General features: G+C 39.4%; 3 protein-coding genes across 12 annotated transcripts in view; all 3 read right to left on the bottom strand.

Moving 5' to 3' along the window:
* Window positions 1-7,660, bottom strand: part of SFT2D1 (SFT2 domain containing 1) — a 19,911-nt gene extending 12,251 nt beyond the window's left edge. The window contains exons 1-2 of one of the 2 annotated variants that reach the window (XM_041460573.1): window positions 6,949-7,660; window positions 736-822 (exon numbers count right to left, since the gene is read on the bottom strand). In XM_041460573.1, the coding sequence (XP_041316507.1) occupies window positions 736-822; window positions 6,949-7,011 (150 nt within the window). In that variant the 5' untranslated portion in view covers window positions 7,012-7,660. The remainder of the gene's footprint in view (window positions 1-735; window positions 823-6,948) is intronic. The other variant, XM_041460572.1, reaches the window with a different exon arrangement.
* A 7,706-nt stretch (window positions 7,661-15,366) lies between these two features.
* MPC1 (mitochondrial pyruvate carrier 1) lies at window positions 15,367-26,599 on the bottom strand. The gene is made up of 5 exons (XM_041460574.1): window positions 26,406-26,599; window positions 21,438-21,441; window positions 19,093-19,189; window positions 17,327-17,459; window positions 15,367-16,350 (listed from the first exon to the last, which is right to left on the bottom strand). The coding sequence occupies exons 1-5, from the start codon at window positions 26,474-26,476 to the stop codon at window positions 16,332-16,334; spliced, it is 324 nt and encodes a 107-aa protein (XP_041316508.1). The 5' UTR covers window positions 26,477-26,599; the 3' UTR covers window positions 15,367-16,331.
* Window positions 26,600-39,544: 12,945 nt separating this feature from the next.
* Window positions 39,545-241,752, bottom strand: RPS6KA2 (ribosomal protein S6 kinase A2). 9 transcript variants are annotated; one of them, XR_005954601.1, is made up of 23 exons: window positions 196,105-196,555; window positions 140,586-140,702; window positions 136,494-136,575; window positions 115,007-115,087; window positions 114,098-114,177; window positions 111,032-111,138; window positions 103,269-103,306; window positions 102,411-102,553; window positions 96,259-96,329; window positions 95,335-95,423; window positions 87,818-87,882; window positions 79,936-80,038; window positions 75,135-75,265; window positions 73,374-73,499; window positions 57,810-57,899; window positions 56,177-56,335; window positions 54,844-55,005; window positions 50,848-50,924; window positions 48,273-48,390; window positions 47,186-47,323; window positions 46,558-46,809; window positions 44,996-45,052; window positions 39,545-44,514 (listed from the first exon to the last, which is right to left on the bottom strand). XR_005954601.1 is itself a non-coding variant. In XM_041460561.1 (21 exons), the coding sequence occupies exons 1-21, from the start codon at window positions 241,535-241,537 to the stop codon at window positions 46,684-46,686; spliced, it is 2,196 nt and encodes a 731-aa protein (XP_041316495.1). In that variant the 5' UTR covers window positions 241,538-241,752; the 3' UTR covers window positions 39,545-46,683. The 9 variants fall into 9 exon arrangements, 5 of the variants coding, with proteins under 5 accessions (XP_041316495.1, XP_041316494.1, XP_041316496.1 ...); XR_005954599.1 differs by having other exon boundaries at window positions 44,996-46,809; XR_005954600.1 differs by having other exon boundaries at window positions 39,545-45,052.
* Between the last annotated feature and the right edge of the window lie 40,152 nt (window positions 241,753-281,904).

Raw genomic sequence — 281,904 nt, 5'->3', positions numbered from 1 at the left:
AATGTAAATGGTGGGGAGGGGGGGTGGGGGGGGGGGGGGGGGGGGGGGGGGGGGGGCGAAAAAGGACAGAGAAGGAGGAAAAGGAGATGACTTCCCCAATGTTTTTTCAGCTGTTTCTGGGGGTTTCCATGCAGCTGAAAAAAAACCCCCAAAACTGCCTTCTTGTGCAAGTTACCTGTGTCAGATTTTGGCAGAGCCAAGAAATTAATAGATCTCAACTCTTAACTGCAGGCTGAAGACTCCTGCCAGCCCCTAAAGTTCAGGAATGAACACATGATTTGCTGACTATAAAACCACCAGGAGTGCAGCAGGTTTTTCAAGTGTCAACACATAACCACACCCATTAATTTGTTGAGTGTGACATGCTACACTTGTAGTTTCTTCAGCCTTTAAAAACCTTTCAAGCTTCCCCCCTCTTTTTTCCTTTTATTGGAGATGGGTAAATCAGATGGGTACACACCTCTATCAGCATATTTTGACAGTGTTCAAACCTTTTAGTAAGAAAATGTATTATGCTACAGTAAAAATGCATACTTTTGTAATTGGAAGAAAAATGGCCAAAATCATAATTTAGAGGTCAACAGCCAATTATACATTTAATGTCCAGTTAAATAAAAGCACACAAAATTTAGAATGCAAAATTTAGAATGCAGAATCACACATAAAAGAGGAATATCAATGAGGTTTAACTGTAGAACAATAATAAAGCCCAAGGAAAAAAATAACTTTACTTACAAGAAAAGAACATAAAATGCCAGCAACAAAGCATATGGCAAACCATCTGATTCGAGTACCAAAGCTGAGTGTTGAAGCATCAAGGACCTTAATAAGAAGAGAGGAAAAAGAGGATATTACAAACCCAGTTTAAAACAATCTAAAGGACTTTTTTTCTTTACCACTGAAGTCCTTAATTTCAAACAAAATAATTTTAAGCTGGAAATAGTTATTTTACCTTGCTTAACAGTTGTTTGTGTATTAATTCTTTCATATTACAAAATCATATTATCAATCTGGAACATATGGAAACATATTTACAAACAAAAAAAGACAAAACCCATAAAGGTATATCCTGGCACGCAAGCAATGCTGCTTCACTTTCAAACAGATTTTTTAATCACCACACAACTGAAAATAGTCACAGTTGTACCAAACCAAAAGAATGAATGGATCTGCCAACAATTTTCAAAGGAATTAATCCATTTGTGCAACACTCTAGGTTCCTATAGATATTACCACCTTTTCCTGTTACTAGAGAGGATCCATTGTACATATTAATGCCAGTATCCACTGCAAGCATTACAACTCCAATTTCTCTTCCAATTACCTTCCTGAAGGTATAGGCAAATTAACACAGTTTGTCTCATCAGACTAAGCTAACTTGCTGAAAGGGAATATTTCACTTCCTGCTCCTCCAGAGTGACTCCAGAACCTGAGCTACCTGACACAACTCCTGACATGAGAACAGAATTTATGTTCCTTCTATTCTGATGACTTGGCTAATGAGGCAAGCCAGCTCTGCAAGCTGTCAGAAAAGCAGCAGGGCTGATGTAAGGAAAGAGGCAGGGCCATGTATCTGGCAGAAAGGTCCCTTTCAGCAGAAGTGATTTGCTAGATAGCTCATCTCCACCCATGCTGTAAGAACAATGCATTTCATCTTACTCCAGGTCACTACAATTAAATGCACTTTCTGTTCTAAACTGGCCTATTAAGTGAAGTGTTGCTTCAGCTTACCTAAAATTACTTTAAATAAACAACTTTCCTGTTTGTACAGGTGTCACAGACAAACTTGCTCTCCTGTTATTTAGGCAACAGGTATTTTAATCAAGACTTATTAACCAAATATACACGATATACCTTCCTCAGCCAATGAGTCTGATATTTCTCTTTATCTCCTGAGAAATTTCTCTTTCAGGCAGTGGTAAGCTAACCAAGGAAATGTGATTACTGCTTAGAACAATTTCACATTTGTACAAATGAGGAATCTGTATCTAGTTCAATAAAAAACTGCAACATGCACACACACATAAAGGTGCTGTGAGGACAGAATTTTCCAAACGTCAGAAGATGCAGCTTACCTTGCTAGGTCCAACACTTTATCCTTATGTATGCATTAAAAAAACAGACAAAAACAATAACTGAACAATGGTTTAGTATTTTAAATCATATTTGACAGTCAGAGTCCTAAATGCCTGCATTTTTAAGAAGAGTAGGAAGAGCTGGTAGCACACAGCTGAAGATACCCATTTCAATCATGCCTTTAGTTACACCTATTTATGCAACTAATCACAAGCACACATACACACAAAGAGTAAAAATCCTTTCCGTCTGCATTCAGAAATGAAGCGTAGCTAAGCCAATAATATCAGTAAACCTAACACACACATTTCAGATTGCCTAGAAAACAGGAGGAAGGAAAGATAAATCCTTTATTCAGGTGCATCAGGCTCATTGCTCCACTTACTGCTCTTCTACTTCTAATCTTATTATCTGACAGTGCTCCTGAAGTGACTACCAGGAGATTTCATTCTTCAAATAAATTTGAAAACAGCTTTATCTTCAGTTAAATTCCTAACAGTTAAGAGGTGAAAAAAAAATCCAGCATAAGAAATAAAAGAACCACACAAAGGTTTGGAGCAAAAAATACTACAAACCCCCAAAAGTTTGATACATTTTATGGATTTAACTCTTAAAAACTGGTTGACAATATATGCACATGAAGATAAGCTGTGGCATGAGGGCTGCCAGAGCATTCTGTGTAATAATAAGACTAAATCCATTAAATGGTATTGAAATGAAGGCTCATCCTTCCAACCATTCCCAATGGTGTCACCATTTATGTTGTCAAGCTCAACCTATTCAATACAGTTTGAAATCCTGAAACTGGGGATCTGGTAATGCATTTTCTTAGTCCCTAATATTTAAGGGGACGGAGGGGAGACCTCATTGCAGTCTACAGCTTCCTTATGAGAGGAAGCAGAGCGGGAGACACTGGTCACTTATCTGTGGTGACCAGAGACATGACATGAGGGAACAGCTAAAGCTGTAAAAGGAGGTTTAGGCTGGATATTAGAAAAAGGCTTTTCACCCAGAGGGTGGCTGGGCACTGGAATAGGCTCCCAGGGAAGTGGTCACAGCACAAGCCTGAGAGAGTTCAGGAAGCATTTGGACAATGCTTTCAGGCACAGAGTGCGATTCTTGGGGATGGTGCTGTGAAGAGCCAGGAACTGGACTCTATAATCCTGGTGGGTTTCTTCCAAGTCAGAATATTCTACAATTTATACCTTTTGGGTTTCACGGAAGCAATGCAACTCATTGCCTTTCCAAGACGCCTGTTTGACCACTGCAGAGAAGCACCTTGCTGCAAAAGTTGAGTTACAGATACACAGTTCAGCTGTGTAAACCACAGACACCAGCTTGTGCTCAAATGCCAGGCTCACTCTAGAAGCTGAGGACCTGACAGTGTAGGAACCCTGCCACACGTGCTGCAGGTAGTAATTTCAATACTAGGGACCATGGAACACCCTGAGGTAACAGAGATTATGAACCCTAAGAAAAAGGAAGTCTAAGCTGCCCTTGCAACAAAAGCAGGAAACACAACACAAAGGTGCTAAAGATTCTTTTTGTGTGTCTGACATAAATTATACAGCTAATCCCAGATTTCAGACAAAAAGAGTTGTCATTGCAGTCTACGGTATTTGGATTAGGAAAAGCTTTTACTTAGGAGACTGAAAAAATTTCCAGGCATATTCCACATCCGTGGTTCAGGTGGAGAACAGTAGTGGTGGCAAGGGAGCTCCTGTAAAACATACCCTTCTTGCTGTACTGCTTATCAGCTTGTTTCTAAGAAGAAAAATTAAACTGAAATCAACAAAAGGAAATCCTTGGTTTTCTATTGCTGAACTTTAATGCCAAACTCCTGGGCAAGAAGCTTTTTATTCACAGGCTATTTCAAGCTAATAGCATATGAAAGAAATGAACAAAACATCCAAAAATCAAGAGGAACCCCCAAGTGGAAACCGGAATCTGGAATGGAGACTGTCTGAAAGATAAGGAACATGCTTGCAATAACAGCATCACTGCTGAAGAGTTTGCACTGGACACACAATAAATAATATAAATGATAATCCATAAGGCTGCTTTTGATCAAAAATAGTTTTTGTGGCTCTGAACATCCACCTAGGCTCCCCCCATATATTAATAATCTTATATCAGTTTTCCACATGAGCAAACAGAAAAACAGAACCACTTTATTTTCACTTGTCTAGATGTAATTAAAAATTACATCTTCTCTCAATGGTAAATATGCAAGTAATGGAGAAAATGCAAAGAAATGTTGAGTAAATTTGCAGAATTGAGTTTCTAAACCGTAGCAAAACAATATGTATAGAAATATATTCTCATCTTTCCCTAACAGGCCTCCTTATATGTATTTCTATCACCAGTTGAGATTAAAATACAAGAAGTGTAACATAAGAAACGAAATATATGTAATATAAGAAATGTAATATACAAATTCTTAAAAAAATATACGAAATATCTGGTCTATTCCTCTGTTGAAATCTTATTGAGTGCTTTAAGCAGCTGTCATGCAACATCCAATGTGTCACATGGACTGATTTTACATTAGTTTTAGTGTTGATAAAACTAAACAGCATAATGCTGCCCTGAAAGCATCATAGCACTGCTACATTTATTATTTATTGTTGATCTTTTTGGTAAGGAATTTATTTTTTTAAATTATATTTAGAATAATGGATCTAATTGCAGCAAGAAACAACAGCTGGTCATCTGAAGAGTTTAGAAAGTACAGAAAGACTTCCCTGAATCATTACACAGTTCTTTCATTATAGACTTGATTCTTTTTAGCAGGAATGACTTGTGACTTCATGATAATGGTTCTGCAAAAACCAAGGGAAAGAATCCAGAGAAATCTATGGACATAAACCATATGTAATATATATGTATATGTATATATAATATATGTATATATGTGTATATATATGTACCTATAATATGTATATATAATTAGCTAAATATAATAATATATATAACCATATGTATATATAATAGCCATATGATGGCTATTACACAACTATCAGATATTCCAAAGAGAGGGCCTTTGTTTTTAGCCAAACATATGACTCATCTCCAGAAAGATCATGGAAACAGCTGAAGATTTTTTACACACACAATGCATAACCTCACACTTTCTTTCACAGCCCCACCTCTTACCAAGTGTTCCTCTCTGCATGGGTGCACACTTTTTTTGCTCTAATACACGCACTTTAAAAATAATCAGCACCACTTAGCTCTAGCTTTAGTGAATGTCATGTATGAATTTCCTCTCTAAAAAGAGGCTGTTCTACAAACACATTGCTACCTTGAGAGAAAAAATACAGCTGAGAAACTGCCTGACCTAAACACTTAATTTTTTTTTTTTTTTAAGACAAGGGGTATTTATTTATTTTAACGATCTTTCTGGTTCATCTCAGCATGACACTCCAAAGACACATTTATAAGTTTTATTCTATCATGTACCAGACAGGCAGATTTTTCTTATTTGAAGTCTTTTCTGGCTATAACAGTATCATTACATGCAATAGTGAAATCCTATATAGTTTAATTACTGACATTTAACAAATTAAACACCTTTTTAGCTCAGTTCTCTCCTCAAGATATAAAATTCAAATATAAGAGCATTAAATATGTAGGCATTTATCTACTGATTGCCACCTTAAAACAACTATCACAGCCCCAAATAAAGGACAACTCTATGTCACTATCATGTGCCTTGAGTGAAATGTGCCTAGTGATGGTAGAATAATCAATTCTCATGGAACTGAACTGAGATCAACAGAAATGAAAATATTTCTTTGGTAATCCTGAGAGGAGCAGAAGGTGAAGCATCCCTCCCAAATGCTGGCAGCCAGTTCTGGTGTGAAAGGGCAAAGATTCTACACTACCTCCAGAATCAGTGGACACAATTTAGACGCTTTGCTGTGGCAGAGGCCAAATTCATGAACCTTGAAGACCAATGGCAACTCAGTACAAAATCAAGTGAAGCATACCAGCTGCTAGAACTAATATCATGCCAGCTGTGCTCAGTTTGTGCTGGTTCCCCAAGGTTTGTTAGCCGCAGCTCAGATCCCAGCTACATTTCAGCCTCCTCCACCATGCTCCAGCACCCTGGAGGTAGCAAGCAAGATATTCCTTGATGTGGGGTGTTTTGATCTGCAGTTACATGAGTTAAGAAGGAGCTAAAGGTTCTTTGTAAGCATGCTCAGCTTTGCTTCAACCTAGAGATTTGTTCTCAGGAATGTATGGTCTACAAACACAGTAAAAAGGAAATAAAAAAATCCTCTGACGATGAGGAAGATAGTGGGAAGGAAATAGAACAATTAAGCCATACTTAGGAAGTAAGGAGCAAAAAGTAACTTCAGCAGAATGTATACAAAACCTTTGTTTCTGCAAATTTAAGGCCATAAGGGAATGGAGAAACAATTTACACTGAATCGCAGACTCAATCGGGTTGGAAAGGAGCATAGTATGTTATCTGCCCCCTGCTTAAGCACAGGAAAAACTTGTAGAAACTGAAGGACCCCAAGCCACCAACACAGCCAAAAGCTTCACACAAGAGTAATTCGCCAAAATTCATCCTCCAGGCAGAGCCTGTTGCCCACAACGCTCGGCGCACGCCGCAAACTTCGGCCTGTCCTTTGCCTCTCCCGACCTCTGCCCCGCTCTGACACAGTCGGGCAGGCACCGGGAAGTGGGGTGCGCGTGTGCGCAGGCCAGGGACGGGGGAAGGCGGCGCGGTGAACACGGCAGCGCCCGAGCCACAAATCCCGGGCCGGGCCCGGCGCGGGGAGGCTCAAGCGCCGCTCGATCCGCGCGCCCCCGCGCCGGGGAGGGCGGAGGAAGGGAAAGCGGGCTCTCGCCAGGCCGTACCTGCGCCGTCAGTCCCTGCTCCTCATCGTCCTGCCCGGCCAGCACCCGCCGCAGCTTCTCCATGCCGGCCCTCCCTGAGCAGGCCCGCGCCGGGGGTCGGGATGGGGCACGACGGAGCCACGCTCCGCCGCGGGCCGCCGGCCCAGCCGGAAAGTGACGCGCACCCCGAGGCGGTGGCGGGGCCGCGCCTGCGCAGTCCCGTCCGCTGCCGCGGCCTCCCACGGGACTGCGCTGGCTGCGGCGCCTAGCCGTGTGTGCGGATGCGGCAGGGACACCCGGTGCAGCCCTGGCTGGAGGCACCGGGGAGGAAGAAAGGCTTCTTCAGCCTGACCCCGCCTTCATCGCCGCCCGCGGAATCGGCCTTCGCACGGCAGCGTGATTTGCATGAACGCGATGAGCACAGGAGATAGAACACAGCACCGCGGGTGCGTAAGGCTCCGGTAGAACCGCACCGTACAGGTGCAACTTCCTTAGCATCAGTTTCTGCCCGTTGCTTGTGGTTCTTTTGCTTGGCACCACCGAACAGCTCTTCAAATGATGCACAGGAAGTTCCAGTTGAATACGGAGGAGAACGTCTTTTCTATGCAGGTGACCTAGCACTGGAACAGATTATCCCGAGACGTTGTGTAATCTCCCTCAGTGGATGTGTCCAAGAACCATCTGGATGCGATCCTGAGCCGTGTGCTCTAGGATGGCCCTGGAGAACAGTGTGGTTCCGAGCAGCCGGCGGAGTCCGGCTTGGCCTGACTGTTCACGGGCCCGGTGCAGACGGGCCGGGCCTTTGGTCACTCACTGCCAGCCGGCAGGCACGCTGCGAACCGCAGCGCCAGCACCTTCGTCCCTCCTTGAATTGGGGGTGCCTGAGGCTTCCAGCGCCCACTTGTTAGCAAGCCAGGTGTTTTTCCAGCTAGAATGGGTGCGGTAGGGAGAAATGGGATTAGGTGTGAACACCTTTCTCTAGAGATTTCCAGTGTGGTGCTGTTAAGCTCTGCCCCTGTAGGAAGGGGTGGGGCAGAGTCCATCACGCTGCTCTGTGTCTTAGCTTTGCCTGCGCGTTCCCAGCAACACTCCATTCTCCATCTGCCCCGTTCAAGCCTGGTCATTCCATTTAAGTCTTCCCTGTCCTGCTTTGTTCAGACGCTGACCCTGTGTGTCCTTTGGGGCTGTTTCTGTATGTGTGTGTCTGCTTTTGGACCAACACCTCAGCACTGGCCTGACTCGTTTGCAGGGGGAATGAGGTTGGTTACTGGAGGGAAAGATCGAGGTGTCACATGCAAAGTGACAACAGGCAGCAGTGTGGACTGGGACAGGAGAGGGAGATGGGTGATAAGGGCTGTGTAACATGTTGCTGTGTGAATGAAACTTGAGAAGAGCCAGGGCAGAGCAGAGCCTCCAGTGAGGCCCTTAGGAGAGAAACCTTCCCTTCCCACCCTCCTCAGCTTCCCACACACACTTGGGAAGTTTCCCGTGTGCCTTCTACCTTGGTTTTTAGGTGAAACCCTTGGACACAAACTGTATCTTTCCAGCCTGATAACACGCCATTAGCATCTCAGGAAGCTTTAAGTCAAGGCTGAAATTAATAATGGAAGAAACACTTGCGGACATGTCTGGGTGAAAGGGTGAAAGTAACCAAAGAACCACAGAATGTCACTTCCACAGAATGTCACTTGAGCCAGGCAGCATTGCTCATACCTTGTGAGGACCTCTGCAAGGAGGACAAGTGTGTAAGGGAACAACAAAACCACAACCCTGCAAGAAAGGGAGGAGAAATGGGAGAAAGAATGGAGAAGGTATATGAGGGTGTGTCTGAATGTGCACAAATGATCTTTCTTAGTGGCCCCCAAAATTGTACAAAATTATTTGTTACAGAAGTGTTTTAATTCCAAAGCATATGTGAGACCAAAATATAAGAACAAGAAAGTTCTCTTTGGTTTTTTCCCCCCTCCCAATTTATAGATAGATATGGATAGATGCAGCAAATTTAAATATTGAGTCTAGCCTTCTGGTCTGCATGACTTTAGGCAGGAGTCATTGGCTGTGCCTTGGATTACTAATGACTTTCTGGTAGTATAGGGAGTACAGGCAGGTAAGCACCTGGCAGAGGGCAAGCTGAAGCGGTTCTTTTGTTTCTGTGTGAACAAGTGCACAGAGAAGAGCAGTGCACAACTGGGCAGTGTGGGGCATCCAACTTGAATTCTACTGCTGTCCCCTCTTTCCCACCTGCAGCTGCCTGGGCTATGCAGCCTGCCTGGAACCCACAGCTGTTTCACTCCTGAACGAGGCAAAGGGTGTTTTTTGTTTCCTTGCTATTTTCTTGAGCATAAGGTTGTCATAGTCACCCCAAATGTATTTTTTCTATTTCTCTGCTCAACAGAAATTCTTAATTCTCTGTGCTGTCATGAAATACCATGAGACAGTCATTACCTTGCCATGAAAAAAGAGCCAGTTTGGAAGGCCTGTGTTGTTCAGTGTTTCTGTGCTGATGAACTTTGGCTGATAAGGCAGCAGGATCAGAAAATTACTCTGTTTTTCTAAAAAGGTAAAATTCTTTTGCTAGCACAAGTCAAAATAGCTGGTACAAAGTATCATTATGCCTTTAGATCACAAACCTACCACATCTGAAGATATTTTCTGTTTTTATGATGACAGTGTTACGGATTTGCAAGCCTTAGTTTCTCTGTTTGTAAGGGATGGTGTGGTTTGCTTATAAGTTTCGTTGACTCTTGACCTTACTGGTTTGCACGTATCTGCATCTAATTTGAAGCTAACCAGAAAATCTGCTAGGTAATGTTGTCTTCCTGAAAAATGTGTGAATTCAGCCAACTTACTGAACTGATGCAGTTGTGACATACTTTTAATGTACATATAGCAGTGTCTGTATGCTTCAGTCTTGTCGCTGTTACAGCTGTGAACCTGTAAACACATATTCTGCAAAAATAACAGCTCTGTGATTGCTCTGGTCATAATGTAGGGCTCTAATGTCCTGTATTCCTCCCCACCCTTGCATTCTTTACCTTTGGAAATGGAATGTTTAAATGAATACTGCTGAAAGGTTAAGATCAGGTGTTATAAGAAATGTTAAACAAGTGGTCCTACAGAGACCTACTGGGAGCATGGTAGAAAATGAAATGTAGAGCTGCTCTGGGGCCTTGCCTATTCCACTTGAAGAGACCCCACCTCAATCCTGCTGTGTGGTGCAAACATCTCACATCACACAAAGCAGCACCTTCTGAAGGCCTCTGAAGGGAAGGGAGCTTAACAGTGGGGAATGAATGCCTTTTGTATATTTTGAAAAGATGTTATGTGTCTGAAAATGCAACTATGAACATCTTCCAACAAGCCTGCATTGCTGACAGCGACAGGTAGTGGTAATCCAAAAACAAGGAAACAAAAGCTGAAAAAGCTATCTCCTTTCTTACACTTCAGTTCAGGAAACCCATCTCTTCTAATTTGTCTGCAGATCAGCCTAAGTCACAAGCCACATGGTGGCTTCATCCAGCTTCATGGTAATTGTTTCTCCTGTGATTCAAACCTTTCCAGATCTAGTCATCACTTCTCTAGGGACACAAAATAACCTCTCATGGGTCTCTGATCTAGAAAACTGAGGCATACAAAAACCAGCTACAGATGAGCTACTTCCCAGTGTGCTTGGCAGGCACCTGGTAGTAGCCAGATGTGTGTGTGATTCACAGGAACACTATGAGCTATTGCAAAGCTTTGGAGGGAAAGGTAACAGCCTTTATTGGCTCACTCTGGCCAAAACAACACATTTGCAAGGAAGTACCAAGCAGCCTTGTGAGCTGTTCTCTGTGTGGCATCATACACTCAGATCAGGTAGTGCAGATGCTTGGTCAGCTGATACACTATTGGAAACCCTGTCAAATGTTTGAACCTTTCCTGTTACTAACAGTAATCTGGCTGAGAGCTGATGCTGATGTTTACCAAATTACAGTATAAGACACACAAAGTAACAAATAGGTTACTTATCACACTGCTGGCTTTCTGTTTTGCTTGCAGATGGCCCATAGAATCAAGTGTGTACAAAAATACCTTATAATCATTGCTTTGCATGGCTTCCCCGTGAACAAACACAGCAATTGTTTTAGGATTTTAAGTCATCCTAGGTGCAAGGAGATGTGGTATGTCTGAATCTGCAAGATACGAACATTTGAGATAATCTGGCTACTCCCTTGGCACTGAAACAAGTTAAAATCTGGAGATCTTTCTGTCCCGAAACTGTGATCTCAGATCCAGTCAGAGTCCAACTGGAGTGACAGATTAGAGGAGATTAATATCTTGTCCTGGCAGGAGACACCTTTAAGGTTTCACACTACATTTTCTCTTGAAGGAGAATACTGATGTAATTTACATCACTTGATAGCACTCTGAGAAGGCACCCTTTAAGTTAACACATACCATAGGACTAGAAACATGATTATGAAATTATTCCCATCAGCCTATAAATCAACATCAATTAGAACAAGTTATAGCAGTGGTTCTCCTCTGAGTAAGTTATGTACTGAATGCGTTTGGAATTATTAAATACTTTCCAAATTTTAAGTGGCTTACTTTGTACCTTTACATTTTTCTAACACAATGGACCAAATACAGCCAGCATGTAAGTGCTGCCATAACTGACACTGCCTTCTCTTGCACCAAAGGCTGGGTTTGGACCATGCAAGTTTCACTTAATGAGAAAGACATGATCCAGATTTCAGACGAAACGAATAAGCATAAAATTCCTAGACTTGTTGCCATGGTTACTTGAAACCTGCTGTTAAAGAAGGTGGGAAGAAAGGGAAAGGATGAAAAGTAGGAAAAGAAGAGAGCAATAATATCATGGTCAGGCTTAGGCCATGTGATAAAGGCGATGATCTGGAAGGAGCAGGACCCCAGTGATGACACTTGGAACAGGTTATTCAGAAAACCAATATTTCTGCCTTCTGGCTGCTATTGAGTTGATTCAATGGACATTGGTTATTTTTAAGTGGTTACCATAGTGACTAAATGCAATGCACTAGTAGGTATTAGATCTGCAAAGGCGGAAAGGGATTGGGTGGGGAGAGACAGGCTTCTCCACAATTAATTTAATAAAGAAATTGCCTAATTTTAAACACCAGACTGATTGCTTTTCTGCTTTATAGAGACTGTAAAACTTGCAGCAATGTCTTGCTCAATCAGAACAAACTTCAGCCTTTGTGTAAGTTGGCAGCAGAAATACTCCAGCTCTACAGAAGCAGAACTGCAGTCATATTGCATCAGGCAGTGAGCACTGTTCTTCCCCAAATGCAGATAGGACCAATGGACCCTGTAAGACACAGGCTGAAAACCTAAGAGAGCTGGTAACTGTGCTTGTGAATATTTCTTGTATTATTGTTTTATATTCCACTGCTAACTTTGAAGTCTGTAACATGGGGATGAAGAAACAGATTGTATTCATTAAGGGCTTTGGACTAAGTGATATGAACATATCACTCTAATAGTATTAGTTATTTCATTACTTGTCTCTATCTCATCTTTTTATTCCTGCTCTTTTTGAGTGCCTTCACATTCTTAGAACTGGCAGGTAAAGAAATAACTTGTGTCTGCACCGATACCAGTGTAACACCTACTCATGTACAATAGAAACACACACAGCTGAAGTAAGTGCGTTTGGTAATTTGATACTCTACATATTAGTTTGACCATAATAGAGTTTGTATCAGCATTCATGCAAGAACTCAGGGAAAACACTGGAGTAATTATAAGACTGGTCTGTCCTAGTCTAGGACTGTATTTTCTAAGCACTTTATTTCCATGTCAAAACCTGTCTTGGTCCCAAGGAGAAAACTCTCCCTTTTTTTACTGCCTTCTCTGTCTCTAAACTTACTGAGACTTTTCCCCACCCGATTCTCTGCTGTGCTGTCCTTGCTCAGATGACACCATTGTGCTTTGTATGGAGAACTACATTTTACTACAAATGTGTTTTCTCTGAGAGCTGGCAGGCCATATTGGTAGCACTAGGGCTAAGAGATTTTTCTGCTGGTTTTAGAGTAGGGAACATTCACTTTATATAGAAGTCTTAGAAGTAAAAATCCTCCAAAATGAAACAAAAATAACAAAAACACCCCCAAACAAAAACTTCAGAAACCCCCAAAACAACTCCATCAGCCATAGACAGCAGCATTGGCTAAAATGATTATAAAGCATGAGACAGTTGTGTGAGGTTGAACAAAATTCACTATCAGTAGGTGTTATTACACTCATTAAAGAATCCTTGCAAAGTAATTCCTTCTCTTCTGACCACACAATTATGGTTATTGCTTTCTGTCAATGTAATTACCATGCTATCAAATTATTTCCACATTTGAATCATAAATCATCAAGCTCCCAGATCAAGGACACTCAATCTTGCAATAGCAGAAGAGATTGTGAGCTAATTTGATGCCATGGTCAGTTATAGTCTTAAGTCTTCCCTTTTAAAAGTGACTCAAGACATCTCCAGCTCAAACTGGAGAGAAAGGGGGAAGAGACAGACTGAGAATTTAGCTGGTACTCTCTCCCACTTGAATTCCTAAGGGCATTGAATTCCTTACTAGCAGTGTAGCAGGACTTGCTCAGAAATTCTTTTCTGTCTGAAGACATGAAAGAAGACAGCAGCTGTTGCTATAGCAATAACCACTGCAGCAGAGGAAAGAGAGGAAAGGCCACGTGGTTCCCAGCCTTACTGTGGTGGAACAGAAGCAGAACACACAGGGCAGTGTCTGGGAGCAGAGCAGAACAGGTTTCTAGTGACAGGACATATCCTACAGATGAAAAGTTGTTATTAAACCAAGTGGTGAAATTAAAACCAAGTAGGTATTTCAGAACAATAGCAAGTACAGACAAGTCCTATAATCTTATAAATGAAAAGCAAATACTAAGCTCTAATTACAATTAATCAGTGAATCACACAGCCCCATTCTTTCATCCAGTGCTACCTGAGTGGACTAAGAAAAGAACAAAAGGAAGCCATTAGCACCATTAAAGTATTCAAACTCAAGAATAGACCATCTCCAGTCCTCTTTAAGCTATTGTTCTCCTCTTTGAATTATCCCAAGCAGCCTCATCCTAAAAAAGCCATATGCCAGTGTGTTTCAGTGTTTTGTGCCAGGAGTAGGATGCAGACTAATCATACAATTACTTATTGCAAGAACTCCTTTTAATAATATTGCACTGATCCCCTTACACCCAGCACTTTTAAACAAAGGAATGGTATGTAAACAGCTTGATAATTAATGCTTTGACACAGGCCACAAGCCACTTGGTGGCACTCTGTCCATATAAACTATTTTTGTCACTAGGCAGACTGACAGGCAGTAGAAATCCAGCCCACACTGGATTTCCCTTCCCAAACAGGGCCAGGTCCCTTCAAGTCCCATGAAAAAAAGGTTCGTTGCCATCCCTCCCCCCACTTTTAAAGTCTGTATGGGCTGCAGGAAGCATCCCTGATTTAACATTTAATCAAAGCAAGGTAAAGACCACTTTCCATCTGCAATTCACTCTTGCTCTAGTCCAGTATGAAAGAATTTGAGCCTTATCACAGTGAACGGATAAGGGGAAGAAAGGAGAAAGGTAGAAGGAAATAAAGTATGGCACAACGACCAGGAAAATGAGAGAAGGAACTCTTACAAATGGTATTCTCTGGGTAAAGAAGCAAAGACAATCGGGAGCCAATGAACAGTGATCAAAGCAGGTGAGGGTAGAGTACAGCCTGTACTGCAAGCTTCATGCAAGAGCAGCATAACACATTTCACACCAATGAAGATCAAACTCAGTTATAGATTATTTTTCTCTCCAGAAGTAATATAACAAACTATAAGGTGCCCAGATAATCAGCTGTCCTTATCTGCTTGTGTCTCACTACTCATTTTTACAGAAGTCTAACTGTGCTTCACTTCCAGGAGATAGGGAGAAAGGGGGAGTGACTACTTTTGTGACAAGACAACAATACTGAAGGGGCAGCTTTATGCAGTAGCTTTTCTAAAGCAAGAAGCAGCAGGCAGTATCAGCTTTAGCCATCCAGCAGACATGCCCTATTCGCATCTTTCTTGTATGCCCATCAAAAAGGGTTACCATCACAACAGAATTAGAAGATGGTCAGTTAAGATTTGCTCTAATTGCTAGAAGACATTAGCTAATACTGACTTAGTTGCATAATGAAAGCTCTAAATTCAACCTTGCCTATCACTAGAACTGCTAAGTCTAAGTACCCACACACTCTTCTTGCTGCTGGGGGAAGAAGTTTTAGGTATTGGGATCCACACGACACTTACCTAAATTCAGTACATACCATTTACTTTTTCAGCCTGTTTTTGCTTCATGCTGTTGCAGTAATAAAGCGACACTCCATAATAAAATTTCACTTTTGGGTCTATTATCACAGTATGAAAAACAAAATTTTTCCAAGTATTCAAGAGTTTTATTGCCATTTGGAGTATGTTTATTGTTCAAAACCACTGCACTGAAAAAAATCTGTAACATACATTCTCACATTCTTTGTCAACTTTACCTTTACAGCAATGTAACTTTCAGGCAGATAATGCAGGAAAACCACTCTCACAATGAAGTCAAAAACTACTGAAAGGCACTTTGTGTCTTTCAGATCTTAGACTCCAAACAAGTTTAGTTTTTGCCTGTGTAAGAATTACATATATCTAGAATAACTCAAACAGTAGGGAGAAATAAAATCCACTTAGAACTTCTTAAAGAACAGTATCAGGCTTTGTTGCCTTCCTTCACTTAGTACTATGCTTTTGTTTTTCCAAGCCTTCTTTAAATAGCGTCTGACATAAAAATGGATGTTAATGAAGTCTCTTTACTGAGAAAAGGCAAGCAGTGAGGGAAGAGGGATGGCTGCTCACTTCCAGGCTGCCTAGACATTTGTTCTTGTACATCAGCAAGCCACTGCTTAAGTTGAAAAAAATAGAATAGGAATGAATGCACTCAAGTTAAATGGCTTTTAAGATAAACAATGATATGACCTACAGTTCTGTTTACTGACCTCTGTTCATGTTGATTTTAAAATTAGTTTTGTCAAACCATCATGGGCTACTTTTGTAGACTGTTAGATAAAGTTGGTTTTCAAATATTGCTTGTTATTTGGGTGGCTAATGTTTTATTGAAAGGGTAGTTATTAAAGATCAGTAAGGCAGCAAGACTTGAAATGCAGCAGTTTACATTGCTGAACAGTACTTTTTAAAAAGCAAGATAAAATTATTAGAAGAATTTTTCGTGGGGTCATATTCATAATTGGGTGTTTGTTTCATCCCCACTGTAATTGTCACAGCAGCTGTAGGGTGGCATGTCTTCCTTGGCTGTCATTCAGGATGAATACATTCCCTGGCTTATTTCAAGTAATATATTTAGTTCTTTTTCTCCAGCCTGCCAAAAGAAAAACAGCTTTTATAAGAGTGAATATTTAAATACAATGGCTATTACAAAAACTTTATGAATGAAGGACATTGGTCAGTAACTTATGCAGAGACAAGTCCACTTGCAGTTTTGCACAGTTTCATTTTTAATTTATATTTCAGAAGGTTTCATCCTCTATTGCTCCACAGTAATTTCTTAGGGCAGAAGACAGAAAACCCATGATCCTGATCACCAGGATTGCTTGGGGCAGTGTCTGCACTGCTTGCTGCACAACAGGGGTGTGACACTGATCACAGTCTTCCCGAGGCACACTCAGTTGGCTCCACCTCATGTATGGAACAGTCAGCTCTGATAGGTTTTGTGTGACTTCTCTTCCAGATGTACAGCTGCAGTAGCCCTTCTCCTCCCCTCTTGGCCCTTCCATCCCCTAGGCTCTCCCTCTCCCCCTTCCCCCCTTCTCCCTCAGTAACCATGCTGTTCCCGGGGATGGGACCCCCAATAAACCCTCATCTAATCAGCAGCCTCAAAGCCGTGTGGAGTCTCCTTGCTTGCCCGCTGCTGCCAGCGAACTCACAGCCTAGGGGGCCCTCCCCCAAAACGAACCACAACATACAGCTCCTTCACAGTTTATGGATGTTTCCATCTCAGGAATTAGTTACCAAGATGGACACATGCAGACAAACCAAAAGACTGCACAAAAAAAACCCCAAAATAGCCAGCAGCTATTTTGCTGAAGGCCCTGTCTACACTCCCTCATAACCATAAGGGCTTCCTGCCTTTTCTATGTGCAGACCTCAGAAGGTTCAAAGGAGGTGCAAAGTAGAAAGTTCTGCCTACTGACAACAAGCTTAACAGTTTTGCAAAAGGTAATGAAGTTAAACAAGTTCAGAAACCATGCAGAGCTTTGCACCACAGTTAAAAATCACTAACAGAGTATTCCAGGAGCCATCAGTTTATGACTTCCCCATTAGAAAATGTGACTTGCCTGTATTTGATCAGTCGTCCTCCTTGAATAAGTTGTGCAATTTCATTAGTGAAGTGGCATGCAAAAAGAAGCCAGTTTCTTGGCTGCACTTTGTAGGCAAATCTCATGAAAGTCAAGGAGTAACAACACAGTGCTGGAAAAGATGATAGATCTTGTTAAGAGATTGTAAATATCTGCATTTTGTTGAGTCACAATTCTCCTACTAGAAAAATATAATGACAGGAAGATATGTTGTTGCTTATGAGTTTTCCAACAGCCCTACAAGTATGTCCACTTTGAGGATCCAATGCAAGAAAACACAAAAGAGTGCTCATTTCTACTACACAAGAAAATCTACATGGCTGCAGCTTTCCATAAAAATTTATTTTACTCATACACTATCCTGTGATGCAACAGAAGTCTTTTGAGTTTATTATCTAAATTACCTCAGCCAGAAAATAAGATTTTATCTCAATGAGACACAGTCTGTCATATACTATTATTCTGACAATTTCTAAGACAAAGTATTTTTAAAGACACTAATCACTTAAATACAGTTCTTTCTGGGGACATTTTAAGATCAGGAGCTTTCAGTGTCCAGGGAATCATGAACATTCAGAAACATGAAGCTTTCTTATCTGCTTTCCAGAAAGATGAGAAACTATTTTGATCTACTCTCCTACCATAATTTAAATACAGGAGATTACAACCCAAGAATTCCCTAGTTTTGTAAAGTTCTGACAGGCTTAAAAAAAAAAAAAAAAAAAAAAAAAGATAAATTAGTTGTTCAAGGAAAACAGCCTTTTTAAAAGTACAAATATTCTTTTTCCATCCCCCAGGTTCCATACACAGACTAAACAATATATACCTGCAAAAATTTAAAAAGGTGTCTCTCAACATTGCTGAACTGGGTAGGTGCCACCAAAACACTATTTGCAAAACAGTTTTGCTGTACTGGAGACTATTTAAACTAGTCTTCTGTCTCAATGAAGCTAATTAAGGGACTGAATTACTCTAAGCAGAGCATAATGATAATGGGACTATAAAATTTATTAAGCCAAAAGTATTTTGCTTGTGGGAAGAAGAATTACTCACAATTAAGTTATTAAGTGAATTAAGGAAGAGATATAATGCCAAAGTTAAGCCAATAAATTAAAACTGCAAGATTTCCAATCCTAGAAAAGAATTTGAACATAGAGACAAACATCTAGGCAAAAACTCTATGTTCCAAAGAGATGTGGAAAAATATTGCTTATGCATTTAAAAATAATTTCTCATTAAGAGTCACGATAGTCTCTCATAGACAACTGCTTTGCAAGGAGTTAAAGCCTTCTTTGCTGCTTCTTGCACCCTGTTGACCAATCATTACCATTTTGTCACTTTGTCAGTGCTGATAAATATTTAAATCTCACACTAACCACAAAGGATCACTGTTCTTTATACAAAGAAGAAAACTGAGTAAAGAGATACATTTTGAACAAGTGTGTGCAATAGCTTAAGATAATAGGAGTTATATTTCAGGAGACTGTCTGGTCTTTAAAACTGTCAAGGGTCAAGAGCTGCCTCACTCTCCCCTCCCAAATTAGTGGAAAGCTTTCCAGAAAAGATCCCTGCAGTTTTTCAGTACCTCAATTTAAATGGTCTCTAAAGTTATGTAACAAGATATTTGATATCTACATCTGCTTTGATCACAAGTTTGCAGACAACTAATAACATATCCCTGCTTAAACGACAGCAACTGTGTTCTGGAGTCAGTTTCCTAACAAGAAGTTTGTCTCAGGACTTACCAAATGTCATTCTGCCACTAATAATTTCTGGTGATTTCTTCATGTCATTAAAAGCAGCAACAGGAAGACCCCAATTGGCAACTGGTCCCCAAAAGTGCTGTGAAGAGGAAAAACAAAAATAAAGTAAAACAGAAACAAAAATCTCCTGCAGCATTCCTACAGTTTTTTCTTAGCCACACAAAACTAGAAGGCAGGGTTACTGGTAAAATGCCAAGAAAAGACAGAGACTATTTTTAATGTAAGAGAGAAACTAAACCTTTCTTTTAGTGGGATCTACTCTTCAGAAGGAAAGGTAAAGGAACCTACTCTGGATCTTCTTTCAGATCAGAGAGGAACTATCTAGAACCATTGAAACAGAATTCTGTGTAATTATAGTTCAACAGTCATCAACTATCTGATTGGCATTGTCAGATACTTCAGATTTATGGCTCACTTCTGTGCAGAGAATTAGAATTTCCCTCTTTCAATTAAGGCTCCTCAAAAATATAATGAAAACATAAGGACTTAAGGAAGTGAAGAACTGAAGGTGTTTTCATTTTGTGCTGAGGATGAAGAGAAACTCAGCAAGCATCTTCTTGTGAGTGCTTACACCCTCTCTTTGAAAGAACAGGGCCAACAAGTAAAGCAAATTGAGCTACACCTGCAATTGCTGAAACAATTTGGTAATTACTTAAAACTCAGTGATTCAACAAACGTTGGAGGAGAGCAGTTAGCAACAGGTGTGTACACAGATGGAACAGAGTCAAGAAGTGGAAAGGATCAAATCAGAAAAACTGACAAGTTTATTTTGATGAGTATTATCTAAAAGACTCTAAACTAAGAAAAACAGTGACTTAAGTTCAATGTCTGCTACTGTTATAAGCAATAAGGCTTCACCAGAATTCTTTCCACAGAAGATGCACACAGTATTTGCCTCAGCTTCTTCTAAGTAGAAACTCATTCTCAAAAGTAACTTGGCCAGATATAAAAAAAAGAGATGCACCTCACAAGAAAAAGCTTTGCAGATACCAGCTATATCCATTCTTTTGACACTTTCTGTAATTGTAACATGTTTAATGATTTGGAATTCTCAGAGGTTATTTAAATTTCTTGCAATTTTAATTCTAAAATACTCTTGCCAGTCTTGCTTGTAACAGTACAGTCGGACTGTACTGTTAAAAGCCACACTTGCTTCCTGCAGTTGAAATACAAGAAACTTAAATAGAAAAAAGTGAGTTTAAGTTACACACACAGTTTTGATAGTTCAACTTCAGTGCAATATGCAAAATATAGTAGTTCTGCAAATTCAGATTTATAACAGTATTCTGAAGAACAGAATAAAAGCATTTGTTTGCTGTATTCCTAGTGATAAGCAAATTGACATCTGTAATGTTTAAAGCCTCTCAAGCGTATCAGAGGTAACATGGCATAACAGAGGAGAGTTGCATGACTACATGGTATTTACCCTATACACCACACCAAAGCAAACTTCAAGTGGAGAGACATTACCTGTACTTGGTGATGGTTTTATAGTCATTTCAGGGGTCTCATTTGAACAACTGTAGTTTATGGAAAATAAGCTTTTTCTTGAATCTCTGAAATATTTACAGCTTTTAACAATCTGAGAGACAACTTTTTTTGAAAGGTAAATTAAATCAACTTGGTATTTTTACTTAACAAATTGCCATTAGAACATAACCAAATAATACACCACAGATTATGGACCACTCAAATCCAGTCTGTGCAACCTGAAGAATCATCAGTAAACAAAAGTACTGCGGCAGCAGCTTGTCTCTGCTGACAAAGAGTTTAATTTGGAACCTTGAAATGGCTATCAGGCTTTAAGTGCCTCCAGGCAGGCAGCCCTTTGAAGTCCCACAAAAATTAAAATACACCTATTACTAGATACAAGAGCAAATAAATCTTCCATACATTATGATTCACAGTACAACAGGCATAAAATTCCCACTTCCAGTTTCAGGGGCAAACTGAAAGGGTCCAGGACAGAAGAGTGTAAGGTATATTTATTGTCTGGCCTGAAGGCCATTAGAGATAAGTCAGGTAGTTTGATTCTGTAACAGTACTACTGTTATGTAGAAGATAGGGCTTCACACTGCTCTGATTGGCCTAGCAGAAGAGTATGGAAAAAACCAGAGCCCCTTTAAGTTAAGACATTCTGAAGGAGCTAACACACTTGGTCATCTTAACCTCAGACTTCCAATTAAATATTCCTAGGGCATCAGTCCGGGAGGTTTGTAGTATGCCTTTCAGGTGCAGACAAAGTCATAACAATACTAAGGGAAAAAGACAGCAAGTTACTGAAGTTAGGAACAATGTGAAACCAGAAATCCCCTCCCTTTTCTTACCGTACTGTTCAAGTGCGCCATCATTGTTTTCCATTCAAAAAGCACATGAAAAAAAGAAGAAAAAAAACCCTCACATTAGTTTCTTTCATAATCTACATAGACAAAAGTGCACCACAAATAGAAAATAGGCAGAAGTCAGGAAGCTGTCACGGCATTAACTTTGAATAATATATTAGTGTTTAAAAAAAATCCCATTTCCCACAAGAGCTATCACTGTTACAAGTGTTTGCTGCTCTTTTTCCCAGCTACATAAAATCCCATTATGGTCAGTGGAAGACATTCAACCCTGCAGAGCACCCAAGATCCCACTCCAACTACTTTAAAGGATGCCAAAAGACATCAAGCTTTGTCATGACAAAGCTAAACAGCTAAAATTCTTCAGTGAAAGCTTTGAAGTTGCTTGGAATTCTCTGTATACCTCTGTAAGTAGGTCAAACCAAAGACTGCCAGATATCTTCCTGTCACTAAATTTGGGCCAACTGTGGCTGTACCAAATATGAGCTATAACACATTCTCAGTAATATATGCAATTACACTTCTGTCATGTATGGGGTTCATTTCAGTGATAATGTAGGTACTAGTTTATGTAATAACTTAACGATCTATGCACAAAAGATAGACTACAGCATATATTTAAGATTGTTTGTTATGAAGCTTTTGTAACAAAAGCTTACTAACTTTTAAACACCTTCTTTCTAATGAAGATACTAATAAAACTTAGTTCTGAATTATGACTTAGATAAGGCATTTCTTATGAGAAATAGGTAGGCTAATAGAAGCCTTTCTAACTATCACTTCCCTCACACTGATGTCCATGTTCTTAGATCACCATTTTAAAATAGCTATGGTAAGGGAACAGTCAGCTCTACTTAGGGAACCACAAAGGATGTGTGTTTCAGTGAGTCTTTACTACAAGGTGCTTCGTTTAGATGCCCTTGACTAGTCTAACCACTTGTTATTTGTTTTCCCTTGATCTGCAGCAACAGTTGACTGATGTTCACAAGACAAATGTAAACTTAAATTTCTTCATAAAACCTTAACTAAACAAGTTCAGATGTGTATTCTGGTACCACATTTTTGTGCCAACAGAAGTCAGCCTTAATTTTTAAAGTGTAAGTTGTTTCAAGGGAAGTGAAAGCCTAAAATAAAATCAAACTGATACTACTTTAACAGAGTAGGTAGCTCTGGCTAAGGTCTTACAAGGTTATCCTTACAATCACATGGGAGTGGAACACATAGAAGAGGGCAAACCAAGGGCACATAGACTCTCCCAGGAAACAGGCATCCAGCCCCAAAGCTCTGCAGCCAAGAGAGTTGCAAACACATGCACCACATCCAATAGTGAGGATACTGCACCATGTGCATGCATCTATTTCTGAAGTGACTCCATTCCAAATTAGTAGTTTCCAAGAACTTAATTCAGTCCCTTGACAAAGACTGTACTAATGTTTTCAGAACTGTGAACAACAACTGTTGGATTTACTCAGTTTCCAAGTGTCAGTTTTCTGTATAAATGTCTAGACATGACAAGAGAAACCCAGGGTGACAATACCTTGTTATGGGTACTAAGTTCATTCCAAAAAGGCTACAGTGGGAAAGACTTAGTTTTCTAAAATTTCTGCATGTATTTTCCTCATTCTGTTAATAAGAGTATTAGTAGGCCAGAGACCATTCTGCAAATATAGGAGAACTGTCATTATGTGTTTTCCCTACAGTGCCATCCCCTAAGTGGAAAGGGCACTACCCTTCTGCAAAAGGGCAGATTGTTCCTCAGAGCACACAAGACAAGCAGGTGTGTGTCCTTCAGTTTCTAGCACACATTACAGAGAACTTTTTATTTTAAAGTTTTTACATTCTCATGTTTAAAGATTTACTAAAGAGAACTGAAGATCAGCTAATTTTAGTTCTATTACCAATGCTAACTCCTCTGAAGTTTGCTTAAATTAAAAAACAGTTCCTGGACAGCTCACATCAGTGGGTGCTGGCTTTAAGTGCTCAGGCTTTCCAGGGAATGAAATTTCAAAGCCCTCTATATTAACAGAGTCTCTACATTTGCATTAGTGCTGAGTCATCAGAAAGAGACATTTCAGAAGTGCCCCAGCACACTGCAATGTCCATGCTTCCTTTCCTGTTACCAGGAGATTTGTGCATTCCTTGCAATTCATTATGTGATCAAAGCAATTTAGGCTTCTATCACCAGAAAATGACAGGTTGTCTAGAATGATGATGTGTTCTGTCTTAAAAGAGGAAGGAAGCTGTTTTATTAGGTGTTTTTCAGAAGATGTTTTAAATCAATAGGATATAAGAGGATGCAGTTGCCTACTATTAATGGCTTAAATAACATGACTATAGTGACAGCTGTAATTTTTAGAATCTGAGAAAAAATGCAACTTCAGGTCCACAATACCTACAGCTGCCAGGCTTTAATATGCTAATCAGCTCGTTTTAAATAACATTACTGCTGCATTTTACAAGAAGCAGGAAAAGTCTGCCTATGGCTTATGTTCTTACTATGCTCATTTTGAAGCGTTAGGACACATGGTAAATTTGTATTTGCGTGATTTACAGTCATTCAGATCCCTATTAATAACCACTAGAGAAATGCCAGATGTGAAATCGGCAGACCAATTATTTTTTATGACAGTTTTAAAAGCAACTTCTCCTTGCACAACTTTTGTGCAAGCTCTAAAAGCTAACCCATGACATAATGCAATTCTAATGCAAGATATATCCACCTGAGCAAAGCAGCATGCAATCATTATGCTTGCTTTCATGTTTGCATGTTATGAAGCTGAAATCAAAGCTACTTATTCCAACAGATGTCTTCAGGGTTTTGATTGCCCCAAGCCATAGTAATGGAGCACTTAATCCACCACTTTGGGTAACCTAAGTTATTCTATTGAGGGTCAAACAATCTAAAGCCTATCACTGGTATCCCAAACAGCACCTTAATCCATTAATCCTGGCAAACAAGTTTCATGTTTATAAAGCCTTAATTCCCTGCAATGATTAGATGCTGATTTTTAGAACAGACACCAAAGTAAGTCTCAGGAGCTTTAAGGACACTTTTTCTCCATGAGCAAAGAAAGGACTTTTTTTCAGGAGAGAGTCCTGTAGTCTGGGGAAGAAATCACCTTCAGGAAGAAATGCAAAGAGATAACTCTCCATTTCTTCTTATGCAGAAGACAGACAAGTCTTTTACTGATAGCTATTTAAATTTTAAACTCAACAAAAAGCCTATAACTTAGACACTTATCTCCTAGTGAGCAACAAACAAAAAGGCTAGAGCAGATGGAGCAACTGACTTTAGCTCTTCATGACACACCCTGTAACAGGACTAGAAATTAAGCAGGTATCTTCATTATAGCAAGATATATACAGCACATTCCATCCACAATGGTAGAAACCTGTGGAATGCTCTTTTTACTGAAATACAGTCACATATACAGCTTGTTTGAAAACTAGATGAAGTACATCTGAAAGTTTTTTTAAAAAAAAACCCTCTCAGTCTTGGGTGAGGATAGAGATATTTCCAGTAACTGTGATGACATTAGGAGGCAGCTGTTATCTCACCTGGATGTTTGTTTTTCTAATTCTGAAGCACATTACTGGTTTAATGGCTATTTACACGCTTCACATGAATGCTGTTACAATCAACTAAATGTTAACACTCATATGCATCTATCGAGCTTACATGGCACACTCAAGACTTTCAAAAGGAATCACAAAAGTCTGCTCTGGAGTTTTGTTTCACTTCAAGTTTGTTCTCTTCCTTCTCATATTTTTGTGCCATTGTTTCTGTGCATTTTGATTTTGTGAATACCAAACAAATTGAGCAAACTTCCCAGTGCTTCACCATCCCCACAGTAAAGCACTTCTTCCTAACATCTAATCTAAGTCTAGCCTCCTGAAGTTTAAGGCTTTACATTATAATCCCTCGTCCGTGCAGCCTTATATCCTGCTACTTTAACCAAGGCTACATTTCTCAGATAAACAGATGTCCTCCTCCATATGCTTGCTCAACATCAAACACCAGTTGCAATAGATGTAGGCAAAAAAGCAAGCAAGAGCTATAGTGGTTGCTCAACCACTTTTATTAGAAGAGACCATTTTTATTTGTTTAGTTTGCTAAACAGCTTGTCAGCTAGAGAAATTTCAGCCTGCCCACCCGAGACTGCTCCTGCACAGTGGTTCAACAAGATTTAAGTATGCCAAAACTGTTCTTCTTGTACAAGACTGTCTTGTAGTTTCAGTCCAGACTGCTATATCCCTTACCCCAGCATGCAAGAGACAAAGCTTGACACAAGCACTGAGCTGTCCAGGAAGTGACTTAAGCCACGTCCCCAGGACAGCGGGACTCTAACAACCCTAGACACACCTATTTACACGTACTCAGAGATTCAAATAACCGATCTTCACACTGCATGCATGATCAAGTTCGCTTCTGCCCAAGGCAGAGCGAAGCTCTTTCTGCCCTTGTGTCAGGCAGCGGTCAGACTGTCCTGGTCCCGGGCTCCTGTGTCCGCTGCCACCCCCGTACAGCAGCGAGCCCCTGCCCGCGGCGGGGCAGCACTAGCGGCCGTCACAGCCGGGACGGCAAAGTCACGGAGCGGCGCAGCTGCAGCTTCAAAGCACGCCGCGTCACTTCAAGGTCAAGGCCTGTTTGCTCGGGCCGGGGCGGGACAGTGACAGCCCCGGCCGCCCCTGGGAGCCGAGGTGACGACGGGCGAGACAAGGGGAACAACGAGACCACGACACCTCCGGACCGGCTCCTCGCTGCCTTCTCCACCGGCCAGCAGCCGGCGAGGCCGACCTCACCAGCGGTCAACCGGTGCCAACTGTCCGACCCCGTCCCAGGCGCCCCGAGGCTGCTGGGAGCTGAGGGGTTCGGGGACCTAACGCTGGTCCCTGCCGTCCGCCCGGGCAGGAAGGTGGGCTCGGCGATGACGCCCCCCGTGCCGCGCTCACCTCATCAGATAGTCCCTGAATTCCTTGCTGCGCACATAGTCCGCGGCCTTGCGGCCCAGCGCCGCCGCCATGGCGTCTCGGCGGCAGTGGGGGTATCCCTTGATAGCCCGCCCGGCCCGGCCGCCTCACGCCGCGATACTGCCGCCGGTGACAATTGCCCCACGCGCCGCCCGCCGCCCGCTTTACGGCAGCGCACGCGCGCACCCCTCCCCCCCGCACCTCGCCCCGTCACCGCAGCGCTCTCGCCGCCCATTGGCCGTGACGGCCCCGCCCCCCGCGTGCGCCCGGGCCGGGGAGACGGTCACGGGCAGAGGGAAAGGCAGGTGTCGTAAAGCAAAGCGACGGGAGGAGGCGGGGAGAGCGTCGCAAAGCGCGGCGAGGACGGGTCGCCATCGGCCGAGCCGCCGGCATTCCTTCATAACACTCGGGGCTGCGGCTGCGTCGCGCAGCGGTTCCGCGGGCCGCGATTGGCTGCGGGGCCGCGGCAGGTGGCTCCCCATTGGCGCGCCCCTCGCTGGGCGTGTGTCTCCGCCCCCGGTGGTACGAGTGCGGCGTGAGGGGGGAATGAGGCGCGGGAGGGAAGAATGGGGGCGTGAGGGACCGGGTGACGCAGTGAGGGTTGTAGAGCTCTGGGATGGACTGAGCTTGGAGGACGTGGAGTTGTCCTGTCTGGAAACATTCCAAACCCACCACCTGGACGCGTCCCTGTGTCAACTGCTCTGGGTGACCCTGCCTTGGCAGGGGAGCTGTACTAAATGATCTCCAGAGGTCTCTTCCAATCCCAGCTATCCTGTGATTCTGTGACAAGTACTTCGATAATTTTAGTTGGAATGGTCTAAGATCCCATCTCTGACCAGTACTTTCTATTTCATACCTCAGCAGAGGTTACTTACATAAACTCTAACCTTGCTAATACCATCTCTAGAAAATATGGGCCATACAAACAAATTTTTATATCTTTGCTCAGTGCACTAGAGATAGTGAAAATGTATGTTTATCCCCTGTGTTTTCCAAAGACTTGCAGCCTCAGTTTTTAAGGTCCAGAGCTGGGCTGAGAGTGCAGCCTGGGGCACAACTACTCTCTGCAACAAGCCCTGGATGCCATGGCTGCATTGTTCCCTTCTGTTTCCCTCTTCCCTGCAGGATCTCTGGTCCTGAGACAAAACAAAACCAGACCAAACAAAACCAACAAACCAACCAAACAAAACAACAACAAAACCACCCCAAACAAAACACAAAAACAAACAAACAAAACCAAAAAACAAACCCACACCAGACCCCAAATGCTCAAAAGCTGTGCCAAAAAGTCCCAACAAAAAACTTCTCTTCACACTTCCTCCCTCATTGCTTGCTTAGAGAGGAGCAGGTTTGAGGAAAAGCATCTCCTTCTTCTAGATATATTCAGAATATGATATGACACCCCACAACAACGCCTTGCTTTGCTGTATGAGTGGAAGAATTTTAATCCTCTTGGCATATTGCATTATGAAAAGCCAAAATGTAGCCTAGCATACTTCTGTAGACTACTTGGACTCCTATTTAAAAGCAGCAGTGTGAATCTGAATGAAATCTCAAGGAATCATTTATTCCTGTTGATTTGGCATGCACTAATACAAGAAAGCTGTATGAAATCAGTCCTGTATGTTCAAACAAAATCCTCATGTGGTACAATTCCACATATCCTAGATGGCCAGGCTCAGTCATTAATATTACAGCTACAGTTATAGAACTAAATTTTAACCTTACATAATACGGCTAAAAATGTAGTTTTATTCTTCTTTACAGAAAATTTGTAATTTTTTTTCTTAATTCCATGTAGGGAGCAAAACAATAATCTGTCTGCATTGGGAGGCATTGTTTTTTCTTCCTGGAGTAAACAAGTTCTTTTAGCCTTTACCCACAGTCTGTGCCTATTACATTTTTTAACCTTTTGCCTATTCCATTTGTGTTTAGCTTTCTTAAGTCATAGCCAAGGGTCACAATATCTCAGTCAAAACCTTACCAGCAGTGCAGTACTCTTCTCCAATTTTGGGAGTATCTCACATTTTTTTTAAAATTTGTTTTAAAAGCAGTTAATGGAAAAATCATTAACCTGAAATGTTTTCAGAAGAAAGCAGTCCCACATGACAGGCTCTACCAGTTACGCAACAAAATCGGCTAGCAAGGATTTGAAGTTTGCTTTTGTTCTGTATATATTTATAGAGCTTTTATTTGCATACTTTTTTTAGCTTTTTAAAAGGATATCAAAAACTGTACAAAAGATCCCCTTAATGTATCCATTGCTTTTCTTTTACACCTTTTAGCCTGTTCAATAGAGAAATTAGATTGGAGTTGACATGAGTTGTTCTTGAGAAGTCTGTGTTGTACTTTTGAGCATGTTGCTCCCTGAGTGAACATTAACTGGTAGTTTAATAAATTATTGAAGCAGGTTTTTCTTTGTGGTGCATTTTGTTTTGGTTTTTTTTTAATGTCACAATTAGGCCATTTGACTTATAATTTGCTGAGTTTTTGTGAATCCCTTCTCTTCAGACGTGCTCTTCTCCAGTGCGGGACTGCCCTGTCCTTCCATGACTTGGAGGAAAATCACTGATCATCTCAAACTGATAATTTCAAATTGCTTTTGTTAGGGCCTGGTGGATTTCATAGCAAGTTTCACTAGGTTTTGCCACACATTTTTTCCTAAAATATATTCCACCTGTTTTTTTCCTAGTCTGAACTGTGCTTCTTCCTATTTATTTCATGCTAAAATCATACGTATTTTGGGTTATTATTACCACACTTCTGCTTTTATCTGTCGTGGACTCTTTCTGCATTATTGAATGACTGCAACTTTTTTTGTCTCATTTTATTTTCTAATGCTTTTATCAAACTCCTTTAATTGTTTTTCATGTCCCATGATAGTTGAAACTGATTTCATAGCTCAACCTTTCTGATTCTTTTATCTGCAAGCTGACACCATTTCTTTATTTTCATCTCCTCATATGTCCTTTTGGCTATTGTTCCTTTTTAATTTTTAGGTCATTATGTGCTTGTGAATAAGACAAGCCATACATGTGGAAGGATGGCTCCTGTGTTTCTTCTAATCAGAGCAAGTAATTGCAGCTGGTTTGGTTTTGAAACAGACAGGTTCCCTGCAATCTTTTATCCCTTAGACTATCTTCACAAATACCCTGTCTGCCATTTCCTGGAATTTCTTCCTGACATTCTCATTGCTTTCTTTTGTTTCTTGTTAGCCTTGTCCTTCTGACCTTTGCAAGGAGATACTTCTGAAGTTTATTTTCCCTCAGCCTTTGGCCAGGTCACTACATTTTTAACTCACTGACTTTTCTTACTGTCAGTCACTAGGCTACAACTTTTCCTCGTTGCATTTGAAAGCTGGTGTGCCGGAGTTTCCTTCCGGGTTTTTAGCTGATGGACTCTAAGCTGTGCAGCAGTTACTCTGCATGGGGTACTCTAGCAGAGGCTTTCTGTAGATAGCAGTTCTGCAGCCCATCATCCTTTGCTGCCGGCACACGTCTGCACTCTCCTGAACTGCTGTCTGCGGCTGGGGGGATGCAGGAGAGCATTCCTGACTCCTCCATTCCTGGCTCCACAAGTCTTCCATGCTAGTGCACCCAGGGCTGGTGTTTTTGCCCACAAGGACATATATATAAGGTAGCCAGGGATGGATGAGCTTTAATAATATTTAGTAGTACCTAAATTTTGCCCTCTGAGGAGGTGAGCTGTTGCATGATTGGTCTGTTCAGCAAATGAATGCTGTGTCTCCCTCAGAAGGGAGTCTCCATATCCCATTCCCCATTTCTGGGTGTGGGGATGGCAGGGACAATCCTCCTAGCTGCAGGGTACATATGGCACTTTGTGTTGCCAGAAATGCACCTCAGGACTTAGTATTTCTTCACCTCAGTGGATTTAGATCCAGCTGCTAAGTAAAGCAGCCTGCAATATTTCTCATTTTCAGGCATCTCCTGTCTTCCTTCTGACATGCCTTTGCAGGAACATGCATGGTGATGTTCCACCTACCTGGTAATAATGGACATTGCAGAGCAATCTACTAATGCGACTAATGCAGTAATTAAGCTTGACAATAAAATTAGTGCTAAAGGATGCATCTAATACAATTCTTAACAAATATCTTTTTGGGGGGTAAGAGTGATGTCTTTTCCCATCTGTGAAAAGAATTGCAATAAAACATTATTTGGAATGTTGCTTGACAGACAAGGGCACAACAATTAAATGAGTTTTTGAAGAAACTGTGACTTCAGAACTGAAGGAGTTAATATTTCTCTGCTGTGGTAGCTCCAAAGTTGCAGAAAAATATGAAGAAAAGATACACTGCTTGGACAGTCTTCCTAGACCTTGTAATGAAAAACATGTTCATTAAAGTGGGCAGAAATCTCATGGTAGGTAGACAAGATTGACTAGAGCCACTATGATGTTTAATCAGCTGCAATCTCAAACTGAGCCAAGTGAGAGCACAGCTTGATGTGACATATGCATTTCTCTTTGCATCTTTGATTATGGATACATTATCCATACATGCCGGCATGATGCTTGAGCATTTTTATTCCATGTGGAGCACACAGCAGTAACTAAGTAGACTGAACACTTGAGAATGCTAAGAAGGGTTTCTGTATTACAGAAATAATGAATAACGTCTGTAAAATGCATGCTCAGTGCTGACACATTTGCGAAGGCATGCTAGTAGAAATATGACCTTAGTCTAAAAAAAAACTGAAATAAATGCCTAAAAACTAAGTAACCCAAGAAGAATTGATACCTCTTTAAAAAAAAAAAAAAAACAAAAACAAACCACTTTCTGGAATTCAGAAGTACTTAGTGCTGAAAAATATAGCTTCAGCTTCTAGAGGTAACAGCTCTCACTGTGACTGACTGTGGAGCACACTATTGCACAAAATCAGCATATATCATTTGAGACTTCTCCAGTTTCTGGGTCAAACCTGATCAATTAGGATAAATTAGCATATTATGGAGCTAGATGCATTTCATCATCTGCAGTTTTGGTAGGATCTGGAGTAGGATCAAAAGCAAAATAAAACATATATTTCCAGCTGAGGCCCAGCAAATAAGACAATAGTCTTACCAAACCACTAGAAAAAGACCCTAAAAGAACACTATTATATGGGCATTACAATGCACAGAGTCAAGAGGTAAAAAGTAAAAAATATGCAGGATGGATCTGGAAAAAAATTTTGGTTGCCAAGACATAAATATTGGCAAATTCACAGCTATTGTGATTAACAATGATTGTAGGCAAGCCAGGCAATAGCTGTGCAGCAGGAACTAAAGCAAGGGTGCTACTTATAACGAGAAATGAAAGTATTTTGTCAGCATAGAAGAAAAGCATTTCAGGCAGTTGTTGCAATTATCACTGCTGTCCCCTGCCTTACATGATAAAGACCTGTTTGTTATGATTAGATTACAGGTGGGTGGGGCTGAATACTTGAAACTTTTATTAGCATAGTTATTCCTGTTATTATAAACTCTGTAGGTAGAAACCATGCAAGGTCTAGGCTCTGGTCTATTTCACACGTGCATAGGAAACAGCTAGTCCTGTGCTGTGAAAAGCTGTCATGTCCAAAATTGTATAGACAAGGGGAAGCAGAGTACAACAGTCTCGCAGAGAAGCAGCTGGGTTTGTAGTGAGGCTGTTCTTTTTCTCGGTGCCTGAGAAGCAGCCCAGAGGGCTGGAGGCCACATCTTAAGGGTATGGCAGCTCCCCACTGCTGGGCTCACTGCCAGCATCAAACCTTGTGTGAGGGGTGGGAAAACCCCAAACCAGCCCGAAACAAAATCCCAGGCAGTATCTTCCACTGCTTAAATTTACAGTACAGCTATTCTTAAGAACAAGTTTTCTCCTGGGATTTTTTTTTTTCCCTAGATGTCAACCAGCTGTAGATGAAGGAGGACCCCTGCATGAGTAGCACTGCATAGATGCAGTGCAGCAGGACCTTCAGGCAGCTGGAGGATGGGGCCTTTATATGATGAGACTTCTTTCAGTCCTCAGTCAGCATGGTAAAGAGACAGACAAAATTGAAACTGAAATTGTATATGCCAACTTCCTGCTGAAATACGTTTAGCAGTGATGGCTATATTGATGTGTGTTTTACTGTCATGAAGACTGAGGTGACTTAAATACTTTAAACACTAAGTGTTTTAAAGGCATTTTCTGGGCTGAAGTTCATCTTGCCATTTACTTATATATAATATTGCTTCAAATTAGATAATTTTAGATTCTAATTTTAAACATAAAACTATATTGCTAGGATTGTTTAGAAGAAATCAGGTTTTAAACATAGGGAAAAGTCTGATTAATGGGTTTTTTCACAAGTTGTTTATAATTGCAGTTGGTAATATGGATAAAGGTACTGGGCTACATGGGTATATTGATTACTATGCAATAAATGGACCTTTAAAAGTGTCTTTGTTTTTTACCTCACAAAATCCTCTTAAGTAAAGAAACTGTTACAATAAATGGTCATTTTTAATAGTCATGTGCCCACTTCCCTGTGAGAAGCACCAAACTGTTGTTTCTAGTACCCCACCACTGCATTACTGGTATCCCTGAAGCAATTGTGGAGGATTATCTTGTGTTTGGGAAGGAAGGGATGAGGGCTGCTTGCTCAGTCAGGTGTAGTCTGTACTTTATATTCCTAAATCAGGTCAGCTGGGGTAAGAGAGCCTTTTCTTGTAAAATTGCCTTGAAAATTCACCTCCTTCACTGAGCTGGGGAAACTTCTGTTAGAGTTAAATGACATATAATCACTTCATTGGTGTAATTATCATATCCAGAGGAGCAGAATGGGAGGGCTCGTGATGCTCTCTCAGCAGACTGTTCACCATAGTTGGTTTCCTCATCGTGGAAAACCTGCCTTGGTGATGAATCCAACAAGAGTAAAAAAACAAAACAAAACAAAACAAAACAAAACAAAAAACCAAACAAACAAAAAAACAAAAAAAAAAAAAAAAACCCAAAACCCAAAAAAAAAACAAACCCAAAAAAACCAAAAAAAAGAACCCCAAAAAAACAAACCAAGGAAAAATTACTTTTCTATTTTGTTTTAAAAAACTATTTCCAGTTTCTGAGGAAGGACTATCAGTGGTGTGACATGGACTTCTCAAGTAAGGTTGAGAGGAGATTTTCTTCCTCCATTCATGCCTAGCAAAGTGTGTGATGAAACACTTGTACTTTATGAAGAAATTTTGTCACTGATTTTCTCCCAAGATTTGTATATCCTTCTTAAAGTGCTTTAACCAATACAAACATCCCACTGATTGTAAGGAAAAGGGTAAAGTCAGGGTTCTGACTGATGGCAGAAAGTGAGGTGTCAAAGAAGAGAGACAGTGGTAAATAATGACAATCATTTTAGTTATGTAATCTTTTCTTCAGGACTCATGGGTCTTTATTGAGCTGCATATAGTATAAATTTAGTAGAAAATGATAAAAATACAGATTTCTGGCATGGTTTGCTACTAATAAATTAAGTTACTGTATGCTCTTTCCTGAAACCTTCGCACTCCTCAGTCTAAACAATCTAAGCAAGGCTGGAGCATGGCCAGGAGCAGGGGATCATCCCTGATAGAAAAGTACAGTTCTGTGCTTTTCTCCTCTTTCAGCCCTCCCCCAGTTAAAGAACAACCACCTAAACTACTGCCACTGGAAAACTGAACATAAATATTGATCGATTTATTCTAAGGAAAAAAAAAAGTATGTTATCATGTTTGAGACAAAAATGCATGATTACACCAGGGCTCACTTCAGTCTAATTACAGTATCCTCAGTTGTTTTAAACTTAAGGTCAGATTTTCTCTTGATGGACTGACATTTCTCATGCTCACTGGAAAAATGTGAGAGCAAGATGGTATTTAAGATGTCCCTGACTTACTAGAGGAAGCCAAAGGTCTCTGAATTGGTGATGCATATCCAAACAGGGACCCTGAAATCACCTTTGGCCTATTTCCTTAAGTAAAAGAAAAGGGGGAAATTTCAGTAGGCTACAGTGTATAAACAAACCACGGGCCTACATGATGAGTAACTTGAAGGTAAACATGCCAAAGTCCTTTCCAAAGCTACTGGGACCAAAGTGAAATAAGCAATAGGTCATAGTGGACTTCTAAAACGTCATTCAGGACTCTGCACAGAGTCATTTAGGTTTGAACAAGGCCAAACAGACAAAAAAAAAAAAAAAAAGTAAATATTCAGGTGTGTATACTTATAGAAGAATGGATGCATTTTACTCATGTACCCAAATATGCACGTACCAAATTGAATTGGATGGTTATAGACAACCTCTAAACTATGTAGTGAGGATCTTTTCTTATTAGAAAGGTTTGAAATGTTGTGTCCCCCAGACATCCAAATTCATCCTTATATGGGTATTGATCTTTCCAATAAACATTAATGTTAGCTGGTGATGTACAGCTTCAGTTCACGAAAGCTATCTTGTTTTTTACAAGAGATATCTTGTTTTTCACACCAAGTGCTGTATAAATTAAATACTCTATCCAAAAGCTACTGATCCTTGGTACCTGGGCTGGACAGTAGTGTCTGCCCTGCACACAGAGGGAGTGTTAGCCCTTGCAGAGTGGAAGCAAAATCCTCTCACACATAGCAGGGAGTTCAACAAAACAAAGCCAAGAAGATATATGGAATAGATCAATGCCCTTACTGTGACCCCCGCCTCTGTGAATTTGGTGCTGCTTTCTTGCTCAGATTGTCCCTCTTGAAGGCTGTGCAGAAGTACATTTTTATAACCTGCTGAAAACAGTTCCTTCTTTTCTCTGAAAGCTCAGGAGGCAGTGGGAGCACCATCTCTGCATCACATGGAAACCCTGTGATCCCAGTACTTGCTAAGATCAGGGCAGGGAACCCCATCAGCTCCTTCCTTAGGCTGGGTTGGTCAGACCCACACAACAACCTCCTGGGAGCATGATGCAAGCTTCCAGCAGTGTAGGCTTATTTAATTCTCTTTGGACTAAAAGAGGGACTGTTACTTTGCAGGAGGGTGCCCTGACAGGGGCTGCTATGCAGCACTTCCATACTGAGTGGCTGCTCTGCACAAATTTCTGCCACATCATTCCTCAAGGAGGTTGCTGCAGCAGTGTTTGTCACAGAGCTGGAAAAAGTCTCACTAGATGTAATTCGCAGTGTTTAGGTTTAGCAAAAATAGTTCTTCTGGGAATTGCTAATATTGACCATCTTGAAGCTGAGGAGGGGAGTGGGGTCATGTTTTCCCTGGAGAAACACTTTCTTTAACAGTCTTTAAACTATGAATTATTAGGAACAGCATTTATACTTGTTATTTGATAATCCTTCCTTCCTTCCTTCCTTCCTTCCTTCCTTCCTTCCTTCCTTCCTTCCTTCCTTCCTTCCTTCCTTCCTTCCTTTTGCTGTGATTAGAATTTTGCACCCTCTATCTCTCTCTCAGAGTACATCTCATAGATTTTCAGAAGCTATCATAAAGCCAGTTAGTTCACAAGTTGCCACTCACCTCCAGGCCTTGGTAATGATGTTGTGGTCTAATTTTCACTCTCTTTTAAATTAATTATAATTGGAGATCTCATTTGAAATTAAAGTATTTTTTTCTCAAAGGTTTCACTCATGTTTGACATCTATTTCTGTAAGGCCTCCTGTGGTTCATAGCATTAGTGCACTATTATTAGTATTATTATACTATAATAATTTATTTGGATTTTAAGGCAGTGAGTTTTTTGCTATGTTTAGGGAACACAATTTGCTTGGTCTTGTTACAGGTTTTAACCGTATTGCACCAACTGTGGGGAACAGGTTGTTCTAAATTAACACTAGGTAGTCATAAACATCACAAAATTTCCGAGTGATATTCTATATTGCCAAAATACAGCAAATATTCTCCACGTGTACCATAGTAAAGATACAAATTTAAACAGAGAAAGTTGATTGTTGCAGTTATTTGTGGCTTAAAATTCTTTAAATTAATCTTTGGAGTTCATCCATCAATCTTGATCTGCTCATTCAGTGCCAACTGCTTGTGGTAGGGTGATATGAATGCATGTCATATTTGAGGCCCAAAGAGACCATCACAAGCATTTAAAATTGATTTCCAGATTACTGCAGGCTATTGAACTCATCCACTTGCTTCTGCACTAACCTTCTGTCTGCTAAGGGACACTACTAAACATGATACAAAGAGAATGACAAACTCCTTTTCTCCTTTTATGTTTTATTCCAATGAATAACAGCCTCACTTTTAAACTACAGTTACCTTATTTCCATTCTGAAGCTGCATGAATTTTGCACCCAGAAATTTGCCTGCTTTTCTGCTCTGGTCTGTCTCTCTCTGCTTCTGGAACGTGTGATTTTTCTCCCTGTGAAGATTCTTGTAGACAATAATTCAAGCCACCTCTCAGCCATCTCCAAGCTAAGCTGAAGAGATCAGGGTCTTTAGTAATCTCCATGGCAGGCATGTTGTTTTTCTTTATTTTTTTTTTTTCCTGCATCTGAACTCTGGACCATTTAAATATATTAAAGTTATATTAGTTTATGCAATTTAAAAAATGGTACTTCAGGCCTGAATGGTGGGGTTTGCATGACATTTTCTCACCTTTAACATATACTTCCTAATCTCTTTGGATGGCAGCAGGCTGATGGTTGAAGTGAGACCAGATAGTCAAAGATCAGCACTGCCAAGAGTTTCTTAAAGCTGATGGGTCACCCTTGTCACTTCTCTAAAGTGAAATGCAGGTTGTTTCTGTTCTCTGTATTTGTCTGCATTGCAACAGCTGATGTACCTACAGGGTAATTTTTTTTTTAGTACCAACGGGTGAAATAAATAAATGGATGAGTAAATAATTGATTATAACAGAATTTACAACAGAGACAATAGCCCAGACAAGACCGTGACAATTAGAAAGTCTGGGTAAATGTGCTGGAAATCACTAGTCTTCCTTTGCATACCTTAGCAAGGATACTATCATTAAAATTGAAGCTGCAAAATTCTACAGTAGGGAAAGAGTTAGGCTTTACAGCTGCAGCTGTTTTTACCACTGACCACAGAACCTGAAGGACAGGAAAAATCAGATAGGCAGGAGTGTGCCAAGCCAAAACAATGCACAGGCTTACCACAGATGGTGAGTCACCAGCCTCTTAATAAACTAATTTCCTCAACAAAAAATGGAATTGATCTCAGGCCTGCTTCAGTTATTTAAGAAAAAAACCAAAGAGCTCCTGTCCATCTAGATGAATGGACAGATAATATTTTTTTTTCTATCTTATCTCCAGACAGCTGGAGTATGGCACAGACAATGCACTGAAGCTATCTATGAGTAACCTGAAAAGCTGGACATAACCTAAAATCCTTGTCTTCAGCTCTTCTTCACAGCTTTTAATGCAAAATCTTTGCTTCTTGTGATCTTCAGACATTAGTGGTTATTGTTACTGACTCTTGTTTGCTCTGCTGTATATTGCCTGAGGTGCTCAGCCAGCAGTTGTACTGCCCTTGAAGATGATGCTATTCAGGCATATAAGAGGACTTTCTGAGCCTCAGGACAATTCCCATTGTTGTGGGACATAGAAAGGGGGTGATGTGAACTGGGATGGGATAGAGGAGGGGAAAGATACAAGAAAGAAATGAATGTTGACCAAAGAGCAAAATTACAAGTGGGAGGGGAGTTGTTGGCTGCTGTGGTGTTTTTTTTTCTTTTTTTTTTTTTTTTTTTTTTTTGTTGTTGTTGTTTGTTTTGTTTTGTTTTGTTTTAAATTTTAAATAAGTGTGTACCTCAGGGGGAAAAAAAGCATGGTTACTTCCCCATTAAGTGCAGAGGTTTAAGATGGTTGCCAATACAAGTTTCCTGAAAGGGCTGTGTCTTGATTAGACACTTGAGTATATTCTGGAAAACCTTCCTCTCAAATATCTCATTTATTCTTTTTCTAGCATTGGAGGGAAAGACTATCATCTGCCTGTCAAGGCCCTGGCATGACCCATGGCTTCCTAACCAGGTCCTCTGAAAAGTTAATGTGTGTCCAACAATGGATAGATTAGCTCATTCCTGGTCATGGTCATATTACGAGAGAAATTAGAAGTGGGAATGGAAGACAAAGCCTAGATTGTTTTGGGTTTTTTTTTTTTCTCTTCAGTTTTCCTATTTGTTCTTGTATATGATTGTGGTTCTCCAGAGAAGCCTCCTTTTTTAATTGCTGGGTCTATAAAGACAGGTGTACCAGATTTATTTGCCTTCCTACCAGAAGAGGCTATAAACCCACAAGATGGGCCTGTGGGGCAGAAACCTGGTAAGAGAAAGGCGGAATGCCTCATGGTAGATGCTGAGGTGCAGAGGAAGAGGATGGGGAGGGACATGCATGTCCCAGTGATGAAGGACATGAGGACTAAAGGAACAGGAAGTTTCTTTTATGAACAGAGAAAATACAGGAAGGACAGAAGTGGGAGTAGGACAGGAGCAGCTGGCAGGAGAAAAGAGACATGAGACTACCTATGCTCAGAGCCGAAATCCTACAAACAACATTCTTAAAGTACAGGTTTGCTCAGTTATGCTTGCTTGGACCTAAATCACATGCTGTTCCTCCATCTCTGGTACCACATGCTGTTCTTGCAAGAAGCCTGAGCCTGACTCACCACCTTTGTGATGCTGCCAGGTCTGATGACAATCGAGACATAAATGCCAGTGTAACTGTGTGCAGGCTCAGATGTAATGTCAGGGAAGCAGAACCAATCCCTCAGAACAGGAGGGGTTGATTTTGCTTTTGTGATCACTAGGAAGTCCAGCAAACAGAAAAGGGTATGCACGCTGCTTGCCAGAGACCAGCAGTTTCCAGAGGAATGGTACCTTGGAAGATCTCAAGGGGGCAAGGGAAATTCATGCTGAGGCAGCTTGTGTGAAAGCACTCATTTGTCTGGCACTGAAATCCTAAATTTGTCTAGTGGGTGAACTGTGCGAATGATGGGCATTAAAGGCTTACTTGTTACTTCCCAAAACAGAGGTTTGAGTATTCAGGCTGCACAGAGATAACAGTTCCAGATATAATTTGAACAGGTAACTGCGTGCTTTTACTGTGACCAACACATGGCATTCAAATATGGCCAGTGCTCAGGGACTGGAAAGGAAGTATGCAAAAACATGCAGGATCCTTTTTGTTTTTCTTTTTATTTCATTATAAAGAAAGGAAAGGATGGGCATGCCAAACCAAAATGGCAGAATACAGACAAAGTTGAGCACTGAGGCTTCTCCTTGGGGGCCATCCACAGTAAACTCTTGCCTTGGTTGGGTACAGCTACACATCCCTCCTGCCAGGAGGAACCCAGCATGCAGCCAGCCCTTCAGCACAATCACAGCTCTTTGAAGTTAGTTTGCACATTTTCACAATACTGTCAGCCCACGTCATGGTGGGGCAGCAGCAACTGAGGCCAGCAACATTAGCAGCAGCAATATGGGATACAGGGCACAGAAAAAAAGGAGCAAAGATCTTATTTGCAAACAATTGTAGGTAACAATATAGAAAGTCCAAAGAACATAATTCTACTATAAAAATATTACACTTCATAAAACCATGTACTATTAAAAAAAATCTATTCAGAAATGCTAGTAAACATAACAAGTATCTGTATACTGGCTGCCCTTTTCATACAGGAAACATAAAAAGCATGAGCCTCAGAAATCATTATTTTGTAAACATGAATATGCAGCCTGTAAAAAAAGTGCTAGATCATGGTTCATATTTTGTCAATTTAGTACTACCCAAGTAAATTCCTTACACGCATCATCACCTAATGGCCAGACTCCACTACTGCAATAGGAAAGAGGACTTGACTCTGAGCTCTCCCACCAGAGTCACTGAAGGTGCATATGGATTAAGGAATTAACACAAGAATGAAGGCAGCAAGATTTGGGTCTGAGTAGCAAATCAGAAACAATCTTTTAGCAACTGTTTTTCATTTTCTGCACTTCAAATGCATATTTTCTAGCCTCTCCTTTTAAAATTTACCTTCATCAAGGGGGGCATGCATTTTCCTCATTTTCCTTTCAGGCTAAAGCAGCTCTGAAAAATATGTCTGTAACATCCATTTAGGAGACACAACAGAGCACAAGTTGACTCTGTAACTATGTATACCAAAGCAAGAAGTAGTGATTGAATAGTTAGACACTGAACATCATGGTTTACACAATACAGGACAACAAAAAGGGCCAAAATCTTAATTTTAGATTCTAAACTTTGGGCTGCAAAATGTTTTCATGTGCAAGCCTTGTGATGACATGCATGATCAGATGCTGGCTGACATACATGGGTTGTCACATAGTTGCACTTGGAAATGCAAGGTCTAGGTTGCAAAAATCTATGAAGAGAGTTTAGATAAAATTTGACTCTAAGACTTACTGTAACTTTATTTGTTCTGTAACATTTTTATTCTGCACAGGCTTCAATTCATCCTTCACCTGAATACTACGAGTTTTAGTTCTGTACACACTGAGAACCTTACTTTTAATTTCATTTTATCTTCTGAGTTTAAATTATCATGTTTTTGCTAACTTTCAGAATAGGACAGGGTGTACAATTGTGTGTGTCTGCTGTGGACAGACATGGAGAGAGGAGTGTGGGACTGTCTTTACACAGGACCTGAGGTACCAGAAGCAGCTAAGCTGCAGTTTTTTCAGGCAACACAAGATTTCAGGATCAGGGTCAGCTGGGAGGTAAGAATATACACTTGTAAAGGAAAATGATGTATACTTCAAAAGAGGAAAAGAAAAACAGGCTTGCACATTTTACTTTTTTTCTTTTTAAATGTATTACACTAAAGCATCTTATTAACATTATTTTAGACCTTTTTATTTTAATGTAAGGAATATATGAATGGTTGTGCCGCTTGCCTGTCTTTTAGGATTCAGATATGTGACTGTGGAGCTCACGTGGCTCTTGCTTAAAGGTGTCATCTCTGGATGTTCAACAAGGGAACTTTGCTTCTAAATATTTACTTTGGCCTTTCTGATACACACATCCTAAGAGAGGGCTTCAAAACACCTGCCTGAAAATATTTTTCCAGTGAAAGCTACAATATATTTTCTGCTATAGTAATCTGCTGTATTTTCTGTGTTTGACTGCCTTACTCCTTCTAGGGATCGAGAAAGATGTAGCATGCCCCAAAATCAAGAATTTACTCTGCAAAAATGGAGGATTTAAAAACAAATATATCACTTTTATTAAGGTAGTGGCAAAAATACATACAGTCAACAATATCTCCCCATGACATGCCATCTGTGGCCGTACACCTTCTGGTTACAGGGAAGAACTGTATGAACTTGTGGCAAATTTTCAGAAGCCTGGACATGTCCTTCCTCTCTGTGCACACAGCTTGGCACTGGGAACCTGCTGCTGTACAAACATCACATCATTTATAGCCCTGACTCTGAGCCACACCTGGACTCTGCTCAGCATAACACAGCAACAGAGGGACAGAGGTGACACTGAACTTGTAGTCAGTCCAGTGTATTGAGAGCACTGTTGGCTAAACTGATTCTGTTGCCTTCCTGCTGTCCCCAGCCATTTGTTCTGACGCACAAACATTTGCTTTGCCCCATGGTGACATGGCTAAGGGAGGTGTGAAACGACAGATGAGCAGTCGAACCCAAGGGAAAGTGACTGCCTGCTATTTTTTGTGTCAGCACTTGCATATGCTGGTGTAAGTTCAGTAGACCAGCAGCGTAAGAAACCTTTGTGCCATCCATGGATTAGGGCATGAGCCAAGCCCTGTCATAATTCGTATCATGGACACACAGCAATTGCATACTTGACTGAAGTTTGGATGTATTCAGAGGTACCAGAGCTGGGTACAAGTCGTTGGAAAGAGCTGAAAGGGTCTGGCTGAAAGAGAGCCCAGTATTACATCCAGGGTTAGACGAAGTACAGGAACACACAATCTGTACCTCGTAAGAGGTACATGACATGTGATGTCATGATATCACGTCACACATGACATGCTTCACTCAGCTCTCTGTGTTTGGGCTATCCCCAGCACCCTGGGAGGTGAAGAAGATTTTTTTTTTTTTTTATGAGGAAACAAAGCAGAATCTATTCTCAGGTAGACTTATTTTTTAAATGTAGAGATAACATGTCTGTGAGGGTCAGTTGTCATTTATTGAAATGGTTAGGCTTTATAAATGCTAACTGCTGTTAAAACTTGCTTAGAAAAAGTTAAACAGATTTTAAATAAGTGAAAACTCATGAGGGGCACAGGTCAGCCCTCCCTTTGAGCAGCATCTCCACACCTCTGCCATATAGACAAGCAGTGGTGCTGTGTAGGAACTGGGGTAATGTTTCCCATGATATTCTTCATCAGGGCCATCTGGCTTCTTCAGAGTCCTGGAGCTGCAGAGGTGGGGTCCAGCTCTCCAAAATTTGGGGATATACTTTGTCTTTGCTGGACAGACACTTCTCTCCTGGACTGAACAACAAAACCTGCATGGATATGGTCCTGTGCAACCTGCTCTAAGTGAACCTTCTTTAGTAGGGTGGTTGGACTAGATGGGCTCCAGAGGTCCCTTCCAACCCAGACCATTCTGTGATTGATTTTGAACTGGGCTTCCAGATGAGCTGACTGTGTCTGTGACAGGCACACTGGGGTATGCCTTGGACACTCATTGCATTGTGCAGCTTGATGGTTAAAAATGTAACTATAATATTTGTAACAGCCTAAGGCACTAGGTCACTTTAAAGACTAAAAACTTGCAAGATGGCATGTTCTAATTAAAATAGATTTTTAGACATTCAGGAGTTAAACATACCATTTAGTAAAAGTCTCTTAAGGTTATATAAAGAGAGAGAGAAAGAGAGAGGCTAAGCCTTTTTCAGTTTTCTCCTAGAAAGAAAAAAACAAAGTGCTTATTGCTGACCTATACCATGGCCAGGAGTCTAGAAAGGAGATGCTGGTATTAAAGCAGCCATTGAAGTAATTAGGCCACAGCCTAGCATCCTGTCCCAGATCCAGCTGGGCCAGGGGAACCAGTGGGTGCTATCACTTAAAAATAATGAGTGCCAGTGGCATATTCCTCGCTTTCTGCCTCCCTTGGATTTGCTGATGGAGGCTTTTGGATTTCAGTCCAAGTGAGCTTGGATCAGCAAGACTGACAGTGGAAAAGGATTAATTGGGTTCACTTGACAGGAACAGGTCAGAAAACTCTCAGAAAAGCACCACTCATGGCAGGACTGCAGAGGGGAGACTGATCTGTCCTTGGAAGTGCATGGGGATGCACATCTGGGGCAGAGGGGAGACTGGATGGGGAAGTTTCTTCCATGGATGGGCACAGCCTTTTTTTCTACACCCAGAGTAACCATTACCATTATCAATGACAGATTTCACAGAACACTGCAGACAAATCTCTCTGTATCACCTCCACCTCTGATTACACTTCTACCTTTATTTGGACAAGCTGGGACAGCACCTTTTTGTGCATGTGTTTGCATACAGACACGTATGTGCACACATCTGGATGCACTGGCAACAAAACCTTAATAAACAAAGCTCACTAAATGTATGGGCTTATAATTATTTATAGGCTTATAAAGTAATTAATGAGCATGAAGGTGTATGAGTCTGTATGTGTCTCTATGTTAATAGTTGGTGGGTTAGAAAGAGGAAAGTCAAGAAGACATTAAAACCCTTAAACTTTGGGAAGAACAACATCCTGTAAGCTTGGCCTACAGTAATATTCAGTTGAAAAACAATGCTTAAAGAATTAAGACTGAGTATATCTAGAAAGAATGAGACTTTTTCCAGTGGTTGTGAGAGAAAGCAAAGTGAAGCAATGCAAGATGACCAGGAAATCTCAGAGAGAGACAAAAACTGTACATAACATTTTCAACAAGTCTTTCTGCCCATATACAACACAATACAATTACTCCGACCATTAAAAATACATTTTGTTGAAATACCACATATCAGCTGGGACCCCAGAAAATCCAGCCCTCCCTCCAGGTTGCTCTTTGCATCCTTATGCCCACCTTGCCTTCTTCCAGGACAGAAGTCACTTCAAGGGAAGCAAGGCCTGGCCAGAGCTGTTCTGCACCAGCCAGGATATCCCTGCCAGTGGATGTCCTCAAGGTGTGCTGTTAGCAGAAACGTGTGAGACTTAACTTCTAACAAGCAGAAAATTCTAAAGGCAGCAAAAAGCTGACACTGCGCACAGATTAGCCAAAGGAGAGAATGTGGGCTGCTGTGTACGCAAGCGCAGACACCCACCTGTGCATTTGCACTCATCAGTCCCAGCCAACTCAGCCTCTGTGTGAAGTTTCACAGCACTGTTTATTTTAGAAAAGAGAGGGGCTTCAAGGAGAGCTGCTTTGCAGCAATCCTCTGTGCACAGCACATAAACTTTAACATTAAATATCAGTTTAAATTATTAAGAATAAATTTAAATTTAAAAATAGACTAATGCAAACAAAGAGACTTCAGTCAACACTGAAACAGAGATAGTTTTAGGAAAAATATGACTATAGCAAATGAAACCCCTTGGACAATCTGAGGCAGTGATCTGGTAATTCCAGTTCAGCACCGAGATGCACAAACTACCCAGCAAGCAAAAATTACCATGTGTAGCAAATGGAGCTCCATGTTCACAGCCCAGTAGCTTTTCCCACGAAGCATCTGAGGTGACAAAATTCACTCAGAAAATTAAAATTAACAAAAGTAGTACAAAGAAGAAAGAAGAATATTGGTCAGCTTGTGACCACCAGTAAGCCAAGATGGGTAAGAAAAGGAATAAAAAAATAGTTCACATCTGGCACCACAAACCTTGCTTGCTTTTTTTGAAACTAGGGAATGAGAAAAAAGTCCATTTTGCAGAGACCATTTCAACAGTTTTCTTTCCCTGGACCTGGAAAATTCAGGTATTAGGGCATAGAGTTTTTGTTTTATATGTATATAAATACACATGTACATATTCATATAAATATAAAAGCAGAGCATCCTCCAATTTCTCCTCATAATTTATTATTATTAAAGCTTGTAACAGAGTTGGCTGAACTCTTCAGAAGTGGGTACTCTCTGCACCCACATGGCATGGGGAGTTTAGGTCTGCTAGAGCAGAACACCCAGGCAGGGACATGACATGTTGGGTGATGGAGGCAGATTTGGGTGATCAGCCAGGGGAGGGCAGGGAACAATGACTGGAAATGGCCTCTCTTGCTCCAGCATGGCACTCTGGGCTGCCAGAACGGCTCTCAGTGAGCAGACAGGGTGATAGTGTGGGAGGACAGCTGCATCGACCCGCTTGGCCCCTGGGCAGCCTAGCCATCCACCATCTTCTGCACCAGTCACTGAAGGGGGACTGCCCTTGAGAGGGCAGTCACAGTCGGCCCCCTGTACACGAGTTGCCTTTGGATTATTTTCCTTACTGTCCTCAAAGCCACTCACATCTTTCCCTGCCTTTGTTCAGTTCTCCCAGCCCCCTCACCTAATCCTCCCAGGCCTGCTTGCTGGCCAGGACCAAACACCTTTCTCCTGCCTGATCCACAGCCTCCTACTCACACTGCTTTACATTAATGCCTCCCCACAGTCTTATAAGACCCATTCTTTTCCTCAGAAGACTGAGGATCTCAGAGGTTTTTTGCTCTCTGAGACTTTTGAGCAAGTCAGTGCTGGTGACACACTCTCCTTGAGAGGTGCTAGCTTCCTTCCAGAGAAGGCAGGGGCAAAGTGCAAAAGATTCCTCAAGAACAGAAGGTATTTCCACCACCAGCAGCTCTCTCTACCTCATGTTGTTAAGCACTTGTTTCAAATAAGCTATTACTCATGTGTCTCTGCAGCCTTCACTTTTCCTGTAGTGAGTGGAGATCAGTAGATGTCTGCTGGTGCCAAGTCACTTCATCATAACACATGCTGGAACAGCATTCTAACCCGACTGTGTTCTTCATAGCAAAAAGTGCTTTTCTTGAGAAACAAAATGAAAGTTGTTCCCATGGAACATCTTACAGACTCAAAAATAGTTTTCCTAGGGTGGAAAGGATGGAGCTTGCCTATTTTATTTGGCTTTATCTCAGTAAAGAAACAGAGCTACTGGCAAAACTGGCACATCTTTGTGAAGTTGTTAAACTCAGGACCCTGGCTGGAATGTAAAAGAAAAGATTTAGCAAATGAGAGCTTTGCCTTACATGGGCTTCTGCTAGTTCTGGCAATTTCATGTGCAGGTTGTCCAAAAAAGTTCTGCTAGCCAAGTAAAAATGAAACTTCTCAAATAATAAACTGTGGGTTTTCAAGGAGGCCTTTTTGAGGTACTGCTACAATCTGGTAGAGGTAAGTCTTTTCATGCCTCGCCGCTGAGCCAGATTGGAAGACAATACGGGCTCCAGCCTTGGTGCTTGAGGTGCATGGTTTAAAGCAAAGTACGTGGCTGCCATTGCACCCTGTAAAACAGAGAAAGAGAAAATTCTGAGCTGAAGTTAATTTCTTTGATGCTTTTCTCTTCCCCTATTCAGTATCCTAAAAAACTGTCACACATGCACAATTACCAGGAAATGATACCATTTAGGCTGGTAGATAGCTAGAGTTGTCTCAGATTCAAAATGGTGAAGAGCAGTATGTGCCATCAGGTTACTACAATGCAGCCTAAAGGTAAAAATACTGAGTAGGTGACAGTCAAAAATACAGTTAATACAGTGCCATGTTAAATTTAGCCTCTGTGCCAAATAATCTTCCCAACTCCTCTATCACTTTTGAAACTATTTACACAAATGACAGCTCATTCTGCAAGCAAGGATGAGGGAAGGGTGTAGGAGGTACCTTAACGAGGTGAACATCCTGTCTGCTGAGTTGGTTTTGAGACAGGTACTCCCTGTTCACTATCCATGGATGTCTCAGGACTTGGACTGCTGTGAGGCGCTGATGAGGGTCTACATGAAGCATCTTAGACACAATGTCCTGGGTTGAAAAGGAAGAAAGCAGTACAAGGGAGAAAGTAATTAATGGCTGTGCAGGTTTTGCTAAGATCTTTCTGTTGGCAGTGTCATCATTAGCATGTTCAATGGGGAGAGTGATGCACTTTAGACAGGCTTTATGTTCTTTAAGTGTCAGGTCTTCAAAATTTCCAAGTGTAATGTTCAACTCTCAGCTAATAATGCAGTCAAAACATAATGTGGAGGGCATTAATCTTACTGAATAACTGTTTATTACTGGTGACCTTGTAGGAGCGATAAACACCTAGGGAGAGGATGCCATCTGGAGGCATCTCCTCACCAACTTCCAGGCACACTTATAAGAGTAACTTAGAAGAGAAACTCAACACTCAGGTAACTGAAGTTCAATTAGGTTAGTTCTACAACATCTAAACATTTTAATTTCAAAACTGGACAGCTGATAAAAAAATTTACTGTGAGGCTCATAGGTGCTGGTAGCAAGATTAATATGTTACTAGGATTGCTTGCAGTTTTGTGGTGGAAAGTATCAATGTTCTTCCATTGGATAATAACAGTTTCTAAAAATGAAATCTCTTGCAAGAATCTTTAAAGCCAGTCAAAGCTTCTGATTAATGCTGGGCAACTAGAAGCTTACAACTTTCCTGTCCATTTACCTGTCTCACAGACTAGTGCACAGCTTCATCCCTAAAGATCTCAGCACCAGATGACTTTTTTCTCTCCAGGATTTCCTTGCTTTGTGATAGATGGGCAGCCTAAACTGTGATCTGTACAAGAATTAAAACATTAAAACTGCCTGCTCCTAGTTACCTGAAAAGCAAAAAGGCGATACATGCATAGACCATACACCTGTGGCATTGACAAACCTACACTTCTTTTAGAAGTGCAGTTGTATCAAAGAAAGAGTTCTGTGGTATTTAAATCTTGAGAGAAAATCTGAGAAAGGGTTCACTGACCTTTGCAGTATCAGATACTGAATCCCAGTTTCCTCCTGTAAGAGCATATTTGCCACTGCCAATCCTGGCCAGAATTTCCTCTGGGGTGTCATCTGGTCCATTTGCAAAAGGAGTGAAGCTATGAAGGAAAAAAAAAAAAAAAGAAGGAGGGAGAGAGAGAAAAAAAAAAAAAACATGTAATTTGCAAGTACATAATTTCTAGGTTATAGTATTAACTGCCAATGATTAGAACAGGAATTTAGTTCCAGGATGTACCACTGATACTGCTGCTTCATTTTCACTCAGACTATACAGGCTGGTGATTCCTCATATTGATCCATAGAGAAAAAGACAGATTCCTTAATTGTTTTTTAAATTTTTCTTCTGTTATAATTTTTTAGGAATGGAATACTCTTCATAAAAATAGTCAGGTGTTTACCTCTTGATTTAACTCTGCTTTATTGCCAACACCTTTATTGCCAATACTAGTACCTTGGTAACAGCAAGAAAGGACAAAAATTATAAAGCAGAAGAAAATTTGAAACAGAAAAAAAAAGAAAAAAAAAGAAAAAAAAAGCTTTCTAATCTATTTTGCAATGCTTTGTTAACTATAATGTGCAAGTCAGTTGGGCAAAAGAAATTACCTGCAACAGGTTATTTTCTTGTCCAGCCAGTCAGAAATTACTTGTAACAAGCACCCAGCTTGTGACAAAATCAGTGTCACATGCAGAGGGTATACTTTTTGTCTTCAGAAAGTGACAAGAGATAAGGTTTTTGCAGCTGACTAATATCTACCAGGCCAAATTTCACTCTGCAATCTTGAATAGCTGTGTAGGTTTAGAAGGAGTAGGTATTTTGGATTTTTATATTTTTCACTCAATCTGTCTTTTCTTCAAACTTGCCAGAGCAGTTTTTAGATTGTTAAACAGTTGGTTTGGCCACAGCTTCCTATCCCACCTGGCTTCTGGTAGCAAATTCAATTCCTCATGCAGTATTTTCTCATTTTCAAAAACATTTCAGTCTTCATAGCAGTTCAGCCCAAAGAAACATGCAATATTATTCCAATCTATAGTTATCAGGAGGGATGCAGTAAGAGTTAAGGCCTGGCAAAAACTCTGAGGTCTATCAGTAGCTCCATTAACATCATCCCTGGCTGTCTGAGCCCTCTCTGCTCATAGTGAGGAGAAAAGTCCTGGACATAAAACATAAATACTTGTCAGCTCCTACTAATCTCCTCTAGTCAGGAAGAACAAGGCCACTCATAAATGCAGTGGTGGCACCTAAAAAGCATTTCTCAACTGATTGTGTTATTATTATTTTCCCCGGTGTGCAGCAAAAGAGAGATGCAAGTTACTGGCACTGTCAGTAAACTGAATATCCACGAAGTTGTGCTATTTGTATTTCTGATTCAAATATATTTGGGTTTTCTTTTCTTCATATTCAATAAAGAAGTATCTTGAATATAATCTACCAAACAAGTGTAACTGTGGGTAATGTGTTAATTTTATTTTACTGATTCCAGCTGTGTAGCAGCCATGGGCATCAGCCAAATAGAAATAGGTTCTTGGAGATCCAGCAGACTGGGAGATTCCCCACAAAGTCTTGATATATTTCAGCTGATCTTGAACACGTGTAGTCAAGAATAAAACAGATGTGATAGAGACCCCTGGCACCTTTTCTACAATCCACAAACAACAGAATAACAGAAAGTCAGAGCCCAAATCTTTGTTTTCTCTATAAAACCTAGGAATTAATCCAATCTTCTTGTCACAGCTGAATGATTATGAAGCAGATTAAATAGTTTAGAGAGGTCACTGAAAAGCTGCAAGCTCTGCTTAGGTGTGATAAATGTGCACATACCATAGTCTGAGAAATGAAATTCAAAGCCTGGTAACTCTAGACTGGGTTTGCACACTTTGTTTCCCAATCATCCCAGCACATCTTATCCTTCACTGCTTATTTCAATCTGTGCCTTTCCCTGGATCTTCTTGTGTTAATATTTAATTTTAGCCAAGACATTGGTAGGGGCATTTTTGCCAAGTACCTCTCAAAAATTTCTCCTACCTGTTGCTATTCTTGCTAATCTCTTTGTTTACTTTCTGAATCCTACTTTTCAAACAGCTTCTGAAAACTATGGGTGGGGGTGTTTTTTAGCTTTTAAAGGTGCTCATACACTTCAATAACAATAACAAATGAAGAATAATGAAGCTGAAGAGAATACATGTATCAACAGAATGAATTAACATTCTTCCATGGATAAGGTGAACATGATGAGGCTCTTCATAGTCCTGTGCACCTCTCTTAATGGAAAACTTTCCCACTGCTTAAGTCATGAGTGAACCCTTCAGGAGTCTAGGTTTCAGTGCATACAGGCACTTTCTGTTAAAAACCTAAACAATCTGTCAAGTGTCAAAGACATTTATGCATTCTAGAAAAAAAAATTATTCTAATTTTATGTGTTGACATCTATTTTCTTGCATTATACAACTGAACACACCTCTCAAGGAGGCCAGAATCCCTATCTGTGACTCCTTTCAGGCTTAATCAGCGTTGAGCTCACTGGAGACTGCTGCTGTAGGAGAACCTCATCACTCACCCTACCAACATGGTGTACAGCAGGATCCCCAAGCTCCAAATGTCACAGGCTGCATCATAACCTTGGCGTTTAAGGACCTGTGGGAAGGAAAGAGAGAGATGAAAACAGGTCAATCTGCATTCCGGAATTTTTAGCTTCCGTTCTACAAAATACACTGATTAGTGGTTGTGTCTGCTGACATTCCCAGGCTTAGCTGCATATCTGCCTTGAACAGGTGGCTGCCTTGGAATCAAAATGTCCAGTAGTGCTATGGAGCAAAGGAAAGCCCAGGCTGAAATGAGCTGGTTAAACTCAGCACATCTTTCCCCTTCACAGTGTGAGAGATGAGTGGAGTTTGTTGGAGCTGAGGAAGGAGTCTGGGAGCTCCTCTGGCCATCCAACACACAGCAAAGCAGAACAATATTTCACTGCTTTAAAATGTTTCATTAAAAAAAAGCTCATTAATAATTTGAAACATATCCTCCTAACATGTAAGTTACAAACAACCCTGTGGATGCATCATAGGGCTAAATGACAGTGGTAAGTATTCCAACTGAGCTCAGTTTGGATTTGATACAGCAAATGGATTCACACTGAAGGATATCTAATGTCAGACTAATGAAGATGCATGCTAAAAGGCTTCTCTTACTTTGGTATAAAGAAAAGTGGGCACATTTAGACTGGAGTTAAAACCAGGCTAAAACTTGACCCCCTTTTCCCAAGGGGTAAACAAGACCCATGGTAGTCAGCAGACATCTGACCAGTAGGTTCAATATTGATAGAGGATGTCAAGGTGTAGCAGTAAGGGTAAAGTCCACATTTCATTTGTGCTAGTGCACACTAGAAGAAATGCCTATTGAGTCGGTGCAGGTCCAAATGAAAGTGAAGTCACCAACTAAGCTCAGCGACCATCTCCACATCTTCCCACGAAAGCAAATTACCCTCTGTTTAATCAGTTCTGACACACAAGGAGTTTGTCCTCTTTAGATGGACTGGTAGATACATCTTTTTGAAAAGCACATGAAAAAGGAATGTACAAATTCAGCAAGTCTTTCTCTGACTAGCAGCCTTATTACCCAGAAGTGATTTAAGCATCTGAAGTCTATCACAGAAAAGACTAAATTCAGCTAAGGAAAAACAGTTTGAGAAAATGTTGCCTTGATTTTATACATGATGAGTGGCAAGGCAACCATCCACCAGGTATGCTGCCGAATGAACATTTGCTACCTGGAAAAAAAACCCAACAAACCAAAAAACCTCCCACAGCAACAAAACCAAAGAAAAAGCCGCACTTCCTCCTGTTGACAAAGCCGGTGAAATCGTGCTTCTGCCTCTCTTCTGCACATAAGATGCAGGCTTTCTGGCTAATTTATTTATTTCTATTTCTTTAGTTCCTGCATTCATTCCCCTCTATTAATGTTAGTTTTTATGGGAAAAACTTCTTTGCCATTTGACAAACTCAGTTGCTTCTTGCTTCACCTGTGAGACTGAATACCCAACATTTATCTTTTGCTGTGGTTGCTCTCATTGTGTTTTGAACAGTTACAATTTCACTTCTCTGTTTTCCTCCAACAACCAAGGTCAATCAAGTCCAAGGTTAGTGACAGAAAAATGGGGCAGTGATGCTACTTAGTAAAGAGGGTTAATAAGCAAGTGGTTACACAACCCTAAAATGATTAGGTCACTTCCAGAACTTAGTGGGATCTGAAATAGAGGCAGAAACTGGTTCTTAGTGCCACACCATAGCAGGACATTGTGGTGATAATGAATATCCTGGAGATAATGATACCCTGGGTTCATGCAATTCTGAGAATGGCTCACATATTTGTCACACCCTTTTTATTTCTGTAGGCTTTGACTTACTGGGATAACAGTGTTTCAAATAGATGTTTTTCTCAGTTGTAACAAGCAGGAATACAAATGGGTACAAAAGCAAACAAAAAACCTCATAATTTCAAATCACAAAGCAGTAATTCTTCACAAATTCTGTAGGAAACCTTCACAATAAAATATTTTTACTTTATCCAGAAGCACCCTACTACATCACTAGTACAACAGCCTGGGTCTTTCCTCCTCGCATGCAGCACGACTCGCACTAGGTGGCAGCGCGCCTCTTTCAGATAGCCTTCATCTTTGCTCTTGCTATCACCTAAACTCCAAATTAACTGTTTCCAAAATAAAGGAGATCCAAGTGGGCAAACATGTCCTCCTTCTTCGGTCACCACCCTCTTTGTCTCCAGCTCACCTGATTTTCTGCCTCCTTAATTAGTTTCATGAGCATGTGGCAGACGTTGCAGTCGGACCCAGACAGGGAACGTGAAAGTCAAATCTAGGCTGGAGGGCAGCATTATATAACAGGTAAAATGTAAAAGCACTTTAGGCTTTATGTAAGCTCTTTGCCAGTTCTGGTAATGTTTCAATTAATCTTCAATGTCTCCTGCATTAGCAGGACCTGTCTTACTCATCACGAATGTCCAGGAGTGTGATGTCTGCTTTCAGTTCAAATCAGAAGAGTCTGATAATAAAAAGAGAAGAGCCCATAATGAAAAATAGCTACACCTATTTTAAGCATCTTGTACCTTGGAGGAAATCTGAGTGCTTCAAATCTTGCAAACATGATTTTTTTGTGGTTTAGAAATTGAATGGCTGTGGTGCCACACAACTTTTTCAATCTACTTTGATAATTTTAAACAGCTCATTCCCATTTCTAAAATGGAAGCCCAACCAAACCTCAATAAAAACCCCAAACCAATCTATCTTGGCAATGGAAGGGGGTTTTTTTTTGCTGAAGAAAATCTGTTTTGAATTTATACTACCCTGGCAATGGTTTCTGTAGAACAAATTCTGATGCTGGAAGGCTATGATTGCTGTAACTTTTGGTATCATGAAAGGATCCTGTATAGAAAGATTTTTTTCCTCCCAGTCACAGATGAACAGTGCATGGGAGAAAGAGAAAATTTAGGGAGAAGAAAGACTGCTAGATGATACCAGCTGAGAGACACTGGTATTTGAAAGTAGAGAACAGATGAAGTATTGAAAGACAGTAGTTTTTTGCTTTTCTTATAAGGACCAAAATGAGCAAAGTACGACACACATTTGAAACAGTGTATTGCAAGTACTAAAATTTTTGATTTTCATCCCTCCAAGAAATGGGTAATTACCCAAGAAATTAACTTCTTGCTCCTTCATTGTGATGAAGCAGATATTAACATCTCCTGAGTCAAATACAGCAAAGAGCCCAAGCCATGAAACAGCTGTCTGACTCAAGCCCACTCCTGCAGGGTTGCATGAAAGGAACATCACTTGCCACTGATACAGAGCCACCTCTCCCTGTGCTTGAGACAAGCTGTTTGGTCTTCCTCCACTTTCCTGTCTGTAAAAATGAGAAAGCATTTCCTACATCCCCCAGAACAGGGGTGAATTGGTACTAGGAAAGCCCAAGAGGAGAGATGTTTCTTTAGCTCAGTGAAGTCAACAATAAAGCTCTCACTGGTTTCAGCATAGTAAGGATTTTGTGCAAGGATTTTTTTCAGTTTTATCACAAACTCCTGGAATAGTTAAGGTTGGAAGGGTCATATACTTCAACCTCCCTGCTCAAGCAGGGTCCCCTAGAACACTCAGGATTATGTCCAGATGGCTTTTGGATATCTCCATAGAAGGAGACTCCACAACATCTCAGGGTGACCTGACATCAAGATTTACCTCTTAAACAATAATCCTGTTCTGATGCAGTGCACTAGAGGGAAAGCAGTCTCATCAGAAGCAGCTAGAGAAAATAGATATTTATCCCAGTAATGAGCCAAAGCATTGTGTGCACCCGTCCAAGACAGACACCAGCTTCTGTCAGGAGAAAAACAACTGCTGTGACAGGACCAGGAATAGGAAAGTTATGGTAATATAGGCTGTGCAAATGCTAGTAGCCTGTTTCTGCCTTGCTCCTCTTGTAAAGGCAGCAAGGGAGGAAAGACTGCTTCCTAGGACACACTTACTACTTCAGACTTTGAAATGTGATCCTACCTCAGGAGCGACAAAGTTGGCTGTGTAGCAGGGAGTCATGAGCAGCCCGTTCTCCGCTCTGAGTTGCTTGGCAAACCCAAAGTCACAGATCCTGATAGAGTCTGGGTTTCCTGTCTCATCCATGTAGAGGATATTACTTGGCTTGAGATCTCGGTGCACGACCTTAAGAAAGAACAGTGAGAAACAAGTGAGAAACAAGTGAGATGAGGATGTCAGGGAGCACTGGAGCTTGGCTGCCATTTCTGGTGTGGTGGTTGAGGTAGATCAAGAGCTCATGCCGAAAATATTTCAGTTTTGGAAAAAAAGTTACTTAAAAGCCTCGGACAAATGAAGGGAAAAAAAAATAAAAGTCTGTTCGAATGAGAGACGAAATGTTTGACAGCCTCTGTGGGTGTATTGAGACGGATCTGCTGCTCTAAGAGGAGACAACTTCCTGAGGGTGGTCAAAGTGGGCTGTTGTACAAACATCTTGGTGGCAGAATCTCCTGGAGCTTGATGGCCCTGAATATTCGGCTGAAAGGTGAAGAATAAATCACATCATGGGAGGAAAGTGTGTAAGGGTGTTCTTGTGATTGTCCATGTGAGTGGCTCACACCTGAAAGGAGGGATTAATTTCTTTCTTAATTTCAAATTATATTCACACAATTCATGTGACTATGTGTTTTACCAGATATGCTGAATTTCAGTGGCAGGAAAACAGCCTTTATTTGTTATAGCAAGACTGAAAAATTACCATGAAAGCATAGAAGCCAAAGCACAAAATGCACCTTGTTTTAACCATGAAACAGGAAAAGCAGTAAATATTTGACTAGTTATCGAAACTGCTTGTCCCCGAAATGCAGAAAAGGAGAGATTTTCAAACTGTTGTATACAAAGAGCTTAGACTTTAAAAGTCAGATATTAACAGTGTGTCAGAAGTCTTTCCCATCAGCTGCTCAAATTGTCACTTCATTTGGAGAGCTGAACATTTGATTTTCTACCTGTCTGCTGATTCAGCTACCCTATCTGAAGTGTTCAGATCCTGCAATAATGATTGTGATAAAAAGTCAACAACTAATATCTCAAGAAAGTACATGAACTTGAAAATCACTGTAGTGTGGGAAAGAAAATACTACTTTGATATGCTTCAGTTCAGTGGAAAATGGATAAAAAGTCAATAAGCCTATTTTACAAGCCCAATGTAACTAAAAACATGGGGGTAGGTTTGGGGGGGTGGATTTTGGCGGGGGGGGGGAATTTACATTTCAGATAAGCAAAATCACAACTATCTGCAATTTCAAGAAGTTGAATTTTAAGAAGGTTGATGCAGCTAAGCCAAAAAAGCAAAGCTTACACCCTGAGAGTGTAGGTAGTCCACGGTCCTGGTGATGGTGCACAGCACAGCACTGGCCTCCCGCTCTGAGAAACACTTCTGCCGAAGGATGCGATCCAGCAGCTCGCCTCCCCTCATCAGCTCCATCACCAGGTACACAAACTTCCCATCATCATAGACCTGGAACAGTAACACAATAAATACATGTCTTGGACCCATCAACTTGGTAAAGGTTGGTCCTTTAATCACAGTGTTGCTTGCTTGTGTGTGAAGTTGCAAGAAGAAAATATCAGCAAATGTGTGGGAAACGGGCTCTTTACACTCAACAAGTAAAAAGAAAACTTTATAAAATTACTTAAATCATCACTTTTTTTCTAGTGTCTGTAGCAGCTTGCTGATTTGTCCACACAGAAATGTAGCTTTCCTGGTTTTCTATCATGTCAACAGAGCAGGCTCAGCTGTTAAAAACAGCACCACTCCACACAGCTTCAAATGTCTGCTGGCTCCCACCCAAGCATTCTTCTCAGTAGTGTTCTCTCCTTCCACTTCCACAGGGTAACATTTGCCATTTCAAATATCAATATTTCCCTTTGACTCATGATCAGATAAAGAGCTGTATTACACTGTTGGCCAACACTTGGATCTAATGATATTATATAGTTTATATTTGCAATTCTGGTGAATATATTGTTGATATCAGCTGCAAGACATATTTACATTCAGTGTCAATGGCAGTTGGTAAAAGACATTTTATCATTTAAATTGGAGGACAACCATGTTCATGTCACCATCCTTTATCTGGACTGCAACAATAGGCAGTGTTATAATCATCAATGCTAAATGTTTTTGGAAAGGAATATAAAAACTTATTCTGCACAGATTTTTTTAGATAGACTTTAACACTTAGGAATTAGGTGAAACTCTCCTGAGGGCATGTGATTAGGAGATTCTTATATACTTCTCTAACGTCTAAACCATAATGTACTGGTCACTGACACAAGCAGGATTTTGTTCCGTAAACTCTGAATTTGACATGGTGTGGACAATCTTAGGTGAGACTTCAGGCAGCTAAAGTAAAACACCTCTGACTAAAGTTCATTACTTCATTTAAGCATAGGAAGGATTATTTTTCATATGAAATGCTGAAGAAGAATACGTAAATGGCTGCTGGAGTAGAAGGCCAATAGTACCTGGCATTCAAACATTACTGGGGGAAGTCCTAGTGACTCTGTGAGCTCTCCTCTTCCCAGCAAAGCAGATAGCACAGGCTACACAGGAATGGCTGCTGCACAAAAAAGATCATCCCCCAGCCCAGCAGCACCGCTGTGTGTATTAAGCAGTGCCCCCAAACACCCAACTAGGGAGATCCCCTTTTAAATAGTGATGCAAACCCAAACCCATTTTTTCATTCTCCAGCACTGTGCCCCTTTGGCTTTATTTACAGTTTGTTAGACAGTAACTGGAGAATACATAACCTGACCAGTCTTTCCAAACACTATCCAGTAATTTGTTAAGTCATGTTTTCTCTTTGATTTCACTGGGTGTGGTTTTAGCTCAGACCTTCAACTGAAGAATTTTCCACACATGGACTAATAAGTGAGCCTGACTAGAATGTGAAAATAATTTAATGCTGAAGTGTTCAAAGACTACTCACATCTTTAAGAGTAATGATGTTTGGATGCTGTCCATATCGCAAGAGAATCTCAATTTCTTCAGAGGGGTCTCTCTTGCTCTTATCAATTATCTGGAATAAATGAAGGACAGTGTAGTCAAATACCAGTTAGCAGCACTAAGCACAAAGCAACCAATTCCTACAGTTTAAACAAATTACTATTCAAAATTCTTCTATTAATCATTATTCTACAAGAGGACAGCTCCAACCATATGCAGATGATATGGTCAGTCAGCCATGATGACTGCCTGTCAAAGACAGATGGAGCAATAATTAGTTTAGATTCTGGAGGTGTAGGCCCTCTTTTTGATGCCTACAGTTCCATTTACCCATAAATAATGGCAGTTACAAGAAGTGTCATTTAGAAATTGAACAACACTGAGAGTTTTAAAATAATCATAGCTTTGAAATTACCTCTTTGACATAAAAAAATTATAGAAATGTAATACTGACGTATGCTTGTATATATACTGATAAATTAATAGAAATTAATTGTCATATATATTTGTCAGAAATGAAAATGTATGGACATTCACTGTCATGGGGGATTTGAACTGACACTATTGGTAATCATTTGGCTCTTTGGGCCAAGCTGTTATAGTGAACAACAGAGTGACCAGACATTGTATTTAGCCATGTAACCAAACTCTCTACCCATTCCTAAACTGGAAAGAAATCTGCTTCATGGATCACTTCTATGTAGTCATTGTCTTTTGCCTTATTAGAAAATATAGGAAGACATGCAACACTTTTAGTTTTGTAGCAACAGGTCTTTGAAAAACATGACACCTGCTGCTTAGAGAGCATCACTGCATGGAAAGCCAGTTATCAGGACAGCACTAACTTCTCAGTGATTCTGGTACCTATATTTGCCATGTCAGGCAAAGAGATTTAGTAATTTGTCCAGTTGATTAATGTTTCTCAGATTTAAATGATAAATATGCAGACTTAAATAATAAATATGGAACAAAAAAGGAAATCTCTGCATTTTGGAATCTCAAAAGTAATTGCACAGGAGATGGTGAAAGACTCATTCTACTGGAAACTCATTAGGAGTACACTATTTTGTCTCTATTTCTTCTTGCTAGAAAACAACAGTAGTACTTTTGAATAACAGATTTACCAAAGTGGAATGGGTGGCATTTTCAGAAAACCATTTCTACTATTGCCTTGGATTTCAAGGCTTCCAAACTTAAATGTGTTTAGTTCTCTCCAAGAGCTAGGCACAGAGCACAAATTTTAAATGATGATGTTAGCAGGGGAATACCAGCTTTTTGAAAACCTCTTTTGCTAATGAGGATAAATGCCTGCCTGCTTTTTTAATAAAACATAAGCATTTTTCATGGTTTATTTATGGTGATTCAAATTCAAGTACATGAGTAGAATCTTATGCATTAGCCATAATAATGCATAACTGAATATAAATCAGACGTTTCACAGTCATCATGACTGGTACGTATCTGTAGTGATAATGATGGTCAGTAATTGTCCATGGCTCAGGTATGCCTCTGAGGCCATATCACTGATTTGACTCTGAATTAATAGAAGTGTGACAAATGAAAGTGCAACAGGCAGCTGATGCAGATAAATGGCTGTTGTCCACATTTGAATAAATAAAGGAAAACCTCAAGAATAGGTGAATAAAATAAACATTTCTGCTGTTATTCTCCCAGTTTAGTTTTGACATTATCAAGAAGCTAACAAAGCTCTGATCGACCCACTCCACGTGAGTACAACCACAGTGACTGAATGTGTCCCACTCAACCACTAAGCCTAACATACAAGAAGATCCTCAGGGCCAGTTCCTTGGCTACACTGATAAGCCTCTTGTCAAGTTACTGGAGTAACTCACATGTGCCCCTGTTAGCATCTGCCTGCCTTGTACAAACCAGCAGAACCTACTGTGGCGAGTATTACCACCAGTGTGAAGGACCACTATTGCTGTACTGCTGTAGCAAGCCATATATTCCAGACACCTTTTCTGTTGCAGTTCCCTGTGAAAGCAAATATCCACAGCTGTGGAAAATTTTAAGCGACTTTTAATAATGCATGACTATAAATGCACATGTATGCAGCCTAAAAAAACTTCAAACCAAAAATAGTATCAGGTATTGACAAAACTAAAACCAACATAACTCGAATCACTCTGCTATTGATGTAGTAGTAACAGCAGCAGATGACATTTACTGCTTCTAATTCATAATATGCAATGTAAATACAAATTGCAAGACAGTACTAAATATGCATGCTTTTTGTTTTTAATGTATGTTCAACCTGTGATACACTGATTACATGGACAAACTGCCCCAAACTGTACCACTAATCATCATCAGAGCTGTGAAGGGACCTGCAAAATTCCTCTCAGTCCCTGGGCAGTCTAATTGGACAGACCAGAACGATTTTTCTCCTCCACAGCAAAAGATTGACACCCTGTCAGTACCTCTCTTCAGTGTGCCTGTGACTTACACTTGGCCCATGACTCCTAAAGAGGCAGAGGAGGTGTCTGCTGCAACTTCATCAGAAATCCCTCTGCAGCTCAGACTGGCTGCAGTATGCACAGTTTCTTTATTTGTATGTCACAATGGCCACAGCAGTCCATTAAATAAATATGCCCCACAGCTCCACTTTGATACTCAGTTCTCCTCATCTTTCTTTTCACAAAGTCATAGAATCATTTAGCTTGGAAAAGATCTCTTGAGATCAGCAAGTCCAACAATTAACCCAGCACTGCCAAGTCCACCACAAAACCAAACTGCTTTATTTACATGTCTTTTAAATGCCTCCAGGGATGGTGACTTCACCATTTCCTTGGGCAGTCTGCAGTGATTTAGAACACTTCCAGAGAGTTTTCTGGTGTGCTGTTAAATCCACCCAGAATTTCCAGTGGTAAAAAGAGCATTTGCCACCCAGTCCCTGTCTCCTCTGAGACACTGTATTTTGCATGAATACAGACTCCTCTCGGTTCCTCTCTGGGACAACCCATGAACCTCCTGCAGCTCTTCTTCTGCAAGCAATGATGTCCTTTCTTTAGGAAACTCATTTTGATTTGAATTCAACTAAAATATACTTATAAACACTCTCTATTACAGAATTAAGGGAAGAGCTCAGCTACTAGTCCTGAAAATTTGAGTAATATGTCATGATGCTACCTTTCTATTTCTCTCTTCAGATATGTGGTGAAGAAGATCAACTCAGAAAGCCACCATTATGTACAAGTAACTTAACTGAAAATGTAACATCAGCTCTACCTTACCTTGGCCCAGAAGAGCTGTGATGCACAAGGGTTGTCCATTGCCCTTCAGAACAGAAAGAAACTGAGCCATAAAGCAAACAGACTTTTTTTTCTGTGCATTGGACACCCAGGGATTGTTCAGAAACTCATCTGTGTCAGTGTATGAAAGAATTTCAGAGTAAAATGGGCTCAGCACAGTCAATAGTGTTCTTTCTTCTGACAGAGGATTTGTTTGCTCTTTAACTATCACATCCTTTTTGTGACTGACTAAGTAAAAATCAATAAAGCCAATTTTAATAAAAATGGAAAAACCAGAATTTAGCGCGTGACTGATATACAGTCTTGAAAGCCACAAAAAAAAGGACATCATCGACCCCGGGAATCGACACGGTGAACCGTGATCCGACCTCTATTGCATCGGACCCCCATCTGTTCACAAATGCGGTCTGGTACAGTCTGTTTTTATACTGTTTTTCTGGCCTGAGGCAGACTCTCTCTTGTTCTTTTCATAGTCAATCATATTCATGTTGTTTCTTTTCTTCGAGTTGGACTGGAGAATACAGTTCCTGACCAGCGGTGAGCACTGGTCAAACATATTCATGTCGACCTCTTCCTCTGAGCTGGATTTGACAATGTAGTTCCTGGCAGGCAATGATGGCTGGTGGTGAAGTTACTGGGAACTCGAATGCAAGTTCCCTGATAGCTCCTGCTATCTTGATCTCTGAGCGATGACCATTCAGGTGCAGGTGGTCTCCACCCAGGCTAGATTCTATCAGTTGTAAATTAGACCACTCTCTCTGCCTTGGCAGTAGTTTTTCAATGGTATGCAGTCCTCCCATGGTATGTGGCAAAACTCAGACCCCGCATGTGAATTTAAAACATTCTTGTATACCCCTTTATAACATATATCTATTTCATATTCCATAACAGCATGAATTACATATATATCACATGACTAACTGAAAGGAAAAGGTGCATTTTCTTTCCTCAGTGGGATTTAGGGTAATAACCTCATGATATTTTAAAATGATTCAAGCTCCTTTAAAGGACAATACTGAACACTTTCTCTATTAAGGAAGAAAGGAGCAGGACAGCATACTTTCAAAATATCAATTAACGCACCTGTCCAGTTTTTACAAGTCCTTCTACAAGTCTTCTGCATGAAAAAAATAATCTAATACTCCTTTACTAACGGGTTTTCAATGGATTTAAGCTTTCCAGAGCAGACTAATGAGTATAAAAGAGAGTATCAATAAAATTCTGTGCGTGTAAAGCCTTGCTGAAACTGGCACAGCAACTAAACAGACAGTATATATATTTGCTTGCTGCCTTTTTGTGAAAGTATTTGCATGCTTCCAACTGGGTAGATAAATCTCTTCTTCTGGACCTCGTTATGCCATCAGCAGATGCTGAAGCCTTCACCTATTTGGTACCACCCACCAGCTGGGACTTACAGCCCTTACAGCCCTGCCAAAGAAACAGCACGTGTGAGCACTCCCTAATCCATTTTCAGTGAACCAGCCCTGCTGATACAAATTGCCTTTTCCAACACTGAAATTAAGCTGAATAACTGTGCAGGAGAAGAATGGAGAATGTCTGTTTCTCACATGGAGTTCTCCATCACTACAGTTGTGAGACTGGAAAAAGTTAAGAGGTGGAAGGAGACAGTTTAACTGCCTTTGCTGTCTGGAAAATAAACAGCCTAAAAGAAAAGGTGAGATAGAAGCAAGAATGAGGAAAAGGACAGAAAAGAAACATGAGATACACTGATGGGAAGAGCAATGATATGAGCCTGAGGAGAAAGGAGGGGGCTCTGGCCAGGCTGTGCTCAAGCTAGCGGCAAGGAAACTGCTCTGTTGGGTCTTTCTGTGCTGGGGAGAAAGGATCATCACAATTAAATGATCTTTTAACCTGCCTTGTCTTCAACTGCCCCAAGTGACCTTTCCTGGCAGCTGAAACAGAGATACCAGAGTGTGAACTGGGGCAGCTGAGCTGCTGCTACAGTCCCAATCTGCTTCTCCAGCTGCAGCAACACAAAGTCCAGAAGAAGGCAGGGCACATACCTCAGCATTCCCACACCTGGTACAGTGCCAGTGCATTTAGGCAGTGGGATTATGTAAAGCTCCTTTCGACCAGCACTAGGGGACTTTGAATAGCTTTGTGAAAAAAACATGGAGGAGGAAGACAGTTTTATATGCTTTTTAAAGTTGCTTTTTTTTTCTGTTATATACAGTTTTCTATAGTCTGTTTGGAGAGTAAGCATGGGTTAATCTCCTTTAAGAACAGATTCATTACAGAGTGTGATGTGATAGTCTCTGTAAAAATTCTATCCTTTTCTGGGAAGGGAGGGATGAGCAAAAGAATTAATTTTGTGTCTCTTTGCACATTATATTTACATTGTGATGTATTTGAAAATTCAGGGCACCGCTAGTGAAACTGACTACAGGTGGGATTTGCTTCTCTTCTCAAAAAAGGAGGTGTGACTGCACACAGAGATTTTAACCTGACAGTTTCATCTACAATACTAATTCCAATGAAAGTGTTACAGAGAGAGAGTCCTGCAGTTCTGTACTGCTGGAAAATGTACAGGTTTCCGTGTCAGTAATATTTCCTTCTACAAATAAGGTCTATTCATGCCAAGCATCTGCTTTAATTTGGTTCCTTTTTTGATGTCAAATAACTCAAGCAAGATGAAAATCACTGCAGAAAGGCTAAAATTATTTAAAATAACATGGTATAATTTTAAATTTAAGAGGTCTCCAAGGAGAACTTTTCCAAGCCTAATAGTTTCTGAGGGACTACTTCCTGTGCTATTAGTTTTGATTAGCTTCAGAAATTCATTCCCTCTATCCATGCTTAAATCTATCAGGAAAATTGTGAAAAATTGTTGATGACTCTCTGTGTGTGGAGACACGAGGCTTGACTCCATTTCAGAAGGCTGATTTATTATGTTAAATATTATATTAAAATACTACATTAAGATTATACTAAAAGAACAGAGAGATCAGAAGGCTACAACAAGAAGAGAACAGAACAGAATAACAAAATCCTGTGACTGCTCACAGCCTTGGCACAGGTGGCTGTGATTGGTCATCAATGGAAAACAATCCACATGGACCAATCATGGATGCACCTGTTGCATTCCACAGCAGCAGATAGTAATTGTTTACATTTCTCTCCTGAGGCTCCTCAGCTTCTCAGGAGAGGAAAAATCCCAGCAAAGGATTTTTCATAATACCATGGCTACAAAAAATTACTATTAAGAAGAAACAGACCTAATTAGCAATACTTTTCTGAAATAAGGACTGCGCATCTGATCAAGCTGTGAAGGTGAGACATTAAACATTTCTGCACACAGAGCATGCCCACTTGCTGACACCATTTGCTGACTTAGCACTCCTAAGCTGTCAGCTGGAACTGCTAATAAACTGCTCTTGTTAATTAGCACTTATATGGTAGCACACATTTTCTAAGCAGAACAGAAACATTAACAAATTTATTTCAATAGCACCCATGAAACAGAAAAGCTCATTTTAGGGAGAAGTCTTCAGTTTTGGAAGCAGAATGGTTTGGTGGGAAAGGCTCTGCGCTGTGTTTCAGTCTGCTCTGCTCAGCACACAACCTTAGATCAGACTGATAAGTTTTCAGTCTGTAAAATAACTGCAACGCTGCTCTCACCTTCTACAGAAAGCTTCAGAGATGGAAACCCGTGAATCATATTCAGAACTTATAAAGGAGAAAAATTATTATATCAGTATGGAAGACAAATGCAAGAAACATAGTTTGAATGACCCCAAAAGAGAAACAGAGGCACAAAGGACCAAATTCTTTCCAAAATACTTTAGGTATTCGGCAAGCAAATTAGCAAACAGAAACATGATATTATTAAGCTGTAGAAAAACTGCTGCCTGATCCTAGGTCTCAGAAAAGATCTAGTTAGCAGAGAGAAATACCATATTCTCACATTCTTCAGAGGTTCAGCCATGCCAAGGAAAGAGACACTGAGAGCTTTGTGAAGAATTGGGAAGGAGGCTGCAGGAATTCTTAAGACAGAGATGTACAACCACTACACATTTAAGATTTGCTTTGAAGCTGAGATTAGGAGGTGGCCTGCACACATTTCTGTATTTCTACCTGCCCTCTCTGACTATTTTGTTAAGAATTTCAGCAATGCTTCAGCCCCATTTACCCCAAAAGTCAGCAATGGCTCTTGCTACTAGAAACAAGCTGGCTACTTGTAGAAATGGTCAAGCCACTCCTGCCTCTCTGCCCTGCCTTCTCCCACATCCTTCCAGCAGAGCCCAGCACTCTGTACTGGCCTAGCCTTTCTGAAGCTGTAGCTGCAGCTATTCAAGCAGTGTCTCCTTGGAGAACTGACTTATTTCTGTGGGGAGACTATCTAGCAGAAAGCACAGAATCACAGAATATGTTGTGTTGGAAGGGACCCATCAGGATCATTGAGTCCAACTCCTATCTGAACACACTCAAAACAATGGAAAAGTGAGACCCAATGAAGTTTTACAGGTATTCTGGAAAACCCCAATCTTGAAAAATGAGGACACCATTATGTTGCCTCCTGTTATGGTGAGTGTACATAACAACCCTGGTCCAGAGTGGAAGGCAGGCCCTTTGATTAAGTTTTTGAAAAGAGAAAACCAAGAAAGCCTTCAAAAATACTCTCACAGATCAGATGTAAGATCCTCATAGACAACAATATCACCCTTTGCTGCTTCATCCATTTTACTGTAAATCACCAGCACATCTAGAGGAAACCCTTCATGGTGTTTCCAATCACTCACAGTATGGCAAGGAGCCCTTATTAGGGCTATTAATGCTGGTTTCTTTGCAGAGCACTCTAGAAAACAGGCCTCCCTATGCCAATTCAAAGAAGGACAAAGATTTGTGCTTAAATTAGCTCTAAAGCCTGTATCTCCTAAATAGCACCCTACAGGCTAGTGAATTTGGTGCCTCACTGCCAAAAAGCTTGAGTACACTTCAGACACTCAAAGCCATCTTTTACCTGAGTGTCTGGGCCACGTTATTTCCTGATGCCCAGCTTTATAAATCAAATTTAATGGGAAAACCTGGTAAGTGTTTTCTGTAGTTTATCAAGGTAAGAATGGGTTTTGTACCTCTGACCCTGCATTTTATAAGGCTACATTTCCACCAACGTGACAAATCCAACTGCTTGGCATGTGAAGGGGAAGACATCTCGGTCATTTCCTTGAAGGATTTGCCTTACCAACTGCTCTCACAATCAGACTTTTTTCCCCCTGAAACTCCCTTTTTTAGCTTCAAGACATTCTGTCTTCCTGTCTTCCCTTGCTGTCTTTAGCAGCCAAATGGTTGGCATCCATCATTTATATCACCTTGGAGATATTTATAGATTTTGATTGCGTCCCAGCGAGCTCTTGTCTGTCTTACATCACACATATTTGCAGCTCTCTTGATAGAGCTTGCCATCTAATTCTTGCATATTTTCTGCTATAGATTTTTTCTAATTTATTTATATTCTATTTTAAACCATAGATATCAAAAGAGCATATGATCTCACAGGATTTAGTGTTCCTACTCAGGTACTACAAGAAAAACTAATTTATATGAAAGCATGTAAATAAGATAGAAATCTATAGGTCTGCATATGAATTGTATTAATAGAACTGTAACTACACTAGCAACATATTTATGAAATGCTTGTCTGATGCTGGCATTCAAATATTTATATTTCCATCCTATTTGAGAACACTGAATAGCTGCATTACATATTCAGGGAAGGAAAGCAAATAGTAATGAAAAATTTTGGCCAGACTGCAGTAAGAAACACTTTCTCAATAAAATTTTGGAAAGTATGTTTCAGTATCATTAGAATGATCTTGCAGAGGCAAAAAGATATGCTTTTCATAGATAATTTGGTAAGCCATTTTGGGGAAGAGCATGGACAGTTAGATGCTTCTGGAAGCACTAAGCTGGCACTCTTATTTCCCTTCACTTAACTAATAGACTTTATAATGAGGTCCTTTTACATGGCATTATATTCTTCTTGGTGCCATTTTTTCTCCAAGTGCGAGATGTGGTAGAGGGTACTCTTACCCATACAAACCTGACTGTGACAGCCACCCAGCAAAGTCAATGGGGGTTTGCATTACTAGGGACTGAACAAAAACTGAGACCTCAGCATCTGATCCATGCCCATGCAGCCCATCCTCTCTCTGGCAGAGTCCTAATAGTGCTCTGCTTCAGCAGCAGGTAACTTCTGCTTAATTTAAAAGGGATGCATTACCAGTGGCTCTGACCTGGAGATTGGTGCACATACCCTGGGGCCTGACCTCTGTTCCATGTTCTGGGGGAGCAAGGTTGGACAAGGAGTGGTTGAGTACCTGCTGGTTTGACAAGCTGGCAGACTCAGGGCCAAGAAATCTGAGGTCATCTAGCAAACTTTCCATTGACCTTCCTATTTAAATACTGATATATTTATCCCTTTTCCGCCAGACACTAAGTACTTTCCAAACAGACAAAAGTAGATACAAAGCCTTCAGTTAAATTTCCACTGTCTGTTTCACTTCAGTTACTTTTTATGGTTAAGGAGAGACAATTTTAAACAAATCTCTCTAGATCTACAGACACCTTAACTTTCAAGGAGATTTAATGATGTTTGGACTGATTTTTTTTTTTTTTTTCTTTTTTTTTTTTTTTTCACTCTTATTTCACTAAGTAAGATTTCTATTTTCTTTACTGCATTCCACACTGAACTCCTGATTTATCCATAGTACAGGCTAAGGAGAAAATGTAGTGCCACTAAATAGTACTGTGTAACCTCTTGCCTTCAGATCAGTGTGAAATTTTATCTACTCACACCAAGCACCTAGAAACAACCAAACTAAGATCATGAACATCAAAGGAAGTGGAAAATGAAGTTTAAGGAAATGATGAAAAAACTCTGGAATTTAAATGGGTTTTGGTGACTAAGTCACTCACTGTTATTAGCAAATAAATAGACATATACAACCAGTTTGATTAAATAGGCCTGCTAACACTAGCTCTCCTGAGTTACTAATTTCTATTTATTGACAGTATGCTGACATCACTTCTCTGCTGGTATTGAATTTTTGTAGCTAATTAAAATGCACCTTCTCTCCAGTCTGCACACACCAAAACATGCTAGATGTGTTTCAGTGCTTTGCAGGTGCCAGAATTATACACGAGCTGTAGGATTCACTCAGACTCTAGCAGAAACTAGCTTGTATTCCAGTGGCAGACGCAGACTGCAAACTTTGGCTTTGCTCACAACTGTGGAACATCTGGAGCCAAACAGTTGGTTAGTACATTACAGAGATAGGAAAAAGTTATGAGATTCACATGTGTTTCAAGATCCAAATTCCACTGTAATACTGCCATCTGCAAAATTGTACTTGTCAGTTGGGACTATCTCTACTGTATTTTTCTTCTTCAAAGGAGAGAAAAGTGTATATCCTGTTTTTAGGATATACAGCCTAGTTTTTCGCCTTGCCTCTAACAGCATGGAGGGACTGAAAACCTGCCGACACCCAGGATACCCCTCTGGGTGCCCTGGATGGCCCGAGACCCGGGCAGGGGGTTCAGGAGTCCTGGCAGGAAGCCAAAGACACTTGGGATTTCGATCCTAACCCATGGAGCAAATTACCAACCTTGTATGAAGAATCACAAGTCACAAAAGTTTAAGTAGAGTGATAATGAATTAATCACAGGGTGAACAGTGGAATTTTGAGGATTTACTATAGGGGTCTAGGAGGCAAGATGGAGGGATTTGGGCGTTGTCCTGTCCTTCTTCCTTCTTCTCTCTAGCCTCCATCTTCTGGCTGATGTTGGCACATTTGGATTGGGTTAGAATAGAAGTAGACAGTCTAACATAGATGATAGGCATTAGAAGATAATGATAAATAAAGTACACTAGTTCATAGTATAAGATGTTGACACCAGCTCAGGGGCGGGCAGAGTGTGCCCTTGACAGACCTACTAGACAGAGCTCTGTGGGTCCGAAAAAGAATGTTTTAGATAAGAGACAATAAACAACTTTGTGAACCAGAGCCAAAGAATTCCGACTCTTTCTTCAACCATCAGTCTGGGAAAAAAGGACTCGTGGGGTCATCCTGACTGCAGGGAACCTGAGAAAAACCCACAAGACTTAACCAGTTGGATATTCTGGAGAAAAAAGCAGTTGACATCAAGGCATTGAATCTGGCATCTAAATCATCTACCTCTGCAATATTGGGGGCAGTATAGGAGGTAGAACTGGCTCAGCAGCAGAAATTTCTACTTGGCTATTATCCATCAGTAATCTCTGCTGGGGGTCAGGAGTCAATCTGAATAGACAAACCTTCAGAAACAGGGACATGAAATGAAGTCCTTTTCTAATTTAATCTGGCATCAGTAAGAAGCACATCCAAAAATCCAGCTTGAAAGCTTCACTAGTGCTCCAAGCCTGAAAGCTGTGCAATAGTTTTAAGAAAAGAAAAACATTTGGAATATGCTAATTGCATCATATCTCTGGAAGGTTTTGAAAAATCAGATTCACCAAGTAGTCTGAACTCTAAACAAGAACTCTTAATCTGTTTAGGCTTCCATTTTAAACTTTCTTCCACCCACAGAAACCCATACCATCTCCTCTAGCATCATTCTTTTACTTAATTATTTTCTATAGATATCGATGTGACTTAATACTTTGATCTTATTTTCCTTTGCTTCTGACCTGACCATTACATTTATACCCATGTGAAGTTTGTAACTACAACTGACAATGCCAGTTCTCTTTGCTATTAAATATCATTAGGCCTGCTGTAGTCAAGATGATCAATATTATAGCAAAAGAATATTAAACACAGTAGTCCATCAGAGGAGAAACACTCCTTTTTTTTTTTTTTTTTCCCATCTCTCTTCTTTCTACCAGAATATTATGAAGCATCCACCTCAGAATATTCTGTGATTCAGAAGAATGAACAAATCTTTACTTGTGTTTCAGAATTTTTACTTTTTTTTCACTTGGGAATGAGATGGACAGTAAGTTAAGAGTAAAATTTTAAAAGCTCCTCAGAGTACATACATGCAAGTAGAACATGAGACGTGGACTTGCTAAACCAACATCTACCTGCACTGACCTAGATAGGTGATTACTAGTTTCAGGGTAGACTCAATTTGCAGGAAATCTGACTGTCTACAGGGTTTTCCCTTGCAGGGCTGCTCTCAGAAGTGGAGATATGTCTGAATTCTGAAATATTGCACTTAGGAGCCCGAGGGCATGTTTAAAATAGCTTTAGAGTATTATTAGCATTTCATTTTTACAGATGACATGGAAGAAGAGGGAATAGATTGCAAGAAAATTATCTTCTTCAGCAAGCTCCATGACTGGATTTACAGAGGCAGTACAGCTGCCTACAGGTGCAGAGAGGTATCTGGGGGAAATTCCAAAACTCCTCAGTGAGCAATGTGCCTAATGTCAATCACCTCTGAAAAGAGTGAAATTCCAGACCTGTTCAAATGCTTTTACAACACCAGCAAAGAACTCGTCTGCACTGCTAGACATCTAATTACCTCTACAAGATGCCCCCCAATTAGCAGCAGCTGGCCAGCAAAAGGGATGAAGTGTTCGGCATTTTATTAAATATGTTCTGATTCTGAGCTAGGAAAGGTTTTGCTTTTCTGGCTGTAGCTCTGACTCAAGTTACTCTGGCCAGGTAATCTCCTCTCTCAGTAAGACACCACAGAACAATAGTAAACAAGGTGAGTGGCAGGCTCCATGGAAGGATTATTTATTTACACGGTGACATGGTGTGTGTCTTCCTGCAGTGATGCCACCATGTAATTTGCTTAAGTCCTTCCCTATCACCAGCCACCCCTGAGGGCGACAGGATGATGTTCTCTGAGGTGTTGGCAGTAAAAAGCTCCCTGAAAGAGGGAGCTTTTAATGAGGTGGTGCAAGGCAAATAGGGCTGCTGCCTATCACACAAACTATCACTGCAGACACTTTTTCCTCTGTTACATTCTAGAGAACACTGAGAAAATTATATTTACTAACAGAAATGAAAAGAGCCTAATTACAATGATTTTTAAAGAGACAGTTAAAGGATGCGTGTCAAAAGGGACTGATATATAATTATGATAATATCAGTTGCAACTCCTGTGCTGTCTAATTACTTGAAATGGGTGGCATTGTGCAATTTTTTTGAAAGCGAGCCACTCTGAAAACAAAATTATATAATCATATTATGAAATTACAGTAAAACTGAAAGAAAAGTAAAATTAATATATTGGTAGGAGTAATAACCAAAGAGGCAGCACTAAATGTGCTGGAAAGACAGAACAAACAGAAACCCACCAACTGCCTCCAACCTCAAATCTGTGCTACACATTTGACTCACACTTGTGTCAGAAACGGAGATGCTGCACATGCTGCCTACACTGGCAGTCAAAATCAAGACATATTTACATGACAAGAAAAGAGTTGTAAGAAGTGGAAGAAGAAAGGAGCAAAAAGAGGAAATATTTTAAAAAATGGGAAAAAGCATAAACCTAGCAATCACAGTGCTGAACTCTGCTGGAGTTTTGAGAGTCTCCATGCCCTGGCTTTGTTCTGGATTCTCTGAGGTACCCCAAACACCCAGCCTGCTGAGCATGCTGGACCCTGTTAGATTTGGGCACTTGGACATCTTCAAGGGATGAGGTTTTTCTCTTTTTGTTTCACACTGGCTGTATTACACTGATAAATCTGTCCACAGTATTTGATATAAATGAAATATTAAAGTTATTTCTTAAATTTAGTATACATTTTGTTTGTCATGGATGTATTAAAGTTATACTATAATATAATGCCATTTGTTGACAAATGACCTGGGCACTGAAAAGCTCTATTTCATTAGAAATTAAAATAGTAGCACATTCATATGCAAGCCCATAGATCTGCTGGCAAGTCCATGATCCTAATTATGGTGTAGCCTAGAAAAATCAACCATTGTTTGAACAGTGACATCAAGAGATTGTAGGTTAACAGTGGTTTCCAGATTTTTGTGGCCATCATGAGGAAACATGAAAAGTTTCATGGATTTTCACAGATACTGCATTGCCATCAATCTAGTGGTGGAAAGTTAAGACTGAATAAAATGTTTAATATTATGCTATTGATATCTGGAGGTCATTTATCTAATGAACTGCAGTTTGGATCACTTCCTTAAGCTCTCATCATCTCATTTAATAGCGTCTCATTTAAAAGACACAATGTCATTTATTAGCAAAATTTACATATCTTTTCTAAAATTTTAAAACAGTAAAAGTAGACTAGCAGTTGGCTAGATCCACTCATTTACTGCAAGCTGGGTAAATACTCTTCTCTATATACTGCAATCTGTTCCCGTGAGACGCTACAGAAGTGAAAGGATCTGACCTAACTTCCCGTTTTTTTCAAATTCCGTGTTATCATCTAATCTTGTCCCTTTCTGGTACAAGAACAAAACCATGAAGTACTTTTATAGCATATGTGTGTTTTCACTGCTAAATTTTTTCTTAAAGAAAAGTGCATGTTTGAAACTCTTCCTCTGAGCTGTTATCTCACAACCACTTACCACTGGTCTGTACAGACCCCTGCAATGGCTGCATGCTGTTTATTCAATAGCATTGAATAGAATTGATGATAGTTCTCTGAGCAGGGCCTTCCAAAGTAGTTCTACTGAAGTTCTTCCTTCATCCTAGCAGCTGCCTGGCCTCTGGGGCTGAGGTGACTCTGTTCTACACACCGTTGCTTGGCCAAGTCTGAAATTTGCTGACTTACCTTTAATGCCCAACTAAATCAATATTTTAAATCTCTGCTGAAGATTGACTTTCGTTCATTTTGATAGCATTCATTTTGAATATGAAGAAGACAAAGGGAAATCTGAGTTTTTCTAGGTGATCATGGTTTTCACTGAAAAATCTCTCTACTTACAAGAAACTCAGATCTAAGCAATTTGAGAAGAAGAATAAATCATGTTTCAACTTGCAATAATTTTATATGTCATTTTTTAAAATTATGATGATTCAGTGTAGGATATGTTAAAAATCTTATTCAGTTTGCAAGGAGCACGGCTGAAGTGATTAACATGCAAGACAGTAAATGTTTTTTCCACTAAGGAATTCTACGTCGTGGGATTGAAGTGTGAAAAATATAGAAGACTTATCTTCCAGAAACCTACCATCTTACAAAACAGAAAAGAATCCCAAGCAACACCCAGCAACAAGAAATAAGCCAACAAAAAATCCAGAAGCAGAGCAGCCTCAGCTGCATTTCTGGCATTTACCAGATGCTTTCTTACCTTCACTGCAAACTCTGTTTCTGTAGCTTTATGAACGCATCTCTTGCACACTGCATAGGAGCCAATTCCTATGTCTTCCTTGATCTCGTATCCATCAGTAAAATGAATGTTGTTCCCATGTAACTGCTACAGGGAGACAAAAGAAACAAGGTAATCAGGACATGGACATGTAAAAGCAAGGACTAGCCTCCTCTTGAAGGAGATCCTTGATCTCCTTTCCTTCACAGAGCTCTCTTGTCCATACAGCTTTTCTAAATCCAGTTTAAAAATTCTGAAGCTCTTTACATAAACAAGTAAATGTGTCTTTTCCCTGTCTACCTTTTTCCAGTAATTAAGATGGAATTGTCTATGTAGAAGCAGTGGCAAAACTGCTGTGATTTTCTAAACTATTTCTGGAATGCAGAAAATCACCATATATTAGAAATTCATAGGAAACTGTGGGCTCAAATCTCTGACAAACCCACATATCTTGACAATATAAACTGATTTCTAATTACAGAAAGGGAAGGCAGATAACATATAAAGTACTAATAGTTTCATAGTGTTCAACGAGAGATACCCCATATATGAAGAATGCCTCCAGATCATTTGAGATCTTGTCTAGAACATGTTTATCTGCAGTTTATTTGTGAGAGAGAAGTTAATATTTTAAGCCATTAATTCATATGCTCTTTGGAAAATGTCTGGGCAGGTAGACCGATTCAATGGTGAACCCCAAATCTGAGGCTTTGCTGCAAATTCCATCCCAGGACTCAAGAAACAACCAGCACCTCTAAAAATCCTCCAGAATCCTCTATCTAAAAATGCAGCCTTGCTAGCAAAGTCCACACAGAACCTGCTAAATTATAAGATGTGCATATGTCAATATTCAATACAGTTTTGTAAAGCAAATCACAGGAATATATATAACATTTCTGAGATGCAATGGCTTGGATAACATTTCAATTGCTGTGCCATAAGAGCATCTTTAAGAGTATGACACATTCCACTGTAAATAATTAAAACAGAGATGAAAACCTAAGAAAACCACAGGGTCTCCCCTCCTTGAGGCATGTACACGTGTGGCTGTGGGTAGCAGAAGGAGCTTTTTCCTACTGAGAAAACTGGCTGCATCTTTAGGCAGCCGAATTCTTTCTCCTTGTTCTCTTCTCTGATGTATCAAACCTGTTGTAGCAATTTATTTCTGGTTTAAAGTACAGCTGGATAGATTTTTTTTTAGGAGAATGGCAGCAAAGAACCAAGTGTCTGGCATGTTCCTCCATCAAGCAACTTGGTTTAGGTGAGTACATGCAGGCTTTTTTGCAACAGCAACAGAAGTAGAGTGGCCTCTTACACCCAGGAGTTTGTGCTCTCTGTCTCTGGGAGCCTATAGCAGTGGTTCATCAAACCCCTTTGCCAGCACAGACTGGGTCATATAATCCAAGACAAAACTGTTGGGAATGAAATACATTCAGTGAAAAACCAGTATTTCATTACCTGCCTTGCATGTACAACTGGAATCCTGTTTCAGGTATCGAGAAGTACTTTACATTTTAGTTGTGACAAAGTGCAGTTCCTATTTTCTTTGCAAAGGTGGTGAGGAACGTTTTATATATAAAAGCCTTTGCAAAAAAATTCTCATTTTCCAACACCTACTTGCTGCATGTGAAACACCTCCTTCCTACACTAGGTAGCTGTGCAATACCAGTGAGAACATTAGGCAGTTTAAATACACACATACGTATGCACACATCAGATGTGAAAGGCAACCAGCATCGGTACCTGCACAATTGGGTGAACAGTGATTTTGTGCACATCTTGCTGTGCAGGCTCCTGCACCAAGTTAGAGGCAACAAAGCTGAACCCTCTGAAAAGATGATGAGCATTGGCACTTGGAGGAACACCTGGGGAATCTGTAGGAGAAGGAAGAAAATTGCCTTATGAGCTGCACAAAAGAACAGAAAGGAATAGCATGGCACTACAAAAGACAAAGTCACCTCTGCCAGTCAACAGCAGATCTGATAAACTGGCAGACACAGGGGAATATAATTCGTCTCCATGTTGAGGCTTTGGTGTGCCTTCTCCATTCCTTTTCTCTGGGTTTGAACAATGCAGGGGTATTGTTTGCAAGGATGCCACCTCTTGGATACAGGATTTTTTCACAGGACATTCTTAGGCAAAGTACTGCCTGTGCCAAGAGTGCACAGAGAGAAGGCACAGGGCAGAGAGGCTCGGTGAGAGACAGGAGACTCAGGGCAGGGCACCTTGCAGGGCTTATCAGAGGTTCTCCAGGGAGTGGAAAAAAGCTACAGGCTGCTATATATTTGTCCTTTACAACACAACTTAACTACAGAAATTACAAAGACTGAAGTGGCAAATTGTGTGGGTCAGGAGAACACAGAGAATGTGTAAAAGCACAATACTCCAGTAGTGGCCTTATAGGAATCTTCTGGAGCAGCTTTAGGAGTTGGGATCTACTCCAGGGAATACAGTGGTTGACTTATCCTCACATGGAAAAAACAAAAAAGGATTGTTTTAACTAACCTTCATGTAGATTTTCTCCCCATCCTTCCCCTGACATGGCAAAAGGAGAGAAGGAATGGCTAAAGTTCAAAAAATCCTGAATTAGAAATTCTGCCTTTGGAAGGCAATAAGCTGAGAGCAGTTCTTTGTACCTGCACCACTGCTCAGTCACAGAAGCAGCATGACGAAGCAAGCAGACCTGTGCTTCACTTAAAATTCTGAAAAGCTTTAAAGAGATCTTTCTGCCCAGTGTATGTTTTATCCCAGGTATTTTCCTCAGCAAGAAGAATCATGTTGTAAACCATTCCTTGGCAACAGGCTGTGTATTATAAAACTTATATTACTAAAATTTGCTAACCTTTTATTTTTTTTTTTTTTTTGGGGGGGGGCGGCTTGTGGGGTTTTTTTTTCTCTTTTTCCCTTCACATTTCCTCCAATGCACCATGTGATTTACTGACAAATTTACAGAGCTAAACTTTCTTTAGAAAGCTATTTCCTTGTAGTAAAGTGTGTGAATAGCCAGTTATCTAAAGAAAACACATCCCCACTGAGCTTTATATCTGATTCACCTGCTTGAGGCCCTGAAAATATGTAAGAATGTGTACTTCTTAGCATGCACACACCCTGTATAAATCTACTGGTCAAATGAATAGAGAAACTGAAGTCAAAATTTGATAAAACCACTATATATCTACTTGAGAATAAACAAAACTGAGACTTCAGCTAATTCTATTTCTCACCACAAAGCTGCCTCTGCTTTGACAGGAGTCAGGAGTCAGTGTATTCTTGTTGCACAGCAAGCAGAGCTCAGATGGAGAAGATTGTCTTTTGGTAAAATTATGTGGAGCTTTTATTTACATCAGTGCTTTGGACAGGTAATATCCTTGTAAATATGGGGATGAATCACACCAGACCTCTTGCATCACTGGATACGTCCTACCATGGCATATCTACAACAGGGATTTTTACACGAGGGATTAATTAAGAGGAAAGAATGTTTGTTTAAAAAAAAGGAATGACAATAATTCACATTTGAACACTTCTGAACCTCAGAAAAGCTGTGATCCAGCTCTAAAACGAAAGTGGCAGTTCAGCTCTGTTTAATAAAACCTCTTCCTTCATAATTCACAGCCAGTTGCTTCAGTAAATACTGCAGAAGAACTATTGATGATTTGATGTTCACTATTAAATATTCATCACCAACAACTGATTTGCCCATTAAAATATGTCAGCTAAGTGCAAAATTATGCATAAATCATGTTAATTAACTGATAGCTCAGAAACCTAAATCACTTTTCCAGGCCTTATAAATCAGAATAATTTCATATATCTGAATTAGATCCACTTAGAAGCACCAATCTTATTTAATGGTTATCTTTCTTCCTGTGAAAAGTAATAATGCTTTGTTCCACTAGAGCACCTAAATTTAAGAGTTTTCAAAGGCTTAATAACTCTTATTTCCTTCATCATGTTTCACAGGGGTTAGCAAACACCTTATTTGCAAAGGAGGATATTTAGATATTTCAGGTGAAATTTTAAATACTTTTTTTACAGCAGTAAAACCAGTCTAAAACATCCCTGCTGGTTACAGCCTGCTGTCCCATCAATTACAACAGTACAAACATTTGCAGACTGAAGTCTAAGTTGGGTCACAAGGATGATCTTGGTTCGATCCTTGTTCAAATCACCATTTCTAACCTAGACTGCTTCAGCCTCCAGTTCCCTGTAAAGAGCTGAGTCGCCACAAATGAGATGTGGGGCCACAGTGGTAAATTTAGGAAGCAAATGGCCAAAAAAGCAACTCCAACTTGGACAAATTTCTGAGAAAAAGTGATGTGAAACTATACCCACATAAATGATCTGTCAGTGTCAGAAACCACATATTTGGCACACTTAGATCTGAAGTTAAAAATCCACAGAATGTGGTTTCAGCCTCCAGGATAAAGGAAGTTTCTGACGTACAGCAAATCACTGGACTGAAAAGATTTACTGGATCCACAACTTTGATATAAACCTGCTTTCAGACAGGAGAACTCATTCATAAAGAAAGTGTAAAATTACTGTATGTTTCTGTATCCACTCCTTGGTAGTGACTGTCAGCTTCATTAAAACACAACTGCATGATCATGAAGCAGGAATTATTACAATGCTTTCTATCTGAGGATGTTCTCAGTAACAGGGATAGTTTATTTGTTAGCTTTATTTTGTCCTGATAGACAAAATAAATTTAAAAAAAAAGGCTATTGCTCTATTCCATTGGCAATGTGAGCCATTATTAAACACATTTGTGACACTCTTCCCAGTTTGTTTGACCCAGCCAGTCAACAGTCAGGGGATGCAAAATATTCTACCAGTCTGCAAGGGCTATTCCATCTTTCTGAAAGTGTAAATGGATTCACACTTCCAATTACACCTATTTTGAAATGTTTGATTCTCAGGCCACTATCCATGGTAGCCCAAAGCAGAATTGAGGCAGGCCATCTCCCCACCCCTGCCACCACCCCAAAACAAACCTTCCAAGTCAGCGTCTTGTAGAAAATAGCAAATTTAATTAGGCAACAGCAGTAACATGTAGAGTGTAATTTATAGCCCCAGGCATCAGTAAAAGCAATTAAGTGTGAACTTCCAAAGCGATCCAAACTTTTAATGCTTCTTTGCATTTCAGTGAAACGTCCCCTGGCAGCACCAGGGCACACATCCCTGAAGACCAGACTAACTTGCAGTCTCCAATATTTCAGAGAAATTAGTGCTCCTGAAATCTAAATTAAAGCTAAAATTGGATGTGTGAAATGTCTGGAAACCAAAGATCCTATTTCTGTGCAGTGGAATAGGAGTATCAGGACATGACCAACATATAACTGGGGACAGATGGATGTTCCAGTTGAAAAAATAAGAATTTAATATTTTTATTGTTCATAAAAGTCAGCACATCCTTGAAAAAAAAAAAAAAAAAGGAACTGACTAAAGAAAGATTTGGAATAGATACGCTTATTTCAAACCCCATGAAAGGAAATTTGAGCCAGGCTTTGAATAGAAGTTTGGGCTAGTTTTAAGAAAACATGGTGCAGGTCATGATAAGTCTGAACAAAAACTGCAGGAAATCTCAGCCCTGATTCATGTGTTAAAATGTAGGTGTTTTCATAATGAAAGCTCAGATCTTTCCCTCTCTGCAACAGTTCTGGGACAATTTGAGGATTGAAGCTGAGACCTTATACTTGATTATTACCATGATACTATATGACATTTACAGTGCTAACCGTCTTCAAAGTGTTTTACAAACAAAAACTAATTCAATTTTTACACTTTAGAAAGCATAAACAGGTAAAGGCAGAAATGTAATGTGACTTACCCATGTATAGCAGGAGGCAACATTATAAGTGGGATTACCACTCTGACATTATTGATATTTTTGCTTTACACTTAAAAGAATGTAAAGATTGAATTTTATGCAACAGTCACCTTCATATATACAGTGTACAAAGCATGGTATTTCTGTTAGGAAACATAAGTTACAGGAACAACATTCTATCTGCAAGCACTTTCTAAATATTGTGGGCGAAATTTCCTGTTGGCATAACTCTGCTGACCTGAGAACTAGATTATTCTTCATTGCTTTTAACCACACATTAACTTCCAATAGTCCACAGTCTGTGAGATGTCATAATTAAATAAAACATCTATGCAATATATAATTACATACTAACTTGCAGAGATACAAGGTTCTTTGAAGCCAAGGTAATTTAAAATAGTTAATAATTTAAAATAAACTCAGCTAGTGTAACCAAAAATGAGTAATAAAATAGCAAGACAATAGTTATTTTATCCTTTAAAAAATGTGAAATCTCTTCTTCCTGAAGACAAGTTAATATGAAGCTGGTGAAATACTTATGAGCTTCTTTTGCTGGAAAAGCAAAACCAATCATTGCTTCCTGATGGATATGGCAAAACCCTGTAATGCCACAGGTGATCAGACTTTTAGACTGTGCTGGAATAGAGAGGGGAAAGGAAGAATGAATTTACTAACTGAAAAGATATATTACCTATGTGCCACCTTACTAACCTGTAGGGGTTCGAGATGTGAACTCTGGATCAAAATGAAAGGTGTCTTCTGGCCGCCCCACTGCGGGCTTGAAAGGTGGCTTGATTTCTTTTCTGTACAGTTTCTACAAGGAGAGAAACCAACCACAATCAGCATCAATGTGTACACTCTCAGCATCTGGAGATAGACTCCCCTGCTTTCTTTAGTCTATCTTTAGATAGACTCCCCTGCTTTCCTCTCTCAGCTCCATGCTATCCTTGCTGGACTGACAGAGAAGGATGATGTAGCTGTGGTTCTGGCTCTTGCTTTACCGCTCAGCTTAAAATCTGTGCCCTGGATGGTCCCCACGCATTTTAGCTATTGGAATCCTGAATATAAACACAAATGTTCCTGGCAAAAATTTAGCCCATAGGCTGGAACAGTATTCCAAGCTGGGGCATCTGGAAATTCACTGGTCTAAGGGTAGGACTGGAATGTGCAATGGTAAGACCAGGAAAGAGGGTAACTTCAGCAGCACAGCAATGACAATCAGCACAAAGAATTTCTAGGAAGCCATGACTGCTTTAGCATTTATTATTTGTCATGAACCAGCAATGTGTTTGACATGCTGCCAGACTGAGCTGAGCAACAGGCTTGGCTGCCTGGTCCTTACAAGCTAAACAAGAGACTTGGTCTCTTAGCATATCTGGTAAAAGGGAAGGGGGTTTACAGCTGATGATTACATGAAATTTTCATCAAAAATGCTAGGGAGAAAGCACTGTGGATGGGTGAGCAATCAGATTGAAGCTCTACATGTGGCTTGAACTGAGGAACAAAACAAAGAAAAAACATAAGATAGGAAGGCATATAACAGGTAAGTACTTCTCGGTGTGCAAGTTTCTGCTGGTGACTGAGGGGTCATGTAGGGGATCACCTGGGCAACAGGCACCACAAGTTCATCCTAATACATCCTGCCTTTATTATGAGGGACATTGTGGCCATTTTACTCATTCTCAGAGATCCTTAAGAAATTGCTAGTCCATGCTCCATTGCAAGCATTCATATACACACAGACAAGCACACTGAGGTGAGGATGTCTGGATCTGATCCAAAGCTTGTAGAGGTTAATGGAAAGAGCCCTATTGATTTCAGCCATCTTTGCATCGTCTCTGCCTGAAATGGCCAAACCCAAACATCATGCTGATGGCAGCATGGGGAACAGAGCTCCAGTTTGACTCCCTGCTCCATGTTGCAGTCCCTAGAATGCAATTCCTTTCTAGCAATGCTTTTGTTGTCAGGTTTCAAAGGGCTAAATTAGTTGCCACAGACAGTACCCCAAAATTAACATGTCTGAGCATAAATACAACATTTAATGCAAATTTCAAGTCATAAGAACTGGAGAGTTCAACTTTATGACTGTTTGCAATATGTATTTTTAGGTTAGCTCTTAAAACAACTTCCTAATGAGCTGATTTTTCAAAATGCTTAATGGACATTACTAAATGCTTTTCCAGATCCCTGCATGCAGGAAGATTCTTTTTAACTGTGTGTTTTCGGGGGAATTAACTTCTGTAACACAAACCATGTGGTCAAATCTAAGATATATACATATCACCATAGTTTGAATTTGATTTTGCATAAAGGTTCATGATTTTGCATAAATAAAGGTTCTTGAAGGAGAACATTCTGTAGCACAGTATTAGCCTTAACATAAAGGATATATTTGTGGTAGAGTTATGATTCCTTGGGAAAGTGAAACAGTGAAGTTGAAAATGACTCTACAATGATTAATGGCCATTTCACCATAAAAAGTTCCTGCTTGCATAAAACTGCTTCATCTCTTTGGAGAGGAAAGGAGATGAATAACTGCTGTGAGCCACAATGGAAAGCCAGTCTTTCAAATAATTAAAAGCCAATTGCAATCTTATGCAGGAAGTGTCACTCATCAGCTGAAAAGTATCAACCTAGTAATTAGCATACATCTTTTTCTGTCTGCACAGAATTTTACAAGAGAACTCAGCACCTACTGGAGGCTTTTCTGTTGTTAGAATTTCACCTTGAGAAAACTATTTGCTTCCCAGCTCTCCTTTATTTGTCTTAATTCACAACTGCAATGTTTTTGCTGCAGAAAGCAATATGGTCACATGCACATGCCTCCTCATGGAATTAACTGCACAGCTTATCCTGTGAGGCCCAAAAATTGGAAAATGTTTCAGAGCTGTACATCATTCAGTAATTGCACTCTCTTTTCATTATTGTAATCATATTCTCTCTGGCCTCTTAATTCTTTCCCCCATCTGTAGTTTCTTAAGTGCTGCTGGAGCTACATTTGTATTTTGAATCTGTAACCCACATCCTCCACTACCAGGGAGGGATTTAAGATTCATCATGAGTCATGCGCCACCAAGAGATTTATAATCACAAATTTGCTTTCTGGGAGGGGATGGAAACAAAGAAGTTGCCTGTGTGAATGAAAGGCACTCCATTTGAGCACAACCTGATAACTCCCTTTTCCATTTCCTTGCCCAATTGTGATAAAAATTAGACAACAGAACAGCAAAAGGTAAGCTGCCTAAAACATTTTTCCCCCCAAGCTCCTGAATAGGGTAACTAAATGAAATCATTGAGGACCAGGAAAAGCAGAGTAGCATAATCTATGGACTTCTCCATCCCACACTGGCTCCAGTTCTGTAAGTAAGCCATCCAAGCCAAACCACTGAGCAGCCCAACACAATTAAACACGAAGGCCTGCTGCAGGCAGAACACCTCTTCCTTTAAAAACCTGCGTCCTGTAGACAGCAAAACTCAATGTGGCACAAGCTGATCTAAAAAAATAGTAAGAATCACAGCCATTGCTTCATATACACATAGAGAGAGAATCTCCTGGAAGATTTGAGATCCTTCTGGATTTTTCAAGAATATTTCTAATTTTAGGAAATGTATGACTATATTATCTCTTACCATGGTTCCCAAATTATTCAGAGATGATGCATCTTGACCGTGACCTCTTCTGACAGAAACCAACCAGAGGTGGGAAATGACAGCAAGTTAAATTTCAAATCTTGCCTTCGACCATTTCTATCAGACTGTCCATAACTTCTGATGAAATTTAAGCAGTTATGCATTTTCTAAGTCTACTTTCTAAGGTAATCTTAGTACTGTATGCAAAAGTTACAGTGAGTTCCATTATCTGTTTAAATGGGAACAGGGTCCCAGTTTTCTCAGTTTAAATTCCAGTTCTGATATTCCAAAGTTTTCTTTTGGAGAATCTTATTAGGCATTTAAAATAGACTTTGGATATCATAGTGATAACTGGAGCATCTACATTTTAGGCTGAAATTATACATTATACATTATATGTTTGTTATCTTACACAGGTATAAGAAGCTGAGGATGTTTTTTTTCTTTCACATTGTTCCCACAGCCATAAGGGAGAAATGCACTCCTTAGCCCTTAATGTTTTAATGAGAATACTATTTATTTATCTTTCCCAGTAAAGAATAAGCTCCCACATTCCATCACCAATTTTTTCTAAAATGGCCACAGCATTGACTCAGCACAGCAAAATGTGACTGACAGGTATGAAGAATCACTGTAAAACACACAGTGTTGTCAGATCCAGAGGCTGTGCTGAGGGAGTGCATAATCCACAGAACAAGGCAGATGGACTCCATGAAAACACTGATTTAGATATTCAGACCTGCATACATATCCATGCTCCTGACTTATTTATCAACCCCTCATGTCCTCCTGAGACTTTCATAATAAGGACCTATGAATTAACTAGAAACCATTTCTATAGCAGTTTAAGAAACTACAAGCTTCTACTGATTTTCCTTCTGATTTCAGACAAAAATGCTTTTATTTGAAATAATTAATTTTCATCCAAGTGCCAATGACCTTTTCTAAAAATATGTTGCCATATCCCTAGTATGATCTTCATCTGAACACCTCCTCAGTTGGAATTCAAGTAATACACAAGAGAGACTAGTAATAAAATGCTGCAACACTGTGTTTCCTTCTCTTTTTATCTATAAGTAGTTAATTTTTCATTATCTTTAAAAAAACACATTTCTAAAAATCCCAGAGATGTAAATGCTCTGTACATGTGCTTGACAAATATCAATAAAAAGAAAATGGTTTGATTTCATTAAAAACTATTTAATCATTTCCTCAACTGAGTTTCTTTGATGAAGAACTGAATTATTCCTTAGACACCTTCTAGAAATAGAAAGATGCTACCCTCCACCATGGTGCATTTGTAGCGTGGGAAAAAACTTCCTTGATACATATACCTGTCATGGCAAATCCAATAAGCAGACAAAAGGATAAACTACATTCTGAAATGCTCTCTATGTCCTCTCCTAGATTAATGACTCAGTGTTATTGCCTGCAAATGACGGAAAGGCTAGCAGAATTCAGACCCTAGGATTAATTTTTTGCTGTTGGTAAAATCAGCAATGAAATAATTCACAGTTTCAGTTCAGTTTGATCTCTGATTAATATTAAAGGAAAAAGAACTGGAATCCACTTTCTTCCCACTCCTTTCCTCAGCTGTATTTGACAGATCATTTTCAAGCATGTAATTTGCTCTAGCTCCAATTTAGTCTGTCATCCAAACAAAAACTACTGTTTATCGCCCACTCTTCTGACAGCAGTCTGCAGAAAGGGACTGCATTTTTCATTTTCAATGAAAAGCCAGAAATTATGCATGACCTGGAAAGAAGAAACAGTAGTAAAAAAATCAGGAACCAGACTGTGCTTTCTCAGAGCCAATGACTTAAATTATTCGACGTCAACTTGTTTTGGGTCTGCTTATCTTAAGAAGAAAAGGAGGTGCAAGGTTAATAAGCAGGTAGAACTGTCAAGGATCTGGACATCTAATCTCCTGAGCATCCCAGCCTTCATCATGACAGACAGTCCATCCATTTAACAACAGAACTATTGAATTTACATCATGGGGCTGCTAAATGCCTCAGAGCAGCAAGACTGGTATTTGCAGAAACCTCCAGCTATTTTTCACTCTGGAAAGTGGGAACTTAGGGCTTTGCTACAGGGTAGCAGCTGTAAAAATGTGAGTCTTAGAAAGTCTCATGCCACCATTTAAGTCTGGGCAAAAAGCTGTGTCAGATTGTCCATTCAGTGCAGTTCATTTAGTGCAGAAGTTAGCCATAAGTTACACCTAAGGTGGCTGGTCATTTTGCTGAAGGATTCCCTGGAACATGGGAATGGCTTCTGGGAAAGGCTGCGAGGAGGAGGGTTCTCTGGCCACATGGATGTTTTCCAGGATTGCCCTTAGTGACTCTGCATATAGTGGTCGCATGTTACCAGCACACTGTGCTTGGCAGCAGCATCTGCAGCATCGTGACAGGGGCTGTTCCTGCACTGTGTGTGCTATTTCCACTGGGTGTTCATCCAAACCAGACATTGTATCTGGTTGTGTCTGTTTGAAGACAGAAAAAGATGGGAAATGACTGCCCCAACAGGTAGGGACAACTTCAGGGACAGAGAAAATAACCAGTTCCAATCCAAACCCCAAGGGAACAGCTCTGAAAATACTGTAAAAAGAAAGCCAGAGTCACAGGGTTCCATTTGCAGTTCTAGTATCACTGAAACATCAAGACTTCACACGTGACTTAGAAGGAAAAAGCTAACTCATTTCTGTTTTGCAACTCTCTTTAAAATTAAATGATGCAACTTGGTGTTTTGTTCCTGGTTATCATGTCACTCTTGTAGGAAAAATCATGCTTAAAAGCAAACCTGTTTCACGTTGCATTTCTAGGAGACACTAACCCATTCTTACCCTTCACGATAGGGGGTTTTTGATGGAGGATTATTTTTACTACAGTTGCTGAAATTTTCTGTGCTGTCAGTCACAACAGTCCTGTCTATCATAGCTGCTAAGGTAGCACAGAAGTTCTCCAAAAGACCTTGCCTCTTGCTCTCTGAGGTCTTTATATTGCCAAGGCATAAAGTAAATAATAATTTCTGTTCCATCTCAACAGTGCTGTTTGTTGACTGTCTGCAGACTGATGTGGGAGATTCTGTATACATTATGGGAGAACAAAATAAGGGCACCAGGGACTCTTTTCCTCCAACTGTACAGAGATCAGTGCTATAGATAGTAACATCTATGTCTGATCCATTTCTGTTCTCTGACCCTGTTCTGTGTCTGTCCATGGAGAACATGTTAACAACTGGCTGGATGATTATTGAGAGCCAAAGTTCTGGCTTCAGCTAAGGGCCAGGTTCGCTGCTCTGAAATACATACAGTAATGTATCTCCTGGAACAAGATATGCCTCCCAAGATCTTGAGTGATTGCAAAATTAGGATAAAATGAGGAAATATATTACAAAGATGATAGCTGATCAGTGTAATAATGATCTGTCTCTGAGAGAGTACAATGAGCACTAATTATGTTGGATTAAAATTGATTTTAACAGCTATATTTCACAGCAGAGTTAGAGGGCTGGAAACACATCAAAGAGCAATTAAATCCACCTTGTCTCTAGCCCCAAGGCATGTTCAAGCATACCTATCTTCTTTGAGGTAGATATTTCCCTGCCTGTAAGAGCTTTTTCAAATGATGGAGGACAGTAGAATTTTCTTAGGACAGGCATGAAATTGCTCCCTAAAGAACAGAGCTTGAAACAATCACCAATTATCATGACAGAAGGCGGTCTTGAGTATTCTCATGGGACAGAACTGACTTTTCTGAAAACCTTTCCAAGATGCAGAGCCTCATTTATTTATGATGAGTTAGTGAGCTGCTCCCCTAGCAAACACAGAAGAAAAACCCTCTCACTGCTACAGTATCATGATGTAGTTATATTTTGATTGCAAAGCTGAGGACTGTGGAGATATTGGGGGAATACAGAAAATAATATTGTTAGTGATATTAATATTAGGATTTATCATCATCATCAACAACCCAAGTCTTTGGATTCTCTGTTTTTTAAAATTTCACTTACTGTTTTCATAAATGTAAAGTCTTCATACAGAATCTCATGATTAGTAAGAAGCAGAAAAGGAAAGACACACAGACTTCACAACATATTTAATGGCTCTAAATGTCAGCTGGACTATAAAGGAAAGTCTCAAAACCCACCTTCATTAATTATGTTTTAATATGCTTATGAGTCATGACAACTCTACAACATGCAACCCAAATTAGATTATTCTAATGAGTTTTTCCAAAATAAATGGGTTTGTGGGCCTTTCAAAGGCTACCTGGGCATCATGAGATGTTCTCTCACAGAGGAATTAGCTTTACTGCAAAGTCCTAGGCAGCAGTTTGAGAATGGCTCTGTCACATAGATTCACAGAGTTTTACCAGAATTTCTGGTAAGAACTGCATCAGTGTTACATGTTGTACTAGCACTTGTGAGTGAATGCATTAAATACTGAAGAGACACAATAATACCATAACACAAGTCGGATAAAATTAAACTAGAAAATGCTAGGGGATGTGGCAAACAGCAGCTCTGATGCACTGGCAGATGTCCCGATCAAGAATGAAAAATGTTTGCTTTCAGGTTTGTCTAAGAATAAATTAATTTGAACAATTACGATGCTGAAAATGTGAGATTTAACCTCTTAAGAGTCTAAAATACTCAGATAATCTGCACCACCACCTTTATGAGCTGTAGCTGATAACAATAAAATAAATCCTTGTTTACCATTCTGTTAATCACATCTGACATATCTTACTTGAATCATGTTTAATTTGATCAACTGTTCCAATTTTGAGTACTGATGCCAACGTACATGCAAGAGAGACAGAGGCACCCACTGAAAAGGCTCTAACTCCTCTGTGTTAGAGAAGTTCTGCTCTCTATGTTAGAGAAAGTAATCCTTTTTCTAAGCATGGCAATTTGTCTTCAAAAAATGTAGCTAAAAATAAAATAATGCTGCTCCACTTACATTCCAGTCTATAGTAACAAAGAAAGGGTGACGCTTAATTTCTTCTACTCCATCAAACCCAGCACCTGAGAAGAGAATGAAAGAATCAAAATTAAGTCATGCTTATAGAGGGCTGCATGGTATCTCTTCTCCACTCTCCCTCCCATCCCCACTTTTCTTCTGACAGAGTCCCCATTTAAACAGTTCTAGTAAATAAATTCTGAATGGTGCAAGTGCCGTCACAGTATAAGTGCCATAGATACAGACAAGAGCACTTCATTAATGAGACTGATTCCAAGGGTCTTTTACTTTTCTCAAATTGAGGCTTTAGGTAAGACATAGGATTTTATCCACAGCAGACTGCACGTATCAGCAAGGTCAGGAAATGCCCCAGGATATCCTGATACTCTGGGAAGACTCCATCAGTGGCAGTTTTTCTATCCACACTGACTTTCAAATCTTGACTAGCTACTGTTCTCCACTGGCAAAGAAAGCTGCACTACAGGCAAGTATAGACTCAAAATGCCAAAAGCTCCAAAATTATTTGAGGTAAGCCAGGGTTTTAGGTTCCCCCTCTTCACAGTACCAAAGAGTACCAAAATCATCACCCTCAGTGTTATGTTTCCCTCACTATTAAATTTCTGTTACATTACTGTAGGAAATTTTGGGGAAGTCTTCTGAGATCTGGTAACGAATCTAATTCCTTCATTACCTTTACCTTATGTTTTCACTGAATATTGACCTTTTTATTCCTTTAGCTCAATTTATTTGCTTCAGTACTATCACAGAACCAAACCGGTACTCAGTAATAATTAAAAGAACTGTCAGAGAGGATTCAGAATGCAATTTTTGGGGATTTGACCTTATTATTAGCACCTTTCATTTTCATTTCAAGGAGAATTAAACTCTGGAAGCAAAGGCTTTGCACTGGAATTCTGGAATCAGTTCCTGAAGGGGTACTCAGCCTACTTCTTTTCAAGCATGCTGAGCAGCCTAGATTCTCAAAAGGATTTGGGATTCCTAAGCACCTTGCAAGGGTCACTCAGCACCTCAGAGGACTCAGCTTTTTATACACACAATATTTGTACTTTGGGAAGATCAACATTACAAGCGATGTTGCGGTGTGTCTCTTTAACTTGGTTAAGTTGTAAATTGGTTTGTTCCATGTACCCCTTTATTTGTAATGGTTCTGCCCTGGTTCTCCCTCTCCTTGCTCGCCCCGTTAGTCCAGTTTTCCCCTCCCCGTTACCATTGGCAACCCATGTATCTGTCCCTTAGTCCCTCCCTGGTGCCCTGTCCATCACTCAGTAGCCCATCCCTTCCATCTAGAATCTTCCAGTCAGGGCATCGAGTGATTGGTTCAGGGGCCAGGGCCCCTCCCCAGGCTTTTCCCTATTAGTTGTTCCACTGTGTCTATCACCCTCCACCTTCCTGTGGATTGGCTGAAGACCAAACTCCACTTCTGTACCCTCCCCTCTTTATAAGCTAGTGTCAGACCCCAGTTCGGGGTCTTCAGCCGTCAGTCTCCCTGGAGTTAATAAATCTGGACTATACTGCAGCTGGAGTCCATCTCTTCCCTCCTGTTGGGTAGCAGCCCTTTCATTGTGGATCCCCGTCCCTTAAGGCAAAAGCCTTAGGCGCCCTCCTGACCAGACCCAGGACCGGGAGAGTGCCCCAGTGCTGCTGGTGGTGCTGGCCACAGCTAGCAGGGACGTCCTGAAGGGGTGATCATCTTTCCTTACTGAGGCCAGCTGCCACTGCAAAGCAGCTTTACAAAGGCTTGTCAACGGAAGCTTTGGTAAAATATGATGTCTGCTGTCCTTGTGTACAAGACTATTATCAATGTTTGTCAAAATGCAATGATCAGGAACTGCTCCCTACAACCTGCTTAACATTCACTGATGAGGAGAAATAGGAAGCGAACACTTTGTAAACATAACATGCAGAATTGTCTGTCAGGCCTGCTGGAAAACATCAAAGAGGGATTATCTCCTGATTAATTCCCCATTCCAGTAATCTTTTAGTATAGGCAAGTGATGCACATCAGCGTGAACAATCCCAGCCTGCAATATAAAATTATGTGCTCAGAGGTGATCAGACCTGCTGAGCAGTCTGTGAGTTATGACAGCCAGACATTTCTAGGCAAACACAACATGAAATCAAATCTTAGAAAAAGAGGACAAAAGTGACATCATCATTGCACTGTCACTGTGTAAGTCTGTTGCATTTTGCAACTGGAGTATGGATTGTAGCTGACATACTCCTGTGTAAAATTGTATACTGATTAAAGTTACAGAAAATCAAAGAAGGCCAACAAAGAATGTTATGGAATGACTGAGTAAGTCAGGACTTTTCAGCCTGGAAACAGATGACCGAGGAAGTATAAAACAGACCACTAAATGATGCCAACAGGAATGAGCTTTAGAAGAACCTGGAGATGTTTCCTCAGGAAACAGACAGTTGTGTAATGTGGAATTACTTGGAAAAGATGATGTGGTGCAAAATATTTACATGGGTTCATGGGGAGGCCAGGAAAGTCTGTTGAAAAGTAATCTGTTGAAGATTACTTCACTGACAAACCACAAGAGGCTCAGGAAACCCCTTGCTTGACCTTAAAGCGGGAATAGGGTAGGAGAAAACTTGGGTGAAACAACATATGTTTATCCTGTTCTTACATGCCCCTAGGCAGTTGTTTATGGTCCATGGGTACTGAACAAGAAAAGAAGAAGTCTTAGAATAGGACTCGTTCTATTACTTCCCTAGCATATTTTTGTTCAATGCACAGTCTGAAGTCTGCAAGAATCCTTTGGCAGATTCATATTGATTTTAGCAATGCCAACAGAAAGACAAAACCAACATAGTTACTCTGAAGAGAATTACATTAAGCAGGTCTTCAGGAAAGAAATACCTGTGAAAAGTGCTTTGAGTTCAGTGGTGGCGACTGGAAACTGCCACCCAAGTGTCAGACTGATTTTGCAGGACTGGAATAAATGCTCAGACTAGTAAGACAGTAGTAGCATACTCTAGACTGAGGATAATTGCTAATGCATTCGATTTTCTCTGCTCTGCCCCTTCCCCACTGCTTCTGTTTTCTCTCTTGCTTAGTCCAATGGATATGTCATTGTGTTGGCTATGACATGCTTTTTTTCAGATCATCTATTAGAAAGACACAATTTTTGCTAATGTTGTTCTTCCTTTTCCCACAAACCTACAGAAATAAGGACTAAGAAAAAAAAGTCCACCCCCAGCTACTTCTTTTAGTGGGGGCTTCAAGTGTTTGGTAAGAAATTCAAGCATGCAGTTGAGGCAGGCGTTTGTTTGAAAAAGTTTCATTTCCCAGTTGGAGCCACCTCAGCTCTGGCACATAAGGAATATGTTGTAAAGTGCAAGGGCTTAATATATTAAAAAGATTTAGGATGGTAATAGCCTCATTTTGCAAGGAGTGGCTCACTTCCAATTCTTAGCAACTGATTATATGCTATGGAAAAGGTTCAGCACTTCCTGCAAGTTTTATTCCCTGACGTTCCCCACCGTGAGAATTACTGGTGTAGCCCACAGCCCCTTCCTGGATCGTGTGCTGTGGCTGCAGGCAGCAGTGTGTGGCCTGGCCCTCTCCTCAGCTGGAGAAGGGAAGTGGCTCAAGGGTGCATTCAGGAATGGCTCTGGGAGCCAGGAAGACAGCCCTGACCTCTCTGCAAAAGTCCTTGGGAGATATTAGGCATCAGTGCTTATAGTCTCTCTGGCTTTGCTCAGCATGTTTCAGCCATTCATCTATCACCTCTATCTATCATTCATCTATCACCTGCAAATCTACAGGGGTACTGAGAAGAGATGTGCTTTCATGGAGAAAAGCACTGCAGCAGTCACGACTGGAAAGGCCTGCTGCATGGAGATGGACATTTCTTGACATAGAGATCGGTATTCAGCAAACATCTGAAGCACAGCATGACTACAAACCTTTCACCTTCCTCAAGGTTTCTTGTGATTTTGAATTTTTTAAATTCACTTCAATTTGGCAATAAGACCTATTAGCCAAGAATAATCAGCACAATCAAACCTATTGCCTGCAAATATTTTTACGTGCCATCCAGTCCCATGATGATCCCAGTCTCCAAGGTCTGAGAAGATAAATAATTCTTTCAGATCAAACTGCCAGTTTAAACACATTATAGAGTGCATTTATATAAAAGCAGCCTCATGTTACTAAGTGAGAACTTAATTATCTAAGTTTTATGCCTGCAATAAAAGTGCCTGCAAACAGTAAGAGTAGAATGTTTTATTTTAGTTGGTTTTGATTATTGAATCTTTATGGCCAACACGAGCCTTGAAATATTAAGGGGGAAAAAGAAGACTTAAGAAACCTGAAAGTTGATTACTTGGATATTCAAATTCATCAGAAAGAGTTTCTAGCTTTTTAAGCTAGTTTCAGATAATAAAATTTTAGTGTCTCTACAGCTTCAGAATCTTTTTAGTGAGCTAGAATTTTTGAGGTATTTTTCTAAGGTTTACAAGAAAGCTTTACAGTCACTCTGACTAAGGTGAAAGCTGTTTTCTGTTTAAACTCATCATTCTAAAAAGTTAAAGCCTAAAGTTTTCTATATGCCAAAGCACAATGTATCTTACCTGAGAACATGGGATTAAGAAAACAGTAATAATTTCCTTGGCTTTTACTCTGAGCCTATGGGCATATGCTTTTATTTGAAACTTTCTGGGCCGAGCTTCTCAATTATAAGGACCCTGGACACTTTCATACTGCTCAGCAGCGTAGGGAGTTTGTTAGATAATACGGTTTTTATATAAAATTTTAATAATTTGTTAAATAATAATTTTAAATAATAAATAATTTATTTACCTACCGGAGAGATCCTTAGAGCAAGTCTCTTGCCTAGTTCTTGGAAATGTAACAAACTAACACTTTCATCCTAAAGTTTAACTTTTGAGTGCTTACTCCTTATTTGTCTGGATATTCAGTTAGTTTAAGAATTTAAAATTATGCTTATCCGTAACCTGAAGTTGTTGTACTTCAGAGCAATACTACCAAAGCAGTGCTATTCAGACGATTTGTACAGCAAATAGGCTCAGAAAAGAAGAGACAGTGCCCAAAGCCAGGAAGACTTTTCATTCCTTAAAAATTTGTCACAAATATTAATATGGGCATCAGACTTAAAAATAGAAGCAAGTAAATCAGATTAAGTTTCTTTTCAGTCTTGTCTAACTTGCTTCAACCCTAATATTTTTTCCATTCATAATTCAAAGCTTCAAAACACAATTTCAAAGCAAAATTTTCAGACTACATCATCAGTCTTTACTTCTGTTTGTTAAGATACCAAAATCAAATGGCAAAAAGAGCATCTTTTGTCTTGCAAATGTTTAAAATTGGACTTTGGAACTAAATGCACTTTCCATATTTGCAAATTTATTAAACAATGGCTGAAATCAAGTGTTTGATCCAGAATATCATTAATTTATTTTAGCACACGTCATTAATTTTCCTAAGATTTTTCAAATTCGGATGTCTAAGTCTACTTTTCTTTAAATAGTATTATTCCTTTCTCAAAAAAAGCTGAAATCCACAAATCTGAAGCAGTCCTTTTATCTACTGACTTCTGTTCAGTATTTAGGCCAACTATTCAAGCTTTTCTTCTTTTGTTATCAACGGGTTCCTTTCCATCTTCCTTTGTGCTGATTCTCAATCAGTTAAAACAGAGAATGCCTTCAGGAGCTTTCCACCGTTATCCCTGAAATATTAAGATCTTTTTTTCTGTTACCCTTTAAGGTTTTATTTCCTTGGACATTTGTATCATAAATAATTTATTTCTTTCTTTTTCTGTCCTCCAAGCCCTCCCAGTATTTCAATACACCTCAGGTTTTAAAAACCTGACCCCTAGCAATTCCCCATTATTAACATATGAGGGCTAGAATTGTTTTGGCTAAAACTAATTTTTACTGAGCAGGTTTTTAAGGACTGGTATCCAGAAACTCCCACTGACTTTACTGGTGCTCCATTTTGGATGGATAGCAACTTGTAAGAAGCCACAAAACATGCAGAGCAGCATAAAACCAAGAGATGGAGAGAGAGAGGAAAAAGCAGAAAGAAACAGAGGCAGGGAGTGGGAAAAAGTTTATATTTGATGCAGCACCTAATTTTTTTGAAGAGATATTAAACCTAGAAATCCCAATACTCTATTTTTTTCCAGTGTGAAACAAGTTTCTTGAGACCAGTCGAAACCTGCTCAGAAAATGTGTTTTTCTACTCTCATGTTCGCAGTATATCAGAATACAAGGCTACCATTTTGATCAGGAGGTAAAACAAATGGGAAGGCATTCCCTCTGTGGGCCATATGGGATCCCCTTGCCAGGAGAGGGGCCACAGTGGCATGCTGCAGGATTGGCTCCCCACTGCCACCCAGCACTAGGCTTGATTGGGTTGTCCCCACATGCCTGTGGGGAATAACGACAAAATCTGCAGTGGCAGTCATGCCATAGGCATTGTCCATGACCTCATCAAATGCAATTAATTTCCTAATAAAACCTGTAAACAAAGGTACAGATAATATAAGATACATTATCCAATATATGCGTTTTGTTTATCACAATCTAAATAGAATTATTAACAAAGGGTGAAGACACATTGCTGCTTTAAGATTTTAGCTTTTATAGCTTTCAAATCCAATACTACATCAGTGCATAGGTCTAAACTCCACATAAAGTGTAGTTAACTGTCTGCACGTTTTGGTTATACAAAACAATTGCTGTAGGCCTGACATCCAAGGACACACCACAGCCTCAGGCCTCGAAAAATATAAACAAAAGTGAATTGCTGGGAGCGAGCTGGGGGAATATGGTTTCATTACCTGAAGCTGTAATTGGAGAACTAACCCCTGATATGCAAATAGACCAAACTTATACTGTCAGAAAAACTCATGACTATTGGCCATCTTGGGTGTAGCCTCTGAGAGGCTTTTGCACTGCCCAAAGTGTATGTATTAAATACCTTTAATAAATACCCACTTTATTCTCTTAACTCTGTCTAGCCTCTGTTCTAGGTAGCCACTCTAGGTAGCATCAAAATCAGTAAAAAGTAGATGATGTATTTGGGTAATAAAGTCTACTGCATGACTGCCCCTAGCTAACAGAACAAGACAGGATTGAAATGCATTTCAGAATGAGAGAGAGAAAACCTGAGATTTGCAGCTAAATGATACAGATTTTAAATCACACTTGTTTCTCAGTTCCCTATATTATCATATACAGCAGGTATCTTAAATCATTCATAAAAGCTGGCAGTTCACTCACCCTCTTTACAAAAAAAAAAAAATGAAACACAAGTTGATATCATGTTTTAGATTTCAATGCTTTGCCTGTACTCCTTACAAATTTATCTAGTGATGCTGAAGGCTCACTGTGCTCTGGGAAGGAATGCCAAATGCCAACTAATGAAGAGGATAATCACTGAAAAAGATGAGCTGAGAGGTACAACTCTTCCCCCAACAAGGCAGGGAGCACATAACGAATGTGCTCACCAAATGCACACGTACCTAATCTGTTGGAGGGGTTCCTTTTGAAGAGGGCTCGCAGCAGGCTCTGGGCTTCTATGCTCAAAAACTGTGGCATTCCCAGCTTGGCTCTGAAAGAACACAACACTTGAAAAGAAAAGAGATTTTTCAAGCTTTTATTCCATCCCACTGCGGTGGAAACAGCAGAACTGTAGGAGTAAGGATGAGCAGACACATGAAATCTGTGACCAAAGGCTACCTAAGCATAGTGTAATGCAGAATGAGAAGCTGATCTTATTCCGCTGATCTTAAGGAAGGTTTTACCACTGACTTCACTAGAGATAGAGCAGATCTAATGAATCTCATAAAAGTTTTGCAACTTAAATAGGTAATTTTCCTACAGTTTTTTTCACTTTTTTAGTTTGTTGGAATAAATTTGGGAATAAAGAAGAATTTAAACAATCAAACCATGAAAAAAAAAAAGCACACTAAACTGCACACTGTTTAAAGAGAATAAAACTTTGTCTTGGCCATTCACCACAACTTTAAAAAGTGCACTGGTGAACAAAGATGAGCTTCAGATACTTTTGTCTCCATTTAACATTAAATGAATGGGACATCGCAACGGAAAAGATTTGAAACTTGGCAACAACAAAATATAAGATGTCCTGCAGAAATCTGACTTTCCCACATTCTGTGGATACTGACATTATCACAAAAAGTAAGATAAATTTATTTCATAAGGCTCTCTCAGTAATTCACTTCCTACTGTTTATTTTGAAGGCAATTTTAGAGTTAAACACAGGGATCAGCTATGTGTGTCTTATTAAATTCACACCTTGCACAGCTTTGGAAAGCTCATTACACACCATTATTCTCTACTCATCAAATTCTTGGGCCCTATGGAGTCTCCGGAGGGTAGAGTTAACTCACAGTAAGAAGAATGAAAGCAGTTTTGATACTCACTTGAGAATGAGTGCCATTGTCTCCTTTCTGTCTTTTCCCTGGAAGGGTAATGATCCCGTCAGCATCTCAAACTGTGGAGTAGCAACAAAATGGTAAATGTGCATTGGGATGGTCTGCATAGCTGACCACATCCATCTTCTATTTCCAACACAACTGAAAACTAGAGGAGAAGAAATGATCCAGCAACCTACGCAAACAAAAAAATGGCACAGCAAGTCTGGGTGACTGTTTCATTCCAGATATGTGTTACAAACTGTTCACACTGATAGTTGTTGTCAAGTTTTGGTACGTTTGGGAAGAAGTGTCACATATGGTGCTTCCTTCAGCGTCTGTTTTATGACCAGTGCTGGCAATGAGGTATTTGGCTGGAGGGACCCTTATTGTGCATGGATATGGCTCTTCTTAGTGTGGACAGATGGAATGTAGGAAAACAGAGATAGTGGTGAAGGTAATCTCACTCCTAAGGAGTTACAGCTGTGCTAATTACCAAGAATTAGGAACAGGTCTGCCCTAAATAGGACACAGCTAGATCCAGTTAGGATGAGTATTATAAAAGAGTAGGTTGGCTGGTCAAGAGGTTAGGGTTTGTTGGCTGTGCTGTGAGGAAGAAGGAGTTAGTACTGTGAGGAGCTGCCCATGAGAAATCACCAAGAGAGTATGGAGCTTTTGCAATAAGATGACGATAATTGGTGATCCTGATGTAATCCCGTGGTGGTTTGGGTAGAGAACTGCAGAGAGGACAGTGAAGACTCGATCCCTTGATGATTCAGGCAGACCAGTGCAGACTTAAGACCAGCAAGTCAGTGGAGCCAGGTGGAGTAGGAGAATGGGACCTGAACCAGGAGGACCAAGAGCCAGAATGACCTGAGAGCTTGAAAGAAATATAGGTGGACCTGAGAGCCTAGAAATCTGGACAACGTATGAGACACCACACCCAGGTAAAAAGGACTCGCTTGGAAGAAGTGTATGATAACCTCAAAGATGAAATGTTTAGAATTATGGATGCTGAGAAGAATCTCCCTCTAGCCTACAAAAGAGAGATGCAGCTAAAAAGGAAGTAAAGACTGTTGAAGAGAAATTGGATACTAGGCTTAATACTGATGAAACTGCTGAAATTTTGAAAGAAAAGGAAGAGCAAATCAAAGGATTAATGGAGGAAGGAGAAAAGCTTTCCAAACAGCAGCTGCAGAGTTCTACCATTATTAAGAAATTAAGAGCCAAATAGAAGGAGCGGGAATATATTAACACTAAACAGTACAAAAATATTAAGGAGTTAGTAGAGGAGTTGCAGCATTTAAAATAGGTGCTTGATGGCAAGGAAGGCTTGGAGAAGCAGCATCAAGACAGCTTTAAACAACTGAACCGTGTTGTGGAGAGACAAGACAACACGTGAAGAGAAGCTTTCTGAGAAATTTCTTAAGTCACTGCTGCATGAGCAGACAACATGCAAGAGAGACCTAGCTCTGTAATAAAAAACAATGTGGAACTCTGAGAGGCAGAGTCAGAGCTGCACAGACAACATATAAGAGAAGCCCTGTAAAATTGTATAGTGGCCAACTCCACAGTAACCCAATGTGATTGGGAGTGGGCTGTAGGGCGAGGTGCAGCCGGAGATGGAGCCCAGCGTAGAACTGAGAGCAGCAGGGGAAGCTGCCTGGTCCAGACCTGACAGATTTTGACGCCTGAGGTACAGGTGAGCCGCTGGGGACACAATGGAAAATAACATATTGAGTGCAGAACAGATTGTTTTATATACATGGAAAGAAGTTAAAAGAGACTGTGAAATATAGTATCAAAAAGGGGACAAGGCAGCTGCAGATTTGGCTGCCACCTGGAAATCACTTTATAAGACTTTAAAAGAATGGAAAACAGCAGGACAAGAGAGGCTTGCAGTGATCAACTAATACAACAAAAACTGTAGAAGGAAGAAGATTATTAAAGCAGCAGTGAGAGCTGGGAAAGAGTAGCTCTATTGTTTAGTATGGTGTATTTGTTTGTGGATAAAATGTGTGTATTATATTTGTGAATTGCAGCTATTAATATTTGATTAGGCAATTAGGTATGGGTCTAAAGATTTTGATGATAACTACTCTGAATTTAGAGAATTAATCAAGTCTATAATGTGAAAAAACAAAATGAATTAGACTTCTATACCATAATAAGAGTATATGTTTCTAAATTCTAAGTAAAAGGGTTTTTTATTATATGTAACGTAAGTTTGGGTAATGAATCAAGGTCAGTGCACAGACACATTCCGAAGTTAAATGGAAATTACACACAGAATGATTGTATTGGGTTTACTATCTTTTGCAAAGGGCCCCGCAAAAGTTAGTAAACACAACGTTACTTTATGAAAAGCCTTAAGTTGATATTCTAGACTGTGAAAAGCAAAACTAAATCAGAACTTAGAAACATATATCCTTACTGTGATATGTTGCCTGAACATTCATATAACTGTTAGTCCTAAGTGAGGTATGTGAATATGTTATAATGCCAATTTACTTGAATATTATCTTTCTAGAGATACTGCAACTTTGTAATTAAAAGAAAAAGGGGCATTGTAGACGGATGGAATGTAGGAGAATAGAGATAGTGATGAAGGTAATCTCACCCTTAAGGAGTTACAGCTGTGATAATTACCAAAAATTAGGAACATGCCTGCCTAATAGGACACAGCTAGGTCCAATTAGGATGGGTATTATAAAAGAGTAGGTTGGCTGGTTGAGAAGTTAGGTAGAGTTTGTTGGCTGTGCTGTGAGGAAGGCGTTAGTACTGTGAGGAGCTGCCCATGAGAAATCACCAAGAAGGTATGTAGCTTTTGCAATAAGATGACAACATCTTAGGTGTTCGATATGGTCTACCATGCAAGGCAAATGGATTTGATATGCCATTCCCCACCTTTTTAGGCTGAATCAAACCACCTCTTTGATTGTGTATTTGCAACACTTAGAGTTGCGTCTCAGATATTTTGCAGGAGAAACAAGACTATACCCCACATTCTCAAGGCTTTTGAGTGTGCTTTTTCTCTCCTGCTTTGGTTCCTCTGGCTGTATTCAGTGATGGAACTCGTAGGTGTCACATTCAACTGAACCCAAATCTGAAAGCAAAACTCAACAGTCATCATCAATTATTTGCCTAAGTCAAGTGTTGAAACATCAATCAGTTATGGTTCCTTGGAGACAGATTAGCGCTTTCAGTAAATTTGACAGGAATTTCACATCTGTAAGAAGTGGAAAAAAGAAAACCAAACTGAACCCCAGCTGAAGAAGCTTGCCGAATATGGTGTTTTAGGGAGTCGCAGGTGCTTGCCCTGACTAAGGGAGGCTGAAGGCTGTGCATCACCAAACATAAAGACACCAAGAACATAATTGAGCTTGGACACAAAGGAAAACTCTGTCCATTGAGGGCAAGGTAAACTGTTACTTGTTTGTGTCTGTCACTCAGGCTTTGGATCTCCTCTGCTATAGTAAGTTAATTACTTAGTGTCATTAATTAATCTAATAATTACTACTCATTGCTATAAGTAAATGCTTGCTAAGGCAGGAAAGATTCTTCAAGCCTTATATAATTTTTGTACCTTATCTCACAAGAAACCACAGTGCTCCCAGAAAGCACATTTGTGCCTAGAAAGATTCTTTCATTACCAAAACTTGTGTCAGATTGCCGCACAGCCCGACTCTTTCTCTTGCCTAGATTAAATATAGCTATACCAGAGGAAAAATAGAGAAAACAGAAGAAAACTAGTGAACCTGATATGTTAATTTTGGGAGAAGGGCAGAGGAGATGTTTAGAAGCCAGACAACTAACTGAATATAGTTAATTGAAGGGTTAATCTTCATTAGTAACAAATTACCTCAAGGCACTAAAATGCATAGTAGAAACAGAAAAAAAACCACTTTAAACAAATTTATATGACTGCCAAATATCAACAAGACTTGGAAAAAACAAATGCATTAACTTCTGCTTGGGTTAGGAGAGGCAAGAAAAGTAGACCTTGAGGAAAGCAGCTCATTTTCTACAAAGAAACATAATGGGGGAGAATTTTTAAACCTGCTTAGATGACACTGGAGCTTAAACACCATTTTCAAAGTAATTCTGACCTATTAGAGCCTAGTCCTGATAAAATGGGACTGGCAATGAAGGACAGAGAACATTGCTTCCCAGGGCAGCAGCAGAAATGGTACAGATTGTACCAAACCCTCCTCATGATTTCTAGAGTGTTTATGCTTACGGTAAGTACCTAATGTTCACTTACACTTGCTCACATTACTTTGTTATTATAAAAAATCTAATTTAGTGGCACCAACAATGGCTGCTAAGTCTCATTTATACTGGCCTAAATGGGCTTGACACTGCTGATGCGGATGATACAGATACAAGCACTGTTTGGTGAGTGACTACGTGGAAAAGGACTGTAGTTCCCACCCACCCCAATATCCCAGGAATACCTGCAAATGCACTGTGACTGCAAAGGATGGAAACAAGAAGGAAGGAATTTGGAAGAAACTGAAGTTGCAGGAGGGAGCAGGGGGAATGACTGTTCTGGAGGCTGCAGGAAACATTTACTGTGCTGCTGCACTTTGTTACCACATCTCCAATTGTGCAGGCCTAATGTTGAGATTAATTCAGGTTCAGAAGAAATGCAGTTAACATCAATATTTAAAGTGAAAAGCAGCCATGTAAGTTAAGTGTACCAGAGCTTTTTACTTTAATGAACTTTGCTAAGCAGCCTCTGGAATAGAGCTTTAGTTTCTCAATTGCAGTCCTGATTAAATCTGTTGAAGGTTCAAAATGAAATAACAAAATCAAAAAAAAATTTGAAGTTGTTCATTTCATCAGTTAACGCTATCATTTCACTGCACAGAGACCTGTCTTTCTGCTTATTTTTTTCAAAAAGTCAAAAATCTTGCTAAACCTGAACATGAAAACAGAAGTGAGAACATGCTGCTTACACTCTTGCACATAAATACAGAGCTGTATGGGTCACAGCAGGTTGACAAGAAGCTGAGACTAGGGGTGAATGGATTCCACACTATTTTTGTCTATTAAAGCAGCACCTATAGTTTTGCTGGGGGACTCAATTTTCGTTCTCTCTACTTCTCCATCTGTAGAAACCACCTGTTTGCTCCTTCCTTCCTACTGATTCTCTTCCCAGGTGTTTTGGAGGGCTATCTTCTGTTAGGCTTCAGAAGGCTGCACCTCCCTCCGACCTTGTTTTCCTTTCTGTACCGAAGAAAGTGCAAGGCGAATATTTTTTTGTTCCAGTTCAGCTGCCTATTTAGAGACCCACAGAATTAGGCTCAATGGGAAGGAGCCTCTGGAGTCACATGATCCTGCTGAGGTGTCAATATACTATGCAGTGCTTCCTTGCTCTCTTTCAGGGCAGTCTCCCATTTCAGTCGGCAAAACATAAGCACTTCCCAGAAGATATACAGATCAGTGATGTAGGCCCTCCCCAGCCTAAATTTTCACTGTTTTTCACATTGCTTCCTATGCTTCCTCTGGTGGGATCAGTTGTCCGCTTCAGGTGAACAAAATTTAAACATATTCTACGGATTTTGGTATGTAGTGCAATACCTAGCTACCAAAACCAGCCTCCACAGGAAATGGGGCTGTACTGGAAGAGCACGTTGCTACACTAATTTCTGATTCTGCCCTGGCTCTGCTGTGACAACTACGGTGAGGTACCCTGTGAGCCACAGCTGGCTGGTGATGGCCATGCCCTGAGCACAGGGTAGATCTGCAGCCGGCCCACCTCAGGAGACAGCAGCACCAGCTCTGTTATTCAAACATATCCCTGTGAGAGTAGCAGGTGCCTGGTGTCTGACCTCAAGGGACACCACTATGCTTGATAAAACAATGCTTCCAAAAACTTACAGTGTTCATACAGCTTTGAAAAAAAAATCACAGTGTCACAAACCAACTTCTTGATCTTTTCTTCTTCTACCTTGGCAACAATAGCCCACAGACTGAAGAGGCTGGAGGGGTGCAAGGTGGCCGGGAGAGCATCTGAACATGTTATTTTAAAAGGCTGGCTTGAGGAGAGTGCAATACCTCTCTGAAAAACCTCACTGACACTGCAATTTTTATCTGAGGGATCTGATCCCTCCCACAGCCACCCCTCCCACAGATAAGCACAATTTCTGCATTACCATGAGCACGCCAAAGGACCACCAGTCAGCACTCTGCGTGTGCCCTCGCCGGTTGACCACCTCTGGGGCCATGTACTCTATTGTCCCGCAGAATGAGTACGCTCTCTTGTCATGGTCGATGGATTCTTTACTCAGACCAAAATCTACATAAATTGAAGCAGAACAGGACTTGTCAGGTATCTAAATATTATTATTTCTGCTTTTGCTCGCTTAAATTGTTTGAATGAAACACACCAACCAGCTAGTGAAGTGCCCTTCTCTCCGTGTGCAGAAAGAGGCCGCAGGCACATGTGTGCTGGAGCCCTGCCTATGTGTAGTGTCTGGCACTTGTTAATACACCCTGAAAATAGGCATATAATTTTCCCTGTGCAGAATGAGGTTCTGGCTCAAGGCAGAAGGGAGTTTAAATAAGCAGATATATACAGTTCAGGTTTGGTGAAGATAATGTTAGTGAGGATTCTTGTGCAGCTAACCAAAATATTTGGAATAATCCCAGATTACACCAGTGAAAAGGCTGGCTAGACAGTGCCTCTAGAGTGGCAAAGCGATGTCCTTCCAGCCAACCTCTGCCTGGATTAAATAGTCATATTGGAAGCATCCTTCCATCCACAGTGGCAAGCAGCCAAACCTGCCTGCTTCACATCAGTCAAGAGCGCAATTTTAATAAGAAAAGGCTGTTCTCCATGTGCTGTGCAGTAGGGGGGTTGACAAATTGACAGAGAAGCTCAACACTCAAACTCTTCTGGCTTCTAGTTTTTGTAAGCAAACTCCTTCCAACCAAAGACCAGGATGCATGCAATATACTACAGGAAAAAAAAAATCAGTTTATAGGCATGAAGTTTTCTATTTCTCACATACCTGTTATCTTAATGTGACCCTCTTCATCAAGAAGAATGCTATAAAGCAAAAAAAGAAACATTCATTCATTAGCCAGGCACAAAGTGCAGTTAAAAAACATGAATAAAAGATGTTTAAGTCAGGTAAGGAGATATTGCAAGATTCAAATACTTATGTACACAAAACCTTAGTGGATTCTATGGCTCCAGAAAGAAAAATGAACCTCAAAGGTTTTTTTAATCTCATGTCTGAAGCATGCACAGCCTCATGCAGTTCCACGAGGAGCCTCCTCTGTGCTCCACAGGATGTTCAAGGTGGGCATGCAAACAGAGCTCAGAAAGAACAGGGTGTTCAAAGTGAACAGCTGCAGAGTGTATGCTTCCAGCAGGAGAAGGAGCTACACATTTCCTGTTCTTGTCATAAGAAAAGGCAATTGAAGAAATAATCAAGGCTTGGACTCACTGGACCTAAAATTAAGTCATGCTGAAGTAATAAAAGTCATTGCAGAGCACAGTGACCAGTCACAGCCTAACGGCATGATCTCAGCCTCTGCTGATTTTTTTTTTTTTTTTGTCCAGTGCACAGATGAAAATTCAGCCTGGAAGCCAAATTTAAGTGTTCTCGCATTTGCCACCTGCCAACATATTTTTTCTTAACAAAGGCACTCCAGCATTTCTGTAGTTCACAAAAAGCACTGCTAGTTTTTGTGGAAACAAGAATGAACACTAAATTTGAAAAATAATGATTTTGGTAAATAAAAACTGACATAGTAATGAAGGTGGTCTTTCTTCAGTCTTAGTTACACTCAGTATATTTTTCTTTTCAAAGTGATCTAGCATGTTGCCAACTATTTTTATATTCCTCTTCTCTTAGAGAATCACTTTAATGTAATTATTCAGGAAGAAAATAGAATACTAGTGAACCAAATATAATAAGCTCTCCTTTTGTGAAAAGTTGTATCTGAACTGAAACATAATTGAAAAAAGATGCTCTTCTGTCATTCATGTGTTTAGAAAAAGTTGTTGTGCAAGTCATCAAAGCCAGCAACTAAGTCAGTACCACGAGTCCCATAATTAAAGCCTTTTCTTCTCAATTAAAACACCTTACCTTTATTCTTTCTCCACATTTTCCTTGAACACAGCATTTTCTAAGTACTAGTCTATACCAGGCATGTTTAAATGTACTTTTATGACTGAAACACCTAAACTTGTGCTTCAGAAGAGAACAGAATAAAACACCTGCCAATGTGGAAGTGAGCATGAATATATGTACTCCCCAGACCTCAATCTGGAAAAATAGCAAGGGGAATAGAGCTCACAGAAATCACCCAAAACTTTGCCCCACACACAGGAAGCCCTTGTGAATAACTATGCAATTCAAAGGAAATTTCCCCAGAGGCACTGATTTTACACTTAATGGGTTTTAAATTTCGTAATTTCCTATTGGAAATGCATGCTGCTGTAGTATGTACACGATGTGTGCTTACTTTGCCCTGATAAAAGGGCTTACACCTTACCCTCATTAAAGGGATAGAAGCAACTCCAACAGAGCTTTCATGCTGATAATATTGCCTGAGGTTGTGTCAGAAACATACAGCAACTCTTTCTCACACTGTTTGCATGAGCACCAAAATGAATAGATCCTCGCTTCCAATGGATGTGTATCCCATATCCCCTAAAACATGAGCTTCAGTTCCTTCCTTCATCTCACATTCTCCAATCACCCTTCTACCATTCCCTCAGCTGCTGGCAGCTTCCTCTGTGGCCCCTGGCAGCACCCTTTGGACATCTGGGTGCCTCCACACTTGCCACCTGACAGCACAAATAATGCTACAGCTACTAACCAAAGATTATATTTCATGTAAAAAGAAAACAATATGCTAATTGTGAGGGGGGAAAAAAGGTACCTGTTGCACTGAATTATCTTAGAGTGAAATTAAGAAGAAAAAAGTACCTGGTTAGACAAATGCAAATTACAACAATAGACAAATAGGTTTCCTGTGACAGTAGAAGCAAACTTTCTATCTAATCATACTCTGTACTCTTTTTATCTTTGTCATCTTACAATTCCTTTTTATCCCACAATATCCATAGCAGACATTCTATTGTGACAATCACAATTACTTTAGCTATGGTTTGCAGAACAAACTAATCTGAAATAAGATAGTATTATTCTCTGAAGGGGAAAAACAACCAGAAGTTCTTAATATGATTCAGGCTTGAGAATAATCTTTCATCTAAATTAATGTTTTGAAATTATAAAACCCATAAAAAAGTAGACTACTTTTAAATGCTAAACTAGGTTGCAATCATACTGAATGACAAACTTCAGCTAGGAGGTTTTCTCATTTTATTTGTTCAGTCTAATGCTTGAGTGCTTTTACAGGATACTGTCATTGTAAACCTCCTCTTCAAAGCAGTAGTAACAGTTACTAGGTGAAAAATATGCCAACACCATAAATAAGTGAACCACACATATTGTGGAACAAAAAATGCCACAAAATAAGGGCATCTCTTAGAGAAGAGGAGACTGAGGGGAGACCTCATCACAGTCTACAGGTTTCTCAAAATGGGAAGAGGAGGGGCAGGCACTGATCTCTTCTCTGTGGTGACCATTGACTGGACCTGAGGGAATGGCCTGAAGCTGTGCCAGGGGAGGTTTAGGTTGGATATTAGGAAAAATTTCTTCACCCAGAGGGTGGTTGGGTGCTGGAACAGCTCCCCAGGGAAGTGATCACAGCACCAGCCTGACAGAGTTCAAGGAGCATTTGGACAATGCTCTCAGACACAGGGCGTGATCCTTGGGATTGTCTTGGGGATATTCTATTATTCTATGATTGAATATTTTAGCATCAGAACCATCCCACAAACTGCTTTCACTGACCTCGGTTTAGAGGTATGCCTTGAGAAGAGAAAGGCTGGAAATCTCCATGCTAGAGGTTGGGGCAGCTAAATTTGTAGTAGAGGAATGACACAGTCTGAGTTACAGGAGAAGTCCCATAGCAGAACTACGACTGTAAACTCCATATCAACTTTTCTGCTGCAGCTTTATCACAGGGGAAAAAAGCTTTTGTGATGGATTGTTGGCATTGTTTTATATAATCTCTTAAATCAAGGCCTGAACAATTCTTTCCCATTTCTCTCTCTCTTAATTTTTAGTTTTGAGTCATGTCTTCAGGGTTTTACTTTGAGCTCCAACATCCCCAAATCAATGTGATGTTCTGCCAAACCTAATAAAGCTGGAACTCTGGGGTTGGTTCCGTTGTTCTTGTGGGGGTTTTTTTTGTTGTTGTTTGGTTGGTGTTTGTTTTGGTTTTCTTGGGTTTTTTTTTGGTTTTTTTTTTTTTTTTTTTTTGTTTTTTTTGTGTTTTTTTTTTTGTTTGTTTATTTGGTTGGTTTGGTTTGGGATTTTTTTTTTTGATGATATAAGTTTCTTTTTAAGTGAGAGCAGTTTTGCAGAAGATTCAACCCACACTTTATGTTAATCAGAAACTGTAGCTAAATTTTCAGGTAGGAGATAAAACCTGAGACTTCATCAAAAGTGTTTTATTTCATTTTGTTATGAAAGTACCAGATGAAGAAGTCAAATATCTACTAAAGAGATGAATCTCACAAATTGTGTTTTGTGACATTTCAGTGTTCGTATGACCCCATGCTCTCTCACCCTGCTGAATGTAAATTCCTCTCTGCTGTAGCTCCGTTGACACCATGAAGTCAAAAAGGGGCTGCTTACATCAATGGAAGCTTTCCACCATAAGCCTTTGTCGTTTACTGATTCTCAGATCTTCCCTCTCTACACAGGGCAGGTACATTCATAAATTAGTAGTCATGGTTGGCAACATGCTGCATTAAAAGTGGTGTTTGGCTTTTTTAGAGTATAGTGTCTACACTGTCCTTTGTGTAGACAACTGAGGGCCTTAAAATGTACATCACTCCTTGTTAACCTAAGCCCCTAGCAAGGTTAGCAAGGTGCATCTAGGTTCCTGAAAATAGAAATGGTTAAGATTAATAACAGTTTGTCCATTTTCAGATGGTGACTCATCTCTAAGTCACTCATGCCCTCAAACCACAGCATAAGAAATAAAATACGCATAATATACTACTCTGTAATAAGTGCCCATTTTTCTATTTTGGTATATTTACCACATATACCAAGGTATATATACCTTTATTGTATAGCTTGATTGTGCAGTTCTTAAGTAAAAACATGCCTCATCATTTAAGGATGATCAGTGGCTTCCAGTGTGACTGAGCAATACCTTGTCCCACAAGGGATGTCACTGAAATCACCAAGACAACTCAAGGAGAAAAATATTTCTGCAACAATTCAAGAGATGTATCTGCTTGTTCTAAACAAGACTTTGACCAGAAACCTCAATTACTTTTCTTTTTGAGGTAAGTACAGCTGACTTGAGAACAACTCCCAGTTGCATTGGAAATTAACTCATAGCTTTGAATTGTTAACATGGATTTTTGCTCAGGGAATCTTAAAAAAAAAAAGCTAAACCTTAAATTTTAATGTACTGAGAGTTCTTCCAAGTGGCTTGAACAGTGCTGGTTTTTTTTTTGTTTTTTTTTTTTTGGTTTGTTTGTTTTTTTTTTTTTTTTAAACATAAACCATTCCAATGAGCTTTATTTTAGCATACTTACAGAGCTGACAAGCTGCTATCAGCAGCTAATTTTGGGAGCATCTGAAGAACAGCAAAAGCATTGAACAATGAAAGGTCTAATGCAGCACCCGTCTTTAATAAAGGGGAGAGATATGGGGAGAAAGAGAGAGAATTGGGAAATTACAAATTAATTATCTCCAGTTCTGCAAATCTAACAGAGCAAACTTTGTGCTGTAATCATGCTGGTAATGCCTCTGCTGAAGATGCGTGTGTGTGATTCTGCATGTTGCACTTCAAAGGAGAGAGGGAAACCAAAGGGGAGTAATGAGAATGACTGAAGCCCTGTAAAGACTGACTAGTGAAGAAGAGTTCGGAACCTGGATTGTTTAGGATACGGAAGAGGGTCTAAGGAAAAGGATGTTCTCACAAACCCCTCAGGCTGCTGCTGAGAGCAGAACAAGCAGGTTGGGGCTTCTAGGAGGACAGGCCAAGAAGCATTTGCCTGCAGTGGCAGCGAAAAAATTTCAAACTAGGTATTAAGAGCAACATTTTAGATGAGCAACTGCTGGAGCACTGCCAAGAGGCTTCCTGTGTACAGCACAGTTTTCACCATCTGTTTTAAGCCTGAGTTAGCAACACACCTGTTATGGTCTTGATCCTGCCAGGGGAGGATGAGAACATCCTGAGATGGTCCTAATTTTCTTTTATCATCTTATTTAGGAAGATATTCTTTCCCAGATGTAACTCAAAAAATTAGCATTTTTTCCCCCGAGAGTAATTGTTTTATTCTGCTGTATCTATAACGTAAATCTAAACTTCCAGAGAAATCATAGGCTGTCATGCTCTGCTCTCCTAGGTGTGACTACACATAGGCTTTGCGCTTACAGAGCTATTTTTAGAGGACATGGTTTTCAGTCAGAAGCCTTGCTTTATCTCCAGGTATGAACTTCTGAGTCTTTCCTATAAAACAGTTATATTCATGTAAGCTGAATCTGTAGATCAAAGGTCATAAACCATTTATAAAAGGTAGAAAATGCAAGACTGAGGGCTGCCACCTTAACTTTACACAGTGATCTCTCTGTGTATAGGTCTCCAGTTACGTGATGATACTTCTTTTCTTCCATAGAAATCTTGTCTCAGCTGGCAGACTGGTAACACTCAGGGAGGGATTTTAGCAGAGCAGTACAGTGAAGGGGATGGCTGGTCTCAGCTCAGACAAAAATATAGAGAAAACTGGATTCCATCTGTACCTTTTCAACATGCTTCTATGTGACAATGACAAATCAGTGACACCTTCTTAGATGAGCTCCAATTTCTTGATTCACTGATCCCTGATTTGAAGCACATCACTTTGATCTGCAGTTATATAAAGTGCTCTCACTTGCAACTGGAGTCACTGAGAGATGTTTTTTGAGATGCAAAGTGACACTTCCTGCTGAGAACTCAGAAGAATCCAGGTCTCAGTATCTCAAATACAATGAACATACAATGAAATGTATGAGTTTTGACATACATTTAATTTTCTCCTTAGTTTCTAACTTCTTCTAAAGCAAAAAATTACAGCATATGCCTAAAAATATAAAGGCATTGCAACATATCTGAATATACAACCTCATATCTGGATACCTTCTAACAGCAGATTCATACATCATGTGTTATCTCAAAAATCAGCCTCATCTAACATCAGAGAGAAAAGCAGTGCATGATCCATACGAATGCTCACTAGAATCAAAGTTTAAAACAGAAAACCTATAATTTGCGTTATTCTACTGTATGCATGTTTGTTGATGCTGAATGGATAGAACAGCAATTCAGAATGAAATTGAAACCAAAGAGCTGCTGGCAGATGATGCAAGAGCCTGTGGCTGTAGCAGCTGGGGTGTCACCACTGCCTACCTGCATTTCATATCAGGAACAAACCAGTACTTTTCTCCCTCCAGTTGTTTAATTGTAGGATGACTTCCCACATTTGTCAAAGACAAATCGTTTCCAGTTTTGACTGCATAAGTGGGCAAGATTGGAAATTTGGTCAACTACAAAAAGTTCACTAGCCCAAAAGACTTGAGAGCTCTTGCTATGTACATTTGTTGAATTCACATAGTATTACTACTACTACTACTACTTTTCAAACCAAAACATAAAATTGAATTTAAAATTTCAATCACATAGAACTGCAATGCAGATAAACAGTCTCCTTCTCTTCAACTTCTTACCTACAAAGTCTACCTTCCATCACTTTTGGTCTCATGTTTTGCGCGTGAGAGTGGGAGTGATAACACTCCATTTTAAAGAAAGAGCTGCATATTTTTCAGCTTGATGTCACAGAAGGAAAATGCTGCTGTGCTGTTAGATTTTGAAAGTGTAAGCAATTGTCAAAAAGACCGTCCTCAATGGTTATCCGTTATAAATGCTGGTGACCATTAAATTAAAAAGGAACTTTGGAATGTTGCAGCCTGATTTATTTGAGTAGTCACAGCAGAATCCAGCAAAACACCAAGCAAAGGGCATAGAATATAAACAGTATCATGTCACTCCCAGTGACTGCTTGAGGGTGTCATTTGTTCTACTGATGTATTGCAAATAAAAAAGAGAAAGGAAAATTAGGACCACATTACGAGTGAAAAATAGTTGCAAATGTGAGGAGAAATATTTTGGAAAATATTTTGCACAGTTAATACAAGTGTTTTAAAAGTCCTGATTATCATGTCTCTCATGAGTTAACAGGCACACAAGTTCTCAGACATGCTCATTTACTTTAAGCAATGGCTCCGGTAACACTGAATGGTGCCATGCCATATTCTGTATGAGCTGGAAGTGGAGTTGCTTTGAATGGTTTACACTGCATCAGGGGGAAGGCCAGATTAAATGCTGCAAACAGAGAATGGTGCCACTGAAGTTAAGGCACAGGGATCTAAATTCTTTACTGAAATCATTCACAAAACTGAAGGGCAGGCACAGAGGTTCCATCATGCTGGAGCAGAGTCAAAACATTTGGCCTCATGCTAAGATAGTACGACAGGAAAACCCTACTGCTGTTAGTGACGGTCTCGTGTAGTCTCACAAAGAAGGAAGGCAGAGCTCCTGGCACCTTCTCATTTAGTAGTGTGACAAGGGGCAGATGCAACTTAAAAGTTCAAGTATTTATGTTTCAGTTCACTTCTCCTTGTTAACTTACTTTTCTGGTTTTAGATCCCTGTAAATAATTCCGAGACCATGGAGGTGGTCTAATGCCAAGGCCAGCTCAGCTAAGTAGAATTTGACATCCTCTTCTGTAAACATCACCTAGAGAGAAGGAAGAGAAGACCACATCTATTTATTGGACAGTGGTGGGCTGGCTTGCCTTAAACAGACACAGAGAAGGAATTTTCTAAGCTGGGAATGCTGGAAGGACCACCATATCAGGTTCAATTGTCCATAATTTTTCTGAATTGATATTAACAATTCTTACCAGATTCTCCCTATAAAACAAAACTTGATCTGTTGAGCACCTCTATTCCTTAAAATATGCTGCTCTCATTCATCTGTTTGATCTGTTTAGATGACATTATGTCACAATATTAGCAATAAATTATAACTCCTTAGCCTTTGGAAATGAACAGCAAAATTAAACACATTCAGTGCAGCCCATATTGCTTTCATATCCCTTAACTTGCTACAGTCTTGGCATTTGGTTACCAAATTCCCCTTAAATAGCATAGGAAACCTTTTTGGGGAATGGAATACTTCCAAGTTGGAGCAGAATACACAGCATGAAGAGAATCAGAGGTGGATTTAAAACTCATGCCTTGGAGGCCCAAGGAAAATCAGTGCAGATGCCATAAGCAGTGATGTGCTGTCTAACATTTGGGGCCTGATGAGGTGCCAGCTGAAGGCAGTGTTTTCTGCAGCTGATATGGACACTGCTAACACTGAAAGCTGTGTTTTAGGTGAGAAGAAACTTCTGTAATCAAAAAACCAATAAACTCTGAAAAAGTCAGATGGCAGGAAACCCCTCTGGTTCAACTTCCATTGTATCTGAGATGTTCTCTTTAAATTTCTATATGCACAGAGATAATAACGCAGAAAAGAAGCTGATATATTGGCTACAGAAGTGTGATTATGCATGACAGAAGTAAAATGAGTCAGCTGAATAAAAATTTACTTGTCATATGTAAATGTAAATTCTACAGTAGAAGTTGTAGGGCTTAATTTTAAAATTAGGTCTCTGCTCTCAAAAAGGGATAGCCAAAATATCTGAGTGCTTTCAGAAGTTCCAGACAGCTGAGAAAAAAAAAGAGATTATTCAGAGCACAGATGTCACATAATTTAATTAAGAATTTTACTGCAAAGGCTAGAAACAAAAACGCAAAAGCAAAAACTCTCAAATTTAATTGTACTGAATGTAAAAATGACATTAATTTTAAAAGAAATTTAAATTATTTATAAGATTTAAAATAAATAATGTAGGCAAGAAATTAAATCAATAGAATCCAGGAAATTTCTCATCTATACAGATACACCTAGTTAGTCAGATGTCTCAAAAAGACAGAGCAAGAAATAGGCAAGCTCTGCATACATGCACACAATATATGTCTATGGGATCTGACTGAAAGTCCACTGAAATCAATACCTTTCAACCAAATCTCTAACTACAAATTGCAAAAAGTTCAAGCTCTCCCAGAACTTCTTCTCTTGCAATACCTTGCCCTAAAGAGCTGCAAAGTATAGGCAGGCAAGGTGAGCTGCTAACACTGAAAAAAGAGAAGTATGTTTTTACCATCAGCTTAATGTGTCATTAACAATGGTATACAGCACAGGAGTTGGTGAATTGCCCTGGACAAGCTTTGGGGAAAACATGAAGCTTTTAAAGAAGTACAAAGTCTGAGCTGTTAACTTCCACTTTTGAGTTCCCTGGTTGTGCGGAACAGGGACCTGCCCTCTTAGGCAAGGGCCACATTTTCTGTCTTCTTCCATGAAACCAGAGAGGCCCTTGCTGAGACAGCAGCGCTGCCTCGCTAATAAAGCTTGGTCTCATGACAACAGCAGAAGGACATTTTAAATTAAATTTTTTGAAATATTTTTCCTCATATTAAAAATAATTGCTACCAGGGACTGAATATTTATATAAGGATCATTACATAGCAGTGTAATTAACTTGTTACCAATGTCTTCTTGCATTAGCAAATAAGCCTTAAAAGCAAATGCTTGGGGTCCCAAGTTGCAGTGCACACAGCATCCTGCAGCATGCCACTGAATCAGGAATTGAATGGGGGTTGGGGAGAGCTGGGGAATTTTGACTGAAAATACTATTTTCACAGCTCTTTTAGTCCATCAGTAGCTCCCCAAACCCAAGAAGAGCAACAGAGCTTCCCCTCAAGATGGCATTTGAAAGGTTCCTGTCGTTAAACACTCTGTGCTAAGTGGTTGCCTGCATCCCTGTTCCCACACCCTTAGAAGTACCAAGGGCTGGGGACGTCATGTTGGTGACAGAAAACACCAGGGCACAGACAACTGCAGAGCAGTTGCATGCTGCCTCACTAGAGCCTCCTGCATTCCTGCAAGGACCTCACTGGGACTGCTGGTTCACAGAGCTTTGGAGATACAGGAAAGAGCTAAATGAACCTAGAAAACCTACTGTGACTGCTCTGTTTGGGCATCAGTGAGAACTTGGGACATTCCCTGCCTGCAGCAGTCCCTCTCCAGGGGCAAGGCATGCAGAGGACAGGCGAGGCATGAGAGCTTGGGGAGGGCATGGAAGCAGCAGCTGCTCCTGGCAGGCATGAGGAGGGCAGGTGAGGATTGTGATAGTTAATCTCCCATGTCTGGGCTGGTGCATGGCCCTTAACCTGCTCCCAGCAGCTGCAGAGGTTGGTCCTGACCCATGGTCATCTCTTCCCTCTGCTGGCAATATGTTTTTCCAGTGGTTCTGTGCTCATCCCTAGGGGAAAATGTATTGGGGATTGATTTCTCAGACTGTTTCTCATCACATCAAGGACTTACTCTGAAAGCATCGAGTCTGGGGCTATTTTGATAGGGAACGGCTTAGCAGTGGAGCAGTTTTCTCTGGCAGTGATGCCTGCATTACCTCTGGCATAATTCAAATACAGTTGTTAAGAATCCACTTAACCATGCAAGATGAGATAGCTCCATTACATATCTAGATGACTATTCCCAAGGCCATTTTTCATTCCCATGAACTCAATTTGAGTTCTGAAAATCCAAGACAGTTTTTCATTTCTGAGTTAAAGATGTATCAGCTTACCTCTTTGGAGAGTCTGGTGAAAAGGTCACCTCCCCGCAGGAAATCTAGTATTAGGTACAACTTTCCCTCTGTTTGAAATGCTGCATTAGAAAAGGATGAAGATGTCGGAAGTTTGAATCAAGATAAAATCCCCAACGAGTAAGTCCTGTTGACTAGCAGTGTATCATTCACACCATTGCTGTATCATTTATGCCATTGCATCACTGTTACTTCAAAACTTTGAGAACCAAAAAAAACCCCATTTCTGTATAGAACTTAGCAATTGAGCTTTGGCTATGGGAAAAAATAGTGTCAGTTGAGAGACAAAAGTGCATTACTAATAAATTCAGTTCTGTGTTAAGCACTTATGAATTAGCAGCGTTTCCCACTCCACAAAGTATCAGGAGTCAGAGTGAGGCATAGAGAGAGGTTTCCATATTTGTGTGAGAGAAGAGCCCACATATCCAAATGCCCTCAGGATACCTGTCATAGTAGTAATGGTAGTAGTAATGGGGCTGGCGTGGTAGGAGGTAATTCCAGCAAGACACCACATTCATGTACACACCTATACAAATTTAGACTGGTACTGATTATTATAACCTGCTTTTATTTAAATTCTCTGTCCTTCTAAAGGATACCTGACAGTGGGTGAGGGTTTGGCAGATGTAAACTCAGCAGCTACCCTACCAGCACTACCTACCACATCAGACTTCATGACAAATTTATTTTAATGGAGGAATGGCTGAAACTTACAAGTACTGGATGTCTCCTTCAGCATAAATGAAGAATTTCACACAGGCAGCCTCTATGACTTTATTAGCAACAGAGTCATAAGTAGGCAGGGGGCATCTGCACGGAAGTGTAACACACCTAGTTACAATCCCCCACCCAATTTAAGAACAAACATTAATTATATTTTGTTACAGTTACCATAATGAAGCTTGACTATGAAAGGATGGTTCACTTCTGCCAAAATATCTCTCTCCATTTTAGATCGTACCCGATCCCGAACTATAAAGAAAGAACAATAAGAACAGTGACATTAAGACGCAGCATGGTCACTGGATACAGTACTGGAATAAGGTTGAGGCAGTCTGGATTGTGATTCTCACTCTGCTGATGGCTTGTATGACCTTAGGTAAATCAGACCACTTAAGTGTCCTCTATTTCTGACTGTCTAGTCCATGTAGCAAGTTCTCTAGGAAGGTCCTGTGTCTTTCCCTATAGAGAACTGCCCCAACTAAAATGACTACAGTATTGCAAACAACAAGAAGGCAATTACACTTCACAGAAGAGAATGTTAATGTGAAAATGAAAACTACACAAAATTAATTACTTTACTTCATTTAAGATGAAACAGAATATACCAGTCCTAGAGCAAGTTGGATTAATCCAACTTGTTCCAATTAATTTATTGTATTTTGCTGATGCTAGCAGCATTTATGACATATCATTGAACAGCACTTTCTGGAAGTGATGTATATATGCAATATACAAAACTTCCAATAAACCACCACCCAAACAATCAGTAACAAAGAAAAATTCCAAATAAAAATAGTAACTAATTATTTTTATGTGTAGAGATAACTTTATTGAGTGATAGCAGAGAGAAAAATACTTTTTGTGGTTGAGATGAATAGAGAGTAAGGGAAATCATAATTTCAGAGGTGAGCTGAATTGCAGATAAACAAAACTAATGCTGAAGATTTCATACCAAAGCCATTAAGCAGAATATTTAGACACTAAGGAGGATTCAAGTCCTCATGTTACCAAGTCTTGATCCTAAAGATGCACTTGCATTTTTCAGTCAATCGCTACTTCACTGAAAAGCACTGACATTTTCTTTTTTCTCTTCACAATGCCAGTATGCTTTTCAGATGAAAGCATCAACAAGACATATTATGAAACGATTTTAGGTAGCAAAGCCTGAGATCTGTCAGACTCTGTCATTGCAGGCATGTGCTGTGGAGCTGCTCAGAAGCTGAGTACTCTCAGCACCCAAGTAAGGAACATACATAACAAAACCACCGTCTACTGTACTTCAAAAATTGGTGCACAGAAATAGGTCCAAACCAGCTGATCTGAAAACCTTAGATAGCACAGGTGACATACTTGGGTTTCTTGCTAGTTTAATGCTTAACTTAGGCCAATAATGGCATAAGGTTTACTACCTCATTCAAGCTACCTTGTAGAATAAATTCAAAACAGAGGGAATTGTGGAATTGTAATCTCATCTCACAAGTAAAAATCACACATCCTACACTCACAAAATGCTTACTATGTGAAGACAGACTGTTTCTTGTGCTGTCCATCAGGGATGATCCCAGATGGGAATTCCCGTTGGATAGGTGGGCATTGCTGGACCCTCTACATATTACATTTCCCATTAAGCTTCGTTGGGTAGCCTAAGGAAGTAGCTCTCTGCATTTGCACTGCACAGTTGAGACAGGCTGTCAGAACAGCAGCACACCCTCTTCCACCCATCATTTTAACCTCTCAACAGGCAAAGGCCGTGCTGTGCAGCCCAGTGCTTTGCCAAAACCCTATGCCCTGCTTGCTGCTGTGGTTGTTACTGGATGTGGACACAAGCCACCCTTCTCCCCACATGCACACAAGAGGCACATCAGACTTAAAGAGAAGGCGATATCACCACAGAAGACATCTCACTCTCCAGTCATAGCCCCTGAACCTGTAGCTGCTGCATTATGGGGTTACATTTCCTTTTGCAAACCTTTCTTTAGGGAGCAGAAGTCAGGCTTGTGAAGCTGGAGGCTCAGCAGCCCCAAAGACTGTCCTTGTCTGGGCACTGCTGTCCTCATACAGCCTGGGCCTGCCCAGGCACCATTTGGTGGCAAGAGCACTAATGAGGGTGCGTGGCAGTGCGATGGGCTCTGCTCTGCTCCCTGGGCTGAGACCTCCCTGGTGACCCACCATGCTTCCCTTGGGGCCAGCTGGGTCCTGCAAGGGTATGGATGCTCTAAATTAGTGCTCCCGTGGCAGATACCATTTTCCACTTAGAGCTTTCCTCTTTAAAATCTCATTTAGAGAAAGATACAGTGAGACAGTGTATATTACAGACCTCTTAATGGACTGCCTTAGCCAAGAACACTGGGTTGCAAAGCAAATGTGATAAACAGCAAAGCTCCAGCGTGAATATCTGCTGACTGAATTGAGGTACAGCAGCTTGGACCCTCCCCAGAGTCCTCTGGAGGTGGCTCAGGACAGCACCTGGTGATTTGGTTGCCTCTCTGAGTGGGTCAGCCTCTCTCCAGTAATTTTGGAAACTGTCTTCTTAATGTCACCAGGCTGAAACTGGTGTTTGAAAGTTTAAATTTTTTTAAACTACGAAATGGGTTGTCAGGTAATAGGTTTGCTGTCAGTGACTTTTTCCTCAATGGTTTTTTGTCCTTTTTGACAATTTTAACCAAAGTGCTGCTGGATCTCCTGACCTGAAACATCAGGGAGAGAAATCCCCCAAATGTGTGACAAAAGCATCTGCCTCTTACAGAAAGCTGTGAGTTACAGGAAGATACATGCAGAAAATACACAAATAAGGTAAAAATTTTCACAATCTGCCCAGAGATGTTTGGCAAAAAGCATTATTAATTATAAATTATTTGCTCATCCCTACCTTTCAAAAAGAAATGTCACTGCTTAACCAGGAGTGAAGAATTAATTAATAAAACAAGAATAAGGGGAGCTACAAACGAAGCTAATTAAATCCGCATCAAAAAGTATTGCAGCAGGAGAAATAAATCAGTGAACAAAACGATGGCTTTAAATTTCATCCATTACTCTCCTCACTTCTTTAAAACTCAGTATTTTGCCTCAAGTGGAGCAAAAGCAGAATAGGACTCAGACTTAGGAACTTGCAACTCAATTTCAAATTCTTCACATAGCACAGGAACACAAAAAAGATAATGCAAATAGATATACACATAAAACTCTCTGCAACATCCTTTTCAATTCTATTGCTGTTATTTTAATCTGTTTTTAATACTGTCTGTTGTAGGCAAAAGTAGAGAGCTAAATTCTAAATTCAAATCCACACTGCCTATGTCCAGAAGACAAAGTACGTGTGTGGTGCCTAATTACCTGAGATATGGAGTAATACAGGCTTTCTAATAGTGATCATAGTCTCGCCTCAATGCTTCTGCATGGAAATACTATTTGCTTTACTGTGTTCTTGTTCCACAAGAACTAAACTCAAATCCTCTAAAGAGCAGCCTTTCATGTTGCACCTTCATTAGCAGAGCATTATTACAACACAAAGAAAAAACAGAAAAGTATCCTGCTGACACACTCAATGCAGAAACATACCAATAATGTCACACAAAGCACTTCATGTGCTTTTCCTTTGAAATGTGCATCATTCTGTGAAGGTGATTTTTTTGGAAGGAAGTTCCTCTGTGGCCTGAAATATGGAACCTTTTAGAGATGGGGAAAGAGCCATTATATCACAGCTTCACCACTCAGCCCGATGCTTCTGCAGCAAAGGTAGAAAAACAGAGGGGGATCTACAGAGCGGGAGACACTCCTTTGTAGAAGGGTACTCTGAGAAATCAGTAAGAATGCAGACTGTGTTTTAGGAGTCCAGAGTCTGGGGGAGGTAATTTTATCTCCCCCCCTCCTTTTTTCCTTTTTTTTTTTTTCACTTTTACATGAAACAACACATTTGGCTTTAAAGAAATCAAACAGTTGCCTCTGTTTGTTGTATTTTAAAGTAGACTTGATGCTCAAATGTTGAGATTTGGAATGACAGATGTCTCTAAATCAATACTACACTTTAGTATTGTACTTCCATTTCTAGTCTTTATCACCTATTCATATTCTCTCTCTTTGTAAAAGTTAATTAAATCTTGCAATATCCCTCTGAAGTACCTTTGCTCAATTTTCCAACAAAGAAAATTAAAGAACAGATTGAAGAAGTCTGATGCTACAGAAAAAAAAAAATACCAACAAAAAAACCAAAAAAACCATATGGGACTTGTCAGGCGCATACATGGCTTCTGGGACATACAAAAAAAAAGAAATGCTGAAAAGAAATGCTCAGAGATTTACTCCTCATAGCCTTGATCAGCAAGGAACAGCCTGGTGAGCTGAGGGTTCTGTACAGTCGCCTCCTTCCTATCCCATGGAGCCTCTGGCAGCTGCAATCTCCTGCTATTTTCTCACTGGGACATCAACTTGGATCTCTCTTCTTGATCAAAAAAAATCCACAGATGCTGCAGGAGATTAAGTGTGTTTTAGATTTTTGGCTGAAATTAGCTGTTGGGCTCAACCCCGTCATTAGAGAAATACTGACTGACAGACCAGCCAAATGATCACATAAATCTCATGCCCTTATGCAGAGGTGAAATTTCAATTTTTGTGTATTTTTAAGTAAAACTAGACCACTGAAAATCCACAGATTTGTTTATGCATAGCTCCCAGGTGAAACTGTTTCCCACCAAGGTCTGTGAGCTGCAGATGTGAAACGGTATCCAATAAGTCAAATCCTATGGTGATGTACATCACCAGCAAAGTCAGAATTACACCCCTTACAGCTGCATAAACAAGTTCTAACTAAATTTATTAAAACCAGACTAAATAAACAGTTTGATGAAGAGAAAAGAAAGCTGCCATCTGCTAGAAGGGTATTTCCTCTAAAGATCCAAAACCTACAGCTGGAAATACATCTGTTCACAACTTGTGCAAAACTGAAAATCTTCAACACCTCTGCAGAGTTGCACCTGGAACTTTTTTTTTTTTTAATAGAAATCATATGTTTGATTTAAATTTATTTACCTTGGTCTATGTGATATCCTGTGAAATCATCAATAAAATATTTGTTTCTTGAATTTGAGTGTACCATGCTCCTATACTTCGTTTGCTTCAGTTGTACTGAAGTGGGACTTATAACTGTTTTTTATTATTATTACTACTATTGCAGGAAATAACAATTTCAGTAAGTGCCTCTTACTTACAGGCAATAATTACCTATGGTCTAGGAATAGGCAAAATTTCAAAATGACAAATTAATAAGGCTGGCCTTATGCAGATGTCCCAGTAAACACTATTCATCAGCAGCTCTGGAAATTATGATGAACTGAAGGAAGAGACTGGTTTCATACAGTTTTGCAATAAAGAAAATTTGTTTAAAACATGTATGATACAGTTGGTCTTCTCTCTCCACACAAAATAGGTATTTCAGATTTAGTTCCAGCATATGAGAAACCATAACACAAAGATGACCAGGACATACAGTCCTCAGTCCTACTCTTAAATACAGTCTAAAGAGGGATTAATTTTTTTTCCATCAAACTTCTCTCATATCTTCTGGGAGACTGTTTTTTCCCTTGCAGCTCCTGCCCTGCAGTGCTGGCTAACTCACATGCAGCTGTGAAGAAGAGGCAGCACCAAGATTGATATTTCCTATCCGTGGGGCATTCCAGTATCAAATGAGTGTCTGCCTTTTGTTTTGCTATGGAGAAGTTGCTAAGCCAAGAGAAGCAATGAAGAAGTTGTTTTTTTTCTTGTCCCACTTGAGATGGAGATGATCCAGATGTCCAGGAACTGCTGTGTCTCTCAGGGCAATGAGTTCTGCCGCTTGCCTTTTAAGCTTGAAGCCCAGCATGGTTTAATCATGCACTACTGCTCTTTGCTCTGAAAACACACCTGTTTGATGGGTTTTACAGGGAGAGCTCAGTAAAATTTGTGCATCACCTTACTCTGGAAGTGAGAAAGCTGTCTGTGCTTTGATATTCACCACAAATACTTTCTGCAGCATATCATCAAAGGCAAAAGTACAGCTTTTATGATTGAAAAGCATAAGGCGTGAACACTGTCTCCGGGATGAAAACGCAAAGATATTCCCTCTTATGCCAGCCTTCTACATGAAAAAAAAATTGTCCCCTTTATTCAGTCTCTCCAGCTCTAAAAAGCCATTTGTATTGAAAGGGGCATTTTCTCTCCTTCAGGACCTTTGAGCAACTGATAATTCACTTGCAAGGCTTGGCAGACGTGAAAGTGGGTGAGGGTGGCACAGGATCTCCCCAAGAATTCTTGACACACCAACTCAGGGCAAAGTGTCCCTGTGTGAGAGTGATTTAAAGCCCATCCAAGCCCCTTCTCTTTTGTTAGAGGTGATATTTTGTTTAATGGCATGGTATGAAACCTTCTGCCTGGTCCAGATCAGATGTTTAAGGATGAGACCAATAATCTTTCATAAAATATTAAGTGAGAATTCCTGGAAGGAGAGGAAATGTGGTATTTCCTCTCTGTGTAGAATGTATGTATTGGGATGCTGTCATTTGCCACCAGGGCAGTTTTAGTCATAGGCTGAAATAAACCTAGTGAATGTTTTCTGTAGGCCTGTTCAAAACTAGTAATTTTGAATATTTTTGAAGACATTTTTGCTGTGGGTTTTTGTTCTCTAAACTGGAACAGAAAGCCTAAATTCGCCAAGTTTTGCCAAAATTAAATTGAGAAAAATTGTTTTGGCTGCATCGAAGTACTCTTTGTTAAGGGTTTTATCTTTTTATCTCCTCTTTCTTAACTCCAATTGTAATGTACAACTATAAAATATTGTTTGAAAAGGTATACAATCAAACCAAAGAATTCTGCTGAAATGCTTAATACTGGTATTTTGTCAAGCAAAATTTCCCTCAACTGTCCTGTTCCTATGACTAGACACTGTCAGAAACTCATCCTTTCTTTATCAGTTGTAACATAAATTCAGAAGATGGTTAATAAAAAAACCCATCAAGAAGTTTTAGAACCCCTATATCTTCCAGATTTAGGGGAAACATGCAAAGTTTTGAAGTGAAGTTTTTGCCATTGTTTACCAGTTTAGCTCTGATATGGGTAACACGAGGCAGTGGCTGGACAGTGAGAGGTTCCTTTCTCAGAAGGGAGGGTTTGGATGGATTTGGTCAAAGGACAGGAGACAAATGTTAACATTCTCCCTAAGCTGTCCAGACCACAACTGCACTATGCTGACTTCCCACTCTAAACACTCCTTTGAAGCATTAGGCTGCCTGGATGTGGTAAACACAGAGCCAGTCCAATCTGACTTCTTCTAACAAAATTTTTTTGAGTGTTTCAGTTACTGAATTGCAAAAATTTTGGTTTCCAAAACAAATAACTACTATATTTAAGGCATCACTGAGGAAGCTGGGATAGTGGCTTATCATCCAACACTGAAGGCACACTTCATTTGGGAGATATGAAGCCGTGAGACAGATTCAATTTGTAAACCACACAGGATGAGGTTTACCAGGTTACTCGTAACCCAGTCCTCCATGCTACCTGCACACAAAAGAGACAGGAATTCAGAATTTAAATAATTCAGTAAAATTGTGCCATTTAATGTTAACATTCAGACAAAACAAACCTCTGCTTTGCCCAGGGCCTGATGTGATGCAGACATACTTAATATAGCTCTGCTGATATGTTTGCCTCATAAAAATGAAAACCATCTGTGAGACAGCTGTCTATCACTGAAGAAGCCTCCAGTCCCACCAGCAAGCAGGGTGTGAAGTCAAGGCAAGGTCATTTCCTAAATTAGAGCATAAGAAAAAGTGTGCTCTTTTGCTGTTATCAACATGCTCGTTAAAGCTTTGCAATCAGCAAGCCTTGGTCACACAGACAACAACAACAAAAAGGCCGATTTATTGTTTTCTCTTTTGACAAAAGAAACACAGTCTTCAAACAATTGTGAATTGGTTTTCAGCCTGGACTCCACTACTGTATAGGGATTGTTGTGGAAGATATGACTAAGTTCAGAGAGCTTCTGGGTGAAATCCTGGCCCTAAAGCAGTCAATAGTAAAACCGCTGTTGACATTAATAGGATCTCACCATCTACATCTCAGTCCCTATATACAGCTCTATAAATATATGTAGCTGCTTGAGCTCTGAAAGAATACCTAACCAAAAAGGAAATCTTGTTTTTTTCCCCTATGTTAGTGAGAAACTGCCAAAAGCTAAACATAAACAGTGCTACGCAATGACTACAGGGAGACAGGTGGAGAGCAGATAAACATTTAAAGGATATAAACACGGAGGAAAAAGACTTATTTATCAAAATAAAAGGAAAAAAATCATAAAAATAGGTAAGTGAAACAGAAAAAGAGGAAATGTAGGCTATAATGGGCAAACTGTAACTGCATGAACCTCTATGGAGCACAGCAATCACTTGGGACTGGAACCTCCTTACTGACACATTTTAAAAAAAAACTGAACAGGAAAAGTTAAATAACTATTTAGTAAGAAACCAACCAGCCTGCCATGACTACGGGGGAATGAGACTGCACTTTTCACTATGTGCTACTTTGCTGCAGTGACTCCACCTCAATAAAGGACATCTTAAAAGACCAGAAAAAAAATCTAGATTTCATTATTATGCACAACTGTTTGAAAGGCTGTCTGAAACACAGCATTTATGGCAGGATTAATGCCCATAGCATTATATCAGAACATTCCACCAAAGTGAAAAAAAGATCAGAAACCAAAAATTCATATTGGAAGTGAACTTGAAAACCCTCTGAATAACCACAAGCAGTCTAGTTTCCACACAGTGCTTTTAATTTTGTGGTCTCAGAGAGCCTTATTAAGAAACTTTGATCTCTAAGGCTGTTACCCTGTGGGTGATAGCTGTGGGTAGGGCAGAGGGGTAATGCAGCCCTCTGGGGCCACCCAACCCTTATGACAGTCCTTCCCTGTGACAGTGACTGCTAGCAAACCTAGCAGTTCTCACATACTCCTCACACACAGAGTGCAAACTTTCAGTCTTCCTCAAAACTTTGCTTTGGAAGTTGCTTGCTTTGTGCTGGGAACACCATGTGAAAACAAAAGTACAAACCAGTACTTCGAAATGTACACTTGCAAATATTTTTTCTTATGATAGCATACAAGGATCAAGATAGTACCTAACTGTATGACACCGACGTTTTACATTGCAGAGCTTATTATATTCATAATGAAACAAAATTTGAACAGATAAGCATTGACAAAACCTATACAGAAGATAAATATTTAAAGGATATCAAAATGTAGGACAAAGACTTATTTATCAAAATAAAAGGAAAGAAAGAAATATAAATAGAAGGAGATATGTGAAACAGAAAAAGAGGAAATGTAGGCTCTTTCAGCAGAAAAGTCAATTCTGAGTTTACAGTGTTGATGAAGACAATTCCCTCTCAATGGCAACTATGTCATAGCCCATACAAAGATCTGAAAGATAACCAGGGATGTAGCAGGTCCAGGGCCTGCAAGACCTCTTTGGAGGTCAGAAGCCTGAGCTAGGAAATGCCAAGTCATGATGACTCGGGCCTTAGAAGCCCCTCTCTTCCGCCTTTCAGACCCTGCTTATCTCTCTGTAAGCCTATAGGTCACTTTCCCCTGACCCTTACTATTGGACAATTTCCAAAACCCCTGTAGGGTATATAAACCCCTAATTCTGCCTGGTTCGGCAGAACAGCTGTGACTGAGATCTTTCATGGGGGACACCAATAAAGAATCCTGCGGAACCTTATACAGCTTTTTCTCCTCTCTATCCCTGCGTCTGCTGCAGCGGCACCAGCAAGCGAAAGAGCTGAAATCACAAAGAACTGATAATCACTAAGAGCCAGAAATCACTTAAGCTTGCTTAGGTTGCCTGCAGCTGGGACCTGCTTGGGAGTTTGGACACTGTGCTGAGCCTACCTGAGCTATCCTGGCCGTGGCAGCCCACTGGGCATAACCCAGCTGGAAACTGCCACGATACAGGGACACACTACCATTGTCTGAACAACCCAGACTTTGCCTGAATTCACAAAAGTAATCTACTACTGCTGAGAAAATGTCAGTTAAATAATGTGCCATGGAAACCTTTTGAGTGTGTCAATTACTATCACATGCAGATAGAAAATGCTGTAGTGAAAATAGAAAGGAGAGGCTGTCCTTGATGGTCATTGCTGGTCTCTCCTCAATCATCAAAACCTTCATCTTGGAGCAAATGCCACAGCTACACAGAAGCTGAAACTGACATGTGTGACCTACATGAAGAATGTGAAAACAGAGAATAATTTTGCTTCTGTAGAAACAAATCCCAGATGGTAGTCTCCCACACTGTGCCATCTAACTTTTATGGAGAGCCAGCTAAGTGCTAGCACACCTCCAGGAGCAGTTGTGAACAGAATTCCTGGCCAGCTGTTTGGTGAACGTTTGCAAGTCATCCAACTGCAGTGCTGTGAGGAAAACCATCACCAGTGCAACTGACCCCTGCTCTGCTGTCACCCTTACTTAAAATGGCATCAAGTGACAGCACTGACCTCACTGTTAATCTGTCCTCATGCTTGAAAGGAAATAAGGTTTTTCTGCTGTGTTATGGGAACCAATAAAAGCAATTGGATGCAACTCCCAGATGATGCTTACAAATTTGGTTTCCAATGAACTACAAATGCACTGCAGTTGCAGGCAGCTGAACTTGGTTAAATAGCAATTATCCTGGCTGTTACGAATGGTGCAACTTATTCAAGGAACAGAACTAACAAATGCTTGTCATATAGATAATGGATTTGCACCACAGCCAAAGACTTGCACAGTCCATCAGGGAGATTAAAAATCCCAGGGATATTTAGCTATTGTATTTTCAGTTTAGCTTTCCACTACAGCTGTACGTTTATTCATAAGCAGAGTTGATTCATAGTTCTGATTATTCCAAATAATCAATGCATTATACACAAGACACATTTCCTAACAATTTCTTTGTTTGGAATTAAATTCCACAATGCAATAGATTGCACTTCAGGGAGGAGGGGTGTTAATAACATCTCCATCAATATCTGACTGTTGCTCCTCCAAAGAGCAGTGAGCACCGTGAAGAGCAGGCTGTTATAATTAGGTTAGCATTACAGATATGGAGATTGAGCAGAGGAGCAGCAGTAAGGGTAGCTGAGTGGTGTTCATGAAGCAGGTGGTGTTCAAGAAGCAGAAATGTGAGCACAGCCAGTCTTGTAATTCCTAAACTGAGGTACCAGCTCCCATGCTAGACACAGCCTGCCATGAAAGAACAGACTACATGATGTAATTCAAAGGAGATGAAGACTAAGACCATCTGAGTTTGCATCTGCCAAAAGAGCAATTTTTCTCTTCCTGTAATTCACAGCCTTGTGGTACCAACAGCAAGCTCTTGGACATCAGGCAGGATTAAAAGACTTCCAGAGGTTCATTCATGTGCTGCACAGCTGACACGATGTATTGCCAGCAATAGCTTCTCTCTTTTGGCAGTGGGTCTCTTAAAATTAGAGGCATTGCAAGCAAGCACAAAGCTTATAAAACTCCTTTAAGATAGTGCATGACAATTAAGACACAAAAAATTTCAAGCCTCAAGACTAAGACAAAAGAAAACCAAAAAAGTAGACTTTCACATGAAGATTTCCATTTGGCTTATAGAACACCAGCTAGAAATGCAGAAGAAAAAGGGCAGCAAGGAAGGCAAAACAGTGAACAGTGTTTTGTTGTCACCGGTAAAGCCCAGCTGGCCTGTGAACATCCTGTCAACTGATAATGTGCTTAATTCTTAAAGTAAACACATGGGAGAAGGAGTGTGGAGGTTGACAGCTGCAGGCAACCACCCTCCAGAAATCCTCACAGCATCATGGACTCATAGAATATGCTGAGTCGGAAGGGACACATCAGGATCATTGAGACTAACCCCTGGCCTTGCACAGGACACCAAAAGAATCACACCATTTTACAAATCCATCTACTCAAGGGCTTCTTCTAGAAACTTTCTCTGAATGGGACTCTCCAAAGGAAAAAACATCTTGACAATATGACCACTCTGCTGTCTTTGCAGCAAGACATTTCTACCAGTTTAATTACACTCCCTGAATTTTCAATAATCTTTGTGATAGAGTAGGAGTAACTCTGCTCTGTCATAACAAAGCACTAACAGAGGACCTGAAAGCGAGGACATGCAGCCAGAGCAGATAATGTCACCCATGACTTACCTAGTATATAACTAAATCTTCTAAAATGAACACTGAGGAAGGAAAGGAACATAAAAGATTCTCAGCCTACAGAAGATGGAAGCTGAACATAGCAAATTTCAAGATGTGGAAGAAAACCGCAAAGAGGAAACTGTTCTTGAGAGAGAGGAGATGTATTAGCAGCTTCAGCTGTGGCAAGGCAGACACTGGACAGATTCTAGGAAGCATTTTGTAACAATATAGTGCTAGAGACAGTCTAAGAACGAGTTAGGCAAACATCTGTAAGGAATGATACAAAAGCATCACTGTATGACCCTAGCTCAGGGATGGGCCATGGGACTTTTTCAGGTGCCTTCCAGGTGATGCCTCAGTAGCCATGCGAAGCACAGGGTACCCTCCCAGAGTACCACACCGGTCGGTTTACCTGGTACAGATCCAGGCAAGGACATGAGGCCTACTTCCAAAGCAGAACCACTGAGCCTCTGTGATTGTCCTGAAGTTCATCTAGTCCTCATTCACAGGTTCTTGGCTCAGACAGAACAGTGTACACGGCCAGCAGTGGCAGTCTCATTCTTTTAGCTGAAGCTTCATGTCAGTCTTCATAGATTTATTCTGATTAAACTAAGCTGTGTGTTTCTCTCCTCTCTCTGCTTGCCAGCTAGTGTTGATGAGGGGTCTGAGTGCCCACAAAGGCCATTGCACCTCCCAGTCCTTTCCTGGTAAAAGGATTTTTTCTATAGATAAAATGGAATTGCATCATATTTTCAGACAGGATAAACATTTCACTTGTGGCTTCAGAGCAACTGTCCGTGTAGTCTCTCCATTCCAGAATCCACAGGAAAAGTAATTCAAAACAATCTGCTACTTGACAATAAAAAATACCAAATGTGATCTTTTCTGTAAAACAATAACCAGTTTGAGAGTAAATATCTGTCATTAGATATACAATGCAAATAATATTATAAAAAGAATAATCCAATGGAAGACAAACCTTAGTGAAACTATTGATCAAGTTTGTGATGGAGAGTTTGAAGAATGAGTTTGGGTCTGAAAACCTTTTAACAGTAGTACCTAACAGCAGAAGCTGCAGTTTCAAGTATTGCTGTTTATTCACCATGGCAAGTAAACAGATAAATTGAAACTTGAAAGAGGTAGATGGCAAATTGACTGAAAATTATAAGATGATTTGAAAAATTGCTTTCTACCATCAGAAATGCCATAAACATGATGAACTACTCATTCCTGAAAAATAACCAAAAAACAGCTACCATTCCTTTATTGTCCGGAATAGCCAGGGAGCAAATTTAAATGCAAACTGCATGAGCTGCTGCAGGTTCTTATATTTAAAAATGGCATTCTTTCTGTGTTTCACTGACAGAAGAGTGACTCAACAAACATTTAGAACAAGCTTATATAATTTGCTCACAGGTAAAGAATATATATTTTCTGCCAAAGAAATCAGCAGGTTTTTTCAGTGCTTTCTTCCTCTGACTTCAGATTTGAATCACCTTTGTCCTCTGTAGAGAATCTTCACAGGAAAACCTGAATAACCCTCAGATACTGCTAAAACCCATGGAACTGCTCAAGGATTAGAAGTCAAGGGCATTGACCTAGCAAAAAGATGGAAAAAATTAAGACAACTCTGGGCTATACATTGTGAAAAGCACAAACACGGGTGCACTCAATGTCTTCACAGCAAAGTCTGAAACTTTGGCTTAATCCTATTGGGTGCACTAATAAGGAGTGTGGTTCCAATCTATGGAAAATGACAGTGTGTGCTGGGACCTGAGGTTGCCCCACCCTTTATGTCGCACTTTGGGGTCATGACCTCAATGGCCATGAGAGGCAGGAGAGCACTGGGTGGGCTCCTAAGTAAGTTTCATCAGGAGGGAACTCTGTGTGCTCCAGAACTGCTGTGCTTGGCAAACCAAGGCACAGCAAAGGGAGATGACTGGAACAATTCCTTCAAAAGCTCAAACCCAAGCACCAATGTTGTTGGATGCTAGGACACCCACCACAGTTTCTGCTGCAGAACTGCTCATGAAGAAAGCTGGAGTTTGCTTCTGAGTCCTGTCCTGTGTGCTCTTTGGGGAGAATAAAACAAAGCTGTTTCAGGCAGCAGCATACTAAATGGCTGAAGCTGCTTTCCAAGTGAACATTCAACTGTGCATGGAGCTATAATTTGATATTATTGTAACAGCAGAGTTACACTGGAAGAAAAGTGTGGACAGGAAAGGACTGGCCAATATTGCTACATCTACCTACAGCAAAAATCACAAGCACAGAAGTGTGTGCTCCTAACTGAATCCGTCTGTTTGATTGACAGGGAGAAAGAAAGACAGGGAGGTTGATTTTAATTTTTTATCAATATTTAGGCAAAGACTTAACAATTTTGCCCTGCTTTGGACAACAGGAAGAACCTGCTGCTCAGCAATGTGAGCAGCGGTTTCAACAGAATCACAGAACCAACCAGGTTGGAAAAGACCTCTGGGATCACAGAGTCCAACCTATGACTGAACACCACCTTATCAATTAGACCATGGCATTCAGTGCCACATCCAGCGTTTTCCTGTGAAGAAATTCTTCCTAATGTCCAAGCTAAACATCCCAAAGTGCAGATTAAGACTATGTCCTCTCATCCTATCACTAGCTGCCAGGAAGAAGAGGCCAACCCCTCACTACCTTTGAAGTGGCTGTAGAGAGTGGTAAGTTCACCCCTGAACCTCCTTTTCTCCAGGCTAAACATTCCCATCTCCCTCAGCAGCTTCTCCTAGGACTTGTGCTTCAGACGCTTCACCAGCTTTGCTGCCCCTCTCTGGACCCTATACAGAACTCAAGAGCCAATATTTTCACAAAGAGAAACTTCAATTTTCTTTGGCAGTTAGGGAAACCCCTAAAATAACAGCAGTTTTTTGTGTAAAAACAAACAAGCCAAAATGTCCCAAAATTTGCTACAAAATAGAGAGCATTTTAAACATCCAGTGTTCATTTCTTTAATGTCATAGCAGTGGGTATTTTTTTGTCTCCTAACAGGATCTTCACAATGCACTTGGCATTGTGAAGACGCTATAATTTAATCAGGACTTCATACAATGCAAATGCCAACATGGTTTGAATAAAACAGATAATAAAATCTTTGAGTGATGTGTGTTCAGTTTATATTTATAGGCAAAAGTTTTCCTTTCTCATCCAAATCTGAATCCAAACACTGTACAGAGTCACTAGAGTATTAAGTATCTAACCCAGAAGCTACAAGCTCAATGAATACTTCAGCAAATGCTATGAAAACAAACTTCCAGCAATGCTTTTTGTGGTTTTTGACCTGTCCAGTCTGCTGTATATTCAGACTAGGACTCGCTATAATATTTACTGACACACAATGTGTTGCCTAAACACAGTTAATTTTCCTTATAATACACAAATACGCATTATTCTCCACAGCCCATTAGAATCAGCCTAAGTGAGCCCTCTCTTATGTACTGTACCCTTTCTTCCTTCAGAAAGCAAGCCCTAGCCAAGCTGAATTTTTTAGGTCTACAAGTAAATTTGCAAAGGCACTGTAAAAAACACAGCCCGAAAGTGATCCCTAAGCACAGGTTGTTGAAGAACTTCTTGGTTCATTTTCAAAACTCCCAGAGAGGAAAGAAAGCTCTGCTTCCTCAGATGACAGCTACTAAATCCAATTTACTCCTAAACTGTGAGGAAGGTTGTCATGCTCCACAGCACTTCTTAACTCCTAGCCGACACAAAATATGCATGTGAATGGGCCAGGTCTAGATGGCGACCCAAGAGCATTGCTGTCTGGTTCAGCACATGCTCACTAGGCTCATCTTTACATTTTAGAGACACTGGGAAATATACAGAGAAATCAAATATTTTTGTGTTTGTGCACACAAAACTGAAAAATCAGTGTACGGCTATTTGTGGAGAAGGGCGAGTCTATGTCTCAGCTGGATCTTTAACGGCACTTCCAGGTCCAGCAATGTTTGTGTTTTTCTGAGCTCAGAGCCCTGACATTTGGAGGGTTACAATTCTCAGACTAAAGAAGCCATGCATAAACAGCAGTTCCGAGGATGCAGAGCACACAACCTTTCCTCCAAACTTCAGGGCAAGGGTACCTCTGCTGTGGGGTCAGGACTGTACAGTGGACAAGACCTCCCTGATGAATTTTTCAGAAGCAGGTATTAAGAGGCCCAAGAAGATATAAAAAATATAGTGGAATACTTTAAGAAAAAATAATAAACCAAAATTTAAATGGTGAACCTGGGTAAGCACCAGGGCCTCTCACCAAACACAAGGACTGTACAAAATAGAAAAAGACACTTTGAAAACTTTGGCACAACAGAGCAAGTTTTACCTGAGGTGAAGACTCTTTCTGAGTCCTGCTTTACAGGGTAAAAATGTCTAGTTTCTCATTTTGTTGATGTTTTATTCCCTTCAAACCAGAGGGAAACTGTAGCAGGCACAGGGCCTTCAAGGCCTCCTTGGAAGTCAGAATGCCTGAGCTAGGAAATGCCAAGTCATGATGACTCGGGCCTTAGAAGCCCCTCTCTTCCGCCTTTCGGACCCTGCTTATCTCTCTGTAAGCCTATAGGTCACTTTCCCCTGACCCTTTCTATTGGACAGTTTTCAAAACCTCTGTAGGGTATAAAAACCCCTGATTCTGCCTGGTTCGGCAGAAGAGCTGTCACTGAGAACCTTCGTGGGACACCCTAATAAAGAATCCTGCGGAACCTTATACAGCGCTTCTCATCTCTCTCCCCTGCGTCTGCTGCCCTCGGCCCAAGCAAGCCAAAAGAGCTGATAATCACACAGAGCTGATAATCACTAAGAGCTGAAATCACTTAAGCTTGCTTGGCTGCCTCCAGCTAGGAATGGCTTGGGAGATCGGACCAAGTCTGAGCCTCCACTGAGACTATCCAGGCCTCGGCAGTCCACCGGGTGCAGCCCAGCTGGAACCTACCGGCATAGGAAACCACTAGATTCTGTACCTGACATCTAATCACCACATTTGTTACAGGGAAACTAAGTCACATACAGAGGAAAACTGAAGAAGCAACTTTGGTTGGTGTCCAACCAGGAAAACCACCACTACAATTTTATCAGTGGTTTAGACAGAAATCCCACTTCACCTGGTAACATCTAAGTTAGTTGTTCGATTTTGGGTATAATTGATATTTTCAATTCTACATCCCCAAGAACACCCAAGCTCTCTGTGAGTCACTAAAGCTGCTCTCACAGCTTACTGCACCTATAACTGCCACACATCAGCAAACCCCTAGGCCTGCTGGCTTAAACTCAGGTGATCATAAACTGCAAAGCACTTTAGAGGTTTTGACAAAAGAGATTATCATTTCTAAACCCTATATTCACAAAAAGGTAGATTGCATTCTCAGGGTCCAACAGCTTCCAGTGCCAAGACACACACCATTGCCAACCAGATGGGCAGATGCAAACTGCATCCTCATGATCCATCACATATCCCTCGCTACATCATTGCTGCAATATTTATAAAGTTCATGAGCACTATGTCAGTGAATTATGTCTTCATGCCACTTTCTCTTAGATTGCACATCTACTGCAGGAACTTTGATTTTCAAGCTCCCTTACATTCCAGCACAGCAACCTGCTGGGGATTTATGGGCATTTCATGGATGTTTAATGAGGCTTACACTGTAACCAATCTAAATAACTTTTGATCATGGAATTCTGAAGCACATTCAGTAAAGCTGATGGAGCCTGAGACACCTCGAGAGAAATACTGAATGAATCAGAACAGTCAGCTTGTCCTGTCCCTCTGCTGCAGCTTTGCTGGTGAATACGAGACACACATATACACACAATAAACACTCCCTGGTTTATTTCTGGTTCTCTCAGATTTACAATGTATTCAGGATGGGCAGTAGAGACTCACTGATACATCTCTGTAAGCATTTAAACATATAGATCAACTTTATTATCTGTCAATTTTTTATCTAAAACTCTGATTTTAACGAAAAAGTAGAGTATAACAAAGACTTGAAAGCAACATTTTAATATGGTATTTTAAGATTACTATTTACTGACATTCTGAAGGGCAAAAGTCTCACTCCTGGAAGGTATTTAAATGCCTAAATATCTTTGAGCACCTAGATGCCTCCAAAAGGATTTATATTTGCAAAGGAAGCTATTAATGTAATGTAATACACAGCATTTGAAAGAGAGACAAGATAAGAGTTACACGTGTGCAGCCTTAAATCTGATGTGTTCCGTATCTGGCACCTAACACATGTAACATCCTTAAATATTTTGAACAAGGCTTTCCTAAAGTTAATAATAGAATGAAACACTGATCTAGTTTCTTAGTAAAGCTTTCTGCTTTAAAGTCAGATACCCACAAGCTCCTGAAGAAGGAAATGAGGCAGAAAGGAAAGAAACTTACGTGCAATGCTCTAATTTACAATGAAAAGTAACAATGGCTTTTCCCCGTTCAAGGATCTGCTGTTACAGGTGCTTATTCAGATATACCCTATGTTTAAAATAAACCTTCATGAGTTTAAGATTAATTTAATTTTCACAAATATCCATGTGTACAACATGTTCCTCTGCAAACTTGTACAATCTAAACTGTAATATTCTGAAGCCTAATTTTCCCTTCACAGCAGGAGTGGTCCTGCTGATTAGCAGATCTTTTTCAAGCTCAAATCTACATATGTGATTGATCTTCAAAGTCTCTTTTGCATAAAAAGCCATTTTTCAACTGTAAATGCTTGAAGAATTCTGCTGCTGCTTGCTGTGCTCTTCTTACACTAACCTGTGCTGTTGTTGAAGTCATGCTCACAAGGGAAAACTACTCTGGAAAGGGGCAGGAGGTAACTGGATCACTGGAGACAGCACCATTTTGTACTTCTGATTCTTCCTAAACATTACTAGCCAGCCATGGCCACAGTCGGGCTCCCAGGGCAGGAAATCCCTCAACAGGACCTACTATGGTTGTTCTTCAGAGCAAGTATCATCACACCTGAAGGTCTCTTACTTATCCAGGTTTTATTTCTTCAGACTAATCCAGGAAATAAATCAGCTTTGCTACCCCATCCTCTTTATTTTCTTTCTGACTTCTCCATCTACATGCTTTGCAAATTTGTTTCACTATAGAAAATAACTGCTGTAACATTTAGGGTTGTCTGGCCATTGCCAATGGAATTGGCATGGAGAGCTCTGAATTTCCTGCTCCATGTGGTACTTGTGCAGAATGCAGGTCAGAAAGCAAAATCATTCAGAAATCTGTCTTGTAGTGTGCTGAATGCAGTAGTAATGTACCTGTAGCTTTGCTCCCACTGCTAAACAGGGTAGTAAATACTTCAAATTGGAGTGGATTCCAGCCTTTTTGAGTGTAGGTAGTCGGCAATAATACAGCATTCTCATTTTAAAATGAAATTAAGCTGTCAGAAATATTATCTCTGTGCCAAAAGTTACATGGAAGCTTACTGACACCAATCCTCATTGTTTGTCTCACTCACCCTGTTGCCAATGAGGTTCTGTCTCTATTTTTGCACTTTGAGTTAAACAGCTGTCAGTTTTAACTTATTTGTAGAAACTGGTGTGGACAAATTAGTTCCTATCCCTGTGCTGGTCATCTTGAGATTAATGGGAAATCCAGAGCTAGCAGTCAGAGGGGTAAGTAGTCTGAATAGGAGAGAAATGCAATCTACCAAAATCACAAAGTAGCCTCAATTTTTGGATCTTGTGACCCATACTTGTGAAGACAATAAACAGCCTTTCTGTGCTATAAAGAACCACAGAACTGCAAAGAGGTTCTTGTTCTTAAAAGAAGAGAAACTTGATGGAACACATTGGGTACTTGAAAACCTAAATTTTGACATTTCCTGAAATACTGCCACAATAAAGGTCTTTTCTTTTACAGTGGAATCTAATGCTACATATTTCACCATCAAATATTAAGTAACAATAAAGTATTTGGGGGTGCAAAAAAAATCCCGTCCCCTGTGCCTCTTCCTGCTAAACATTCCTTAGAGTTATACAGAAAAAGAGGGAATACAGTTTTCTCATTTGGTAAAAATCCTGTACTGTCAAAAGAAACAGGGGTAAGTTTCTGGTACATCCTGATGTCTGAGGGGTTACACAGACCTTGCTCAGACACCATCAGAAGATGACATTCCCCAGTGGGGAATAGTTGAGTTCAGCTGAGTTTGGGCACTTCATGGTCCTGTTCTTGGTTGAGAAGTCAGAGAATCACTCTGCCATACACATGATGTACACAGGCCTGACCTATTACTTTGCATGTCTTATGTCCAGTACTGATTGTTTATTTAACCTGGGCTGTTCTGCTAGAATAAAATTCCTGTCTGGATTCCAAACAAAAAGATAAGCATGCCAGCATTGCTTCAAACTCACATTTCCCTGGAAAGGTTTTCTTAGGGGAAAGGACTGTCTAAATGGCTGGTGTGCCCATTCCCCATTTTAACCAGTACTCAGAAGAGATGACAGCTCTGCCTGACACCACCTGCAGCAGCTCTAGCTTGCAGTTACTGGTAGCTTTATTCATATTTTGGTTCCCCAAAGCAAGGCATGCTAGAGAAATCTGGATTTTTAACTATCTCGTCACTTAATAGTTATTCTTTGCATTAAAACAGAAATTTAGACACTACACTGCATTGAACAAAGCCACTCTCTCCAAGACAAAGCAAAATATCTGCTCAAAAAAAAAAAAGAATGTTCTCATGTTTACCTGCAAGAAGTGTCAGGCTTTTGAGGGAAAGATCAGAACAATGCTAGGTCAGGGAAACAAAAAGATGACTGCATCCTCCTTAGTCTGTGCAGGAACAATCAGCAAGGACTTCAGCTGAGACTGAACTTACTCTCTTTGCTTTTCAGTCCTGGGCTTGACTATCAATTTCTTTTTTGTCTGTAGCAGGCAGTGGCCCCAGAAGAGAACAACCAGCTTTAAACATCAGTCATTTGTCCCTGGCCTCCTACAGCCCATGAGACAGGAAACAGCATGATCTAAATGGTCTCAGAATGACTCCTCCCACTTGCAAACCTGTTTCCATGTTTATTCGGGCACGTAGAGAGAATCACCAGCTGGGAAGGCCATTCTGCCCAGCAGGAGCCAGGTTTTACTTTAGCAATATCCTTATTTACTTCAGCAACAGAAAGATAGTGACACTTAAATACAAATTAAGATATACCAAATAGAAGTCCTAAAAATAACACCAAGAAAATAAAGCAAGCATGCAGCTGGGAAGCTGCAAACCTCTGTTTTCCTCCTCTCACACTGTATAGGTAATATATTTTTAAGTTCTCTTTTAGAATATTCACCTACAGTGAGACAGAATTTTGGAGGATGGCAGACATATGTATGCATTGATATACTGCAAGGCAGCAACAATGTAAAAAAGAGCAAGAAAAATAAATTACTAGGCAGCATAGAAATAGAGACTGCAGCCACCGTCCCAGCCCATACCTTTTAGAGTTGCCTTCTTAAGTACCTTCATGGCATAAAGCTGGCCTGTATCAGATCCTTTTATCTTCCTGACTAGAAATACCTGTAAAAAGCAAATGTTTTGTACAGATGAGTACTAAATTTCTACTTACAAGACTTACTGCATTCGACAGGAGAATAGATACTATGGTACAGGAAATCTAATGAAAATTACTAGCTGAAAGCATTTCGTATCTATTTCACTTGCAATTGTTTGAACTAGCTTTGGAAATTTTCAATTTTTAAGCCTTTACCACCTTGCAAAAAACCATTTTCAATATTTATTAATTGACGTCATATATCCAGTTAAAGATGGGTGAAAAGTTAGAATCAGTGAGCACGTATCTCTTCATATTCTGATCAGCTTTACATGAAAAGAAAAATATGTCTCATTTGTGTCTAGGAATGTGCAGTGTCTTAACATTATTGCCATCAATTAAATGTAAGAAAAAAATCAATTTGGTGCCATTTACGCCTAAGTCATGAATAGCAACTTGCCTAAGATGAAGATGAAGCAGAAAGTTCATACAGCTAAAAATCTGTTGTTATTATAAAAAAAAAGACAGTTTTTTTCTGTTACAGTCTCCTATGCTTCAACTTCTGACAGTGTGAAATTTTAATTAAAATAAAATACAATTTGTAGCTAACCTTGTGCTCTTTTTATTGTACTACATGCAAATATTTCTCATGTACCCCTCAGTGCATCTGAGAACTGGAGGGGTAGTGAATAACAGGATCAGTGGTTCAGTTTGGTCTTTATAAGACTTTCAGTGTTTTAATAATTTGAAATAAAATAAACAACTCTTTTAGCTGTTTCCCAGGACACACTGTCTGCTGAGGTCAGAAGTGTGACCTCAGAAATTCTCAGAACTTCAGAAGTCAGGGAACAGTGTCTCTTTTTTTTTATTTCAGCACTTGTGTTACTGGACAGAAGCTGAAGTAAAGCCAAATGTAGAAATAAAAATATAGTCCCACATACATACAGTCCCATATAGTCATTAATATACAAACTAGCAAAGGCTAGGTGCAATTATATAACTAATGAATGTCTATTTGGATTAAAAATTCCAATTATTTTATTAATTGCCTATCCAGGAACCATGCTGCTTTGTAAACTGTCTCCACCTAAAATAGAAAAAGCAAAAAAATAAGGAAAAAGTATGTTTCTAGCACAAGTTTTGCATGTTAAAAGACTCTTCCTCCTAAAAGACTCCAATCTGTAAACAGATTAGATTTTCTCAAACCCATTTGAGGAAAGGATTGTGGGAAGGGAGAACAACTGCTATCAACCAGGTACAGAAGCTCGGAAGGGAAAAAAAAAATGAAGGTAAATTTTCAATTCTCTCTGAACAACTTAATCAGGACTCTCACATCTGACAGCACCACAGCTGCAACACTTCTACGACATGATCTGATAGGGTTTTGATGAGCCTCTCCTTGTCAAGGTGTTTCCTGTGCATAGGAGATATGCACAGTTCCTCAGCCCAGCTGCCCTGACTAGCCTAGCTTGGGCATACGCTGCTCGCTCCCAGCTCCTGCTTCCTACTCTGATGAACATGCAAACACCTCCAGTGCTCACAACTGTAGGAAGAAATGATGAAATCTGGATGCAACAGGTACATGTAAGTCTTTCTGAAGTGGTTTTTGTTGTTATTAGTAATAAATTAAGCTCAGGTGCTCCAGCATTAACAGGAAGTCAATTAATTTAAAAGTTTACAGAGGAAAGTTGGGATGTTTTTCTATCCAGGTCAAGTAAAAGATTTAATTTTTGTATTACATTGAAAAGGAGAAGAAAGTCAAAACCAAGGTTTTCCAGACACTAGATTTTCAACTCAGCTGTATTATTATTTTTAAAAGCATTTATGGGCTCTTTACCCCAAAAAAACAAAAACTCAAACCCTTAAGATAATGGTTTTCAGCAGCACTGCACATAAAACAGCACAGCATAGTGCATCTGCAGAAATATTAGGCTGCAGTTCTAGAAATATTTTGTCTGCCCTATAATCTTGCAAATCTTGTAATACCCAGATTGCTGTAATAAGCAAAATTATCAATTTACATTACCAGTCATTAGTCAGTTGTTCACTGTAGCATGGGACAGGGCACTTGTCTGCGTTCCCTCCAAAAGAGATGTGTTCTATTTCAGAGGACATCAAAATAACCACCAAACCAGAAAGGAACAAATGAAAATGTGTTGTATTGCAAAATGATGTCACCTTTCTGATTATTCTTAAATGTAATGCTACACATTGTTCTTCAAACCACCGAGTAACCCTGAAGTGCTAAATTGACAGATTATATTAGCTGGACTATACTAGTTTGCCAGAATAGCATGTGCATGTGGCTGAACATGACTTTAAATTTTCTAGTTTGATATGTTTGTAAGATTATTAACACTTGAACTAGCAAAACTCCCTTAGCTGGAGCAATTGGTGCATCACCCAAAACCTGATATAAAAAGTGAAGCAAGCACTCTGTATCTCAAGAGTGTTGGGGACTCTTCCTCTGACACCAAAGACATCTTCTCTAATTATTTACTTCTTGGGTGAACAATTTGAAAACTTAATGGTTTGCATTCCCAGAGACATGGATTTGAACCATTAGCTCAAATACCAAGGTGATGGAAATGTAGGTGGCTGGGGACTGCATAATAAACACAGAGCAGACCTCTCTTCCCCATGTCTTTGCTGCTCCAGGGAATTTACTGATGTTTCTCACATAAGATATGGAAAGTGATTTGTTTACAAATCACTTACAAATCACATGTGGCTCCAGACAGGTACATTGTCCACACTCCCACTCAGATGCCCAAGAAATCAGACTTCCTTTTGGGAAGTGGTTGCACAGACCAGGCATTTTGCTTACAAAATGCCTAAGGCTAGAAGGCCAATTCAAACAATAGCGAAAATACATCAATACAATCTAAGATAACCAGCAAACCATTTCTAAAATCTTTACTGCCTATATATGAAAACCAACTATTCTGCCTCTGTTACTTTTATCAAAGATGTTTCTTTCTGTTGTTCTTACACTGAGCCTCATAGTAAACCTAATTTTGATCTGTTTGCTTTTTAATATTCAATTAATTTTTAAAGCTTAAATATACTGTGCTCTGAAGAAATTCTTGAGCTCAAGACTTGGTATTGAATGTTAACTTTCTTGATTTCTCTCATCTCAGGGAACTTCTAAATAAGTTTAATTATCACTTTAATTCTAGAATAACCAGGAAGATGATAAACACTCTTAATATAGCTTCCTTTAGGAATAAAACTAAAGGTTCTGATTAGAAATATGTCTTTAAAACTCCACAGAATAATATACTTATAAGGACTTTGACGCCTATTTTCAGCTAGGTTCACTGTACCAAAGGTTTCAGTGTCTTTATTAAACCACAGAAAGACTTCTAAGGCTGAATTGACTCTTCTTTCTCACCATCCTTCCTTCCTGTTCTCATTTCCAGCCAACATGTCCTGCTGAAGAACTGTCTTTGGAATTAGGAAAATCTTTTGTCTTAAGATATGTGGCAAAACGTTACTTCTTCACAAATAAGCTTGTGGTCATACAGGCAGGGTTTTCCCCCCATGCTCTTGCTATAGTGATTACTGTATTCTGCACTGGGGTCTGTCTCCAGGACCTTTCAAGGCCTCTGAGGATGAACTAAACAGAAGTCTGGGACTCAGAAATGTCCTTAAGGTTGCTCTCAGTGGGAACTGTGCAGCTAACTTCTTTAAGTCTTTGAGTGTTCTTATTTACACCCTCCAACTAAGCAGCAGTAGCACACTCATCTCCCAGGTGGATAGATAATCCATAAATATCGTTTATCACTGTTTGTAAACAGTGATGCTTTACTAACAATCACTTGTGCTCATCAGTCGAGGTCCACAGCCATAGCTGCTATTTTCTAAACTGGTTCATAAGACTGAAACATTACTAAAATGAAGACAGAAGGGCTTTCCTTATCTGCCTTTACAATATAATTTATATATGAACAATGTCAGCAGTGTAAATGAACTCAGAGAAAGGACACAATATTTTCAGTGTTGCTCTGGGTGATTAGATGACAATAAAAATTACCTTTCCATATGAACCTTGTCCTAATACTTTCAACAGTTCAAATTGAGAAGGATCTGCTTTTTCAAAACCTTCCTTGACATGATGACTGATGTCTATTTCCTTCACAATACCTTCTTCCTGCAAAGGAAAAAAACCCAAAAAAAACAAAACCCCCAAATTAGAGCCATTATCTTAAGGAAACATATTGTTTATTAAAAATCTTGTCTTCTGTAATGCTACAATCATGTAGCAAATTTTGAAAATAGAAACAAATGCTTGTCTAAATATTCCATGTGCCTCTTACCAGCTGGGGAGGGTACTTGTCAGGGCATCCAGACCTGGCACTTATGTTTACTAAGCCTGAAGATATGACTTGTGTAATCTGAAGACAGATTACACAAACTGAAGCCAAAAATACACTGCAGAGCTTGGTGTGCCCATCAGAGACCTTGATAGCAGAGTGGCATATACTCAAATCTGCACTAGAGAGGCTCCATCACACTTCTCTCCACATACTTTCTCAGCTTCCCCTTAAATCATCATTTAAGTCAATCTTAAAAAGCTTCCTGAGTCCTAAGCAGTAATTCTTCTAATGACTAGGCAACCAGGAAAGACATTGCTAAAAGTGCCTCTTCCTATTTACCTCAAAAATTGGAATGTTACTGCTGGTAACCATTTAAACAGAAAACAAATTAATGATTAGATATAAAATGAGATGGTGGTGGGAGAAGACTGACACACAGTTTGTTGCTTGCAAGAATTAGTTTTTTACGCTTTGGGTTTGTCCAGGTTCTTTTGTGAAAATCTTTCCTCTGTCAACAGATGCACATTCCTCAAAGACATCAGTAGAACTAGGACTTTCATCTTGCAAACTGTGGCATATGGCATTAGTTTCAGGGTTTTTTTCCATGCTATGTTGGCATGTTCCTCTAAAAAGAGAACAGCTGGGTCACATGAGACCCAGAGGGACTGCACAGGGTTTACAGCAACTCAGAAAGTCACTGAGCTGAAAAGAAACCTGGAAGAAAGAACCTGCTCCTCAAGGACACAAAGATAAGGAAAGACAATACTTATGCACCTTTTTATTTCTGTAGTGTTTTTTACAACTACATTTGAGCTTTTTGGTTTGTTTGGCTTGGTTTTTTTTTTAAAATATTTTTCCAAACTACTTGTTCTAACTTCTCCACAATAAAAATATGATTTTCAGTACAAAACTTTTTTTTTATCATCTCCCAGTTTGAAGGGACTTACTCATTTAGGAATAAGTTTGAATATATCTGCATCCAGCAAAAATAATTGCAATCTCACAACCATTTTTATGTGGACTTTTCCTGCAATTTTCCTTTCTCCCCCTAAAAAATCCTTATAATACCTAGAAAAATAACATTTATTTTCCACTCTTAAAAATTAATGTTGAGAAAATAGAAATAACATCCTAAAAATAAAAATGCATTAAAAGCCCAAAACATTTGGCCAAAACACATTCTGTGCAAAATAAGAATAATTTTGATTTTCTTCTCATCCAGAAAAATTGCTGTAACTTTCTACTACCTGTAATTTGTCAGATACATGGTTTGCATTGCCCAGATTACTTTCTATATTGTAGTTTCAACCCTCCTCTTCCCTACCCTGCCTCTTAACACTCACATAATTTTGAACTACATAGTCATATAGTGGACAATATCCTCTTCTTGGTTTGGAAAGCTTCCTGTATTTCACTCATGCTACCACAATCATGGAAAATAATCATCATCTCAGAGCAACTCCTTTTTCTGATCGTAATTCCTATAGTTAAAGGTTTGCCTGGAAGGAAATGTGTGAAACCAATAAACAGCTTTCACAGAGAAATTTAAAGGATTTCTAAGTACAGAACTGCCAAGATCTCTCTGTGCATTTTTCTTACTTTAATTGCTGTGTGAGATAGCATAACTTTCTGATATTAAATATATAATATTTTTCAATTATTTTGTACTCCAGTGTGAACCATGAAGTCACTTTCAGCTACATTTGCAATTTAAAAGATTAGTGAGTTTCAATTCGCCCATTCATACTACTCATCAAAATCAAAGACCTACAACCCCAAGCATATTTCTCATTGTAATACTAAATTTAATATAACATCTTTAGGCTCATGAAACATGTTCAGTTACAGGAATATATTGAAATATATTACAATGATGAAAATTCAGCTTGCTGGAAGAATGCTTAAAAACTTCTTGCACTCCTATAGAATAGCATAAATGATTTATAACATGCAATAAAAATAGTACTTAAATTGTATGCATCTTTAATGAAAAGCTCAGGGGGGAAAAAAGAGTATTTACAAAAAATGGAACCAAATACAAGGCCTAGCAATATTTATCAGAGAAGCACACATTTTAAAGACAGAAGAAAAATGCTAGAGTTTGTAATGATTTTTTTTTTTTGTGATTATCAAAATATAAGAACATTAGTTAGAAGAGGCTTCTGGGGGTCATCTAGTTCAACAGTCCTGCCCAAAATATCACTGACACTTGATCATATCAACCAGCTGTTTTTTTCCACTGTGGTTTTCAGTGTGTCAAATGCTGAAGCTTGAGCCACTTCCTACAAAAGATTATTCTCTTTCAATTTGCCCACAGTCCTGTCGAACTGGCTGTTCCATGCGCCCTTAGGAGGAAGCAGGATATTTTTCTAGGAAGGTAGGATTTCCTGTGGATTTCCTGTGGTTGCCTTGCTAGAAAAGGCCAGCAAGGCAGCACCAGAGAAAAAGCATGCCAGACAGCTGTTTTTTCACCCATCATCACCACAGTGGTGTCATTTGTGAGCTGTCTAAGAGGGAGATAGTATTTTAGCTGGGATGGCAAATCCACTTTCCCCTGGAGCAGAAAGCCAAACTGGAAGTGCTTGAGACTGAAGACAGACACAGATCCTTAAAGGAAATACATGCTGGTGTGTTTGCACACATGCACCCATTTGCCTGAATGGATTTCTATAATCTTAATACTTACTGGCTGCATAAATCACGGAATAACTTCTATTTGTTTGTTTTACCTTTCCAGCTAAAAAACCCAACACAAACCAAACAGTCTTATAGTCTTTATTTACATTCTTACTTCCAGGGGATTTTCTCATTTGAAGTCTTCCTGTATTATGCTAATATGGAATATGGCACAATTTTTCTCAGGTATTGATGATCAGAGTGAAACCCAAACTGTCAAAGCACAAGTATATTTGGGCAGGTGTCCCAATTATTTTGGTCTGGGTTGCATACTAGAAACTTCTCTAATAGAGATTTATTTTTCACTGTTCCAGCAAGTCCACCATATCTGCATCAGCAATTTTCATAACAACAATAAAACTGAGACAAGAGAATCACAATACAGACAAAGCCTGCACACTGAAGAAGCTGTTTTGATGGAAAGGATTTCACTCTGGAAAAAAACAACCAGCCAACTTCAAAACTGGTTTTGATCAGTGAAGTTGGTGGAATCAAAAGGGAATTTTCCACAGTTTGATCTTGCAACAGCTGTGCACACCACCCCAGGCTCTTGCTCCCTGCTGACTTCTCCCACACTGCATTAGCAGGAAGGCTTGACTTGATGAAGTTTAATCTTTTGTAAACCTCTCTAAAATTATGTTCACACAAAAAACCATCATCCTGTGACAAAAGTGAGATGGGTGTTCTTGGTGGCTTGAAGAAAGCACGTGGTCAGGCAGGATAGACTAGAGAAGGGGGGGGCAATAAATTGGAAGGATAAAAGAGAAGTGGAGAGTGCTTCTCTATGTTAATACAAGAAAGATCTATTCTGGGTCTGATTCTATACTTCATTATTCACTTGAAGGCTTCCCCCAAAGCTGGCAGAAGGTTTGGACATAAAATAACTCACTATTAAAATGGAAAAACAATTTTGATCTCTTTTCCTCTGGGACATAGGAGAAGAGAGCCTCTGTTCTTGCCCTGTGACTGTAGATAACACAGACACATCTGCTTTGGTGCTTCTGGAAGGCAACAGGTTCCTGTAGCGTTGGTCGCAGCTCCAAGACTTCATGCAACCTTGAAGAAAGAGAGGCACTAATGCTCAGTGGCTGTTTGAGAGCAACCACAGAAAACTCTTCTAACTGCAACAATACTTCTCAACCCACTATCTCATGTCAGAGTAGGATCAAGAAGTGTAGGGGTATGGATTTGGCAGTGGAGTACAAAAAGTCATTCAAAATGGCATGCCTTCCTGGAGAGCAGCTCTTCAATTTACTATCTTGCCTGTTCCACAGCCTCCCAGCAAATATTATGGAAAAAAAACTCCTAGAAAATGGACAGGTTTAACAGCTTTTGGAGTCTTGTCTGGTTACTCCCCAACTAGTTTCTGAACAAACAGAGCTAAGGTCACCAAACAAAGAGACCACCTTAACTGCCAGATATATTTCACCAACACACAAAAAACTTTCCTCACCAAAACTTCCTGAAATATCAGGAGGGGGAGATTATCCAAGAATCAGCTACTTTTACCAACAGAAAAATGTATGCTACCATATCATATACAAAAAAGCTATGGTGCTAATTTTATATGATTATTGTTTTGAAAAATCAGCAAAAAAGGATTCCCAGTTGTATTCCTTGCCTGGTCACTTCCTCGGTTGCAGAGGACCAGGACTGGTGTACAGGTATGGCTGTAAAGGGTAAGCTTCATTTTCCAACAAAAATATGTGCACTTCTGATGTGCAAGTTTTACAGTCTTTAGGCTTGTGTGCTTTAGGATCTGAGGTCCATGAAGAAATCAACAAAAATGTGGCAGGAGGACATAAGAAATAATGACAATTCAGAAGACATTTTACTGTTGTTCAAGATAACCATTATTTGTCTACAGCATATGCTCAGGATACAGACTTTATTTTGTTACCAATCTTCCAATTTGGCAGGTTACCACCTACCATAAACCCAAATCACAATTATTTAACTACCAAGTATCACGGGCAACACATTTCAAAAGAATACGATTCATTGAGAATACATGTTTAAAACTGTGATATGGGAATAGTTAGGACAGGATGTGTCTGATAAAGATGAGCCCAGGTTTCTACCTCTGTTTCACAGTTTCTAATCTGGCTTAGTCCATAGGAGAGTAATTTGTGTCACAGACATAACAGGCTATTCAAATGCTGCCTAGGGCAGGAAATGAATTGCTGACCTGCATTCAGTTCTTTGAGGACAAGTATCTACATATATAGAAAAAAGTATAGGAGCATTTTCATTAGCCTCTTCCCAAGCAAGCCCCAGCAGCTGGAGTAAAAACTGAAAAAGAAATTGTTCATTTTAAATGGGTTATAACCCAAATTCTGGCCTCTAGTGGCATCTGGAAAGATGTAAACAGCAATAATGCCATAAATCAGCCTGGTTGCTTTGTTCTCTACTGTCAGATAAACATTTGCTTTAACAACAATGAATTGGACTTACTGAGCTCTTAAGCATTTGGAACTCATAGTGTATTCACTGGACATTGTGCCAGGTCTGTATTTGGCTTTCCAGCATAAGCTTACCTATCTTCTCAAAAGGTAATATGGAGTTAAATAATACATTACAATTAATATCTTGAATTTGGAATTCCAACAAGTATATCTTCTCAAAAGGTAATATGGAGTTAAATAATACATTACAATTTTAAGAGAGATTGGGATTTCTTTCCCAGATCTTTCACAAAGGTGAATAGAATGTGTTATCTTGAATTTGGAATTCCAACAAGTATGTCATTACTTAGTGGAAAACAAAAACCTTAAGAGCAATTTCTGTGGAAATCAACTGTTAAATTCAGCAGACCTTTTTCTAGAGAGGGTAACTACTAAGCTCTCTTTAGAATGCTTTAGCACTTCTCTCCAGCTCCAATTTTTTATCCTACATTTTTAGTTTCTTCTCCCTAATACATGACTGTACAGTTGGTGTTCAGCTGAAGTCCAACAAACTAAATGGAAAGAGATGAATCACAGAGAACAAAGGCACTGACTACAATCTGCTGGATAGACTGGTGAAGTCCATGAGGTGGAGATTTGGGTAAAATCTTTTGTGCTACAAAGCATACTGTGTGTCTTTGATGAATCACTCAAGGCTGAATTCAGTTCAATAAATGCAAGCATTTATAGCACATTTATGCAAGCATTTATAGCATAGAAAACATTTTGAACTAAGTTTACATTGCAGTCAATAGAGAGAAGCAGGGAATTTATGATTAAAAGAGATCAGATCCTTAAAAGAAATCACATCCTAAAAAGTGCACATTTCTGTCTGATGACTATGAAGGAAGCCTAAGATAGTTTGCTGAGCTGGGGCCTTCTGCAGTTGCATGAGATGAATTCATGTTTATCATTTGATTCTGAAACACACCTAAATAGAGAAATATTATGGCCAGATTTTTAATGCCTTTACAAAAGAGATGTTTGCTGATAAATGCCATGAAACTTCTATTGAAATAGAAGATTTTTCAAAAGAACTTATACACTTGAAACATCTAGCCAATTAAAAAATACTCTAAGGTGCTGGAAATAGTCCACTGATCAGGATTTTGCAGCTCAGTAAATTAGGCATTTTTTCTACTTCCTCCCTAACTCAAAAAATAGGGATGATTGGTTTTTGCTACCCTGTGGGAACACCATGAGAATTAACACAGAGAAAAATTTTGAATTCTCATATTGCAGTAATGGACAGACAAATTATCTGCAATGTATCCAGTATACATGAGATACCAGGCAGCCTACAACTGAATTCTTCTTTAGCTCAGATTGAAGCATTTTGAAGTCTGGTGCTCTTTATCTGATGACTACAGTGTCTTCACAGACCCAGTCCCTGACTAGGACGAATACATACAACACTATGACTGCAAAGTTACATGAGAAGAACGATTTTCCTATTCCAAGTGCAGACATGCATTAAGTACAGGGAGACACCAACTCGTGACCTAACTTTCAACCCTGGACACAAATCACTAGCCAGGGTAACTCTAATTGTTATGTTATTTCTTACGCAAACTGCAATAGTTTATGAGGACTGGTGAATAGGAAGAGTGCCTAACAAAATGTTAAAGCAAGGGGTTAAAAAGAAAAAGACAAAAGCAGAACCATCTGGTCACAAAAAAAATTACAAACAGTTGGCCAGCCTTACTCATAAGACAGCTCTCTACAAATACTCAAATACATTTGTGAACTTTACCAAAAACAGTCTCAAAATGAGTCACACTATTAAAGGACAAAAGAATTCAGCAATATTGCTCTTTCTACAGTAAATAAGAGCAGTTGTTTTCACCAACATCCTACTTGGCATGGCTTCCATGTGTGCCATTAGCCTTTACAACTCCAAAGAGCTGTTAAGTTAATTGTTTCTGCTGGTGAATAGGCAAAAGAACTGCTGCTCTTTCATCAGTATTGCTGCTTTTTCATCAAGGAATTAGCTCCCAGTGTGTCTGGAGCCAATGAATGGCAGAAAACGTGCTTCTTAGAAGGGTAAGTATTCTTGTTTCCTTATGACGATTCTATGTCCCCACTGAACAGGATTATGAACAGGAACCTTAACAGGGTTACATGCAACAGTAGGGGCCAATATACGCGACTGCATTGAAAAATAATTACATTATAACATAGCTCGGGGCTGGTTCCCAGATCAGTATTGTTTCCTGTGTACTCTGGTCTGAACAACTCACAAATTGTGTGAGTCGCTTGGGTGACTCCTGCCAGAGACCTTCCAGGGATGCCCCCACCCACCACCACTGCAGCCACCCACCAGAGCTCCTGGCACCTGCTGCAGTGCATCAGCACTCACAGGAAAGCCCTAATGGGACAGTCCTAATGTGATGGCAACCTCTGCTCTGTGCATTTCCAGAATACAGGTAGCCCCTACACCCCTGTGTCCCACCTTCCCATCTGAGAAATGCAGGTAAGGGATCTTCGTCTTTCCTGTGGTTAGGCACTGGAAATACTTAGGTACTATGATATTAGGCTTGAAAAAGAAGGAAGACAGAAAAGAAGGTCTATATGTTAAGGGCTTCTTTATATCCAAGAAATATAAATACTTGCTAAATTACTCCAATTCTCTTATTGCTGTACTCAGCTGCTTCACAGACTAGAAAAAAAAAGGTGCCTGATGTTTTACTAGTGCATTTGAGTGTGAAAGAAAAACTCCAGCTGCACTAGGAAGATAAACTGCTTAAGCAAAACATATTTTGAACCATTTCCTCACTGTTTCATTACCCAAATAAAACACTGCCCATCACAGCAGTGTAAATGGCACCACAACACAGTAAGTAGAAAATACAAAGCCCTGGGGCATTCAGATGGTGATTTTAAAGAACTGAATCATCTTTAATATGCATACTAAAGGAAAAATACCAGGTTTAATCTTGAAATGTGAGGCCGAATTGACAAAAGGCTGTAATAAGAGATAATCACATTACTGAGGTGTTGGATTAGTCAGTTTAGGAAATGTACCTGTCTGCTGTTTTACGAATCACTTGTAGGGTTTGGTAATTATCATTTTGTCTCCAAGAGGAATATTGACCTGCTTGCACGTTTTTTTGTCCTCCCATTAATTAAATCAAGCATCCGCTAAGGGTTCAACCAGCTTGTAATTCACAAACTGGAGTCCTGCTGGCATTATGCTAGGGAAAAACATGTTGTAATGACGTTCATTATCTCAGTGGCATTTTGCAGGCAGAGTATTAATAGGGAAATGGACTAATGTGAGGTCATTATGGAATCAAAGCAAATACAAATTAGTTTTAATGCTACTGTTCACAACATAGAGGATCAGTGAAGGCACTGAAGGAGAGAGGCTGAAGCAGTTGAATGAGGCAGAGACAAGATGGCAAAAAGGAAATTTTTAGAGATGATATGACAAGTTTAGCAATACGGACAGAGGAATAAGATTTGGAGGGCAGAGAGAAAAGGAGGTATCCAAAAGGACATAAGACAAGGGCAATTGGCTTGTGCCTATGCCAAGAGAGAATTAAATCAAGAGAAGAACTGCAATATTAAATGACTAGAAATGCAAATTTTACCCCTTTTATGCAGCAGCTTAATCCAATTTAAATACCTAACCATCTTCTTGGGATGAGGAGAAAGTACAGGCATGCATGTATGTACTGGAGTGATCTGATGGGGAAGCTGGTAAGCAGTCCTGGCACACTCAAAACTTCTCCCAAAACAAAGGGTGAGAGCATGATGGGGACCAGAGGTGCTTTGCTGCACAGCTGGTTAAATCCAGCCTCCTCCAGTAACTCAACTGGGCCTCCAAAACACAGTATGAATGCAGTGGATCCACACTCTGCTTATTTATGTAGACTCCAGCTTCAATTTTTTAAGTTATACAAAAACACACAGATAAAATAATAATTAAAAAAAAAAAGTTACACCAAGTACCTGACAATACCTCATCTAATGCTGGCTCCAGTTTCATGGACAAGTATTTAGCAAGGGATATTAAAACTTATCTCTTCAGCTGTATACTTCTATTACAACCACGGCTAAGAGTTGTTAGGTCATTATTTGCAGACATTCATATTTCAGTACCTAAGGACTACTACCATGCACAAGTGCCTCATAAACAGAGTTTCAGCAGTCTACTGAAAGTCTGGCCCAGGAAAAGGCTCATAGCATTTTGTGGTTTTTTAACTACTAAGAAACCTCTAGTTTAGGTCATGTCCCTCAAAGATTCATACAGCCCATCTCCAAGGAAGAAGCTGCTAAATAATTACCAAACATCCTATTTTCTGTGAAGGGAATAATTGTTTACAATTACTGTACTAAACAGCGGCATACATTTTGTACACACACTGACTGAAAATATGTGTATTTTGAGAATGAGAATAAACAAAACACAAAAAAAATCCATCTGGATGCAAAGAATACCTTTGCAACACTGTTTAGAAGACTCTCTTATTTCAAAGATGTCAAACTGCTGCACCAATGTGTTTTGCAGAGGTTTACAATGGAAAATGTGATTTTGTGTAACAAAAGGGGGGTGGGGGGCGTGGCAGGTTAGTTGGTTGTCAGCTGACTGGGATCTTGACAAACTTATCATGACAGAATCACAGCAGCAAAACTTTAGTCAAAGCTGATCCACAGTCTACTGAATTCTACTGAAAATGATTTCCAGAGTAGGATTTATCCAAACATAGGTCCAAACTCTGTTCAACAACCAAACTCTGTCTGAGTTAGCTGTCTAAAGTTCTGTACAGGCGACAAAAAAAAAAAAGGGTGCTTTTAGGCTTTTCTTTCTTTTAGACAACAGTATGTTTCTAGTAATCTAAAGCAGGACTTAGTAAGCTTGCCTCTTTCTGCTGACTGTAAAGGAAGTCTATGCTAATTAGCTCAGATTTATATTAATTCTTCCTTTCCTCATTCCTCAATGACTCCTTTAGCATTAGATGTAGCATATGCACTTTGCAAAAGACACACACTGCATTATACTGGATATTTCTAGGCCAGCTTTTGATCAACCCACCTTTTTCACTATGGATTTTCTACAGTCTCCAGCAGGCAATGCATCATGCTCTCATAGTTTCATTTTTCTGGCCTGATGTATACTTGTACAAACTATTGAAATATCTTTCTGCAGAGACATTCTTACCCTCTGTGGCTATACTGCCATGACCTGCCAACACAGGTCAGGGAAATCAGGGCTCTTGGCCATGAAACTGGAAGCAAACCCACAACCCTGTGTGAGATATCATGCCAAACTTTTACACTGGGAGAAACTTTAACAGGTATGGGAAAAAACAGTGTCTTCATCTCTTAATTCAAAATAAATTTTACTTATTTGCATAGTCCTTGTAGTACTTGACCTGTTAGATCACCTGGTATCAGTTAGAAAACTGCCAAGCCAACTGAAAGCTGAGCCCAGCTGCAGTGCTTATCACCATGCTCCAGCAGACTGTGAGGCATGGCTTTCACCTGCCCTGCAGCTCTTCTATTTGCCCAACTGTGTAAAGGGACATTTACATCAAGTAGTCCTGGTTCTTATCTTCAGCCACCTTATCCACAAAACCCTACTTACAAGAAGATACATGATGATGATGATGGAAGGCAGTGGAAAGGAGCTCTTTCTGTTAAATCCTGTGCAGAAGCTTCTGGGGTTTTAAAATATTGAAGATACCAGTTTTAGAGCAAAATTACTGCTTTAGTCTCCATTCTACAAGTATTTTTTAATACATACATAAGCAAGAAAAGGGTCAAATGGAGATTACCAAGTTCCTGCTAGGTAGTTTTCATTGACCTGCAGCTATTTCAATATTTTTCTGTTCTGGCTGAAAACTGTTAAAACAAATTCACATGGCATCTTAACTGGTAAAGGCTTTGTTGTTTTATTTTTTTTTTAAATAAAAGATAATCCAAATGGCTTTACTGAAAATCAGTTTGCTGCACACTGTAAAGGGACAAGGTGGAGAGAGAAGATAAACTTCGATCTACTGTCTTACAGAAATGACAGGTTTGCTCTCAGGTGATTACAGAACTGCACCTACAAAAAGTCCAGAGCACAGATAAAGATCTTTGTAGTGCAATATCACAACCGCTCTCACAAGTTTATCCCCAATGACCTGGAGAAGTTTAAGGTTACTATACTGTGAGTTGGTGACTGTGGTGAACTGTGAGTTGGTTCCTATGCTCAGAGCAGCCACAGAGCTGTCTGGGACTCCTGGAAGAGACTAGACTCCCATTCAGAAAAAAGTTAATGGGCACAGATTAAATAAGTTCTTCCTATTCGACTTTTAACATTCATTTAGGATACAGCTTCCATTAGTAAACTGAACAAAGAAAAACAAACGGCAAAATAAGTGCCACACTTTACACAAGTGTTACTCGGTTTTTTTAATATCAAGCTATTAAAATAAAAATGCTTTTTGGTGCTCCATATGGTGGATGCTATCCCATTGAAACTCAGAATCACTAGCTGGCTCCACTGGGCTGCAATATCAGTAAAATCCTTAATGAAGCTGGGAGACAGAATTCTGAAGAAGAATTTGATGACACATTATAATCACCAAAGATTTTTCTGCTATATAAAAAATTTGAAAAATTACTTGAATTCAGTAATTGTGTATCAAATACAGGACACCAAGCAACAGCTATTCCAGTTCCTTTTCAGATAAGGCATTTATTGTGCTTCTCAGGGAGTCCTAGACAATTGTGGCCACAGTATATTATAGCCTTTATAGTGAGACTTATTTTGTAAGCCTAGCCAGCCAACCATATCTGTATCACATGTAACTATAGTGATATTTTATAAATAACAGCAAGAAGAAACTGACTGGTAAGTGAAGTAATTCAATAAACCAGTAATGACAAGAAGCTGAAATTAATATGGACACAGGAAAAATAGAGAACACAACCAGAAGATGACAAGTGAAAGCCAAAGAGGAAAGCTGAAACCACACAAAAGTGTTACATTAAAGAAGTGTTTAATCAAATACACAAGTCCAATGTTCATTTCTTTTCCCCATTTTGTCACAAAAGAAGAGCAATTTCACAGTGTTTCCAAGACATAATGGGAGGCAAAGTTTCTGCAATTTAAGACAATACTGTAAGGAAAAAACTCTTTAATGTAAATCACAGTGAAAGGCTGATTATGTATTTGCCACAAATTTTGGTTTTTTTGTATTCTTAAATTTATTTGCATTTAAAAGAATTCTTTTTTTCTTGCTGACTATACTGCTAAAGCAGAGTTCCAGCTCACTTTGTTAAAAGGTGAGTTGTCCAAAAAACATTATTCTTGGACTGTGCTTTTTCTGATTTGTTTTCAATGTTCAGAATGTTTCTTTACCCACAAAGGCTGAGTAAATTGTCATTTGCTGTCTTTGGATTTTTGTACAAAACTTTTTTGTACAGGTCAATACCAAAATCATTTGTCTTCATAGAACTCCTTATGCTGTTGAAGATACACATGGATGTCATCAGAGAGTTTGGATTAAACTATGTTACTGAAACCATCTAAATAGTCAAATAATATAAGAATTGCAGTTCTGCATAGTTGCAATATCTAAACTTCCAGTTCTGTGAAGTAGCAAGTGAAGCTGGGTGACATATAACACTGCTGTGTAAATAGCCTTCATTTGGAGGTTAAGAGTAAAGAGAAACAAAAAATTCACATCAGCTTCTCATATCTGTACCAACTTCTATGCCAACAAGCTGAAACTGTATACTTTAAGGACACTGAAGGTTGATTAGGTGCAGCTATAAGTAAGATTCCTGGAACTGCAGAGAGCAGAAGACTCTAACAGTCTTTAGTACGCATGCTGCAAATTGACCCAGGGTGATGTATAGCAAATGCAAATAAGTATTATAGAAAATGCACAACATTATTCCCATTATTAACAAGGAAAAAGTATATGATGTATATCTGCATGAATATCCTGGATTTTATCTGGAGCAAAATCAGAGGAATTTTTTTTCTTTTTTTACAGAAGTTCATCTGAAGAACTAAGGAGTCCTGCATACTAAACAGCACCTATCAGCCAAATTAGCTACTGAATCTCTCTCCCTCAGAAGTCACCTATAAAAGGCACCAATGAAAGGATAATCCCTTTCAGTATTTTCTTCACCAACAAACAAGCAAACCAAGTTACTGCCCATCCTAGCTGAAAACCTCCGGCTTTGTCTTCCAGTCACCCCATCATAAATCCTTGGGTGGTAAGCTAAGTCTGGGAGAATGCCAAGAGGAGTGCAGGGTTGAGCTGGGCAGGAACTGGGGTGGGATGCAGCTGCAGATTCCTGGGATCCATACCAGCATCATGATGGGCATGATGGGGACATGAGCAGAGCTGCTGCCCCTCAGCCCATCCTTGGCTCCTCAAACCTGGAGAGGTATTGCCTCAGGAGGGTCTCTAGCTGCTCTGCTCTTGGGAAATTATAAGAAGTCTTTTAAATCCCAACTTGAAAGTGAGCCATGGGTGAGTGAGGTGGCAGCTCACACAGGGTATAATGGAAGGAGCCGGGTTGTTTTGTAGTTGTGGCCAGCTTTGGGAGAGACGTAAGGCAAAACACACAGGGTACATTCCAGCAGTGAGCCCTCGAAGTGAAGACAGAAGGTTTTGGGTTATGGCAAGTCACACTAAGCAGAGCTGACAATCTCCCAGACTATCACAGCCACACAACTGTTCAACACTTCAGGGTAAAGGCCACAGAAATTCTGAGCAAAGGCAAGAAACAAGTTTGCAACCCATGTGAACACTGCAGACATAGGAGGCTCACAGACTTGGTCTTGCAACTCCCTCCCAAACCACTCTGGGACCTGGGGATAACACTGCTGGCCTAAACAAAAGCTGTTTTCCACCATCGAATGTGTGTGTGGAAACACAAGCCCTAAGCTAAGCCTGTTATAACATCAACCTGCAATATTTTGTCAGTTGTGCAAGACTGGAGACATGTATCAAACCTAAATTATAGTATGGACACAGTCAGGGGTAATAAAACTAACTACAGTGTAATATTGCATTTTATTTAAATGGTATCCTCTGTCTCACCCCTCCAAAATGTATGGTACATCCCAAGCCTGTGGTCCTGCCCTGAACCATCATGTATCTGTAATCCCCTTGCCCCAAGTCTGATTCCACACTGTAATAAATAGGTGTGATTCGTGCTGATAAAATTGAAACAGTAATCAATATGGATATAGTAATCAATATTTGGAGATAACAAAATGGTTAAAAAGGTAAATTTGAGCAAACATAACACGCACCCATTTTCATTCTCCCTCTTAAACCGTGCGAGCGAGATCAATCGCTCTCTTAGCTTTTCCCCTCTCTTAGCCTTTCTCCTCCACTCTTGGCCCTTCCCTCCCCTAGGTTCTCCCTCTCCCCCTCCTTCCCCCTCCCCCTTCCCCCCTTCCCCCTCAATAACCATGCTGTTCCCGGGGATGGGACCGCCAATAAACCCTCATCTAATCAGCACCCTCAAAGCCGTGTGGAGTCTCCTTGCCTGCCTGCTGCTCCCAGCGAACTCACAGCCTAGGGGGCCCTCCGGGGACACCCCGGGGTGCCCCCCCCAAAACGAACTGCAACACTACAGCATGAAAACTTCAGGTTAGACATGGGGAAAATCCTTCCCTGGGAAGTGCAGGAAAACATCAGAACAGATGCCACTTACGTGTTACTAACTTGTGTCCTAGCACCCTTCAACTCTTTGTTTGCCTCTTTGTTTTGTCCTATCTGATATGACACTCTTTTGCTGTGTTTTTTCAAGAACCCACAATGATCTCCACATGGCTGTAAATACAACAAACCCTATTAACAAATGGTGACCATTACAAGATTTATAAGAGATATTCAGAATCCACCTTACAAATATAAATCCCAGCTCTTAAAAACCCCTCTCTTTATAAATAGGCATAATTAATTACCAGCAACATAGGCAGATGTTGGACAGCTAACTGTTCTTGTAATAGGTTTGCAGGATCAGGCCCTAAAAGCAGAGGATACAGATGGTGAACAAAAGATGCACACTGAGTGAAAACAATTCTCCTTTTCCCCAGTGGCAGAATGCCAGTTAGTTAGAGTCTGCTAATGATGGTACAAGAGGAAGAACTGTCATGCATATGTGTCAAACGTACTCATATAAAAAGTGAATTTGGCATCAATATCTGTTGCAGCTAATCAACAACATGAGATAAGTGGGGCAACAAATTATGCCCCTTTTAATCAGCTAGCACTGTCATCTCCTTTAGAAACAGGGAGAGTTTCTAAATTTGTTTTTGGTAAGTTTAAAGCAGTAAAAGAAGATGGAAACATCCTGTTAACAAAATACTGGCTTGACCATCAAAGGAATTCCTACAGACTTCAGAGCATGATCAAAACACATAAATAGCATCACTCCATGAAGAAAAGTCAGGAATGAAGAACAGATTCATCACTTGGTGTTTAAAAGCTATTTGAGAAATAGTAAATTATTAGATCCTAATTGTGGATTTTCAACAGTGGGACTTCAGTGTATTGATGAAGAAATAAAAGTTTGAGGAATTAGGCTTTTATTTTACTTGTTGCTTAACTAAACAACCAGCTAATAACCAGCTGTGTTATTTCACCTCTTGTAAAAAGGAGCAGAATGAAAACCTAGAATTGTACCAGCTTTTCTTCCTTCAGAAATCTTCTCTGAAATAACTAAATGCCAACTCTTTTGGTATTCGAAGGGTGGCACCTTGCTTGGACAATGTATTCCTGACATGAAAATCTGCAAGGGAGAATTCCCACAGCTCCTGATACACCAGCCCCCTCAGAAGAGCTCCAAAACCATGTCCATTTATATTTTAGCACTCCTCAGTGTGAAAAATCTCAGTAATTGAATAGAATGTTTTGCAAAGAACAGCCATTTAAAAAAAAAAAAAACAAAAAAACAAAAAAACAAAAAAAAACCACAAACAAACAAACAAAAAAACCCACTAAAAGACAATGAATGCCTGGGCGCCCTCACAGTGCACACCCACCATCCAGAGGTAGTTTTCGATTAGCGAATTACGCATATAAATTAGAACAAAATACAGCACAGAATCACAAGTGTTCTATCGTACACCGAAAACACAAATGAAAAACCCCGAAGCGAAAACGCAGCAGCAGAGCAATTCTACAAATTATTCTCCGCTGCCTGAACATACTGAAGGGCAGGGCAAGCAAAAAAAAAAAAAAAAAAAAAAAAAAAAAACCAACAAAAAAACCCACCAAAACCAACAAAATAAATTGGATTAAAAATGGCCTAGGTATTTAAAGAAACTTTTCTTTAAGTGATACAGGTCTGAACACATGATTACTTAAACAACAACATAAAACCTAAGCCTATATATTTATACAGGAAATGACTAAGAAAATCTAGGTTTTCATCTGCATTTGAAAGGTTCTTTCAAAGGATGCCAGTAGACATGGCAAGCTATACAAAAATCTTTCAATAATGTAGAGCTCTATAAAATCCAGTAATTCAAAACTAATTTGGCTGAAAGCCAAATGAGAAGCTGCATGGTTCACCTGGTTTATGAAAGACTCAGAACCTTTAGTAAACCAGTGCAAAACAATCTGCCAAACAGAACTGCATGACTGAAAGTTAATATAAAACCTTTCTTTATAAATGCATAACGTAACTGTCTGAGGAACAGCCCAACAGTGCATTAGTCCTGCAATGTTCCCTCATCTTGCTTTCTCTCTCTGTGAAAGAGAAATTAAATTCCCTTGAGAGATTCTGTTGCCATTGAGAAACATTTCAACAATTCACATACAGGATTTACTCCACCAACCACTCATGCCAAAGGCCCCAAAACCACTTATACTGAAAGAAGATAAGTCTTGCAATTTGGAGCTGCATCTATAAAGCAATAAAAAAATGATGGTTTCCTTTTGACTGCCATAGAAATGGCTGCTTTCTTTCCTTGGGGAATCCATTGCTGTAATTTTCCACTAGGAAGTTTCTGTATTACTGCACTGCTAAAGTAACAGCAATGATGACCTCATCTGGGTCATCAAAAATCTGGGATTAATCACATGCCTAAAAACAAACAAACAAAAAAATTTTATATAAATTTACTTGCTTGACTGTCTGCAATTATTTTTATCAAATCATCGCAGCATTCTTGAAAATGTTAAAACACGGGCCAGGAGTTCTGCATTTTTCACCTATAACAATTAAAAAAGTAATTTACATTTCATTTTGTTTCATGTTATCAATAGCATATGCCCTGCAAACACCATCCATTTCAGGATGCCAAAGAAACAACAGAAACATTAATTTAGCCTCAGAAAACCCTGCAAGTTGGGTAAGTATTAACCTCAGATGCTGTGAGGTTAAGCTGCTTGCCTATGGTCACACAGTGAATTTGACAGGACCAGAAACAGAGGCCAAATTTCCTGATTCCCCAGCCCTATCATAAGGCAACTCTGATGCAATTGCTTTATTTTAATTTAATGGTCTGTACAATTCATGTTTCTAAATCTCCAGAGCTTGTACCAGCAGGTGTTAATGCTTTACTTCAGGTTCAAAAGTACAATTTACAGGAAAAGTTGTTTTTAGGTTAATGGAAATGAACTGGTCCATTTCTAACCACCGAGCTGTTTAGAGCATGCTGATTCTTACAGAACTGTATGGGAATGCTGATGGGTTCCATCATCCATCATCAGAGCTGGCAATGGAGTGCTCAGGCCAGCTTTGCACAGGGTGCCTTGGGACATTTCCACACAGCTCCTCTCTGTGTAATCTTGACCCAACCTTTGCTGGCTTAGCCTGAAATGCCACCAAGAGAGGCCACTCCCGTTAGATTCAGCATACCCTAACTAGGTGGGAAGGTCTCCAGTGGGTTTGGAAGGAAGCTACCTGCAGGCAGAGGATATTCTAGCTCCAATAGATCAAACAGCTCTTTAGAACTGTCAGAGGGCTCAACTGCCTCAATTCCCCAATCCCATTTCTGCTGACGCAAGTGTGTGCTCAACACATCTCTCTGGAAGAACTCCAAATTGTTTCTTTCCAGTGGATGAAAGAGCACCCAGATGTGAAGAGCTAAGACAAGCTGTAGGAACACATCATTTACACTACTTGCAGAAGAAGCATGGAGAAGCACATGCCTCAGATCACCATACAAGTAGACAATCCCTTCCTGCATCCAGAAACTACCTCCAGTACTCACTCAAAACCAAAGTCTGCCATTCCAGAAAGTTTCTCACATGAAAAATACAATTTCAAAAATTTCCCTTCCCTGTCTTCATTGTGCCTTCATTTCTCTTGCTGACTGCAACTTCCCCATATTTTGATGCAAATTTTCCCCCTGACTTGCATGGTTCGTTGCTCCTAGTGGTCCTATCCATTTTGGGGGTTAAGCAACATCTGCTCAGATAATCAGAAAGGAAGAGATTAACAAGCTGTCTCAGTTCTGCTGTGACTTCCCAGCAAAAGTGACAAAAATAAAACTGTCATGTTTTATCCACTAGAACCAGGTAGCAATACTATATCGCAGGAGAGTAGGACTCTGCTGTGATGTGAGAAGCCCTAATGCAGCTGTGTTGGCAGGTGTAGCTCCATCATCTCTGCATGCCACCTCATGGCTAGAAAACATTCAAACCTTCTAAAATACCTTGAAGTTAACAACATACTCAATTCTGCTTTGCCCAGGCTGTGCTCCAACCCAGCAAGGAGCAGCCTCAGAAGCAGAAAGGTTTGCTTGCAGGTTCCTGAGCTCTAAACACCATTTTTGGCAAAATATGAGAGCAGCACCACTAGAAAAACCATATCCTTCTATCACATGCTCTGCCTTGTCTATTGCAAGAGGGGGAAAGAAGGAGATGCTTTTTAGAAGAGACCCTACATAAATGGACATGCCCCTAATAAGGAAGTTTTCCATGAGTCTTCCACATTCATTACACACCATGTTGTGTCATGCAAAAAAACTTCTTGGAGTACCCAGCTCACTATATTCAAAAATGTTGCTAAATTATAATGGATCATGCTACTTTTCTCCTCTTCCTCCTCCTGTCCCCCCACACACCATGAATATATCTTGGAAGAAAAGAATACACCCACTACGTAAACAGATTATAGCTATTTCAGAGGTTATACATGTAAGGAGGAAATAACAATATATTAATTCATCAAATCTGCAGTGCTCCCTGACTACTGAAAAAAATGCAGGAATTCTAGCAATGCAAACACATGGAAAGAGAGTACCCTGTTAAGCAGGGACCAAAGTGCAGCAATGACTGAGATCTGCAGTGAATAATTAATGACATTTTTTTGACAGTGACTTATGCTTGAATTCCTAGAGGAAATAGTCTACTTAAACTGGTTTATTACAGCTGTATCCTCAAGAAAATCTAAACTCAGTTTAATGAAGCATTCTGATCAATTTGTGATGCACTTTCCCCCTCAGTTCTTCATGTGCTATTCAAACTCATACAGTGCAGAATTAAATCAAGGATGGCTAAAATATTTCACTAGCTAAATTACTATACATTTGCCTAATTAAGCAATTACAACCCACTGTTGCCACAGACATTTGCTGAGTAATATATCTGTTCCACTGTAGGCTTCAGCACAACTAAAGCAAGTAATAACACACTAAAATTGCTATAGTTAGATCCTTAGTAGGCACAATGGATACATCAAAAATTGGTTCATAACTTTAGGGGAACCAGAGCTTTAAATTACAGTGGAGAGATTAACAATGCAACTAATGAGAATTACAATAAAACTGAAATCCTCTAACCATGCAACTTTGGGAAAAGCAAATGAAGCAAACAAACCGCAAACCAAAGGCAAACGCTGGTGCACTCTGCTTCTGATCTGTTACCCACTCCCTTCCCTCCCTGCCAGCCTCCTGTTAAAAAGAAAGACTGATTTCACACCAATTCCACACTTGAGCACAAGATTTCCAGGGAGCTTTTCTTTTCCTACTATGTAGGCAACCAGAAATTATAGGATCAGATAAAAGCAAATAATGAGATTAATTCTCATTAAAAAACTCCTCTTGTGCTTCAAAAGCACTTAACTCTATTAGAGATAAAACTGAGAACAGTACATACACCTACAAACACTACACAGTCACATGTGCAGAATAGGCCCTATGCTGCAGAAACTGCATTTCTGGCCACAAAGCAACAGTCACATCAAATGACAAAACACTTTTCTGAAATGCATGGATGTTATTCAAGGAGACAACACAATATCAGACAGGGTACTTGATATACCTTGCATTTACAGTGTTTTCTACCTTTTAAATATTTTTTATAGATAGGTTTGCTAAGCTGTAAAAGTAATCACTTCATATAAATTTGTCAATATAAAATATTTTCTTTTTGAATGATAAAATTACTGGTTAATTCTTAAATTTCTGTAGAAATAGAGAGTGCATAAAACATACTTGAATTTTTGTTTCAAAGTTTCCATTGCAAGCTTCTTATGCAAAACAATTATTTAATCCTCTAATGGACAATGTTCATCATGACTCTGTAAAGAAAAATTGATAATTTTTTTTTTATTGACAATGAGTCCTAAAGTGTTCACTGCCATCCAGGTCAATTTTAGCTAGAAACTGACCCTAATCCTAAATCAGATTTTCTAGCCAGCCTCTATCCTGCCAGCAAAGAAAAGCTACAGATGGCAGAACAGAAGAGTGCAACAGTACCAAATAGAAACATTCATTTTCAAAGAAAACTTTAAAAAAATTATCAACAGAATTATAACTAAATTTCCTGTTAGGCAGAAGAAATAGAAAATAACACAAAACAAAAAGCTGCCTGGTGTAAAATATTGCTGAAAATACAGTTGTTTCCACTGAAGCAGTCTCTGTGACCAGAGAGGATCACAGGCAGGAATGGACATGATGCTAACAGCAGTGTTGTAAGGCAAAGGAATTTTTTAAAATAAATTCTCCCTTTCCCAGTCTTAGCTTCTCAACTTCTCTACTACATTCAATTGCATTTTTATAGTTTTTTGGGGTTTGGGTTATTTTGGGGTTTTTTTTGTTTGTTTGCTTTTTGTGTTTTTGGTTTTTTCTTTTTTTTGGTTTGTTTTTTTTTTGGTGTTTTTGTTTTTGGTTTTTTTGGGTTTTTTTGGGGGTTTTTTTGTTGGTTTTTTTTTTTTTTAATTTCTTTGGGGTTATGGATATAAAAGAAAATTAATGCCTACAAGAAAGTTTTTATTTCAAAATTAATAGTAATACACTGTTTTATCATATTCCTCTGGAAATGTAAAAAGGCCTTGTAGCAGGAACATATATATATTTTTATATATATATTCTCAGTGTGGGTCCCAACAACAAGTACAGGAATCCAGACCCACCATCTAAACTACACCTCTTTCCTAAAATTGGAAATGTTTTGTTCTTTACATCTATCTTCAAAATTTCATACATTATTTACAGAGTAAAGGAAGACAGTACAGAACACATCACCTCATTCTAAAATTATCACAACACACTCATGGATTATGCAACAGTACTTTAATCCAGGCAGTTTTTTTCAGAGCTTTGTTTGCAAGCAGTGATCCATGGATTTATCAATGCCATTATTTTAATAGAGGTTTTATTTACAGGCAACACCTGTTTCATGCTTCATTTTTATGCAATTAAACTTCTTATTCACCTGTGTGAACAGGTCTACCACCAAAGGTTTCTATAGCAACAGACAAATAGTCCAAACAGAAATGCTGTGGTCACTAAATGTCAAAAAAAACCCCAAAAACCGCAGCCATGCTGCACAGGGCAGAGTCCAAGGTTCCTGAACCTTTTCCCACCAAACCCTGGGATACCAGTCACTACCCACCACTGCAATAAATCTAAATCCTCCTTGCAACAGACCTAGAGAAAAAGCCAATTTGAGTGCTACCTTACCCCAAAATATGCACCTACCTCTGATAGCAGATTTTAGATTATAACAGTAATTCATATTACAACAGAATCAAGATCCAGTCAGCCATAAAAATGAGACAATAACATGCCTTTCATAAGGAACTCTCTCTTCATCCATGTAAAAAAGCCTACTTCCCCGACAAGATTTCAATGAATGGTTTTCCAGTTTCTCTGCTCAGATCACCAAAAATAGCCTCAGAACTATGTATTTAAGTGTGGAAGGACAAAGTTATTATGCTTTTTGCAAGCCTAGCAGTCTATCACCAGAGAAGGCAATGCAATCCATTCCTATGCACTGTGAGAAACAAATTTATCTGGCTGCTCTCGAAAACCAGGAACTGCTTGCAATGGGCAGTATTTTTCGCCACATCTAGAGTAACTTTCTGCTAAAAAAACAGCTGAGTGATGCCCACAAAACTGTGACATTTATAGTCATAATCAAAAAAAAAAAAAAAAAAAAAAGGCAAACCATTCTCTGTCTGTGCTCCAGTCATGAAGAGCTGATGTTTTCACTACTGGTGTGAAGAACAGCTAGGCAGAGTTGTTTTCAAGAGTCCTTTCCTCAGGAGAAAGAAAAAGACTTTCAGTGAAGAAGAGTCCCTTCCCTTTACTATATTAGGACTGCATGGCTCTTATTCTGTCCAAAGGGTGATTTTGCCCAATGGACAGGCAGACTAAGGCTGAAGTGGAAAGGCTATAAAGAACACTCACCAACTGGGGCGACCTATGGGATGGCTGTAGAGCTCATGAATTGAATTACCTGTTCCACAGTCACAACTGGCCCACCAAACAAACTGCTCTGAGGTGGATAATGAACAGGAAGCAGAGCAAAGGGGAAGAAAAGCAAACCTCCCAAGTAATCTGCATTCTGTCTTGTGTAATTTTGGTGGGTGCAGTTGGGCTTTCTATAGCCACACAGCAGGAGAGAGGGTTTTCTTCTGAAAGAGAAGCCCAGAATGAAGGTGGCCAAGAGAGAGTTCACAGTGTCCATAGCAGTGCAGCAGTGGCCAACAAAAGTATAGTAGTAGCAGAAGCGAAGAAGCAGAGGGGTAAGATGTACTTAGGTACCTAGACATGAGGATGGAGAGGAATACAAGAGGAAGGCTGGTATTGGGAAGATGGTGTACGTGAACAAGGATTTGGGACTGGAAGAGGAAATAGTGAATGGAAATAGCTGGAAGGGACCTACAATGGCTGAGGTTGGTGGCTCAAGGACTATGAATACGTTTATGCTAGGATGAGTGGGGAAGTTCAGAACAGGTGGAGGTTTTGGGAGGCTCTGGGGCTGGTGTGGGGGTCTTCACTGAACAGTGCAGGAGAAGGAACAGAAAAGACTCCATGAAAAGACATCTGGGAATCTTGTCAGAGATTAACTGCAGCCAATACCTCCTTGTGCTATTCCAGCCTGAGAACAAGGGTGCACCCAAGACTATTTTACTCCCTGAAGAACTGTTTACTTTGTGTTTAGGTTTTGTGGAGGACTGATGCAATGGGCTCTGGGTCTCCAACCAAGACAGTCTGGCAGAGGTGAGGAAGATTTTTATTGCAGAAGTCCAGACAGGTGATTCAGACACCACTGTAAGACCCACATCAAAACACCCTTTGCATTACTCTCTAATTAATACAATGCAGCTGAGCTGGGGATTGTACGAAGTTGCTGACCTTACAACAATTTTGCTGTAGAGTCTATGGTCTCTCAACCTCCCCACCCCTGCACTCTGGAAGAACAAATAATTAATAATATCAGGTGCTCACAAGAAAAAACTTGGGCTCAGCTTTCTGAAATGCTGAATACTTACGGATCCTGTTCATTCAAAGCTGTGACTGAATATCTGCTCTGAAAATTGACACCCCTCCTAATGAGAACCCCCTATCATGGACTTTTAAAAACATTTACTCCACATAAGCCTTCCATAACTTACAGAGAGACTGTGGCCAGAGGGCATCCATCAACATAAATTAAACCATGATTAGGACTACCATACAATAGAATAGAGGGAGAAAACACAAGTCATCAGACATCATTGAAAAACATCCCACTTAAATAGTGTGCTTTTTGCAGCAGGCAACAAAATATAATTCATCCTGCAACCTTAGCAGCTTTTTTAAACTGAACAAGTGACAGCTGACCTTCCTCAGTCATTGGGACAAATCTATATTAGTTGTCCTTATTACGTAAAGACAATCAATCAGAAATTGGAGAACACTGGCCTTATGAGAGTTCATAAAAATGGAATGCAATTTCTCTATGCCACTCAGGGACAGGTTATTCCCAGAGCTACAGACACACATCTGTGCCAGAGTCAGCACAATTTTTTTTCTGAGTAGGGTCTGGGCCCAAGAAGAGAGCTCAGTGGCTGCCTCAAGAGAGTCAACCATTGGAAAGCAACTCGTGTTTCCCTGTTTTGTTGCAACTCCCTCATTTTTTCTCATTACTTCAGCACAGAATAAGAAAGGTATTTATACAAGTAGTTGCTGTAAGGCACTTATAAAAAAAATATTCTGGTATTACTGTGCTGCACATGCACATGCTAAAAACTTAGTTAATTTATACACAAATTCCACTTCAGCAAGTTCTTCATTACAAATTGGGATTATTAAGGAGGGACTCTGAGCGAAGACCCCTCCAATTTCTATCCCCTAGAGCCTCCTCTTATGTGACAGGCCAGGCTGGCTTCAGATCACTGATTTCTAATGCAGAACATAGAGAGTACCACTGTCACACATGATTGAAACAAGCTAATACCTTCAATTTTCAAGGGAGATATGGAGCAGAAAAACAATTATCGAGGAAGAAATGAGATCCTGGGTGCCTAAGTCATACAGGTCTCCTAGAGGTCACCAGAACTGCAGTTTCTCATATATCACCAGAAGAAGATACATGAGGTCTTGTTCAAAATAGTAATGGGATGCTGCATATCACGTTTGGAAGTCCAGATGCCTGTTAGAAAAGTCGACAGCTGATAGTCAGGGATCCTGTTTGCCATACATGAAAACCAGCTGTTACCAATATACCTAGTTAACCTGACACCATGAAGCTTATTTTCAGTCATTGCTGGGTCAACTACTATTTATTCCTCCTCCCACAATGCTACACATCTCCTTTCTCAAATAAAAATCTCATGGCCCAAAACGCAAATGGCCTTCATCAAACTTTACATCACTTAAATATCTTTTGTTTGTTTTCTCCCAAACTCACATACAGATCTAAATCAAGATACAAGCACTGCTCTTGATCTTGATTTAATGGGACAAAATATCAATATTTAAGTAGAAAACTACAGTCATTGTGCATCTGCTTCAATGAGATTTTTTTCCCCTTCTTTAAAAGGTGAAACTAGTTATCAGAGTCTAAAACACTAAAAATTATTTTTTCCAGTGATTAACAAAACTTGGAATAGTCTTCTTTAATCTTCTAGTGTTCTTTCTACTGTGCTGATTTTCACCTGAAAAGCATTGAAAAAGGTGGACTGTTTTTGGCAATCTTGTTTGCTTTGGCTGTGCAGCCTAACCAAGCTACTTCACTAGATTCTCCTGGAATCCACCTAAGCAATTAAAATACCACATGCAAAACACTTCCTAACTTTTGCCATTGCATCTGTTAGCTTCTAGATAGTTCTCCATAATCATATATATATATATATATATATACACACGTATAAATATATATATAGTAACACCTCAGTGCTTTACATTACTCCAAGGTAATCCCAGACAGAGTACAATCAGTTGACAAAACATTAGTTTTATTTTCACTTCTGAATGATGATAAAGAAGTTAGTACACAAACCACTTGGCATATATAAAAAGGTGACAATATTGTACTCGGATCCGAAAGCCAAACAAGCCCTATGACTTGTAAGAACTAACACCCAAGTAAAGTACTGCATTTCACAGTGAGGTAAAAAAATCCCCAAACCCTCCCAACATATAAGACATTGGAAGTCTCCACTGTGTACTCCTTTTGGCTTCCATGAAAGACACATGATCCTGACCTCTTAAATTCAGTTTTAGTCCTCCATTGTAAAGAAATCTCATACTATACAAACAAAACCTAATCTGTTTTGGAGGGTCATACAGAGCTCCTGAATTTACAAGCTCCAGCTCCCACTTTGTTCCAAGGTTTCTACCTTGGACTAGGAAATTATAGAATCATACAATGTTGTCAGGCAACTTTCACTTACACCCTATGTATAGGCAAATATACTATTAATGCAGAGTGAATAAACCACTTAGGTGTATGCTATCCACCAACACATTTCTACAGAAGAAATTTCTACAAAAGAAGAGACAATCGCATGATTCAGACCTAACACTTCCTCAGCAGAGATGTGCACATACTTCCTGTCCTGTACACTTGGAAGCAGAGATAAGTAGGGCAACAACAGCAGGCTGGCTTGAATTATTAGTGAGAGATACACACTTGCAAATGCATTTGGCAAGTCAATCCACAAAATGACCCAGTATTTTGATGACAACTCAAATACTTGTTTTGTGAAGTAGCAGCTTCATCCTCTAAACAAGATCTTTTCACAAAAATGTCATAACTGTTTACAGTCTGACAGCTTGCCACTTCTCATGAGTGTGGGGAGGTGGGGAAAGAGGAAGCAATATGCAGTGCAACACTGTACTTGCAGACAGGCAAATATAAAATACATTTGACAGCTAACTACATGGAGATAACTGCTGCTACTGTCAAATCTGTCTTTAAACATGTGCCTAAAAAGGGATTTAGAGTCTGACTGAAGTGCTTGCTGAAGTCCACAGGACTCTATTATTACCTGCTAGGAGTGCTCAAGCTCACAAGAACTAGAAGCGGGTACACTACACTCAGTTACAGCACACCACTATAAGCTGGTCCTTAACACACACCTGCTCACTGCACCAACATCATATTCCAGAGAAATGCAAACCACAGCAAAGTGTGGATAATACACAAACGCATCCTCATAGTCTTTTTTCAACAGGTCCAACAAACAGTGTAGACCAGGGCAGTTCAAGCCTTGAATGTCATAACTTCTACAGTTCAATTTGTTTCAACTAACGTGCCTTCTGTTATGTTAAAATTACCCACTGCATCTCAAAATGTGGCCAGGTGGAAACCTGCAGCTAGAAAAAAAGTAAGGGGGGATAGGTTTTTGAACTGTGGCTTCACAAGTGATGCTGATTGAAACTGACTGACTGTGACTACTACCTAGATCTCTGCTGCCCTGAAGATTTTCAGAAGACTATACACACTTTAATCCAGCAGAAATAATTCTGTTTAAAAACCCATCAAAACATAGGAAACTGTAGACTACACTTTATATATAGCCATGCATCAGAGTTCCAAGCAAAGATTTTTTTTTGACAGATTCTACATCTTAGGGAAAGGGGGGAAAGAGTGGCAATTATGATATTTAATATATTTTATGATTTACAGGTTGTAGTAATTTTAATTTGATATTGGAAAGCTAACATTTGACAGTAGCTTCACTATTTTAATTTATAGTAGGTTATTTCAGTTAAATTCCTAAGCTTTTAAACTTGCAGACAAACAAAAGGCCAACCCCTCAACTCCAAGTCGGCACAGTAGGTAGTTTTCTCTAAGCCTCTTGCAGTAGCTGGACATCTGGTTAACTCCCTGCATTTGGCTGACAGTAATTTCCAATCTGGATTTTACTTCTTCATAAAGGTTTAATTTAAAAAAAAAGTCCTTCCAAGTAAAGTCAGAACATGAAAACAAAATGTAAAAGTTATACACACTGATAGATATGTGTTATACTGCATGCTTTAAATGTCAAGACTGTCATCCTATTACATGCTAGAAATTAAAATATCCTGCACAGTATGAACACCAAAAAACTGAGGTTTTTTATCCTTCCCCTGTCCCTGTATGCATTGAACTCATTCACTCGATATGTGATTCTGAAAATAGTTTTCATTCCTGTAACTTGCTTCTCTGCCCTTGTTTGCTTTCTCTCGCCTACTGCTCCTGCTATCTTCTGCAGTTCATTAGAGTATAGCGGGATTTTGGACATGTTCTTCAACGGTATTTTGATAATTAGTATCACAAAACAGCTGAAGTCCTCCTTCTCTTTTTCTGGCCACATATTCTTCCTTTAGATAGACTGATATCAGAAGTAAATATTGATTCACTTGTCTGGCAGCCTCCTATTGGCTAAATACTTCAATTTTCTTCTTCTAAATACTGAAACAGACATTTTTTCTGTGTGAGTTTTATCCAGGACACATAACTTTTACTGTTCCAGCAGCCAGCCTCAGCTCTCTTCTCTTCTGTAGACCAATCTGTAAATTTGTGTGTTTCCCCCAAATCAACCCTATATTGTCATTATCATCCTGCAGACCTGCAGGAAAAAAAAAAAATCTCTGTGATGTATTGTCTTTGCTGAATTACGAGATGGACTATTTTAAGAATGATGAGTCATAGAAGACACATTTGGGAAAAAAAAGACAAAAAAAGCTGATATAATGTGCAACAGCTTATATAAGTACAATGACCAATTTCTCATAATTGTCCAGCAGAGGAGGGAGTGATAGAGCGGCTTTGGTGAGCACCTGGCATCCAGCCAGGTCAGTCCACCACATTCTCATATTTGTCATGCTCCAAATCGACTCCTTCAAAGCAATTTACAGTAATTTGAAGTTCAAGGGAGCAACTTACCTGCATCTTGTGTGTCTTTATTTGCAAGTATTTAGGGCTTTCATTTATAAAGTCAGTAAGTATATGCTGTACACTTTTCTTACTTGAAATGTATTTGAATTCTGACTTTGATTTGACCAAAATTACCATATTGGATAATTTTGGTATCTCCACTACTTATTTAGAGCTATACAATGCACATTGCTCTATTATAGTTCCTTTGATATTGTAATAAAACCGAACAGACTTTTTAAGCTACAAGCAGATTTTTCAAGAAGCTATAAAGATATTAATTTTTTGTAATATGTGCATTGAATTAAGAAAAGGCAACAATTTAAAGGTTCCTCCTCTTTAAAAATAGAAACTGAAGCACTATTCATGTAAACATTTATGCACGTAATTAAATATAAGCATGCCTACTCATCTGCTACATCTGCAGAAATATCTGCAGGACATTGGCCTAATTCCCAGCCTCCTTTCAATTCACTCATATTTCACATCCATACTTTGGAACAAAAATAAGTAACTCCAGTCACTCACAGTACACCAAAGTGCCAAATCACTCCATAAACAATTACATGACAATCAGGGACACAGATACCTCACATAACACAGAGCTAAACTAAAGACTCCAGCTTGGCACCTGAAAAGCATGGATCACATTATTGCCAACGCTTTGCCAGAGTCATTAATCCTGTCTCTACCAGACTGTGCAGGCCTACATTGATGATTTACAGCGTTCTTGAGACTTCAGCCACTACAGGAACATGGTAACAAACTGTGATATTTATCACAATCTTGCAACAGAATGCCTAACTCCCATCTCCTCATCCATTGCCTTAACAAGGGAGCAAAAATATTGTAAAATTTTCATCTTTGTTGCAAAAAAACAAAGGCCTTGCATTTAGTAAAAGAAATGTTCTGTGTAATTTCACCAAAAGCCTTTTTTTCCATCCACTCAAACACAAATGTATTCTATTTTAAATGCTACTTTCATGTGTATCCAAGTTAATTTTCCAGCCTCATGGAAAGAAAGTGATCAATTGCAAATCAATTGGTGGAAAAGAGTGTGATAGTATATTGTCCCATAAAAGGAAATGGCAGATACAGTCTTGAAGCAAGATTTTGTAATAAATTTTTAAATTTATCAATTTTTAAAAATTTGATAAATTTGTATTATAAAATGTACATTAAAAAAACGTACTGAGAAACAGTTCCACAATTCTGCCTAATTTGCTATATTTGAGAGGCAGCACACCAAAATCTCAAGCGAACCAAGAGGGTGAGGCACAGCTCAGCAATTCTGACAGAATATCCCTAGTCCCTTCATGCTTCAAGTAAACTGTTAAAATCACTAAACCAACATTTGAAAAAATTAAGTAAACACAATGAGTCAAATTCAGTCATCAGTTCCGAGGGGGCACCTCCCATTCATCCTTCTCATGTATGGAACAGAGAAACAGAGAGCTGAGATACATTTTTTTTCATGACCTTCTAATATTTTTCAGTGCCATGAAGCAGATAAAGAATTCCAGTGACGCAAGAGGAAACTGAGGGCCCTTCTCTCTCCAGCTTTATGACTGTGCTTGTCCAGTAGCTCACAATTGGCTTCTGTTACTCCTTTATACTGCCCTTGCCAACAGGAAAGATTTGTATTTCCATGTTTCTTTTTCTCTCTTTTTTTTTTTTTTTTTGTAATTTGGCTCCTGATGCCAAATACAACAATCTTATTCATAATTGCGAATCTGTCTTGACTACTTCATTAAAGAGACCCTAACAAAAGATGAAAAAAAAAAAAAACCACCACATTTCACACTCTGGCTGCTGTTGCTCTCTGACTGTAATTGCTGCCACCTTAGAAGCACTGCTAGCAGTGCAGTATAAACCCTCAAACGCCTTATTTCATTAGCAAGCCCAGACAGCAGTCAAAAAGAACAAAAGTGTTCTGACAGAGGTCACTAGTAGCATATGACTTGCTTCAAAAGAAGACTGTTAATGAGCTGCTATCAATCCTGGACCCTCTGAAATAAACCTGTGGAGCCTTCGAGCTGTCAGGAAGATAAAGGGAAAAAAAAAGGAGGAAAATAAAAGGAAAATTTAAAAATAACCCCCCAGATGTTTATGAGCAGCTGCCTCAAGGTCCCATTTGTAATTTGCACGCAGGTCACTATAAGCAACTGTTTTTTCCCTAGATCATGGTGAGGGAGGACAGTAACACCATGGGAGCAGGAAAACAGAAGAAAAAAAGAAATTGAGAATAAAATTATCTGAAACAGTTTCAATAGTTTGATTTTTTTTTTTCTGCTGCAGCTGCTAACTATTTTTGTGACTCACAACAAGCTCCCCCTTTCTGAATATAGAAATATAATATGTTACGGATATGGTAGAAATTCGTGCCTATGAAATACAGATAGATGTATCAAACATGTTATTAAAGGGGGGACCAGGGTTTAATCCTAGAATGACGACACCTCGGGTGGCTGACAAGGGTGGAACTCGGCATTAACATACAAAGAAAACTCGGCTGCACAGGAGATGGTCGTTCACGGTGGCATGTACCCCCCCAGTGATGATGGCCCATGAAGATACACATCTAAGATAATGTCATGGTTTGACCAGGAAGTGAGTTTCTGGGAAAGTTATGGTCAAACTAATCAGTGGCCAGATTTGAAATTGGCACCTGGTGTGGCCACTGGGGACTTGGATACGCCTCTGAGAACACACAGGGGTTAAAAGCAGAGCATTCTCAGAGAGACTTCCTCTTTTGAGTCCAGCCCCAGTGAGTGATCTTCTCCCCTGCCCAGCTGCGTCTGGGTGGGGGAGGGGGAGGCCATGCGGCCTGAGGGAAGGGAGGCCGGAGCCCCTGCAAGAGGCAGGGGTGGAGGAGACCTGGGATGGTTTGGGCAGCCCCCGCCCGGGAGACAATGATAGAGAGACTGTGCAGGCTGGAAATTTGATATCTTGTGCCGGCACCACGGCCAGGAGGAGAAAGGGGGAGGCAAGGTGCCCAGCCGCCAGTAGACTGGGCTGAGCTTTTAACCTTTTTTGAACATTTGGAAGCTGTAAAAAACACTGATCCTCCCCAGCTGAGAATTGAGAGGGGACGGAGGATAAGAAAGACGAAGAAAGTTTGAGTAGGTGAAGAAAATGCCAGCAGAGGAGAGTGCCCTAGATGGAAGAGATGATTGGAGTATCCCGGGGTCTGCGCTGTCATTTTTGATTGGTGGTTGTCAGGACTGTAACACGGTCGCGAATAAATTTTTATTTTTTTTATTTTTATTACGATTGGATCAATTTTGATTTTTACTTATAACATAATATATAAAGCAAGATTGCTATCTTAAGATGCCATGCCTACAAAATTGACTGGAGATATTAATCACTCATTAAAATGCCGACAGATTGTAGTTATCAGAAATAAACTCATCTGTGGAGGTGACTTGTATGCTCTGCAATGAATTCCTCTTAAATTTGTGTCTGTTAAACACTACTACCACATGGCATACGATCAGCAGGTATATGACTGGGTATAAAAAATGAATTATGTAATATATGATTTGGAATAATTTGTGAAATATATGGGAAATAAGTTATGTTTGTAAGAAAAATTCTAAAAGCTTTAAACCCTCAAGCCGGAGCCGGGGAGATTGCCTCACAAAATTGCAAAACCACAGATGGCAGCGGAGAGAAAGACTTAATTAACAAACTAAAAGACATGGCTCCTATGGAGATGGGTCCTTTCCTGGGACAGTCCAAGAAACACCCAAGCGATAAATACTCAATAAGTATCTACGATCAAGATAGCCAGAGTCTTCAGGAACGTGCAACCCAATACCAGGTTCCCAGATGATCAGCATTCATCGCTTCTCAGAAACGGTTTTGTCCAGCCCAACACAGAGAAAGGAGACTACATGAATATGTGAAGCCATGAAAAGAAAATGAGAGACTCTGCCCCAGGCGGAAAAAACTGTATAAAAACTTCCTGGACAGGGACAGCCTTTGTGAACAGAGGGGTTCCAAAGCAGTAGAGTTCGAATCAGAGTTCACCCAGCGCCGATCCCGGGTTCAATCCCGGGCTCAATGCTGTCCCTTTGATTGTGGCTATCGGAGACGGTATCTCGGTAGCAAAATAAAATCTATTTTATTAATTATTAATTCAGTTTTATCATTTATTACCTATAACAATTACTATCTTGTCTTGTTTCTATTAGAAGCCAATGGTACCATAGTAAAGAGATGCTTGTTTCTGCTCTTCATAAAATGATTTGTTGGTTTCTAAAGGTGCAAACCCATGAATTTTCCTCCCCACACTAAATTCCTACAAGGAGAGAAGAAAGCAGTCACTGTTCATAAGGCTTGGGTAAACCTCTGGGAAGTGATGTGATCTAAGGCAACTTAAAGCACCTGAACATCCTGCTTGTGTTCTGCTGGACATTCAGGTCAATTCAACATGTCCTGATGTTCATCCATCACTTCCAGAAATGTGGGACAGCTTGAGGGGCAATTCCGCCTCACTGTTGTAGCTGGCAAAATTCTTCTTACATATTTTGTAAGGCAGAGAAAAAGCCCCCAACATCATCAGCTTGCTTTCTAAACAAACAATACATATTTACTCATGTAGTATAACAGCCCCTGTGCAGGCAACTTGCACTGACTAGCATGAGCTTTAACAGTGACACACAGGTGCCTCTTCTCCATTTGTCACTCGTCCATGCTGACTTTTCGGTCAGTACATAAGATTCAGCCTGCTAATCCGGGAACACGCAAGTCAGTTTGCGCATTTGTGCTAGGTCTCCTGTGCCTTGGACTTACTGAAGATGTTGCTTTTGTGTTATCCAGTATCTATGCACACAGCAATTGTTTGTTTGAGGTCACCATTTTAGCTTGGGTTTTTTTCTAAAAAGATGGTAATTCCAGTTGTAAAAGGCATCACAAAGATGGGGGTGAGTGAAAATGCCAAGTAAAAATCTCCTGCACTTTCCAACTTATTTGAATAGCTACATTCCCCACTCCAACTCCTTACAAGAACAATAGGCATGGTTGCCTAAAAGTCATTCTTTCTTTGAAACCCAAATTCTCTTACTGTCTGCTCCACAGACTGCTGCCCTTTTCACACTTCCCAAATGATGTATTAAAATGTGTCATTCTGTTATGGCAGTTTTGGACTGTGCTACTACTCATATGTGCATTGGAACCAACATGCTGCAAGGCACTCAGATGTGACACAGTACTCAAAAAATTCAATTAAAATGTTTCTTCTTGCTTGCAGTCCTCACAAGGGACAAGAGGAAAAAAAGAAAAAAAAAAAAACCACAGTAGAAAACAATGGGCCTTATTATTTATGAAAATACTATAAATACTTATTTGCCAGGCAAATCCCTGTATTCAGTGATTCATGAAAATTATTACTGAGGAAAGTTCTGTTTTCAGTAATACAGAAAAAAAGATGAGGCTTGCAAGTAATATCTGATCACTTCAAAATTAAGATGTTCCCAAACATATTTTTAAAGTTAGTTCACATGATTTTTTTAACAGTTGCAGTCCTGTACACAGCTTTAAATAAAGAGGCAAATAATTTCATCTACCCTGGGAACCTGTCAATAGGAATTACTGTCCTTCTTTTCATTGCGATTTTTGTCACTTGACCTAGAAATTGAGTACTTTTCCTCAGGGTGGAAGACTTTGAAGTAGCCCCTGACTTGGATTCCTTCCTCACAATTCCTTAGGGGATACTTTACCACAGCATACAGAATCCATACAGAGAGCACAGCAAAGCATGTAAAGAGGTAAAGTATTCCTGAATGAAAACCCTGAGCTATAAAAGGCATTGCCAGAGGTGATGTGGTCAAGTGTGGTGTTGCATTTTAGTTAAGTGGTATGCCCTGTCTCACCCCTCCAAAATGTAGCCTGTGGTCCTGCCCTGAACTCTCATGTATCTGTAATCCCATTGGCCCAAATCTTATTCCGCGCCCACTTTGAATTTCCGCTCGTAAACTGTGCAAGGGAAACCAGACCCTCTCTTGGCCCTTCTCCCCCCTTGGCTCTCCCCCTCTCCCACTTCTTCCTCCTTTCCCCCTTCTCCCTCAGTAACCATGCTGTTCCCGGGGGTGGGGCCCCCAATAAACCCTCAGCGGTCAAGTGAAATGAGACCAACTCTAAGACACACTAAAAGACATTCTCAAGTTGGCTTTTCATCACAATTTGTACCCACTCCCCAGAATCACCATGCTACCAAAGGACAGCAGAAGAGTAAAACACTTCAGGCACACTTCATCGTGAAGGAACAATTCACCAGCCAAGTACTTAGAAGCAAGTTTTTGACACATGCTGCAGGAAATCCCTTAAACAACTAGAGAAGAAAGAGAGAACGCTGGGATCCAACGTCAAGATGTAAATCTCTTCTTGTAAAATACCTTTTTTTAGGCTGCTTCCAAAATTCAGTCTCATGTACATCCAGATTACTGTTTTATTGCTAAAATAAACTCTTCAGTTTTAGTTTTCTACTATCTTGCCTGAAAAGAAAGCTCGGGATGTTTAAGATCAGCCTGTATGCCTACTGTATTGGGCAAGGAGGGTTCCTGAAATTTCCTGCCTCTGTCTCGGGATGTGGCATCAAGCTGTGCACAGTCATAGCTAGAGATAGGCTTTGGGGCACAGGGTGACGCTGCATCTCTTCAACTTCATGACATAAATGAATTTGGGAGCAGAACTGATGAGAGGAGGCATCTGGTTTGCAACTGCTTGTGTGTCTAAACAAATGCTCAGGCATCCTTCTTCCTCTCATGCCTAGCACTGTTATTCATGGGTACAGATAGTAAGAAGCTTGCATGCCCTATAGACAGTCTCCTTGCTTTAACACCATGTACCTCCACACAAGAGGGAAAATATTTTTGACCTGCTAGGAATACAGAGAAATCAGCAGTGGTGAATGCACAGGGGACCATTCAGAAGGTAACAGAAGAAGAAAACAAAACAGAAAAGACAGCTTGAGTTCAACAAAAACCAACCAAACAAAACCAAAACCAACCAAAAAGGCCAAAACAAAAAAAAAAAACAAAAAACAAACAAAAAAAAAAAAAAAAAACCCCCAAAAAAAACCAAAACAAAACCACCCAACCAACAATAAAATAAAACAGCCCTTGGACAAAGTAGTGGGTGGCAGCAAGAAGAGCTACAGGATGTGCACACCAACAAATCCTTTTCCTTCTGAGAGTCAGCAAGTGTTATATAAGAGGAAGCTCATTCACTTTCCTGAACTAGTGAAAAATTTTGTAGAGAGACAGATACATATAAGACATAGTTCTGCATTATTCATAAAAAAATTAGCAATCTTTGCCTGGACTTGTCTAGGGATTATGATTTGTATGACAAATGCAGCGGTGTAAAATCTGCATTCTTTTCCTAGTATGCAACAAGCTATGTCATTAATAATAAGTATAAGAATAGCACTACATGATCACAGACTGCTTTTCCTAGTAAGACATGTTTCCTATCTCCCATTCACCATCATAAATACAGTTCAGATCATGCATTCCAACATACATTATATCCACTTTTATAATATGATGGGGAAAAAACCAATTTGCCTCTCTCATAAACTGCTCAATATGGGTTGCATTTGTCCCATGGCCACAGCTTGGTAACTCTGCTGTCCTGCCTGGACTCCAAGCATCCCTCCAGCAGGTTAGCAGGTAACAGCTTCTGTTCCCATGTTCCTCCCCACCCTTGAATAATAATGGCTTGACATACCAGAGCACTGACCTGCAGTGGTGGGAAATGGCCAAAGACTTCAGTTGTAGCCATTTTTGGGGCATTGGCATAGAGGTTGCAAGCCTTAATCATACTCACTGCAAGTAGTAGGAATACAAGTATAATGAGTATAAACTTCTTCCACAGAGACTGGTACAGGAAGCAACTAATTAATACAATTAATAATTAATATTAATAATTAATTAATTAATATAATCAATATTATCGATTATATTAATTAATATTATTAATTATTAATATTAATTAATAATTAAGAAGGCAGACTCTCACTCTCTGTCTCAAGGTGAGCACAGGTATTCACCCCTACCTTATTTGATTTTAGAATATGAACCAGGAACAACTCACCTAATTCTAGGGTAAACTTATTCTTCCCCCTTACAACTTACAGCCTTTTAATCAGGCACCATAACTGGAAAAACTATAGTTGTCCAAAGCATAATTTGAAACTCCATTAATTTCTGCATGCTGGAGCTGAGTGATCCATCAGGTCTTCTAGATAAATTTCTGAGCTGTGTACAGACTACCATGGAAATTTAAAACAAATTGCTCCACTCCTCAGGGGGAAGTATATTTCTACCCTACCTCAACCATTCTCTGAAAACAAAATGAGGAAGAAATTATATTCTAACCTCAGGAGACATTACTACTAAGCTACATCTATAGAAACTAGTTTTGACTCCTGCTGCTGCTGCTTAGTGTAAATAAATAGTTTGTGGCAACATCCCCACTCCCAAAATTGTATGTGTAGTTTCATTGTTTAGATATCTATAGACTGGAGACTATTTTTAGCACATCCTGTCAACAGTGAAGGGAGAAAACTATCAGGAAGAGGATGCATTAGGCTTTTACATTAACTGGTGGCAAAACTAGTGCACAGGACAGCCTAAGAACTGAGCAGTCGTTTGCTTACACAAATGTGCTGTGTGTTACTGATTTGTTTTTCCACATTTATTCTTAGTTCACATGACACTATAGACCTCATGATCTTACAGACATAGAGCTCAAAGGAAGAGAATCATATTTTGCTAGAAGTACTGGGGAAGGTTTAGAAAAACCCAGCCCATGCTGCTTACAGCAGTGAACTCACACGTCAGCAGCCCTGAATCTCTTCTCTGGGAAGCACAGTGAACCACTGCACCTTAACCTGCCATCCCAGCAGAAAACTGATCTGCACACACCTCATGCACACTGAAAATAACTCATTCTTCCAAATTAAAATTGCAAACGTTACTTGGTACACGGTCCAATATGCTATCAGCTGTTTACTGCCTTGCATATCACTGGAAATGCAGGATTGGGAGCATGCATTTTTAATATACTGTTTTACATACAAATAATTGCTGTTTTACGGTTTGCAGTACTACACAAAAGTAAGAAAAAAGCTCCCTTCAGATGAAAACTTAATCTCAAAGGCCATCATATTGGTCCAAACCTCATTCAAGGCCTCAGAGTGAATTTATAATAGCTGAGCTTGAGCTTCAGCTTTCATTGTATTCTAAAGTATTACTTTTATATCCCATGTTAAATGCAGCCTGGTCTCAGCAAGTAATTTTGGCTTTTGTCTTGAATGTTAAAATTTACATGTTGAAGGCCTTGCTTAAATATATCATAAACTGAAGTCCTATTAAAATAGATTTGTAAAGTCAGTAGAAGTGGCTTTGAAAAGAGTAGCATTGCTTTTCAGAGTTTTGGTGGTAATTTTAATAAATGAAATAATTATTGAAGAGTTAAATGAGGGACTTTTTTTTGTATGTGTGCATATCTTTAACACTTTGTAGCAATGGAGGAACATAAATGTTTTTTCTCTCTAGTACCATATACTCTAGAGATATTAACCCAGCATCTTTTTAAAAACTGGCATGGACTATATACTGACAAATGAGCCCTTCAGTCTGTGGGCCCAGTTTTTCCCCAGAAAATTAACTCTTGACTCTGAAGAAAACCCAACCAAACCAAACCAAAACTAACCCCAGATCTGTCAACTTAGGCTCATTATTCAAGTTTTGGGGAATGCAAAGTACATGAACCTTGCAAAAAGAATCATGCAAGTGAGACTGTAAGTATTATTAGCATTTTTGTATTACAGAAGGATAACAACATAATCTAGAAAAACACAGGTAACTCAGCAACATCATGATAGTGATCTTTTCCACTTTACAGATTTTGACTGTAGTCCTATGCACAGGCAGTGAATGCTGTAAAAGACAGGTTATTCTTCCAGCAAAGCCCTTAAACAAAATTTCAAATGGCAGATTGCCTGTGATGCTCTACTGAAGGTGTTACAGAACAGCAGTATCTAACTTGGAAAAGATGTCACTGAAAATGGGAAATAATTGAGTTTGCTAGCCTTATGTCACTATTATTTAAGGTCTGATCTGCAACACCAAGCTTTTGCTGGCCTAGCTTTGTTATTCGCGAACATGAGAAAGAATGTTGTCTGGTACAGAGATATAACTTTGACCAACCACAGTCCTCCTGTTGGGTTTGCTTCCCTCTTCCAGAAGATTTTTGTTGCATTCCTCTGTAATATTGCAGGCACAATCTGCATGTTCTTTTCTGGACCTTGCTATGCTAGAAAAACCAGGAGCTGGTAGATTGTCTATCATTCACAGGATTTCCAGCCTGGAAACACCAGAGGATATTAGCTTTCCTCTGTTCAAACTGCATCTACAGCTGGAGGAGTTACCAGCTGTGATTCACCACAGTGCACTTCGGAGAAGGTGTAGCAGGACAGGGGCAAGACTTGCAGAGTACAAAACCAGCTGGCAGGAACAGCTGCTGAAACAGTCAAAACAGGTTTTTGCTTTTTCCAGACATTCAGCATTCTGTAAGCTTCTGACAAGCTTCTCAGCCTTGTATTGAGTGCTCACTCCAATCATCTCCACACCCTTGTTTCTCTGTCTTCTATTTCAGTGTGCCTCCTTTCCTCCCTCCGCCACGTTCCTCTCTTCTCCCTTCTCTCATTTTAAGTAAGAGTTCAAAGGCAGCCTTCCCCCCTACTGAAGCACTGCATCTTTTTTCTGAGTTTAGATTAATTTCTCCCCTTTCTGTTATAGTCCCTCATTGCCAGCCCTGCCATTGCATCCCTTACAAAGTCCACTGAGCGTTTTCTATCTTCACAATCAAAGCAACTGGCACGGCCATGTCCTGTTGGTGAGCACCAACACAGAGCAGCAACAGCTAAAGAAATAGCTCCTCAAATGAACTGAAAGGCCACTGTTCTTCTTGCATTTTGTGGCAAAATATCCCAAAAAGAAAGGCATCAGAGCCTGTCCTCAGACACACCCAAGGCTCAGGGTATGGACCAATGGGCTCAGGCTGTGGTGGTTGTGATCCCGAGGTGGGGGCAAGCTTGAAATCTGTGAAATGAGCTGTCTGGAGCACAGACAAGGTAGGACAGGTACTCGTGTGTGTATATGTGTGTGTTAATTTGCATGCACACACCTATGTACATCCAGGGACTACAGCAGGACTGCTGATGGCATCAGGGGCCAGAACTGGGGAAAGGAGGCAGGGGCCATGGAGAATCGACAGCTCTCTGTATGTACTAAATAAAGAAACTGAAGGCTTCAACTCATCACCACCCAACTGTCCATTTGAATTGTGATTTCTCATAAATATAGAACATGTAAAGCTGCATAAGCACTCATATACTTTTAGAATAACAGATAATACATAAAGCAACAAAAATGCAGACATCTTTAACAACAACTGACAATAGCCTTCACTGGGCATATACAAAACAGATTCTTAACCATTTACCTTATTGTTAATTCACAGTTACTTGTCTAACCAACATTAGGTTAGACCTATGTAGCAAGTATTGATATTAAAGAGTTTCAACCTGAGAAGTAATGCCAGTTAATACCACATTAAAAAAACAATCCCAATTCTACCTTAGAGAACCTCCTTGTTAGAAGAAAAGAACAAAACTCACAGAACAATTTGAAGTCTCCAGCAGACCTCCATCTCTAAAGGACTAATAGGATATTTCTATTGGACACTGGATGGGTACAGCACTCTCTGTACAGCCTTCTCTGCACTGGTTCTACTGCTAGGCCACCTTGGTCTTACTGGGGACAGAACCGGTGAGTTGTGTCACCTTTCATTACTGTGCTATAATCAGATAATCTTTTCGAACAGTAAGGTACCTTTCCCGACAGTCAGAAAAAGAAACAAAATAAAACCAAAACTGTGCAGGTACACACAATAGATTTTATCATCCAGGAGAATGCACAATGGAGTCAGTCTGCAGTATTTTGAAGACAACAGCTGGTATACATTGATTTTACCCCTCATAATTTTCTGCTGTAATATAAATGCAATTACTGGCTCTTTCTCAATAATAAGTAGTATTTGTCATCAAAATACTAGCAGTATAATCTCTTCAAAGATGATCTTTCCACAAACAGATTAATATCAGACTTAGCTCTCTGGTGCTTTAAATCCAACAATACTAATACACATATATTTGATTTGTAAAAATTAATTACGTGTCAAATAATATTCTTCTAAATGAGTTGGTTAAATAAAAACAAAAGAACCAAAAGCAAACAAAAAAAACAACCCAAACTTATTCCCCATTTTGAAACATTATAAAATCTGTTATTTGTTTAATTTCCAGAAAAACAGACCCCTTAAAGGTTTTCTACAATGGTCTTTTTTTCCTCATTCTTTCTCAAACAAGAAAAAATTTCCTCAAATGAACATGTGTCTCATTTCACAAATAAAAGGTAGAATGAAGAATGGGATTTTGGATGGCTATTTTTTGTCACTATAATTTTTTTCCAAATGCATTTCTAAACAAAAAAAAAATATGAGTAATTGCAGACTTATACATAGACCAGAAAACAAAACAGTATAAAATTGCTTGGCAATATAAAAAGCTCTACATAACCATCAATTCCAAAAAGAAGTCATCAGCAACTGACTGTCTAGCCTGTGCAGAACTGCTGGAAGAATGCTGGGGAATAGAAAGGCAGACAACATATTATTTGTAGAGAAGCTATTTGTGCACAGAAAGAAGCAGCAGAAGGTTTCAAATCCAGTCTTCATTTACACAGATTTCTCTGTATCCTTCCAAAAATGAACCAAGGCTCCAACCATCATGGTTTTGCAGATTTAGGAATGGCAATCTAATATGTTTCTGCTTCCCAATCAAATATGTTCCTCCGTCTCCCTTGAAAATTACTAGTCCCGTGTCAGAGGCAGTACAGATAGAGATCTGCCCATCACTGCCCTAGTCCACAGCCTGGGGTATCAATGTCAGCCCTGCTTTGTCCATGATTTGAGCTGAGACACTAGGGTGTTGTCTGCAGGCTGCTGAAGCACGGCCACCCATTCCCACCTGCTGCCACTGCTGCAGAGTGGGGTAATTTACCACAGAAGCACTTCATCCTCCCAATTTACAGAGGCACTCAAAGCAACGCATGTCTGCTGAGAAAGTGGAAACTGGGAATACAGATGGGTCCCACTGCATATGTGTAAGGGCACAGCAATGTGCCACAGTCACATCTCACCTGCTTGGGCAGGAAGGGTAAGAGCTGGGTAAGGACTGCAGGAAGGAGAAGGAGAGATGTAAGGTTCCTCTTTGTCCTGTAAGCCAGTCTATTTACCAGAGACTGTTAGACTGCTCTGGGTCAGCAACTTGTGTTAATATATAAGAGAATAAAACTAAAAAATGTAATAGACCAAGGCAGGAAGATGCCTGAAATAGCACCTCCCTAAATTTCTCATGGTGTGCCATTCCATGAGATTATATTTATGTTCTATTTAATATGAAGGCTGACCTCCCCTGCCTTCTGCTCCACCAAAGCGGGCTGGCCCCAAGGGGGTGGCTGCAGTATTCAAGACTGTTCTGCTGACCAGCTTCTAATCAGGGCAGCAGCTAATCATGAAGGAAGCAAGATTTCAAGTCTAATTTGGCCTCTGTTCTCTGATCATGCTAACCCAGTTCATTACAGATTGCCCCAGGCAACAGAGGGATGTTCTGCCTGCCTCCTTTTTCCCATGAACAGTTTATGCCACAGGTAATTTTTTTCCCCATCACTGTTCATTCTCATGCCTCTCTCTTACTCTCCCCCTCCACATTTCCTCTAGGCCCTACACCATCTGTGCAAGCAGTCCTTTGCTTTATGCACACTGTTGCATTCTATTTCTTCTCTCTCTGTGATCTATATTTAGTTGTTTTCCTCTTTATACATCCCTCCAGAGAAGGGTATTGTGGAATGTGACTATTCAGGAAGAGAAACAATGCGATCAGAGCACAAATCCTTTCAGAGGAGTATCTGGGATGGGAAGCTGTGAAGGACTTTGTAAGATAAAAAACTTTTTAAGATTCATCAGATGCAGAGATCTGAATATAAATCCATAAGACCCCTTAGAGCACCCTGATCAAAACCCAAGAATACCTAGGCAGGGGAAGAAACAAAGGCAAGGAAACACATGCAAACTTTATTCTGACACTGCACTTTTTTTTTTTTTTTTCCCTCCATAAGATAAAACTCTTTGGGTTTGGAAACCTTACAGTATTTGTGTGTCTTTGCTCAAACTACCAGGAACCCCTGAATATTAATCCAGAGTGCATACATAAAGTAAGCTCTAGGAAAAGTGTACTTAAAGACTGCTGGGGAGTTCAGTGTTGGTTGGTCCAAAACCAAAGTGCTTTTAGCGTAGGAGTAGTAAGCATAAACCTGCTTCTCTAGAAGGTGGCTGCAGTACCACTGAAATCAGGACAGTTAAGAGCACAAGAGCTCACCATGGTGGCACAATAAAGAACTCAATAAAGTGCAGTGAGCAGGGAGTGTCTGTCTGGTCTCAGAGTCATTTGCACAACAAATAAATGGAGTGTTTCCCATCTTCAAGTTTCTAAGAAAAATAAGTAGCTTGTGAACAGACTGGTTGTGAAATAAAACACTGGTGTACTAACACTGGGGAAGCTTGACAGTGTGGGTATTCTCTGTGAGAGCTATTTATCAGTAATTAATGGAGCACAGTGGAGAACACACATTTATTATTTGAACCAAAAGAATGTCTGAATTTTGTTTTGGAGTTTTACCATTATCATCATGCAGATAGTTTTGATTATCATACAGAATCAAAAATTCTCATAGTCTTTAACATTATGCTAATAAATGCACTGGCAACCCAGAGAGAGGTTTGGGTACAAGCCATTAACTTCCCTAGCATGATGAACAGTGAAAGGAAAAGCTAGAAGGCTTTGTAAAGCAGCACAGATATTTGAAAAACCAAAGAGGTATGCAACTGGTGATTTCATATTTAAGCCATGTGTGTCACTAGTAGATGGTGCACAGTGTGTATTAGAAAATTTCAGTGCAAAAGGAAAAACATCTCTCAGCAGTTAGGACTTAAATAGGAATGATGAGCTGCCCTCCATGACCTGCAGACATTCCCTGGCCCAAGGGGCTCCTCAGTCTTCGGTACAACACCAGAAAGGGAGAATATGTGGTGACAGAACAAGAGATAATAACTTTAAACTGAAAGAGGCTAGATTTAGGTAAGATATTAGGAAAAAATTCTTTATTGTGAGGGTGGTGAGGCCCTGGAACAGCCTGCCCAGAGAAGTTAGGGATGTCCCATCCCCAGACATGTTAAAGACCAAGTTGGATACAGCTTTGAGCAATCTGGTCTAGTGAAAAGTGTTCTGGCCATGGCAGGGAATTTGAAACAAGATGATGTTTAAGGACCCTTTCAACCCAAGCCATTCTCTTCTATGAGAAAGGAAAGGGCTGCAGAGTGGAAGTGAGGGCAGCAGAAAAACCACAGATGTTTCAAGGAAAGTATGTCTGCAGCATGAAATGATCTGCTTGTTTTCTTCAGTTAGTCACAAGAATGGTTGTTTATAAGATATTTAAACAAGGGGAGGTAAGTGGCTTAGTCTACAGGATGGGCCTCAGCAGTGGAACAGAGGATGCATCTGAAGCAGCTGGGAAAAAGATGATTTCATTAGCAGCACTTTTCAGGGACAGGAAGAGCCTCTTACAGACCAAAAGGGAAAAAGCTACACCTGTGGGGACAGGAGACAATATAGAAAAATGGCTCAACCCTGAGAACAAAAGGGAAGGAACAAGGTCAGAAATTGTTCATTTATGTACTAAAAATCATTTTCAGAGGAATTTAAACCCTGAAATGGAGAAAACCTTTTTTAATAAGTTGCACAATGTCATTTTGGGGAGAGATTTTCATAAATTTTAAAAAAATACGTTATTTTTTAGCAATTTCAGTTCAAATGGAATGTCAGCAGCAAAAATGTGAGCTGCTGATCTGTTTGGTGACCACCAGAACTAAACAATCCTTCACTCTGGGTCAATGAGAGGCTGTGAAGGGTATTATGAGATCAAATTCTGATCCTCTTAGTAGCATTTTCCATGGAAAACCTGCCATATTATATGTATTTACATCGTTAAATGCATTACTCATGTAAATGCCATATATATACACACACAAAATACGGCTGTAATTACAACATATTCCTTAGAAATTGTATCATCTGAATCCTGTTCAGAAACTGTCCTGAAAAAGAGCAAATACCACTAGACTTTATTTGCTTATGTTCCCTTTATTGCAAACAACAGAACAGACTGTCTGTTCAAAAGATGTGCATAATCTGGTTAGTGTAAAACATTTGTTATACGTGGCCACACAAGTCCCCTTCTCTCCTGTATGCATTGATGTCTCATTTGCAATTCAGAGGCAAATTATAAAGAGGCTGTGCAAAAGTGATCAGTTTTAACTCCAGTTTGTGGGGCACAGGTATGTAGTCAGGTCTTGGCTAAAAAATTTAGTAGCTTTACCAAGTGAAGTGTCACCAAGCAGAAATCCTGCAAACATCAGAAAATATCAAAATTTGGTAAATTGACCCACTTGACTGTTCAGCATGCAAATATGAGACACCAAACTAAGTAATTTGATAGTGTTTAGTTATATGCAACAGAATTTAAAAGCAATTTTATAATGTATTATTTCAATTACAGCATCAGTAAAAATATTCTTCCCAGACTTCCTTACTTCAAATATTCCTGCCTGAGGACTCATTATTGAACCTGCAAATCCTCTCTTGCCAGTCTAAATATCCACTTTTATCCAAAGAAATTAATTATTCATGTCATCAAAGCAAAAATGAGCTAGCATGACAGGCTATTTCAAGCAAACACTGATATTCTACTATAATTCTGTAACAAGGTTTCTAAAACCTTGTAAGTTATACTATGATAATTTTTTCTGATTAATTTGTTGGCAGCCTATATTTTCTACTAACTTCTATAGGATTTTTAAAATAATTCTACTGATAAATTAGTAAATTTTTTTTATGTTCTGTGAGTTTTTTACTCCATAAATTATAGACAAATGCCTCTTTTCCCCCCTTGGTACATCACGTTTTAAGTGACTTCAATCAAATATCTTTAATGCATTTCCACACAAAGATGATCACTGGATTCCAAAGGGAAAAAAAACAGTATTATACTACATTGCCTGCACCTTATAGCAAAAGCATCTCAGTAACCTTGATAAAATAGTACTGCTAGTGACTCCTTCTGCCTCGCCCATTACATCAGAAGCAGTAACTGCTAAAACAAAAGAACTTGCTTACTTCATCATAAGGGAAAAACATCAGTAAAAGACAGTACTATTATGATAAATGACATCATTGCTGGGGACTATAGTATTTCAAAGTCCAAATATTTACACAGGTAAATAGACAAATCCACTTGTTTCTGCAGCAAATCCAAACACACTTCTCATGAAAAAAATCTTATTTTCCTTCCTGGCATCAAAGTCTAGTAATATTCTGAAAAGAGCGGAGTAAGAAATCCCCATTTGTTATCAAGATGTCCCCTTCTCTCCCACCATCTCCCTCTGTTTGGTTTCTTTAGTGGCAAAGAAATTTACTCCCACTCCCCCTTCCTTCATTTTGAAGTAGCAATGTTGTCCTTTCTCTAGGCCCATATTTTCAAGAATCTTACAGGAACATTATGTCATCCACAACACTATTTTTTTTCTCCCTTTCTCTGTTAAATTTGATAGTGCTGTCAAAGCAAAGGGCCAGAAAGGGTTGTGGGGACATGTATAAAGCCTCATTTTTTTAGGGACCTAGGCTAAAAATGAATCCAAATCAACAATTCAGTTTTTCAGTAAATTTGCTGTGTTCACATAGATGACTACATGGCAGACACACAGCACACTGACACATCACCATTTCAGAAAAGTAAAGGAAAACCAATGTAATACTCTGACATTTTGGTTTGCATCCCTGCAGGATTAACAGAATACCTTGTTCATCCACTACTAGCTGGGAACATCAGCAGTTCAATATTCACTTTGCTGCTTTTATTTAATAAATATGCCTTGAAGAGTTCTTAGTTTAGGAAGAAAGAACAAGACACTCTAAGATCCAAGAGAAGAGTTTGAATTACACTGAGAAAAACAGAGATTGCTGATTTGACAGTCTCAATATATTTTAGAGGCCACAGGGATAAAATACCGTGATTTCAGATCTAGATGTATTACCACAGGCACTCTACCTTCCAACACTATCAAATTTAGCCTTCTAGGTTCACAGGCTTGACGAGGGGATAACCCTCTTTTACACATTCAGTTATAAGGACACTCATTTTGTGCTAGCCCAGAAGTTGGTAATAATACAAGATGTGCTTAAACATTAAACTACATGGGGGTTTTTTGTTTGTTTGTTTTTTATAGTCCTTGTTGGCAACTTGAGGCCACCAGCCAGAAGACAGAGAAGTCATGGAAGTTTACCTAAAGTAGGATGTTAAAGCAATCTGCTATATCTCAGGTTTTGGAAATGAGGAAGGAATGCTGCACTATCAACAACAATGCCAGTCTGCTATGGTGTCAAGTGTCCCAATAAAAGCAATACAAGTTTTCTTCTGATTTAGATCTCATTACAGTTCCGGGGAGGGAAAAAGAGTAATCTGATTTGCTTTTCTTTTGAATCACATAGGTTTGCAGTGGTTTGCTACAAGGGCAAGGTGCTTTCAGTGGGAGATTGAAGTTAACAACAGGGAGGAAGAGATGAACACAAAAAAGGAGGCAAAAAGCAAACCCTAAACTGATCAATAGAAGAATAAGTGGTCAACAGCAGAAGCAAAGGACTAATCTGTTTTTCATAAATAAGACTCTTCATAAAAGTTATGTTTTTGAAATTAATCCATCTGCATTGGAAAAGATTACAGTTTAAATTCACTCATTTGACACATATTATGAGAAAGATAGAAACACCAAGTCAAAACCTTAAAACTTTCCTTACAACTCCAGGGAAACAACTCCTCCTAAAACATCACAATTGTCTGCCTATTATAGCATTTCTTTCAATACAAACATTACTCAAATTAATTTTATGGCTTTTTTTACAACTTGTTAGAGAGAGAAAAAAATGCTTTTAAACCAAGCAAGGGAAAAATTTCAATTGGCACCATTAACATAATTTATCTTTGTTATGGGTAACTTACATCCTTTCACAGCGGAATACCCATCTCCAAGAGTAAACTGGTATGTAAGCTTTGTCCTGATGTTGGGAGAAGATTTTCAAAAAGGCAGTTGGGATAACACATGTAACTTTTGGCAGATAATCACAAGAGGTAGTCTGTGCTTTGGAAGTGACAATCCTCAGAATCATTAACAGTATTCCTTCTAATGTCCCATATGGGTTTTCCTGTCTGGGAAAAATGAAAAATTTGTTTGCTAGAATATAAAAGTCCCTGTTGCAGAGAAGACTTTCAGAAATTCATTTCATAGCATCAGGCAAAAGATGCCATTAGGCCTTTTTTTCAGCACACAGTCTTTCAGAGAAAAGCAAATACAGATGGAGCTCCTCTGCTGTGTGAGAAGGGATGGTGTAGCACCCATGGCATGAACAGCCGTAGGAAGAGAAAAGAAGACATCTGGATGCTGCCATAATTGTACTGGTGGAACAGGGGAAAGCAGGTGAATAAATAGTTTCCACTTTGCAGACAGTAAGTTCTGTGGCCCACCATCCTTATCAGCATTGCTGCTTGGTATATTATGTTGTGACATTAACTTTTCTGCAAAATTATGGAAAAAAAAAAAGTAGGTGCACTTGAAGTATGTTTTTAGTATGGATTCTTCAATTCCACAAATGCATAAAAACTTGAAATCATGGGGAAAAAAACAAATCTCAGCAACTGATTTTGAGAAACTGGTTTGTCTTCAGCTCTGTTAACATGGGTGATTTTTCTTTGTCTTGGATCAGTTTGTAGTTAACATGGTACACACAGCTGTCCTTTTTCAGACCAGAGAAAATGCCCCCAAAGTGCTTATCCTTATGACATAATGGCTTGATTTAGCCACAAAGCTAAGGATAATGCACATTAAAACTTTTTAAAGGAGAAGGCAAAGCCTACCCCCAATCCTCTTCAGCTTAGTTTGACCCAACTCCTGCTTTAATAGCTTTATGTATTTTTTGCCTTACAATTGCTAAAACTTCACCATGAAAAAAAGAGGATTAAATAAGAGAAACAGAACAGTATTATCACCATAAACCTAGGCAACTTCACAGTGCTGGAGAGACTGAGAGGATTATTTTATGCCTACTTCAATAGGGACTTGCCTTTACAACACACAGCACTTTTCTGTGTGTTTTCTGTTTCACCCATTTCTTGAGTAAGCCCAACCATGTGGTCCTCCTTTGGAAGGAGAATTTGAAGAGAAGTTGACAGAATACGGAAGCAAGAGCTAAGATTAACTAGCACACTTTCCTTGCCTCCTTTTATGTCTATTTCATTGGTTGCCACATACAGAGAAGGCAACTCTCAAGGGTGCAAGAATCTTAAAAACAAGAACAGATACATCATCTTCTCCATTCTTTCAAATTTAGGCACTGCCGTGTGTTTGAAATCAGCCATACAATGCCAACACATGAAAATCATTTGCATTTTGAAAACATCTTGGTTTAGCTATTCTAATAGTGTTGATTTAATTGAAAGTAAGGAATTTGTTTTGGAACAAAAAATAAGTGATTTTGCTTGCCAGAAAAGAGCTTCAAGTTTTTACAGCATAATGAAATGTTATAAAAAAACTTCTGAAGTATGTTTTATTTAACATCTGCACACACTAAATACTTTAAAAATTTCAAATCTAGTGATATGAATTGGTTTTAACTGTGTCACAGAAATAATCTAACATAAAGTCTTGCTTTCAGATTATTCTTTAGTAATAATTGCAATGCATAACCATTCAGCTTTTCATCTCCTGTACACCCACACACAGATGCTCCAGGCACAGGGAACCAGGGCACTACCTGGCTCAGAGAGTGGAAGGGCACTGCCCTCTCCCTTTCAGTCATTCCACCACTGGTTTGTAGGCATGTGTGGATCTCATCTGAGGATCAGACAGGACATCTCACAATGAAATGAAGACCTCTTCTGTTATATGATGATCCCATACCCCTGCTCTATGCCCAAATATTCATGTACCCTGGCTATGTCACCAGAGCCTGCATTTAGTTGTGCAGTCTATGTCTGAATTCATCTGACACCAGAGCCCATGGATCAACTCTGTCAGCACTGCCTTGGATGCCAAATACCATCAGATGAAGGAATCATGCAGACCCTGAGATGGTGGAAATGGAGAATAAAATGACAATTTGGATGGGTCTTTGGCAGGGTAGGGGCCTTTGAGATATAACTGATTTTACAAGGGACAACTAGCATCCAAAAAAGGAACAATGTCACTGTAACTGGCCCAGGGTCTTGCTCCTGGAAATCCCTAACTTTCAAAAAGGAGAAAAGACATTTTTCCCACCCTTCCAAAAAGACTGAGAAAAGGGACCTGAACAGTTTCCAAATGCATAAAAATCATCCTGCAAAGAAAAGGAAACTCCTTTTCACAGTTACAGTGGGAAGAACAACAAGACACAGGCTTAAACTGTCTTAAGGAAACTTGTGTTAGATGTTAGGAAAACCCTCAGATGCTAAGGATAATGATGCAAAATATACCACATAGAGAGGTTATGGGCATTTACCACTGGAGGCTTTCAGTAAGAGGTTAGAAAAATGTCTTTCCTGGAAGAGTATAGATATAGCTGATGCTTCCTAAGGAGGAAGAGGGGTCCAAATCAAGGGTTTTTAGATGCCTTCCAGTCCCAATTTTCTGTGATTTTCCTGTGTATTAGTTATCCCTACATCTACCTGCTTAATTTTCCCTTTCTGCACCTCAGCAGTTAATTTGATGCTTGTTGGAAGGAGTACATAGAGAGGCACATGAGACTTTTATTTGGGATAAAGTCAGAAGCAGCTGGGGAATTGGAGCAATTCCTTTATTACTAAAGTGTACACATATGAGTATTGCCCCCAAACCCAAGGTAAATAGGTAGAATAGTAACAAAGGACTTGAATATTTATCATAATTTTCCTTTTTTCAAATGGGAAATGCAAAGCATAAAGGTCTGAACCATCTGTAATGACACAGCAAGTTGTCAATATGAGCCTGAAAAATGGGTTTCCTGGCTCCTCAAGTGACCTAGCTGAGGGACTACACGCTCCTCCTGCTCTTGCTCTCTTTCCCCTCCCTGCCTCCCTTCCCCCCAGCAAGCCTTGCAAGACTACAAGAACTGCAGCATTTCCTCGTAAAAGTCTTGCCTGCAGCTGGGGGAAGTCAGACACTACAATGGAGTCGGTACCTTCTGCTGTAGCAAGAACACACATCAAAAAGATTATCATTACCACAGGGGGAAAAAAGTGAAAACTAAAGCTGCCTCAGGACTTACACCTTGTAGAGATGTTCTTGGGTTGATAATCCCCATCTCCTTTCTTTAACTTGCCTTTATTCTGGCTAACATTTGACAGAAGAACTCTATTCCTCTACCAAGTGAGTAACTATGAAAATAATAAAAAATAATAAAGCACATACTGCTGATAAGGAACAGAATTGCTCTTTATACAAGTGCAAAAGAATTCACAAGTGTTTGCAAGCAAAGCGTTGTTGCTTCAGCCCACTGTGGAAAAGGAACAGTCTAGCTCAGCATTTTGTGGGCTCTTTCCTAAGGCTGCTGTAACTGCTGTAACTTTAGCTTGTAGGAAATCAGAATCAGAGCCTAAAATTAGAACCAAAAGTCTCTCATAACAAAGTATTACAAAGCCAGTGCCAGTCCTACACTACTACTTTCAAGCCTGCATAGGCTCGCTTCCATTTCCTATGTGCCAGTGCTGGAACCAAAGGAGGACCTATGCTTGAATCATCCATAGGAGATCCTGCCTCTGAAACTGATCATGCCAAAGCACACCAGGCTCCAAATTAATTGTGAATTAATTCCAAGAACTCTGCTAGGCTCTAAGCCCCATACATAGAGTAAACATAATTTGGATTCATCATTACCAGTAAAACTAAAAGCGAATTAGAAGAATTAAAGCAGAAGAATAATGAATTAAAAATATGTCAGAAACACAAAAGTCAGAAACATCTCCAAAAAGAATAAAAGACAATGTTTTAATTGGTTGTTTTCGCAAAAGAAAAAAAAATACGCTCCTGCATCATTGGAATAAATATTATCAAATTCTTTATAAGCTTGGGTATTTCCTAGCTTATTCCAATGGCATATTTAAATTTTGATTTATAAATCAAGGATATTGCTCACTGCAATAAGAGGCATTCCACCGGGTCTCAAAGTCTTCAGCAGATCCCCACTGCGTGTACTTTATCCTGATGGTTTCACATCCATGTTCATCAACACTCAGCAAGATCCATAAACAAAGCCCTTTCTCAGATGCACACGTGCAGTTCCCATTGACTTTGCTAGATCTTCAGCTGACTTCAATCAGAACTCTGTGCATGCAGAAGGGCAAAACTTTGCTCTGCACTTCAATGAAATTACATCACTAGATACCTTTTAAATGAAGGGCAATGCAGTCCATACTGAAAAATAATATAAACTGAAACCCCTAAACTGTAGCCAAATAAATTCAAATTCCAGCCAGTTTTTTCCAGAATAATAAAAAGGGCATGAATTTTAGGCAAGATGAAATTAAACCCTAATACCATCTCATTTACCAGAGTGCACTCTGCTTCTTTTAGCAGGACAAAGTGTGAAACCCAGCTGTTTACACAAGGTGATCATCTTGTTGTTTCAGGTATAGCAATGACATTGGCATCTGAAACAATCAAGTAAAGGTCAGGTTACATGCTGTGATTTGCTAAGTCCTTTTCTGCAGCTGTATCCTGGCCCTATAAGCTACCACTGTCATTACAAGTGAATATGAAGTGTAGAATACCACAGCAGAAAAAGTAATTAATCATGATATTAATAACTAATACTGTATTATTTTTGAATCTACTCTAATAGTGGTATTTTAAGCATATTAAATCCTTGAGCCTAGGAGTATCTACCTTAAGCCCTTCAACCCTACTTTCCAACTTGCCAAAAGAACAACATAACAAAAATCCCACACAACCTAGTAAAAACAGCTCCCCTCCAAATTTTAAATGACATTGTGCAACACAATTTCTGCCAGGTACATTAGCTAATGCACACTAAGCAAAGCAATGCCCTATGTGTTTTTTCCAAATTTCTTTATTTTACTTTTACTCATTCCATGATGTAACAACCTGTATCTTTTTACTGCATCTTTAAAAATATCTACCCTCTAGGATGAAGAATAGTCTCACTTCTAAAAAACCATCTAACAGGCTTCCTCACACTTTCTGTTTGTCTGATAAGCACTTGTTAGCCTGCAATTACAAATCTATACAAGGAAATACTCAGGGATGAGAACCACAGAGGAGACTTGATGTTCATGTTTGGCCGTCGCCCTCTGCCCAGAGAAGTAACATTTCTGATGATTTTCACACTTAAATAGCAGAACAGATTTTATGAATAATTTTTTCTTTATAGCTGGAACAGCCCCTATTCTCCACTCCATTATAATATTGAGCCACTTTGCATCAAGTTGGTCATTACTGACAAGCCAGAGAAGAAAGGAGGAAAGTGGATGAAATGCTCTGAAGCTACATGTGTGACAAGATATGTATCAGGTTGCTTCTTGATGCAAATTATTTAAAATCAGAAAAAAATCATTAACATACAACTCACATAAGGGAAAACTATTTCATAGTTATTGAGAAAAGTCCAATAAATTCAACACTGGTGGTCAAAGGGATTGCAAAGACTTCGTCTTCTTTTTTTGTAAGTGAAGCAAGAGTCTAGCCTGATACAAGTGCTGAGTCATACTGGTCATTCACACTGGATTATCCAGTAAGTTAAATAATTAGTATGGTGGAATCTGTTTCTCCCGGACTATGGCACTGTCAAATGAGTAGTTAAGAGGTCTGGTGGGGCTCTGCTCTCTCCAAACCAACTCCCCTCCTACCATCCCATCCTGACACTGCTGGCCTGTGAAGACACTCATTTGTCTCAGAACTCCTTTAAGTAACTCCAGGTCTACTTGTCTCTGTTGGAGCACGAGCTTAGAAAAATTACAATGTGTTACACGGAACATTTATTCTAGCTTAAGCTCTGTGATTCTGACTACACAGTCAGGAAAGGAAAGGTATCCCCATCTCTCCCCTCAATCCTACTGGGATGTGACTGTTCCAAGGAGGGAGTTATTAGTTTATTTTAAATGCATAGCATGTCTGTTTGATGATGAAAATAAAAATTTACATGATAAAGAAAGTTGATTTTAAAGAATTAGGAAAGAAAATAAAAACCAACAAAACACACAGGTGAAAAACTGCTTTTCAGCATGCCCGGTTTAAGAAATGATACATGAAAAAGTTTATATTCAAACAATTACCTGGGGCTTTAAATAGGACACTAAGGTAATAATGTTTCAAAATGTATTCACACAGCATAAAACTAATCCTCCTCCTGGGAGTACCAGTGCAAATTAGAGTAACTCCTCAGAGGTCAATTGAAGTACACCAGCACAAAATAAATGTGAGACAGAAGGGGATCAGGCCCCATTTACCTCTATATTAATGCAGAGTTTGCAGATCATCTGCAATGGTAAAGTGAACAACATGAAAATAACTGACATCTATTCAACTGATCTCACATCCTGCCGACTATTCACAGCTCCAAATACAGGGCTGAAGAACAGTGGTTTGAGGAAGGCAGGCAGAAATCCGGGTTATAACCCTTCACACATTCCAATTTGCTAATACCTCCTACTTGAACTGCCTTCATCTCCCCACCCTGCTAAATCATGAAATGTTTAATTTGACATTGTCCTCACAGCTCCTAAAGAACAACTTCTCCTAAAACAAAGTAAATTAAAAATACCAGGAGAGATGTATGGGACAGAAGATAAATGCAAAAAATATGTGCAAACATGAAAACCTATGGAGAAGTAATCAAGAGAATCCCTGTCTAACATACCACATATATATGAAAGGCACTAGCAAACTGATTAATTTTGAAACCTAGCACTAAGAAAGAATGGTACGTGTGCAGGGGGAGATTAAAATATGAGGCTATTTCAAACTATGGTGTTATTTGTGCTAATTTAAGTGGATGTGTAATTATTTCCTACAACTTCACGACGTCCAGAACCAGGTTCCTCCTCCCCTGCAGGACTGATAAAAGGACTCTTGGCAACACACTACATATATTATGCAATATATTGAATACTACCGAGAAAAAGCACTGAATTACACTGAAACAAAGAACACTAGGTGAGAATATCACCATCTCCGGGGAAAGAGCACCTTTAACTACTTATCACATCAGTAAATGCAGATATTATCTTGTACCTCCGCTACCTGCACCTAACAGCATTTGCTACATTTAACAAAGTTAAGGCGAATTTTACCTCAAATCTACTTAGGCTCGAGCTCTTTGACCGAGACTTTTTGCGGAGATAGACGGAGAAGAAGCGGCGCACTGTGAACTTCTTCATGTTCATGTCCATCGCCCTGTCCCAGCTGCGGCGCGGAGCACGAAGGAGCTGCGGCGCCGGCGGAGAAAGCTAGCTCATCCCGATTGCCCCCTATTTACATCCACAGGCAGGAGATCCTCCGAAGTGCCTGGTTTTGTTCATCGAGCCGGACACAGCTAGACCTGCCGCCGGAGGTCCCTGCCGGAGCCGGGGCAGCCTGAAGCCAGCTGCCTGCTCCTCGGAGCAGGAAGGCGCTGCGCTCCCTCTAGCTTCGCACTGTTTACATTTCGGTGCGGCGAGCCCAGCCGCCTCTCCTCCCTTGCCTTCGGTGCCACTACGCCCAATCAGGCTCGGCTGAGGCTGCACGCAGAATCGGCGCCGGCAGATGACAGCTCCGGCGTCCCAAGCGTAGCAGGTTTCAGACAAATATTGGATGTGTCTATTGCTTTGCCCTCCCTCTCCTCTCAGTCAGGCTCTTTCAATTTCCTGCTTTCTGAATCATGGGGAATAGGCACATGCTGCACTTCTGTTTTTAGCTCAGAATTCAGACGCTGCTATAATTACTGAGGGCTGTGGTGGTCAGATCCGAGAAGAAATCGGCTCCCCTGTGAGAGTCGCTCCTGGAAGAAACCTGAAAGATGTCGTGCCCCCGCTGCCAGAATAGAAGGGTTTGAATCTCCTTTTATTCCAGGGAGCATGCAAAATAGCACTGTCCCGTCCCCCCTTCCCCCCCCGAAATTGAAAAACTCACCATATCCTGTTCACAATCACCCGCTCGCTTTACATTGAAATACCTAATGAAATAAATGGGCAGGAGATCTTTCTCCTTTTTAATGCCTTTAACACTGGCACAGCTTTGAAAATAGAAAGCACAAGCTAAATGGTAAGTATTACTATTTTTATTGTACTACAGCAGGAAGCTACAGCCCTTCTAGGAGGTTAAGTATGTACATCTATTTACGGGCTGTAATTTTGAGCTGCATGGCAAGCATGCACACTTATAGCTGCACCCCCACCTCCCCCCAACAAAAACACATTTTTCAGCTGTTCTTCAAAAACTAATGAATCTCAGTGTGTTCCAGGAACCAAAGAGCTTTCTCTGCCTGTTGCACACACTTCAGGCTCTTTTTCCATGGCAGCCTTTCCTTTCTGACTACCAGGGAGCACCTAGACATGCTTTTCTCCTATAATCTCGGACTAGAGTCTGAGAAGATCTGGAGGTTAAATTACAACATCTCTCAAATCCACCTACTCTAAAAAAGAGGTATATTTTGCTTTACTTGCATATCTGGGCTCTGCTGTGAACTACCTTGGCTAGCAGTGCTGGTCAGTATCTGCTTTTTTTCTCAGGTTCTCTGTCCTGTTCTCCATAAAGCTCACCATAGTCTATATGCACCCTAAGAAGTATCAACAAGAAAAAAAAAGAGAAAAAGAACAGAATATTTTGGCATTTACAGTTTAATTAAAAAGGAGGCTAGATTGGAAAGGCTGCCATTAGTGCTGGGCTCCATAATCTCATAGAGCCTGACTCTGCTATGCCTGGACCGACCTTGGTGCTACCCCAGCCTATAACTGTTTCACAGCGACAGTCTGGACAGCCTGCTTCTTCCTTATCCCTTCTCAGCACACCTGATTGCTTCTCTAATTCTCTTGGTTTGCAACAAAAATACCTTTGGGGGTTGCTTTCACTGTGCTGCCCCCCATGTCAAGCTAGGAGCCTTTTGCCATTACAGTTCTCTTGCTCCACCAACTAAAGATCCTGGAGCATAGACAAGTGTCCAAGAGGAAAACCTCAGGTATATATAGGTACCCCTATACACAGGCGAAACAATGAACAGGCTAAAAGGCAATTTATTTGGTCAATGCCAAAATTACTTGCTGATGCAAGTAATTCTAGACAAGTTTTGTGTCTCTTCACAACCTTGCGGCAATGTCACAAGGGCCTCAGGCACTCAGCAGGTTGCTTGACCTGCCCTCACCTGTCCTGACACACCACATAGCTGCTGCTACTTGTCCTGCCTTTTCCCTGGCAAAGAGATTCTCACGTTCCCTGCGTCCAAGATGACCCCGAGAGTCCCTTTTTCCCAGCCCAATGGTCGAAGAACCAAGTTGGCTCTGGTTCACAAGGTTGTTTATTGTTTATCATCTAAAATATTTTTTCTCAGACCCACAGAGGTCTGCTCTGCCCACCCCTGGGCTGGTGTCAATGTTTTATACTATGAACTACATGTACTTTATTTATCATTATTTTCCAATATCTATCACCTTTGTTTAGACCGTCTACTTCTATTCTAAACCACTCCAAATGTGCCAACATCACCACATGTTAGCAGAAGATGGAGGCTAGGAAGAAGGAAGAAGAATAGGACAGCATCCCTCCATCTTGCCTCCCAGACCCCCTATAGTAAAATCACCAGAAATCCATTTTTCACCCAGTGATTAATTCATTATTACTCTACTTAAACTTCTGTGACTTGTGATTCTTCATACAAGGTTGGTAATTTGCTCCATGGGTTAAGATCGAAATCCCAAGTGTCTTTGGCTTCCTGCCAGGACTCCCCAGCCCACTGCCAGGGGCACATGTCATCCAGGGCACCCAGAGGGGTATCCTGGGTTCCAACAAGAGGCATCCTGTCACAAGCTGGACCAGGCTTTGTGCTGGCAATGGCTTTTGGCAGCCTCACACATTCCCACCTATGTAAGCCACTTGAGCCTTAAAGAGCAAACAGATAAGTCCAGGGTAAGGTTCCTGAGCCCTTCCTGTCACAGATACATCCCTGGTCACTGACATCTTTATTAATGCAAAGGAGGGTGATAATTTCCCAGCTTTGAATACACAGGCTGCGTGTAATAATATAAAGTATATGAGTGCCTGTTACTTTTACACTGGCAGATTAATCACAGCCTTCCCTTCTCATTACATCAGTGGTGATTTCACATACAGGGATATGCATTCACCATTAAATGTGCCTGCACTGTAATAAACTTCCAATAAAATTACACAGGCCATGACTTAATACCTAACTATCAGGTACACTTATTATATTCAGTATTTTGTTCTTTACCACAAAAATAAATTTAAAAAAAAATCCATCACAATGTATTGGCAATTTATTGTGCACATCATAGCAGAAACTAGCCTTGTATGCTAAAGGTTAGACTATAACACTAAGCACCATGCCCAGGGATAGGAAGTAACTCTCTTATGTCCCTGACATGACACAGGCATGCAAATAGGCATGCTCTTCTTGTTTTCTTACTCTGCTTTCAGACAGGTGATTAAATACAGAAGGACAACCAACCACCTTCACTCTACTGAGAAGCAGAGCAGCAGAGATATTGCAGAATATATTTCAACTTTTGCAAAAAAGCAACTGAGATGCAAAATGTACATAAAAAATACAAATGCAGAAATTAAACAAAATACATGGGCATTCAAAATTAAAGCATAGGGATAGATATGTGAAAAGCAAATTCTACTACCATTCCATGTGGCATGCTTCAAGACATTGAACTTTTCTTAAGAAAAACAAATAAGAGACATCAAAAACATAATCTGAAACTTTAATGTAAGTCAGACAATAACCACTTTTCACAGTGATTCTAATAAAAACATGCAAGCCAAAAAATAAATTTGATTAAATTGGAACATTCAGCATAACATTTATAAACACATTACTGTCAGATCAATCTACAATGTGAAATATTAACTGCCTTTAGAAATTCATGTCTTTAAATTATTTACCTTCTCTGAGCAATTTTAACTGCTGAGGAACTTGATGGAGAAAAAAAATCTCCAAATGCCTCTGTTTAAGATAACAATAAACAACAAAAATGGTGGAGGGGACATATTACACATTGGCATCAACCAGTAACATTCATCTGTATTCTGAAATATGCTTTTTAAAACTAGAATCATATATGCTGTAACACAAAATAAAGGAATACAATGTCATGGCTGCCCCTCCTCCCAGCGAGGTTAATAGCAAAATAAAGTTTACTTCAGCTGGAAAAAGGCTTGGGGAAAAAACTCCAAAGCACAAAGCTCATAGCGAGGATTCAAGACAAACTCTTCAACAGGAATCACCAAAATTAGATTTAACATAGCCCGGGTTTGAATTTTTAAAATATAAATGGAGAATTCCCAATTAAAATGTAGTGAAAGCCAAAGGTCCTTTCCCCATGTGTACAGATGGACCATACAAAGAGCAGAAACAGACTGAAGTACTCAGAAAATTAACAGAGGACAGCAGAACAGCCTGAACAGCACCCAAGTGAGAAGGATGCCAGCAGCCAATGCCAGATGAGTCATCAATTTCTAAACAATAGAACTTGCAAGTCCAAGATGTCTACCACAAACTGGACGATGTAATTACCAAGATAAATTTTGTATTACTGTATTACACAGAACATCAGGCCCTATGTCGAAATTAGGCCTTCCATTTTTTTATGTGAATCAACAATGTATGAGCAAACCCAGAATGACTGCTACTTGAGTAAATGTAGCCATCACTGTAAAAGTAAAAACTATGAATTGATAGTATCTTCCTTGCAAATGCAATTAGTATTACCAATCCTTCCTCAGTAAGTCCATCAGAAAGCCAGAAAAAAATCCAGAGATAAATAAGAAAGCATCAGAAGCAGATACACCACAGACAGAACAAATAAGATTATCAGAACACAACATGCAGAGAAAAGGAAAATGTGACTCCCACAACAGAGACCCAAGAAACAATGCTACAGAAAAGGTGCATTATGTAGCACCATTTATGCTGTCATCAAAGAAACTCAGGAGCAAGACCAGATGTTTCCAAGGGACACCAATCAGCTGAAGAAGGAAAAACACTTTCCTCCCGGGTGGTTAGATTGTATATGACTCTTTCAGTGACTCCTCTTTCCTATCTTGAATGCTGAAGAAATTGCCATATGGCTTTTGTTCCCTCCATGAATACATGAGGTGGCTATATTTCTTACTGACATTTCTTTCAATAACATAGGATAGCCTTTGCCCAAACTAGTGCTTGGGCTTTGCTCTCATTACACCAATGTGGGTCTCAGCCTTTCCAGCTGCTGTACATAGCTAAGTACTTTGTCCTGTTTAGCACACACTTACTTCAATGGAGTTTTCTCTCTCAAAAAGGCACACTGCCCTGCCAGCACTGCAGAATACAGGCAGTGACTTACCATCTCTCACCAGCACTGACAAGTGATCAACCATGCTGGCTGGATGGGGATACAAGGGAAGAGGCAGGAAAGAAAGTGCTTTTTCCCCTTTCTCTCACCTCCTGGCTGTGTATCACAAGGTTCAGTAATTTTGATCCTTTTCTGTATATGTATTATTCTAGTGGAGGTGCAGGCCCCCTCAGCCATCCTGCAAATTAAAATTACTGCTCAGAAGGAAGGACAAAGCAAAGTCATTTTGTCTAACTGGGTCTGATGAAATGGCAAGACACAGGCTCCCTGGACACAGTGTTCTCTAATCCCTAGAGAAACATAACAGCTCTACAGTACCTGTTTAACCTTGCACTTGTAAGCTCAAGTCAAAAGCAGAGTATCTCTTATACCTGCATCTATGTAATTCCCTTGTTGCTAAAAGCATCATCCAACACACTGGCAATTGTATGAAGAGTAACTAGTATAAATAGAAGTACATCAACCACAGGAGAGTGACTTTAAAAAGACCTGTTTTGCTTGATATGGTGATATTCCATTTAGTGGATTCCATTCAACACATTTAAACATTCCTAAAAATGGGTACCAAGATAAGTTCTTGATAGATTTGAAATCAGTATTTTGCAGAGATGCAAGTAGCTTAGATGGAGACAGAAGTCCTGAAGAGTTTTCAATAGAGTACATCAACAGAAAGATTAAAAAAAAAGTACACAGTGGCACTAAGAGGATGAACCATCTCTGTGCCATGCTGGAGCAGAAGAATCATAATATCCTGAGTGGGAAGGGGCCCACAAAGATTACTGAGTCCAACTCATGGTCCTGCATGTGACCCAAGTATTCCACCATGTGCCTGAGAGCATTGTCCAAACACCTCTTGTACTCTGTCAGGCCAGTGCTGTGACTCCTTCCCTGAGGAGCCTGTTCCAGTGCTCAACCACCCTCTGGATGACAAACCTTTTCCTAATACACAAGCTAAATCTCCCCTGACACAGTTTCATTTCAAGGAGTTGAGGTCTCCTTGGCTCAGCTGCCTAAAGATCTTCCTCAGTCTCTCCTAAGCACCCACCAGTCCCATGGTTATAGTGTTACTTTCAGACTACCAAATGAGCCATACGAAGAGGACATATGGCTTGTTCTTATTTGTGCAGGGAGACCTGGGAGTGGTGCAGAAATAATAGTTCCAGAAATAAGAAAACAATATTTGAGTGAGTTTTTACCAGATGACAGACATTTTAACTCTCACAAAAGCATCTTGTGTTAGTGATGGAGCATCAGATTGGCAAGTGTCACAGCTGCTGTATTGATTGCTCCCATATGTGCTTTGCTTCTTACTCATGGGAACGTGCAGCAGCTTCACTGGCCACACACACATCACTCAGCTGTGGACTGCTTTTAGGATGGAGATTACGTAAGCTTCTACTCCAACATGAAGGAGATTGCCAATACAATAGCATAGTATCTTTTCTTTAGACAATCCTGCTTTCTTTTCTTTAGACAATCAGACAGTAATACGTTCTCCTATAAAGGACTGGAAATTTTCTGGAAGGAAGGATGATACTTAGTAACTGAAGTATGAATGGTCTTATCACATGAATATTTATGAATATCACTTTGAGCAAATGTTATACAATAGAAAATGGGATGGAAGAACTTCATTATGCACAGCATATGTTTATTGTTTATTCAGATTAGCGTGAACAATATTAAAAAGAGAAGCATTTGTTAAAAATCTGCTAATAGACAATTTTCCCTTAATAGGCTCTGAAAGATACCCTACACCTAACAGGAGAAATAGGGCACGGAGCATTTACTGGAGCACCAATTCCTACTTCTAATAGTCATTGACAGAGCAACCTGACACTAAAGTGAGCAGAAAAACCAGAACACTGTTTGTCACTGAAACCCTGAGAAACAGAAGAGTGTATAATGGGGCTTGCAAATTGTATTCAGGAAAGTACCAATTTTAGGTAAAATTTTTCCCTTTAATTATTTAATGAAACAACACACATGGGTACAAAAGTTAACAAGGTATACAAAAGCGTCATATTTAGTTGAACTGAGTGACCTGAATTAATATCCTTCTTTTATATCTGAAACTATTAGTATGACCTTGAAGAACCTTAAATTCTCTAGCTATGCCTAGCTCCAGGGCTTGTACAAAATCCATCCACATCCTAGATCCTCTATCAAAATGGGGGTACAGATTACACTGTTTTCTTCTTATTCTTCCCAACTGGCATCTCCTGTTCCCAGTGAAGAAAATACCTCCTGGTATTTTCAGCCAGAAAGGAGACAGAGTGCACTCTGACAAGTGAGTATGTAAACTTAGGACCCTAAAGTTTTTCACCTGCACTGCAACAAAGTGCAAAAAAAAAAAAAAAAAAAAAAAAAGAGAAAAGCTCTGCTTCAAATCTCCTTCCATAAAATGGGGCTGGAATATTCTTCCACTGCTTGACAACTCTTTCAGAGAAAACACAATGATGGATATTATGTGTTTCACAGCTGAAATTTTAGTTCAAGGCTGTCACACATTTGCTAGATTTATTTACAGAAATAGATTAACTGTGAGTATTGTCAAAGAATAAACCAATGGGACATGCAAATTTACTTTGGTAGGCATTATATCTAGCAGGACAAATGACACATGGAATATTTTAAAAATAAATTACAAACCTAACACACTGGAAATTTGGCTTAAGGTTGTATGAATACCTATCACATGTCAGACACAACAAAAATGAGATTTGTAAATAAAAAAAATCACTAATCACTCTTGAGATCTTCAGCATTAATTTCCTTCTTGTTAGACTTCTATGGCTATTTAGACAAATTTTGAAGGACTGCTTTAAATTAATGTAATGACAGTTCTTAACTCCAGATTACAGACACACCTATCCCTGCCTGTTTTTGAAATAGAGGTAAAAAAAAAGGGTCAAAAATTCTGTGCCTAATGTGTCTAATACAGTAACACAGGAAGTGTGAAACTGGAAAAAAATACAATATCATTTTACCCCTCAAAAAGTTAGTTATTCAAAAAGTTAGTTACACTATTCACCAAGACACATAATGATTTCTTAATTCACCAAGAACAATACAGTCCAAGGTCCTATTTTACTACTGACAAGTAAAGGCAAGAAAGACAAACCATAAAATGTATTGTTTTAGGACTGATTGTTGTCACAAGACTGCACTACTATTTGGATTTATTTAGTATGCTAGATAACCTTTTCCTTATTTAATTTCAGATAGACAAAGTATCACCTTCTCTTAAGTGTAGTGTCACTTCTCTCACCAAAGTCACTAGGCAGCAGGAAGTGCATGAGATTCTTCCTGCATAACTGAGCCTGCCCACACTGGAAGTGAGTCTTCCTTGCTGATGCATCACCAAATATCTGCAAGAAATTTCAACATCTTGTATATATCTTCCTACTCATCTAACAAGTGTGCAAAATTAGTTATAAAGAGCACATGTGGAACATTCAACATCCAAATTCTTGATTAACCTAATGGACCAAAAAAAAGGCATCTCATCACATTAAGTCAATTTAATCCTTTGACATCCTTCTGTAAATTTCATCTATCTTTTCAAATCCTGAAACAACTCTAACATGAGATATACAGAGAAATAAGCAACACTATGCACAACACAAAGCAAGAATCTAACTCCCCATATGCACAGCACAAAAATGGCAGTTTTATCTGGTTTTCATCAACTAGAGATTAAAGTGTGCAATTAATTATATCATAAAGTAAGCCATGCTATTTAATAAAGGTTCAAATACTTATTCATATGATTCAATATACAGGGAAGATGTACAGTTGTGGCCAGGATGATATAAAACGCTTCCCAAGTGACATTGTCTACCTAAATACAGTGACATTCTACATACAAAATGAAACATCTTTTGACATACAACAAAAATATTAAATTTGTTATTTCAATAGCAAAGCTGACATTTGACCCCAATTTTTTTTTTAACCAATCAAAAATCCTTAAGAACCACACACTTCTGTTAATGTCACAAAGCAGTCATCTCAAATGCATAAAGTTTGCAGTGTATAGTGTGTGATTCACATGATATACATTCACTGGAATGGGACACCTTTGCCCTAATGCACTACTGGTATCTGATTTCATATTCTGATACTTCCTTTAACATCTGAAACATATGAAATCTTACCATGCACAGCAATGTGGGGCAGAACATCTACCAATTAGGAGACTGAGATTGTTCTTTTGCTTCAGCTCCCAAAAGACAAAACAGATGTATACGTTAGATAGGAGGAACAAATAATGCAACTACTATGCAGACTTGTAACAAGGTTCTCCCTCCCATCACCACAGAAAAATGAGAATTTTTACAGCTTCCTAAAAGTTTTTCAAGGGCATTTTAGTCTAGCTGGGCTGCTTAGGAACTGCAAGCAAGGACATCAAGGAGCATTTAAAAATGGCACAGCAGAACCTTGCTATTGTATGCCTTGGGGACTGAAAAATGCTTTATTTTTTTTCCACCATGATTTTATTATGTTCTTAATATTTACATATTTAGTCACTTCCTTGATTCCAGAGTCCTCTCCTCACCTCTTCTTACTTCCTACTCCCCAGATCTTCTCTTCAAACACATGACTCACTCCTCTTAACTCGAGAAAGTTGAAATAATAAAAATAACAATTAAAAAATTAAAAACAAAATTTGAACTTGAAAAGAGGATTACTTCCTGCTACTTGATTTTTAGGGACTATTTTATGGCATGTCTCTGGACTTCAGAAGATCCAAAAACATGCAAGAAAAAAAATATGAGACAGAACAAATCAGAAAGGGGTATTCAAGGAACTTTACCTGTTATGTAGTAACACTTAAACTGGCAATAGATGGAAAGAAATTCTTTTAGCAGCATGACTGAACTTTGAAGTGTTACTGTGTGTCTTTGAGCACACAAAGCTTTAAAATCTATTGGCTTCTGTAGTCATAGTGTTACATGGGAAACATCAGAGTTGAAATATCCAGCTGTGTCACCAGCAGTGTCTCCCATGGCTCAGTATTGGGGCTAACACTGTTTAATATCTTTATTGATGATCTGGATGAAGGGATTGAGTGCACCCCCATCAAGTTTGCATCAAATGACACCAAGTCAGGGGGGAGTGTTGACCTGTTGCACTGCTTAAGGTTTTGGGACAAGTGGTTGGAAAGCTGCTCGGTGGAAAAGGACCTGGAGGTGCTGGTGGGCAGCCAGCTGGACATGAGCCAGCATGTGCCCAGGTGGCCAGGAAGGGCAATTTTTTCACTGAAGAAAAAATATAACCGCGTATCAAGAATAGTGTGACTAGCAGGATGAGGGCAGTGCTTTGTACTTAGCCCTGGTGAGGCTGCACCTCAAATCCTGTGTTCAGGTTTTGGGCAAGAAGGACATTGAGGTGCTGGAGTGAGTCCAAAGAAGGGCAGCAGAGCTGGAGAAGGGTTAGGAACACAACTCCTGTGAGGATTGTCTGAGGGAGCTGGGATTGTTCAGCCTGGAGAAAAGGAGCTTCAGGGAAGACTTCATCACTCTCTACAAGTACCTGAAGAAAGGAGGTTGTATGGTCTCTTCTCCCAGGCAACTGGTTATAGGACAATAGGAAATGGCCTCAAACTCTGCCAGGGGAGATTCAGATTGGCTATTAGGAAAAACTTCCTCACAAAAATTGTTGTCAAGTAACTTGGGAACAAGTTGCCAAGAGAAGTGGTTGAGTCACCATCCCTCAAAGTATTTAGAAGATGTGTAAGTGTGGCATTTAGGGACATGGTTTAGTCATGGACTTGGCAGTACCAGGTTAATGATTAGACTCAATGATCTTAGCGGTCTTTTCCAACCTAAATAATTCTATGATTTCACTGAAGAAAAAATATAACAGCCCTGGCCCAGTTAACCCAGTGGTAGATAGGTGCAGCTGCAAGAGATGCTTGGAAACAGGAACTGAAACAAGTTCTTAATGGGAAGGAGGAGTGGAGCTGAAGCAACCTGTTTCTCAGAGATAAAAATGGGTTTGGAGGCTGTGTAGAGATTTGTTGTATTTTAGAAAAAAATATCATGGCTTATTAAAGGAATATATTTAGTCCTGGCATAAACCCTTGCTTGTGGCCTCACTCTGCCATCTCCAGGCCATCATTTCTTACTTCCTCTCTATTGGCACAAGTATTCCCCCAGCCACAGAATAAACCAAACTGGAGAACTGGTCCAAATACCACCCCAGAATGCTAATTTTAAACCAGTTCAGTTCCCTGATCTGAATCACTAAACAAATATCTGCGCCTACTCAATACTTTTTCCAGTGGAGGGAAAAGGAATTTGTGTGCTTGTAAGGTGGCTCTGCCTCCTCCATTGGCAGGGATGGCTAATGTCAACACTAACTGCTGGCTTCCCAGACACAGAGCTGGCATGCTGCAGCTGCATGGCTTGGCAGAACTGGAATCACTGAGCAGGCCACATCAAACTATCTTTTCAATCACAGTGGAAGTTAAAATAACAGCTCTGGTATAGAAAGGACATTTTAAAATGTCCTGAATATTTTTTTAATTATTATTATTATAAAACTAGCCAAAGTGAATTGGCTAAAAACATGCAAAAGTTAGAATTATGCTTTGAGATAATGTGCTCTCAAAAAAGTTGAATCTATGAAAGGTTCTTGGGTTGTTTAAAAGGAAAAAGATCCCAAAATGGGCGAGAGAGTAACCTATAGCTGCACTGCAAAAATTCAGAGGGCTGTTTAAAGCCAAGAATCCTACTAGAACTGACAGGGCTCCTCTTTAGTGCCAAAGCCCAACCACTGGGAGTGTAGTAAGACTCCTAGAACTAAGACTGCAAGTTCCAGTGGTGTTAACTGGCACCACTTCAGCTGATTTTCTGAGCAGTATTTTCTGGCACTTCTCTGATTTAATCTCCTGTGGATGCTAATACTTTCCCTGTCAGGTAACAACATGTTCTCCCAGAACCGTTTAACTGCACACACAAGTATGCACCTCTTAAAAATTTCCGTAAGTATGTAGTATTGATGCCAGCACATATGCAGAATCTGAGTTCAGGTTGGGTGCTACAGGTCTGAGACACCTGTGTGAATGCAAACATCATGACCTGAACTGTACAGCTTGGATACATTTGATGCACATTACTCAATGAATCTGAGAACCACTATCAAATGCAACATGGATGTAACCACAGGCAGCCAGTCAACACACAACATTTTTGAACTCTTATGAAGCTGTTTTAATGCCATCACAAAATCATCATACAGTTATTTAAGTTTTCAGTAGTTGTTGGTCTCTTCGGGAGGCTGTCTAGAAACTCACCTTCTTATTTACTCTAGTGCCTACCTTAGATGCACCCACAGCTAAAATCTTTTACTCTTATACTACCACCTTTCCAGGCAGATTCTTTTTCAAAGGGTAATCATATCTCCTCACAATTTTGACTGGCTATACTAAATGAGAGTGAGATTTTAACCTCCCCTCACTCCATCATCTCTCCCTGCTTGTGTCCCAATACACAGCCCTGTCCTAGACTTCATGATGTCTATGTTTATCTTCTTCATAGATGTCACAAAGAGAAGAAATTTTATTGGAACCTCAGTAGTAGCAATAATTAGTAATTCTTCAACACAAGAAATACCTTAGGATTGTCTTCAATTTTTCCATGACTGTTTCACATTTGTAGTTCACTGTTGCCCTGTAAAATAATCAGGAAACTTGGCCAGTCTTCCTTGGTGGTATACTGTAACTGGGACTTCTAAACCTGTTGTGTACTCATTGGAACAAGACAGAAAGCTCTCTGATCCCCTCTCTGGATCTTCCAGCTTTAGAAGGAAGTGGACTTCTTAGACTAAGTCCAGAGGAAGGCCACTAAGTGGATCAGAGGTCTGAAGCGCCTCTCCTACAAAGGCTGAGAGAGCTGGGATTGTTCAGCCTGGACAAAGCTCTGGGGAGACCTTACAGCAGCCTGCCTCTCTAAAGAGAGCTGCTATAAATAGATAGAGTGGCTTTTTACATAAGCAGATAGTGATAGGACAAAGAAAAATGCTTTTAAATTAAAAGAGGGACTATTTAGGTTAGATGTTGGGAGGAAATTCTTTACTCAGAGGGTGATGAGACACAGGAAGAGCTTGCCCAGAGTTGTGGTTCCCTCATCCCTGCAAGTGTCCAGTGCCAGGTTGGATGGGTCCCTGGGCACCTGATCTAGTGGGTGGCACTCCCACCCGTGGCAGAGGGCTGGAACTATATGATTTTTAAGGTGCCTTCCAACCCAAACCATTCAATGATTCCATTCTCTTCCCTTGACAAATAACCATATCTTTTCAGCATACTATTAACTTGGAACATAGTAGTGCTTGTTTTGGCAACAACTCCAACATAGCTGTGAGAAAATTCCCCTGCTCAACCACTAATGCATAATCTGAATTTTCCCCTAACCCTGATTTGAGTTTTGTTTGGATACTTCCTGGGGATTTTTATTTTAAATACAATGAAGCTAAGCAAATACAGTATAAATAATACCATCTAATATTTCTTAGATAAATGTACAATTCTTAAATCACTCTTAAAACTTTGAAGTTTCAAAGCCAGTGTCTCAGTAGAACACTCCGAGTCAGAGCTGGTTAGGATGGTATTTCTTAAAAATATGCACGACATGGCAGTCAAAAGAGACATTTGCAAAATTTCCTGTAAAGTTTCAGAAACTCTGAGACCATCTGTGAACAACAGCATGAGGACTGGGCAAACATAGTTTGGAAAATGGAAGAACAATATATATAGGTACATCTGACAGCTACCAAATGGGTCACAGTGGGTATGCAGCTGCCTTAAGCCTTCAATGACCAAATCCCACCTTCTGATAATACCATCTGAAAATAAACGGTGGCTCTAGAGCTCATACATCAAGATTTCACAAAAATTTCATGTCAACTTTGGGGACCTGCATTTAAGGGAACCTGCATATCCTTCTTGGAGAGTTGGGAGACAAATTTCATGCCCTTATTTTCCAGTGGCAACTTTGCTTTTTGGAGTTTTTATCAGGCAAACCCCACAAACATTTTTTTTCCAGAATATTGTAAGTAATTTAGATAATTAAAAGCTAATAGGTTTTAAATTAGAGGGTTGCAAAGAATAGCCTGCCATTATTCAGAAAGCCCTGTAATAGACCACCTTGTTAATTAGAGATGATTCACAGATGACTTGCAATAGATTATGGTAGTTCTGAATAGCAATGATATTTTCATGTTGAGCTCTTATGTACTCAGGAGTAACAAAGCTTTGATTTTAATTAAAAGAAAGCTCTTTTTTTTTTTTAAGCCTGCAGGTCCAAGCAATACTGAAGCACAGAAAATTAGCATCTTTTACTTATTTTCCATATTTAGAGTTCTGCATTTTATAGTTTTATTTTCATAATGTTCTCTACCAGAGGACAGCTAAGCACCTGAATAACAGCTGTCGATAAGAAGGCAATACTATTGTCTCTTTAATTGGAGAAACACACAATGAGGAGAGAAGCTCAAGGCCTTTCAGTAAGTCTGTCATAGAGTTATGAACAGAACCAAGTTAATTTTAAATACAGGATTATCCCCTTACACCTCCATGCCTCATTACAGAACACCACCTGCTGCACCGATGAGCATTTGCTGCTTTAGTTATGATCATTACAGTGGCACAGTTTGACATTATAATGACCCAGTGCTACTGATAAAGGGATTCCCATGCTCTGTCACCTTTCCTCTTCCTTTCCCTTAACACCTTCTCTTGCCTTTTGCTGGAGAGCTTACAATGAATTGGTCCAAGGAACAGAGATACTCTACATACATACATTTTCTGCTGGTTTAGGTCCTCTGAACTGAGCCCCGAGGATCTAGATGAGCTTCAGTACCTGAGCAAAAGGAGATTGTGGGAGTATGCAGAAGCAGAAGGGCAAGTTTACGCCCTTCCAGAACAGCTGCCCATGGGGTGGGCTTAACTGCTCTCCTAAACAGGGCCTTACCTTTTTAGCATATATTTTACTTGAAGCGTTCTTTAAACTGAATAGAAAATAATTACTCTCATCACTGACAAAAACATGGTGTTTTGTTTTAGAGCTTTCCATAGGCAAGGCAGGCCAGCCTGTGCAGCCAGCAGCACACAGGAGAGCTGCATGGATAGAGCCAGTAGTTATCAGTAGTCATGTGGCCCTGATAATCCCAGTGCTGTCTTAGGGTAGGAAGGCTGGGGCTACCACACTTCCATCTAGGATTTTCCATGGTAAATAGACACATGTGCCTATGTACAGTGTGCACACAGGATCTCACACCAGTCACACAATTCGCACTGTGCTTATGCTCAGTGGAGATCCAGATCATGCAAGCACCAGACCAGGACCAACAGCAACCTCTTTTATCCATTCTGTCACCATGTCTCTTCCTGTGAATCCAGGCATCTGCAAAACGTTACCGAACTGCAGGGTTGCCACGCTGTGAAACACGACCTGAAGTGACATTAATTACTTCATTCAAAAGACTTGATGGGAAGCTATTAATTTATCAATTGATATAGGCAATGACAGAACATCTCTTTCCTTCTTTAGAAAAGAGGGAATGGAGAATGACCACTTGCATCCAACAATGGCATTTTGCCTTCTGAAAGTTCACCACAAAATTCCCTAAGATTTCTTACCATTATATAGATTTGCAGGATTCAATATTGTGAATTACTGGGGTAAAAGTAATGCACTAATTGATGAAAACTCGAACAATTAAACCTCCAAACCAAATCCCTCTCAGTCTCCACATCCAGTAGCGCATCCAGAAAAAGCCAAACAAACAAACAAACAAACAAACAAAACAAACAACATAAAACCTCAAACCAAACCAACCAACCAATCCCAAACACCACCACCTCCCCTCCCTCCAAAACACATGCAGATTTAAATCTTGGGTTAAATTAAGTGGACAGAAAAGAGAATACACATAACATAAATGCAAATATCACCAGATCTCTCAGATTTCTGTGCTTCCCTGCTTGCAGATTCAGGAAGTGATCCTGAATTGCACTTACTCCCCTTTGCACCTCAATTTTCAAGAAGAAAAAATTTGCATGCAAAGGCAATAAGGTGTGTGATGTTCAGGGAAGTTGGTCTCTAAATGCCTTCATAAAACTCACTCGCCACATCCATCATAGAGTGCTTTTTAGCACCTTCCAAGGTCAGCCCCTTCCCTAATCAAAGCACTTTATATGCATTAGCCATGGTTATTGTTGAAGAAAGAGCCATATAGATGACATCCCCTACAGCTGAGCAAATTCACACTCCCATGTGAAATTTCTCTTCATTAAAATAACGCAGGGCAGAACTTTATAATTAATAGAACCATTATTCTTTAACTAAAACCTCCCTTGACCTGCCCCATCAGCAGAAAGATACCTAAAAGTGGATGGAACTACAGTTTGCACCAACCTATACTTCCTCCAAATCACCAGAAGGAAGGTAAAAAGCTAATTCAAATAGATGAAGTTCCAGTACTCACAAAGACATTTCCCTTTTCTACTTGAGTCTTAGAAATAAAACCTGACTCATTTATAACATTTTATCAGTTTTCCTGCTACGTTATCAACTCCTACAGCTGGGACAGAACATTTAGTCTTATGTTGGGCCAAGAAAGACTGAACAGCTTTGCCGCCATCTGTGCCTTTGAAATCGCCCGTGTCTTTTTTTGAGACACTCACGTATGTGCGCACATGAGCACACCCCGCTTTGAATGCACTAACTGCTCAACACCAACAGCAATGGTTAACAATTTTAAGAGAGAATTTGTCTTTGAAAAAAGTGTCTTAATTTTAATATCTTCCCTAATTATTCAGAACAGACTGCATAATGTGTTTCTCAAAAGTTTCATTCTATCAAAGAGGAAGTATAAAAAATGCAAGAGCCAAATTTTAAGTTACTGATTAGTTGCAGAAATGCAACAAAGTAAAGAGATATGTGGATACTATACATCAATAGATGCAAATCCAAAACAGGCACACCATAAAGGCTGAATTTTGAATTTGAACACATTTTGAAGATACGCCCCATTTTGATTGTGAATACTAGTAAAGAATGATAGCATCTCTAAAACACTAGAATTACTTTATATAGTCATTCAACATATGTATAAAACCTGTATATATGAATTCTATATGATTTTATGACCTCACCCTCATTTATTTTTTTTAAATGCCAAGTGAAAGAACTAGTGTGACCTTGAAAAATTATGTGAAATTAAATTCCCACCACTGAATGAGAATTATTACTTTGGGCTATGTTCTACATTATGCCAAGTATCTATCAGAGGGCTATAAAATAAATATAACTTATTTTGCATATTGCTTAGGATTTTATTCATAGTGTTAAGACATCATTATCTCACAGTAATCAAAACTCCTAAAACAAGGAAATAATCTAATACACTTGAATTCTAATTTGTATAGGGAATGCATGATCATTTACTCTGATCTTCATCTTAAATAATATATTAGTCACAAATAGTGTCAATATGAGCTGCTAATAATGCAGTTGGTATTCAAACAGACTCACAGGCAAAACCAAACTAAAGAGAGAAAAACAATACTTTGACCACCTGTGTAACTGGGCTCAAGCTCTCCAGAAAACACTGTGCTTTGGGCTAAGGCAAAGCACAAAAAGCCTTGGCCTCACCTAAGACAAAAGGTGCACAAGGTCAACAGTGACTGGAAAACAAAAAGTTTAGTGGGATGGTGTCTGTGTTTGACTTTGCACATGCCTGCCTATGTTGTTGCAGATGATGAGATATAAAGGCCGGTCCCCAACAGGGGCACCAGGGCATGGAAGGGGCTTCTCCCTTTTCAAACCACGCTCACAGCTGCCCAGGCTGCTGACAGACATAGCTCTCACTGCCAGCTCCTGCTTCCAGGTCCTGTCTTTGGTCACAAGGAACTCCAGCAAACTGTGTTGAAGCAGAGACAGACTCAGAGCACACGAGACAAAGAAAAAAGGCTTGGATCACTCCAGCCATTAGCATGACCTATCTGTATCACCTCAACTTCAAGGAGCAAACCACACAGTCTACTACCCGCTCTGAAGGGCTACAAGGGCAGGAAGCAGAAAATACAGAGAACAAGGGAAAGTACCACAATGGCCATGGACCCCCCAAAGAGCACTGGGTCGCACACAAGCTCTATTCCCAGACATCAGCTACAGACAAGAGATGATATGCCCCTCCTTGTCCTGAAAATAACACCACTTGTTGTAATTTCATCCTCTGTAAGACAAATACAAAATTTAATTTGAGTTGATTTTCTTCCAAAGATGGATAGAGATTAATCCTCTCTGATGGCAGAAAACAAATTGCTGGTACTCTGGATTTATTTTATTTTTTGGAGTCTTTTCATTTAATGACTGAATCAGAGGTGACAAGGCTAGGAAAACAGGGAGCTCATTAACATCCATCAACATGTGGTATACAATATGCTAACTTCAAATTTGTCATTTGTATCCCAACTCAGACGTGTTCCTTTAGTTAGTCAGTTAGTTAATGAAAAGTACATCAGTTTGCATATTTTGCCAAATTAAAAAATGGAGCAGTCAATTCAACTGGCAGTGGCAGCATTGCAGAGCCACTGGATGAGGAGAAGGAGAAAGGAATTTGTGATGACCTCCACAGAAACAATGGTCAGAAGTGAAAATAAATTGCCCAAACACCAGCAGCTGGGAAACATTTATGACCTCATGAGGGTGGCAACAGCAATCCTCTCTGCAAATCAGGAGGCAGAACCTGAAATTGAAGAAACTGCTTCAGTTTGCTCACTATCCCCTTTTCTCCTCAATGCAACTTAAAGAGAATAATATCCTCCCAACTTTAAAACATAAAAGTTTCTACAGTTATAAACAGTTATTGCAGAACATGGCTGGGTCAGGCACTATATATGACCGTATAACTTGTAAAAAAAATCTGCAGATGGTCGAAGTCCAGACAGCACCTATTACATAGCTGGCAGAGCTCCAGGAATATTTTACAGGCTCCTCAGGACTCCACAACCTTGTTCATGACAGGACTAACTACAGTGTGTAACAGGGAATCAGAGATCTGACATTACTTGTTTTGTGTAATTTCTTCTGACTGTGGGATTCAGCTTTTTCAGCAAACCCAGCACAGCCCCAGTAGTAACCAGCTGACCTTATACTGTCACTAGAAACATTTCCAATCTGTATGAAGAAGTTCAGGGGTTGGAGACTACAAAGCAAAAGTAGACTGTGTAACAGGTAACCAAGATGTTGTAAAATGCTGTAGTATGTATCACACGAAAAAACGCAACATGCAGCCAGAAGCTATAATAAGATCTTTTTAGCTGGTCAAAATGGAAAACATGTGAACTAGCAGACAGCATGCAATATCTTTAAATTTTATTTTGATACATAATCAAACCAGCATCAATCCAAAGCAGGAGGAAATGTGAGAACAAGCTATAATTTGACAATTTTAGGCCTGACCATTCCTTATTGTTTCTAAGAAAAGAATAGCTTAAACCAATATTTGCTTCAAGGACTCTGACCTCTTAGTCAAAAGTAAAACAATCAATGAAGGAATTAAGTTAAATACATACGGAAAAGGCTTTTAAAAATCATCTGTCTAGAGAGCTTCAGGTGACTTCCCTAGTGCACATCATGGCATGAAGCGATTACCCTGCATTTTTTCTTCATTGACTCAGAGTCAAATTATAAAAGATAAAAATTCAGTCTGGAGGGCATAAACGACATTGTGGCATTGCAGCCAAAAGATGCAGCCAAAAAGAAAATTTTTCTCCTTGGGAAGTGGGAAGAATAACTGTCTATGTGGGTCCTGCCGCGGTGGCCAGCAGTGGCCCTGCGTGTGGCGGGGTGCAGATGAGAGCACAGTGTGCGCTGGAACGGGCACTGATGGAAGTGGCTGACCCAACCGGGGCTCGCTGTAATTGCCATCGACTGGCAGAGTCCCAGCACAATTTATGGAGCCTAGAAGGAAATGCACAATCTTGTGGCTAAATACAAAAGAAAATATGGTGCCCGCATTACAGATCTCTCCCCTCTGCCAACTAGTTTATTCATGAAACTGTAAATGAAGACAGGCCCTCATACAATAAACACTCTACTAGATATGCACTATTTATTAACATATTAGCAATTTCAGTTGGTTGGGGTTTTTTTGGACACAGAACACTGATGTTTTTTCAGACTGAAAAAGATTAAATTAATGTTTCCAAGAGTTTTCAATTTTAAGCAGCACAAAATGGATTTTGCATAGCTAGTAATGTAGATATACATACATGCATTTAACTATCTTCCCTCTAAACCCTACTCTACGTACCCAAAATCAACTTATAAATCCACCATACAGATTGAATAAATTTTAAATAGTTCTTCCTGACTTTAGTTAGAAAACTAATTTTCAAGAATTTATACTCTAAATATAGACAGATGAGAACAAGAGCAATACTTTTCAGAACAAAACACCATGAAATTCATGAAGAAAGGGGGGTTAAGAGACAGTCAAGATCCTATTCTCTAGCTGAGTAAGGTTTGTAAAGTTGGTGGGGGTGGGAGGGCAGAAATTTAGACAATTTTCATGAGAAAGTAGTTTTATTCAAAAGAAACAAAGATAGCATGAAAAAAATCCCATCCCTAACCAGCCTTTGGTTACTTGGAGTCCCTGTATATCATTAAAACATATGTTTTCCTACTGAAATATTTGCAATTCAGTTATGCATCTTTCCACTAAAAAAATGATTAATCTAGTTAAGTATAGCAGTTACAAATAATTAACGCTTCCACTATTCATTTAAGTAAAAAAGATTCCAACTATAAAGTTATGAAATTAAAACCCAATCAATACCCTAGAAAAAGGCAAGAATATACAATTATGGACAAGCCATAATTTTTTTTAGGTAGAATTTTGCTTGAATATAAACGTGCATTTGTGGCTACATGTTTTATTCTAATAGGAATTTTTAAGCTTTGTTTATCAATTCCTATTTGTTTCTGAGCATAGAGACAAATCTGTAAGAATGAGAAATAGGAATCACACCCTGTAAATACCAGCTTGTTGGCTTCTCCTGCCTATAAGCTGATAGAGAACAAACCAGAGCTTTCCAGGTGTCCCTTTATTCTGTGGCATGTGCTTCTTACAGGCTGGGTCCATTCAAGGTAGAGAGAAGCTCATAGTGGGTGTCCCAGCATAAGTGAGCAGGAAAAAGACCAGGACTGGCTGAATACCAGTAGAAGATTATTTTTCCATACTTTTCACAGAAAGGAAGAAACTTTTCAGGAAGCCTATCTACACTGTGGAAAATAAAATAGTACACTTTGAATTCAGGTCAAAATTACTACTCCCTTGACTACTTCTGAAGGTGCAGGCTGCCTTTTCCCTTGAATAAAAGGAGAAATCTCCAATCTAACCACTGGCACATGTTTGTTGAACACTACACTTGAGAAAGTAAGTATAGACATTCCTGAGGATGCAGCCAGACCAGCATGATGTCCAGCAGACCCCATGCAACCCTCCTCACACCTGGGGAAAAGCAACAAGAACACACGATCAATTCTCCAGGCCTTCAGGGTGCAATCTAGGCCACCTTGCTACACCAGAGGGCACTGCCCAAGTCATATACACTGCATCTGGTGGTACTGAGGGAAGCTAGGCAGGCACCCTAGGAAGGAGGCTGGAGATACTGAAAGACCATGTAGATACAAGACCATTTAAAGAGGGGAAGAAAACCCACAGAGCTATTCCTTGAGCTGTGCCTCTTCCTTAAACATTCTGAAACTACACTCCTGAAAAGAGACAGAAACTGAAGGATCTCTGCCAGCTTGTCTTTTTCAAGTTACTACTTTTTTCTGTTCATTTTACTTACCTGTTTCAAGAACAGGGCTTAGGTCAGATCAACCCATGACAGCACCAGGAATCGGGTGACAGCTGATGTAATTAGGTGAGTCCAATTACTGGAGGAGCAGGGATATAGGTCATAATCCTGGAAAATTAATGAATATGTATCCCTGCAAGGTCATTTGCCAGAAACTGAATCTCAGCAGTTTGCTGCAATTTTACTGCTGCCCTGCTCTGCTCTAGAGCAGAGAAATGAAAACATGCAGTGCTATGGGTGTAACTGGGTGACTCAGTTTGTTGATACATACAATATTTATGCTGTTTAATAAATGTCTTGGAAAAGGAAACTAATGTTCGTATCCTGTTTGGTAGATGTGGTGAGTAAAGTAGTATACCGATAAAGATTTTCTTAAGACACAGCATGATACCTCTAAGACAGGGAATTGTTCTAAGGAGGTATCCATTATGATGTTTTCTTGTGCCATCAGCAGGGTAATATAATGCCAGTTCAATTTGTAGTTTTACATTTTAGAAATAAAATAGCAAATTGATTACATTTGTGCTTCAGGTTTTGCTGCTAACACTCTCTATCTCCATCACATTTCCAGGTTAGAAAACCAAATACCCAAAGTAGGAATATAATAATTTTTCAATTTTATACGGGCTTGAAAAGTCTTAAAACTGTTTTGCTCTACCAGGAGTATTATGTGCCCAGGGAGAGGATATCCTGAAAACTACTGGGGAGTCAAGACTATCATCAATGCTAAGAATGTATAACACCAAGAGCACAGAGAGCTGTAATCTGTAGATGCAGGAGAAGAAGCAGAATCACAGAGATGCAGGAGGAAGAGACCCAAACATAACAGTTGGAATAGGATCCACAAAAGGGAGGCCAAAAGCTAAGTGTTTTCAGATCATGCTTCAGAACCAGATTGGCAGGAGAGGCACAGAGATGGTGGCCCAGCTAAGCAGATGGTGTTCTCCCAGCACAGCCTGCATGGAGAGCTTTCCATCTGCTAGCATATTCAAAACAGACTGAGAAGGGAATTACGGGACTTTTATTATAAAGATTTTTAATACTCTCTAAAAAATGTTTGATTTCATGTTAACATTGATGAACTGAGGCTGTGTAGCCCCAGAATTACACAGGAGAGGCTGAAAGGATTAGCAGGAGCAGCAGATTGCGTCTTTTGGTGTGCAGAGTCACAGCTATCATCCAAGCCGCAGAAGGAATTTCAGCTGTTAACAAAACAAAATGGTTCTGCTGTTGCTGTTTTCTTCAAAAGAAATGCTAGGTACCTAGACACACAGAGTTTACGAGATATTGAGCTATATGCATTTTTCAATTATTTTGGCAGGTGTGGGGTGTTTTTAATAGGGAGTTTTTCTGCAGTTAGGATGGTATCAGAGATATCATACAAAGAACAAACTATCTCCTGATCACTGCTTCCTCAGAAGCCAGGTGGCTGATGAAATCCCACACAGAGATGATGGCACAGGCACAGCTAACAGGTTCTGCAATACAGGTTCAGCATGGCACATCTATAGTGCATTTCTTTTCCTATAATTGCAATTATTATTCTGTGCCTGTGTGAACTAAAAAAAAAAAAAAAAAAAACCAACTAAAAATCCCGGCCTGAGTTACAATTATTTAGTTCAGGACTTTTTCTGCAATATTTTTACAATGCATTGGTGACATAGTAAGGCCATACAATCTAAGGAGAGCGGGGCTACCATCTCTTGGAGAGTAAGTCCAACTTTTAACTGAAAAAAAAAAAAAGCTAAGCAGTCTCTAGGCAGCATCTGAGGTGAGCATACATCACCCTCTCCCAAGTCCTTGAAAAAGCATCTCTGACAAAAGCTGCTGCTGCTATGGGCTGCTGCTGCTATGGGTTAAATTCTCAGGGCAAAGCTATAAACCTACTCACTGCTGACCATCCTCTGACTGCTGTTACCCACCAAAACTGCCACAGCCCTGCAGCTCCCAAGAAGCCCTGGAGAAACGCATATGGTAGCAAGTCCCTGAACACACCTTCTCTCTGAGCCAGGGCACCCCTTAATTGCTATTCCAAAAGCAAAGGTTAGCACAAGGAATTAAATGAGATGACAGCAATTCTAGTTTACTTTTCTCTTTGTACGTAGACAACTAAAAAATAGCTGACAGAAAGTTAAAATGTACAAAAACAAGGCAAAACTCATTGGTATGGTAATAAGGAGATATTAGGGAAGAACATGTGTATCAGAAGAGGTAAATATGGTTAAATTAATGGGGAGTACTTAGGCATACCAGAAGAGACTTTTCAAGAGTAAGACTTCTTAAAATATTTTGCCAATTATGTCAATAACATGAGGTTGAAATATTTTACATCAAATTAAAACTGCTTGGATCATTAAATGTTAAAAAAATTCTGCTTTGACAATGGTACAAATCATATAAATAAAAACCGCTTTAAATTTCCAGTTGCTATGCGTTTGTTTTTCTGGGTGAAAGAGCACTTAATGTTGCTGGAAATCCATTAAGCAACAGTAGTCATTTCCTAAACCTGGTTTACACTAGCACTGTTTACAAAATCATGTCTTCAGAGACTCTTTAAACTTGCATCTCAGAGTCAATGCAATATTCATGGACTTCAGTATTTGTTCATGGCTCTTCTGGTAGTTAATTCTGTCATTCCACTATCTTCACTATTCAGGAAAGCAAAACTCAAATCAGAATTTAAAAAAAAATATGTTGAGAAAGTTATCCATATTTATACAAGTGGTTTGTAAATTGAAGACTTTTTGTAAAAACTAGAAACATATTTTACAATACTTATTACAGCACAAAACAAGTACCAGCTGAATTTTCCTCTTGCAAAACAGTTTTCCTGCCCTTAGAGTCTGCAATACAAGGTGTGGAAGCATATGAAATGCATAAGTAGAGAAGAAAAAAATAAAAAGACAGTCAGTGATGAGAAAAATCTGTCTGAGGATGAGCAATGAAATAGCAGCAGTACTCACTGATGTCTAGATGTCCATTCAACAAGAGCAGCTATTTTAAGAATAACTCTGGAGACAGTTCAGAATTTCAATCAAGCACCTGAAAGCACCTAAACTATTTTCAGGGCCAGACAAGATCACCCTAAGCTTGGTCTGCTTAGCTCCTTTAATCACACCTACTGCTATATGAATTATTCCCTGAACAGAAAAGTAATTTGTAGAAGAGCACACATGGAAGGACCAAGGGACAGAAAAAGCCAGGTCTACAGTGCCCTAAGACTGGTGAAGCCTCTTTTTACAAATCCTCAAACAGGCTCCCTTTCTCCTCACAAACTGAGAGAAATATCCCACAACAAGAAAAATGTAAATGTAACTCTTGCTCCCATTTTGAGAAATCAAATAATTTGTTACCTCAGACTGTAAATGCCAGTGCTGCTTAAGTGTCAAAGCTGACAAATTACTACAATTCTAGATATATGTCTTCCCAGAAAGGCTAAGGAGCTCAGTTTTCACTCAACCCAGCACATACACTGCTTTTATTTTTGCCTCCAAATTCTCTACAGCCTGAGTACATGGTATCACTGGTAAATGAAAGGGAAGACATGAAGTGGAAATTGCTGGGAGTTAGGAAGATGCACTGATGAAGGACAGGCATGAACAGCTACACATGACAGCGAGTTTCTGTGAGCTGTTGTCAGACACTGGGACACAGTACAAAGCTCACTGCAGCAATGGTGCTGTTCTCTCTCTCCTTATATGAGCGGCTCAGAGGGGAAGCAGCTTTTTCATGTAAATCACACTGACAGATGGTTTGCTTCAAGAGTGTGGTGGTATAAAACTGTACAGATATCCTAACATTCATTCAACTGTAAATGAATTGGATTGGTCAATTCCTTCTTCACAGAAAATTACTAAGAATAACTACTTCAAACTAAGGCAGTACTATTTCAAACAAGTTTATAGACAACACGTGAATTCCAGTGAGTTTTAACCACAGATGTTTTACTGTTTTGGTATAATAAATTAATGGTCAAAAGATTAAGTCATGCCTAGATAATATGAGGGCATTTAAAACTGGGCAAAACCTTCTAAACACTTTATTCCTTTGCTTAGCTTTAGGGGACATGCATCTGAAAGCATGCACCAGCCAGGACAGATGGCAGCCAACACATACCTTGAGTCATACACCCTTGCTTATGCTAGGTCATGATGAGTGCCTCAAGGCAATGAATTTGAACTACCACCAAGTCACCATAAAATGTGCCCAGCAGGTTCCATCCAATGTTCATTTAATATAAATTAACCTGCCAAAGGAACATGAATGATTGTCTTACTCTTTTGTTCTTCATAGTCAACAGTTCCTCAGGGGAACCATAAAATACGCACCAAGCTTGGTGACAGACGGAATGGTCCCAGCACAACACTCAGCAAAGCTGTGGTTGAGGATCAGCATTGATACACTTGGTTCTACTAAAGAACAGCCTGGAGAATACTGGCATGAAATGCTAAAGCTCAGTGATCATATTAATAGGACTGAAAGCAGCCTCTAAGTAGAGAAGTATGTAAGTGATCACAAATTCCTCATAGCACACAGGAACCTCATCTATTCTCTTCCCATGGTTGCTCCCCATGCACTTCCAATGGTTGTTGCTCTAAATCATGAAATCTGCCTCTGCAGACTACAAGGCCTCAGATGCCAACATTTCCTTCTCAGTATCATATTTCTTAGCAATAATAGCCCCAATACTACCACTGCATAGTATTTTAAGAAGACATAAAATAGTACAAATGAATATTGACCCATCTTACCTATACTTCAAAGGGCACCACTGCACCTATTTAAAAAAAATGAAAAAAGGTAGAAAGAAGGACCCCAGGAGGTACTGACCCCACCTCTTTGCAGGGAAGAGCATAGAAGAGAACCTCCTAGCAGCTGTGCTAAGGCACATGGAGGACAAGGAGATGATACAAGACAGGCAGCATGGCTTCAGCAGGGGCAAGTCCTCACTGACCAATCTATGACGGAGTAACTAGATCAGTGGGTGACGGAAAAACTATGGATGTTGTCTATCCCAGCTTCTGTACTGGTCCCCCATCCTCCTCTCTAAACTGGAGAGATACAAATTTGATGGGCAGACTGTTAAGTGGATGAGGAATTTACTGGGTGATCACACACAGAAGGTAGTAGACAATAACTACATATCCAGATGACAAGCGGTGTCCCCTCAGGGGTCTGTACTGGGACTGTTTTGATATCTCCATCAATCACATAATGGTATCAAGTGTACCCTCAGCAAGTTTGCAGATTACATGAAGCTGAGCGGTGGAGCTGACATGTCTGGGAAATCAGATGCCATCCAGAGGGACCTGGACAAGCTGAAGGGCCCATGGGAACCTCCTGAGGTTCAGCAAGGCCAAGTGCAGAGTCCTGCACCTAAGTGAGGGCAACTCCCAGAATCAATACAGCCTGAGGAAAGAAGGGTTGGTTTGAAGCAGCCTTGCTGAGCAGAATTTCTGGGTACTGGTGAATGAAAAGCTGAGCTTGTGCTGGAATTGTGAGCTTGTGACTCAGAAAGCCTTATCCTGGGCAGCATCAAAAGAAGCTTGACCAACAGCAGGAGGGAACTGATTCTCCCCCTCTACTTGGCTTCTGTGAGACTCCACCGGGCGTACTGCAACCAGCTGTGGAGTCATCAGCACAGGAACAACATGGACCCATCGGAGTGGGTCCAGAGGAAGGCCAGAAAAACAATGGATGGAACATTTTTCTTATGAAGACAGGCTAAGAGATCTGGGGGTGTTCAGCCTAGAAAAAGAAAAGGCTGTGAGACCTCATTGTGCCCTTTCAAAACAAAAGAGGCTCATAAGAAACACAGGGACAAACTTTCTATGTAGGCCTGTTGCAATAGGACAAGGGGTAATTGTTTTAAACCAAAAGAGGGTAGATTTAGACTAGATATAAGAAAGGAATTTTTTTAAATGAGGGTGGTAAAACACTGGGATAGGTTTGCCCAGAGAGGCAGTGGATGCCCCATTTCTGGAAACATCCAAGGTCAAGTTGAATGTGGCTCTGAGCAACTAGTTGAAGATGTCCCTGCGTTTTGCAGGGGTGTGGAACTAGATGACCTATAAAGGTCTCTTCCAACCCAAACTATTCTATGATCTCCTGGTAAGGAAAGAAATAACTATCTGGTGATTTTTAGATATAGGCAGATAACTCAAAAATGTTTGCAGACAGGTGATGTTTGCCCCAAAAGAGATGGATACCAGCTGTTAGTACGTAGAACAAAAGTTTAGTCCTTATACACACCACAAAACAAATAGGTCTCGTGCATCAACATCTGAGGTGCATGAGTGAATCAAGATAAGACTAGAACAAATTGAAGAAGTAGAAAGCGCAACAGCAGATGAAAAAGTGGAGCAATACACTTTAGATAGTAGAGGTACACAATATCCTAGGGCACCTTAGGTTGGTAATTAAAGACATGGTAAAAACAGATATTGATTTCATATTGTTACCTGTTCATCTTTACAGGTGTGTATTTTTAAATATACACATGGTATTGTAGAGAGATATTTTGCTACAGGGACAAAAAAAATCTGCTATGTGCAATTAATGCCAAATAACAGATAACAGCCCTTGAACACAGCAGACTTTCCATTATGACCATCGCCTGATCACAAGTGTATCCACTATGGAAGCAGACAAATCACAAATTTAATGATGAACAATGACAAGGATTTTGGAAGTAGAGACCATTTCCTATTTTCCCAATTGCACACACTAAAGGAGAGATGACTTCCTGAAAAAAAGAAAATTATCTAACTGGAAATTAGCAAAAATCTCTGTGGAATCTATTCTTTTCCTCAAGACCAAGAGTACAAGGATGAGAGTGAAATAGTAGATAAACACAAAAAGAAAAAAATTAATACAAGTTAAATTTTTTGTTTAGGAAACTGCTACTGCAATTCTTTTGCTCTGTGTATTATGAAATTCTGAAAATATTTAATATTCAATTATTATAGCCTTGTATTTATTTTTAATTACAAAATTTCTTCTTGGTGTTTGCCCTCTGCTGCTTCACCTTGGTTTTAACTTGAAAATATGCTCATATTTTCTCTTATATAATGTAATTGAGATAATAATAAAGTGACACATAGAAGTAAGTTCCCCCCCTGAAGGTTTCAATATGCACTGTGTGTCAAGAGAGAAAATATTTTAATGGACTGCCACAGAATTCAAAACGAAGGTGCTTTCAAGTAACAGAGGACAACTGAATATCAAAAATGGAATCTAAAAGGGCTTGAAATACAACAGGCTGAACACAGTCATCTATTGAAATGAAAGTCAGAAGGTCACTTACGGAGAGAAGTATGTAATTACCCAGGTTGAAATCTGGCCAGGATACCGAGTTAACACAGTTACTTCTGTAGAAACAAATGGGTCAGATGCTGGGTTGGTATTTGCACACAAAATGTAGGGACTTCAGCAACAATGAAGTGCATCACCAGTAAAGCACAGACTGGGGAACGAATAAATACCAGCACCTTATTTTAAGTAATTTTTCACCCTAGCTGTTCTCTGTCTGATCAGGCTTAGAAATACCATGAGCAAAACTCACATTGACAGAAAAATTAAGGGATAAAAAATGGAAGATAATTGTCGGAACTCAGGACATCCCTCTGGACGCTCTGGATGCCAAAATCGTGGCAGGGGTTCGGAGACCCTGGCAGGAAGCCAAAGACACCTGGGAATTCGATCTCGACCCATGGAGCAAATTATCAACTTTATATGAAGAATTACAAGTCACAAAAGTTTAAGTAGCATAACAGTAGCTGCCATAGGGTGAAAGGCGGAATTTTGAAGACTTTTACTATGGGGGTCTAGGCGGACAAGATGGAGGGATTTGGGCGTTGTCCTGTTCTTCTCCCTTCTTCTTCCTAGCCTGCATCTTCTTGGTGATACTAGCACTTTGGGATTGGTTTAGAATAGAAAGTCACTGTCTAACATAGGTGATAGGTATTGGAACATAACTGTAAATATCAAATACGTAGTTTGTAGTATAAAAGACAACACCAGCCCTGTGGGTGGAGTGTGCCTCAGACTGACCTGCAGAACAGATCTCGGCAGGCCAGACAGAAAATGTTTTAGATAAAAAATAATAAACAATCTTGAGAACGACAGCCAAAGACTTCTGATATCTTCTCAGACAGCTGGGTTGGGGAAAAGAGACTTTTTTAACACACCTCAGGGTCACCTCAACCAGAGAGGAAACCCCGAGAGATAATTATACCACAAAAAAGTTGTACAGTGTTTACAGTTTCAAGTCTGGTTGTAGATGGGTAAGATAGGCAAAGGTTTTCTAGGGAACAGTTCTGTGATGTTGCCACACAAACAAAAGTATTTTGGGCACTATTTGGTTCTTTTTCCAGCAAATCAGGAGTAACTCTACCAAAGACAACACTGTAAAACTTGCTCAAGAAGGTGCACCAAGATGAATCCTTTGCTTTAATCAATAACAAGGGATTTTCAGTAGTAATAGTAACTGGATGCAGACAGCTGCTTCAGCTCACAAGGAATATGCCATCAGTCTCCAGAGAGAACAATCTGAATAGTTGTGCAGCCAATCACATACTCCCAAGTCAGGGCTTTCAGGTTCAGATACACTATGTGCCAATAATTTGACTGGTCAGAACTGCTGAAGTAGAAAAATGTTCTCTTTTCCTCCTTTACCTGTAAACCCCACAGTCTCTCTCTTTTGACTAGACTTCCACTTAGTCTAAGCTTCAAACATTATGCCCAGATTTTCACAGTAAAAAGAAACAGTAGATGGAAGAGTTACCAGCAGGTAACTTTGAGTAATATAGAACAGGTAGGTTTACTGCTTCAGGGATTTTCAAGAGCTGTACTGAAGGGCATTGTTATAAAAGTAAACTGCCTAAAATGTAGTACCATTTACTCACATGATGAAGCTCTGATGCAGGTGTTCACCCCACAGGGCAGAGAACAGAACTGCTGGCTACGTGGCACTGCTGCCCTGCCTCAGCTCCAGGACAGCCTACAGGCACATGCGGCAGTGTTACTATCCACCTTACCTTTCTGCCCTTTATCAGGATACAAGCGGCTGAGCTTTACAAACTCCTGGAGATGAGAGCTGAGTGAAAGTTTTCTGCTGAACTGAGCATCCAGAGACAGCCATTTTTTAGCCCCTAATGTTTTCTCAGAAACATCTTAGGTTTGCTAAGCTTTTTCTGCAGTCAAAGTAGGAACACTTAGTAATCTGTTCTATGATGACAGGTATTAAATGCCCTTGGTAAATGTAATGGATTAGGAGTCTTGAGATGCCTGCTACATCTGGACCAAGAGACAATGAAGATGGAAACAAGGGATTTATCAGCCTTGGAACAAAACACACAGGCTCAGATGAAAGACTCCCAGAGATGAGTATTTCCTCTCCAACAGCAGGTTATAGCAGCAGTCAAAAAAGCAAGAGAACATGGCAGAAGTGTTTTGATATTTCCTGAATATCCTTCTTGTACTTTTCTATGGGTCAGGGAATTCCTGAGCCTAAATTAGTTTACATTCGACAGCCAGTTACAATTTCTTATGCCATTAGTTTGTACAGCCCCATGTGAACCACATGCACTATTAGCTTCTGGTAGCAAGGATTTTCACAGCTTAATTACACAAGACAGTAAACAAGTAGCTTATTTCACTGCTCTACAGAAGCACTCACTATGTTCACCCAGCAGCCCCCTGCCCTTGCAGTACGAGAGAAGTTGGTCAGCCTCTGTTAACCTTGTCCCAGTACCATGATTCTGTAGGTTTCTATCTCATTTCCCTCAGATGTCTCCTTTTCAAGCCAAAAGTTTTGGGTTATTTAGTTGCTCATCACAGGGAACATCTTTAGTTACCCTAATGGCCTGTCTCTCTGCTGTACCATTCCTTCCTGAAATGTAGGAGGACCAGAGATCCACACATAATTTAAGCCACAGGTGCACCATACAATCCTACAATAGCAAGAAGACATTTTGTTCTCTGCTTTTCTCTGATAATTTCTAGTAGAGAGTGATGCTTTAAACAGCTACCATGTGCTGTACTGACATTTTCATGGAACTGAGGCAATAACATCAGCACCTTTTTTTTCCCTGAGTGGCAATAGTCAGCACAGGGCAAATTACTGTGCAAACAAACTGTTTTGTTTTTTTTTTTTCACACATGCAACATGTTACATTAATCTATACTCAGCGTCATCTGCCATTATATTGCACATGAACGTCCTGCCAGATCTTCATTACCAACAATCGTTTTCCTTGTCTCTCTTTTTTGTATATTTATAAATAGCCCAGGTCTCAGCTCTGAGTTCCCTATACTGAGAGAGTTTACCATTTAATTCACTGCTTCTCCCTATTTTCCAAACATTTCTTCCTTATTGAAAGGATCCTCCTACTGCTATTCTGTCTACTAAATTTTATAAGGAGCCTCTGAGAGAGGTCACAGATTTCAAGTAATAACAATGAATTTCAAGTCCTAAAACCTCTGCGGCTCTTCTGTTATCCATACACTAGCTCAAAAAATATTCTCCCACTGCAGAACTTGCACCAAATGCACAATTTTAAACCATAACTCCCTCAAGGAAAAACCTCTGTTCATACTGTCAGAAGCATTAGGAGCCATTTGCAAGATTTTCTCATCATTTATCCCTGAAGGCATAACTGCATTAGCTTCATATCTTAAGTTCATGCTATTAAAGGAGACAAAAGGATAATCCTGGTAACTGCATAAAAAAAGAATTAACTAATGAATCAACAGCCCACCTAATTTCTCAGTTGTTCCCAGTCTTGTTTCATCACAGTTTTTTCCTCATTTTAATTGTCAGATAACCATCAGTTGAACTGGATTACCATTAACATCCATCATGGAAAGTTACCCACACAGCTGGGATCTAACCTTGCCTGAAACTGGCATATTACTAACTGTATCACACAACATCTGGAAGTCCTAACCCCGGATCAATCAATGCAGAGAGCACTTTGTCTCAGACAGCTCAGCCAGATTACTGTAACATTTGCTATTCCGTTCACCTAATGTGAAGTGTAGGAAGTGCTGCAAATGCTGACACTCTCATACTCATTTTATTGAATGTAAAACATTTCAATTGGCCATAGTAGACAATTACTATAGACAAAGACAAATGGAAATATAACTCCCCTCTTCTATATTCAATTTTTAGATAAATCAGGTTTCTGAATCCATTTACAAGCTATTCTAATAGCCAGAGAAATTCTTATGTGTTGATTTTTTAATTTTTTTTTTAATGTGAGAAAATTCAATCTTAAGCTTTCTGGATTGTATCAATATTCACCCACAGATAAGGAGAAAGCTTTCATGTGGCTTGGATGCTCCAATTTGTCTCTGACAGAGAAATTCTTGTAACATGAGTACTGACTGCATCAAGAGGCTTTCAAGAGACCAAAAAGGACATTACTGATGGAGTACACTGTATTACTGTAGCCATTCACTAAGCATTTGCATTCATTACATTGTAGGTGCATACGTAATGGGAAAACACAAAAGCTGAGTGGGCTAAGGATTATGTGATTAGGGCTTGAAATTATAAAAGCAACAACAAAACATCAAATTTGCATGCTTTTCACTTGGCTCCCATTTACATGTGTACTAAATTTGTATGCGTTCACATGAGCAGTCTAGATAGATAAAATCCACACAAAAACATTTACTACCAAATTTTGTTGTTTGGTTTTGGTTTTTTTAAATATTGCCAAGTAAGTGCGTTTTCTCTAAGTATGCAAACCCCAGTGTTGCACTGACATTCATCTTTGTTTATGAGCAGAATGAGGAAGGTACAGTTTGCTGTAAAAAATGTCTTTCACAGACAACAGCAAGACAAACATTTATAATGACAGTTTTCTTTGCAAAAATGAGATTATTTTGTCCTCATGGTAGCTGAAGGGCAAATTGAAAGCCCTCAGTCTTAATTGGATTCTGAGTATTTGAAATTGACCCACATATAGCATTACCTATAGAAAGGCATCCTTACCACAGCTAACAGCAGCTCAGCACTATATGTATGCAGACTGTCAGAATGAGCACTTGAGGCTTGTTAGCTCTGGCAGCTGTTTTCATAATCCAGTGAATTGCTCTGAGCTGGCTTAAGGTGATCTATCCCTGCAAGCGGCTGTAGAACTGGAGGCCTGTGCATTGTTGCTGCCACTGCGGGTGAATTCTCAGTACCAGTGGCATACCTCTTATATTTAAAAAGAAAAACTTTTAAAAATCATAATGCAGCAAGGCCCAGGCATGATGAAGAGGCACATGTGAAAGGGTGAAACTACTACATTTCCCAGTAGAAACACCATGTTCCTTTTTACTATTTTTCTCTCAGGCAGTGAACTAGAGGGAGCATTGGTAGGTTGGTGAGTTGAGGTGAAAGCAGTTAATTGATTTTCAAAATAGGTCTCTCTCTAAAATAACTAAGTGCCCTTACATAGACTTTAATTGGTGCTGGAGCATAAAAAATTCTTTGACCTTGTCTTGTTAGAACAGGAGTGCCTACACTTGCAAATTCCTTGCAGAGAAATTGAATACCAGGTATGAGCGAGGAACAGAAGTCAGTTGCCTTAATGTGAAATTAAGCATCTTAAATAACTAGAAATATTGCCAGAAAAAGCAAGGAACTAGCTGGATTTTATAACGGCATTTGAGAACTTCAATACGAACACACCTTGGCACAACAGCTTAAACTAACATTCAGTTACACAACAGGAACAAAACCTTTCCAGCACATCACTGAAGAAAGAGATTTTGTTTCCAACTGCTTATCACTGGAATACTTAAATAATTCACGTCACAAAACAGCTGAAACACATTTAGCCATCACCAACACTGAAGTCTATTTCCCTCATGACAAAAGAACTGGTACCTCCAATGTGGTGCAGATATTCTTGGTTCAAGTTGCCTTTATTGGTATTGAATAATTATATTACCTTACTGGATAATTTGGTTATGAAAATATTTTTCTCACAAAAACTATGTAACTTCCTCAAGGAAAATTCACAAGTCTATTTCTAATTTCTTGCAGGAAAATAGAAAGCAATACTGTAATTCATGTACAACTTTATACATAAATGACTTAATTTAAAGTAAACTTCACAATCCTTCAGCAAATATTTATGCACATAAACAAGCAAACACAGGATGCAGCAATAATTACTGCATGGCTAAAGTGAAAATCAAAGACAAGAATCTCAAAAAATTAATTCAAATTTACAGTTCACAGCTGTAAGCCTGAGAGGTAAAAACTACCTTGAACATTTATGCCTCTTGTGGTAACCACAATTATTCATAGTACAAGCAGAAAACTAAAAAGATTTTTCCAAAGAGAATTAAATGAAAAAGGAAGGAATAAATTTCTATTGTTTATTCAGTACCAGCAGCAAAAAAACCCCACCAAAGTCTAGATAACAAGAATATAGGAGGGAAAAGAAAAGGACAACCCCAAACCAAAAGCAAGTGACAAAATCTCTAGAGAAATACAGCTTGAAAGAACAAATTATTCCAAAAAAAAGACCAAACAGCCAATGGGTGCTTTCTAAATCAGCATGCCTGTCCAACAGATGAGCAGAAAAATTCTCAACAAATAACAAGCTCAAATGAAAATTAACAATCAAAATATGCTTACATTGTTGTTAACTGATTAAGCCTAAATGATGGACTAGATTCGGCAATATAGATCTTCTGATAGACAAATTAAAAAACTTCAAAGTGTCAGAAATTATAAGACTGAGCAAATACAAAAAGTAAAAATTTAATAGAGAGCATTTGCTAAACAAGGGGCAAATAAACCTTTAGTCATCTCATGCTTTTAAGAACATGGAAAATACAGAAGACACCAATGGAACTGAAGAAAGACTCAGAGCAGGCATTTCAGCATTGGCAGCATTGGCAGCCTCAACATCTAAAAATCCCTATACTGTTGTCTGCACCAGAAGCAGGAAAAATAAAAATCAAGAGCAATTTCTTCTACAACCTGTTTAGAAGCAAGTATGTTTCCAGGCCAGAAAGCACCAAGCAGATTTTAAGCCAAATGTCAAGTGGCTGTTCTCATTTTTTACAGCTAATGTAAAGTGACAAGCACCATTCATGAAAAATATAAGAGAATTTCAAAAACCCTGTGATAGCAATTGTGCTGTCAAACAGTCCAGTTGTTTTTTACCATAACTGGAACAAGACCAGAATGTATAATATCCCTGTTATTATTAATACTGGTCATCACTGGGGCGCAACAAAATTAGCCCAAGTGAGCAACTGAGAAGTTTCACAGACAAAAGGCACATTTGGGTGACTTTCACTTCATTTCCTAAGTAGAATAAACAGATCAGTTATTAGCAGACATAGCAGTACATGTTGGTCACTTTATTGAGAGTGAAGCCAAAACCCATGCCTATTAATTTTTTCAAACCAGCTCTCCAGCAGATAAAGGAATATTTTTACATTTGTATCATCTAATCTTTAAGGAAGCAGACCACATGATGATGAATAAACCCTCCTGCAATTTAAGCAATACAAACCAAGGTCAGAAAGAGGCTTTGATAAACTTCTAAAAATTTAGGGAGTGGGATAAAAGTAGAAGCATGAATCAAAATTGATACTAAATAAAAAACTTTTAGTCATGTTGTTAGATCTGTTCTCCCTGCCAATGCAAAGTCATGGAACTCTACAACTGCATTCAATAAAAGATGAACTTAACAACCTCATGGGAGAAGTCCAGAATCCCTTGGATAGAAAAGGTGTCAGGCATCGTAGGCTGAGCTCATGAACATAAAATGCTAAAGCCTGACAAGGAGGAAGTGACAGATGACATTTGTACATCCTTTAAGAATCTCAAGTGATAGCCTGAAGTATGAATGCAAGTGCAAAGGAAAGCTAGAACCATAACAGAATGAAATATGCCTTTTCAGTTAATTGACAAAGAGAAAATTATGGGACTGTGACACTGGAGAAACTGTTTGGTCTCCTGACTGGCCCACAGGTGCAAAAGTAGAAACAACTTGTATCTAAATCTCCAAAATATCTCAGATGACGATACTGACATGCAGGCATCACACGGCTTGGAGTTACAATAAAAATAATAGTTTACCTTACCACCGAACATCAATCTACCTACCCACAGTAGTGGATCTAGGCTTCCTTTTAGTGCTTCCCATTACTGAACATAAGATAGAGCAGTTGAGCAGAATAAGGATTCTTCAGTAATGTTTGCCTCTGAGCGCCAAAAAGAACTGCCAAAAAGTATTAAGGTGCTATTGTGGAAGGAGCCATCTACTATTTCTCTGTTGTAGTCAGAAGGCCACTCCAGTCAAGTCTGGCACAGCATCAAAGTTTTGCTTAGGTGAGAGTAACAGAGCACATTTTGGGATGATTCACTGGCACCAGGCAACACAAAGGAATTTTCAATAAAAAAAATTAAAGAGAGGAGACTACAGACCCAAGCGAGTTTGCACACAGCAAACCATTTGTCGATTATTAATATGCAACACATGATAACAAACTTAAATCAGCCTCAATGTATCAATTCCCTCGAATAAATTATGGAGCCAAACTACTCTCAGACAAGCAAAGCAGGTAATAGAACAGATCAGCTTTATAGACAGATTCAGTATTTTAAAGTATTGGACTACTAAAGCACAATTTTTCATAAGTAGGATTATATTATCAACTAAATTCCCAAGCCACCAAGTAACTGAAGGAGCACTTACCCTCTTATTTTGTAAGGCAGAATAGATTTTGTGCCAATAGTGCACTTTTAGAGAGGGCAAAAAGACTTCCTGTGAGATTGTGTTCTGTCAAAGTACTGTAAGGAGCTAATCTACTTTGGAACTCAGGTTGTTACTGTATATGTTGTACACAGCCCTAGCTTGTTTTGGAGAAGAGCTTTCCCTTCATTCCAAGAAACAAATACAGTTAAGAATTTGGGCAGCACAAGCTACCCCACAATGTTTTGCCAATACTCTCCACTGATCCATCCTGGTGGGTAGAGAACACATGGAAGGGAAGAGCCCCTATCAGAAGTGTCTGGGACTTGACTGCAGGGAGCTGCCAGCAGGACTGCAAGCAGACACCATGTACTGTGTGGAGAGGAAGTTTGTCACATCCTATGAAAGTCAAGATAGGTTGAAACATTTCCTAGGTATTTGAGTTTTGTTTTCCCAAAGGATCTGCTGTATGCAGAATCTGTTATAAACAGAGTGCTAAGGCTTTTCCATAGCTCAGGAGAAAGAAAAACATGTAAACACTACAAGAAGTCAAGACACAAATACAGGCCAATGCAAACATCATGTTTCCCATTGTCTACTTTTCCTATCAGCAACAGGAATGATTTTCATTATGAATCATCATAAATTATAATATTAACAAATGAATATTTCAGGAGTCATTACTGATACTTTTTTTTAAGTTCTTGCATTTCTTGTGCTGTTACTCTTAATAGAGCAATGCAAGAAGAAACTCTTCTGCTACAAAAAAATTTAAGGATCTCTTTTTCACTTCATCCAGAGAAACCCCAAACTATTAGAAAATTCTTATGCAAATCTAGACAAGCATTCTCCCCACAATTTAACCATTCACAGCTTCACTGGAAATCCAAGATGCCATACTTCAAATCCCACCACAGGCTAAAGTCCTAAAGGGAATGAGTGGCTCTCCTATAGACTAGGTGAGTGCACAAAGTACCAGCTCCTCTGCTATTCTCAAGTGAGCTGCTCTCAATTATTCTACTGGAGTGTTTTCATCTTGCATAACTAATTACACATTCACAGGGCTAACTAGGTTGTTTTTCCAAGCCCACTGGTTATGGGACTTATCTCAAGTTGTGAGAGATTCAGATTTAATTAGTATTTTAATTACTTACATAAAGCAGAGATGTTTTCACAAGAGAGATGGAAATTGTAACATCCCAAAAATTGCCTCAAGGTTAAGACATTCATATAGGACACAAGTGACAATTTTAAGTTCTCAACCTGAACTACATCCACAGGAATTAAATCCATGACATTATGTGGGTGCTCTGCCAGGGTAGGTGCTCCCATGTGAAAGCTAGAAACTTTCTCTGTTGAGAAGTGACAAATTTTGATGTTGAGAAACAATCCTAGATGTGGATAAAACTATAAAAAATATACATATGGATATACATACATGTATACATGTATATGAACAGTAGCATGCCCTAAATTCTTTTTTACTGTGGAAGGAAGCAGAATGTTCATCTAAATGGAAACAACAGAAACAACAAACACCCCATTAGAGTGCCTGACAATTATGTCAAGTACAAAGGTCTCATCTACAGTGGATATTTTGCAGTCTGAAATACAGGCCATGAAGACCATTCTTTTCGTAAGGTAATAGAAGAGCAATCTGGAATTCCTATTCTGTTAGTTCCTTGGTTTCTCAATAAATACTTGGTGTGTGGAAATGTAAATTAATTTGCCCAAAACATATGCATATATATGAAGCATGTGCCTAAGTATTGGGTTAACATATGCACATTATATATGGTGTTCTCAGCCTGTGAAAGTGTGTTACACTACATGGTTACTCACAGCTTATACTCCACATATAGTACATGCATATAGTTCTAGGTACCCTACTCTTTCTATCTATGACCACCTCAACAGGTGAAATAACTTTGACTGAGCAACCTTTTAACCTGGGAATTTTCAGAATGTGAATCTGATACAACTTGCTATTGAAATTTTGGAATTTTCCCTTAGAAAAATAAGACTCAAACATTTTGTTTCAAGTTTGTACTTCAAAATATTGATATTCTAAACTTCATATTTCATTATTAGTGTTTCATGTAAACATTTCTGATGGCTTCAGTGTTCTGGGATGAAAGCACTTATTGAAGCCTTGGTACTTCCCTAGAGGATGGGAGCTGTATTTGGCAACTTCAGTAATTTCTCAAAGGGGAATTTCTTTGGACATCTTGTGTTGATTTAATTAGTTCTGTGGAGCTCAACATTTTGAGTCCAAACCTTCTTTTTAAAAATTGCCACTCCATGGCATTTATAGCTGCCTCTGTTCCTAAGGAATCTATAAATGGAAGTGGCATTAGTACTCATGACTCACATATGTTGGCAGCACTGTGTGGGCAATTCAGCACAGTGTGTTCCCATCCCTAGACCGATCTACCTGGCTGGAACCTGTTTTCACTTCATCTCATCTCCTGCTCTATTAAACTAATACTTGCATCCTTCCTCACAAGAAAATAAAGAAATTAAAGTAAAAAGGATTCAAATAACATGGATTTTACATATACAGATTATTCACTTTATCTTTACAGAAACTCTGTACACTTAATAATAAGGAACGTTTCCGTTACTACTAGTCCATGAAGTTTTGATTTATCTGGTGGTCTTGACTTTGCTGGATTGATAGCCATAATACAAATTCAGAAACTACTTGTCTTATTCTTTCAACAGCTCAAAGCTTTACATTCCTCTAATAGCATTTTTCAAGTACTATTTTATTAAATAAAAAATTCCTTAATGTAGAGTTTGATGTCCGCCTTTTTAATTTCATTTCTAGTTCTCCACTTCACCTTTTTTTTTTTTCCAATAACACATCAAACAAGTAGCTTCAGCAATATTTTTGCTATTCTGCATTACCTGTCCCTTACTCATGGCAAGTAACCCTGGAAAAGTGAGACTGATTCAAAGTTCCTCAGAAGGGAAGGCAGCTGTTTTGATTTGCTTTTATCTGGTGTGCATTTTTAATTATTTGCCTGAGTAGTTCCTCATTCTGCATTTGAAGCTACAGATGTCTGTATTTAACCCAGAGTAAGAAAGAAAGAAACAACCATCATTATTTGGGTTCCTGAGATATTAAACTGTGGTAAACAGTTCTCAAACTTTTATCACGTCCCTCCTTTCTGTCAAGCCCTCTCAGCAGTAACAGTAATTCCCATTCCTGCCTCAGTTTCTCTGTGGCCACAGATTTGCAGTCATTTGCAACCAAATTAGTTCTGCTCAGCTCCTCAGCACTCGCTCCTACATCCCTGTGAAGGACCACAAGGAAACAGTTTTATTGGAACATCAGCAGCACCTCTGCAAAAGACTGTTTAGGGGAGGGAGCTGTGAAGACCTCTGCAGGGAAAACCCTCAAATACAGCCTGCCAAATATAACATCTCCTCCCTGGCACACCAATGCAGACAAGTGGGCGACTACAGAGGAGATATATGAGACTGACTTTTGAACAAAATGAGCAGACACCACCCATCTTGAAGAGCCTGGATTGGGATGAGTGATGAACAGGGACTCCACACTGTGGCCATTTTGGGGTTCTTTGGCTAAAGAAAACCGGAAAGACTGAACAAAAATATAATAAATAAATAATTATTTTTCTACAGTATAGGAAAAGCCTAACAAGAATAGTGGAAAGAACACAAACCCACATTGTGCTATTGAAGGCTGCTGAGATGTGATACCAAAGGACAAAAGTCTCTTCCTTGCAGAAGGGATTTTCCCTAAGCAGTTCCAGGCCTGGGACCTCTTTTACTAAAAATTTTGTACTGTCCCTTTTCTGAGTAAAGGAGATTCTTTTCTGAGTAAGAAAGCAGCTGTGAGAATCTTCCCCACTTTTATACTACTGCATTCTGGATTTTTTTTTTCCTCTCAATTACAGTCCCAGTCAACAAATGAACTGGAACACAGCTGATTTGAAATTATTTAAAAATAATCAACCTTCCAACTTTATCCAGATACCTGCAAACAAGTTAACACAGTCAAATTCAACAAGGAATACAGATAATTACAAAGTAAGGAAGAAAACAAAACAAAAGAAAAAAAATGCTAACAAGTACAAAAAAAAAACCACCTCTCATCAATCAGAGGAAATTGAAAAAGAGGGGAGTTGTGGCTTCATTGAGAACATGGAGCTCTCTGGTATATGGATCTCTCAAAAAATAAGAAACATCCTATTGAATAATGTTCCAACTGTTCCAGGAAAGCAAGTTGGTATTTGTTTCCAACTCTGAAGACCCAGATCCATCTTCAAGTGAGCAAACTGAACCAGTGACAGTGAAGTTTACTGTGAGTAAAAACACCAAATCTACTAGGCTGCTTGCTCTGTCCACTTCCACAGAGTCACAATGTGTACAAGGCACCAGCTTTGGTTGAGACACATAAGCTGGCTGGAGACAGGCTAAATGGTATATTCAGAACACACTGGGTGTCAAGGACTGCCAAAGGTATTTGATCCTGCTCTTAGTAATTCCCCAGCCTTTCCAGCAACCCTCTATTCTCTCATATTAACAGTTGCTAAATTATGATCTCCCTCATTCCTTTCTTCATTCATCAAATCCACAGATGGACTTCATGAAGAAACAATAAGTTTTTGTGCCTAAAAGGAAGAATGGTCATTAACTAGTACCTCTTTTAAACAGAGGAAAAATAGGTTATTGTTAGGACAATGAGTATCAGGTTGCTTGAAACACCCTTGCCCTTTCATTATAGATTTGCAGAAGTGGTCTGCTCTATGCTGACCAACTAAAAACATCACTTTTGCTCTGATACACACACCAGCTTCTAAAGACAGCTCATCTCACATATTTTGTTACACTAAAGCCTTTTGGGAAGAGGCTGAATTGGAGCAGATGGGGTGAGGAGAAGAGGAAAGGAAGGCAAGAAATCTTTAAGCCCCAGACTAAACTGCGATAAAGGTTTCCAATCACGGTACAACAATATTTGCCTCAAGAAAGCAGTTTATTCAGCTGCTCAGGAAAAAGGCTCAGCTACTTTGTGGTAATGAATTTTCTTAATGATATTGGTAAGTCAGAAATGACACGTGCCATGGAGACGCCAAGAGATTCTTTTAAAGGCTGTGCTCTAAGTTTTAGCATTTTTCTACTACTGACAGTCAAAAATAAATGTCACATTCACATTCTCTGGAAAAATCCCTTTGCCCAGGATTTTTCTCCTGGGAAGCTGAGAAGCCTCAGAGAAAAAGGAAAACAATAATTATCTCATTTGCTTCTCCTGTGTTTTGCTCCTCTGGAATGTGGTTGGAGATTGTTTACCAACAGGTGACTGTTTCACTGGTTTCTGGTCTGAATTATTTTGACTCATTGGCCAATCAGTGCCAAGCTGTGTCAGGACTCTGGAAAGAGTCACTAATTTTTTATTATCTTTTTAGCATTCTGTAAGTATTCTTTCTGTATTCTTTAGTATAGTATAGTATAGTATTCTTTAATATAATATAGTATCGTAAATAATAAATTAGCCTTCTGAGAACATGGAGTCAGATTAATTATTCCTTCCTGCCATGAGGGTCCCTGCAAATACAATAAATAAACATTTAGGAGGAGGTCGCCTCCAGTTCTACAGATTATTCTGAGTAAACCTGGGCTGTTTCCATGGGTAGGACTCTAGACTTACTCAGAAAGCCCAAATACAACTTGCTGCTCTGCTACAGACTCCCCTGTAAACCATGACAGTCACTTACATATGCTTATGTGGGCCAACCCCAACATCCTTCTTCCCACAGATCTTCATGAAACAGACCACTGCAAGTCTTTGTTAATTAAAAGAAAATGAACTTCAGTCCTAATGGTTCACCCAAAGAGAGCTCGACTGCAGCTCGACTGTCAATAGCCTCTGTTCTTGGGGGGAAAAACTGAAGCACTTAGTCTTGAGTTCTGTTACTACAAACACCTTTGAGAGTAACAGCTCCATCAACATCTAAAAGTATTCTGGGACATGTGAAAACACTAAGAGATCTTTTTCAGTACCAGCCCTCTTGCATTTCTTGTGAACAGATTTGTCAGATTTCAAGCAATGGGATCACAGACCAAATGGTAACTGCTTAGACCCTTCACCATCTCAAAAGACTAGAAAAATTAAAGGTGTGGATGTAGTTGCAAGAACTTGTTCAGCTTTTGTGCACATTACATATTTAATTCAGCCAAATGCACTAATACATTTTTTGTACCCATTCTCTTAAAAGCTGAAAAAGCATAAAAAGCAGCACAGAAACAGGTCTGCTGTGATTCAAGGCAAAATACAACAGGTATTGCAAACAGCATAGCATAGCATAACCATGTTATCAACTTGTGTCCCATCTCCATGCTAAAAGCTTAGTACAACACAGTTTACAACACTGGTCACTCATCAGAATCCTGTTGTAAAGATATGCTACTCAATAGGGCCTCAAAGTGTCTCCAGTATGTACTGCATAAACTGACACATGATTCATGAGTCATCTATGCCATACCCCCACAGATATTTGTGGGGTTTGGGTTTCTTTTTTTCTTACATATAATTCCTATATTACTCTAACCTTTTCTTAGACAAAATATACAAACAAAATAGGGAAGGAAATGCTGAATGAAAAACTATGTATGTTAAAAGCATCAACAAGCAGGTCTGCTGCTGTTATAAGGTAGGGCTACAGCATTGTCTAGATTTGGGAATGATACTTCTTCTACGTGAGCTTATTTCAGCCCATTTTAACAAGCAAACACTGCCATGTGAAGATCCCCTCCAAAGAGTCATTTTCCTGCCACAGGACTTCTGTGCCTAAGTTTCAATTGAAATGGATCAGCTCATTTATTATTTTTTCCAGAATATTTTTGTTTTCATATCTGTGCCATAGTCTCCCTTTCTTCAAGCTGCAAAACAACCCCATTTATCTCATAACTGTGTTTTTGCTAAAGCATTCCAGATTCTAACTTCATAATATGTAAACACACCTGAAAGAAATGAACATGGCCTTCAGAGCAGGTAACAGTAACATGTACTACGTTCAACTCTTCAAATATGTTGGAAGAGAATGAAAAAAACAACATACACCAATTAACTGAACACTCTAAATTCTATTCAATCAATGACACACTTCCAAAAGAAGTGTTTAGTGTCTGTGTAACTAAATGCAGTATCAGACCACATAGTCACAAGCATTCAAAAAATCACAAGTTTGTCTTTTTATCCCTAACTTTTTGAATGTTTTGGCTTAGAACAATAAAATTACTTCCTTCTAGTGCCTTTTTGCAATTCAAATGGAATTTGACAACATTTTGTCTTTTTTTATCTCTGAGTTCATTCAAAGTTAATCCCACTGCAGTTTGAAAGCAGGGCCAGAATATCTTGTTTTTCTGGCAACATTTAAATTGGGAACAATTTTACTATTATTTTTTTTAAGGTGAATTCTTCCAGAATAGGTGAAAAGCTGTGACTTCTACTTACCTGGACTATGGGAGGAGCCAGGTTCTTACTTGATGCCTGCTTTGCATCAAGCGCTTCTCCATCCAGGTACTTTTGATAAACATTTCTGTGCATCTGTGCCTCCTTCCACTGCAGGTCAAAACAAGCTGTTAAAACCTACCCACGCCTGCATGAGCAGAATACTTGTTTCCTGGTGAGACCTGTCTGCCTGGCCTCCCAGAGCCAGGTGCCCTCATGGAGAGGTAGCTATGACATGCACAAGCTCTCTTTAAATATCTGCTCAGGGCAAACCTACTCAAGATTTGATTCTCACTAAGTCACTCAGTGTTGGTTTGGGAGACTGGCAATTAAAGTGTACCAACTCTTTCTACTACATCACAGTTCAGTGAAGAAATATGTTACAAATGGCTTTTGGCTGCCTGCCGAAGCCTCAGTCATTCTGACGTATGTACAGAGGGACAACTGCTGACTCGGTGTCAACACAACATATCCCTGATCTTCAAAGTCACTCTTAAAATGTCACTGGCAACATTATTGGCCAGGTAGTTCATTTTACAGACTAAAAGTAGAAGGAAGACAAAAGAATACATTGGGTAAGTAAGTTCAAGCCAACAGAACCCTTCAAGAGAAGGGCTCATAGTAAAGCTCTCAGTGGAATGAAACATCTCATGTCTTTTTTTTTTTTTTTTTTTCAGTACTCCTCTCAACAAACAGAGGGATTTACTGAGCATTCCCAAAAAACTGACATCATCCAGATCCACTGCACTGACTGTAACTCAGGTGGGGTACACAAGTCTTGCTTGTCTCTATGTTTGAGCATCTCAAGAAATATTGAGAGGTTACAGGAGTTTTCCTCATCTCACCTGCTCCACACTTCACAGGAATCAGCATCAAGATGCTGGAAACACAATTAACTGGTTAATCTCTCACCAGTTTACACACTTAAAAGGTGTAAAATACACAAATTACAATGTTGCAAAATTACTTAATAGAACAATTTTTGATGCATGTATTGAATTGCGGCTCCTTTTAATTCATATCTGGATTAGCAGCTACTACTTTGAGATAATGCTTGAACTTCCCAGATCGTAAAATCCAGAAAAAAAAAAAAATCCATCTTTGTTTTGAGCACATACCTTGATCACTCCCAGAGATTTTGACAGCACTTTCATCATTATGAAGAAAGAATGTTGCATGTACGGCTTTTGAAATGTTTTGCCTTCCAAAAAATCAGATAAAGCCTAACTATCATTAGGAAAAATATCACTGGACAAAGGAAGAGAATAAAAAACAGAAGATAAAACAAAACCAGTACACTTAAAATCCAGATCACATTACAACTTAAGTTAATTTAAAAGAAATTATAAATACATGTCACATATGAGTTCTGTAGGAACTTGTTTTACATTGAGCTAGAAAGACTAAAACAAATTAAAATTTAGGAGCCAATTTAATTCTGAGTTTAAGTCTACCAATTTCAATGGAGTTGCACCGGGGTAAGATTTGTCTCAGAACATTAATTGAAGCATTGAAAGTTTGAGCTCACTTAGAAATTTAAAATGCATGTTAATGTAATTCAAATTGAATAAATTTGGAAGCCTGATTTTGTGAGACTTTCTGGAGAGTAGGGAAAAAACACTATGGTTTTCCTACTGCTGCCTGTGAAATTATTTTAGTCTACATAAAGTTTCACTTGTATTTCTTGTTTCTCCTTATGTAAGCAGAATCAGAATCTCGTTCCAAGTTTCTTGCCATCTGGTCTGAGACCTCCCAATCAGCTGGCTATTACTCCCTGAAAAAATTGAAATGAATGCAGTGAAAGGCCACTTTCACTGCATTCAATGAAATTGAAATGAATGCAGTGAAAGGCATGGTAATTTGTGAACTGAAACAGACTGCAGTGACAAATTGAACTGAAACAAATGATAGCTAATGAGGCATTGTTATTCACATATTATGTGGCTTTGCCTCATCAAATACTTTCATACTCAGGACAGACGTTTACTCAGGGTTTTGGAAAAACTGCACTTCCTTCAGTCCAAGTTAAGAAACAGCTAAGTATCTTTTCCCACTGTAAGATGTATTAAGTTATGCTTCAGCTTATAAAATCACATGAACTAAAACACAGTCATAATATTGTAGAGCTCCTTACTTAAATCAACAAGATACATTTATTTCTGTACTCCTCAATTATTCACTTTCAGTACAGCTTATTTGTAAATGTTCATCATTAGTAAAACAATTTTTAATTAAAAATTCCAATATTTTCCTACTGATATCTTTCCAGTGACAAGCGCATATACTAAAGTAATCTACATCTAAATTCCTCCTTAATATAAAGCAGGAGCTGTAAGCTTACCAAATCTTTAAAGAGCTGTTTTTATTACCTTCTTTACAGGGGAAAAAAAAAAATCTCTTTGTATTTCAAACATTTTTTCCTGAAAAGTACTTCAGTCAACTATCAAGCTCTCACTCATGGAAAGCACAACTAGTTTATACACTCCTCAACACCAATTTTTCTGCTTACTGTAGCTACCCTCATTTTCTCTTCTGCACACCAAAAAGATGATTGAAATATATTTGCTAAGTCTTTACAGGTAAGGCTTTTTTATCAGCCATGGAAGAGCACACAGATGGAAAAGAACTTGAATTCTCACAAATGGAAATACTATTTCATGAGTACTCCTTTTTAGTGAAAATGAAGCTCCCCTACTTATCCTGGTAAATAGGAACTAGTTAGGATTGTTAGGCAGAGCTGCTCCCCCAGCCAAACAGGTTCATTGAATGATCTCTAGTTTAATCTACAATTTTACTGGACTGATCACATAAAGTGAAAGATGCAACACCAATCCCTCTATCCCAGCGGAATTACAGTTAAGGATTTATCAGGCAAGGAGACCTCATTTTCCATTCTTACTTCCCAGGATGTGTGCACCAGGCTAAAAGGCAAGACAGCAGCTATTCATACAGATTGCTTCTCCTTGTCACCATCTACACCCAGCTGTTGGCAGCATCTAGCCCTGGCCCTCTGCAATTTTTATATAAATCATCTTGTAAAAGCACCTCAACACCAAGAGGAACAGATGTGTCAAAGATACAAATAGAATTATACTGAAGGAAACAAGTTACCCTCCAGAAGGAATTAAAAACCTCATAGCTTGGAGAAAATAAGACATTCTCTAAATCTTGTCATCTCTTTCTGCTGTCAAATTCATGCCGTATCATAAACAGTTCAGGTATGCTGTCAGGACTTAAAAGAAAATGATTAATGTAAGAGGCCACATATTTAAACTGCAATTTATTTCCTAGAGTGAAGATCTGTCTTCCCTGTTGCTTGCTTTCAAAGGAAACAAATAGCATGAAATGCAGCACTTGGAGGTAATTGCGTAAATTTACAGGCATCGCTTACAGGAATGCTGTCAGTGCTTACTTTCAAATTTTATCAATTTGATTTTATTTGCTTTTTTTTTTAACCCTTCCAAGGAAAAGCTGAGGTTCACTTCCTTCGTTTCACATTGTGCTAGAAAGGAGCCTAATAGGTGCTTTACACTAAATCACTTAGACATTATTTCAAATATTAGTTATTAAAGTGGTTGATTGAAAGGGTTTTAACTAAGGACTAAAAATGTTTGAACAAATAAAGATTACTATACAATTAGGAGGAAAATCACTGCCTACAATGCTTAAACACATTTATACAGATAAACTATTCGAAAAATCCTGGGTAACGAGCTAAGAGGAGATATTACAAAAAGGTAATATGAATGTACTGCATGGATCCAATTCTCTTGGATAAATCGAAATGCAAAAGTCAAGCTTTGGTCTTCTGAACTTGCAAGGGATCAGAGAGAAAGGAAGGGGCAAAGGAGCAGAGAAGCTGCAGACTTGCTTCACTTCTTGCACCCAAGCCTCACCATGGCTCGTTCCGGTATTTGCCACACACCATGCTTAGTACCAGCTTGCAATGAGGTGACTCAGGGTGACCCCTCCCTGAGACACAAGAGCCAATACCCAACACAGAGGATAATTCTGGCATAAGCAAAGGGAAAAAGTGACAGCAAGAACAAAGAGGGAACTGGGCCAATGTGCAGACACCCAAATCACCCCCCTGGCCATCAGCTCCACAGCACAAGCCACTAGCAGCAGCACACAGCTGACACAGAGAGGGTGGCTGCAAATCCTGCCAAATCTTAAACAAGCAAAACAACCTCTTACAAAGGTTTTCTTGGAAGGGAGACTATAATATAGAGAATAATTTTACCTCTTCAAGTACAACAACTCAGTTACCTGGGCACTCAGCCTTCGCTTTTGGACAAAGCTGATGAAGGAACTTCTACTCTGTCACACTAGCATAATTCTGAAATAAATCAACAGCTTTCCACAGAGTTAAGATTTACAGCAGTGTGAATAAAAGCAAAATCCAACATTTTGTTAAGATGAAGACTATAATCTTTGAAACAACATGGACCTCTGTCCTCGCGCCAAGTCACAGATTTCTGAATTTTTTTTACATGTTTAAAACAAGTATCTGCAAATATTTTTGTGCTGTTTAGGCAAAACCATGGCATAAGTAGCAGTGACAGGAATTTTACATGTTGACAGGCTCCAAATTCTTGCAAATCCTCACTCTTTGTTCTGGAACACTAGATTTATTTCAGATATTCTTAAGGAAAGAATGAAGAAAAAAAAGGCTACACAATATCACTCAACTGCTCCCAGTATGTCTGGAAAGGGCCCAGCTCTGCTCAGCAAGAGAAATGCCAAAACCAGACAGAACTCTGAAAGATTTCTTAAACTTCCCAACACTACAGGAGGGCAGAACCCTGATGTTGTTCTCTAAATTTTCTATAAATAGAACAACTCATCCCTGTTTCTTTAGTTTTGGCAGAATGCGTTATACTTGCTCTCCCTATCATGGCAGGAGGAACAGCATCAAACTCAAGACTTTGAGAAGCCTGAATTCAATTCCCTCTCAGACACCAGTTCCTTGTGCAACACTGAGAAACCACTGTTTTCCTGTGAATTACTGATCTGTAAAAATTTGGTAATGTTGAGATAAGGATGGAATACCTGCTTAAATATTAGAGGATTGAAGCATTTAAAATAATACATATATGCCTAGCCCAATTCCAAAAATTACCACAGTCATTTTATGAAGTATTTTTTCTGTACTTTCTAAATATAAAATGTTTTTGGAAATGTTCAGAGAGAAAGAGGAAATATAATTAAACGAAACAGAAAAAATGTTTAATATTAGCTGAAGCTCTTCTCCTAAAGCCTTCATTAATTTATTCTTTTGATAAATTTGAAACATATAACATGTAAAGCTACAAACTTCATAGTGAATGAAGCATCTATTTTTCCCACCTCAAGATCACATCTAGAAGTACCTTCCCCAAAGCTACAAAAATGTGCCTGTTGGCAAGCTCAGGTCTATAACTTTTGCCAGTGAGCTGCTTATCACGAGGACTGAAAGAGGCAGCATCAAAAATCAAGCCTATTATTGTCTTAGCTTGTGTTAGTTACAGCTTGCTCTATAAATTACCAAATTAAAATGACATGCAAATACATCTTATTAGAGAACTGCAGACAATTTCTAAAGGATCAAAAGAGTTACAGGGAGCATTGCTCTACACAGCTCTAGTTCAGTGCTATTACTCATGCAACACCAAGTACCAAATACTCTGTACAATTCTTATTTTGGCAGTGGTTTTAAACAGCATATTCCATCCAAGTCTCCTGCATAATGAGTGGAGTAAATAAATAGCAGCTGTTGTATAAATTATCCAAAAATAGAAATTACTAACTGCTGAAACTTCTGCCAGCTCAGCAGCAACAGGTAGCACAAGCTCTCTTCATTTAAGTTTTGCTGAAGCAGGACAGGCAGGGAAGTGCTCCCTGCACAGACACCTGTGCCTGGAGGAAGAGGCCAGGTGGCACCAATTCTGATCTGGAGGGAGCACTCAGGGTAACATGGCTGTGGTGGGGGACAAGTTGAGTGCTGTGGTGAGCATTTTTGCATGTGATTCACTCTGTCTTTTATCCACTTTTGCTGTTCCTGTTCATTTTTTTGCCACATTTCTGTTTCCAGTAAATTGTTCTCATCCCAATCCGTGACCATCACCTTTTTGTGTCTCCAATTCTCCTGTCCATGCCACCCCAGTGAGAAGGGAGAGCAAGCACGTGGCAGCATAATATGAAGAGTCTCTGTGGGAGCACTACGTTGAGGAGTACCATTCATAAACCACACAACCACAGTACAAACAAGGCTTTGCTAGTTTAATTGATTTAATATTAATGATTTCAACGTGGTCCTTGCTTCCCTGAAGCAGGTTCTTGCCCCAGGAAACACCCATTGTCAGTGGTCTTGCAGAGGCAGAGAGCAAGAAGGTTGTAATCTTGTTAATGTAATGTGCAAATAAAAAAAGTTAACCTTTAGAGAAATATTATCCTTTTATTGATGATAAACACTCCCATCCTAGGCCAAATTCTGTATATCAAGCACTGCTAATCATTAATGCTGTGGCAGTTACTCTTCAATCTGTATTTCAGTGTTTATAACATACATAGATCAGAAAAATGAAGGCCTTTAAAACTGTAGTGACAGAAAATCCTACCCAGTAGCTGTATCTGCCCACATACCCTTCTATGAAATTACACACATGGATCACTTCCAAATATTTTCCACTTCATGCCCATGGAAACTCTACCACTGCCTTCCAAGGACAGGGGTCAAAGGCAGTTGTGGTTTATTTATAAGAGAAAAACTTTATTGAAGGATGTTTATCTAGCAGCATTAGGACTTACTGTCACTGCTGAAACCAACAATTCAGATATTTTATACAAAGAACTCCACACACATGAAAAACACAGTAGGATATAAACCGCAGTCAGTCTTTTGTGAAATACAGTCAGGCACACCACGGTGTCCAGAAGCCTTTACAAACATACATACACTTCTCAGCAACATCCATCAGTGGCAACTCAACAGTCTTCAGACAGAAGTTATATATTATCAGGCATATAAACTTTCCCCTCAATTTTTCAGATAACTGAAAGACCGTAACACCTGTAACACTTGGCCAAGCAACTCATCCTGCCCCGAGTGCCATCTGACTCAGCCCTAATTCCAGGGACCAGGTGACCACTGGTTGCCCAGTACAACCTGTGGCCCTCTGCCAGAGCCCCTGGTTTGGATTTCACCATATGCACCTGCTCTGTCATCCACACCCCCCCAGAAACACTTCCCTACTTGACCCCAAGGAAGCTTTCTTCACAAAATGTTTGTGTGAAAATCTTTGATTCCGAGGAGATTATTCAGGGAAATAAACCAAAACAGACAAGTTTCTCTTGCAACAAATATGAAAAGTTGGAAATTTGGTAACAAACTCAGCTCTACTAAAACTTGTTATTCTAAAATTCAATAATAAATGTCAACACTGTTTTTAAGCACAGTGAGTCATGCCTTTTATCAATGTTTAACAATTTTCTTTAGATCTTGTCTCTTTTTGTCATTGGGGATATTTTTTTTCCTTCTTTATTCATTACTTTATAGCTCATTCTTTAAGCAATTAAATAATTCACATGAAACAGCTCAATAACATCCAAAGTTCAAATAAAGAAAAAAGTAATTTCCAATCTGTTTTTGTCAGAGAAAAAAAAATACAAGAGCCATTCTCACAGGATTTCAAAGACCTTTAAAACCTAAAAAAGCATTTTTTTGTATAAAAACTCAATACTCTTCTGAGATAGGCATGTGCTTGTAAGCTGAAGACTTGAGATAGACCAGGTTCCTACATCATAACAGTGTTACTCTCCAAACCAAAGTCTCGATGAAGACTTTTACACTTGAAACAAAGAGATTACACCTGATTAGATATTTAAAGGAAACTTTGGAGGGGGTGATCAGTTTAGGACTAAATGTTAGTGAAAAGCCTTTCAAGGTGCTTAACAATCAAAACATTTGCTAGATCAAAAAGAACAGACTCAGGTTACTACAAACACATCTCAGGAAACAAGAAACTTTGGATCTTATGTGGAGAAGTTCAGGGGAAAATTTAAGAGAATAGGAAGCCCACAAATATAGCAGATAGAGTAGGACCATGGACAACAGATTACAAAAGGAATAGTCACCACTGCAAGGAAAAAATATGTGACTCAGAAGGATATTTCAATAGCAAATTTAAGATACCGTATTCTCTCTCCTGCCACTACTCTGCAGTGAGAATTTTACTTCTGCAGATGGGTCTGGTCCAGGTCTTGACTCCACATGTCTAAGAGAACATAAGGAAGTTGCAGAAGGTATGAAAGAAGAGCTAGAAAACACCCCCAAGAACCATTTCCCCCTTTTTGATAAATTCATTAGGACAAGCTCTTTAGAAAAGGTTTCATACCTGTAAGGACAGCTTGATCCTCCAATATACTCGTATCTAAAATGAGGAAGACAGATCAAAAAACAATAGCAGAAGCCAAAGTCCACCACTTTCATACTTCCAGCAATGCAAAAAACCTCTTGAGCTAGACAGAGGAACAAACTGCAAAGAGACTCAAAGAAAGTTCTGTCCCCTGAAGTCTTTCACTGAGGCCTGGCTGCATTCTGGACATTTTCTTTGCAAGCTAAATCCAGGACAACCCAGGGAGAACCATATACAGTGCAGTAGATGATTCCAGGCTTACACTCTGGCTGTGAAGTAGGAAGAAGCAGAATAACTTAAAGACATTATCCGAATATGCTACATTACAGGAAGTGTAATTTGTGAGACTTGCTGTGGGCCCATCACTAGTGACAATTGTGGAATTCAATAGAATTATGTGGGTTTTCTTCTCCCTACTTGTGATGTACTTACTACTTGCTCCTGGCACTTTATACGGTTTTCAGAGACATTTAGTGGTCAAATAATATATTGCAACTCAATGTTCTTTGAAAAACTGAGAATAGAATAATTTCAGACACCTCCTAGCATAGTGAAAGCTGCGAAGCATGAATACAACATGAAAAAAGGATTAAAAAAATTATATCCCTTTTATAACATGAGATTTTACTTAGCAAAGACTGGTATTTTCCCACAAATAGAGATACACATTTGTTGAACTGTTGCAAAATAAGAACTGGTTATCAGTTGCTTTGGAACAAGATACACTGCCAGCATTCTTTGTAAACCCCAGTCCTGGACCAATATTCTGTTGTGCCAAAATTTTATTGATGATGACAGCTACCTTATTTGCAATTGTGGCATTTCATATTACTGAATCAATCAGAAAAAGAAGTCTGTTCTATAACTATTTCCTCCTAGCACTGGGCTTGGACATGTAATAGGGCTGGAGGGAAAAAATGATTGACCTCTTGCAGCTCCAAGGGACATGGGAAAGCCCTGTCCAGCTCCCCCACCCCCTCATCTCCTTCCTGTGCCTTCAGCCTGGTCAGCTGCTCAACACAGAAATTCAAAATGGGAGACTTGTCTCCCAAAAATCACATGACTTGCTCAAAAACAACCAAGTATTCTGAAATTAATACTACACTCTTTTTATGTGTCTTCCAGCTTTTCAGGCTATACCACATCCAATTTCACTTTCAAAGCTTCTTCTAGAAGGGCAAATAAATATTTTACTTAAAAAAGATAAAGTCACATTTCTAATGCATTACCACAATTCTAGCTGCTAAGGTTTTAAAGATAGCACTATAAAACTCAATAATTAGCAATAAGTACTGAGGTAAAGAGCTAAATTCCTCTGTTTCTGACTCAGAACTGTAAATATTTTTCATCAATCATCTTTGGAAGCCAAATAGTAAAAATTAGTTTGTGAGCTCTGAATGTCTACCAAGTAACCCTGGGTAAGGTAAGATGCAGAACAACGGTTCCTAACTCTTTTCAGCAAACATCACTCCTCTTAAAATCACCACTTTACTAACACCATTACTTTACACATATCTGACAGGAACACCACTTCAATAAAATAAAGGATGCAAACTCATTCCTTAGTTTGTAATACCAAAGTCACAGATAAAAGGTTAGAGAGAGGGAAGAAAAAATATGGGAAGAAAATACATGGACTGACATGACAGGTAACAGGAACAAGGTGGTTTGGTTTTGGTTTAAACTGTTGAGAGACTTCAGAAACGCAGATACACCTGTCTGGAATCATACTGGCTTCAGTGTATCCATTAGACAAAAAATACACACTCTATAGGCCCAGGTAGGCTGGCAGGCAGTAATTTCCATTTATTCCCAGAACTTATGAATCATTCTTCTCCATTTGTTTCAATTGTTTTGAGTGCAAAATTAGCACTTGAAGTTGCAATCAGTGTATTTAAATATCTACAATATGGTACTACTGTTTTCATGCTCTTGATTTTATTTTAATGGTAAATTCTTGTTAGATCATCCTTCAAATCTCTAAGTTTTTTGATAGAGTGCTCTTTTCACCCCACAAGCAGTCAGAATTGGGGTATGTCTACCTAAAACATCCTTAATAAACAATAGATGCCTAGATGCCCGTTTGGTCACATATGATGGACTTCCAGCCATCCCATTCCACTCACACTATCCCACACTCACAGAGCAGAGGTCCTGCTCCTGCTGCTCACGACCACAGAGCTGGCCATACAGGAATGGCAATACTGGTCAGCTGCATGTCATCCTGCAGAAGGTTGGAAACATAAGCTCACATTTTGATTTCCCAGAGACCCAAGCAGGCCATCTGTAGGAGGCTTCCCAGGTAGTGCAGTGAGGACAGGTGGATGGATGTGTATGGGTAATCTCAGCATGGGCTGAGGGAACACTGCCTGCCTGGATCATGGGCTTACAGGTGATGTTCTAGAATATGCCAGGCTGTCCCACAAGGGCTTCAGTGGGTGCAATGTGAACACAGCCAAAAGGCCTCTCAAAGCAAGGACTTACTGCTGCTGCTGAACATGGAGCTTGAACCCACGATTTTAGGTCAGAACAGAGAAATAGGAACACAGTTTCTATTGCCAAACACTGTGACACTGAAATTGCAGTGGGAGTAGGGCTGAAAGATTTATGGCTTGTTTTCTGAAGGAAACTCCTTGCATGTGTTCATAGATTGTTTAACTTAGCCTAAACAATTCACATAGGGAGACATATAAAACAATTTGAAAAATTTCTGGTACAGAATAGCCTGCTGACCAACAGCATAGATTCACAATGGGTAAGGAGAGCAGGTAATGAAAGCTGCTTTTTTTCTTTCTTTCTATAGCATCCTCAGACAGAAAGGCTTTTTTAAATTGCTTGCCCAAAATAGAGTACCAAACAACATATGGTGTAAATGCCAATTACTTCTGATTCAAACCCGCAAATGGTGCCATTTTAATTACATGCAATACTAGTCTGAAAGGCATCTATTACAGAGAAAATGGAAGGATTACATTGGTAGTGAGAAGGAATTATTTTCTAGTTACTTTACAGCAGATAATACTAAATCCAAATGACTAATGGATATGATTTTACAATTAATAAAAATTCCTCTTAAGGACTGTAGGATACAGACAGCTGAGGTTTCAAACACAGCTGCTACAGCAAGCAAACAAACAAGTCGGTGTAATTGTTACTGTTAAAATTAGGGGATGCAGACTTCTTGTGTGCGTGTATTTCTGTCACAGAAACAGAAGTCTGACGCCATTTTGAATCAGGAAAAAAGCCACATCAGCCTGAAGAAAATGGGGGTGTTGGGGACAGGGTAGGCAGGGAAAGAACTTTGCTGCCCTTAAGGGTAGAGTCAGCTCTGAGGCAACAGATCACTACAGCACACACTGAACAGCAGCCATGCCAGCAATGAACTTAAATTGCAACAGCAGTGACCTTAATGAAAAGCTATTCAAAAAGGCTGTATTGGCTATCTCTCCCTCAGACTTGTGTTTAAAACTATCCCAGTGAAGCAGCCACATATGATTAGCAAATAGGATGCAGGCATAAAAGCAAGAGGCTGTCTTGGGTCAAAACAATTAGGTCCACATCTGCCTCAAAGATGATCGTACAACCTGTTGGGAGAAGTAGTATAACAAACAGGAGAAATATGCAGATGTCTCACTCTGCACCTTTCTGCCCCCAGCCTCTCCAGAACTTCCCAGATTGTAACAACAAATGGTCAATTGACTGCCCAAAGCAACAGGAGCTATGGCATACACTGATTTACTGAGTGCTGCTCATCATTCTTATAGAAGTACTTGCACACATGCATTTTAGGGAAAGAATGTTCCATGTCACAAAATGTATGTGCTCTCCTGGTGGGGAAGTTAGGAAAACCTGAAATCTTCCAACAGTAGGTGTGTGTAATGGTGTGTGATGACAAAGTTAAGAGGCTTTGTAAAGAGGGAAGCTGTAAAAAGCAGCAATGAGACTAGATACAGCAGTATTCAAGAGCTGTCATGGCATAGATTTGAGGAGGTGCTTGGTGATTGTTGCATCCCTACCTTGGAAAACGCCACATTCATAAAAGATCATTTATCATCATAGGTGTGCATCATTACTGGCACTCAGTTTAAAAATCTCTATCACCACTAATAGGAAAATGGATCCAAGAGTTCAACACCATCAGATCTGCAGTTCATAAACTTCAAATAAAAACTGCAAGCGAGAAATGCTTATTGCAATAAAGCAAAAAAACATACCAAAAGTTTTAAAGAACAAGAAGAGGTCTCATTATCCTCCACTTAACATAGACACTTTAGCTTTATCAGGTATATCAGCTGATTCAAAATTATTGTAGTGGGTATTATGATTTCTTGACAGGTCCTTTTTAAATTTCCCAGGATATTCTCATGTTTGTGATAATATTGAAGAAATCCCTCTGACAACGTACAAATTACGGTACTGTTTATATACCTTTATTTCCCTGAGAAAAAGTAATTATTATAAAGTTCTGAAAACACCAGTTACTCCAATGGATGAAGCATGCAAAAGGAACACTTTCATGTCCTGCCATGCAAATTCATATAGCAATGCCCAAACAGCCTTCAAAGAGTAAGACATTAGCTTTGCTCAAGAGTGTTTTACTCAAAAAATTTTGAATTGCATAGTTACAGTATTCTATAAAATCATCCAAAAAAAAGCATTGCCATACAAGCCATCTACCCAGTTAACATTACTGGACTCTATACTCTACTTAGTTCCCCTCTTAAAAATTTGCTGATGTGTTCAATAGCTATAGAGTTAGTTATAAAGCACATGATATAGGCAACCGTTATAAAAAATTGTTTTGGCTTACAGAAAATAAAGACTGGATGAAGGTTTGTGATCAAGAAAATTGCAGGCAAAATTAATTTTAAAAAAATGGTTATATATTTAAACAGAAAAGGTCCAGTTTATTTACTATTGATGTAGTGTAATTGAAGAAAGAAAATTAACTGTGAAACACTGAAGTACAAAGAACCCATTAAGTCCATTAGATACGCTATTGGTATCTCAACAATGTCGATACAGTATGCATTCTAACAGAGCCTTAAAATACACTTATACCAAAACAAATATTACACTTTTTCAAGCAAATATATATATATAAAACCCTATGAGAGTACCCACACAGTTAGGAACAATTTAGGAAAATTATCTAAGAGGTAGTCTTACTAAGACATTGAGACTTTCAAACTGGCGTGAATTTCCAAGGAGAAAAGGGGGGGGATACAAACACAACCAGACTGCAACTTTCTGTATTCTCCCTTATGATCTTTGGCTTTTTAATGAACCTAAAATATAATGTAATTCTGTGACCTTAAGTAGTCCCTATTTCCCCTTTGTATCAAAATACTATTGCAGGATAACAAAATGGCAATTCTTATTTGCTATGTTAAATTATTTTAAAATGCAGAGGAAAAGCTTCAAAATTAGTGATGATGGATAACAAACTACTATATTCTGAGCATCTATAGTAATAGAAGACAGTTAGTTCAAATCAAGTAATCAATCCATGAATGAATCTCAGCATTTGTCAGTATAAATCTTTTTCCACTCATCAGGGAAAACCTGTTTCCTCCAGGCAGCTGAAGAGTTAAGCATATTTCAAAAGCATGAAATAGAAGAGAATATTTATATTAACACAGTCACAGAATATGCTGACTTGGAAGGGATCCACAAGGATCCTCAAGCTCAAGTCTTAAGTGAATGTCCCATACAGGCATCAAACCCACAATACCTTGGTGTTATTAGCACCATGTTCTGAGCTCACCTCAGTGGCATTATCTCTTCATGCATGGTTGAAAGGTTTACTTAGCACAGAGCATTAGGCTGAAATATACAAGGTAAAAGAGAAAATTCAGAAAAGTTCTCTACATATAAGTGTTTGGATTATTTAAATGAGTATATGGATAGTCATCATCATGTGTGCTCATTCCAATAACACAAATCAGAAATACAAGAAATATCTACCTGTTCCTAAAAGCTCTCTACTGTTAGCACCTCAAATCTACTTTTTCTCTTGAGAGCTGAAATACCTATGTTAGCCAGGTATCATATTCCTCACCATTTAAACAGCACTCTGATAGCATAAATCTTTTCAATGAGCTTGAAACAACAAAAGCAGCACTACTTTGTTCTAGGTGCAACCAAAGTAAGTAGAAACATAAAAGTTAATGTCCCACACAATACTCTGTTGTCAGAGATTGAGAAAAAAACTGAAAGAAGAGCATGGAAAACAAATATCAGAGTCAGATACAGAGGCTGTAATTTCCCAAAAGCAATGCACCAGGCTCCAAAGCACTTTTTCCTTGCAAAGGAAGAGTACAGCAGTGAGAGAAATGAGAGTTTCCTACACAGATGAAGAAAATTACTGGGGGAAGAAGAAAGCGATGCAAAGCTCTTAGGTATTAATCAGTCCCGTAAAACTATCAAAAGGAGCAGGTCTGGAATGTCTCTCATCACTGTTATGGGAAGTGAGATCACATCCATGAAGCTTGGAAATAAAATTATGAACTAGTATAAAATTCAATAACAAAAAAACAAAGAGGCTCTTGAAAGAACATTTTATTTTGTTAAAAATAAAAAAAAAAAAACAACTTACGCTTCACATTTACTGGCTACTAAATCTGTTTAGAAAACAGCCTGCCTAAGCAACACTTTCAGTTCTGCATGGTTGTAGTACTGTAGTATTATGTAAGTAACACCTTTTTCTCAAGTGAATCTCACACCACAGTTCAATCAAATTTTATTCACTGTACATTATCTCTCTAATGGCCTAGATCCCCAGATGCAGAGCATCAGTGTCATGCTTTTGGTTTATGCAAACTGACAATTGTACATATGTGAACATTTTCCTTCCAGCTGCTGCACTGCCATTTCTGAAATGGACAATTATAGCATTTTGACCATCTCACAAACTACTCAGATCGGTAACTGAGAAACTTATTTTAAAATGAGTCCATAAAGAGAATTCAGGGAATAAACAAATCAATTCACATCATTATGTACATGAACAAGCTAGGTATCAGTCCACATGCTCCATTTTGCAAAATACAAATTAGCTGCCAAGGAGACCAAGGCATAGAAGTTATGATGGGACAGTTCTGCCATATTAGTATGTAGAAAACAAACTATCATCTCATTGCTATGAAAGGCAGGGACGCACTAATGACAATATAGTATTAATTCCCTGAGATTAGAAAACACCCATTCATCTGCTCCTATCACTATGCTTGCACTATTGTTCTATTTAAGAGCAGTAACGGGGCCATGAAGCAAATCCTGCCATCATCCACAGAAACTCATGCTGGTGTAGATCACCTAGCAATTTGGGTTCATATATAGCATATTCCTTCAGAGGAAGCTGAACTGTAATTTCTTCTCCAGCCAGAAACAAAACATGTTTCAATCTCAAAGGGGAATATAAGTATTTGAGTAAGCGTCTGGCCATTTGGACCATACTGAAGGTGCTGATTTCTTTAAACATTTGTCTCAAACTGCATAAAAAAGGATATAAAACCAAAAGAGGTACCACTACAAGATTTGAACACAGCTTCTTTCAAAGATTTAGCTGTAATATCTATTATTAACACTATCTGAGAAATTTATCAGGTAGGAAGACAGTGTCTTTTACAATGGTATCTGATATTAAGTCCAAAACCAAGGGCTGGTAAATAGTGCAACAACTAAAAGACCATTTATCATGGCCATCCTCTTAAACTAATATGAATTAGGCTTCCTTGCACACATTTTACCTATCTGTAATAGCCATTTAGATTCCTGGAAGTTTACTCAGCAAATATTTAATGTTATCCATCATCATTAAGCAGATCAAACAGTTACATTAACCTTGTGCATCAGGTCAGCACTTACTTGGAAAACTTGTCATCATCTCTGATTGTTAATACCTCAAAGACTTAATGACATCTCTATACATCACAAGCTCAGGGTCAGGAAGTTAATGACATGTATTATCCACATTCTCAACCATATAACTGGGAGAGAACTAGGGTAGTGGAGAGCAATAGAGCAAGACAGTGTTCCAATAAGTGACATTAAGGGTGACGCAGACTATGGGAGAAGCATAGAAACCATTTAAGGGTGTGTCGTGGTTTAACCCCACCGAACCACTAAGACCCACGCAGACACTCACTCACTCCCCCACCAGTGGAAGAGTACAAGTATCCCTGTGGTCTGTTTGGGTCACCTGTCCTGGCTGTGTCTCCTCCCAGCCTCCCGCGTGGCCTCAACTTCCTCATTAGTGTGGCAATAAGAACAGAAGCATAAAGAGTCTTGGTTCTGTGCAAGTCCTGCTCAGCAGCAACAAAAACATCTCGATATTATCAACTCTGTGTTCTGCACAAGTCCAGGCCACCACCTGGCACAGTGTGAGAACTATCACTGCCAAGATCCATAAGACATTTTATGTATATGAACCCCAACAGAAATACAAAATAGGCAAGTTAGAGGCATGAGGAAGTGGGTGGAGAGGTAATCTTCGGCATAGACTGAAAATGCTGCACTCCTATGTTTGGAGTCATTCTGGCCCTCTGTTTTACCTCAGCTATTACTTTGAACATGAATATCTAAATTCATAGGAATATCTGGCCATAATATTTCTGCTTATGGAGCTCATATACTTTAACAATATCTCTGTAGGCTATTTTGGATTTTTCATATGCATTGCATTTTACCATCCAGTTTTTGAAGTCCTCCACCCTGCCTCACCATTAAAGGATCATGGGAAAGTAGTGGGATTCTTCCACTAAAACTGAGGTTTAGTAATTTAATAAAGAAAACCTAAGCCCTTCCCACTGTCTTTCTTCCATATCATGACACTTGCATTTGATCTTTATTTTCACATATTGCCATCCATCAATAGGTCTCCAAAAATGTCTTATCTCAAAATTAATCATGAAGCTTCAGTCTTTTATGAATGGTAAAATATGGTTTATCTCCAACATAAAGAAAGGGCAGTTTTAAGAGCTACCAGACAGAAATAACTGATACACATGACGATGTAAGAACCACATTAATTCTTAGGTTTTGAAAGACACAACAATCCCATAAATCTGTGCAATGTCATTTCTTGCTCTACATTCCACTGCTATAGAATTCAGTGATCATTTATTAGAAAAAGGAAGCTGCATCACTAGTTTCACGTAAAAACATGACCAAGCTCCCAGACCATAAAAAATGTGCGCTGTGCAAACATTCCTCCCCATATTATTGAACTCCAGTACAGCAAACAAAATGGAACCAAAAAAAAAAAACCCTTCATCCCTGCTAATCAGAACTTTCAGGAAGGTTAGCTGCTTGCCAGGCGTATATCAACCACCACTTACAGAATGGGAAAATCAAGAACTAATCAAGATTGATCAAGTTAATATTACACTTTTGTTAAGACTAAATAAACTAATAATTTGGGGGTTGTTTTTTTGTTCTTCATTTGTACATTTGTCTTAAGCTGTCTTGACAAGTCTAGAATGGGCAGTGATTAATAGCCATGGCCTTTTCTCAGAGGTCAGTTTCTGCCAGAAACAAAGTCCTTGAATCAGGTTATTTGGTAGCCTGTGTAAGTCACTGCAAATTATTCACACATACAAGAACAATCCTTTTTTTTTGTTGTTGTTTTGTAAGTGCTGCTTTTGACTTTTTTAAGATCTCTTACTGAGTTTGATATCATATTTAGATAGCAATTGCTTTCATTTAAATAAAAGCTTTTGTCTTTAAGCACAAGGCTTATTTTCATCTATTGTTCAAGTGTTCTAATGTTCTATTCAAGGTTAAACAATCAGAGGTCCAGAATGAAAATAAGACAGCAACAATGAAGATAAAGCACCATCTAAATGAAAAAAAAAAAAAAAAATCTAGGCAAGTCCTTTAGAAGTTCCCCTTATCATTTTCAGGGTTGTCATAAACAATGCTGTACCAGTTTGTTTTAGTATCAATGCTGGATTTTTCTTCCCCCTCCCTAAAAGCAGATAAACCCATCCAATGCCCATCCATGCCAATGTCCCTGTTGATGAGTTAGGCAGGTGGATTTAACAGCACACCATCTGTCTGTCTGAACAAGTTGCAGTGGCAGTGCTTCTGAAGCTTAGAGTAAGCAGTTTGCACAGAAATCAGTGCTGCACAGAGTAAATAAAAGCTTCTGAAGCTAAACTGTAAAAAAGCTCTGACTTTCAATTAAATTATATTCCTAATGAACCATGGGATATTTTAACTGTAAGGACACTTTCCCCCTATTTACACCCCTTCATTTTCCTGTGTCACACATTCAAGACTACTCCAAAGTACATTTCCATATTTTTATTAAAACAATACTCACTATTAAACCTAGAGATTGAAGGAAGAATGACATGTGTGTAACAAGAGCAGCTTGTCTAGGCATAACTGAGGCATCTTTTAATTGCTTGCTAAGTTGAGGGTTTGCGGTTTTCAGCTTGCTTGTTTTGAGAAAGACTTCCAGGTGGCAGGAATGGAAAAGAAAACAGAAGGAATGAGAAGAAACCGTGTTAGGTCAAGCGATCCTTTAACTAGAGAGAGCATTCCTAATCTTTGGTAGCTTTGGTAAAGAACATTAACCCTGAAGTACATAGCCCCAGAACATAAGTTGTAAAGAGATAAGATGAATATGCAGGTGTTAATTTGGTTTTTTTTTTCCCCAGCAAGTCAGGAACTTTCCTGATTTCAATGTCTCCATGACCTAAACAAACCTCTGTCTCTAGATTTGGAAAAAGACATTTATCTTCTTTGCACCATCCAATCTAATCTTGAAAAAACCTAGAGCAGAGGAGAAGAGGATGATAGAGACACTTGTAAATTTCAAGACACTCCTATTTTGGTCAAATAGAAGAAAGTTATATGCAACTCAGTGTCCTAAAATCTTTAGTGAGCTACAAGCTATGCTGCAAGGCTGAACATCATGCTTATGACTACACTCCACACACTGATTTTGGTGCCATCCTGAAGGATTATTCACCATCACATAGATTAGTGGGGACTTAAAAGGAATTAGCAAATTTTGTATGTTTTTGTACTCATCCTTCATTCAATTCAGTTAATGTGAAACATTATCCTGTTGCTTACCTCCAAGTAACTGCCTACCACTATAGGTCACTTTCAGTTTATATTTCATTTACTTATTTGCAAAGGTGAATAAACTTTTACTAGTAATGAAAGGTCAAAATTTTCTTTATTTGGAGAGTCTTCTCAAACAGGCAGACTTGGTTGTTTTATCTTATCACACATTAAGTTACAATAATAACACCAAATATACTTCTTACCAAAATTATGTGGGATTTCTAATTTTGTTAGTCTCAGTCTAATAGGCTCTTTGAAGCCTAGAAATCTCATCACAAGCATTCTTCTCACATCTATAACATTACTTGGAGTTACAGGACAGAGCACCTTTTTTTCTTTCTGCTTTCATATGCTGTTCATTGAGAACATAAGAGGAAAATTAAAGTTGCTCATCTGTAAATACTGGTTCTCAAATTGGCTTGTAGGATTCCAAACCAAAGTTCTTAATTAAAGATATACTTATATTAATCCTTATACAGTGATGCAGGTTGGGAGCTTGTAAAGCAATAGCAAGCAAAAGCATTGGCTCCCCTTCTCTATTCACATCCTGCCTAGTCATATGTCCCTGAGAAAGAAGGGCTCCCAGGAAGCTACAAAAATGGCCACCACCTCAGCCCGATCCTCACAACAGCTTACAGATGCTCCTTCCTACCTTCCTTTTCATTTCCCCAAAAAGGACATCCATCCCTGCTTAAGTCATCATGCCTTCTTTTCCCAGCTCAGTCCTCTGAAGACTGTTGCTGAGGTCTTTCCTTTGCACCTTTTCTTCCCACTCTGATGTCTTTCTGAATGGATATTTAGTGTCAGCCACCTGTGGCTCTTCTGCCTTGTTTTCACTATCTTCTCTGCTCTCTAAGAACCCATAAACTAATTTCTATTAGTGGAAGCTGTTTCTGTGAGAAGCACTACTGCCAACGAGCCCACAAGGGGCTCTCCTTTTACTCCCTGGCAAGCATGAAAGAGAGTCACTAGCCAGATTTGAGGAGACCAGTTTGCTCAGCTGCATCAGGCCATGGTGCCCCATGCTGCCATGGAAACACTGGACAAAAACAGGAGTTGGGCATATTTTATTCAGCAGGCTGTTTGCATTTTGCACCTTTTCTGTCCACGAGTCTGGCTGCTGATGCAGCCCTGCTAGCTATGGAGCTACTTGAGGGGAACATCTGTTATGCTCTTTTAACTTCTCTCCTAAAGATCAGCACCAAACCGCAGAGCAGCTTTGATATTCCCGTACATGCACACACACAGCATAACAAGCAACTACTCCTCATTACTGCTGATATTGAATAGGCAGCTGGATCAGATGTTAACATGAAAATTAAAAAGAATTACTCTTCCCCTGGCATACCAGAAACAGGACGCTGCTTCAGACCAAAGAACCCCATCTACCTTGATCAGAAGCTGAAACCAGAATGCTGGAGTCTAACAGGAGAGAGCTGGTAAAATGCTCGTGACAGGCTGCTGCTGCTGCCAAGTCACAAAGGAGCCTGGGTAAAGTTTTCATCAGGGACTATAATGGCATATTTCTTCCTAACTTTCTCCAGGGCAGCTATAAGTTGAGATTTTATTACAACACTGAGTCTATATTCTACTGCAAAAAAGATTATCTGAAAACACCAATGTTCAACAGCTTCCTGGGAAGCCTGTTCCAATGCTCTGTCACCCTCACAGTTAAGTTTTTCCACATATTCAGATGGAATATGCATTTTCTGCTTGTGCCCATACTGGTACTTGCTAAGATTAAACTGCAGTGTTTTCAACATAGACTTGACAAACATCAGCTGCAGACCAGTAACTGTCATCTACTTTTTAGTGGAACATGAGGATTGAGACACACACCAGTCTTCAGTAACCAACTTTATCATCTGCAACAGTTGACTATTTGCTTCCTCAGAAGCATCCAATAGTAGGAATAGTACATTAAGTACTCTGCTTCTGAGCTAGGGAAGATCATAGGTTTTGTTAGCCTGGACTTACTTAAGTGGGCAGATACAACTGCACAACCATCTGAAGGACTCTGAATCAAGCAGATTGTTTTCTGCACTTGAATTTGTCTTTCTCACTATAGTCTGATACGAAGAGGGTGAACACAGCTGTAGCATTTAGTAGGAAAAAGTTATTTTTAAAAACTCTTTGAACATAAAGTTAAATGTGATAAACCATAAAGCATTGAAGGTGAGGAGAGTTAAACCTTCTTTTCCATCAAACAGAAGTGCCAAGACTAAATCACAGAAAACATCTTGCTTTGATTTATCACTGTTTCTTCTGCAATTTCTTTTTATTTAACAGGTATCTTACAGCCATCTTCATCTATTTTACAGATGTTTTGTGTCATTCAATGAATAATGCACTCTTATTATAACCCCAAAAAATGAAATATTGAAGTGATACCTTCTGACACAATCTCAAGCACGAGAAAATCATTTGACTTCTAGGGAAAATAAAGGAGCTTCCAAAGTTCATTAGGTGATTTTTTTGGCTTTGACATTTTGGTTGGGGGTTTTGGGGTATTTTTTTGGGTTTTTGTTTTGTTGGTTTTTTTGGTTTTTTTTTTCTTAATATAATTTATTATTTTGATTTGGGGGGGGAGGGTGTTCTTCATTTGTGATTTTTTTTGTTGTTGTTTTTGTTTCATTGGGTATTTGTGGGAAGAAGAGGGCATGTTGTTTGTTCTGTTGTCCTCCTCCACCACTGCTACGTATGCTCATCTATGGAAGGAAAGTTTTCCTAACTACCTGTTATCCCTGCAGTGCACCAGTGCTGCTAGCTCTTTCCCAGATAAAAAAAAAAAAGATGTTTACAATTCCATCCTGCAAGATAATTCAGGCAAATCAATACTAGAGGTTGTACTTACATAGTACAACAGGTACACAAGACCATGGTATTTCACAGTTCTTCAAACTGATATGCACTTGTACTTTTTAATGCCTCCATGAATAGCTCATTTTACCCTACACCTTCATTTTACCCTGTACCTTCAATTGTTTTCTGTTAAACTAAAACAACTGCTAGTCCCTAAGCAAGAAGCATTAAAAAATTATTTTTAGACCTTCTAGTCAGGTTTATTTCTGCTTACAATAGTTATTAGTTTTGTATTAAGATGACTTTGTCTACCACCAGCACCAGAGTCTGAAATGAGATAGAGTGGATGCCTTCCTATGTTAAGGAGTTGTTCTTTGAGGAAGAGGCAACAAAAGGAAAAGGGCACACATGGCTGCGAGATTTCTTTGATTTTCAGAACTCAACTGCTAAAGACTCCAGAAACAATCCCCTTGAGATGAAATTTAAATATGCATTCATTTTCTTTTTTAATAAAATGCTTAAGGAAACACCAGTGTCTGTAGCAGTTGCCTTGGTCATTTTACGACATATGTAAATGTACCTTTATTTTCCAGACTTAGAGTGCTTATATTTGAGCAAGCAGCTAGGAAGTCTGTTTCTTGGAGTTTTTTTTTCAACTTGGCTTTCTTTTACCCTTGAGGAAGGAGAAAAACAATATGAATACTGAGAAGGAAGACAGGGAAGAGAGAATAAAAGGGAACAAGATCGTACAAACACCCAGTCATAAAGAAGCAGAACTATTTGCTTGCTGTATCAGTCTTCCGTGGTAATATAGTACCAACACCTTGCAGCTGACACTTAAGAGCTCCATCAAATGAGTAACCTCATGCAAGAGCTTTGTTTTGAATATCTAGAGTCATTTCCCATTTCGGTTGCTTGAGTGACTCAAATATATTTCTATATCTATAACACAGAGGACATAAAACAGAATTTTAAACCAATTTGGGATGAGAAAACTTTCATATAGCAGATTTTTTTCATAGAAGTCTATCACCTGGTTTGCAGAATCTCATTTCAAACAACATCAAGCAATGGACTAAGAGCAATAGAGAAACTTTCACTTAGGAAAGACTTCTGTAAAGGTTCTTTGTGTGGCAATCTTTCAGAAGTGCAACATAATGGAGAGGGGAATAAATAGTCTACCACAGAAAAAACAGACAAGGCAAGTCCAAATTCTAAAAAAAGATGTAGGTAAAAAGTCACAGTGAAGCCCATCCACATTTCCTTTTTTACTTAACTACAACAGTCAGAAAACGGAGAAGGAAAAATCATAAACATATACAATCATATACCTATACAATTGTATAATTGTATGGCTCCTGCTGGTTTACTTCTCTGAAAGCAGAGCTGAGGAATACCTGAATCCCAAGATCTGTGAGCAAAGCAGGAGACTGCAACATAAAACTTTACGGTAAAAAAAGAGAAAGCTAACTACAGCTCAAGATAAAAACATGCATTGTAGTTCATTAATAACTTTATACATCTATTGGATACTAGTATTGTAATGCAGTAAAATATTGCCAATCCATTTTAAGACTTACTGTCTTATTAGATGGCTAAAGACATACTAAGATTGGCTTTTCCTTCAACTCTATTTCCCTTTATGTTTTAAAGATGAAATAAACTTGTTTTCAATAAACCTGATTTCAATACAATGATAAAAATAAGGAAAAACCACACTTGTAAGCTTCCAACTCCTCATCTTAATGAGCTCCTCAGGCCACAGACTTTTCAGAGTTCAATTTGAACATGACCTGGTGCCTACTTGAAAAGGGCTTCACCACTTGCTTTGGGAATGGCACAACTTTTACCAGCCTGTAGGCAGAACTTAAGGGAAATAATCTCCTCTGGAAAATAATTCCATTTCCACTTGGCTAGGAAACTATTTTTTATTTAAGGGCATGTCATGGTGCACCGACTTCACTCCAGTCAAAGACTGAAACACTGCAATTAACCCCCAAATTTATTAAAAGTAAGGAGGGGTATTCACATTAAACAAAATATATGGTCTGTGCTTCAAATCTTAGTTAACTATCTTCACAATTCAATTCAGAAATGGCGCATCCTGAATTAGAGCTAGTAAAATAACAATCTTACATTTCTTTCAACACCATCCACTCCAGCTTTGCCCTCTGGGGACTGTTTGACAGGGTCTTCCCAAGGTACCTACTCTGGGAGCTTGTGGCAAAGTCCAATCCCACAACTTCTGTACAGAGCATCACTGGTCAAAGCCACATCTTATCATTCCTCACTTCTACCAGTGTCTTTTGGAAACTAGTACAGTCTTGCAAATACAGCATACAATACCAAAAAGCTAGAAAAGGTTAGAAAATACTAAATCCTAGTTTATATGCAAAGTTCCAAATGCAATGTCAATAATTTCTACTGGTTTTGATGGAACATTTTTCTGCTTGTTGCAGGAGACCAGTTAGAGACTGAATGCAGCTAACATCCATCAGAGATCTGTACATGAAGATACAGCTCAGACTTACTTTTTAGGTTAAATTAGGCAGTGCTGAGCTGACACAACTGCTAGTAAGAAATAGGTAAGTTATCTCTACACCTACACAACTATAGTGTAGACTTATTACTCTCTAGAAAACACATTATATATGCTTATATTCCCTCTAAGACTCACCCAGTTGGATAGCCTGGATCAAGCTTAAGACAGGTGAGAAAAAACCCAAGTTATGCCTGCATGGAAATGTACAGGAACCTACCTTCATGGCATGACTCACACCTTCCTTTATATAGCAGCATCAGAAGTCATTGAGAAGAGATTTCTGCCAAGATTGCTGCTTTTACTTCCTGAGAGTTTGAAAACTGAACACGTGCATGTTTCAGCCATTTAAATATAATTTCTGAAGGTCAACAATGACTGCTGAAAGATGACACTACTGCATCACTCTGGAAAACTACAAAGAAGGTGAAACACATCAACGCTACTGGTCCCAGTAGGGCAAGGAAAAAATGCAGCTGCCTCTGTAAAAATATATATGGATTATACTTGCTGCAGACACTTGATACCCATATTTAAGGGGATGTGTTAATCAACTGGAAAACCATTTTAATTAAAGCAAAAAGGCAAAGGCAGATCACACTGGCAAAAGAGTAAGAAAAATTAACATGGCCTGAATGGCATTCAGAATACTGAAACAGTTAATAACAGGAAGGATGACTTGTGCTTGCAGAAGAAGGTGTACAGCATGTGTGCTTTGCAGTTAGCAACAGTACTGAATCCTGGATACAGACAAAACAAATGGGAAATCAATGCAAAGAATTCAGGGATTATGCCAGAGAACAAGAAACAACTTGAATATTCCACAAAGGAAGAAGCTAAAGCCTCATTTATGTGCACAAAAGGGAGTTCCATCTTTCAGAACAGCATCCCTTGGGTGTAATCCAAGGAGAAGGTACAATAGAACTGACACAAAAATCTCCATGCTCAGCCACTAGTTTTTCCTTAAGAAGAAATAAATTAAAACATTGATAGTTTGAGGTGCCTTAGATTCATTCTGGGAGTGATGTTTCTTCTTAAAGTCAGAGAAACAAGTTTTCCAAAATAGTCTGTCTTAAGCAAAAAGGAAATCAAGTTTTACCTGTCTCTGTAGGAAGGCTTCCTACAGAGAAGCCTTCCTACAGAGACAGGTAAAACTTTTTGTAGAAAGACTTTGTAGGAACGCATTTGTAGGAAGGCTTCCTACAAATTTCTCCTGAGCGCAGGAGAAATTTGCTTGGACTTAGATGGATAGGAAGATTTTGGCAGAACAAGAATCCTACTAAATCTGTGTCTGCTGCACATCAAAAGAGTAACTCTTCAGCAACCACAGCACATGCAAGTCTGAAACTAAACCATTCAGAGAACCTGAGATTGAACACATATTGGAGGATGCTGCTGACACTGCATTCCCAAATTTTAGCTAGGGAAGATACCTGAAAAAATAAGTTGAGAAGAAGGGGAACACTTCAAAACAACAAGAACAACAAGAAATTCTTTAACAGTTTTGTCCATAAACTTCATAAAAGCACAACCACCACTAGCTAAAAGTTAAGGAGGTTGTGACCCAGGATGCAAAAGCATTAAACCAAAATATAACAGAACAAAGCTAGCAGTGACACTGCAATGACTCACTTGCAGCTCGTGATTATTTCCTCTCTTTTGGGTTTCCACAAATATTATTTTAAAAAGTAAACAAACAAATAAAAGGTAAACTTAACATTGTTTTATTACAAGACCAGCAATTACTCTACTGTTCGTACATTTCAAAGTTTCTGAGTGAGCCCAAAGGCACCAATGATATTTAAGGCCCTGAGCCTTCAGGCATGCTGCAAACTATCATGACCAGACATAGTTACTGTTAAAAATTTCAACAGGAGTTGTACTGGATGACCAATTTTGTGCAAGAAGCCATCCAACTGCACCACAACTTCAAGAAGCATTTAAATGATTTTGCATATAATAGTAAAAAATGCCTTCAGGATCAATTTTTGAATTTCTGTATGCTGACATTGTTTTCCTCCACACATTATTTACCTTACATCTAGTTCTATGAATGCTTAAATTTTAAGTGCAGGTGTGCAAAATGCTTGAACATCATGCAGCAGTTGAGGTGACTTCTCTTCTTCCCTCCCCACTCTGCCCCATTTTATTCAATAAGTCCTGTAAATATCAGCATAGACCAAGGTACAAGTTCTGGTTCCTTTTTAATGGATGTACAGAACCAGGTATAATCAAAGAGATAGCTAAAGAAGTGCTATCATTAAGAACAGAAAGAAAAAGCTGAAGCCTCCATTAGCACAGCTCTGTAGCTTGAAAAGTCTACTCAGGTGCAACATACAAAGGGTGAAGTATTGTAATGGTCACACATATTGTATCAAGTACCAACAAACTCCTGAAGGACTTTTGGGCATGCCAATAAAAGGAACAGGAAAGGATCTGGGTTGTTAAATCATAGCCAGTGACAAGTGTAATATTGTGGCTCTGAAGGTTTCTTACTATAGAATTCATTTACAACCACCATTGGATTCGCACAGATACTGCAATCCTAAAGTTAAAAATAAAGCTATCAGAGGAGGAAGAGCAAGTAAATGAGCTCAAAGACAACTGAGAACATTTATACTGCCCTGGCATTAATGTAAAGTCCCTTCACTGAACTATGCTATTAGAAGTTCTTTTCTTTCTAAAGCTGAAGAACATTCACTAAAAAAGATCAAGATAAAGAAACATATGAAGTATAATAGATCAAAGCTTTGAAAAAAGTATGTTAAAAAGTCAGCCAAAAAATAGAGCAATAAATTAAAGAGAATTAAAAATAACAATAAAAAACACATTACTAACTGCTTATGAAGATACCTGCAAAGGAAACTGCAGTTCTGCAAAGAAAACAACTTGCTCACACAAGGTAATCATTAATTGTTTTTGAAGCTGCTAATTTCTTTTGTTCTTTAAAACACACTATGAGCTTTGCAGGTTAACTAAGGGTAAATAACTTGAATGACAACAGAGCACAAAGGACTTACAGGTACATTCCCTGACAAGACAAATTTCCATGCAGGGAAAAGTACCTGTTTGGAACCACTGATCATAAAGTCATTTGTGGGAATGCTCTGATTTTCAGAACAAGAAACGGACATTTATCATTACTATGCCTATTTAACTACCTGTGCAGAAAGTAAGAACTGACCAATGACAACACTGTGAACAGTGCTGTCAGAACTTATGCAGAAATGTGCACTCTCCCGAACCAAAATATCTCTAACTCCTTACAAGTTACAGCTTTGGAGAAGAGTTTCTCTATTTCAAGTATCTTTCACACAAACATTACTTTCTGCCTCACACTTCTCCTCCAAGGCTGTAGATTTCTCAGTCATTTGAACATGACTCTTCTACTAAGACTTTCCAAGCCATAATACCTTTTCTTGTTCTGAAAGGTGATACAAATGCAGTATACACATTAAACTCAGATAACAGGCTTCAGAAAAAAAAAAAAAAAAAAAAAAGGCACAGAATAAGAGGTAGGCAAGTACATAAATTGTTTCATACTGACTTTGTCCCCATAAAAGCTGCTGAGCTATTCTTTGCAGACAAGTTCCACTCCTATGCCATATTTTCATGGCAAACACAGAAGTCCCACTAAATAAGGTGATTACTCCAGTCTGAGCCAGATTCTTGAACACCAAGCCTCTGCATGTCCTGACATCAAGTTCTGCTGCTTCACTGCGCTCCTTTCAGAGGCCTCTTCATCACAAGTCCTCATGAATTCTCAGTAAAATGTTTTGGAAGTGGACAGCATAGGACTACTCAGCAACAGAAGAATTTAGGGGTACATCACAAGTTAGGGCATGTACAGCACTCAGCCAAGCAACAGAAAAGCAGGGCTTAAAAGCATAAGGAATGCTCTGGCCTTTGTATCCATGGAAGCTACAGAGGGGAACAGCCCTTTATAGCATAGGGCTATTTTAAAAGTGCTGTGAGAGGTGCAGAACTAGGCCCAACGCACTGCAGGCAAAAGACAAAAGCTATGCTGAATTCTGTTCAGCATTTCTGCTATGAACTGGGTCTCAGAATCTTCTGCAACAAGCTGCTGTAACTGACCTGAACATAACCACAGTCAAGAGTCATTAACAGAAATAAGCCAAAAGAAACTTTTCTTCACAGAAAGCCATACAACTACTCACAGAAACCTTCAAAAATAATGAAAGATATGGAGAAATTCAACTTGGTATGAAAGTATGTCAACCGTTTTCCAGAGGCACACCCAGTGACTACAGTACTGGCGCACTTGACAATGGTGCCATATCATGTGCACCAAGAAATCAACTTTTCCCATTTTTCTAACACACCAAAATCAATTATACTGGGGAGAACAGTTCTTACGCAATATTTCCCTAGTTTCTGTGCTTTCATCTCATATTACACACAGGTATGTGAAAGAGCCTTTCAGAAGGCAATTACAGCCTACCACAGACTCAGAGGTGTTTCATCCTACTGGGTAGCTGAGCAGACAGAGGCAGCAGCACTTCTCAGACTGCCAAGTCCTTATCTCTCGCATATTTCTCTTACCTGAGATTCAAAACATATTCATAACAGTAAAAACAGTATTGATTTAACTCAAAAAAACAAATACACATCTATCTTTGTGTATATCTTTGCACCAAAAGTTAACTAGCCAGTGCCTCTGGGAGTGGGCAGCAGGCAGCAGAGTGAAATCAGGAGTCATCACACAGGGAGCTTCTTTCTGAAACTCAGAAGAAATGTTTTTTAAGGGTTTACACTGCTTTTGCATTTGCCCCAACACACAGACTACAGGGACATATTTGAAGCCCTGAAGTATTTCCCTAATGGGAAGAACCTGGAACTTAAAGCACCTGTGCTTGCCTCCAGCCAAAAAGGAAAAGGTATTTCAGAGAAAACTTTCCTTAACTAACAGTGAATTGGTCATACAATCTCTTTAAGAGATGCTGCACAAAGACAAGTATGCTGATAAAATAGAGAGAAATGTGTAAGAAAACAAGGGGGAGAAGAAGCTGTGATATACAGTACGCCTGCATCTGAACTTTAACTTTTGACTGCAGATTTCAAGAAATTGCTGTACAGAGCAAAAATCTGCACAATACTAGAAAGCTTCATGTAAGAGAAGTGGTACATTTTTTGCACACTCAGCAGCAAGCCCTCAGACAGTAGTTCTAGCAAATAGTCTTCAAAGATATTACTACAATTCTGTGCTCCAGGGAAGAACGTCACTGCTGTGCAGGAAGGATTTGGGGGGAAACATGTATTATTCTGATACACTTCTATGTGAGTCAAAGTTTAGTGTATGTAAGTATGTGACACTACACATAATTGTTTTTGTTGTTTTTCTTGCATTTAATCTTACAGTGGAGTTTCAAGTAGTGTCTCTTTACCTACTAATTCTTTAAACAGGTTAAATTACAAGACATACTTAAAAGACATATTAGGCTAGCAATAGCCAGAAAATTCACATCAATTTTACAAAGCTTAATGCCACAATCCCCATTCTGCACATGCATTGAGGTCCTGCTCTCCCCAGAATCTCTTCCATGGGAGGCAATAGTGTGTCACGGCCAGGAGAGGCACCCAGTGGAGCACAGCAAGGCAAGAACCAGGCTGGCAACACAGCCATGCTGCAAGCAAGGAACACAGAGCAGCTGTGGCAGGCTGAATGCAGAGATCACCTGGTAGCATTTAGCATCTCCACGATTTTCCCCTGGCCAAAAGAATTCATTTCTCAAAGCACTGCCAAGGTCTATCTCACTAGATCACAAGGTTATTGAAGCATTAAGAGAATGTTAAGCTCCACATAAGCAATTTTATAGGCCAACAAGTACATGTAGAAGATGGAAATTTGCTACCATTTCCACAGGTCCTCCTGTATCACTGTTCTAGTTTGGGGTTGGTTTTGTGGTTTTTTCTTTTTTTGTTTCACTTGTTTCTCTGGTTTGGTTTTGTTTGTTTGTTTGGGGGGTTTGTTTGTTTTGGGTTTTTTGTTGTTTGTCTGTTTGTTTTATAAGAGGAGGAAGAATAAAGCCTGCAGGGAATGATCATTCAAGAACCATGGATGAGCCCCATCCAGCCTTTGGACTTGGAAAGTACAGCTAATATTTTACTTCCTTGATTAATATCAGAAATCCAGGGAGTTTTTCCATATGATTTATCAATCTGTTGAATATATCTACTGCTATTCTATCCAAACCCCTCTTTAGGACCAGTGTGCCCATTTAAAAAGCAACCTATTTTTCCTCCACATCAAGTCCAAGAATAAACAAGTTTCTTGTCCATGTGCTATTCTTGTCTGTGTCTCCTACTGTTTCTAGGCCCTGAAATAATTGCTATATCATGTGTAGCAGACAACATACCAACACAACTCCAGCACCCAGATTGCACAGATGCACATGCACCACAAACAAATTCTTAACTGAATGAATTCTCAACTCAAATGAATTCTCAATTCACTTTCCATCCAGTTACATAACCCATGGACAGCAGGAGCTGTCTCACTGGCATATTAGAGGTATGTGCAAGTAGATATTTCTAAGCTGTGCTCACAGACTCGGGCATGGCATTGCTCAAGACACGCAGCTTGGGGGAGGAGGAAAGAGTGAAGACAGTACTCAAGAGGTGGATTGCCTTGTCCCTCCATGCTGTGGCTCCCAGAATGCCTCCACAAGCACCACCTCCTCTTGAATTTACTGATGCACCTCTATCAAAGAATTATGCCTCAGCTGCTTCTATTTCTACCAACTCAAGTCTATTTAGAGTGAAGTTTTTGATACCAGAAGATTGCCTCAGGCTCAATTCTTTTGCAAACTTTCAAGTTTATATTTCTGAGAATAAGGTGTTGCTTAGGACAAAAACAAACCATTCCTCGCTTCCCTCGAATAAAATGCTCCTTTGGAACACTAAGACAAGTACAAAGGGCAGAAATATGTACAGGTCCTGTTCCATGAGGAAAAGACAGAATAGAACTATAAATATGAGCTATAAATTGTCATTTCAAAAGTGATCAAACTATTTAAATTCATGAGTCTTTTATATTCAATCTAATATTCCTTTGATCTAGGGATAAAACTTTTTGGCTATAACACACAAAAGCAGGTGTAGTGTTTATACATGATTGAAGGCCATATTAACATATCATTTGTCTTCATATTAGTTCCGTGTATGTATGTTATATGCATTATAATACACAACTGTAGCCAGGCTAAACTCAGAATGTTATTGCTTTCCTTATAAAATTCTTTGCCTTGACTTGAATAGAAATTCCGTCTTCTTTTGTGAACAGCCTGCTTCATTCTTTGTTGACACCAAGAACTGTACAAGTACTTCAGCTACAAGAACTACACATTCAAAAGCATACTTGTCTTGTTAGTGTCTTGTGAAGTTTAGGAGACTTGTACACTTCAGAAAGCTTCTACTGCAACTTTTCAAAATAAACTACCAACAAAACACAGTTGCATTTTCTGCCACTCAATGCTACAAAAACATGTGAACCAAAAAACTCACAGAGCCTTAACTCTCACCAGTGCTACACAGACAAGTCCAAGACTTGTATTCTCATGATGAAGTAGGCAATTCTTTTTAATTGACCATTAATGTCTCACGCCAACAGTAAGAGATCCAAACTGCTCCTGCTTGCAACTTTTCTTTTTAAAGCCCAAGCAGAAATAATACCCAGTTGTTCCTTCTTTCCTCTCCTAATAAAACAGATGCTTCAAGAGTTAGTTTGACAGTGATTTCTCTGTATACTGTGATTTCTTACTCAAAGCAATCATGCCCATCCATTACCTGTTCTGGAAATCGAGGATCTAGATAATTTTAAATAATTACATATTTTCTAGAGCACAACTTTCAGCAAGGTTCCACGTAAAAACTTCTGTGGACGTACAGCTAATATTGCATGTTCAAAAGATTACAGTTATTCCTTGACACCATTTTACATCTGGAAGACAATACAGCATTGCTGTCAGCTCTAGGCATAATCAAGATATGCAGCTGCCTAGAGAAACAGGCCAGTGTATGGGGCAAAATAGTCTTCCCTCCTGCCCAACCCTGCCTATACCACAGTTCCAGACAGAGAGATAGATGCTGCTGCAAAATGCAGGATAGGGATCACAAGGCAGCAGATTGGTTCATATTTGCATAAGTGACAAATGGAGCACTCTCCAACATGTCCTATCCCTCAAGTCCTCCAGGAGCTGCAGCAACAACTTAAGGCTGCTTCTCCAGAGCTCTGCCCCTGACCTGGTGTCCCAGCTCCAACCTCTTCTCCCTTTATTATGTGGAGAAAGATGCCTGGCTTCACTAGCCTCAGATCTTCATACTCGGGAACAGCAGTCATCCTCAAAACCTACCCAGCAGCCTTGCTGGCCCCAGACTACAACAGCTCTTGGCAGCTTAACAGTCTGAGGCATTGTAAGCTGAATGTGACAGAAAGAGTCCTTTCCCATATCTGGCTTCAAAAGCATTCCTACACCTGCAAAAGTAATTTTGCTTGGCTGAGTCCTAACAGTAGAAAAACGAAGATTTATTAGCATGAACTCATAAGACAAAGCAATATCAACAGAGGTCATAATGTGCCAACCTCATGCACAAATCAAAGCCCTCATAAATCAAACACCTAGTTCCTTGCAGCCTCACCTAAGGAGGCTGCCTCCAACTGAGGCAAGCTGTACCTTCGCTGGACCAGATACCAGAAACACACCACCCCTCCACCTCCCACCATTAGTGAGTTATTTACAAAACAAAGCATAAGAGAAACCCCACACACTCATTTGAAACAGCTCCCCAAGTTAATTCTCGTGCCTTCTATGCTCTCCAACATATCTGGGAGATCTCAAATATGATGAGATCTCTATCTCCCCCTTTTTCTGTAACATTGTCCCAGTCATGACAGGAGCAGATGATTTGCCAGATCAGGCACATTTCAGTACCTCAACACACAAGTCCTGCAACAGTCACACAATAATATATGAGTCAGTTAAACACCACTAGAATTCCCCACATTCCCAATAGTTTACTCTGTACTAAACAATGTCATCACTGAGGACAAGAATCGTGACACTGAATATTACAGGTAGCATCCATGCAGGATGGTGAAGAGTCCTTGAAAACCCTTCCAATATGAAGGGTACAAGCCCTCCACCCAGGACAGGCATCATCACCAAGATACAGCAGTTCCCTCAAACTGACTGGGTACCTGAGAACACAACAGATGAGCATGCATATGACAAATAGCTAATTTTATAGACATGTATGTCTATACATACATATACATAAAATACAAACAAATACCAGAAACAAAAATCACAAAATAGCTTGCCCATGTGTATGATTCTCCCATGTGAGAATGTATAGAGAGACATTTAACAGGTCTGTGCTGTCAGATTCTTTTGGTGCTAGGTATCTTTTCATTCCTGCTGTCCTTTGCATCAGTGACTCAATCATATATTCCTTAAGGACAGAAACTTCTATTGGTGGCAATGGGGAAAAGGCAGAGGCATTTATCACAAGCTACAACAGAGCAATATTCTGCCAATACTGCAGTCACTACCAAATTGTTTTTCACAATGCTGAAAAAAATTAAAGATCCTCCTTTTTAATGCTACAAAGAACATACGCATTTCCATAAATCATGCAATCAGTATTTACAGCACCAGATCCCTGCAGAAGAATGCATCAGCTGAAATCTTAATTTGTTTTCCTTGACTGCTTCTCTCTTATTAAGTGGCATTACATCTTGTTCTTAAACAGTGAAACTCTAAATTACCCATTTTTAATAAAACCTATTTTTTTCTGTCAGAATGCTGTTCAAAATGTTTTTCAATAGCTTTTTATTTTCATGCTGGCTCAGTTACTGAATATAGTTATAGTTTATTACAAGCTCAGTTATAGTTTATTACAAGCAACTGTTTTGAGATCAACTCCTTAAATCAAACAGTTTAGGTGATACTATATTTTCTGTGCATACCAATTTTGTAAAGCATACTAATTCAATGTTAAAGCACTACAGGAGGAACACCTCTCTGTCTTTACATGATTGTTTCAGACAAAGTTTTCAGAAGAAACTGAGCAGCACAGGTAAATTCACATGGAAATGTAATTTAAAATTTACTCTTACATGTTAAGCAGCTGCCCTTTCTTTGGAAGGACAACCATTCTTTCAAGGTTCAGTAGGCAACAAAGTTGTTAAATGTTTTCTTAACAACTAATTAATTTTAGGAACCACTGTGTGATTTTGGGAGCTTGAAACATGTCCTTTTTCCTTCACTCACCAGGGCAAAGTCATATTTTCAACACAGCCATTGAAGACCCAACTCTGAAACCATCCCTCTTATATTCAAGAAGAATCATTCACTTGTCTAAGAGCTGCTGGTGCCTACACAAACAGCGAGCTGAGTAGTATCTGACATGGTGTTTGACTGCTGCTTCAGTATGTAATACTGAAGAGTAAGCTCTGAAGATGTTCACTGCAATAATCAAATTCAATGTCATTCTTAGTAGATACTTCTTTCCCAGAAAATACAGGACTGTGCTTAGGCCTGATCTACTTATATTAAGAAACTTATCAATTTGGGGCATTCTTTCATATGTAACATTAAAAGCATGTTCTTTTAACTACTTAATTGCACCAACCTCTAAACAACATCCATGTAGATAGCCATCAGGTAGATGTTATATTCAAAAAGCAGGAAGGGAGCCATGGGTTCTTCTCAAAACTTGTTTCAAAAAATATTGCAGTGAGAGTGGCCACATTAAATAGAGACATCATTAGCTGAACTCCGTATTTATCACAGCAACCCCCCTCAAAAACCATCCATAAGTTCTTCACAGTCACCACACAGAGACTTAGTCCACCTAATTCACCTTCTAGTTATTTGAGATTACTTTTTCTAACCACAGCCCTACAACCTCATTAAAAAGAGAAACAACATTCTCTATACTAACTAGCTATGGTGTATTCAGGCAATCTAGAATGGCATATGTTATCAATTCCTGTGATTCAAATGACAGCAAAAGACAGAAACTTGATGCAGTCATAATAAGTTCATGCACTCACTTGAGCACAAAGTATGCACACAAATTAGGGCAGATCTGTCTACTTGTTCTGTGGTGCCTCCCTTTCTTAGCATCTAGAAAAAGGCCTCTCCAAACTGAACCTGTACATAACTCTTGGAACGGTTACAGATGTTTTCCACCATTTTCTTCTGCATATTAGCACGAAAAAATACAATCAGGTTGTTTAAAATACTCGATCCACCTCCAGAGAAATACCAGGAACCATCAACACAGATGAGTACATGAATGATACATGATTTCTGCTGCGTGGCACCATACAGACATCCTTTTGAGAGAGCAAGTTGCTACAGGACTCCTGAGACTATCAATAACCTACTGTTGATATCATGTTAACTTACGCTCATCACGACCTTGGTTGTACCCACCTCCACTTTGTCAATTCAGACTAGTAGCTCAGTTAAATTTCTAATAACTTTTAAAATCCCGCATAAGTCTTCTCTCTTGCATTTTAACCCACTTTAATTGACTAGGTGCTTTCAGTCCTATATTCAAGAGTATATAAAAAAAATCCACCTTTGTTAATAGATCCCAGTGAAACTACAGCCATTTCATCAGATATGCCATCATTAAGGCATATATAAACTAGTAAATGGGAAAATTCTTCTCAGTCAGCATAAGAAACCCTAAAAGGATAGTTCAACAGCACAACAGTGATATCAACATTTAAATACTGAAAATTTACTCCAGAGAAAAAGGTACAGCCAACCATCTGCATGTGTGAATGTGCCAAACATCAGTGAACCATGTGCCAGATCTAACTTGCATTGAAATTCAACTGTCTTCTCTTATGCCCTTTTAAAACTGTTTTAATTAGTACACAACCAAGTTGAGTATTTCATTTTGAAGAAACATATTGCAGATATTAGTATGACATATCATATATGTTAAATTATACAGCATGATAAAAATACAAAATTCCAATTGACTACAACTGCAAATGCCCTGCATGAAAACTGAGATGCTCTACAGAATAAAGAGACTGCACTTCTAATCAATCACTAATAAACCCTGGGCATAAGTAGCCAAGATGAGAAGGAGAGGAAGGGAAAAATCCCAGCATGTTTTCAAAACCTATGGGATAAATCCTTGTATGTTGCCAACACAAGATCCAGACAACACAGACATTAAAATTAAAGAATGGTATTTCAGACAGCTAATTACCACAGCATTCAATATCTAGCTAGGTAAAGTGCTTTACAGAAACATATGATCTAGGGATAGTTTTAAACACAGTTTAAACTCAATTTTAAATATAGTTCTACCTGAAAGTATACAGTTTTCTGTTAGATATATCCACATTTCTAGTGATTTCCGTGAATGTATTTGAAAAGACTGGAAATATACAGCCTACACTTAACATATACGTATATCTTCTAATACCAACTTTTTTTTTTTTAAATGAAAACCAGTCAATGAACAGCATTCTGTCTTGTACACTGCAAAAACTTAGCACTAAATTGCTTGGCAGATTCAGAATACACAGTGCCACTAAATCAAGGAGCACTGCTAAAAGCCAGCATAATACAACAGGGTGACAGAACCTGTAAACAGTATCTGTAATCAAACTAACCCCTGCAGCATGCTGCTGAAGTCTGCTTTTGATGGATATTGTGTCCCAAGCCAAGAATAACATTACACTGAGAGAACAGTTCGAGGCATCTCAGTACAAAGAAATCACAAAACTGACAGCACAAAAACAATGTAATTATCAAACTTTGTCACCAGCCTAAAGTAAGCAAACAAAAAAGATGCACTTTACCTTTTTAAGGAAAAATTTCTGCAATTTCCTGTGAGGCAGCTTTATCATCTTTTTTTCACCATCTGGGATACAGGCCAGGCATTGGAAATCCTTGAGCCATTCTGCAGGGGCTTGACACCTTTTGCCTTCTATATTAACTCGCTGCAGTCAGCTTAGCCCAATGCGTCACCAAACACCAGCCCAGCCCCATAACAGATTAAAAGGCAAGAGCTGGATCTCATTTTTGAAGAAAGCTCTAATACAGTCCCTCCAGCTCCAACTGAATACTTCAGCTGTGTTGACAGCACAAGGAGGAAGAAAACAGGTATGAGGTCTGCATTGCCCCCTAAAAAAAAAAGCACTGCAAAGTTAAAGAAGGTGCTTATACAGGAGCAAGAATTTGCAAGAGGCTGAAAGACACAGAGATGCTCAATATACCACTGTTCCTTTCAAATCATGCTACAGAAGAAACTCAGTGTCCAGGACTCTGAACACAACCCAGCACAGCCTGTTGAGTGCAGCTCGTCACTGTGCACCTGTTAAATAAGCACACTGTATGTGATTCAGCCAAGCACAGCCTGTCATTTATGTTCTCTTCAAATCATTGCAAGACTTATTTCCTCTGAATAGCTTTTAGAAAAAACTCTACGCAGAAAGATTGCACGCAGAGATGTTATGTACAGATACACATGGAGGTATTTATAGAGCACACCAATGCTGAGCTTGGTTCAATACCATAGGAATCAGCAATCATAGGCATTGCTGCCTTCCCTTTGGGAATTTGCAACTAAAGCTCTGTAGGGACTGAGAGCGAGAAAGCCATCTCAGGAATGCCCTGGGAAAGCACCATTGTCTAAGTCAGGGAAAATTAATTCCTTTCCCATGATTTGAATGCTGTACTCCCTTTCACGTCCAGACCATTCTGTACCCTTTGTATCTTTCATTAGTTACTCCTGTAAAAACTTTCCCCCGCGATGTGTATCTGTGCACAAAAACTGTAACTTTCCCCAAGGACATTGCACTCGCCCTGGTGTCCTTCTAACTGGTTGTTACCCGGTCCTGCTGTCTCTCTGATTCACCATCTATTCCCCAGTTTACCCTCCGGCTTTCCTACCACTTTTGGACCTTGCAATAAATCAGTTGAAATTATCCAGGACTCGAGCTGCCCTCCTTCCATCTGGTGAAGAGAAACATCTAGCCGGGGTCGAGCAGGTGGGATTCTGACCCCGGCAAATCTCAGCTTCAGATTTGGAGGGACAGGGCTCAGCAGCACACTAGCAATGCTGAATAGCTCCTGGGCCACTGCTGTCCTAGTACAGCAAGTACTGCAGAGTAATCTGATCTCAAACACTGTGTTCACTTCCTGTTATGCCAATGGCATAATCCCTATGTTTAAGAATTAAGCACAAGCTGAAGCAGCTAGTTTAATAAATTTTAAAAAATCATACCATGCTCAAGCTACTCCCTGATTAGTGTTTGAAAAGTCAATCTGTGTAAGAATACACAGAAATGTATTGAGAGGAATTTCTTCCAAACGCTACCAATAGCTCCCAAATCTCCATCTCCTGTTCTTATACTATAAATATTATTTCACACAAGCTGCAAATTTGTAACAGCCCATCTCTACCTATATAATTTTTTTGCTATTTGCATAATTTCCTTACCACAAGGACTACGTACGTTCCTCAGCCCTCGTGCTGCCCGTTCGTCAGGAGCTTCAGTACCACAAGCCCTACCAAATGTTACTGCAAATTTCCACTCCTACAAAGGCACACATGCTTAACCTCCAGCAAGTGGCAGGGTCTGAGGCACGCCAAGGAAAAAGGAGGTTAAGAGAGTTCAGCACACTTAGATGCAGAGGTTTGTGTTTAAGGAAAGGCCAAACATGACAGGGAAATCACTGTAAAATACAGTAAATATGCAGAATTTACTAGCAAATACAGTAAATGCAGCACCAAACTGAGAACTAGTGCCACTATGCACCCCAAGTCAAGCTTGAGAGCCAGCACACTGAAAATGCCACAGAACAGAAGTGCAACATATGTCAAAATATCAGTCAGGGGAAAGATAGAGACCCAGGACCATTACTGTGATAAACCAACAGCTGAAGATAAGAAGTTTGACCTAGTATTTAGATTATTCTGACCATCAGGCATTCAAACTGATGGAGAATTCCAGACTCATTTTCTGAGAAGCATGCTGCACCATGAAGATATCTAGCAAAACAACATGGAGAAGATATTTCCAAGTCAAATTTCAAGAAATTGTTCCAAAACTGACATCTGGGGAACACAAGAAGCAAGACAAGAGGTAATTCTTTGGTGTGTTACGTGTTTGAAGCCTTTGGGTTCAATTTTAATAAAAGTTAGCAAAAACATTTCTTAGGAAATTCTCACTGTGTACTGTGTAAGGTGGACAAGAATCCAAGATACCACTGAAAAAGGGATGGTTAACACACCATAAAACACACCTGGATGCATGTAGCAGAAATATTATAGTATATCTAATATACTATATAGCTATAGAGTCTTTCTCAACAGTTTCTGCCACAAATGGGCAAGTTTCATTTTGAAACCTGAAGCCTTGCGGGTTTAAAAACCTTGTGATTTTGAGGTATGCATTACCAAGAAGCATATTACTTTTAAAACTAACAACTCTTACTCCAGATTACCAGAGCCTCCCTAATTTCTCAGGATTTGAACTTCTGTCTAGGAGATTCCCCAGAGCCAAACAGCATTGACTTCGAATTTCATTTTCCTATTGTAACTATTTGGCTAAGTTTTCATTTCTTTATTCACATGCACTGAAG

Source organism: Pyrgilauda ruficollis, unplaced genomic scaffold (assembly GCF_017590135.1).
Source record: "Pyrgilauda ruficollis isolate IOZ18807 unplaced genomic scaffold, ASM1759013v1 scaffold145, whole genome shotgun sequence".
In the NCBI taxonomy this organism is placed as follows: Eukaryota; Metazoa; Chordata; class Aves; order Passeriformes; family Passeridae; genus Pyrgilauda; species Pyrgilauda ruficollis.
Note: the sequence above shows the minus strand (reverse complement) of the source record. Positions and strands in the feature narration are given on the sequence as shown.

Coding starts and splice junctions, on each gene's coding strand:
- RPS6KA2 (XM_041460560.1), bottom strand. CDS start 196,203: ATGGACATGAACATGAAGAAGTTCACAGTGCGCCGCTTCTTCTCCGTC. Junction 111,139..114,097: donor TCACCAGACTCTCCAAAGAG/GTAAGCTGATAC, acceptor CCTTCTCTCTAG/GTGATGTTTACAGAAGAGGA. Junction 57,900..73,373: donor AAACAGAGTTTGCAGTGAAG/GTAAGAAAGCAT, acceptor CATTTATTCCAG/ATAATTGATAAGAGCAAGAG.
- MPC1 (XM_041460574.1), bottom strand. CDS start 26,476: ATGGCGGCGGCGCTGGGCCGCAAGGCCGCGGACTATGTGCGCAGCAAG. Junction 17,460..19,092: donor TAGTGGCAGAATGACATTTG/GTAAGTCCTGAG, acceptor CATCTTTTCCAG/CACTGTGTTGTTACTCCTTG.